This window comes from Haliotis cracherodii, unplaced genomic scaffold (assembly GCF_022045235.1).
Source record: "Haliotis cracherodii isolate W230 unplaced genomic scaffold, xgHalCrac1.p SCAF_6, whole genome shotgun sequence".
NCBI classification, from domain to species: domain Eukaryota; kingdom Metazoa; phylum Mollusca; class Gastropoda; order Lepetellida; family Haliotidae; genus Haliotis; species Haliotis cracherodii.
Genome location: NW_027266319.1, coordinates 2,396,261 through 2,633,823, shown reverse-complemented (window position 1 = coordinate 2,633,823; position 237,563 = coordinate 2,396,261). Strand labels below are relative to the sequence as shown.

General features: G+C 40.4%; 10 protein-coding genes and 1 pseudogene across 11 annotated transcripts; 4 read left to right on the top strand and 7 right to left on the bottom strand.

Annotated features, from left to right (window-relative positions):
* Positions 1–18,229: 18,229 nt before the first annotated feature.
* On the bottom strand, positions 18,230–24,364 carry LOC139445402 (uncharacterized). Its single transcript, XM_071226542.1, has 5 exons — positions 24,297–24,364; positions 23,106–23,164; positions 22,351–22,376; positions 21,101–21,440; positions 18,230–18,531 (listed from the first exon to the last, which is right to left on the bottom strand). The coding sequence occupies exons 1-5, from the start codon at positions 24,305–24,307 to the stop codon at positions 18,230–18,232; spliced, it is 738 nt and encodes a 245-aa protein (XP_071082643.1). The 5' UTR covers positions 24,308–24,364.
* A 6,188-nt stretch (positions 24,365–30,552) lies between these two features.
* On the bottom strand, positions 30,553–37,414 carry LOC139445531 (uncharacterized; annotated as a pseudogene).
* Positions 37,415–45,480: 8,066 nt separating this feature from the next.
* LOC139445068 (large ribosomal subunit protein mL46-like) lies at positions 45,481–54,093 on the bottom strand. Its single transcript, XM_071226147.1, has 6 exons — positions 54,012–54,093; positions 52,170–52,380; positions 50,744–50,877; positions 49,487–49,629; positions 47,388–47,513; positions 45,481–46,433 (listed from the first exon to the last, which is right to left on the bottom strand). Exons 1-6 carry the CDS (start codon positions 54,091–54,093, stop codon positions 46,281–46,283), a joined length of 849 nt encoding a protein of 282 aa, XP_071082248.1. The 3' UTR covers positions 45,481–46,280.
* An 8,425-nt stretch (positions 54,094–62,518) lies between these two features.
* LOC139445763 (death domain-containing protein CRADD-like) lies at positions 62,519–70,298 on the bottom strand. Its single transcript, XM_071226975.1, has 3 exons — positions 70,237–70,298; positions 68,012–68,336; positions 62,519–66,199 (listed from the first exon to the last, which is right to left on the bottom strand). The coding sequence occupies exons 2-3, from the start codon at positions 68,334–68,336 to the stop codon at positions 65,880–65,882; spliced, it is 645 nt and encodes a 214-aa protein (XP_071083076.1). The 5' UTR covers positions 70,237–70,298; the 3' UTR covers positions 62,519–65,879.
* Positions 70,299–70,534: 236 nt separating this feature from the next.
* On the top strand, positions 70,535–95,062 carry LOC139445548 (complex I assembly factor ACAD9, mitochondrial-like). Of its 2 annotated transcripts, XM_071226692.1 has the most exons (18): positions 70,535–70,819; positions 72,624–72,717; positions 75,398–75,499; positions 76,044–76,150; positions 77,339–77,439; positions 78,061–78,211; positions 78,753–78,855; positions 79,270–79,343; positions 81,109–81,184; positions 82,540–82,610; positions 85,079–85,198; positions 86,825–86,953; positions 87,544–87,623; positions 88,280–88,403; positions 89,395–89,472; positions 90,898–91,026; positions 92,071–92,143; positions 93,545–95,062. In XM_071226692.1, exons 1-18 carry the CDS (start codon positions 70,619–70,621, stop codon positions 93,643–93,645), a joined length of 1,914 nt encoding a protein of 637 aa, XP_071082793.1. In that variant the 5' UTR covers positions 70,535–70,618; the 3' UTR covers positions 93,646–95,062. The 2 variants fall into 2 exon arrangements, with proteins under 2 accessions (XP_071082793.1, XP_071082794.1); XM_071226693.1 differs by lacking the exons at positions 72,624–72,717; positions 75,398–75,499; positions 76,044–76,150.
* Positions 95,063–96,339: 1,277 nt separating this feature from the next.
* On the bottom strand, positions 96,340–101,998 carry LOC139444879 (large ribosomal subunit protein eL20-like). Its single transcript, XM_071225879.1, has 5 exons — positions 101,962–101,998; positions 99,933–100,112; positions 97,975–98,104; positions 97,089–97,198; positions 96,340–96,481 (listed from the first exon to the last, which is right to left on the bottom strand). The coding sequence occupies exons 1-5, from the start codon at positions 101,977–101,979 to the stop codon at positions 96,386–96,388; spliced, it is 534 nt and encodes a 177-aa protein (XP_071081980.1). The 5' UTR covers positions 101,980–101,998; the 3' UTR covers positions 96,340–96,385.
* Positions 101,999–107,032: 5,034 nt separating this feature from the next.
* LOC139444895 (exportin-T-like) lies at positions 107,033–147,315 on the top strand. Its single transcript, XM_071225900.1, has 26 exons — positions 107,033–107,423; positions 110,390–110,475; positions 120,232–120,288; positions 121,452–121,521; positions 122,094–122,312; positions 123,147–123,230; positions 123,895–124,164; positions 124,982–125,061; positions 125,685–125,880; positions 126,627–126,689; positions 127,127–127,198; positions 128,262–128,390; positions 128,846–128,914; positions 130,105–130,224; positions 131,003–131,097; positions 133,032–133,197; positions 133,844–133,986; positions 134,370–134,655; positions 135,532–135,721; positions 136,292–136,359; positions 141,241–141,289; positions 142,777–142,892; positions 143,580–143,627; positions 144,349–144,420; positions 144,821–144,874; positions 145,293–147,315. Exons 1-26 carry the CDS (start codon positions 107,364–107,366, stop codon positions 145,317–145,319), a joined length of 2,889 nt encoding a protein of 962 aa, XP_071082001.1. The 5' UTR covers positions 107,033–107,363; the 3' UTR covers positions 145,320–147,315.
* A 6,657-nt stretch (positions 147,316–153,972) lies between these two features.
* On the top strand, positions 153,973–170,145 carry LOC139445362 (transmembrane protein 43-like). Its single transcript, XM_071226497.1, has 12 exons — positions 153,973–154,066; positions 155,342–155,506; positions 156,444–156,578; positions 159,279–159,373; positions 159,817–159,866; positions 160,581–160,650; positions 162,642–162,712; positions 163,680–163,804; positions 164,218–164,289; positions 165,498–165,599; positions 166,694–166,811; positions 168,314–170,145. The coding sequence occupies exons 1-12, from the start codon at positions 154,052–154,054 to the stop codon at positions 168,529–168,531; spliced, it is 1,236 nt and encodes a 411-aa protein (XP_071082598.1). The 5' UTR covers positions 153,973–154,051; the 3' UTR covers positions 168,532–170,145.
* Positions 170,146–184,023: 13,878 nt separating this feature from the next.
* On the bottom strand, positions 184,024–205,391 carry LOC139446663 (uncharacterized). Its single transcript, XM_071227936.1, has 4 exons — positions 205,304–205,391; positions 202,767–203,123; positions 186,754–186,943; positions 184,024–184,169 (listed from the first exon to the last, which is right to left on the bottom strand). The coding sequence occupies exons 2-4, from the start codon at positions 203,108–203,110 to the stop codon at positions 184,059–184,061; spliced, it is 645 nt and encodes a 214-aa protein (XP_071084037.1). The 5' UTR covers positions 203,111–203,123; positions 205,304–205,391; the 3' UTR covers positions 184,024–184,058.
* A 2,793-nt stretch (positions 205,392–208,184) lies between these two features.
* On the top strand, positions 208,185–218,167 carry LOC139446127 (deoxyribonuclease-1-like 2). The gene is made up of 8 exons (XM_071227413.1): positions 208,185–208,331; positions 212,289–212,398; positions 212,899–212,976; positions 213,370–213,473; positions 214,432–214,550; positions 214,866–215,020; positions 217,105–217,195; positions 217,511–218,167. Exons 1-8 carry the CDS (start codon positions 208,185–208,187, stop codon positions 217,562–217,564), a joined length of 858 nt encoding a protein of 285 aa, XP_071083514.1. The 3' UTR covers positions 217,565–218,167.
* A 5,440-nt stretch (positions 218,168–223,607) lies between these two features.
* LOC139445399 (sialin-like) lies at positions 223,608–237,112 on the bottom strand. The gene is made up of 11 exons (XM_071226539.1): positions 236,797–237,112; positions 234,544–234,749; positions 232,927–233,160; positions 232,221–232,308; positions 231,354–231,446; positions 229,358–229,485; positions 228,667–228,816; positions 228,099–228,231; positions 227,271–227,421; positions 225,034–225,124; positions 223,608–223,796 (listed from the first exon to the last, which is right to left on the bottom strand). Exons 1-11 carry the CDS (start codon positions 237,110–237,112, stop codon positions 223,608–223,610), a joined length of 1,779 nt encoding a protein of 592 aa, XP_071082640.1.
* Positions 237,113–237,563: the final 451 nt, after the last annotated feature.

The window sequence follows — 237,563 nt, the reverse complement described above, 5'->3', positions numbered from 1 at the left end:
CATGTATTCCATACTGACCTATTGTCAGCAACATCATAGCTACATGTATTCCACAGTGGTCTGTTGACATCAGTATTATAGCTACATGTATTCCACAGTGAAATGTTGTCATCAGTATTATAGCTACATGTATTCCATACTGACCTATTGTCAGCAATATCATAGCTACATGTATTCCACAGAGGTCTGTTGTTATCAGTATTATAGCTACATGTATTCCACAGTGGAATGTTGTCACCAATATTATAGCTACACATATTCCACAGTTGTCTGTTGTCAGCAATATTATAGCTACATGTATTCCACAGTGGTCTGTTGTCATCAGTATTATAGCTACATGTATTCCACAGTGGAATATGTTGTCAGCAATATTATAGCTACACGTATTCCACAGTGGCCTGTTGTCAGCAATATCATAGCTACATGTATTCCACAGTGGAATGTTGTCAGCAATATTATAGCTCCATATATTCCACAGTGGTCTGTTGTCAGCAACTCTATAGCTACACATATACCACAGTGGCACTGAATATCAGAACAAAGCTATTAAATATGAATCTCCAAAAAGGTGGGTTTTTTTGTGACTGGGAGACCTGGAAAGTCCCACTGATCTTCCATGACAACTAATATTACCACTACTATGATCACAGGCAGTTTGCAAAAGAAAAAAACAAAGTTCCATGGTTCCAATAATCTCTTTAATGTGTCACGTCTAGATCAACGTCATAACGCCATGAGTATTGATGATGTACAGGCAATACACTACACACATTTGGGAAAACAATGTTCAAGACTTTGGTATTATTCTCATTAATTGTTACCATTAGAAAACAATACCATTCAACACAGACATTTAATAAAATACCATATCATTTAATAATATATACATAAACAAAGACATACAGGATTTTCAATACACTTAACATTCTTAACCCACATGTGCCACTCATGAATTAATACATGGAAAAGAGTTATCTTTCCTTTTTGTAGTTTTCATACATTGCAGTGTAATGCGTCTGCACATAAGTGTGTGTGCATTTGTTTGTTGTTTAATATAACACTCAGCAATATTCCAGCTATTAGAATGGCAACCTGTAAATAATCAAGTCTGGACCAGACAATCCAGTGATTGATACCATAAGCAACGATCATGCCGTTTGGGCAAGTTGATTCACCATCAACCAAGTTGGTTCTTACGACCAGCATAGATTGCTGGAGACCTAGTGTAACCTGGAAGTCCTACATGGCTTTGGTGTGATGAGGTATTCAGAACTATAGCCTTTGTGAAAGTGGAAAAGGATGTCTTCAACATACATGTACAACAAAACTTGGAAATGTTTTACATACGGTACACCAAAACTCTGATATGGTACCTGCACAAAGTTTGAAATAATAATTATAAAACCCAACAAGACAGTCGAGTAGGTGACCCAAAACGTTGCCTGCCCATCTTCCAAGTTACCTGCTCGCATTCAGGCATTATGAATGTTGAAAAATTGTGAAAAACAAGAGGCAAATTACGTCCTGATTCAGTTGATAACAGTTCAGAATTACAATAAAACTGAAAATGTAAGTCGTCTAAAACTTATCTGCCAGTCAGCCAGGTGGAGGAAACTTTCATGCAGCTCGACAGAAAAGTTACCGGCCATGGGCAGGTGGGCAGGCAGTTATTTCAGACACTGTACCTGCATCTATTAATTGTTTCCCACCTTGTTCATAAACATAACCAGCCTATCTAAAGGGAGCACAATCTAAGTAGCCAATATGAATAGTGCACAATATAACCAGCCTCCAGAATTGAGCACAATCTAACCAGCCACTCAGAATAGAGAACAATATAACCAGCCAATCAGAATAGAGCTCAATCTAACCAGCCACTCAGAATAGAGAACAATATAACCAGCCAATCAGAATAGAGCTCAATCTAACCAGCCAATCAGAATAGAGAACAATATAATCAGCCAATCAGAATAGAGTTCAATCTGACAGCCAATCAGAATATAGAACCATCTAGCCAGCCAATCAGAATAAAGCACGATCTAACCAGCCAATCAGAATAGAGAACAATGTAACCAGCCAATCAGAATAGAACAAAATGAAATCAGCCAATCAGAATAGAGCACAATCTAACCAGCCAATCAAAATAGAGTTCAATCTAACCAGCCAATTACAAAAGATATTAACATGTTATGGATATTATACTCCACTTTCATGTTTGATATGAGTACAGCTCAACACTGTACAAGGTGGGACATAGCTGGAAGGGCATATTATGAAAATCAAACTTATTATCTAACCAACATAAGTGAGTGAGTGAGTGAGTGAGTTGGGTTTAACGCCGCTTTTAACAGTATTCCAGTTATATCGCGGCGTGTCAGCTTAATGTGGGAGGAAAGCCCGAAGTGATGCAGGTCTCAGACGTTTACCACTTCGGTGAAACCCACGAGCACGGGTATGGTGCTGACATACCTAGAAACATAATCGGGGCGAACCGGGATTCGAACCCACAATCATAGGTTTCTGGCGTGGCCAAGGGACGCAACTCTGCACAGCGAATCGCGGCGCTTTAGACGACTGGGCCACCCGTGCCCCCTAACCAACATAAGTACCAAAAAGAATGAAAAAATACTTTGATGGCTTATGCAATAAAACACATCTAGGAAATAAAACATTTCACATTATTTATGAAAGTAATTTAGATATAACATATTCCAGTATGCATTTGTATCATCTAAAAGTTTTTATGATGAACAATTTCACTGTACATAAAATACAGTATTCAGTAAAAAAGAATGGCCTTTAAACTTGACCTGAATGACATCAATTACTTTGCTAAAAGTAAGTCATGTTTGAAATAGGATAAAACTTATAAATGTAAAACTGTGAGCGAGGGAAAAGTCTGACGGCTATTCCTGAGCTCAAGGTATTACATTTTCAACCTAAACCTCGGAGGCGTGTTTTATACAACTTTTGAACCGTCTAAATGCAAGAAATACTAGAAACAATAAAAAAACATTGATATACCTTATAGTGAAACAATACAAAAGCATTTTCGATAAAAGTGAGTCAGAGAAAAACCTTGTGCAGCATGGACCACTTGAAGTCATGACATGTAAAACAGAACACACTTTTATCATCTGCCCCAGTGGCTCTATGGGAAAACTGGATTACAAAACTTGACACGATATGTGAGGTTATAGGTTTGATTTACGTGATGGCATTTTCATTTTTTTTTAAATTGTGACTTTTAACCAATCAAAAATAAATATTGTGTTCATAACAAGAGGCCAGTTTATAAAACATCAATTGTAAAACCTATGTATAACAATTAAAATGTAAAACCTCAAAGTAGGTTTAAAAGTGGCCCATATAAAAACCTAGGTTTGAGAGATGAGGTGGTTGCCAGGTTTACCCGAGGTTGTCAGGAACCTGATGCAATATAACGTGACACAGTGATAGATGTATAAATCGACAGACACAATGGCGCTTTCTGTATCACGTCAGACTTACATTGTTGAGTGATGTGGTTTCTACATTCCAATGAGAGATAACACCCACAATGATACAGCTAGTATATATGATGGAATGCTATTTCAAAGCTGGGCCACAGATTGAGAGTGATCCCGACCAAACCAGATCATCAAACAGCCTTATTGCCTACAGCCAAGTGATCCTTTTACACACAGCAAATACTTGATCAGACATCTAACTAATATGGATAGTAGCAAAACCACAGCAAAGTAAACACACCCACAGTAAATAAAATATAAAAGTATCAAACTAACATCAGTAAACAATCAGCACCAAAAGATTATCCTACAAATCAGAGAAAATAAAAATCAAACGAAAAAAAAGCATAGGAATATATCTCCAGTATCAATAGATACTGCAAGGCTAAGTGTATGTAACATGGCACTCTATCCGATCTATTGTAACTATACACTTCAGCTTGTAAGGCACACTTAAGTACAGTGTATTTCAGAATCTGGATAAGCAATGCAAACCACAATCCTCTCTTTCATGGCATACAAGAAGTACATGTATACATATTGATAAAAATAAAGTAAATATCACAAAATACATGTCATACAAAAAGTCATAACAGCATTTATTCAGAACCTTCTTTTAAATGCGTGCTTCTCTCAAGGGCTGACTTATTTCAACTGTGAACCCTCTGACAGACTATAGGTCTTTCCTTTCAACTACTTTCACAAATGGAATTGAAGAAATTTTAAAACACACTTGTTGGTGAGAAAAAAGGCCACCTTGACAATTTCTTTTATTTGTTGTCTGTTGTCAGCAACATGATAGCTACATGTATTCCACAGTGGTCTGTTGTCACCAATACTATAGCTATACATATTCCACAGTGGCCTGTTGTCACCAATACTATAGCTATACATATTCCACAGTGGCCTGTTGTCACCAATACTATAGCTATACATATTCCATAGTGGCACTGAATATCAGAACAATGTTGAAATCTTGCATAAAACAATCTAAAAACCAAGTGATGAAATAAAGAAACACCTATGTGTGACAATCTACTATAATTCTGGGGCTGGTCGTTAAGTACAGAGGTTTGGATCAGACATTAATGACATGAAGTACAGAGGTTTGGATCAGACATTAATGACATGAAGTACAGAGCTTTGGATCAGACATTAATGACATGAAGTACAGAGGTTTGGATCAGACATGCATGACATGAAGTACAGAGGTTTAGATCAGACATTAATGACATGAAGTACAGAGGTTTGGATCAGACATTAATGACATGAAGTACAGAGGTTTGGATCGGACATTAATGACATGAAGTACAGAGGTTTGGATCAGACATTAATGACATGAAGTACAGAGGTTTGGATCAGACATTAATGACATGAAGTACAGAGGTTTGGATCAGACATTAATGACATGAAGTACAGAGGTTTGGATCAGACATTAATGACATGAAGTACAGAGGTTTGGATCAGACATGCATGACATGAAGTACAGAGGTTTGGATCGGACATTAATGACATGAAGTACAGAGGTTTGGATCGGACATGCATGACATGAAGTACAGAGGTTTGGATCGGACATTAATGACATGAAGTACAGAGGTTTGGATCAGACATTAATAACATGAAGTACAGAGGTTTGGATCGGACAATCAAAGATATGCCAGAATGGTCAACAGATTTCACCAGTGATTTTGTTTGCTGTTGATGTTTTTGTTGAAAAGATCATTAGCAATTGTTTTGTGATTGGCATGACAACAATACATGTAAAACAACATAGTATATCAAAATGTGTTAAAGCTCTATATTCATCAACATTGATGTAACATCTTCCTCAGGCAAGGGAGTTAACTGACAGCAAAAGTCCAGTTTCCACCCTTGCCAAACTAGCCTGGAATTATGGACTTACATTTTGGCTAGACTAACAAGTCTATGCATAGTCCAATCAAAATCTTGTAATGAAATTGACATCTGGTAATACAGCATGGCAACTGCCATGCCTGAATTCATTTGATTGCAGGATCTGCAGAGCAAGTGTAACATTAACCGGGTATTGACACGTTTTCAAGATCTTTTCATGTTTTTAATCAAGGTGATCAAGTGATTAAATGCACTTTGCAAGGTAAAACACTGTTTTAATTAAAAAAAGATGTTTATTAATGATGAGATAGTCTTGACTTGGCGCTGCCATTTTGTTTGAAGAAAATGCAAGCAATATGAGAGGAGGAATCTGATTGGTTGGTAGGCAGGTAGGGGAACACAGATGGGACATAACTCGTGATAGCCATTGGTGGCACTACAATCAAGCCAAGAAATTCCAGCCTAGTTCGGCAAGGATGATAAATGGACTTTTAAAGTCAGTTAACTCCCTTGCCTCAGGAAGATGGGATGTAATGGCAATTGTGTAATATTTGGTAATCTAGCAAAACATATATAACTATTCCAACAAGATTAGGCAATCAGCATATCTCACATCTTCTCCACATAAACTCCATCCTTGATTATCAGCTGTAAAACACATGTATATAAATACAATACACATACAATAAATACCATGCACCCATTCACCTCCAGAGCTTTGTCTTTGTCTCAAAATTAATTCCACTGTTCTTTCATGAACGACATTATCACCAGTTCTTGACAAAGTTTTGCGTTCCTTCTCAAATACAATAAGAGCATCTTATAGCATAAGGACTCCCTACCTTTGTCCAGCTGAGTCAGTTAATATATCGAGGGCTCTATCGGACAAGAACTCAATTTTGAAGGTAGAGTAATGACAAACTCTGGTTCAGAGAGGTTTTTTGATGGGATGTTGACTCCAAGCTACTGAGTGAGTGAGTATGGTTTTACGACGCTTTTAGCAATATTCCAGTAATATCACAGCTGGGGACACCAGAAATGCCTCTCATAGCAATATTCCAGCAATATCATGGCAGGGGACACCAGAAATGCCTCTCATAGCAATATTCCAGCAATATCACGGCAGGGAACACCAGAAATGCCTCTTATGGCAATATTCCAGCAATATCACGGCAGGGGACACCAGAAATGCCTCTTATGGCAATATTCCAGCAATATCACGGCAGGGGACACCAGAAATGCCTCTTATAGCAATATTCCAGCAATATCAAGGCAGGGGACACCAGAAATGGGCTTCACACATTGTACCCATGTCGGGAATCAAACCCAGGTCTTCGGTGTGACGGGCGAAAGCTTTACCCTCTAGGCTACGTGACCCCCCTCCATGCTCATGTGTGCTAAGGTGATGTATGATGCTGATCACACCCAAATGAAGCCATGGTGGAGGAGGGTCCAGGTATTGACCATAACAGAATGGTGATGTAATACCCTGGACTAGTGGGGAAACACAGAAGCAAGAGCACTACAAGGGAGGTAGGAAGACTGGTGTCGAGCATGACGACAACACAACGTATTGGTTCATAGGTCACCCTGTGACAAGACAGTGAAGATGATCAACGTCTATATTACAACATATTTGCTTTAAAAGGCATTTAGAAGTGATACACATAAGGAAGAGACTTATGGATGTCAACTTCTTTATTATGAGGAACACAATGTTTTGGGGTATATTTACTTACTCCGTCATCAGTCGAATAAACGCCAGTCAGAGAACATATGTATGTGCCTGCAATTTATACATTATATGTACCATGGCTTCAAGTTGTCCATAACTATCAGCGCTAATTTACCGTTAAGTGGGGGCTTCCGTTGTCTTTTACTAATCACCTATCAGCGCCAATTATCTGTTGGCTTCCCAGTTATACCTTTGTTGTTCTTACAGGTACATATATATATTTATATATGCCCTCTGCCTCATAGCATTCATTCACCTGATAAAGGAGTAACATATACTCCGAAATGTTAAGTGAGTTAGTAAGTTGGGTTTAACACCTCTTTTAACCGTACTACAGTTATATATAGGAGCGTGTCAGCTTAAATTTGGAGGAAAGACCAAAGTGATGCAGGTCTCAGACTTCGGTGAAACCCACGAGCATGGGTATGGTGCTGACAAACCTAGAAACATAATCGGGGCGAACCGGGATTTAAACCCACAATCATAGGTTTCTGGTGTGCCCAAGGGATGCAACTCTGCACAGCGAGTCGACACAGCGAGTGCCTTCGACATCTGGGCCACCCGTGCTCCCCCTGAAATGTTGTGTTCCTCATAATAAAGAAGTTGATTTCCATAATTCTCTTCTTTACATTATGTATGTAGCCAAGTCTCGGCATAGATTCTAACACAGTCTCAAGTAACAAATGATGGTGTTAAAATCGACACTCAAACATTATAATAATACAGAAGTTCATCACATGTATCACCAGTCATTAGTAACGTATCAACTTCTAGAGGTCAGCTTCCAACTTCTCATCATATTATAGTCAAATACACCCACATGAACAGAGCATATTTATAACATTAAGGCATGACCAATATAGGCATATGTCTTCGAGATGACAGTACTTTCAATTTTTATTTAATTTTTCCTCATGACCAAGAAATAGGCAACAAGATACACTCATCTGATCTGAACAAATCATACATGCAAGAAATTTCTGACCTTGGATAGTGATTTGAATAACCACTGTGTACAAGTACAGACAAAACACAGCCCATGGCATCCCTCTACATCACATTTTCAAACTCATTGCTTGACAACCGATATGCTTTGTGTTTTACCCACATGACACATGCATACATAGACCAGGTTTTCCTTAACAACACAAGGCCTCTAACCTTTCTATTCGTTGCTTTACAAATGCTACACAAAAATTAAATGTACCAGTTGGTTGCCTCATCAGGTCAGTTATGGATCAGGTCAATAGTTCTATATCGGATAAAACAATAAATACTAAGCTATTAGACATAACCGAAGCCCCCCTCCCCTAAATAAACGTGAAATGTTGACTTCCTCCAAGAAGAAAAAGACCACCCTATAACTATATATATCATTGCATGAATTTTATTAACACACACCCCTTTAGTAGAACAATACAATTGTGGCCCAACACCAAAAGACCTAAGAAGGTTGTTAAAATGGCACAATCTTTCTTGTATTTCAGAAAGTTTTACCTAAAATGGAGAAGATGTTCCTTTTCAGATTTTAAATATGACGATAATAGCTGTATAATTATTGCCTTGAACTGTGAAAACAGTGAAATGTTGATCAAAACACACAGACCTGGCAACTTTCCACTCACAAAGATTCATCCGTCATCAATCTTCCAAACAGCTCCCTGCTATAGCAACTGTATCCATGCAATGCTTTGCCCATCAAAAACATATGTAACCATGACAACTACCCACTACCAGGCCTACCAAATAATTTCATGGATGAATCGAAAATGAGCAACGTGTTCCTGAAAAGTTAGAACTTTGTACACAGAAACAATGAAACATATCATGATCTGTCAATGAACACGATCACCTTCATGTTGCCGAAATAAAGTGTCAGCACTTCACAGAATTGTTACAAACATGTTGTTAATGAAACATCACATGAATTATAGTCAATTACCATGAGACTTCATTTTGTCCAGGTTAATTCTATCCACACTGTCATCTCATATTGTTCCCCAAAATGCAAATGTCTAAAAATGTATTTGAATCACAACAAATAAACTTGTTCAATTGTTTTAACTGACAACTGTTTGAAAACAATGTTGAACATTCCTAACTCTAAACTTATAATAAATACAACTGTTAGTCATACATCAGTGGATAGGGCTTACTGTCATATCATACCGGAGCTTTAGGGCAGAACCATACAAACATACGTTCCATATAATATAGTACTACCAAGGCTGTAGTTAACTCTTTTTGACGGGGGGGGGGCAAATATTTGTACAAGTATCACTTGTCCCCAACTTGTATTTTCACGATTCAAATATTCATTTTTCTATAAAAAAATCTAGTGGGGGCAGTTGGCTACGGCACTGACTACTTTAAATGGCTTTCTTCAATCTGTAAGTATGCATATCACATTTGAAGAACTAAGATAGATTTACACACATAGTCTTGATCATGTTGAATCTCTGTGTGTAGCGGAGATAAACTGTACGAGTCCGGTAATGGGATCAGAACAATGACCTTCTGATCTGAAGTCAGATGTATTTGCCCAGATGTCCAAAGATGTTAAACCCATCAGCAAGCTGACTAGGTAAGAATATCATCACAGTAAGGATGTCATCACGGTAAGGATGTCATCAAGGTAAGGATGTCATCACGGTAAGGGTGTCATCACGGTAAGGATGTCATCACGGTAAGGATGTCATCACGGTAAGGGTGTCATCATGGTAAGGATGTCATCACGGTAAGATTGTCATCACGCTAAGGATGTCATCACAGTTAGGATGTGACGTCTGCTACATGTGCGTGGCACCATGCTGGAGTCATCACGTACAGAACCTAGTTGTGTTGGAAGTTTACTGTTCTGTGTCTTGAAGGCATCGTAGTTACAACAGATCTGAAACACAAAAACACAGCAGTTCGAAGTAGCGTTTCCAGAGGATGCCAAAAAACAGTCAATTCAGTATTTTTTAAAGATATTAGTCAGAATTACACACATATCTCTTTACAAAACTGGAGTTAGGGAGTTGATCCCATGCTGTAGGGAGGCATCCCTCCATAATATTCAAGGTGCATCATTTGATCAAATTTTAAGCATTAAAACTGGCCATGCCCGAATATATATCGATGACCAAACTCATAAGATTCTGGCACACTAATCACTAAGGGATGTAACCCTGTACAGTAAAGTTGCAGGACCTATGACGACCGGGCCACCTGGGACCCGCCATGCAATATCGAAGGCCCCTGCAAGAACAATACATGCAAGAAACATGGGAGGACCATTCTGGAGCCATTAGGAATTAAGGACAAGCCATGCAGTCCCAAGCAGTCCCAAGCAAGGACCATTCATCATGAAAATACTGTAAAAGGCCCACACAAGAACATTCCTGAAAGGACAATGCAAGAACCATGCTCTGGAAATGCATGTAAGAACTACAAAAGGAAAAATGATTGTAAAACCTACATGAAGAAAACGCATGTAAGAACTATACAAATGAAATACATGTAAGAACTACACAAGGCCAATGCATGCTGGAACTATACAAGGCCAATGCATGCACAAGCTACACAAGGCCAATTCATGAAAGAACTACACAAGGCCAATTCATGAAAGAACTACACAAGGCCAATTCATGAAAGAACTACACAAGGCCAATGGATGGAAGAACTACACAAGGCCAATGCATGCTGGAATTACACAAGGCCAATGCGTGCACCAGCTACACAAGGCCAATGTATGAAAGAACACAAGGCCAATGCATGGAAGAAAAACACAAGGCCAATGCATGCACCAGCTACACAAGGCCAATGCATGAAAGAACTACACAAGGCCAATGCATGGAAGAAAAACACAAGGCCAATGCAAGAAAGAAAAACACAAGGCCAATGCATGCGAGAGCTATACAAGGCCACTACATAAAAGAACTACACAAGGCCAATGCATGAAAGAACTACACAAGGCCAACACATGCAAGAAATATACAAGGCCAATACAAGGCCAATGCAAGGCCAATGCAAGGACCATGCAAAGACCAGTCTTAGCCCTTGGGATGAGGAAACATTCTGCTAATTCTATGTGTTTAATGAGTCATAAAAGATGGAGGAGAGAAGCAAGAAAATATCAGTCCATTAATACACAAATGTTGTCAAGATAGGGGTCCTGTTTCAAAACAATGCAATCAAGTTAGTAAGTAGCCAGGGGTTACAAACCTTGTGCCCATCTACCATGAACCAATCCACCACCAGATACACACTGAACTGATACTCTCACTTACATTGGTCATCAAACACCAACCTATCTTTCTGAATATTGATCTGAGACGGTAGAGCAACAGGCTTCCTGTCTCTCGAGAACTTGTCGATGAAGGAGTTCTGATGTGCCTCTCGGTCAGCTTCCAGTCGCTCAAACCTCTGAAGCCGCTGTTCTTCTCGCTGTTTCTCTGGAGAACAAAAAATATAGTATCTGTAAAATTTAATAACAGAAGTTGCCAAAACAAAAAGTACATCTTCCTGAGGCAACTGGTTGAAACTGGACTTTTATAGTCAGTTAACTCCCTTGATGCAAAAAATATGATCTGAATTAGCAATAAATAACAATGGCCAAACATTTCAGAATTTGTTTCTTCAGGAGAAATAACTTTTGAAAATGTTTAACTACTCATAAAAAATTATTATTGAAACATGAAAATGAATGTGAAACCCTGAAATTTGCTGTGATCAACAAATTTCTGTATTATGAATAATTGTTATGAAATGATGTCACTTTGTATGTAAGTAACTATTCTCAAGCGTTGCCATCCGGAAGGCAGGGACTCTGACAGTGTCAAGAATAACAAGATTTTGATCACCATTTTCACATTAATGCTCTCCTTGTGTTACATTAACAACATTGCCAAAATATCACAGCCAATCAAAACACGAGGACTGACCGAGCTCTGCCAGCCACTTGGATCTCTCCTGCATCTTCAGCAGCACCTTCTTCTCATCCTCCATCACCTGCAGGGAATAACACAACATATAACATGCATCACCTGTGGGGAATAACACAACTTATAACATGCATCACCTGTGGGGAATAACAAAACATATGATATGCATCACCAGCGTGGAATAACACTACTTATAACATGCATCACCTGTGGGGAATAACAACATATAGCATGCATCACCTGCGGGGAATAACACAACTTATAACATGCATCACCTGTGGGGAATAACAAAACATATAACATGCATCACCAGCGTGGAATAACACTACTTATAACATGCATCACCTGTGGGGAATAACACTACTTATAACATGCATCACCAGCGTGGAATAACACTACTTATAACATGCATCACCTGTGGGGAATAACAACATATAACATGCATCACCTGCTGGGAAAAACACTACTTATTACTTGCCCGTGAAGAGATCACCCGTTTAATAAACATACAGCTGTATTACACATTGTGTAATACCAAAACGCGTGCCTACATACTCTCGGAACACGTTTCACGAAAAATATTGAAAGCTCTCAACTTCCCTTGGCTTATTCAACGACTTTGTGTGTGGAGTTGATAGATCACTGAGAGGAGCTTATGCACACTCGATGACCCCAGCAACCTTGTTGCTAGGCTGACGTCACATAGCATTGTTTCGCCGAAGGATCTTGCAACAAAATTCCACAAATTACGTCATCGGGTATTGTGACGTGATTGTAAACTTTGAGGTGCAAGGCCCCGTTCCACAAGGCGATCGTACGGTAGCGCAACGACAGTCGTTGGTCTAAGTGAAAGTATGTGAGTTGCGATAACCTTAACGCTACGATATTTTGTGGAACGGACGCCTGAATTCTAAAGGTGGACCGTTGTATGGTATTAAATTCATACGTTTCAACTTTTGACGTGTTTGAAGTATTATTCTGTTAAACTCGATTGTATTAAGCCGTGGATTGTGTAGGTGTAAGCCTATTCACACTCGACAGTATAATTCTAAAAATATTATAAATGGCAAGTAATAAATAAAATACTAAACTCGCTCCCGTGTAAAACCAATTTTATGAAACTCATGAATAGTTGTGTCTGACTCGCTTTCGCTCGTCAGATACCACAACTATTCACTCGTTTCATAAAATTGGTATTACACGGGAGCTCATTTAGTATTCTATATTTATAACATGCATCACCTGTGGGGAATAACACAACATAAAACATGCATCACCTGTGGGGAATAACACTACTTATAACATGCATCACCTGTGGGGAATAACAACATATAACATGCATCACCTGCTGGGAATAACACTACTTATAACATGCATCACCTGCAGGAAATAACACTACTTATAACATGCATCGCCTGCAGAAAACAATACAACTTAGAACATACTTTGATTAGGAAGCAGTGTTGAAGAAAATCTAATACCACATTTTCTTGTGTCTTGTTCTTGTGTCGGGAAATACTTTCGGGAATAATGCTATTCCATATATAGTGCACAGTCAGAAACTACATCAAATTGCTTCAGGTATATAAAAACAAAATTATTCAGGCCTTAACGTAATAGAATGTCTGTATCATGCGAGTAGCATAGACTGAAGCAACCACAAGCTGTTCAACACCAGAAACATGGTTCACACTGGTCAGGACTATACACCACTATCAGACAAACACTAGGACCTGGATGTCCTCTCCAGAACTACACTGACAGCATAAGGTCAAGTCAATAAATCTGAAAGGCAACAGCATTCACTCACTGGATAATCTGTAAGGATGCTACCGGCTCGACTCACGGAATGCCTCGTCTTGTTTCTACTCCGCCGACCCCAGGGGTCATAGCAGGATTCAAACTCCGCTGGTACAAAAAACAAAAACTTTTAGTCTACAAAAATGTTTTTCGGGAAACACAAAATGTTTGGGTGCTGATTAAGAAAACTGAAATTAACTATAGTCCAATGAAAAAAAATTGTGTGTTCTTTAACTTCTTTTGATTAACATATTTTTTTTACCAAAACAGGGATCCCATGATGCATCACTGAGTCATGACTCATACCTGTCATGAATGCATGACATAAATATCTAATCCATTAATCACTATAAAAGTTTAGACATCGGAAGTAATAAGTTTGTTGTCAATTCTGTTTTTTGTTTAGATCCAGTAAGGTAACCATGACAACTGGTTAACCAACCTCTCTCCCGTGCCCATTGCGGTTTCTTCTTCTCAGCCACCGTGAGATGTTGTTGTGGCACAAGGGGAGGTAAGTCAATGCTGAAGGAGGGGTCACTCCAATTAGACGTGGACACTGTTGCCGAAGGGATCGTAGCCCGCTTGACTGATTCTGTTGGATGAGGAGCTGAGGACTTGCTGTAAGTTTAGAGAAACTGCTGTACTGACAACACAGCGTACAGCAAGATTCACAAATCACAAAAGCATACTTATATTCGTGTTTTAGAAAACCACAACTTTATACATCACATGAAGGGTCTCTTATGTATGAATTCTTATGAATATTTCATGCTGAAACGTATCGTTGATATCATCACATGTCTTAGTGACTTGATACTACTGAGACATTAAACTATTCTCAAAAACAATAAGATTTCCTTAACCTTAGCACTTTATTTGTTTGTTTGTTTGTTTGTTGTTTAATGCCGCACTCAGCAATATTCCAACTATATGACGGCGGTCTGTAAAATAATCGAGTCTGGACCAGACAATCCAGTGATTGACATCATGAGCATCAATCCACGCTATTGGGATATTATGACATGCATCAACGAGCCTGACACCCGATCCCGTTAGTCGCCACTGGTCAAGATTTGATTATTTACAGACACTGTCATATAGCTAGAATATTGCTGAGTGCGGTGTTAAGTAACAAACAAACCAAACTTCATGAGGGACAGATAATCCATAATTCTGTGAATGAATTATTCCACATTAGTCTAAATAGGATCCACAGTCTTTTCTCCTGGGAGAATGTAGATAAACGTGTGTTTAATGAAACCAAGTTGACACATCAGCTAAGACAATCTACTGCTGTACTGATGAAATAAAACTGTGCTGTCATGAACAATGGATGACATCATACATAAGTATTTGAAACAATGCATTGACGACACACAGCTACTGTCCACTGCACAAGAAATGAAACACTGAACCAGCTGGCATGATCAAGCCAATCAGCATGAGGTAATAACGAAAATGTTCATAGAGAATTACTGACAACAGTTGCATCGTTGCTTCCATTGGATTTAATTTGAGAAATAATACACTGGATAATCCTGACTGTCAGCACTCAAGGTCAATGAGGGGTGTGTCTTTGTGTCAACGAAAATTTTAAACTAACTATAAAAATGGTGACAGTGACAGTGGTCAGACACCGCCTCTCTGGTGAGAGCATCCTGTGTCTCTTTTCCAAGACTGATGTCGAACTACGCCACAACAAGAAACTGCAGAAGTTCTGCAGCAGAACTAAACATGCAAGAACACTTAGCTATGCTATTTTATGGCATTCTGTCTTACAACAAATAACAAATAAATTCAAAATAAAAAGGAACACAAACAATGATATTAAACACTGATCATCAAATATATAAAGGTAGATCTATGAAGAGAGTGTTACACCCCCGTACCAGATAAACAACATCTAACAAAAGACACATAAATGAAAAGCATATGAAAATAACACATCATTTCAAAACTTGTTATTAATGATATTCCTTTATGTTAAGTTTTATATTGCTGTCCCACACAAAATTATTCAACACCGTAGTCATCTGGATTAATAAATGATATCTAATTGTGTGCAGAGTAATGTCCCTTTGTACATGATTAATACAAAATGTGATCCACCAAATGTAAAACCTTCCAAGGCAAGTTTTGCACTTTTCCCAGCTAAAAGTCAGACCCCACATAATGCTTCCAAACAATAGCTCCATTTCTATATCCGAATACACAATTAAAATATTCAAGTCCAAACAACAGAAGTTATCTATCTTTTAAGGCTAAAAAAATAATAGTCTTGGTTCTCAGGCACTGCTCGTATCATCATAAAGTCTGACGCATGTTTCACTTTATTTCGATTTAAAAAATAAATTAAAAAATCCTTAAATACTCCAAGTCCAACAGTAGTCAAACACTATATTCCAGTATTTTACTTATCAAGGAATACATTTATTTTGGGAGGCCCTTTCCCCGGTTGATTGTACACAATTGTTTATTGATTACACAACTGTTTATTCGGTTACATACTAATTTGAACAACAACAAAAAAAAGACAATGCCCACCCGCACTATATTTTAAAAAGACATTGCCTGAGGACCAATTCTTTTATTTTTTTAAGCCTAAGTTAAGGACTCAGTTTTTGCAACAAGATGTCATTATAAGTGAAAAACATAATCATGATAATTGCAATATCGATTTAGCAAAGCTGCTCACCTATGACGCAATCTATGTCCAAGTGTTGACCCTATTTGTCAATTCTCAAGAAATACACAAGTACAATACTTAACAGGGGTCGGGATATGGGGACGTTGGGTACCTGTCATTGCTGCCAGTCACATCATCAGCTGTGTCTACAACAGCTACAGTAGTTCCGCGTGGACCTGCTAGGTGGCGCTGCTGTCGGAGGAAGACATGAATAAGCACATAACGACTTGCCACAAACAACACAAACCAATGCTTCTGTCCTGTCTACCACGTTTCACGCAGTGTTCCATTATCATCGAATGAGAATTTATGCTATGAAATATTCCAAGGATATGGAGTATGGAGATACAGACTCAGGAGTCAGGAGTCACACATCCTACCATGTGTGGAATCAAACCTATGTGTTCTGTGACAAGTGAGTACCTACACAATGGTGCTAACACAACACTACCTAACAGAAGAATCAACACAACTGTCACATACACTGCTTTTCATGTTTTTGTTTTACATACTTTTTTAATTAAGATAAAAGTATTTCTCTCAAATTAATTGTTGCAAATAAATGAAACAGTGCAAAATCATTTAAAACAAGTTATGCTTTTAACTTTTATTCTTTTGTTGCAAATTTCTATGTAAGGAACAGGAATATTCCAAAGAGCATCTTCACCTCATACTAACTTGGTATTCCACACTTTCTTTGACACTGACCTCTAAACAACCCTGAACATATCTATAGTCTATACTTCAACGTTCTGTCCCAAACAACCCTGAACATATCTATAGTCTATACTTCAACGTTCTGTCCCAAACAACCCTGAACATATCTATAGTCTTTACTTCAACGTTCTGTCCCAAACAATCTTGAAGAAAAAGGACAAGTTAAGTCTGGCCTTGTCAACATTCTGTTACATCCGACCGACACCCCCCAAACCCACCCCCAACCCCCACACACACCCTACCCTGACACCATCCCCCCCATCCCACTCTCATCCTGAATCTTCTCAAATTGGCCAGAGAAATCAGAAAAATAAGAAATAGATTGATATTGCGTCAACTAATATATCTTTCGATGATTGTTTGCAGGTTAAATCAGTGAACTTGGTTTTTTGTAGGGAACTTCAAATCCTCGGCTGACTTCCAGTATCAACCTTATGAACATTTAACAAACGAGAAAGGACAAAAACACAGACAATACGACATGATAAGGATAAACTGTATATAAGTAAATAGTTAGCTTTCAAGTGAAGTTAGATACAATAGATAATTAGTTCCAATCAATATTTGATGAAAGAAATGAAGAGACTGGAATAGAAAAAGGTTGAATTTACGAAATTAAACACAACGAATATTGGTATAACAACAGTCATATAAGTACAGTAACATGTCTTTAACAAATATGATTTTTATATTTAATCTGCAGAATTTCTACATAGCTAAAAGGCTGACTGCACCAAAGCAAGCTCTCTGCTAGCAGCAACCACTTCAACCCTGAATAAATCACATCGCCAAGCATAGGAATCATGTTTGGAATATCTTGTAAACAACAGAAACTCAAGTTCACTTGTGACACATCACATTTACATCTGATTAAAATAGCAATACACACATCTACGAATGATTTAAAAATTACATAACCTATAAATCAAAATCCTAGACCAAGAGATAAAATATGAATTCTATCAATAAACCCACGCCCAAGTGTTAAAGGTACGTCACTGTCTTACCTGTCATCCTTATCCGCTGTGCTACCGTAGGGTTTGCCCTCCGATGTTGACTCAAGTTCGTCCATTATTGGAGACAAGCTTCCGCCATCGAAGATCCCACTTCGGTCGACCCCCCGCGGACGCTCTAGCTCAAGGTGTCGCCCAACTGGTACCAGCTCTTTACCCGTAACAGCAGGGTCAAGGTCATATGTCTTCTCCGAAACTGTGGCTTGACTCTGTTTTGTATAAGGGGCAGATTCGCCTTCTTGGGAATCCTTGTCACTGTTCGAGTTCACTTGGATTTCATTCAATTTTCCATCTGACAGTATAGAAAAATCAATTTATAGAAGAATATACACCATTGGTGTAACCATGGTAACACACTTTTAATTCATATGCCAAAACTGACATATAAACAATCAGTACCACGTTAAAAACTGCAGACTATAGCATACTGTTTGTTTGGTAGTAAATTATTTATCCATTTGTACAAAATATGAGGGTGATGTAACGTAGGACAAGATGCGAAAACACCAGTTACTGCAGACCTTATAAATCTGGTGCGTATGTGTAACTGATAATGGATTAAGAACAACGAAGAACAAACCAGTCTTCATGCCGTAACATTATTAACATTCCGACATTAAATATTTATACTAGACAAAAGGTGGCTGATTTCAACAAAAAGAAATTTCAACAGTAGTCAGGAATGCTATTCATGCCACTGTCAGCAATATTACACTTCATCAGTATGACCAGAAACCAGGGAATCAAACTGATGGTCGACAGCATGAGCAACGACCCATACAATGGTGCACAATGACACGCAATAGACAAAGTTGCACTGCAAGCACCAAATACTCAGTTAAATGTAATGTTAAATATAATACAACAATCCAATTAAGTCTCCCTGTGATGATCTGGGTTGGAGTTGGTCTTCAGCAACCATACTTGCCCTAAGAAGCGACTAGGATCGGGTGGTCAGACTCGCTGACTAGGTTGATGCATGTCGTTGTGTTCTAATTGCAGAGATTGTTGCTAATGATGTCTGAAACAGGATTGTCCAGTCCAGATTTGATTATTTGACTGCCATCATATTGCGTTTTTTGATATAGTCCAACCTCTTTGTGTCAAACTTATTGGAACCTGGAAAACGTTTGAGTTATCCAGAGTTCGAGACAACCAACAAATGAATTTTCAAAATCCAAATTATTATTAGGTCTGTAGGCAACAATAGATTTCAAGGCTAACGTAAATTTCAGTGCAAGGTTGTGAGAGGGGGCCAACTCAGGCAAATCAGTGACATCCCTGTGCCATCTGTAGTGAAAGTCAGATATTGATTAATAGATTCACTGACATCATCTTAATCCGTTTTGCTCATTTCCCAATTTTCACTTGTCATCTGCAGTCATGTGGGAACACTTCAGTGACTTGCTGCCAATGTGTATGCCGCAATCAGCTTGCACCATTGTAAGATGTGCTGCTGAATAAGGGTTGATTGGATGTTGGTATCCTACCTTTGTGGTATTGTGTCAGTTGCTGTGAGGTCAGTCAGTTGTGTGAGAAATGAGTTGCAAGTTTGACGAGTGTGGGTGTGGGTGTGGGTGTTATTTATTTTGAACTGTTCGAGTTATCAGGGGAACTTTAAGCTTAATTTGAATACTTCAGACTCCCAAGTGAGATCGAGACAACTGGGAATTCGACACATCCAGATTGACAGATCTGAGTATAAATGATGATGGACAATGAAGGGGTGGGGGGGACTCCAGGATTAGATCTTGTCGTGCATGCCTTACGGCTGGATAGTTTTCAGATCAAAAATCCGTTTTAGTTCAATGGATCGGCATCTAGTCGTGCTCTGGTCCTACTCAGGGTGTGTTTTTAGCTGTTGTATGATTTGATAGTCTCTGGTTGAGTGTCCCACAGAATTAAAGTCTTTGGCGACAGGTTTGTCCCTTTGGTGGTTGATATCAGCAAAGTGTTCTTTGAGTCTCATGCAGAAGTGTCGTTTCATTTATTCTACGTCTGATGAGAGCCCCCAAGCTCGAACCTAGTCACCAATACTTGGGATTACTCTTGGGTTTTAGCCCAAACTCTCTTCTTATCTATAAATGATGGAAGGACTTCGTAGGGACCAGCAGGCAAGTTCGAGACAAACAGGAATTTGACACATCCAAATTCAACACAATCAGGTTTGACTGTACATGATTCATGATTCCCCTAGATAATTGTACAGTAAACTATGGTTATAACGAACTAACGGACCGTTAATTTTAGTTCATTACAATCAAATTGCCTTATAGGGACAGCATTGTTTACTGGGGACAAATTCTAACCCGGAGCCAATACAGTTTTATCTGTGTAAATAAGATAGCTACGCTATAAATCGCAAGGAACAATGAAGAACAAAGCATTGTTCTATCATGATGTCATTTCTGGAGATTCAACATGCGCTCATGTCGTAAATTGGACGACTTTATTTTTTAGAAGGAAGTGTCGAGTGAGTTGTTCCCCACAGATGTAAATGGGCGAAGTATATATACACCATGGCCAACCGATCGCATCCAAAAGTAGGCAAGATACGACATTCGGTATTGGGTGAAAAGATAATCAACATGAAAATTGCAAGAATACACAACTTAACCCAACTGTACATAAAATGGACTTGTCCGACATTGTCAAGGTCAGATTGTATTCAGGGAGTTATTATTTTTATACACGTAAATGATTTTAAAGCTTGTACAATTTATTGACATCATTGAAATAGCTGTACAAAATGTTGATATCTCATAAGAAATAAACGATGAGTAGGGGTTGTTTATTGTACCAAAAAACACTGCAGGAAGAATAAACCATGGGGGCGCACACTCGTCCACAGTGAATCTTACCCAGCTTGAACCTGATGGTGTTCTGGCTGCTAGGCGACATGTTCCGCACTGCGTCCAGCAGCGTGTTCAGCTGCATGTCCGTCAACGTGATGGAGTTGGGGTTCCGCCGTCTGGGCGTGCAACGGTTGATTACATTGTTCGCAAATGGCTTCTCGTTGTGATCAATGCAATCGCTGTGGTATTTACTTCGGATATTCGTAATGTTTTTCTTCACAAAGTTGGTTCTTGGTTGATGTGTATGGGAATGCTTATGAGACGTATTGTAACGACATTCATCACAGTGTTCCTCAAAATGCAATCGCCTTGGCGGAAATCTTTGATTTCTGCTTTTATAGTCAAACTGGAAATAAATATACCATCAACATACTTTATGACCAAAATGTTATCAAAAACAGGGCTTACAGAATCTGTAAGGCAATGAAGACATAAAAACAGATGACATGTTTTGTACAACAGCTCAACACTTTCACTTCATACACTATAAACTAGCACCAGTATTATTCTGATAAGGCAACATGAAAAAATGATTTACTGTAAATCATGAAATTAATGTGAAAAATGAGAGTGTCCTTCTGAGAAAGTGACACATTTTTTCTTCTGGACATTTTGGGGTAAATTGTCATGTCAGGTTCACTGCACATGGGCAGAAACAATGGCATGCATAACAAAGCTCATAGAAAACAGTGTGATTTTCCCCGTGTAACACCAAGTTCCACGTCAAGTGGTGATCAAGCAGATACGACAAGTAAAACACTGTTCACCCACAGAGAATAGATCACCCAATACTATATCACCGAGTTGGATGGAACATTAATTTTCATACTTCAAAGGACGAATGGAATTAATTTCATGACACATTTTAAGTCTGGCGTCAAAGTTAATCTGGTGATTTACAGTATTGTATCCGATCACTTTTATCAAAAGATCATGTGCATGTTACAAGAAGAACTATAATTTATTTAATATGTTATTTTGATCTCTAAACGGCTCCAATGTAACTTCCCAATTGTACCACACTAACACAATGACAAGTGGAGGGGACGAAACATATCACAAATGCCATTACTGGTGGTCATGACAGGTTACATCAAAAAGTAAGACTAGGGAATGGAAAATAACTATAAAAATATAGAACAGGATCCGAATTTAGTATGCAAAAATACAAACTTTATAGGGTCGGTCAGTGAGAAACAAATACTGTTTTCTGTGGCCTTACATGAAATTTGGTAGTTAAAAGTCCACTGACTTACCTTTCTAGACGTCTTTTTGTCCTTCGCTGCAATAAAAACAATGTCCCCATTACAATGATGCTACGATACATAAGTACAGTATGTGAGGCTGGGTGTCATCATGAATCATCCCAACGTGACAACAATGATGACGGCTAACCACATATGGTCCATGGTTTGTCTCACACAGATTATATTCCTGATGTACAATGCTAAACAGGTTAAGGTTAATTCTTTCAAATTACTTTAGTAAATCTGTCATGCCATATTACTCACTCACTCACTCACTCACTCACTCACTCACTCACTCAGTCAGTCTACAAAGCAACATTTTGAGTCACACCAATCTTGTTTTCTTCATGCACTGGATACATAAAGCTGTTCTTGAAACATATCAAAAATATCAAACTGATAAGAATGTTAACACAAAACAGAAAAATAACATGGGGAATGACAACATGACTAAAGATCAACCTGACTTCTCACACTCAATTTCAAATCTGGTATTGTTACAAAATAATGTTTAGTTTTCCACGGAAAGCTTAAAGCAAAATTTGCATAAATCAGACTATTAATGACATTTATATATGAACCCTGACACAACATATTGGATATGTTCTATCAGGGTAAGAAATGTTTTAACTTTTCTAACTCATGCTTAATCACGACATTGTACTCGCCCCTGTATTGATGTAATATTGTCAAAGAAACATTGAATTTTAACATACTTACTTAAACAATGACAGTTTGAAAAGAAGGATGTCAATGTCACTTACCCAGCTGCCAAAAGACAAGAGGTTTGTCCGCTGTATCCAACTCAAAACGTATGGCAGACCTGTAACATAAAAATAAAAAGCAATGATTTCAGACCACCCAATCCTGTGAGTCGCCTCTTACAACAAGCATGAGTTGCTGAAACCTGTCTTAAAGAATATATGTGTGGTTACAACAATTCTCGGTGTTCTCTTTGTTTCACGAGGTAAAGTATCAATAATGATTTAAACAATATTTATTTCATTTTATCGGGTCGGGGAACTTTGTAAAGTTGCCAGTCCAGTTGTCTGACTGAAATGTTAGTGAGTTTTATACACTGTTTGATCACCTCTCCCTACGAGGTCATCCATCCATCCATCAATATATACATACACGCATTGACATGCAAAGGCTTATGAAGTATGAGCGCAACCTGGCTTTATGACAACATCTGCAGTTTTTAGTATTACCATGTCACCAACAGCATGCAGTCGTCATAAAGCCTGGTTTCTCTGATTCATCGTAAGTATTGGTATGGTGCTAGTGTTCATACAAGAATGTTTGATCTACATATTGGGGTGCCATTTATCAGAAAAGGTACCAGGAAACCCAAGTGAAATTTGATTTTCATGGAAAGCATTCGGAACTTTGTACTATGGTCATTTGTTAAACTGTATTTCGCCTACCATTCATACCCATATTCATTCACTTTTTGGCTTTTAACAATAATTTTTGTTAAAGACTATAATGTCAAAAACGCGATACCCACAAAAAGGTATTGATATGTCAATGGGAAACTTTCATAACGTGACGTTTCTTTCTGGATCAGTATACAAATCTAGCACTCGAGAAAAACGTCCACCCATATCCCACTGTTTTTATAACATGTTTCATACCGTGTGCTCAATCCTGTTTGTTTTGTTTTTGTTTTTTTTCTTTGGGTTTTTTTCTTCTTCTTTTTTGAGAGGGGGGTGGGGGGATACGGCCGGGTGTCTTTCCAAAATCCCTGCATTAGTCCCGAAGCTGGTCTATGTAGATATTGACGAAAGCCAGCCAATTGAACAAGAAGATCTAACATGCGATAACACCAATATTCTACTTCGTTCATGCCCCATACTTCGTTATCACGTCATGACATCAATTAGATGTTAAAAGAGAAAATAACCTCGACATATCGCAAAAAGCAACAAAAATTAATGTTTTCATCAATTTACCCGAAACTCATCTTGTCAGTAGTCCCGGATCATCTCCATTTATGAAAACTGTCAACTTGATAATTTTGGTCAATCTGTCGTCAATCACAACTATCACGGGCACCTGCGCGACAAACACTTCCGGGTAAGGGGAGGTAATTAATGGATTAAACAAAACCGACCATGAAAAAGAATTTTTTATCGGTTCATGTTTGACAGCAGACTATATTATTTTCGCCAACCCCAAGAAACATAGACCACTGAAAAACATAAGCATTCCTTTCTTTTCTGTTGTAAAAATTCAGAAACGAAACAATAAGTGAACCAACGCGAGAGAGACCATATATTATTATATGGTCTTTGACAAAGCTTAATAGAACTATATAGAGAGAGGTTATCATGCGAGTGTTTTTTGGGATAGTAAATATTCTGTATAAGGAATAAACATTATATTTTGCGACCCTTGGCATGCAATGTTATTTATCATATAGTAAATAGACCATAGTAAAATCACTTGCAATTTATTTATAATGATTTCACGCGCGCATGAACATCGTTGACTGCATATGTTGACGTAATACACACATCATTGTTGACGTAATACAGACAACATTGTGATTCACATCACAATTATAATGACGTCACAACAAACCGAAACGCACAACATTTGGTGCCAATACGGAACAAGCATATGGTCAAGTAAATGCTTCAAAAACATATCAAAATGGAAGTTAAGTAGATATTATTTGTAAATATGAGATATTTAGATATAGTTGTATTTGGATGTTCGAGATCGCAATAAAAAATACATACGTTTGATTTGTAACTTCCATATTGCATTTACCGATCGTCAAAAGAAGTAAACAATACATCAGAATTATTCAGAATTCATTTAGGAACAGATGTAATAGGATATTTATACCCCCTGGAGAGAGTAACATCCTAGGTAAAGATGCCATGTGGATATTATACCCACAGCCAATATCTAACCAACGCTGGAATATTTTCCCACATGAATATTCTTTCCACAGGAAACATTAATCATTTACACATGCACGTGTAGTTTTAAAAAGTTGCAAATTTGTAGTCTGTAATATGAGTCTTCCTTTGTATTAGATAAAGTGTTAAGTACATAAATACACGAAAATACACAATCTAAAGCTTTCGGCCTCCCAGCATTCATGAGACACACTTTTTAGGTTTCGCGATCCGTGAAGATCTGGGGTAGAAAAGGTCTTCAACAGCCCATGCTTGTTGTAAAAGGCGATTATGCTTGTTGTATGAGGTGACTAACGGGCTCGCTGACCTGGTTGATGCATGTCACCGTATCCCAATTGCGTTGATCGATGCTCATGATGTCAATCATTGCTTTGTCTGGTCCAGACTAGATTATTTACAAAAAGCCGTCATTTTGACCCTGTTCTCTTTTGCCTAACGTACAAGGACCCTGTTCTCTCTGTCACTGGCCTTCCGTGGACGTTCGGATCACAGTAAGTCCCTCACATGTCCAGTCAATGTGTGTTTTGTAATTTGTCGATAGTTTGATAAATGTCCAACACGGTTGCAATATCCCAACATGACGTGCCAGTTTAGTGCATGCTCGTGATTTGCCATCTTTGAATTTCTGGGATAGCACACACAGGCGTTTCAGTTACAATCGTTCCAAGGACAGACTTTCAGATTGGTTGAAATTTCTATTTAAAACTAATAGCAGTAAAGACGCATGAACGTTCTGTCATCAAACATGAATTTCTCTATAAAGACCCCTTAGGTGTGTATACGGCGCGCATAAATGAATCCACAAGGTTGTGCAGTTAAGGTGGCGACCATTCTACAGGCAGATGATGAGTCAACACAAACTTTACCGTTTGAAAACCTCTACACTGAAAATAAACTCGCAATTTCCCTTCAAATTTGCTGTGCGATACTTTTGTGGGGTGTATATATTCAGCAACGGCAAATCCAAAATATATGTAATGCATTATTTTTTAGTATTTGTGACAAAACGTACCATATATCCTCAGGTCTGGCTAAAATTACAATCCTTGCATCTAAATTTGTATAAATCAACTCGGCTCAGCGATCAAGCAGTAACTGTTCACTATGACGAGCATACAATGTTTTCACTTCACTTTTCTGTGAAAGGGGGACACAAGCATTTTGTTTGTTTCACAAAGTAGCCGAAGGTAGTCACTATTTCATTTCTGAAAAGTAAAAACGTATTCCATAAGAATGCAGATCAGACAAAAAAGGAAAACCGTTAAAATTGTTTAAAAGTCAATACACAACGTATTGTTGCCCTCTACTCCCTGGGTAGCGGGTGCTACCGGTAGAGAAGGACATACTTACCCTTTTCGAGAACACCTGGTGCCAGTACTGATTTTCAGGGATGCATTCATATAATTTTCATTGCTATTTTAGCTCTTTAACATTGAAACCAACAACTTTGTGAGTGCGTTTGCTATTTTTAACCATGGACCATACTTCTCTATGAGAGTTACCTCCCAAATGGTGATATGTTTACTCTAGTAGCCTGACACGTCCCCGTCCCTCTCGAAAGACACCCGCTTCACGGAAATGAGTCAATGTTTCACCGCAGCGAAATGCTGTATGGGGAAATAGGTCGTTTGGTTTGATGTTTAACGCCGCACTCAGCACTATTCCAGTTATGGGAAATAGGTCGAATAGAGCTAGACTGGGACCCTGCCCTTCGCTTCCTAGTGTCTGCAGGCGAGGAGCGCAGGAGCTCTAGGGCAGATAAACCAGTCTAGGACAGGGCGTGTCTTCCTCTTATGATTGTGCCGAATAACACAAACATGTCTAGTGTAATAATTTACAGTCAGAAAAAATAGGTTCGTAATTTTTTATGTATTTCGTTTTTACGCATATATCATCCTAAATATGTCAGACAAAGAAAAAGCTTCTGTTAAAAGTTGGTTACATCTTTCCAACTATTACTCATCCCCCATGTAACTCTCTCAAACCCAAAATACACAAGGCAAATAATTATGATTCTGAGTGTTTGGTATATATTTGCCTGGAAAGTTGTTATTTTTTTTTTTCATGACTGAGAAATTTAGCATGTCCTCGATGAAGAGGGGGGTTTGTTACGTTTGCCAGTGTAAAACAATATTTGTGGAGTTTAATCACCCTGTCAAGTATTTTTTCGTAGTATTGTGTAAATAATCTTAAAATGTCACTGAAAATCATTAAATGTTATCTTTCACCAGTATTGTTAATGTTGTTTACTTGTTTTTATGCAAATTGTATTCGGCAGCTGCCAACAGGGATTGCAAAATGACCACGAAACGAGCCTTTTTATGGTATAGTAATACTTACTATAAGCTATACTTACTTAATACTTACTATTGCAGTTAGTAAATATTATGAGAAGAAGGTTCTTTGAAAGATGGATAGTAATCTCTTACAACTGATTAGTAAAGTGTACTGGTCTACGATAGGCCACATTTACAAATATTACACAATTAGCAAATACTCTCTTAACTGGTTAGCGGCGGTCGGGTAGCCTAGTGGTCAAAGCGTTCGCTCGTCACGCCGAAGACCCGGGTTCGATTCCCGACATGGGTACAATGTGTGAAGCCCATTTCTGGTGTCCCCCGCCATGATATTGCTGGAATATTGCTAAAAGCGGCGTAAAACCATACTCAGTCAGTCAGTCTTAACTGGTTAGTAAAATAGTCTGAGTGGACAGTGAAAGTCACTCAGTAAGTAAGTACACTTCATTAACTATTTCTGTCAGTGTATATATAAACTTGTTCCGATGCAGACACGAAATGTAATAAAGACCATAAGATATGTTCGGGCCCAAAAGTGTAATTAGAGAATATGTACTGTAGTTCTTATATTCAGTCTGATATGATTGTGGCTGGACATTCAAAATAATAATGTTCACTGTCTCGGAGTGTACCACTCAAAGTTTGCTGAGGATAACCACTTTAAAAGGTACTTCGTCAACTTGAGCAAATGTGTTGAAATAACCAAAGACAATATTGCGTGACGACAAGTTTAGTGACCAAAAGACCGTCGTCATGTGCCACACACTCCAATCAAACAACATGCGACAATAACCAGTCAGATCACAACGAGAGCATCTGACCTAAAAATACCTAAACAAACTTTTTGTAAAAAAAAAAACGTGACTCAATCACCGCCACTCCAGTAAGTGTGGTTGTCAAGGTAAGATTGTTCCACTCTCCACTAAAAGCATTGCTGAGTTCTTAAAGAGTTGCCGGAAGTACAGGGCGTCGTGAGAAGGCGATCTGCAGCTCGTTCCACATGTTTTCGATAGGGTTGAGGTCTGGTGACCTGGCTGACAATACTCTCTTACTCTAAGCATCAACCACCCTGGCACAATGAGGTCGTGAGTTATCGTCCTTGGTGATGAAGTCTGGTCCGAATGTACCAGCAAACGGTCTCTCGTACACACCCAGAATGCCATCTTTGTGACGCACACCTGTCGTGCTCCACTGTAGGATACAGTTCTTCCAGCTGTACTGATCCTATCCCAAATCATGATTGAGCACCCTCCATAGCGGTCATGTTCGGCTTTGTAGGAATCCTGAAATCTTTCTCCTTGTCTTCGCCACACTCGGGCATGAGACCAATCCTGGTCTGTCCGATTGAGGTGTTCTTCAGCTAAATCAAAACCTGCTTGCCTGCCGTGTCAGTGGAATACCCCACGGAGACGACTACGCACTGCCTGAGAAGAAAAAACGTTAATGCCATTGGTGTTCCGCAAGTCATTTCTGAATGTAGTGGCAGTCACGAACTGATGACGTCTTGCTGCCATCAGAAGAACCTGTCTTCCCGCTGTCTTCAGGTCGACGTGTAACTGAACCAATCGTCTGGTATCGATTTCATGTCCTACTGATCACACATTGGTGGACATCAAAGACGTTTGCTACGTGACGTGGTGTTGACCCAGTTACAAGCATGCATATGCATCTGTCTAATGACGTCTTTGACGCTGTTGGACCCAAACAGGTTTTCAAGCACCTTAACAAAAGTAGTACGTCATGCACACGACTGCAAGCCTTTATCCGTACATCGTGAGGCCCTATAGGGGTTACCAAATCACTGTGTACCAGTATATTTCAATCTTGATTTGTTGGATGATTTTTCATATCATGAAAACGTTATCCTTAACGACCTTTGAGTGGTACAGTTGATAATGTCATCATTTTTTCACATGAGCATGCCCGTCTTGTGTCTTCTGCACATATGTATTTCAGCTAAAGCAAACACCTTATTTTTGCCACAATGTATCAACACCCAAGTTAGACTTAAACGTATATTTGTACACCATTTATTTCACATAGTGAAACTATAACTATTTTAAATATGCGAATTTGGACCAAGTACGATAAACGGGCAAACATTGTCTCCTGAAATGTTCCTTACATCTTACATGACTGTGATGTCAAATATGCTCACTGCATATAGAGCCTCTTAGTACGTGAACCTACGAACTGGGCTGTGAATCCTGGAGGATTTAGAGGCTGAAGATGTTGCACTGCTTTGTTCTTCTTAATCACCATGGTAAAAGCTTTTCGTGTACCAAGTTTCATGCTTTTAACTCAAAGTCCACAGTTCGGCCGTTTTGTACACTTAGCCGCTCGACGATTACCAGCTGGGATAATTGAGTGTTTCTGAAGCAATGTTTTACAAGTGAGTCTACGTGGGTGTAAACAATAATGTACAGAATGTTTGTCTGTGAATGACAGATGTATGTTGCACGACTAACTCTGTCAACACCCGGTCACATGGCACATTGAGACTTGAATAATACACTGAGGTCGTATACAGAAATATATACATAGGGACTTAGTTGAAACCAAAGGGAAACGTCTTTCTGGTCATTGGTTAGATATTCATATGTATTAGCCATGTGTGGACTGGTGTTTAAATCTAACTTTGGTTAGATATTTTGCATTTCTAAACTTGGTACAGATGATTGTTTGACCCTTGATACACCATCTACATACGAGATACTATGCAGTTATTGGCCCATGTACATTCATAAGGTGAATGCTGAGAAACTACATGGTGGACACACACACACACACACCACACCACACCACCCCCCCCCCCCCCCCCCCCCCCCCCCCCCCCACACACACACACACACACCCACACCCACACACACACACACACATCCAGTGATTGGGCTGGGTGGCTGGGTGTTAAAACAAAGATTATTTAAGTTTGAGTTTTATTGAAGATCTGATTCATCAATTTTCTGTTTCATAGAATAGAATTCATTATAACACGACATTTCTATATTCTTGTTGCAAGTTGGCATTTTCTTGCCAATGTGGTTTAAAGATCCATTTCTACAAGAACGGGTGACTTGACTTGGAACTGCATGGAAACAAGACATATTTCTGCACAGAGTTGCGTCCCTTTGATCACCTGTCAAACCACACCCTGTCCCTTGTAAACAATGAATACAAATTCACCTGCATGGGTGTATAGCATTGTTTTGATTGTACATCGCTACGGGAAAGATTTCCTTATCTCCTATGTGTCTGGGATATGACTGATAGAGAGCGTATTGTCCGAATTGAGTTGAATCTTGTTACTATTATACTCTACGCAATACCCCAGATTGTGGAAATAACTGATACAAATTAGTACATTTATAGAACTCAACCAGTTCTCACAGCATCCACACATTATTATATCCGCTGTAGATCACCGAACGCTAGTGGTATTATATAAGAGTTAAGCGCCCCTTTAAAACATTAGGAGATGGGTTGTCAAACTGATAATCTAAAGACCGATACCATGAGCAATTATGTGAACAGGTTACTCCATGACAACACACGTCAGATATATAGTACACTACACAACACAACATTACTGTTCTATGAACAACATAAAACAACAATACTGCCCAATATCATGTATCTAGGTCACGTGATATCTCGTGTAGTGTTGTCCTCATTCAGTGCTGTCTTTGTGCGTTCCTTTCACAAATGTACTTGAGAAGTACTTCTATCAGGTCAGACTACCACTACTGGTGTTAGTTCGCCCTATATTTTATCAATGACAAGGTGAACTACGTGTGTACGGAAAGATCTGGATCCGATCTGAACTAAGGCAGGAGTCAACTTTTGAAATAGTCAACTGTGTATGGAGATCAAAGTTATCCGTATTTCCACATTCAGCGTGGGCAGAATTTGAATACTTTTACGTATTTGTCAGACGTAACATACAGCAGGCCGTCACCATCAAGAAAGACACCAAGAGGGCGTATCAGACCATCCTGTTGTGTGAGGACATCTCTAACAAACTGCCCCGACCCTGTCAGCTGAATCACCTTGTGGGAGTCTTGGTCTGCAAACAAGATGTCTCCTGTGCTGGCTGTTGTGATGCCTTGAGGACATGCCAGAGCCCAGTCTCCTCGGGGCTTGTAGGTGAAAACAGCGTCTCCTTCACTGGTCACACATACTAGGGATTTTACTTCCTCTTCACTAACTATAAGGTTTTTGTTTCTGGTGACGTGGACGTGGCCTGGACTCCCTATCACCCCCGTGTTGATAGACCTCAGTCTCTTCCCTGTCATGTCCAGTATGTCCACAGAGTGAGACTGTCTCTCTGTACTTGCCACGAGGTGTGAAGGACTCAGAAAGGCCAGGGTAGAGTACTTCTTTCTTGTTTTGATAGTCGACAGCAATACGGGATCTGGGGTAACATTCACTGTAACTATGTTCCTCTTCCATGGACACTGACAGCTATCTGACTCTCACTTAACTTGGCTATTTGCCATGGACCATTAGACAGCAGAAGCTGATTATGAAAGGATTTGAAGTTTGATGTGTAGTATGTTAGGAGTCTCTTGTTATTGTAATCTGCAACTACCACAACTTTGATGCCATCAACAGTCAACACTGCGACGTCACACAACAAAGGATCCTTCTTGTCCCCGCCTTCCTTGCAGTCAATGGTGTGATGTAGAACAGGAGAAGACTCAAGGTCACTCACATCATGGACGAGTTCAACCTCCCCCAGCTGTAGCTCATCAACTGCTTTACTCAGCTTGTCCAGGTCGTGTGTCAATACAACCCATCTTGGTGCTGGTGTGTTGTCCGCGTCACTGTTGTCTGTAGACGTCTCACCCATCGACTTATAGACGGCATACATGTCCACCTCACAGTTGGACGTCACAGCATTGGCTGTGAACTCATACTGCTGCTGGTACATCTGTAGTTCGATCTCCTGGGATCTAATATCTGCTTGTAACTCACGTAATTGTTCATCAGTAGCTTTGTCGATGTCACCAAGGAGTTGCTTCTCTTTTCTTAAAATAGCACACATCACTGTGTCCCGTGTCTTTGTGACTTGATCTTTGAGGGTCTGTGAATTACTCTTCACATCTTGAATTGTAGATTTTCTCTGGGATATGTTACTATTCGTAGCTGCAATGTTGATTCCGAGTTTCTCTAGTTTGCTTGTCAGTTGTTCCTTCACAAGAGGGGTCATACTCTCTATTGTATCAACATCCTTACATGCCCTGTGTTTTATGCTGCAACATATCGTGCATATTGCCTGATTGCAGTCTTTACAGAACAACTTCAGCTTTTCATCTCTGTGGACTTTACACATGAAGCGACGCTTGACCTTTATTTTGGTGTGATCAGACAAGTGAACCACTTCATGGTCACACAACACTGGCATCATGTTGTGCATCTGGAGACATCCTTCACAGTGCATAACATCACAGACGGAGCACCAAGAAGTGGCTGGAGTTCTCTTTCCTTGTTTCGTACAAACACTGCACAAGTGTTCCTCCACACCTACAAAAACAAGTGTGCTGAATTTTATTGTCAAAAAACATGATAAGAATCGCACACCATCTAAAGAAATAGAAACATTTAACACATTAGTTTTGTCACAAACGGCCACGCCCTTTCTGCAGGTGAACATATCATATGACACAGGTTGTAATGAAACAATGATGCTGTCTCACAATGTTGTCAATCATGACCTACAGGTAATCATAACCACAGGATTATTATTTGCTGACTAGATATGCAATAACAGATGCATATTAGAAACTGCGGGCGTTTCCGCAGCTTTATAGATGGGAGACTTCACTGACAGACGAGTTAACATAAACGTTTTCATTTAACATGCTTTGTGACAATGTAGCGCCATGGCACAGCCAGTAGGATAACCTGTAACTAAGATCAACCCCACAGTTCTGTCAACACATCCCGTCCTAGCTGTGGCATGTCATAGTGGAGGGCGACTAAGATCAACCCCACAGTTCTGTCAACACATCCCTGTGCTAGCTGTGGCATGTCATAGTGGAGGGCGACTAAGATCAACCCCACAGTTCTGTCAACACATCCCTGTGCTAGCTGTGGCATGTCATAGTGGAGGGCGACTAAGATCAACCCCACAGTTCTGTCAACACATCCCTGTGCTAGCTGTGGCATGTCACAGTGGAGGGCGACTAAGATCAACCCCACAGTTCTGTCAACACATCCCTGTGCTAACTGTGGCATGTCATAGTGGAGGGCGACTAAGATCAACCCCACAGTTCTGTCAACACATCCCTGTGCTAGCTGTGGCATGTCACAGTGGAGGGCGACTAAGATCAACCCCACAGTTCTGTCAACACATCCCCGTCCTAGCTGTGACATGTCACAGTGGAGGGCGACTAAGATCAACCCCACAGTTCTCTCAACACAACCCTGTGCTAGCTGTGGCATGTCATAGTGGAGGGCGACTAAGATCAACCCCACAGTTCTGTCAACACATCCCTGTGCTAGCTGTGGCATGTCACAGTGGAGGGCGACTAAGATCAACCCCACAGTTCTGTCAACACATCCCTGTGCTAACTGTGGCATGTCATAGTGGAGGGCGACTAAGATCAACCCCACAGTTCTGTCAACACATCCCTGTGCTAGCTGTGGCATGTCACAGTGGAGGGCGACTAAGATCAACCCCACAGTTCTGTCAACACATCCCTGTGCTAGCTGTGGCATGTCACAGTGGAGGGCGACTAAGATCAACCCCACAGTTCTGTCAACACATCCCCGTCCTAGCTGTGACATGTCACAGTGGAGGGCGACTAAGATCAACCCCACAGTTCTATCAACACATCCCTGTGCTAGCTGTGGCATGTCATAGTGGAGGGCGACTAAGATCAACCCCACAGTTCTGTCAACACATCCCTGTGCTAGCTGTGGCATGTCATAGTGGAGGGCGACTAAGATCAACCCCACAGTTCTGTCAACACATCCCTGTGCTAGCTGTGGCATGTCACAGTGGAGGGCGACTAAGATCAACCCCACAGTTCTGTCAACACATCCCCGTCCTAGCTGTGACATGTCACAGTGGAGGGCGACTAAGATCAACCCCACAGTTCTATCAACACATCCCTGTGCTAGCTGTGGCATGTCATAGTGGAGGGCGACTAAGATCAACCCCACAGTTCTGTCAACACATCCCCGTCCTAGCTGTGACATGTCATAGTGGAGGGCGACTAAGATCAACCCCACAGTTCTGTCAACACATGCCTGTGATAGCTGTGGCATGTCACAGTGGAGGGCGACTAAGATCAACCCCACAGTTCTATCAACACAACCCTTTCCTAGCTGTGACATATATTGTAGTCCCTATTCAGGATAAGTAGACACAAATTGTGACATTTATATGCTAGCTTGTCATACAAATTGTATTAATAACTGACAATAATATGACAAAAAGGAATGACGACGTGGTGGGGGTAGGACATGAAATTCATGTTGATTTAATAAAATTATGGCAATAGGTAATTAGGTTCATCTGAAGCTCTTTGTTGCAAACGGAAAGTAATTTATTTGCCTTTGCAAGAAAGAAATATTTTTCCTGCATCAAAATCGAATAACATGAAGTCATAATAAGTAATTCTATGAATGAATGCTCATCTATGCACACATGTGTGGTTGTTTACAAACCTTTGAAAAAGGTATATTAGTCAGGCAGTAGTATTATAAGCTGATTACCCTTTGTCCAGTGTCCATAGTCGTCCATCAGCCCCTGCATGACGTGACTTGGTTTCAGCTGACTGACCCACTCCTCTACTGGACTGTAAGGGTTGCTTACTTTCGTCTGTTGTCTACAGGAGGGACATTGGATGGACTTGGCTTGTACTGCTTCCGGCTGTGTGTAGGTGTATTTCAGCAGACAGGACTTGCAGAATGTATGATGACACTGAAGGGTGGCAGGGTCTGTGAACACCTCAGAACAGATGACACAGGAGAGGTGGTTCTCTGTCAGCTTCTTAGCGGTCGCCATCTGAAGCCAAACCGATAGTTTAGTGAAGTATATATGCACATGTTATAGACAGAATCATACAACATGTACATGGATGCATCATCCCCAACGTCCCAAGACGTGACATCATTACAAGACAGCGAGACAGGAGTTTACGTGACAATACGTTGCCCCATTGCATGTATATCTGTGGAACATTATGACTCTTGTTAATTATGTTTTACGTAAGTCGCCCTGAACCTCAAATACCACACAGTATCATGATACTATTTCACGTTTTCCCCTAAGTAATGAATATGTACAGTCCATGAAGTGGAGAGACTGGGTGGAATGTATGCCATGTTTTTCACACATGACATAAAATTAATGCACATGGATATTAAAATTAGTTTCATACAACGATCTTAATTCAACAATCTTACAGTAGACTCATTTCAAACCGAAACAAGAACAACAGTCGTTTACGCCATTAACCCATTTCCATAACAAGGTTGATGTTTCAGCTTCTTGTAGTAAAAGGTAAATCAGGTTTGAAACACACACCACACCTCCCCCGAGTACTGCACGTACTTCAATACTTTACTTCCTGGTTGCCTGTCACCCCACACCCCTCACGTGACCTTACCAGGTCAAGACGGCGAGTAGACACGTGGTTTAAACCGTCGTCAAATATTGGCGTGTTTGGGGATACACACTCTCCTCTGTGAAGTACTACATTAAGATTTAATAAAAATCGACAACGCCAAAGAATAATCAGTATCTGCCGAAGCGCATTCAATCTAAGGCAAAATAGTGGTGAAAATTATATGAATAGATACCTGGAAATCAGTGTCGACACCAGGTGTTCGCTTCTGCTGTGCATCGTTAGGCAACAAACATTTACCTCATGAATTAAATTCGTCTTCATGACCGGATACAGATTGTCCACACACACGCACACGCACGCACGCACCCACGCACACTCAAATACACACACATCACACACACACAACAGACAAAATCATACAGGCATATTTAGTCATAGGACTGATATCAAACAGACAAGCAAGCTTAAAGGGACATAACTCTGATCAAATCGTGTACATCGCCACAACGCCTCACCAAACCCGAAGAACTTAGCTGTCGTTCATGTGGTGTTTCCAGCACGCATGTTCACTTAGTCAGCAAATCAAATGACCCGAGTCTGCTACTGTGTGGGGTAGGGGAGGGGGTGGGTGGACACCAGCAGACGTTTAAGCTCCTTTCTACTTATAACCGGTAACTACCTGTATGACCTCAGATAAAAGCAGTCGAACATCTGTCAGCATAGCTCCATGTTAATGGATTTTTATAATAGTAATACTCTTGACTGTGCTGTCTTTTCATCAACGATGACGATTCAGCTGCTAACTGACATCGTACAGAACTATATGGATGGACGTTTAAGCTCATTTCTACTTTCATTATAACTTGTAACTGCTTGTGTTAAAAGGGCAGACGATAATCTGTCTGCCTAGCTCTGTGTTAATTGATTTTTATAATAGTAATACTCTTGAGTGTGTAGCCTTTCACCAGCGATGACGATTCAGCTGCTAACTGACATCCTAGAGAACTATATGGATGTAATCATGGTGGACACCTGCTGGATATCTCAATGTCAAGTCTACTTTCTGTGCTTAATTCAAACCTCTGCCCTTACGTGTATACATTAAAACATAGGCAACACAATCATGAGCTGTGGCATGATGTAAAATCTATACGTGTGTATGAGCAATGGCGTCTAAATATGTGACATACCTCTATTACAACGTGGAGCTCTCTTCTCGGAAGTCGCCTCTCTTTCTGGTTCCTGAAATTACCGCAACCCGCTCGTCGCCTGTCGTGTTAAGTACATTACGTGATCTGTTGGCGGCAGGTGTTTATCACATTATAAGCAGCTTTTTACGACTCTATTCAGATCTGTACAATCAATGGATGCAAGACATTCGTTCCCAGGTCATGAGGCATTTATCGAGAAATAATGTGTATAATGTCTATTGATATTTGGTTCGAGGTGCAATTTTAAATGTATAGTCAGTAGGAGTTGTTCCCCATAGACCATAATGTTTCATGTTAGCTTGATTTGACTTTTCGGAGTTGTCGCCCAGGAGGTCTCTCCGTTCTAGGGCGGTGGGGTAGTCTAGTGATAAAAGCCGCGGGTTCGATTCGTCACATGGGTATAATGTATGAAGCCCATTTCTGGTGTCCCCCGTCGTTTTATTGCTGGAATATTGCAAAATGTGGCATAAAACCATACTCACTGAAAAAATACTGAAGAGAAAGTCGCCCAAATTGGCTTACCATCTCCGTGTGTGTTGAATAAGGCCAGGATTAAATGATTGGAGAAAGGATGTATAGTTTTGGAGTTACATGTTGCGAAAAGAAGGAAAGAGTTACAACGAAAGAGTGAAATACTACAAGAGCATCAGAAAGCCACCAAGCCCATAGAAGATGGGTTTCTAGTGGGTCACAACGGCGCAAATCAAGAAACTCGTGATATATTAAGTAAAGCAAAATATAATAACATCGTTAGCACAAGATCTGGAGGCGAAGTTTCTCGATTCCGGGGATGGTATAAACTTGACCTTGGTAGTTCAAAAGGGGACGGTGATAACTCCACATTAGAGATGTTGACATACGCCAGTATAGGCGTCTTGAGAGATGATTACTGACAAAGGAGTGGATATATCTGGAATACTGGACTGTCTGAATGACATCCTAGATGTAAGTCGCCTTGTATAGAAATACCTATGGGGAGATATACTGGCCTATGACAGGAGTACAGAGAAACTAAGAATCATAGGTCGGCATGTTTAAACCGGAAGCAAACAGAACTGCAGATAAAGGAAGAATTAATGTTAGGGAATTATGGGATTGCCACATCTAAACCGAGAGTTGCTAGTGTGTTTGTTGCTATCCCGAAGAGTGACAGCAAGAAAAGACTTATCCACGATGAGAGTTTCCGTGGGAAAAGATATGAATTATTACATGGTAAAGTGTGAGTGCTCATTCTTGGACTTAAGGGACGGTAAAAAGTGAATCACCCAGGTAGTTTCCTCGCAAAGGTTGATCTCAAGGCTGGTTCAGATCAATACGACTGCAGCCAAGTAACCATGATCAGAGTAGTGCTGTACTACCTACACTTGTAGCATAAAAAGCTACCTTTTGCTGCAGCAAAGAGCCCTAAGATATTTCAAACCTTCAGTTCGGCTGTGTGTTGCCTAACGAAAGTGCGGTATCACGTGGGGGTTACGGCCAACATGGACGCCTTCTTGATTGTGTCCAGTTCTGCCAAAGAATGTGCAGGAGCTCTGGTTAAGTTGTTTCTGTGATGAGGATGTTGGGTTTCAATATGGAAAAATACATAATCGAGTCTGGACCATACAAGCCAGTGACTGATTTCATTAGCATCGATTTACACAATTAGGATACGATGACATGCATCAACCAAGTCAGCGAGCCTGACCACCTGATCCTGTTAGTCGCCTCTTTTATACCCATTGGAATATGATAACATACCCATAGTACTATGATAACATACCATAGGAAAGAAGCTCATCAATAAAAGGTACCATACACCGATTATTAACAGGAATCGAATCCTTCGGCAGAGAAACTCCACATGCTTCCATTGCCAATAGCTTGCGTTTGCTTGACATTTGAATATGTGGCTAGCTGGTGGTCATCTGGGCAGAATAAACTCCTACTGTAGTGGTCCGTGACAGGCACTGGCCATAGGCAGGGCAGGGTTATACTGTTCGAAAGATAGGACAATCGGCTTTATCCGACATGATGGGAACCGATTAAATCAGTGCTGTTTTGACCCGTTTATCCGACAGTCTCGCACTCCGACTCCGACACACCTCATTTGCAACGATTTGCTGAAATCACTCATTAATCAGTCTCGTTAATCCGACACAGCGATCAGCGTACTCCGTGGTCATCTGCCCGCGTGTACATAGCCCCGTGTTTTGATGTGAGACGAGTCGGCGAGTAGCTGCATATTTAAACAGCTGCAGAGGTAAACTCCCGTGTGCGAAATACGCATCAGTCGGAAAGCGCACGTTAAATCTCCAAAGTAAGTAAGTAAGTAAGTAAACTTTGTGTTTTGTGTTAAACTTTAGAGGTTGCATGATTAGAAAACATATTCCGCCAACAATGTAACACAACAATATGAATATTTCCTTTTTCCTTTTTTATTACATGTTTGAATCGTTATCTATCGTGTAGTTGTCCAATTTTCGATCACGAACGTTGATAATACCTAATTTCGTTTATCCGACATACTCGTTAATCCGACATAATCATATGCAACCAACAATGTCGGATTAACGGGACTTGACTGTACCTCATTTGGCCCCTTTCCCTGAAATAGACAGGCGTATTAAGCCACATACTGGTATGTCGACCCGTGACAGCAGGCACACTGCATGTGACCAGCGTGAGTAGCTCTACAGGATGAGAGATGGGTTGTAGGAACTATATAACATCATACAAAGATAAACGATGCTTTAATAACTTTATGTTAACATTCATAATCTATTATTGCTACCACAAACACGTTTAGCATTATATCTCAACCAAAGTTCACGTTTCACTTTATATGTCTATTTTCATACCTACATATTACGATGTCAATAAAGTACACACTATTTCAGTAAAAAAAACAGCATTATTGACAAAAGAGAGAATACAAAAAGTTATTCAGACGAAAACAATATGTGTACAATGTATAAACAAAATAAACTAGAACAACTGGAAACTCTATCAAAACAGAAACCTGAAAACTATCAGACAAACTTAGAATTTTATCTCAGAAGGATCTGTTTATGCTGATCCCCAAGAGCTAACAAACAACTTAATAAACCAGTAACTGCAGATGAAATAATGTTTTGTTCAAAACAGTTCATAGCAAGTCCAGGAGAAGATAAGATAGTACATACCCGCACGCACGCACGCTCGCTCGCTCGCATGCACTATTTACAGCCACTTATATAATAATAACTATATACTGATATTTCTGTGTTAAAACTGACAAGGGTTTTTCAAAGTCCTTTAAATTCAACATTGGGGAATACAAGGGTGCATTTTATCTTCAACATTGTTTATTATATTCCTCAATGATCTCCCAAAATTATTTCAAACCTGATGGTAATACTATAACGCTTAAATATTTGTCTTTCGTTGTTTGCTTATGACGACACTATGAAAAGTGTTACTTGATGGTCTGAGAGTATTTGATGTGAAAAGTAACCTAAGGATTAACAGGGACAAAACGAATGTTGGATTGTTTGGCAAGTGAAAAAGAAAAATGCATGGACCATGGCTGATACAACAATACTAGTTTCGGACATATATAATTATTTTAGAAATAAACGAGTGTTGTTCATCGTACAAATAAAACACTGCAAGGAAAATAAGAATATGAGGGGCGTGCCATGAGGTGACATGAACCACGCTTCGTTCTTCATTGTTCTTTGCGATTTATCGCGCAGCCCCTCGTGGTATATTCTCCCTGCAGTGTTTTACTGTACGATACACAACTCCCACTCGTCGTTTATTTATTACCTACAAGATGGCTAGGCGATAATTGCCAAGAACAAAGAAGAACAAAGTGTGGTTTATTTTTCGATAAAACATTGTTCTTTCATGACGTCCTTTCTGGACATACGAACATGCACTCGCAACTTGATGACGTCGTAAATCGGACGACGTTATTTTTTTAAAGGGATGTGTCTAGTGAGTTGTTTTCATAGATGTAGCTGTACAACGTAGACAAATGCAATGACCCAGCGATCGCATCCAAAGTGGGACAGATATGACAAACGGTATTGGGCAAAAATACATACAGAAAATCGACGAGAAAATTGTGAGAATAACCGGGAAATACCAAACTTTACCCACCTGTTCATAAAATGGACTTGTCCGATATTGCCGAGTTCGTATTATATTTCGTGATTTATCATTATACAAACACACAGCTGAACTGTAGCTTCATGGTGCTGATTAGCCTTGCTCTAAGTCTGTGGAATGGAAGGATTGACTCTATAACCCAGATTTCACTGTATTATACGACTACTGGCTTGATTAATGTTTACAACAATTTGCAAACAAGAGCTAGAGGTATATCCTGGTTAAACTGGTAGAATGGGGCTAGTCCGAGTGCTTTATAGTCCCTGCAGTGTTTCATTGTACGATAAACAAGGACAACGAGTGTTTTATTTCTTATATGTGATATCAGCATGATGCGCAGCCTCTAAGGATGTCAGTGAAGTGTACATTTAAAAAAATAATTACCCGTATGTAAATAACTTAGGATTGACTGTGTATTTTTTTCGGTTCATTGAGGTATGAATCGAAAAAACGATGTGCAAACTGTATGAATCCGCGTAGCAACACATGGCATGTCTGCTGACCATGGGCTGATGACTGCTGATGAGCTGGTGGCAGTTTTATTACTAAACAAGATCCTTTTGGATGGGGACATTCCTTGCAAAATGCACAGGAGTATGAAGTGAGCATCGGTTCTTTGATCTGGACTTTCTGGATTATATCAATACACAATTTATCTGCGTATGGTATTTGTGACGATGACCTCAAAATAACCCCATGTAGTATTGTAGGCAACGGCGGCGTTGTCATACTTCAGCAACGAAGATTGGATAACTTTGTTATTGTTATTACCTTGACAGACGATAGACTTGTATCTACATTTTTCAAGTGTATCTTCCATCACGAAACCATCTCTTTTCACTGATTATATTGATAAACTGTGTGATCTAGATGACGAGTATTAGAGTATGACGACTCCCTCAGTGTACGCAATCAGAGACCAATAAAGTTTAGCTTTAAGACTCAAGCTTTGCTGAAGCTTCAACCTGAGGATTACAGTAAAATATCTTACAGCACATTGAGGAACATCGCTTGAGAACACTCGTAGAAACAGAGCAGTTGGCGGAAGTTGACCCAACTGTCTTCTAGAGAGTTACAAAGTAGTCACAATATATGGATAACAACTTCTTTAATACTGTTGAGGCTACATTTCGGTATAGACCCTTGTACAGTTGTCAAGCAAGACAGTTTTGTTTTAATGCCTTTGTACTTTTCGCACATATCGCATAGATCTGAAGAGAGGCATTGTTTTAATCTTATACAAAGGGGGTATCAAGCCCCTTACATGTACATTGTTGCAAGGTGTTTTTTCTTTTTAAAAAATTCAAGCACATAGTTTTAAATAAAAAAATATATCTGGTTTTGTAACTAGCTGAAATAATATCTAATCTCCATACACGTCACCCCATACTAATAATTAGGCAACAATGTGTATGCTTCACGCCACTGACGTCGTAGTTGACGATGTTAAAAAGTTGACTGTAAACACTGACTGGTTGTCTGACTCTTAGGGCCTGACCCACGAAGGTTGTTCTGCATGTCCGTTGTTCCATTGTGCTTCAGGTAGTTGTGGCATGACTTCACATTTGAATAGTTATCGTGTGATGTATCATTTCCCTGTAACTACAGAGACAAACTGCATCCCAAGAAAGTGTTTTGTTACAGTGATCTGTCGGAACCCAGTTTCCACATCCTCCACCAGTCGGCTGTTGTCTGAAGGTTCATGTGATAAATACAAGTCCAAGGTTGTACTATTGTTGTATTCTTTATTTACAGTACAACACAAATGTCAATGTGCACAGTTAAATCATGATGACACACAGAGAGGAACCAATAAAAAATGTTCGGAGTCTTCTCATTCTCTCTCTCTATCTCTCTCTTATCATGCTAATATTAAACAGGGTTCTTCTTAATTGCTTGTTTACCGATCCATTGACCCCATTGTTTCGCAAGGAAATAATCTCATAAAAATCAAATCTTTTACGCCAATTCCGCACTGCATGAAGATCTGAGGACACCTCAACCGGATGTCGGTTCAGTTGTTCTGATTAGCCAGTGAGCGCTGAGGCTGCTTAATTCAGACCAACATATCTTATTTCAGAATCTCGATAACGAACTTACCGAAAGACGCCCGATTATGTTGTCGTGGATATGTTATACACCCTGTCGTCTCTGAGCGGCCTGGCTTCTACACCATAAAGGGAGGACAGGTATTTGTGTCCAACCTGGGTTACCTGTTGAAATATCTGAACTGAGATGACGATGAAATGAACCTCATCATCATAGAAAGCTGACATCTGATTGGCTCAAGAGCCCACACAGCTTTCATTTAGCCAGGGGGTCAAAGGTCACTAAGTGTTCACCTGACACAACCTTCTATGGAGAGAGGTACTTCATCAGAGTAAAAGATCTGATCTTATAGATATTGACAAGGAAAGAAATTTTAATTTCACCCCAACTTTGCTAATTAAATGGATTATAAAATATGGAAACACTGATAAGACTTTGACTAGTCATTAGGAAAAATCATCATTTTCAGTACTTTATTTTATTTCACTCAGCAAACAAATACTTAAAGGGGCACTGATCTAACGCAATTCCCCGGACTGGTTGTTCCCTTTGTTATTGTTTTTTTCCCCGTGAGTACCCGGATGATACGCAACGCAACTGAGCGTGACCAGAGCTACCGTCTGCAAGGACAGCTAAATAAACTTGGAGGCTGGAGGCAATATTTGTTTTACGCATTTTTGCATAAACACTGATTGGTTAACTGTGATCCATTAAGATTTCGTATGTTAATTAATTTCTTCAGCCTAAACAAACAGACAGAAAGAACAGCGGAGCTCATCGGATGTCGTCATTTGGAAATACCCCAGATGGTTATAAGTTTATACTAAAAAAGAATCCATGCAGTGAAAGCATTTTCGGATTTCGGCTTGAGTCGATAATACGATTACTACTCCCTTGTTGTCATCCACGTTTTCTCGTATAACCCTACACTTGTGTATTTGTCGTCATTCACTTGATGCTCAGTTAATGAATTTATTACAGATACAATTAGTGGTAGCACCACTTAGATTACCTGACAAAGGTTCCCATTTGGCATTTATTGTGTCTGGGGTAATTATTCAATCTAAATCCAGGTTTGAAGTGAGGTGAAATGTGTGTTATGTAATATGCACGTGGCAGCCCAGCAAGAGATGAATGATCAGTTGATTTACTTTTTTTTGTAAATCAACGGATCGTTCCTAGTCATCAAAGGATTAACAGAAAATACGTTGATTGATTAATCACTGTTATCTTGCACAGTGGATATGTCAAGAGTGTTTACATGTCTAGGTTTACTAAACCAAAGGGAATACACTCATATCATGGCGTGAAGTGCCGATGTAAAAACAACATACTTTGATCAAAGGGTTAACTGATACTACGTTGATTGATTGATCATTGTTATCTATCACTCAATGGATTTTTTAGGAACCGCGGACGTTATGAAAATAGTTGTCACGTGGGCTTTCTCAGCTGACCATTGAGACTTGACACTTATGTAAAACACCTGAAACAATCCAAGTGATCAGTTGAGAAACGAACACAGGTTATAATATCCCGAAACGATATATATCTTTTAAAATATTTGATTGTTACTGAGACACGTGATATCGAATAAGTTTCTTTGTACAGCTGCAGACGAGTGGGATATTGTTCCTTTGTGTGGATATTCACGAATACATTCCTCGAACAAGGAAGCTGCCTAAAATTTATACACATAAATTTGGTAGATTGTAATTATGATACTTGCATTTTGTTTTCCTTCATTTCAACCGATTCGTTTTTGTTTCTCTACGTCTTGGTTGGGAAATTCTTCAATGCGCGACAGACGTTGTTTTCACGGGTCTTTTCCTTTGTAAGCGTGTATATATTACCGTCAATTTGTAAAATGTGATTCTCTCAGGCAATTTTGACTAAAAAATCTGTCCAGAGTGATTAAGACAATCAATAGGATTATTATGTAGGATTAGAAGCCAAACAACATAGAAATGTACTTTTCAACGTAACATTTTCAGCCTCTTAGTGATGACATTAAACATCAAAATGTTTGGAATTCGTTATCATAATAATACAGATGGAAATGTTTTTCAGTCACTTTGTAAAATAACTGAATATTTAGACGTTTAATAAATTTGTTACACATTTGACAGTAAAAAAATTTACACTATAAAAAAAGCAATGCTCAGGTGAAATATTTACTTTGTGTTGCAAGTCAAAATAGTGTAAACGAAAATCGCAAAATTACCAAGCAAGTGACTTATCAAAACTTCGTCACCATTACCGATGCTACCCACAAAGATACCTACATTTCCTTATTATCTCGAAAACTGTATTTCATTTTGTTGATCAATGTGACCATACGTCCATATTACTACCCATAAAAGTGACAAATGCACTTACGAATGGCTCAGCAGAGGTCGCGAACTAGTCTAGATTTCTGCTATACATCCGGGTACTCACTCGGAAAAAACAATAACAAAGGCAACAACAAGTCCCGGGGAATTGCTTTAGATCAGTGCCCCTTTAAACATGTTTCAAATTTGTTTGTTACTCTTAATTCTTTTTGGAATTTTTTTTCGTAAACCAAGAGTTGAAAGAGTGATCTTCCGGTGTGACAGAATGTTCATTGTTTGATTCCGATCAGAAGTGGGATCCTTCACCTCGAGTCTCATGTCTGAGAACCAAATGTACTGTTGGACCTAATGTGTGACCACCAGTGAGATGACACACACACACACACATACAGCTAACACACATTCATATCTCAAGTATGAAAGACTTAACACTGCTGTAATATGATGGGTGCAAGTAGTCCTTCAGTTCCCTCTTTGTCACCCACAGAAAGTCTTCAGCAGTGCCCTGATCTACACTCACACCACCTGTCTTGTACGCAGCCTTGAAGAAAAACAGCTGAAACAAAAGACATTACACAGACATTATAATGGCAGAATTAACATGCACCAAACCATTACCATAACAGGTATCAAATCAGTGAGATTTGATAACGGTTTCAAATTGGTGATTTTAATCACATTGGATTGCAAAGTTAACAGGAAAAATCATGTTCATTCACCAACCATCTCATAAAATCATATTTTGTATTCCAATTCGAGTATAGTTAGATTTAACCGTTCGAAGTTTAATATTTGAAACCTCACGGTCTATGTCCAGTTCCAGACTCAATTTAGCACGGTTCAATTTACAGTGACCTAGTTTTACACTGAAAACACAGTATGTTTGCTGTTTGCCTCAATTAGAAGCAGTAAGGGTAAGGCTTCTATAAGAGTCAGGCCTCTTTAAGGGTAAAGCATTCATACATATAATAAGGGTAAGGCTTCTATAAGGGCATAAGGGCAAGGCTGCTATAATGGAAAGGCTTCTATAGAGCATAAGGGCAAGGCTGCTACAAGGGTGAGGCCTCTACAAGGGCAATGGTTCTATAAGGGCAAGGCTCCTACAAGGGTAAGGCTTCTATATGGTAAGGCCTCTATAAGGGTATGGCTTCTATAATGGTAAGGCCTCTACAAGGGTAAGACATCTATAAGGGTAAGGCCTCTACAAGGGTAAGTCTTCTACAAGGGTAAGGCTTCTACAAGGGTAAGACATCTATAAGGGTAAGGCCTCTACAAGGGTAAGGCCTCTACGAGGGTAAGGCCTCTATAAGGGTAAGGCCTCTACAAGGGTAAGACATCTATAAGGGTAAGGCCTCTACAAGGGTAAGGCCTCTATAAGGGTAAGGCCTCTACAAGGGTAAGGCTGCTATAAGGGTCAAGCCTCTATAAGCGTAAGGCCTCTATAAGGGTAAGGCCTCTACAAGTGCAAAATGTCATGTTAAGAGGTTGAATCATCCACATCCAGCCATACCTTTACTCCCGTGTCTGTCTCAGGGCTTGACCTGAAGACGTACGTGTGTACACCACAGGGGGCGTTCCCCACAAACTGGGCAGATAACTCTTCCCCACAATGGACACCCAGGACTCTCTCCGCAGTCTGTTCAAACAATCATCCATTGCATGTGTGATTGGGATAGAATCATTGATAATACCGAAATCGACATAATAAGCGCCCAGGGCGCTCTCAAAATTACAAATAGGGGGCTCTTATTAGAATATTATTTTGGTGTAAAAACAGAGTTGAAAAATAAATTTTGTGGTTTTTGCTGACAGCCTGAAATGTTTATATACGACAGATATATTTTCCCAGAATTTAATTTCCCATAATTAAGGGTGCATATAACACACGAGTGGATATTAAACACGAATAAATAAGTCTTGTGTACATTGATCAATCGGAAGGGGTGCTCATTGGGATTGTTCACTAGCCAATATATTGGCAAATATCGCCATGGATCTTATTAGAGCGGGTCGTTTATCACATCAAATACGGTAAATCAAAAATATTATTTTTCCCATAAAAACAAAGAGTAATCATGAATGTTGTATGATTGCAACCTAATTTTCTTATATCACAAAAAAACTGTTTTACAATGAAACCACATTAGTCAATGGAATGAACCCACTTCCAGACACCCTCCTGTTTTCTGTCCCTTGACTTCAGACAGGGTTTCACTGCACGTACTGGAGTAGTATTGAGGATAAATAGAGAGAATCTCACCTACGGCTGTTTTGATATAGAAAATATATCAAGTCGATAAAAGGTTTGCCAAGGAGTTTTAAACTGTTTGGTTTTCATGTAAAAATAAATGTGACTTTTAACCAATCAAAAATGAATACTGTGTTCATATCAAGACGACAGTTTATAAAACATCAATTGAAAAACCTGAACGCAGGTTTAGAAGTGACTCAATTCAAAACCTAGGTTTGGGAGATGAGCTGGTTACTAGGTTTACCTGAGGTTGTAGGAACCTAATGCAATATAAAGTGACACAGTGATAGATGTATAAGTAGTATACAACACAAGTTGTTGGGGCTGGCTATTGATATAGATCATAGAGATCCATAATCGCTAACTAAATATCGATAAATATCAGAGAAGTTACTATGAGCAAATAGGTAAAAAAAAAGTCCAAAGACTCTTCATGGTGCTGGTGAGTGGTGACACATTTACGCATGGATTACTTTGTGGACATTAGATTCATAACAAAAACAGTTGCTTTCCTTCTTTGGCAATCGGCATAATTGACAATAACAAGTCTCTTTTGGTAAATTTAAACTAGATTTTATCACAATTGTTTGTGTGAGATATTATCGATGACACAATCTCTATATCGATAATCATTAATATGTCTTCCCATCGATGATAATTCTGATTATCGGTCTTTTTGGCCAGCATTTTAGCTTCTGATTTCTTGTCGAGCAGCTTGTCAATACACCTATGCCTCTCACGTGTGTTATATTTACTTCCCTCAATGCTAGATAGGCAGACAGTGAGTGAGTGAGTGAGTGAGTGAGTGAGTGAGTGAGTGAGTGAGTATGGTGAGTATGGTTTTATGCTGCTTATAGGAATATTCCAGCAATATCACAGCGGGGACACCAGAAATGGGCTTCACACATTGTACCAATGTCGGGAATCGAACCCCCATCTTCAGCGTGACAAGCGAACACTTTCACCACTAGACCGCCCAAGGCAGACAGATAATGCCTGACAGATGACCTTAAGCTTGTTGTGTCTAGCTTGGCAGTAAGTTTGCCTATGAACTTCGAGACATGTCTTGCTCCATTTCCTCTCTGCTTTCCACTTTTGCACTCTGCCTGGTGCACATGTTCGTCATACCATGGTGCGTTTGCTTGGTGAATAACGGACTTGATAACACAGGGGCAGGCCTACCCAGCAAGTCTGAGAGAGTTTTGTGATGTAGCTTGGCAAGTGCACGGACATCTGAAGGGGAAGGCACAGCAGCTAAGACTGTGCAATATCATCTCAGATAGGCCTCAGAATATGTCAGTACTGTGGACTTTAATACCCAAGGCTTTTGTTGCTTTACGATACCAATTGTGACCCACCTCTCTCATAGACTCTCCCTCTGACCACCTTCCCTGGGGGAATACCCACAGTGGCTTGTCCCCGACTTTCTGCTTCACCAGAAGAACCAGCTTCTCGGCCAACTTCCTGTCAGTGGACTTCTTGTCTCCTGACTTGTCTGCATCTGAAACATCAGGTTTTGTCAACTGAAACATCAGGTTTAGTCAACTGAAATATCAGGTATCATCAACTGAAATATTTTTCATAAATTGTAATTCTCCAATTCTTAATAATGTTAAATATCTTCTTTGGTGTCTTTGGTGTACATGAAGCAAATACGTTTCAGTTGCGAAAGTTGACTTTATAGCTGAGTAAAAATCTAAATTTGAATTCTCATTAAACTTTGAAAAAAGACATTGAACACAGCAGTCTTTAACTCTTTGTTGAAATTCAAAAAGAAACAAATCAATGTTTCAGATTTTAGCCAGTTATAGAAACCATCAGTAGCTTTGCTTGAAGTTGAAATCAAGATGAGTGAGATTGTGCAACCCTGTTACATCACAGGGTCAGCTAAAGCAGTTGGTATGGGAGGGAAGTCTGACCCTGTTACATCACAGGGTCAGCTAAAGCAGTGGGTATGGGAGGGAAGTCCGACGTGATGCAGGTCCTAGATGCTTACAACTTTTGTGAAACCCAGAAACGAAGTCTTGAACCCATGATCGTACTATCAAAGGGACACAACTCTACACTGGGAAATGTCATACCTCAGACATGTTAGACAACAGGAACACACGTCCTGCGCACGATGAGAAAACATGAGCTGTCTCAGGCATCTTAGCCCGATTCAAATAGCTATAGGTGAGTGAGTGAGTGAGTTAGGTTTAACGTTGCTTTTAACAGTATTCCAGTTACATCACAGTGTGTCAGCTCAATGTGGGAGGAAAGCCCGAAGTGATGCAGGTCTCAGACGTTTACAACCCACGAGCACAGGTATGGTGCTGACAAACCTAGAAACATAATCAGGGTGAACTGGGATTTGAACCAACAATCATAGGTTTCTAGCGTGCCCAAGGGACGCAACTCTGCCTAACACGACTGGGCCACCCGTGCCCCCAGCTATGGGTCAAGACACAAACTACCAGAAAGGATGAAAAAGGCAGACTATCTGATTTTTTTCAGGACAGTGATCTCATCTCCATGGCAGCCTATAGCATTTTGAAATGACTCATTTTCAGTTGATCACAAAACTTTCTGCTCTTCAATATGCTGCTCAGACGTTCAGCAAGAGAAGCACTGACCGGTGACTCGATCGGCTGGAGTGAACTGTTTAGCCTCTATCTCCCACATGTCCTCCAGGTCAAGAGCTGTCTGTGTGACCGCCTCGGCCTCCGTCTCTTCAAAGTCATCCTCCTTGCGTCGTGCTTCTCGCAACCTGAAAACACAGATGGCACTTAACCTTCACTTTAGCTTCAGACTTTACTTAACCTGAAAACACACAGAGCACTTGACCTTCACTTAACATTGCAAAGGTTCATTGTTTGAAAGAACACTATCAACAATGCAGGAAATATGTCAATGTTCTAAACATTTTATTATAAACTTCAGTGTGAAAGAGTTTTCTAAAATTGAGAAAAGTGATATTTACATTGCAGTGAACATAACACTTGATATATCACTGCAGTGAACATAACACTATGACGGAACTATTTTCATACAACAGTTGCCTCCCCTTAAATTGCCTCCCTTTATGGTAAGTGTCTAGCCTGGACAAACACTATTGACATCTTTTTTTTTTACGTAACTTCCACATTGACAAGACAATATAATGATAGATGGTCATTTATGGTGTTAATATCACTTCTTGCCGTTTGTTATTCTCTCGAAAATGTTTTGTTATAAACTGTAACTTTCTCACTTAACTCGTCAATCATATAACGAAATCAACATCCGGTTCGTAAACTGCCATGCAGATTTTGAACGATTGCAAAACATGTGTACCACCAACTCTGCGTCAAAAGACATTTCCAAATCTTTTAATGTTTTTAATCCAAGTGCTCAAAGATTTGTTGCACTTTGCAAAGTAAGACTAGTTTTATCACAATATAGATCTTGATTAGCGATCAGATCATCTTGACTGGTTGTCGAAATTTTGTTTGGACCAAATACAAGTGATATGAGCGGTGGAATCTGTTTGGTCAGTAGAAGGGACATAGAAGGGACATAACTCATCATAACCCGTGGTGGCGCTACGATCGAGCTCAGAAATTTTTTGACTAGTTCGGCAAGGGTGGAAACTGGACTTTTATAGTCAGTTAAGTTCCTTGCCTGGGGAAGATGGTATAGTGCCTCAGATGATGGCAAGCATATAACACAACCTACAGATAATCCAACAACCCTACAGGGTCTGCATCTTGTCAATTCCAGTGTAGCAGGCGTGGAGCCATCACACAGATGACATCCATACCATGTTGGCTTGCTGATGGAATTAACCTCTATGGTCATTTGGACAAGGCGTCTGATGTATAATGGAATAAGAAGTGTAGTGGGCAAAAATTCATTGCTGGCTATGAGCACATGGTCTACATGAAGGCAGACTTATTGGTAGATTTCTTCTCTACTCTCCACTAGGTAAAGAGTTACCCAAGAATTAGACCATGTATGAATATGACGTAAAGACATAACAGCGTCCAACTTCCAACATCATCAAGTTCATTTTTATCTTACATATCGTTCCTGTGTCGCAACTCATGACTTGACAAGAGACTGTTCTCAAACTCCATCTTGTTGAGAAGCTCCCCAAACTTTTCCTCCATCTTGGTCTTGTGTTGTGTAATGACTGGAGGTCGTTCCACACACACGGCACTCATCAGCTGCCATTGCTTCAATGACTGGCCTGCCTTGGAGCTGCTCGCCCAACGTTTCAGATAATGAAAACCTAAAAGCAAAACATACAAATAATTCTCTGAAGTTTCAGAATCACATGGGAAGAATGAATTTACCGGATACACTCCCTGATTAACATATCGGGATAGTATCATCAGTTGATGGTGCGTTTTCATGCTTATATGTTCATGTCTTTACAACACTTGGCAGTGTTGTAAATATTTTATTATTGCACTGTTATCTCTAACTTCCTCGTGTTTGTCTCACGGTTGTAGTCAATACAGGCTCGGGTACCTGCAGCCCGATGTCCAATCCTGGGATAAAATGAATAGTGTAAATTAGGATAAGTTTAATAATTTGAAAATTTTATTCTAAATTGCATATTTATATACTTATTGTATCTCACAGCAATATGCCCATCCAACCAACCCCGCATCTCAGTTCCTCTAGCCTGATAGCCCTACAAGGAGAATGGGGGCGGTCGGGTAGCCTAGTGGTTAAAGCGTTTGCTCGTCACGCTGAAGACCCGGGTTCGATTCCCGACATGGGTACAATGTGTGAAGCCCATTTCTGGTGTCCCCCGCCGTGATATTGCTGGAATATTGCTAAAAGCAGCGTAAAACCAAACTCACTCACTCACTCACTACAAGGAGAATGGGCTGACAGATAGACACAAGTCATCAGGTTGTGTAGGATTACGGTGTAAGGTTACCATGCACGGAGCACGTAATTCACCCAGTTATTAGTCGGTAACTTGGGGCATGCTGTGTTGTGTTCAGGTGAGGTTTTCTGTTTTAGAAGCTGGAAACATGGTTCAAGCATGTTTCCACATAGGATCGAAGAAGAAAGAAGAAATGCATACTGTGAGATTGGATAAGTTTAAAAATTTAGTTTTGCCCAAATTGCCTGATAGATTCCTGATCCAAATATGCATTGCACTTTAAACACTTCGTACAAAAGATAACTGAATCATTACAGTTTGCATGGTTTATTAGTTGTTTAACACTGGACTCGGCAATATTCCAGCTATATGACGGTGGTCTGTAAAAAATCTACTCTGGACCAGACAATCCAGTGATTGACATCATGAGCATTGATCAACGCAATTGGAATGTGATGACATGCATCAACCAAGTCAGCAAGCCTGACCAACCAAACCCATTAGTCGCCTCTCACGACAAGCATAGTCATCTTTTACGGCAAGCATAGGTTGCTGCAGACCTATTCTACGAGAATCCTCACAGTTCTGACATGCATGATTAGCATGGTTTGGGGAGTGTACTTATTTCCATCTCATTAGTGCTTCAAAAACCACTGACCTCTCAATAATTACCTTTGCACTTTTATCATGCTCCCAGATACATTTAATTGCACTGTATATTTTTCCAAAACTACCTTTTACTGCAAGCATGGGTTGGTGAAGACCTGTTGTACCCCTGATCTTCACAGGGGACAAGCATGGGTTGCTGAAGACCTATTCTACCACGGATCTTCACAGGGGACAAGCATGGGTTGCTTTAGACCTATTCTACCCTGGATCTTCACATGTCCCATCAATGTTATGACGATCATGGAAATACGCGTAGAAACATCTGAAACATGCTTATGATTTCAGGCGCTAATGTTGACCTAAAGAACCAATAGGCACCGTGGTCCTCATGCAAAAATACATTTCTAATTCACCTTGAAGCCGGTTTCTTCGAAAAAGTGAATGCAGTACCGCAAACCTCGAACAACTTGCAGCCATGCTGACAGAGATTGTCATGAGAGTTACTTCCCCTACGTCCGACTAAACCAAGCTCCTCACAGCGATAGTCCGGTCGCGGAGCTATGTTACCGAGAGTGTAACGAAGGTGTCACGCGCTGGGCAGGAGCTTACAACTAAACCTGTTTCACGATTCCTTCTGCGCTTCGTCAACTTTCGTAATTATGATATGAATAGACAGAGCCCAGCTTATAGCTACGATCTCCTTTCAGTTTCGATTGGGGGAATCATCACTGGTACTGTGTGACAACACTTTATTCCAACTTTCAGCGCTGTTTGGAAGTAAGTCTAGCAAGTTATTATTAGATCCAACGTGTGTGAAAATGGGTACCGTACGTCCGTGTTGAGAAGTTCAAATCTGTAGACATAGATGGATAGATAGATAGATAGATAGATAGATAGATAGAATGTATACGTCTTTGGTTTGACAAAATAGAATAAAAGTCAGGATTTGATGTCCAAATAAGAAAAAGTGAAAGATGTTATAATGCACCAGGTCTAGACTTTGTCATATCCAGAAACTCGTAATTGTCGATTTTATTATTTTATTTTTATGGAACCCAAAGTAACTTTTTGAAATTGAAATAATTGCATCAAGAGGTTTGACATAGCCACGAGTTAGGCCTAAGGCACTTTGTGATAAATCAGGGCCGCCAATTGGGTACTTATGCTTAGGGGTGTATGTAACTTTGTAACCCAAATGAATTCATACCTCTAGAAAATAGAAATAAGAAATTTCGTACCCTAATCAAAAGTAAATTCATAAGACTATGCTACAAGCAATGAAGTAAGCTATATAAAATATTAACTTAGACAAAGACATTATTATTTTTTTTACTTAAGAACAACATATGGCCGTTATCTGTTGACCAAAGCCAATCTTTAAGAAAACACTTGTTTCAATTGACAATTACTTCTGGTCTTCTTGATGGATGGAAATTAAAACAATCAAATAATAAGCGTTTGGACCAGACTATGAATGGATTGATCCTCGATCAACAGAGTTGGGATATTGGTTGTTTTTTTAACTGCCATGGGTTTGATTGTGTGTTGATGATTGTTGTGTGTGTGTGTACTTTGTCCGGAATGTTATACAGAATGAATGGCAGACTTTATAAATGTGAGTGCGTTGATTGTTGGTGATAATTTTGTTATATAAAATCTCAACAGCTTCTGTTTTGTCCTAAAATTCCCTATACGATGAATGGACTGTGACATCACACAACTCGTTATAGCGAGAGGAATCACACGGACGTCTGAAAAGTATGGTTGGAAAACTATTATCCAACGATAATATAGTCTTATATATACAAATATTTAGAAACAGAAAATAGGGTTACAAAGTTTCTTATTTTTAGGGTCACAAATTTTCTAGGGATATGAATTCATTTGGATTATAAAATAACCGCAACCCATTAATATTGGTTTCAAAATATTTGGATGAGATGTTTCAATCACGTTATTGTGCCCTTGTAGATACTTTGGTTTTGATTACTCTTAAATGACTCTTCAATGTTTTTCATTAACAGGTTTGTCATAATGGAAGAGGCTCATCGGGAAGTGATACGAAGAAACTGGTTATATTTGTTGGAAAAAGTTATCATACATACAGGTGTGACGGACTATCTGTTTCAGGAGAAGGTACTCTCCCAAGACATGCTGGATTTGATTGACAGTAAAGCCATAGCAAGACAAAAACTTCACGAATTCTTTAACTTACTTGTAAGAAGAGGTCCCGATGCTTTTGAAAAGTTTCTAACTGCGTTGCGTACCACACAGCAGGAATTTATAGCAGATAAGTTACTGCAAGATTTACAGTCACCAGTTTCAATGTCTGGTGTTGAGGCAGATAACCTTTGTTGACAAATGTTTTTTACTATGGTTACTTTGAGAATATGAGCTCAAATTTGCCAATTGCTGGGACATCTCAGTGACCTTTGTTATTCATGCAATTCAGTTGTTCAAGTGTCATACCTTATCTGAAGGAGGAATTGGAAAATCATATGTCGGCAATAGTTATACATGTACCAGGACCAATACTTTTCAAGGTGTATTCAACATGTGGCATATTTCCTAGATTGAAGAGGAAACAACAAGTCATTCGATCACGATTCACCAGGACCTTCTAACCCAGGTTATTGCAAAAACAGTTTCCAAAATGCTTTGTCCACCCCATCTCCCCGAGGCAAGGGAGTTAACTGACTTTAAAAGTCCAGTTTCTACCCTTTCTGAACTAGCAGGACTTTCCAGGTTTGATTGTAGCGCCACCAGCGGTGATTTAACAAGTTAGGTCCCATCTACGTCCCTCCCATTGACAAGTCAGATTTCACCTCTCATATCACTTGCATTTGCTTCAAACAAAATGTGGCGATCTGATCAATAATCAAAATCTTTATTGTAATGAAACGGGTCTTACCCTGTGAGGTGCATTAACTCACATGAGCAAGTTGATTAAAAACAATAAAAGATTTTCAAAATATCCGTCGATGCCCATGCTTTGAAAATCCTGCAGCCGACAGAAGTCTGCACGTTGAAATCCATGTTGTTTACAAACTAGATCGTTAAACGATTTTGATTGGACTATGCATGGACTCGTTAGTGGAGTACTGGACTTTTTGGTTGGTTAACGCCCTTGCCTCACGAAGATGAGTCCACCCCTGTAGCAGAGTAGAGATGTCAGCATCCCGACAATCAGCAGCAAGTGACTTGGAGTCCCAGTTTGAATCCCATTCTACGCATCCTCTTGCTGTGACATCACATCAGGAATTAGATTACTCAGATCATCTCCAGATGCAGACATGGTGTTCAATGAACCAGCGCTGTTACTGGAAAAAGACAGAGGTACTGGTCAATTTGTATTGTAATGGGTGGCCCCAGTGTATCAGTGCCAGTTCCAGCCTATTTGTATCAAACTGTCACTGGAACCAAGGTCAGGTGATTCTTGAGTATCCAGAGTATTATGTCTTGATTCCATGACCGGGGTCTGATATGACCCCAGTGGCCACATGTTTTGAGTGGATTATTGAAGAGGATTGTTGAAGAGGATTGTTGAAGAGGATTGTTGAGGAGGATTGTTGAAGAGGATTGTTGAAGTGCTGTTCATGAAATGTGACCATAGACATGATCAAAGATACACATTGGTTGTAGTAAGTGTAGCTCCAATTATTCAGTAGTTGTTACATTTCCGTACTGCTTCTACTATTGGGCTACAGCAGTAGTGGATCTTAGCATGCTTTAAGTAAATATGAACATTTTTATAAATGTGTTTTATTTATTATTATTTTTTATTATATTCAGTTATTCATGGGTACATAGCATTGTGTTCATAGTTTTCGTAACATATCTGTCATCAAACAACAGACCCGTGAAGATCCAGGGTAGATCCCATGCTTGCCGTATAAGGCGACTGTGCTTGTCGTAAGAGGCGACTAACAGGATCGGGTGGTCAGGCTCGCTTACTTGGTTGATGCATGTCATCGTATCCCAGTTGCGTGGATCGATGCTCATGATGTCAATCATTGGATTGCGTGGTCCAGACACAATTATTTATAGACCGCTGTCAAAAAGCTGTAATATTGCCGAGTGCGGCGTTAAACAAAAAACAAACAAACATCAAACTGCATGGTGAATGTCATGAGTAAAGTGTACAAAATGTAACATGACTATGAGTTACGAGATAGTGATAATTTTAAATCAGTCGTCTTGCTTTTTCCAGTTTTTAATTCCAAGTACATCAAAGTCTGTGTTATGCAACACTCAACTGTTAAATCAGAATATAATGTGTGCGAACTTCCTGCCATTGATCCTATAGCCATATTGCCAATAGCTGTAGTTTTATCAATACTTATTTTTAAGCCAGACATTTTTTAGAACTCACTTTGTGTACTTAGTGCATAATTTAGAGAGGTTGCTGAGTCGTCTAGAAATAGTTTGGTGTCATTTGCATATTGACCTGCATATAATGTGCTCAGTTTCACCAAGAACTATACCTTTTATATTTGTAGCATTGTTTAATATCATTAGCCCCCTTAATTCTGCCGCGAAAAGAAACAGACATGGAGAAATCAGATCTCCTTGTCTACATCCCCTATCATTGTGAATAAAATTATAACAAGTGACCTTTTCTACTAGAAGTAGAGTTCGAGATCAAGATATTCATCCATTTTTGCATACAAGTACCAAAACCAAATATATCTAGAACCTTCATAATGAATCATTTAGATAAACCTTTCTTATATAATCTTTGTTTCAAAAATAATGTCTTGTAAGAAGTACCTACCTGGGATAAATCGTGGCTAAGGAAAATCCAGTGTCTTTTTTATCCTCTTTGTTATACAACTGCTAATAGTCTTATATAAAGCACTTAAAAGAGAAATGGGTCTCAAATGTTTTAGTAACGTCTAGTAGTAGCACTGTCAATGTAGCTCCATTCTTACTGGAGTGGGTTTAGGTCTGTTCAATATATTTCCACCATCGGGATATAGCTGCTGTGGATCTTAACATGCTTACAGCAAATATATATATTTTTATAGATGTGTTTTATTATTATATTGATTACATTTTATACCTGCATTTGCTCAGGATGTGTGAATGTGATGCGTAATTAAGTGCAAAAATATGAAATAAAAGACTACTGTAAACCATTTTGGTCTCTCTGTACAATCCCTTATTTCAGTTGAAGAAAGAAAGCAGCAAGCTGGTAGTGTCATGATCATGTGTTGGAATAAGATGAGCAGATGAGCTGGAATTTAGTTTATTATTCCTGAATAATTATGAGGCCTGCAATTATTTAGGCTAAGCCATACACCGTGTGATTCATTCAGTCAGTCAGTCAGTCAGTCAGTCATTCTTTCAGTCAGTCATTCATTCTGTCAGTCATTCTATCAGTCAGTCAGTCATTCTGTCATTCATTCATTCTGTCAGTCAGTCAGTCAGTCATTCTGCCATTCATTCTGTCAGTCAGTCAGTCATTCTGTCATATATTCAGTCAGCCATTCTGTCATTCTGTCAGTCAGTCATTCTGTCAGTCATTCTTTCATTCATTCATTCTGTCAGTCAGTCACTCCCTCATTCTGTCATTCATTCTATCAGTCAGTCAGTCAGACAGTTATTCTGTCAGTCAGTCAGTCAGTCATTCTGTCAGCCAGTCAGTCATTCTGTCAGCCAGCCAGTCAGTCAGTCATTCAGACAATACTGAAAGGCCACATGTCCATAATACTGATATAGTTGTAGTAGTTGTTAACTTACAAATTAGATTATGAGCAACAGAGCATGGTATTTTATCATGGACAAGTGAAATGGACAGCTATAGATCCAGTGATGCACTTTGTAAACCACTTTTGCTCATCATTTGTTGGCTCGTAGGACATGTTCGGGTAATGTGTGAGTGAGTATGGTTTTACGGCGCTTGATGTTGAAAACTAGTAACCTTGAGTTGTGTCCCTTTACCAGGATACAGTGATGCATTTCAGCACCATCCCAAAGCTCCTTGGTTTCACCGAAGTCTGAACATGTAACCAGTTGTGTGACTTGGAAACATGCTGTGATATAGCTGAAATACAGTTCAGTGCGGCAATAAATCAAACATACCTGCTTGTCTTATCACACTGATGTATGTGGAATTTCAGCTGCAGCACTTACATCCAGAATTACAACACCAGATTTAACTGAATCAATTTGATTGAAGCTTCACGTCTGCCGCTGCGGATGTAGGATCCACGAGTGTGCACCCCTCCCACTGTTTGAAGCATGATAAACATATAAACTGATAAAAAACTAAAACTAAATCATTTGGTGATATGTTTTCAATAATAATACCAAATAACAAATCCAAATTGTTTTGTAAATTAATTTGTATTCATTTAACATGTTTTATCAGTGTTTATGTTAGATCAGTACCAGATTTCTGCGATTCCTCAATTGCAGAAAGATTTGCCCTTTCCCAGGTTGATGGTTCACAACTGTTTATTTGGTTACATTCTAGTTTGAACAAGCCCTAATAATGAAAACACTGCCCGCCCTCACTATATTTTCAAAAGTCATTCCCTGAGAACCAATTCTTTTAATTTTTTTTAAGCCTTATTGATGGGGAAATGGTTATGTTTTAACCGCAGAAATGTGCAATTTTAGCTGCATAATTTTGGTAATTTTAGCAGAATTCATATGGGACTGGCACCTCCCTTTTCCAAAAAAACTTTATCCTGGCTTGTGAGTGAGTTGTTCTAATCTCAATAAACAGACGCAATAAGAAGAGCTTGTTTGGTCGCTTCTTACTAAGCCAGCATAGTTGGTGAGGCCTCCTCTCATCACACCACAAGCTTAAAGCAAATATATATACATACCAATCTCATTACATACATAAAGGTACCTCAATATGCTCAAGATGTGGTTCGACTCCCCATTGTGTCCCCAGTCGTCATACAGATACACACCACTAAAACAGTGACAATCTCATCATACACACACGCACAAACCAACATGGCTAGTGAATCTGTGTGAAAACTCACACTTGCCCACGAACTCAACTTGTCAGTCAGTCAGTGTCATATATTACCAGGTTATTGCATCTTGAGAATGAGTGAGTGAGTGAGTGAGTTGGGTTTGAACAGTAGTGAAAGGTAAGCCTGAAATATGATGTAGATCTTGGATGTTTACCACTTTGGTGAAACCCATGAACACAGGTATTGTGCTGAGAACACAGAAACCAGGTTGAACCAGGATTCAAACCCATGATCAAGGTTACGGAATGCAACTCTGCACACCGATTTGAGGCAACTGAGATGACTGAGCAGGATAATGGATGAAGTTGGCACGATGTAAAGCTGGGACCAGACAAACCAATGGTCAAGAGGGGGAGAATATTTATACAGGATGAAACACAATCAGCCTCGTCATAGCTCACTGTCAGTGCTCAATGCGTTTGATTACACATCATTCCTACATCAATTGTAAATACATACCGGTACATGTTTTGCAGTGTACCTTATACTTTTAACCAACATATCAAGCCATGGGCTGGTTCCAGTCCTAGGGAAACAGGTCAGTTCCGAGATTAATCAGCACTCAGATTACATCCCACAAATGGTGCGCTATGTCTGGTGGAGCATATCCCGGAGGTATGCTACATATTGCTTTGGGGGTCATGCATTTGACTCGTGTATGCAAAACTTATGATTGTCAAAGCTGACAGTTGTCCTTCCATGGTCATCTTCCTGAGGCAAGAGAGTTAACTGACTTTAAAAGTCCAGTTTCCACCCTTGCTGAACTAGACTGGAATTTCTGGGCTTGATTGTAGCGCTACCAATGAGTAATGTCCCTTCTAAGCCTCTCCTATGGACCAATCCGATTCAATCACTTGCATTGGTTTCAAACAAAATGGCGGCACCTAGTCAAGAAAATCTGAACAATATTCAAGATCTATATTGTGATAAAACGGGTCTTACATCGCGAAGTGCATCAAATTGTACAAGCACCTTGATTAAAAACATGAAAAGGTTTGGAAAACATCTGTTGACGAGTTGGCGGTGCACATGCTGTGCAAATCCTGCAATCGACCGAAATCTGCACAACAGTTTACGAACTGGATTTTTATTTCGTTGCTTGATTTTGATTGGACTACTGGTATGCATAGACTCGTTAGTCCAGCCTAAATGTAACTCCATAATACAAGCCTAGTTCCGCAAGGGTGCAAACTGGACATTTATATTCAGTTAACTCTCTTGCCTCTGGAAGATGGTGGTCAACATTGGGTCTGGAGATGGGGCGTTCACCCTGTTTTGAAGAGTACTATTCACAAATGTTATAGACAATTGGGTATACTAAAGGTAAATGTTCAGCAACATTATGAGTTACTCATTTGGTGATATACACAACAAAATTACACAATTACTGAACATGAATTATCAAATCACAAAATACAACAACCCTTTTCCCCAAAGCTGTATAAGTTCTTGGCTTAACACTCCTTATGATGTCAAAGAAGTTGGATGCCTGTTGGATAGTTTTGTAATGACATACTTTGTTTGTTATTTTATGCCGCACTCAGCAATATTCCAGCTATATAACGATGGTCTGTTAATAATCGAGTCTGGACCAGACAATCCAGTATTAGACATCATGAGGATCAATCTGCACAAAAAGGGATGACATCCATCAATCAATCCCACCCGATCCTACTAGTCGCCTCTTCCGACAAGCATAGTCAGATATACGGCAAGCATGGGTTGCTGAAGACCTATTCTACCCTGGATCTTCATAGATTGTAATGATCCACTACTACATATATGACAAATAATAGATGTTCTTTTATCAGGTTTATTTACAGCATATTTTCAGTAAAAAATAATCTCACAGGGGATTCCATGTCAGAAAAAATCCCCAGTGACCCTTGTCCTGAGAGATGGTAAAGTGGATTGGGTGGTTTCGTCTGACCATACCAGTCTCTACATCATCTGCCGTCTGACCATACCAGTCTCTATATCATCTGATGACGGAATGTAAGGTGAGGTGGGGTGAAATTGGGTTTAATGTCGCGTCCAAGATAAGTGCACTTATAGAGCAACATGCATGCACGTGTGTGTGTGTGTGGCTGCTTGTACTAGTCCGCACTGATGCCGATTTATAGTGCTAACATGAATACCCCACACAGACACAGTATACTGACTCCTAGCCGACCAGTCCTTGTTTTAGCCCCTTTATGCCGAGCGCCAGACATGGTAACAACAAGTACCATCTTTTAAAGTCTTTTGGTATGACGCGGCCGGGGATCGAACCCCGGACCTTCCGCTCTCCGGACGGACGCTCTACCACTAGACCACGGAGGCGGTCACGGAATGTAAGGTGCAAACAGGAAATATGGAAATACACAAGTGCTGACTGATGGAAATGAATAAGGGAACTATTAGTTTTAGACTAAAATGATATGCTATCATGGGTTCTGGCTTTGTCTACCCAAAACTCGTTGGAAACAATGCACACAAACACACCTCAACATTTGATTCTGACAAGTGTTGAATTTGTATGTGCGCTATTTTAGCAGTACTGACAGTGACGCTTATTTCCCATATATTTCATTGTTGCCTTATTTCTTTCCATCAGTATACCATGAGTAACAGGAAACATGCTGCGTCCATATTGTTCTTGATGACAATTGATCTGATTTATTCCAGAATTCATGACAAAGTTATACTACAACAAAGTCAAACCAAGAAATTACACAGGAAAACTTTTCACTTAAGATTTAAAATGTCACATCAACATATGTGAACTTAGTAAGTCATTGTACAAGATTAATCGACAAACCTGTTTATATCATTCAACAGGATTTATCAAACACATACACGAATGCTGATACAACTTAATTTTGTTTATCCGACATACCTGTTAATCCGACATAATCATATGCAACCAACCATGTCGGATTAACGGGACTTGACTGTATACATGACCTCATCAACAAACAACTATCCATTAGTAACATACACTTTAACTTACGATGATGATGAGGATGTTGATAATTGGGTCAACAACAATTTTCTGACTGAGCAAGTTTTCTGGTGTCCATTATAATGCATGTAGTGTTAGAATCAACTGATTCTCACTCCAGATGATAAAATAGACAAAGTATAGAATAATATTTGACAGAGTTCATGAGATGGATGATATTATGTCTCAATTATTCTGATCCTACTAAATATGCTGCTTGAAACATGCATCACAATCCGTTAAAACGATGCACTCTCTGCAATGTACCAAACTGCAATCGGTGATTGGACAAGAGTCTTCTATAATTTACATCATCGAATAATCAGAGCCAGTCTATAATCATCTATAATCATCTATAGACAGACAGACAGACAGATCTATTTCGTATATGTGGCCACGAGGCCAATAGTACAATGAAATTTTGTTAATGATTTTGTTAATAATCATTAATAATCATCTACTGACTGGCTCTGAAAATTTGAAGGTTTGTTGCTGCACAATGTTTTGCAGTGAGTGAGTGAATTGGGTTTAAAGCCGCTTTGATCAGAATTCTGTATCACGACATTTCAGGTTATTGTGGGAGGAAAGCCCGAAATGATGCAGGTCTCAGACTGTTACCAAAAAGGTGAAACCCACGAGCACGGGTATGGTGTTGACAAACCTAGAAACATAATCAGGGCAAACTTGGTATTATGGGATTCGAACCCACGATCATAGGTTTCTGACATGGCCAGGGGACACAACTCTGTACAGCAAATTGCAGACGACTTGCCCATCCATGCCCCCATGCAATGTAAATCAATATTATATGTGTAGTTTGTCTACAAAGGCACTGTTGTCACTATTGCTAAAGACAGTTAGGCTACAGCGGCACCACTTAAAGTCCAAGAAGTTCTAACACAAAGTTGCAACTCTGGGATCCATATATGGGAATAGGTACAAAAGAGAAATAAGCAGGCATTAGGGGTCAAGGTCATGTCTCACTGTTCCCGGGTAAAACATAAGTCTAACTTCAAGCTTATAGAGTATGATGCAAGTCAGTCATTCGTGCAACAATATCACAGTTAATTCATATGGACAATCAACTATAGCCATGGTAAGTATGCAGCATCTGCAAAACACAAGTATAACATGGATCATTTTTAAAACAGAGCATTACATAAGCTACATGCATAAAAAATATAAAGGGGGTCATTTGTACAAGTATCAAAGTGGAAAACAGGAATCTGACTGACATCTTATAAACATGATACACCTTTAACCAATCATTCATTGTACACTCCCCAGGTAGACGAGAATGCAGTTTGACACTAATGACTTTGGTGTAGTGGGTGATCTTTCTTAGAGATCTAAACATCTTAAAAAGCATACATATAAAATGTGACATTCCTTCTAAAAACAGCGTACTTTGAGAAGTTCTGTATGCATAGTACACTGACCAAACTTCACTCCTGTTTAAGCCTGCATCTTTGTCACTCCTGGAGCATAAATTTCATAAAATCTCATACCATTCTCAGCTCTAGCACTAAGCAGCATATACTCTTCTCCTCCTCAGCTGAAATCAAGCGACTTGGGGGTTCCTATAATACTTGTGCATTTACTTGTAGAGTGATTTATGTTTGACCATATGCAGAACGTTATTTCAGGGACTGCATGTTAGTCTGCCTGCGTATAACAGTTCAGTTGGCTGCTGAAGCACACTAAGCAAAATATGCTTGATTGTACATGGTATAATATCTCTATTCCAATAGGATTAGTAACCTGGACCCATTTTCTAAATAGCTTTGTTCTAAAATACTAAAATTAGCTCTCCAATTTACTAACAGTTCTTTCATGATTGAAACAAGTGGCGATTATTAGTTCTTGTCTTGTTGCGTTCAATCTCAAACATGTGAACACGAGGTCTTCATCTAAATACATCTCTTCCAGCTAAACAGCTGATGGTATATCCAACAGTTTTCTAATTTGATGTAAACAACTTTACTTTAAATATATCAACAAATGTAGATGAATGCCACACTCTCAGTCAGAGGAGTCATTTTGATTGGTTGTTAATTTCAAGTTCATGAGTGAGGGAAGTCCTGCGCTAAGTTAGTGATACGACATATAATTTCCTGGGGCATAATCTACAAAGCTAAACTATCATAGATCAAAGTTAATATATCAGGGGTTAATGTCGTCTCAACGCTAAGATGTCTTTGTGGAATAGGGTCCCGCATACTAGAGGATTTGCAGGGTGTTAATCATAACAGAATAGAAATACAATACCCTGCATTACCAAGGATGCACTCCTGTGCCATGTGTCAGTGTGAGTTTAGCACTACATGCTTGACAATGTCCCAGTCTATAGTGCATTTGTCCTCGCAGGCCCGCAGTGCCTTCACAAATGCCTGGAAGGTGGCTCGCCCAGCCTCGCGCTGTTTCCACTTCAAAAACACATTAAACATCTGCATGTAAGGTGTCGGGGCAGATAATTTGGCCTGTTCAATTTGGGCTTTGGACAAATTAAGTTCTGTGGCGATGAATTCCCATCCATTGCCAAAAGCCTGCACCATCCTGCTCAACTCTTTCTCCTGGATTTTGTCTGTCCTGCGGTCACCGGAAACACTTTCAAACCAGTCCGCTGAAACAACACACAAGTGTTACTTTTAGAACAAAAGAACCAAGAACAAAAGATGAGTCACATATGTCCAACTAACTTTATGTAAACTTTCAATAGTTTCTGTGGAGAATCTTACAAGATATGATCTTTAAAGTAAAATTTCAGTGAAAAAAAATCATCAAAATCAAAATCCAATAGGGCCGTCACTAAGAAAGATATCCAAAAAGGGCTAAAACAGTTTGATGTGTTATGTATGGAGACAATTCTCAGAAAGTTTGAAAGCATTTCATGCTGAGGATCCAAAGGAGATAGGATTTGAAGACAGGTACCCAAAAAACACTGTGACAACCTTGAATCCAATATGGCTGCCAAACCGCGTGACCAATGACCAAAGTCAAAGAACAAAAAATGTCAAGGAACTAAAGCAGCAGATACAGGCAAGGTTTGAAAGTAATTGGACAAGCAGTTATTATATTTCTAGTTCTGGTACAAAAATCAGCGGAATAATAAATAATAAATAATAATAATAATAAATTGCACGATTACAATAGGGATCTACAGCCTTTCGGCTTGGAGGCCTAATAATAATAGCAGCAGCAGCAGCATATATAATCCGAAAAACAAAATATGCACATTGAATCCCAAATCTAACCATGCTAACTACACATGAACCAATTTTCATCATATATTCAACAAAAATGATTGGCCTTAAGACATGTAAGAAGTTAATATAGTCTTAAAGTAAATATTGCAGAAATGGAACATACATCATATATATGTTAAGACCACTACTATCAGAAAACATGTATCAAATTTCTGACATTTCGAACAAAGTTAGAGTAAAAGCTAAAACAGCATGTGAAGTTTCAGCTTCCCTAGTCCAGTGGTTTTGAGAAGCTGCCAATGGATGCCTGACAAGAAGACCATACCATAATCACACTTGACTTTCAGTCAGGTGATCTAAAACTCAATTGAGTTTAACGCCGCTTTTAACATTATTCCAGTTATATCATGGCATGTCAGCTTAATGTGGGAGGATGTGATGCAGGTCTCAGACGTTTACCACTTCGTTGAAACCCATGAGCATGAGTACTGGAGTATGGTGCTGACAAACCTAGAAACATAATCAGGGCGAACCGGGATTCGATCCTACAATCATAGGTTTCTGGCGTGTCCAAGGGGTACAACTTTGTACAGCAAATCACGGCGCCTTAGACAACTTGGCCACCCATGCCCCCCTCATAAGGAATAATAACTGAGCAAATCTGTAGTTGTTGTTTTTAAAAATAAATTCACTGAGAATGTTTTGGGGGTGGGGAAATGGGTAATGAAAAGACCTTGAAACTCCTGTCGAGCACAGTCACCCATACAGCTCTCTTCCATCAGTGCTTCAAATTTTTAAAACGAAGTTCAGTCACAATTTTCTCTTTTTGTGTGAATATTTTGAGATTAAGTTGCTACAAATATGTATTTAACCTTGAAGCAAAACGAAATGTTAATTCCTTACACTTAAATTAGACAAGGGGAAACCCTGATAGGAACAGATAAGCTAACTTCGTTCGAAAAATATACTTATATGAATATCAACAATGTTTTTTTCAACAACAAAGATTTATAAGGTACTTTATTTGCCGGTCCCCAGGGTCTGGCAGTCACATGAATTACCGGTCTAAGCATAATTTAACAGTAAAAAAACTGGTAATTACCAGTAAACGGGAACTCTGTGTGATTGACTGAATATCATGGGTAAGGATCAAATATCAAACAGTTTAAGAGAAAGGCAACAATGGCCTTAACTCTTTCATTTGATATAAATATAATTTTCATTATTACCTTCCGCAGCTTCAGAAAGGAGGACAGTGTTGACGAGAATTTCCGCAACATGTTTGTATCCAGCATCTTTAATTGCATCCAAAAACACTGTATAACCATTGCGACCTGAGTTGAATAATTTAGTCAGAAAGACTTCAATCCTTTTACTTCGTATATTTGGCATGGCATTTCTTACTTCTTCCATGTCATCTACAGAGAAAATACCACTCTGAAACATCTTATCAACTAAATCTTTTCCATCAAGTTCACTTTTAAGGAGTTCATAGTTCAACTGTAAACGTTTCTCATCCTCTGGAGGAAGTCTGCCTCTCTGCTGAGTTGCCATCTGTGAAGAAACATACACATGATAAACACACGTCACATAGAAAGTTAAAATATAGTTCTAGTACATGATTACTGTACATGGTTCATATTCCGACCAAACATACATTTTATATTTTTCATTCATTATTTATCGGAGCACCTTTAGAACACAGTACCACAACTTCTTGTGAGGATGATCTCTGCCATAGGTCACTTGTCTCAACATGCTCAAAGACAGTTAACCAGTTTTTGTGAGAATCTATCAAACTCGAACTCGTGACCTTCAGATTGTTAGCCCAAAAGCTAGCCAACTGAGCTATCTCCACATTGTGAAACCTAGTGCAAATTTACCAAGCCATGCCTAGACGTTACGGAACTGAACGGAAAGGGTTGAGAGTTGATGGACACTTACAAAGGTTACAGGTAGGCATGGGATCTTGTGACTTTAGTCTACAGAAACTCACGAGTGATCTTGATGCCATTTCATAATCTACAAGATACTAAGTGGCAAGGAATGAGCCAATATTGCGGGAACAGCTCCTAGCGTCAGACGTTGAATTCACGAGTACTCATCATGCTCATGAATGACTATGTTAATAATTCAATGGTTGATTTTGTCACAGAATTGTGTGGGATAGAATATTGTCAGGATAACGTGGATCATAGTAAGGAACTAGGAAGGTATAGGCATGACTTCTGACACTACAAGTGAGAGTCAGCTTTTCAATCATTACAAACGAAGCGTAGGTATAGTGAGTGAAAGTGGCTTAGGTGGAAAATCCATGACAATTAAGTTTCCTGTAGCCAAAGCTTTGACGTCAAACAACTTCATCCTTTTCACTCGATCACTTGAAGAAAAAATGCAAATGAAAGTAAAAACAATAAAAACATGCTTACGCATGTGCAATGTCCTCATATAAATACCTAATAATGTGCATTCCTGAGCATAATAATGAAAACTATCAAATCAAAAAAATAAAATATCCATATTAGTTCCCATTTACAATCCATTCATCAACATGAGTCAAGAAAAAAACGAAAAAATATGTAAATTGAACATATAAATGCCTTCATAAACTGGTGCCTGTTATGAACATGATAACATGCGCCACCGCAGGCTATATTTAATGAATGAATATTGAAAACTCTCAACCTCACTGAGCTTACTCAGTGAACTAGTATGTAGATATGACAGATCACTGAGAGGAGCTTATGCACACTCGATGACCTGTGACGCCACAGGGCACTGTTTCGTCGGTGTATCTGGCAACAAATTATCACAAATTATGTCAAGGGTACTATGACATGTTTAAAATGTTTGTGGTACTGTATTCTAAAGGTAGGCATATTTATCTACCTAATGTATATATTCTTAGTAGAAGTTAGGATCAGGGTGTTAGGTGAAGGGATCTAAATAGATCAGCAATATAGTTTGTCAGCTGATTAAACATGTTAAAATGGTTAAGCGAACTGACATTTGCAGAAAACCAAGTACGTTCACAATCATTACTGTGTTTGACACATATCAATATCACATATCATAAAAATACTAAAATATCTTCCCAATATATCTTTCACCATGACAACACCCGTATGTCAGAACATACAGAAAACTATCGTTATTGATCATGACAGCTGATGAATCACAGGTCCCTGACTGGCAAACACATGTTGGAACTACCTCGCCTTATCTCTGAGTCACAATCAATATAACGTACATCTGGGGCAGATATGTATATTTATATATTTCCTTACAAGAAGCAGGTTTGTGTTTGCTGTAAGGTTATCCGGTTGTTCCTCGCTTATTATATCGGGTTCTTCGACAATATGTGACTGATCGTCTATGAATTGATATACAACAGTTGGATAAATATTGCCCCGATATTTACATATCTACGCCTCCTTGTCTTTCACAAGCTTACCTTTCAAACGTTCAATCCAAGGTAACATACACGGGTCAGCTGAAGAAACCGGAAGCCAGGTGCTATGGGAGCGGTTATTATATATTATACACAATGAAAATGACTCATGAATCACCTGATTGATAGTAAAACAAAATATGGAAATTGAACTGGATATTTTTTATTAATGGAATGCCATGTAATCGTTACGCCAACGTTTTGTATGTTAGTAACGTTTAATCAATATGTCATTGACTCATTACAGTATAATAACACCTCCCAAACAGCGTATTTCATGGTTTTCTAAACAGGAGAACAAGTTAGACTTCGACCCTGAAAGAACTGCGCTTAGTTGCAGACAGCCTCCAAATCTTGGCCAGTATTTTTGCAATATTTTACAAACATGATTTCAACGCTCAGACATCTTTCAAGACGATCAGGTGTTGCTTACAGGGTGTTCATAGCACCGGCATCGAGCAGCCCAGTACAAAAACAAGATTCGCTGGAAGCTTCTGCTAAAGATTCCAATACTGAAATCGTCACATCCAAACCTTCAGTGAACATTCCTTTTGCGAAGAACTTATTTCTTGGAAAATTTGATAAAGTAAGTAGTTCAGGTATTCACTAATAACAGAATGCTTTGATAGGCTGAATAGAAAAAAAACCCGGATTGTACCCTTGCGATAGTACGCGACATGAGGTCCACCGGTCAAGTAAAAAACTTTGGGTCATGTCTCGACTGTAGGACACCATCTCGGCAACTATAGACCCCATAACTTGGGATAAAATGAAACCGACTAGAACTAAATCCTAGGTTTATATAACTACAGGAGTTGGCATGGGCCAGGTGCTGAGATTGTATCCTGCTAGTGACCGGGTTGTTGTTCAGCCTTTGGACCAACAATGTTTAAAAGTCTTTACAGTGTTGTTACTATCTCTAGTGCACAGTACATACTCCCTGTGAACTCAGAAGAACCCTCTCGTCCGATGGTAGATAGTTCCATGCTGCGGTTTTTAAATAATCGAGGTTTGGACCAAACAATCCAATGACTGACATCATGAGCACCAATCTAATCTGCGCATTGGGACACAATGACATGCAACAACCAAGTCAGTGGGCTTACTGCAGTTACATATTGTGGTGAGAAGAGTGAGTGTATTTGAGAGAAATACTGTTCCGGTTAATTAGCACAAACTGGCTACAAAGATCAAGCGATGTCTATAGAACGGCACGGATTGAGAGGGGGGAGGCGTGCCCTAAAATTGAAAGGGGAAATATCTTACAATGTTTAAATTGTATAATTCACATTATACCAAGGTTACTTGACACGCCCCAACTATCCATACTCTACTATTATATATGTCCAACACAGCGGGGTCTCCCCACAACTAATGAAACGATCGCCTATAGTCTGTACTCGGCTCGTAATAATACCCATTCAGCTTGCAGGCCTACCCAGCCATGCTAATTAAGCTACACCTCCTCATTAGTACTTTTAAGATTAGTTTGGGTTGTTACAAATACAGACCTAAAAAAACATATTTTTAATAGCGCAACAGCGCTATCTTTACGTTTTCAAACTTTTTTGGAGGGGGGGAGGGCATCGTATTGTACATCATACTAGGTAGGTACATCATGATGCACGAAAAACCTGTTACTATTTTGCATGATACTTGCACTTTAACACAAAGTTCTACTGAAAATAATGTCAATGGACTAATTCGGACAAGTAGACCTTTACAGGTATTGTTTTGTAGATGTCTTCATCTGATCTTACCGTAACCATGGTAACTCCCATTCAAACATTGATGTCATATAATATTGGCATGGTCCTCAATTCACATTTAGTGATCTTAATAAGCACTAAGACAATATTATAACGTTGACTTATGCTTGGATCCTGTTCAAGGGCTAGAGGACTATCCGGTTACTCATCATGTATCAGCAATATAATATTTATTAGAGGAATTAAGTCCTTATATTAGAATTATTGTAATGGAAGCTAACTTCAGCATAAAGCATGGTAGGTTTTGTTGCTATTGAACTATAACACTCATGATTCAGGGACTTGTCCATTAGTCTGGGGTCAGCGAAAATCTTGAGGTTCTATAAACATTAGTCTGGGGTCAGCAAAAATCTTGAGGTTCTATAAACATTAGTCTGGGGTCAGCGAAAATCTTGATTGTCTATACACATTAGTCTGAAGTCTGTGAAAATCTAGAGGGTCTAGTTATTGTCTTCCAAAGTGTAATTAGTTTACAGAATCACAAGTCCAAAATGAGTCAAACTAGTTGAATATGACCAATGGTGTCAAACTCTGATGTTTGACTTGCTAGGCTTTCATCCGGGGAAGTGTCTGAACCAGTTGCTACTGACAATGAAAGGGAGACATCTGCTGTTGTTTCAGGACGTGTTGGTTTATCCCGAAATAGCCGATAAGGAGGAATGGGATGACCTCAATCAGATGCTCCAACCCATCGAGAGATTTTTTGATGAAGGAGGTAATGGTCGTAGCTTTCATGATTATCAACTGATTGTGTGGTCATATGTGTTATACAACAGAACTGATCTTAGAAATGTGGTAATATGGGTTATACAACAGGAACTGATCTTAGAAATGTGGTAATATGGGTTATACAACAGAACTGATCTTAGAAATGTGGTAATATGGGTTATACAACAGGAACTGATCTTAGAAATGTGGTAATATGGGTTATACAACAGGAACTGATCTTAGAAATGTGGTAATATGGGTTATACAACAGAACTGATCTTAGAAATGTGGTAATATGGGTTATACAACAGAACTGATCTTAGAAATGTGGTAATATGGGTTATACAACAGGAACTGATCTTAGAAATGTGGTAATATGTGTTATACAACAGAACTGATCTTAGAAATGTGGTAATATGGGTTATACAACAGGAACTGATCTTAGAAATGTGGTAATATGGGTTATACAACAGAACTGATCTTAGAAATGTGGTAATATGGGTTATACAACAGGAACTGATCTTAGAAATGTGGTAATATGGGTTATACAACAGAACTGATCTTAGAAATGTGGTAATATGGGTTATACAACAGGAACTGATCTTAGAAATGTGGTAATATGGGTTATACAACAGAACTGATCTTAGAAATGTGGTAATATGGGTTATACAACATGATACAACAGAAACTGATTTTAGAAATGCAATGTCAGATATATTGGATATCTACAATGCACTCTTCATGGACAAAATAGGTCAGGAAATGTCTTGCACAATCTCATTAAAATAAGATCTTAGTTCTCTCTACCGCTTAACAAAGATCTAAGGACATCCCATTACAGGTCACGTCAGAACGACCTTTCGCGAATTTTGACCGACCAATGAAATGACTGACAAGAAATCGACATTAGCCAATCAGAAGACAGCTTTCTTGAGCTTCACGACACTAGTTTCAAACTGGTGACTACGCTTCAAAACATATTTTGATGTGTTCTCAATTAAAAAAATTAAAACTGATAAGAAGAAAGCTCTGGAATGGCTTTATAGATGGCCTAGATTGTATGGATATCATCATAAAACCTGTAACTGTCTTTCGGAACACCCCGTGTTTAATATTTCGTGGTTGCATAATTAGAAAACACATTCCTACTGTCACTTTCATGATCTGGTAAGCTACGCTCTGATTGGTCAGATGAAAGGTTGTTCTGACGTGACCCCTAATGGGATGTCCTCAGATCTTTGTTCAGTACAAAGATCTGATTTTAATGAGATTGTGTCTTGCAAGGCAGGGTTCTACCTTGACATTCAATATTGGGAGTCCAGGGGACTCCAACAATTAACATGGAGGGTCCTTGCAACAATATGAGGTCCTGCAAAGTACTGAAAATGTGTAGTGTACTGTACGTCTTGATAATTACTGAAGAGCCTGGAATGAGTCAATGATCAAGTGGACAGTGGTCATGATGGATGGATGAAATAGGGCAATGTAGGAACAATGAATATAATTATGCATCCTCTGAATGCAGTATATTCTTTTTCTGCATCCACTCTCCACATTTGTGCATATTGGATGCACATTTGTGCGTCACATAAAACCCTGTGCAAAGGCACGCTTTCCTCATTTAATTAGTAAACAGTATTTTCAACTTTTGTGGAACGAGTAAGACATGTATTTGATAGAGGTGTAACGATACGGTGCGATGCGATACATATCCCCATACTATGGATGCAATATGATTCGTATCCCCATACAGTACTTTGATATTATTTGTTTTTGCAGGTCAGTCACAACTGATTTCAGAGATCAAAGATGGGAGGATATGGGGCAGAAATATATTGGCTAGAGTGCACTTTGAATGTTATTCTATCTATGTCCAAACATGAGATACCAGAGAATCTGTGTAAGCTGGTGGTTGAACAGTTTCTGTTATTCACATGTTTTTACACCAATATACTTGTAATGAAATGTTTCGTATGTATCATGATACAGGGGTCGTAAATCGAGGCATTGTATCATGGGCCTCATCAGTGTTCCCGCTGGCTTTTGAAACTGCCAGTCCTTGTGTACTGACAACTCTAATAATTACCAGTCCCCCCTTATTTTGGCCAGTCCCAACTTTCAACAAATAAAAAAACGTATGAAAATTATTTGGTTTTAATTCTTGCAACATCATGTACAATGAAAAGATGTCATCTCTGAAGTAACTTAGTTAGATCTATATGCCATCCACACAAACTTCAGTCACAATTTTCTCTTCTTTTTTTATATATTTCGAGACAAGTCACTACAAATGGATATTTAACCTAGAAACAGACACGGGGAAACCCTGATGGTAACAGACAAGCCGACTTGAATATCACCGTTGTTTTGTTCAACAACAAACATTTATAAGGAACTTTATTTACCGGTCCACATGGACTGGCAGTCTCATGAATTACCGGTCCAAGCCTAATTTTACCGGTAAAAAACTGGTAATTACTGGTAAACGGGAACGCTGCTCATATCGCGATACAATACTGTATAGCCCTGTTGTTACACCTCTAGTAGTTGTCATGATGAACCAGTCATCAGTTCAATAGTTTTGTTAAATTCCCTGATGAGTTTGTATGTCAAGGTACATGTTGCCTAGTGTTTGGGAATATATGTAGTGTAGAGTCAATCTTGACTAAGAGAGATGGTTGTTCCAGTTGATTCAAAAGCCATCGATACAAATGCGGAAATCCCGGACGACACCATGCAGCAACTGAAGGACCTTGGTCTGTTTGGTCAGCAGATTCCACAAGAATACGGTAAGAAGCCACAAGCAGCTGTAGCCGCAGAAGTCCACATGAAGATCCGGGGTAGAATCGGTCTTCAGCAACCCATGCTTGCCTTTAAAGGAAACTATGCTTGTTGCAAGAGGTGACTAACAGGATCAGGTGGTTAGACTCGTTGACTTGGTTGATGCATGTCATCGTATCCCACTTGCGTGGATCGATGCTCATGATATCAACCACTGGACTGTCTGGTCCAGACTCGATTATTTACAGACCGCCGTCATAAAGCTGGAATATTGCTGAGTGAAACAAACAAACAAACAAACAAACACTTTCTTATAGGAAGGCCTTCCAAATTTGAGTTACTTCCATGGTCCCAAATCTTAATCATTGTGTAACACGTTAATTGATCTGTGGAACACCACTAGCTTCAGCTCTAACATGGTGCATACGTTGCAAGTAAGACTGTATTTAGTTTCACTGACATGTGATCTCAAATGTCAAAGCCATCACTGTATGTCATCATTGACATGTCATTGGATTGAACCTGAGTTGTTGCCACTGCTTTTGCCCTCAGGTGGACTTGGACTCAATGCCACCAAATATGCCAGAATAGCAGAGATAACATCACAAGATGGCGGCATCGCTGTAACACTGGCCGCCCACCAGGCTATTGGTCTCAAGGTAACAGAACACACTGTCATGTAGGATGGTCCCATGTATAGAATGACTCTGTATCATCACGGGTTCCATATTATCGCGGTATCATAAATCTCGTAATCCACACCCCCTGTCGACTGTTTACTTGTGCAGTCACAGAAAACATGATATTTCATCGCTTGATTGAATACAGGACTTGTTGTGGTCTGTCACGGCTACTCATAAGAGTACACTTTTTCTTTTTTAAGTTACTTGAAGTGAAGAACCCATTTGTTTAGCCGAACCCTTGACCCAACCTTGTATACATACTGAATATGCATAATCCACAACAGTAAGTGATGTAAACCACATAATCCATGCGTATCACACCACAAAATAGCCATATCATGATAATATGGAGTTGCCCGCCCTTGAGTTGCTGATGACAGGTACTTTGTTTACCAAACTCAGTCAAGAAAATCAGCATCGATCAGACTGCTTCCATGGACTAGTGGTAGAGCGTCCTCCCAGAGGAAGGTCTGGGGTTCGTTCCGCATTGACATCATATGTTAAAAGATGGTACTTGTTGTTACCCTGTCTGGCACTCAGCATTAAGGGGCTAAAACAAGGGCTGGTCGGCTCGGAGTCAGTATACTGTGTCTGAGTGGGGTATTGATTCACTTCACTTCAGCATCGATAAATCCTAATTGATGTGTTATAAAAGTTGAACAAAGAACAAGGAAAAACATTTTGCGTATGACATATATATGATAGGTTAGTAAGTGTTTGCCATTACAATCCATTTTAAATTACCTACCGCTATAATAAAACATACCATCCTAACAACGCAAAGCACTGGTCGGCTCGGAGTCAGTATACTGTGTCTGGGTGAGATATCCATGTTGAACTTTCGCATAGTATCTCTGTGGGCTAGCACTATAGGATATATATGAGAAGACTGGCATTAGTCCGGACTAGTACAAGTACAAACGTGAATGCACATTCCTGTATAAGTGCAATAATCATGAATGCTACGTTAAGCCCCACTTCACCACACACCTGTTTGCAGAGTTGAGTGAAGGGCTCCCTGGCATGACATGACTCCTAGATTAAAGCATTGCAGTATATGCGTCAGGTTTCCAAGGGCCAGTTAAGTGTCTCCCACTGCTATACTGCTAGATGTCAGGTGAAAAGTTGGCGATGAGGTATGTGAGAGATATGTGATACTTTCAGGGAATCTTGATTGCTGGCACCGAGCAGCAGAAACAGAAGTACCTCCCTCAGCTGGCAACTGGAGAACACGTAGCAGCCTTCTGCCTCACGGAACCTTCCAGGTAGTGGCCTGATGAGAACTCTTGTTTAGTTAGGCCATGATAAATTGATGATTAGATTGTTTCACTGATCACCAAACATCCCTGCTTCGTGTGAGTCACATCTGAGAACAGTTTCTTTTAAAAAAATAATATGTAGAACAAAGAATGCCTCACTCTTTTTTAAGTGGATGGAAATCTAATAAGCAATTTATTGTGGTCTCAGTTGGTGATTTCATTAGCCAGACAATTTGTCAAAAAGTGTCTGTTCCTGGAATGAAATTGTTCTTTGTACTTTTATTTCTTTTGGGGAATTATTCCCATGGAACAGTTTTTACTAGTGACTTTGTTCCATGATGCAATATTGTTCCTGATGGAATTAATTCCATGTGGGATTAGTCCTTGTTGACAAATGCACTCTACATGCAGTGTTTCAACATAAAGATACAGCTGAATGTAAGATTTAGGGGTCCTTAAGCTAAAGGCTGCCGATATTGCAAACAAACTCAACCACACTGGGACCCCCACAGTTTTCAGCATTGTATGTCGATATCAAATTATAGTCAGTGGTTTGTATCTTTTGCTTGGCTACAAAGCTGTGTTTCACTAGAAAGTAGTTGCCATGGTTACATCTTCTCCCTCCAGTGGCAGTGACGCAGCATCCATTCAGTCCCGCGCCATTCTGTCTGATGATGGTAGATTCTTTCACCTCACTGGCAGTAAGATCTGGATCTCTAATGGAGGAATTGCTGACATCTTTACTGTGTTCGCGAAGACTGAAGTCACAGATAGTCATGTGAGTGTTTTATCTTTCAGTTGACCTCCAAAGGATTTTCTCTACAAGGGGAGATTATCATGACTCCCGCGCAATCAGTCAGTTGCAAGTAAGATACAAACAGGGTCTTGACAATGACACATGAGTATCAGTTCATACTGAAGGTGGGGGACATGGGTGGCCAAGTTGAACCAGGCGATGCAATTCTCTGTGCAGAGTTGTGTCCCTTTGACACACCAGGAACCTATGAAATGAGACGGAATCACGCTTTGCCCTGATTATGATTCTAGGTTTGACAGCACCATTCCTATGATAACTGCACTTGAATAAGTACATGTGAAGGACGTCTTTCAATTATTCCAATTAAGCCAATAAGACTTCTCTTTGATCCAAATTTTATAGCACAGATTTTGTCTTCTATTGTCCTGGGTCATGTTCCACAGAGCTATCTTTGTGCTAAGTCGATTGTTACTCTCATGTTACTTTACATGGACTTAAGATCACTTTGTAGAACAGGACCCTGATAACAAAAACTGATGTGTATATTTCTCCATTCTGTTAGGGTGAGAAGACAGACAAAGTGACTGCCTTCATTGTGGAGAGAGGGTTTGGTGGCGTTACAAGCGGCAAGCCCGAGGACAAGCTTGGAATCCGGGGATCAAACAGTAGGTGTGACCACTGCTCCTGATAGTTCCAGCAATGTTACATTATTGCTCACTCACATCAGACTTCCTGTGCCCAGTTCCCAGCACTCCTAGTCCTACAATTATTGTTAAAGAACGGTATCTACGACAGTAGCAGCCAAAAGATCTGTTTTTGCTTGGGTACAATGTGTGAAGCCCATTTCTGGTGTGCCCTGCCGTGATATTGCTGGAATATTGCTTAAAGCGGCGTAAAACCATACTCACTCACTCTCTTTTTGCTACAGGGCCCCATTCCTCAATGCAGTCTTGGAGCTGTAACTCTCTTAAGCCTATAATAAAGTATGGCAGTTACAATCATTTTGATACTAAGATCACTTTGTGGTTCAAGGCCCTGTTACACAAAGCGATCAGCAAACAAAACTTACCTTATTTCAGCATGTGAAGTTCACTTTGACAACACCCCAGTTCCAGTGGAGAATGTGATCGGTGAAGTGGGAGGCGGATTCAAGGCGAGTGTTTCAAGTTAAATGGATGACAATAAAATTTGGAAATGTGACTTCAGTAATTATGAGATAATCCTTTCACTATCAGGTGCATTTTGTTTCAATTAAAAGATCATTTCTGCTAAACAAGGTGTTCTGCATGCAACGGACGAGTCCATTTCCACCGAACAGGGGACGAGGGTAGGGTGTGACACATGGAGATTCTGCTAGGTCCACCTTCCACCTCTGTTTTTGAGTGCTGCGAACATTCTATACTAGTCAAGGGGTCATAACCCTTTGGTCAAAGTAAAAGATTAAGGGGGTCCCGAGATCAAAATACCATAGGAGAAAACTTTTGACAGCCCCAGGATTTCAAATATTGGTTGTTACTATTTTCAATTAAATTATCGGGTTGTTTTCTTATGTTTAATAAACAGAAACTCAATCTACATTGAAACCTCGCTGAAACTAAGTGACTAAAGAAAGGTTTTGACAATGTATTTACTTATTTCTGTGTTACTTAGTCATGATAGTTACACGACCCGTGAAGATCTGGGGTGGAATAGGTCTTCAGCGACCCATGCTTGTCGTAACTGGAGAATATGCTGGTTGCAAGAGGCGACCAACAGGATCGGGTGGTCAGGGCCGCTGTCTTGGAACATGCATGTCATTGTATCCAAATTGCGTAAATCAATGAACATATCAATGATTGGATTGTCTGGTCCAGACTTGATTATTTACAGACTGCCATCATATAGCTGGAATATTGCTGAGTTTGGCGTTAAACAACAAACAAACAAAACACTTGGGGGCAAAAGTGACCAGGTGGTCACCTAAGGCGCCACAATTGACATTGGTTCAAATGCCCGCCTGAATATGATCCTGGTTGTGTCAGCACCAAACCCATGTTTGTGTACAACTCCCCCCAGCACCACCTTGGGCTGAGACACCCCGACATGACTCCTATATTGTCCCACCACTCAAAGGGGGTAGCCTTTTATTAATGCAGTTATTTGTCATGCCGAATGCTTAGGTTCAATTCCTCACAGAGGTTTAATGTATGAAGCCCATTTCTGGTGTCATATTGCTGGACTATTTGTCAAAATATCGTAGGCATGACCAGGTAAATTTGCACTCAGTTTAACAGATTGGACCTAGCTCAGTTTAACAGATTGGACCTAGCTCAGTTGGTTAGCTTGTGGGGCTAACAATTCATGGGTTGGCGGTGCAGGTCCGACATATTCTCACATCCTAATGCAAGGATCATCCTCACAAGAAGTTGTGGTTCTGAATTCTAATCATGGTGTAAGAACACGGCGATACTGTATTGTATCCCCATACCGGCCCACTATACAATACCTATAACCCCTGTATACATTACATTACATTACAAGTTATAATGGTGTAAAGACAGGGGAATGATAACAAACTGTTCAACAACCAGCATACACAGATTCTCTGGTATCTCCCGGTTGGCTATGAATAGCATAGCATTCCCAGTGCCCTCTCGCCTATATGTATCTACCCTACCTTATCTCATTTTCAATCTCGTAACTTAAATAAAAAATTATTCAAAGCTGTGATTCTCCTGCCAAAAGAAAGAATGTCAACTTATTAAATATAAGTACTCTATTGGGATATGAATCATATTGCACCCATAGAAGCGGGATACGGATGGTATAATGACCTCACCATGTCGTCACACATCTAGTTTTTAGAGGTGCTCCATTTTGGCTCGTTCCTTACCATTCCTTAGTCTCTCATTAACACCACCGTGTCGCCCGTGTTTTAGATAGCTATGAACATCCTCAACAGCGGCAGATTCAGCATGGGCAGCTCGGGAGCTGGGATACTCAAGAAAGTTATCGGTGATATATTATTTACACTCATTTCTCAATACTTAGAAAACAAAGTGGTTTTGTTGGAGTCAGTTGTTTTGCTCTCAGATCAGTGTGTAGCATTAGCAAGCACTAAGATCTGGTTTTACTTTATACCCAACAGATTGGACCCAAGATAGTTACAATATGTTGATTACCAAAAGGAAATTTAAATATCTTATAAGAAAGATTACATGTGAGTAAATATTTCAAAACTAAAGTGATTATTTAAAGCCATGATCAGAACCAAGTTGTGTGGATAGCTGCGTATGCTGTCAACCACTTGAATGCCTGGTAACCACCTGGATACTGCTGTAGCATAAAACAATATTCACTGACTGTTGTATAAAACAATATTCACTGACTGGCGTAAAACAATATTCACTGACTGTTGCATAAAACAATATTCACGGACTGGCATAAAACAATATTCACTGACTCTAGCATAAAACAATATTCACTGACTGTTGTATAAAACAATATTCACTGACTGGCATAAAACAATATTCACTGACTGTTGCATAAAACAATATTCACTGACTGGCATAAAACAATATTCACTGACTCTAGCATAAAACAATATTCACTGACTGTTGCATAAAACAATATTCACTGACTCTAGCTTAAAACAATATTCACTGACTGTTGCATAAAACAATATTCACGGACTGGCGTAAAACAATATTCACTGACTCTAGCATAAAACAATATTCACTGTCTCTAGCATAAAACAATATTCACTGACTGTTGTATAAAACAATATTCACTGACTGTTGCATAAAACAAAATTCTCTGACTGTGGCATAAAACAAAATTCACTGACTGTTGCTTAAAACAATATTCACGGACTGGCGTAAAACAATATTCACTGACTGGCGTAAAACAATATTCACTGACTGTTGTATAAAACAATATTCACTGACTGTTGCATAAAACAAAATTCTCTGACTGTGGCATAAAACAATATTCACTGACTGTTGCATAAAACAATATTCACGGTCTAGCATAAAACAAAATTCCCTGACTGTTGCTTAAAACAATATTCATGGACTGGCGTAAAACAATATTCACTGACTGGCGTAAAACAATATTCACTGACTCGGGCATAAAACAATGTTCACTGACTGTTGTATAAAACAATATTCACTGACTGTTGTATAAAACAATATTCATTGAATGTGGCATAAAACAATGTTCACTGACTGTGGCATTAAACAATATTCTCTGAATGTGGCATGGATCAATGTTCACTGACTGTGGCATAAAACAATATTCTCTGAATGTGGCATAAAACAATGTTCACTGACTGTGGCATTAAACAATATTCACTGACTCGTCTCCAACAGGATGGACAGCTGAGCATGCAGCCACCAGGTCGCAGTTCGGCCGGAAGCTGGCAGAGTTTGGCTTGATTCAGGTACTACATCCACAGCTGCTGCCTCTCGGAAGCCAACATAATGACATACGTCACAGTTCTGTTACAAAACTGAATAACAGATTACTCACAGATACAATAATATAAGAGAGTGTGATTACTTTGGATATTTTGTCACAGGTGGGTTTACTGACATGTTTCATCTTTGGTAGATAAGCTCAAGGACTTGGGTTAGAATCTTTGGGTTATTTGCATCTTAATGGCTAGATGTTTTGCAAAGAATGAATGGACTGAAGACTAAAATGCCATGCCTCATGAGTATTCCTGCAGTGATACCACATTTTGTCATGCATTATAACACAGAACCATGCAGTATTACACAGTACAACACATTACAACACAGTATAATGCAGTATAACACAGCACCATGCATCATAACACAGAACCATGCAGTATAACACAGTACAACACAGTATAACACAGTACAACACAGTATAATGCAGCACCATGCATCATAACACAGAACCATGCAGTATAACACAGTACAACACATTACAACACAGTATAATGCAGCACCATGCATCATAACACAGAACCATGCAGTATAACACAGTACAACACAGTATAACACAGTACAACACAGTATAATGCAGCACCATGCATCATAACACAGAACCATGCAGTATTACACAGTACAACACATTACAACACAGTATAATGCAGTATAACACAGCACCATGCATCATAACACAGAATCATGCAGTATAACACAGTACAACACAGTATAACACAGTACAACACAGTATAATGCAGCACCATGCATCATAACACAGAACCATGCAGTATTACACAGTACAACACATTACAACACAGTATAATGCAGTATAACACAGCACCATGCATCATAACACAGAATCATGCAGTATAACACAGTACAACACAGTATAACACAGTACAACACAGTATAATGCAGCACCATGCATCATAACACAGAACCATGCAGTATAACACAGTACAACACATTACAACACAGTATAACACAGCACCATGCAGTATAACACAGAACCATGCAGTATAACACAGTACAACACAGTATAATGCAGCACCATGCATCATAACACAGAACCATGCAGTATAACACAGTACAACACATTACAACACAGTATAACACAGCACCATGCATCATAACACAGAACCATGCAGTATGACACAGTACAACACATTACAACACAGTATAATGCAGCACCATGCATCATAACACAGAACCATGCAGTATAACGACACAGCACCATGCATCATAACACAGAACCATGCAGTATGACACAGTACAACACAGCACCATGCATCATAACACAGAACCATGCAGTATGACACAGAACAACACAGCACCATGCATCATAACACAGAACCATGCAGTATGACACAGTACAACACAGCACCATGCATCATAACACAGAACCATGCAGTATGACACAGTACAACACAGCACCATGCATCATAACACAGAACCATGCAGTATGACACAGAACAACACAGCACCATGCATCATAACACAGAACCATGCAGTATGACACAGTACAACACAGCACCATGCATCATAACACAGAACCATGCAGTATGACACAGTACAACACAGCACCATGCATCATAACACAGAACCATGCAGTATGACACAGAACAACACAGCACCATGCATCATAACACAGAACCATGCAGTATGACACAGTACAACACAGCACCATGCATCATAACACAGAACCATGCAGTATGACACAGTACAACACAGCACCATGCATCATAACACAGAACCATGCAGTACAACACAGTATATCACAGTACCATGCTGATGCAGTACAACACAGTATAACGCAGTACAACACAGTATAACACAGTACCATGCTGATGCAGTACAACACAGTATAACGCAGTACAACACAGTATATCACAGTACCATGCTGATGCAGTACAACACAGTATAACGCAGTACAACACAGTATATCACAGTACCATGCTGATGCAGTACAACACAGTATAACGCAGTACAACACAGTATATCACAGTACCATGCTGATGCAGTACAACACAGTATAACGCAGTACAACACAGTATATCACAGTACCATGCTGATGCAGTACAACACAGTATAACGCAGTACAACACAGTATATCACAGTACCATGCTGATGCAGTACAACACAGTATAACGCAGTACAACACAGTATATCACAGTACCATGCTGATGCAGTACAACACAGTATAACGCAGTACAACACAGTATATCACAGTACCATGCTGATGCAGTACAACACAGTATAACGCAGTACAACACAGTATATCACAGTACCATGCTGATGCAGTACAACACAGTATAACGCAGTACAACACAGTATATCACAGTACCATGCTGATGCAGTACAACACAGTATAACGCAGTACAACACAGTATATCACAGTACCATGCTGATGCAGTACAACACAGTATTACCTGAGCTATTTGTTCTCATTTTCCAGGAGAAGTTTGCCAAGATGGCTGTGACCGTGTATGCTATGGAGAGCATGGCGTACCTGACGGCTGGCATCATCGACCAGTACGACCAACCTGACTGTTCCGTGGAGGCGGCTATGGTGAAGGTCAGCCACTGTGTCAGGGGTCATGTTAAAGGAGGTTCCGAAGCTGAACAACTGTTTAGAATAAATTGGTTCTTGTACAACTGATTGATCCATGGCAACTCCAGTATTATTTTTTTAGGGGTCCAAGGTTGTTGACATGTAGGGCATGTTTGACTTAAATTTCCAAGAACTTTACTTGCGGTGTATCGTTGCACTTAACAAGAAGACTTTAGCCTATTATGGATGAGGATGGATTGACATCAATCAACTACCCACAGTCAGTGTCAGACTTGAGTATATTGTTTAACCAGAATAGAAATTTTAGTTATATCTTACATGCAATCTACAACTTTGGCTTGAAATGTAAATTATTTGCATCTGTTTTCAATTTGTATATGTACAGTTCACAATATGTTCATGTTCCTATTTTAAAGTGAATTTGGGGCGGTCGGGAAGCCTAGTGGTTAAAGCGTTTGCACATCACGCCGAAGACCCAGTGAATTTGCAGTATATTTTGTCAGCAGTTTCTCAATTCTAGCGTTCAAGAAATTGTTGGCATCTATCTTAATTAACCTACTTCAGTGTGAGGATCATCCTTCTCCCATCCATTCATCCACCCATCTGTCCATCAATTGATCATCCATCCATCTATCAATCCAACATACTGAGCTTCAGATGGGTTTTCATTTCCAAATGTGCTTAATGACTACAGCAGCCGAAAATGGTAGTCCACCGTGATATTGCTGGAATAAAGCTAAAAGCAGCGTAAAACCATACCCACTCACTCACTCACTCACTCAGAAGTTGACTTGCTGTTGCTGCAAGGCATTCAGCCAGTGTTCTGTGAGATGGTGCCGCCATCGCTTGTCGCTGTTGATGCAAGGCATTCAGCCAGTGTTGTGTGAGATGGTGCCGCCATCACTTGTCGCTGTTGCTGTTGCTGCAAGGCATTCAGCCAGTGTTGTGTGAGATGGTGCCGCCATCACTTGTTGCTGTTGCTGTTGATGCAAGGCATTCAGCCAGTGTTGTGTGAGATGGTGCCGCCATCACTTGTCGCTGTTGCTGTTGATGCAAGGCATTCAGCCAGTGTTGTGTGAGATGGTGCCGCCATCACTTGTTGCTGTTGCTGTTGATGCAAGGCATTCAGCCAGTGTTGTGTGAGATGGTGCTGCCATCACTTGTTGCTGTCGCTGTTGATGCAAGGCATTCAGCCAGTGTTGTGTGAGATGGTGCCGCCATCACTTGTTGCTGTCGCTGTCGATGCAAGGCATTCAGCCAGTGTTGTGTGAGATGGTGCCGCCATCACTTGTTGCTGTCGCTGTTGATGCAAGGCACTCAGCCAGTGTTGTGTGAGATGGTGCCGCCATCACTTGTCGCTGTCGCTGTTGATGCAAGGCATTCAGCCAGTGTTGTGTGAGATGGTGCCGCCATCACTTGTTGCTGTTGCTGTTGATGCAAGGCATTCAGCCAGTGTTGTGTGAGATGGTGCCGCCATCACTTGTCGCTGTTGCTGTTGATGCAAGGCATTCAGCCAGTGTTGTGTGAGATGGTGCCGCCATCACTTGTTGCTGTTGCTGTTGATGCAAGGCATTCAGCCAGTGTTGTGTGGGATGGTGCCGCCATCACTTGTCGCTGTTGCTGTTGCAGGTGTTCAGCTCCGAGGGCTGCTGGAGCTGTGTCAGCGAGTGCCTGCAGACCCTGGGCGGCCTTGGCTACATGAAAGACTACCCCTACGAGAGGTTCCTCCGAGATGCCAGGATTCTGCTCATATTCGAGGTACAAATTAATGGCATCGTTTCACCAAGTCTGCATAATGTGAATTAAGAACATCATCTATCAGGAATGTCACCTTCAAGTGTTAGAGTGAGGGGAGTAGATGTTCAGTAATTACTGGTAACTTGAAAACTGCCATGCATTTTGGTGTCATGGACAACATATGAAAACAGTGTTTGATGGGTTTACTACATCCCTAGGGCCGTAGGTTGACAGTCTTTACATGGCAGCATATAATAAGGAATAGCCTGTACTTCTAAACAAAAGTTAAGGACTGCTCGATTCTTTCATATTACTCTAGTTCATCGGTAATGGTGGGGAGCTGAGAATGAAATTCGAGTCCACACTGATCCATTGACCTGGTTGATAATGTGCTGTGGGCATGATATGCAGCATAGAAAAAGCACCATGTAAATGGATTATTATTATTATTGTTGTTATTATTGTCATTTCTATTATTGTTATATCTATTATTGTTATTGTGCAAAGGGTTTGGGGTCTTTGCAAAGGCTCAGGAATTGTCATCATTCATTCACTAAGGTAAATAATATGTAATTTCTGATTGCTTGTAAATTATTTTGTAAATATTTTAGGGTACGAACGAGATCCTGCGACTGTTTATAGCCCTGCAGGGAATACAGCATGCTGGGAAAGAGCTGAAGGAGTTGGTCAAGTAGGTACCACAGTAATCTGTCACACCCTGGGGGTGGGGGTGTGAGGACTGTTGGTGTGAGGGTAGGGAGTGGGGGTGGGGATTGTTGGTGTGAGGTGGGGGTGGGGATTGCTTGTCTGAGGTGGGGGTGGGGATTGTTGGTGTGAGGTGAGGGTGGGGATTGTTGGTGTGAGGGTGGGGATTGTTGGTGTGAGGTGGGGGTGTCAGGTGAGGGTGGGGATTGTTGGTGTGAGAGGTGTGTGTGAGGTGAGGGCGGGAATTGTTGGTGTGAGGGTGGGGATTGTTGGTGTGAGGTGAGGGTGGGAATTGTTGGTGTGAGGTGAGGGTGGGGATTTGGGGTGGAGATAGCTGAATTGGTTGATGGTGGTTTGGGTGGGGAGGGTTGATGGGCTGTTGAGTTGGTTGAACGTGTGAGGGATGGGGGATCCATGGCTGAGGCAGCCATCAGGTTTAATTTTGCCTTCTTGTTCGCGTTCATGGGATATGATTTGGTACCTGAGGAATAAACTCAAGGAGTCAAACAAAAAGCAAAGTCTCTCCATCGTGGTGTGAAGAACTAAAACTTAATCATACAATGTCATCGTGGGAATCAGAACTGTAACACACAATATCCACCCTAGCGCAGTTACCCAGCATCCTTGTTTCCTTCATGACAGGAAACTTCGTAACCCGATGGCTAACCCTGGGCTGGTGTTCTCCACTGCTGTCGGCCGACTGAAGAGCTCTGACAACCCCAAGCTGTCACTCCGCCTCAATGAAGAAGTGCATCCCAGTCTCAAGGTAACTTTGTATAACTCACAGCATTTCTCATTACGACAGAGAGCGGAAGGTTGGGGGTTCAATCCCTGGCCACCTCATGCCAAAAGACGTTAAAAGATGGAACTAAGTACCCAATTGGTGCCTGGTGCCATTAAGAGGATAAAACAAGGACTGGTCAGCTCGGATTCGGTGTACTGTGAGTTGGGTGGTGTAGGTGAAATGGGGTTTAACATTGCGTCCAAGATTATTGCACTTATATAGCTACATGCATGCATGTGTTTGTGTAGCTGCTTGTACTGGTCCAGACTGATGCCAATGTATAGTGCTAGCTCACTGAGATACCATGCCACAGTTTAAAATGAATACCCTACTCAGACACAGTATACTGACTCCAAGCCGACCAGTCATTGTTTTATTCCCTTTATTCCAAGCACCAGACAGGGTAACAACAAGTACCATCTTTTACCATCGTTTGGTATGACGCGGCCGGGGATCGAACCCCGAACCTCCAACTTTCCAGGCGAACGCTCTACCACTAAACCAGGGAGGCGGTCACTGATTTGGATATCCATGTTAAACAGCATGGTATAACCATGGGCTAGCACTATAAGACTGGAATAGGTCCAGACTAGTACAAGCAGCCACACATACACACGCACGCACAGCTATATTAGTGCAATCTTCTTGAACCCTATTTCACTCCACCTGTGACACTCATATACTGTGTATGTAGGAGAAGACAGGCAAGAACTGTCGTGGGTTCAGTTGTGACCCTTGTGTATCAGCACCATACTGGGCTCTTGTGTTTCATCCAGATGAACCACTTGCCTTTGGACTTTCCTACAACACTAGGCTTACGTGCTGGAATGTAACTGAAAGACTGTTCAGAATGGAATTAGACCAACTCACTCACTATAGCATGGTAACCAGGCCTCACTGTCCTGCTCTTCAATGGATGGAGAGGAACACATGGAATAGGATGTTGTGGTACGTTCTCTTGTCCTAATTTCAGGATTCCTCTGCCCTGCTGGAGAGAGGAGTTCTTCGATTCCAGAAAGCCGTGGAAGGTGTTCTCACCAAACATGGAAATGTAAGTTACAATCATGATTTATGTATCATGATTTCATGAAAATCAGATCTGTTAAACAGTTATTTCAAATGAAAACCTTTGTCAAGATCTTGCAAACCTGTGGAATGTCAATTGTAGCCAGCAAATCAGTGTGGAGTCTTCTTAGTACTTGACACAAGGAAGTGAAGCATTTGGAGCAGCTTATCTGATTTCTGTATTTCTGATCGAACTTAAATGGGTAGTTCCAAATGGAGATACTGAAAGCAGTGCTATGTTATGTTGTGGATATTTTATGCACCCTGTCCTTTCAGAGGTCAAAAGGGTTTACTATCAAATGAATATTTTTGAGAAGGTTTTCTTTGATAGGATCGCAAATTCAAAACAAGGTTGTAAAGAAATGAATCATTTTAGAATGCTGACGTTTGAATGGGTCAAGAATCCATGCATCCTTTGTTTTTATTGGGTGGTCAAAGTTGGCTCATGGTTCACTTGCCATGACACCCAGGGGGGGGGGGGGGGTGCCAGATCTCTAGAGGCTTCTCATCAAAGTAGAAGATCTGATTTTAATTAGATTGGCATGTTACAGTAACTCATTGATTAGAAAAGATAGCCTCAATTGTTTAACAGTATTGAAACATATCAAATTTGTGTAAATAATCAAATTGACAAGACATTCATGGTGGTCCTATTGTAGGATATGACTCCAGTTCCCGGGGTTGTCCATACTCACTTCTCCATCTGATGGTATGCCTACACGGCTGTGTATTGATTCCACTGGAATCAGTGACCTACATCATACCACTCCTACTTGGTCAATGCTGACTGAGCATGAATAATGCTGACTGCATGAATAATGCTGACTGTGCATGAATAATGCTGATTGCATGAATAGTGCTGATTGTGCATGAATAATGCTGACTGTGCTTGAATAATGCTGACTGTGCTTGAATAATGCTGACTGCATGAATAATGCTGATTGCATGAATAATGCTGAATGCATGCATATTGCTGACTGTGCATGAATAATGCTGATTGTGCATTAATAATGCTGACTGCATGAATAATGCTGATTGCATAAAAAATGCTGACTGTGCTTGAATAATGCTGATTGTGCATGAATAATGCTGACTGCATGAATAATGCTGATTGTGCATGAATAATGCTGATTTTGCATGAATAATTCTTACTGCCTGAATAATGCTGATTGCATGAATAATGCTGACTGTGCATGAATAATGCTGACTGCATGAATAATGCTGACTGTGTGAATAATGCTGACTGTGCATGAATAATACTGATAGCATGAATAATGCAGACTGCATGATGCTGATTGCATGAATAATGCTGGCTGACTGAATAATGCTGACTGTGCATGAATAGTCACTTGTGTGCTGTGTTGGTACTGTAAGTATTGGATATGCAGAACTTCCATGCTTCTCTTTTCAGAAAGTTATTCATGAGCAGATGGAGCTGAAGCGTCTTGCTGACGTTGCAATCGACCTGTACGCCATGACGGCATGTATCGGACGGTCATCAAGGTCCTACTGTATAGGCCTCCGCAATTCAGACCATGAGGTGAGCGCTTGTTAGTATAACAGTCTAGATAGTTTATCTTGCTGACTGTAATGTCACTAGATTCAACGTCCTGCTCTGACAGTATGCAGTGTCCTACTTTGTCCTGAATCCTGAGATGAGATGAGATGAACACGTGGCCTGAGTGCTACCCTCCTCTGGAAGTGATGACTGCTTCCTGTAGAGTGGTATACATTCACTTGCCATGTAGGGCAGATATAGACACTAACAGTTTTAACCCACTAGTCCTTACAATGATAACATATAGCTAAACACTTAAAAATGGCAAATTTCTGCTAGTCCTTAGGATACCTTAACTTTTGGGCAATTTGGCAAGCACTGTAGGACTAGTGCCAATTTGTAACACTGTAGGGAAATGTATTTTCCTTGTGAGTTTTTTGTAATGTTGGTATTTGAACAAGGAACTGTTGGAGGGTATATCTGACTGATTAGTTAATGTTGTCACAAGCAATTAATAGCCATCATTAAGAACTCCCAACATATCAGTTATGTGTTGGTATGTAGGTTCATTGTAATATTCTGGTGCTTCTCAGTTTGTAGAATTTGTCTTGGTATTTTAATTACATTTAGCAGTAACAAGGTATCAACATACACGTTGTTGAAATACTTGCGCTGAAATGTTGCTTGTTCAAAAGAAGCCCTTGTTATCTTTGAAGGGATTTGGAAACAAAGATTTCATATCAGTGACACATTAAATGCTTCCTATCATGTACAATACATGTGAATATAGTCAATTAACTTTTCACATTATATACTTATCGAAATAATGGAACAACAGCAACCCATGCTTGAAATAAAAGCGACTATGCTTGTCATAAGAGGCGACTAACAGGATCGTGGATCAATGCTCATATGATGTCAATCATTGGATTGTCTGGTCAAGACTCGATTATTTACAGACCGCAGTCATTTAGCTGGAATATTGCTGAGTGTGGCGTTAAACAAACGAACCACCATTAGACTCAGTACTGACAAATGATTGATGATTGTATGAATTGTATGAATTGTACTTGTTTGTATTTTCAGCTTATTCTGGCAAAGACATTCTGCAATGAGGCCTACTTGAGGATAGACGAGAAACTGAAGGAACTATCAATGGGTTTGTGTTTATATTAACTTAAAATTTGTCATCCAAATCCATTTCCTGATCCGTTTCCTGAGTGAGCGACAAGGATCGGATTTATTTATTGTACCACACGGAGAATTGAACCCAGGCCTGCAATGGGACAAGCCAGTGCTTTAACCACTAGACTATCAGGGAGCATATGGACCTCTAGAACAATCAACATGTGACTCCTTCGTTAGCTGAGGCTACCGATACTACCAAGATGCACATCATGGATTTTGTTCTTTCCTTGAGACTTGTTTGTTTTCATCAAGCAGTATTCTCTATATGATAACATTTCAAAGCATAAGGGGGCGGTAGGGTAGCCTAGTGGTTAAAGCGTTCGCTCATCATGCCGAAAACCCAGGTTTGATTCCCCTCATAGGTGCAATGTGCAATACTCACTCACTCCATGCATGACGGTAAAGTATTGGTGAAATATCTCAATGGATAGTTGTGTCTAAGTTGTCACTGGCCCTTGTGACTATTACTTGGGTTTGATTCCCAGATTTGATCGTTGGTCTGTCTGCACCATAACAGTTGCCCATAACTTAAGTCACCCTAGGCTTTGCTTGTACAGAAGTCATCCCCTATTATGCAATGTAATACATCTCCACTCCATTTAGATAAATACCTGTGTTTCAGAAGTGACGTTACAACTGCTATTGCATCTATCTACTAGTGGGAGTAACTTGATTGGGCTTCTATTATCACTGGTTTCAAAATGAAGCCTAGGTAACACAAAGTGATCTTAGCGCGAAAACGATCGCACGCAACTCCCATACTTTGACAATAACCAGCACCAATTGTAGCACAACATTGCTTTGCGGAACGGGGCCCAGGGTGTTTATCATTAATGGAATGGAGATATAATACACTGGACAATCACAGATGTATATACAGTGAACTACGGTTATAACACTCACAGGGACCACTAATTTTAGTTCGTTATGACCGTAATTAAAGTTTGTTATAAGCATATATACAGCATGTATACAGCAAATGGACAGGATCAAAACATTTATTTATATCTGTCAGATCATTATAGCGTGTTCGTTATAACGTAGTTTACTGTTTGTGAAATATTGGGGGAAAAGTGTTACCTCCAAGTCACTCTCTCAGTATGACAATAACAAAGTTCATCATGAAGATCTGTGGTTAGAATCGGGATTGGGTGAGGCTCGCTTTCTTGGTTGATGCATGTCATTGTATCCCAAGTATGTAGATCGTTGCTCTCGCTGTCTATCACTGGATTGTCTGGTCCAGACTCGATTATTTACAGACTTCTATCATATTAATGGAATATTGCCGAGTGTGGTTGTTACAAAATATTTCTACAGATGTCTTCCTTACAACTGTTTACTAAAGTATGCCCTGCAACCAAACATGTTTCAGGTCCTGTGGAAAACATGGATGCAAACTATCGCCAGATTGCAGAGACGATCTTCAAGAATGGTGGATATGCTGCAGAACACCCCCTGCAGAGGAATTGGTAGGAAGGGAGACAACTCTTCTTGGATAGCGTCATACACCATCCTTGCCACCTGTTTCAACTTGGAAAAAGAGTTTCTTTAATCTAATTTTCTCAGGTTCCTGTTGTCACATAAAGTAATGTACATCATCATCAATGACACAAAACTACTTGTCCTTCGAGTGATAAACTGACTTGAGGCACAGGATCAATGGGTTGTTGAGGCTAGAATTGAATCATACCTATCAGTGTGTGTGTTTACATGAGTTTAGCCACTAGTCTGATGCCAGAGTCATAACATTGTGTTCAGTCCAGTAAGCTAAGCTATTAATTGTCCATATAACGACACAAACATCTACTGATGCCAATAGCTAATTTCAGGTTATTCAAATACAGAAGTTGTCTGCACCGACTGTGAGCTACAGACACATGGATAGATATCTATCTTTCTGCTAATTATTTTATGTCAATCACAACTGTTGCCAATGGAGCAAGTAAATGTCCGTGACAAAATTAGACCTTCTTTTGAGTAGCGTACTGCAGGTATCACCTCCCATGAGACTGTTGGCAACGAGTGTTTGCAAAATGGAATATTTGTCAGCAAGACAAAAAGTACAGCCTCACGATCAAAATATTACCATTTTTTGTTTTTCACTGCATTAACTTTGTCCTAATCATGTACGGTCACCTGATGGATAACGAAGAATGCGCCAGTGTTGCTATAGTTCACTGGTTGTAATAGTGTGTGTCTGTCTGTAGTGAACAGTGGCATTGGTTGAATCAGTTCACCATTTGATGTCAGACAGGTATTTTCATTATACATTTTTACTTTACTTGAGAACTCATTGAACCAGAGCAGAAACGTGAATGCTATTCCATTCAGTATGTGATCAATTTACGTAATTATCAAGTTGATCAGTTGTCTTTCAGTATTTATTTGGAATTTGTGAGTATTTTTCTGTCCTGTATGTCAATATATGTTGGAGAAAATATACTATTCAAAAGAAGGTAAAAAAGATCCACCCAATTCCTTCAAAACTACTGTTAATGTGTGTTGCCATGACATTCAGTTATAACTATTACATACCACTCAAAAAAAGTTAAGAACACATAATTATTTCATATGACTAGTCATATCATGTCAGACTAACTGTATTCATATTAAAGAATCGGGGGTTCAACTTTCTTTTGAATGGAATGTATAATTGTATTTATTCCAAGTACATGTTGTTAGAGGCGAGTGTATATTGTGTGCATGTGTATTTAATTATGGGTGCCTAGGTATTTTCATCTAATATCCTAATTAGATAAATTTTGATGTCCTCAATATTTGTGTCTTTTGTCTATGACAACAAATAGACATTGTATTAATCAGGAATTCTATAAAACATGCTGCCACTGATTCATATTATTGAATATATTGTACAATTTGCTGGATTTATAAGAAGAAAATGTAAATAAATCATTGCTATACATATGTTGTATTGGGAGTATTGATGTACAAGTCCAACATCTGGAGGAGCGTTGCACGGCAAGCTCCATGTAAGAAAGCCAAAGGTCATAGATCTTGCCATAAGATCTGGGGGGAAAAACATGGGATCGCAGGAACTATGGTCATGACTTCAAGAATGTCAATAATGATTGCTATAGAGTCATAGCACTATGACCACTCATACCAAGATGATATTTGAGCTCAAGGCTTATCTGGCCAAGACAGTAACTGGTTGTTCCATGTGTGAGCAGGCACTGTCCTGTTGGAGGTTAGGAGACACGGCCAGGGATCGAACCCAGGACCTTCCTCTTCAGGCGGACGCTCCACCACTAGCCCACAGAGGCAGCTGTCCTGTTGAAATTCAAACTGGCGACCAGTCCAAATGTTTTAATCCTGCAAGGTGGACCAATCGTGGCAGGATGACAGCATCACACAGCCATGTCATGTGCTATTTATACACCAATGAACAGGTCTCAAATGCTGTAAAATCAAGGAATCGGTCCATTCACTGAACAATGACGCAACTTCCTGACAGTAAGAGTGACTTCCCTGACCTAATCCTGCCTACTGCTGACCATTTTAGTACTACCGTCACATCGACTGGAAATTACATCATGCAAGGGTGACAACATGCTTGCAAGCTTTGTGTATTCCTTTTCCACGTCAGTGTTGCTTTTGCTCAACCAGGAGTAATTCCTAGCAGGTATTATACATCGCATGTGATCCCTAATTTGGTTTCACAAATTTAGTTGGTGAAAACCACAAGCATGGGAATGGTGCTAAATAGACAAGGTTCATACACATACCCTCAAGTTTGGGTGAGAACTGACAGTGACTCAAGCTAATCAGAGAGCATACTTTGTTTCGCAAACCTCAAATCTGCATATCAACCCTGGTTGATTGTTTTAACGCTGCACTCAGCAATATTCCAGCTATACGATGGCGGTCTGGACCAGACAATCCAGTGATTGACATCATGAGCATTGATCAATGACATGCATCAACGAAGTCAGCAAGCCTGAGCACCCGATCCCGTTAGTCGCCTTTTACAAGAAGCATGGGATGCTGAAGACCTATTCTACCCCAGATCTTCGCGGGCCATCACCCCTGGTAAATGCTCAAGTCATGAACACAAATTACTGATACAAAGTGTACTTCCCACACACATTCACAATGTATCGTCCACATATTCCTGATAATTATTTGCAAAGATGACAACAGCTGAGGTATTTCCCCTTGTTATTTATTTGACGCTGTACACAATATGGGCCACCTAGTTGAAGGAGGTGGTGGGTCTGCGTGTGGTGAATCGGGGGGCGTGCAGCTTCCTGTCCACACGGTGGGGCAGGGGGAAACAGATCTGACTGTTCTGAAAACAGAAATAATCAGTTATCAACATCTCATTACATATTCTAGGTTACTTATAATCTGGAAGTTAAAAAGGCTGGTAGTATTCCCTTTCTGAGTAATCCGATCAGAGTTGTCATCTAGAAATGTTGCCAGGTTGTGAATAATGCTTCCATATATAATCTGGAGGTCATTCCCAGACAAACTTAATTGGGAATCCAGTTTCAGCAAATCGCCTTTTCTACAGTTTTGTTTGTTGCTCAAGACCACACTCAGCAATATTCCAGGTGTAACTGGTTGCCGGGAAATAATCGAAAGATGGCCCAGACAATCCAGTGATTGCTATTGCGAGTAGCGATCCATGCAGTCGGTTACAATGACATGCATGAACCAAGTCACGGAGCCTAACTACCAAATCCATTTTGTCGTCTCCTATGACAAGCATAGGTTGCTGGGGAACTATTCTAACCAGAATCCCAACAAGGACTAAATATTGTATTGTTTAATGCCGCACTCAGCAATATTCCAGCTATACAACGGCTGTCTGTAAAGAATCAAGTCTGGACTAAATTGTGCGCATGTATATGCAACATATGGTCTTTGACGACTGTCACCATGGTAACACGTACATGGAACTGCTGGATGTTCGCCCTCCTGCACTTGTTAGCGGGGATGATCTCCACACGGATGATCTGAATGGACGATGCCCTTGCTCTGTGGCGGGCACCCATGTCACAGTCTGAAAAACAAAGTGTCACGTTGACAGGATGCTGCACCCTCTTTGCCATGTACAGTAGAAATAGTCTCCCTGAATAGTGGTTAAAAGGGTATTTCTGGGGCCCTCAGGTCTGCTGCTGCAGTGTTTGAATCTAGGGACCCCCTAATTATCTAATTCTTAACATTCCATGACAAGGATACATTCACACTTATGCTTTATTTAGAACAATGGTGAATTAAAGTTCCATTTTCATGTAACGCTACGCTTGCTTGTTGTTTAACTCAATATTCCCGCTATATGATGGCGGTCTATAAATAATGGGGTCTGGACCAGACAATCCAGTGATTGAAAACATGAGCATCAATCCACACAATTGGGATATGATGACATGCATCCACCAAGTCAGCGAGCCTGACACCCAATACCGTTAGTCACCTCTTACGACATCATGGGTTGCTGAAGACCAATTCTACCCCGGATCTTCATTGGGCCGTTATCATGTAAATGTAATTATAGTTATAAGTAATGAGTTGACTTCTATTTCTCTGATAACAGGACCAAAATGGAAGAAGAGGCTTAACTTTACATTATGTACAGAATGCAATGTTAAAATATCAACTAAAAAAATCCCAATTTTGAACACAATAACACTTTTTCCCAAATTTGTCTTCCAAAGGTACTTAGTTTGTAATCTAAGATAAATCCCAACCATACACTACCATGGTGATACACGATGACATCCCTAGTTTTGACTATATAGCTCATGTTGATAGTGTGCCAAATGAGCAAGTACTCACAACACTGGGTGACAGCCTTTGCTGCTGTGAGATCCCGGTACTCCCTGTACATGTTATGGGTGCCACTACGGGATGTGTATCGCAGCCAGATGCCAAAGTTCTTGATGCTGGTGGGCTTCTTCTCAAACACCTGATGAACAGCAAGGGTCAACATGAATAGTGAGTGTGGGAATAATGCTTAACAACACAGCAAACCATGTTCCTGCCATCTCCCAAGGCAGCCTTTAAATAACTGAATCATCAAGACACAAGGGTCGATTTAACTGCTGGCCCACTGGCCTGTGGCTGGTTAAAATTATGTGAGGCTTGCTGTAATGTTAAGTAAATGGCCTGTTCGGCTAGTCAAAATTTCACCCCTTTTCAGTGTTTGTTTAATTTTTTTCAATTGGGACACTGGTGGTGAATCATGTGATTTTTATGAGAAAATATATGGGGGAGGGGTGTGTGAGGTTGTTTGAATGGTTAACTCAAAGAAAGGTATATCCTGATCATCTCAGTAGAATGACAACTGGTGGCCATTCTGTGAAATAATGCCTATGGAAGCCATGGTTTAGTCTCAGGAAAGACGCCTTAGGGGTGAGAAGAGTTCTAAAATTTTCGGAGTTCTCCTGGGTAACTCAGTCGCTATGTGACCTCAAGTTCGGCCGCAGAACAGACCTTTTTCACCAGTGGTTCCTCTTGGGGGTCAATACGAGGAACCATGGCAACGGGAAACAGATACAACACTGCCATCTAGTCTTCTAATGTACAACTGACATCAAGTAGCCACAGCATTGCAAATTCAGCTGCAGAAAGTTGGTCTGCATCGATTTATCCTGTGCAGTTCTGAATTCAACTTGGGATTTTTTCTCCATAATATACAAATTTCCAATTACAAACGATTATGTTTTAGACGATATTCGCCTGGTCTTTGGGTAAGACAGCGCCAGTGGAAGAGTTTTCACAAACATACCCTCGTGCAAGAATGGCCAGTTACAAATTTTAAACTATTTCTAGTATCCTGAACTGCCAAATAGTAATGGTATCATAAGCACTTGTGGAAATTTGCCGATTTAAAGGGTTTTGCTATGTTGTTGTTATAAGGACTAGAGGACTATAACAGTTTTTATCTCGGCCTCAAGGACTGATCATAATTTTAATGCTATATACGTGTATACCCCAGTAGCGGAATGCTACAAATGTGAGCAGCTCTACTTGTTCTACCTCTCCAGATGTGAAGAGGCTGAGGGACCAAGTGCTATCTATCTGGCCTGATCTCCCCATCCATACAACAACAGTGCATGTTTAGAGTGAAAGAATCGAGGCACCTCACAGTTCCTGTCTTGTCAGAAAAAATTTCACCCCACGGCCACTCAACTTGACCTCCAGTGTGGGACTGGTGAAAATAACATATTTTGTCAATCTTCTTAAGCTGTAGTTAACCACTGATGTACACAACAGAATCATTATTCAAGAAATAAAAACATTTCATACCACTGTACTAGTTTCAGATACAAAGCAAATTAAACTGAGAAGTCCGTAAATTTATTACAGCTGTATGTCATGCGACTACAAGTGATAATTCCAAAGTAAAACAAGGAAAACAAAACAGCTAAAGCAAAAGATAATTGGGGGTTCAGGACATGGTAACAGGTTCAACAATACCATATTTTCTTGAGTATAATGCACACCCCCTTCCACATTTTACCTATGGAACAACTGGGAAGACATCAAAACTCATTATCATGATTGTTTCACGTATAATGTGCACCCCCTCTACACAGTTGTGTTATTTGTGGGGGTAAAATGTGCACTACACTCAAGAAAATATGGTACTTTTATCATAATTCTAGCAATAACTCAGCAAGGGAGAACCCGACAAAGGGTATGTGGGAAATCCCAACCAGTGCTCTGGCATAAAGAGCAATGATTTAACCACTAGGCTGCCCCACCACCCATTCAACAGACTAAAGACATACCTCGGAACAGAGGATGATTTCTCCATTAGCCTTCTTCAGAGACTTGAGGAAACTGACAAAGTACCAGAACCGGGACTTGGCTGTAGCTGCATCGGGAGCAAATATCCTCATCTTGTAGATTGCAGGGGACCGGTTCTTGGGGTTGGGGATTCCCCTCCCCATCACCTTGAATTCTCTGAGCTGTCAAAAAGAAATGAGGAAATAGTCAGTTTTGCTTAATGCCACTTTTAACAGCATTTCTCTTATACCACAGACTTTTAGGATGATGAGGGAGGAGTGAGTTAAACATCACATGGGCCATAATGCAGCCATATTGTGGTTAATGCAGGAGGTAAGCCTGAACATGGTGAAGCTGTGAAGTGATGCAAAATCAGCCACCTTGGTGAAACCCATAAATTATCCTACATTTAATTCTGCAACTTGTGAAAGTTTTCTCCATAGTTGTAGCTTAGTAAAAAACAAGTCACTATTACAAAATAAATTGCTTAACTGTGACTTAACATGCTTAATTCATAGTGTCTGTAACACTTATTGTAAGTTTTCTTTCTTCGTGCCTCACAAAATTTAATTTTCACAACTTACTAGAAAAGTTTCCCTAACACTACTGCATTTTAATGATTTATGTAGCACCCAAGATTCACTTCCAAAACAATAGGTTTAAGTTAGGGAAGGCGACTGGTTGCAGTTGCTTTTGCACTGAAATATTAATTCCACACGGAACCTGTCCACTTGGAATTCGAGTTAGTGCTATTAGTTTATAGTAGGAACATGTTAAGTTCATCAAACACTTCCAGATTCTTGATTTTTATAAATGAACGATGGCAATAGTCTTAAACATTTTACTGCAGATGACAAAAAAACAAAATATTGCAAACATCTGAAGAAATTCCACTGCAACTTAAAATCCCATATATTTTGGGACAGTGTACATAATAAGGCAGGCTAATCATAGTAAACCCTGATCTCACAACATGGACAAAAATGAGTACAATAGTTATCCACATCCACATCCTTGAAGCGATATTTGATATCCTCAATTGTTGTTTTGAGTTCCTTTGAATCCATAGACTTTTCATCAATATACACTCCTTTAATGGACAGTATGCATGGTACAAATAAATGCAAAACAGGTGGTAACTAAATCTTTGGATATCAACTGGTCCGACTTTGCTCTGAGCATAACTTTTTTACAATTTAGTGTTATAATATGAACATTTAATAGCTGAGCTTATAAGACCAAACAAAACGTTATTTATAAGACTTAAGATTAATGGCCAAGTCGCAGACAGGCAAAATGATGGCCTACCTAATAAACATGATCATACTGCCGACATGATCTGTCGCACCCAAGATTCACTTCCAAAACAATATGTTTAAGTTAGGGAAGGCGACTGGTTGCAGTTGCTTTTGCACTGAAATATTGATTCCATATGGAACCTGTCCACTTGGAATTCGAGTTAGTGCTAATAGGTAACCTAACTTAATGGAAATATACTTGACACTCAATTATTGCAATTTACTATTTATTTATGAATCCAAATAGTTTCCTTTGAACTGAATACCTAAACTTGGTGGCTGAGCATTATCCTTGAAGTTTACATGGATAAGATAACTACTTTAATAACACCTTTAACCAAGCATCAACCCTGCCAATTCAATTTGCATTAGACAGGTTACACAGGAGGAAAAAACTATTTAACAATTCAATCACCAGCTACCCATCTTATTGCCACGAGAGTTCATATCCATTGCCTCTATCATAATCAGTGGTGAAACATCTTGGGAACATAAACATTTTTCCTGTAGGACTACGGTAGACGCCAGCACGTGTGTACCGTCCGCCATTATTTTTCCCCACACACTGCTCTCCGATACCAAAATCAGGTTCCATATTACCAAATACGCGTGGAATAAGACATTGTGCCTACATTAGACATGCACATAACTATGTAGTAACCTTTATGACCACATTCAAATATTTATTTGGACCTTAATTATTTTGTTTTTAAGGTATAAATCAGGCACGCACCTCACCACGAGCCTTCATGTTTGCTACCACGAGGAAAAGGGTTAGTCACGTGACTCACCGGAATTAATGATGAGATCCATAGTAATTTTCACATATAGTTCGAAATCTATCATTGAATTTCTTTTGTTTTATGTTTAGAAATATGAATTCAAATTATTTTCACATTTATAACGTGCGTCTCGTGTAGTTGAGAATATACCTTGGTTTTTTCCAAAAGTGCACCAGGCTTTTATAACGAACTGAAACCTCGTTCTACATCGTACAGTTTGTGTCAGATAAAGTATGTGAGTTATGACAATCGCAGCGCTATGATCGCTTTGTGGAACGAGCTCTGGTGATATTCAATTCCTATGACGATTTTTTGTGACTCATTTTTTATGTGAACTTGGAACAACGAAACAAATCAAAACAAAACATTTTTAAAGGGACTGTTCAAGAACAATATAGTCAATTGTAGTGAGTGAGTGAGTAGGGTTTTGCGCCGCTTTTAGCAATATTCCAGCAATATCACAGAGGGGGTCACCACAAATTGGCTTCACACATTGCACCCATATGGGCAATCGAACCCGGTCTTCGGAGTGACAAGCGAACGCTTTAACCACTAGGCTACCCCACCGCCCTAGTCATTAGCAGATTCCATATAGGTACATTTTGGAATGCAAGCCAAACAGAAACAAACATATTTATCACACCTATCAAAATCCAGATTTACATTTCTTAATTGGTTGTTCCTAAAAAACATTCTTCACTCTATTAGACCAAGTGTATGCACGATCTAAACAATCGACAAACGTAGAATACACACTTGCTCTGTCGAACAACAACTTACTGTATGATTGGCATTTTAGAAGTTGGCGAGTAAATAAGAAAATGTACAACTTTGTGAATAAGAATTTCTGCTTCTTTTGGATATAGCGAAGTTTCGGTGAGCTGTAAAGCGGGAGTGACTATAAGCAAGTGATGAGAGGTATAATGTGCATGATATGTTGTGATAAGCAGCAGATAAACATTTTCTGACGAACTTTAACTGTTAACAACAAACAAGTTGTCAGCATTGCCTGACTTCTCACAAATAACTTATTATGACGCAACATTTACATTTCTACGGAAGCGTTTTAGGACCATTTGGTTTTTTATTTTTTTCCCGATACTCTCTTGAAATTTCAAGATACAGAGGTTGAAATTTCAAGATATTAAGTTGAAATTTCAAGATACAGAAGTTGAAATTTCAAGATACTAAGTTGAAATTTCAAGAAAATAAGTTAACAACCTAAGATGTAAAAATACGTTTAAATAGGTTAACTTGGTTGACACATGTCATCGATCCCAATTGCGTGGATCGATGCTCATGATATCAATCACTGGATTATCTGGTCCAGATTATTTTACAGACCGCCGTCATATAGCTGGAATATTGCTGAGTGCGGCGTTAAACAACAAACAAACAAACAAACAAACAAAAACATGTCCCTGACGTAGTCTTATATATAAGGTTACTACAAATAATTTTACAAGGGAACCCAGGAGTATTAAAGGACCAAGTCTCTCTTAGTGCCACAGCTGAAAAGCGGATTAGTTCATACTGCTGGAGCCGAGAAGGTTGTGAGAGTGAAATGTGGGTGAATGTTTCTAGGAGTGACTATGGCCCATGGGGATTTCTGCCCCATTCTTGACTATACATGAGGTCAACTTCCGTCAAGAGAAATTTCGTGTGATGTAAAGCAGTGCACACAAAGTTCATATATTCCCGTACTGAGACATGCTTCAACATGTATGTTTGAGATTCTTGGGTAGCACAGTGGTGAAGCAGTTCGCTCATCTCGACGGAACCCGGGTCTGATCCGATATATAGGTGAAGTGAAATGGGGTTTAAATCGCGTTCAAACTTATTGCACTTACATAGCGACGCCTCTCTCTGTGTGCGTGCGTGCGTGCGTGCGTGCGTGCGTTTGCTTTTACCAGTACAGACTTATGCCGGGTTTACAGTGCTAGCCCACTGACATTCTATGCCATCGACACAGTTTCATGACTCTGAGCCGACCAGTCCTCGTTTTACTCTCTTTAATAAAGCCGAGTGCCTTGCAGGGTTACAACAAGCGGCCGGGGATCGAACCACCGACCTTCCGCTCTACGGGCAGACGCTCTATCCACCAGACTACGGAGTCGGTATGACGAGAGGTACTGACACTCCGAGATGAGACAGGCACACATATGTATGTGCATGTTTGTCACAGTGGTACTGTATGATTTGCATTGTTTGTGTGTTGTTTAACGCCACGCAGGCTCTGTGATCTGTAAATAATCAAGTCTGGACCAGACAATCAAACGAATGCCATCAGGAACATCAATCTACGCAGTTGGGATATGATGACTTGCATCAAGCAAGTCACAAAGTCCGATCCATTGAGTTGCCTCTTACGACAAGCATAGCTTTATTCTAATCTAACCTAATTTTTACATCTTCTTTATATCATAATATCTGAGTTAATTTCTCAGCTGATGTATTTAATACTGAGTTGGAAGTTAACCCAAAGCTTATCCAAGAGACGAGAGAGATTAATACCGCCCATGTGGTTTTTGGGGCATATTAACACTTTAATTGAAAGCATTTTTTAAACAATATTCATGGTAAAATGCCAGTAAAATTTCACATTTCTGTGAACGACTGTAAAGATAGGGAAACAATCCCAGCTCAGCTCTGCACACCACGTTTTGTGTTTCCTAAAACACAACTAATATATGTTTGCAATATTTCACCTGTATTTTTATCAAGTGTAAATAGATCGACCGTATTTTGCTTCAGCAAAATTGATTCTGTACTCTATAATACACCTCGCAGTTATAAGAACACATTTTCTCGAGGCAAGGGAGTTAACTGACTATAAACAGGATTTTTACATTTACAGTCAGTTAACTCTCTTGTCTCGGGGAGATGTAATAAAACGACTGGTTCTATAATTGCTTAAATCGTTGCCCTTGACATTTGAAGCCAAATCTGACTGTAATAGATTAGAGGAAAGAGTACGGTATGCTCCCTGTGACCCTTCCGTACAAGAGATTCCAGACAATGTAGACTTTTGGTGGAAGACAGGTCCAAAATAGCTGTCTGTCATGCACTTGTATATCATGTTCCTCCAATGCCCACTTCAGTCTGCACCAGTGACAGTCTAGACCCAAAATAACACCATCAGTCTTTTCATTATTGATACCATCTTCCCGAGGCAAGGGAGTTAACTGACTATAAACAGAAATTTTACATTTACAGTCAGTTAACTCCCTTGCCTTGGGGAGATGTATTGATACTTGTCAGTGCAAACTTTAGAAAACTTTCTGTAGTTTATCGGATGAATCAGATCGAAGTACTAGGTCATTAGCAAAAAGTAAAATGACATATAGTATATTAACCGTTTGAATAATAATCAGATAACTCATTTTTTTCTAAATCTCTTTCAAATGTGTGTTCTTAATGACAGGTCCAACAGCTCATATATCCTACCAGCTACAAGCTACTTTCATCACGTTCCTATTTCAGATAATGTTCGTTATGCAGTCCACCAATAATCTTTGAAATCTACACAAAAGCGAATCATAACTTTTCTGTTATCAATAAACAACATACACACACGCACGTATAAGGAACTCATGGTGATAGTGGGGCAGAGCAGATCCCCAACAACCGGGGATACCTATATATGCTGGTCGGGAGAGGCGCCAAAATGGATCAGGTGGTCAGGCTCGGCGACTTTGTTGATAGAGTGTGTCATCGTACCCCGATTGCGTGAACGGTTGCTCACAATATCAACCACTGGTTTATCTGTGCCAGATCCTGTTATGTACAGGTCCGTCATAGAGCTGGAAAACTGCCGAGTGCACCATCAAACAATAAAACAAACAAACGACCAAAACAAAAATAATAATGTAACTGTGATCTAAAATAATTCTCCAATTATACAGACACTAGAAGTTCACAGTGGTCTAATTTAGCTAAAACACTACTGTGGTTTCATGTATGTTACCTGTATATTTGCCATGGCAGTACTAAATTGAATTTGGAACCAAGTGAGCAAAGTTGGGTTTAAATGTTTAATGCACATGACATTCAAAGCGCAGCATAACTCTGCATTACAAGTACATTGTGTTTATCTCCTAACTCTACCATGACACACTTAAACACTAATCTTTTGGTCAAATACATACTAAGGGGAGTGGCATAGGCTAGGTCTAACGTTTTGAGTCGGTGACCGATTGAAATTCACCAAAAGTTAACCAACATGGCTATGTGTAAGCAGGGAGACTATACAAAGATACATAGACTCCCAGGTAAAATAAGATAATCTGTCTCCCTGATCCTAGCGAATGAAATAAATACGTAACCAAATCAAGTCTAGATCGACAACATTTCTTCAGCTCCAGGAATTAAGCATTGTTCGGGGAATAATTTGGATTTTATTTTTTACCTTGTAGATATATATTTGTAAATAAGATATAAGGTAAATAATAACTGTATTTCTGGGACTCAGTGTTACAGCATAAGACTATCATGGACACACAAAGTATGCTGGCGATTAGGTGCCTGACTCTGACTCTGGCAGTGTGGGTTCGAATCCCAGACGGAACTCAATCCAAACAAAGTACGAGAATCTGTACTTTATTAAGAAAGTGTTATCCCAAATATAACATTTGTTACACTTGACCACTTTCTAAAAGGCATTGTGTGTTCAAGTTAACATGTTGTTTTACACCGCACTCAAGCTGTATGGTACTATCACATAGCTAAATTCACACTACTGAAAGGGAGAATACCAATAAAACAGACCCTCCAGGTCCTTATTTTACCATTGATTTCAATATTTCATCATTTTAGTTCCCTGTTTAATCTATATTTTATAAACCTTAAAGTTATTTTCAAACGGGAAAGGCCTTTTTTTAAATATAATATTCAGGAAATAACCGCAAATGGTGATCACATCAAATGGGTTAAAACTTGATAACAATGCGGGGATTTCTTCTGACGAATCCATTTCCGCAGTAGGGTCTTTCGGTGGTTTTTACACAAACCCCTATCCAAAAACATGGAGGCTGACGCATGGGCCAATGATGAAACGTGGATCAGTTCCGATGCAATGCAGTGATTGCAATGAGCAGTAATAAGCATGGGTAGTTTCGAACACTTACGTCACATTAACAGCTGACCCACACTGTTTACTTGAGACTTTATCATTTGACGAGATAACCCAGGAAACACAGCATATGTGATCGTTTAGGAAGCGGGTCACGCTTATGGCGTGGTTATCCAGAAGATAGCCGAAGTTAAGATGTAAACAACGTCTGTATATCCACGTTTATTTTAGTGAATATTAACATTACACAATTTTAACCCGTACTCTAAGGAAGAGACAAGTATGGACGAACTGGCCCTCCAGGGGTTGGGCTCTCAAGGCAACTGTCTTGCCCAAAATAGGGTAAGTTATGTGAAGAACTATACGTTGAGAAGTGCATGTGTCTCCCATGATATCCGTGGCAGGTTGCCGGGATCGTCGTCATCAAATCAGTTTTCAATTCTTATGGGTCTCGTTGTTGAGAAAAAAATATGACACATATGTTTTTTTAATTTTTTTAAATTCTCTGAAAATGACCTGGTAATCTACACTTTCACTTGGAGAGTAGACACAAGATTACGAATTAGTAAAAGATGTTTGTGTTCTTTAGACATTTTGACATGGATTAGATAGAAATCAATAGGATGCCATATGCACTTCTGCCATGTATTTATTTCAACATATTTCATACCAAGACACTAATTTTAAAACAATATGATTAACATGGCATTGAGAGATGTTTCTAGGTACCTTTAAGATTCCAGAAGCCATCTTCTGAACCTAGTACAGAGCTCCAGATAAGCTTTTGGTGTTGTGGGTATTTTACCCATGTATTTTAAAATCATTGGGTATCAGTAATTCTATCTTGGTATTCAAATTTCTGTTACCCACTAGTTTTTGACACGTGGGTATTTAAGGTAAATATTTAAAAATACTATTCATCTAGTCCCCGCAATTAACTGGTGTTGTGTGGGTTCGAGAGCTTTATAGGACTAAAAAATACTGCGATACTTCCACAAGAAAGTGTGATGGCAAATGATAATGATGTAAGTGTCATCGTGGAGTCTGGCAAGGTTGACGGAATGCCCGTTTATAATTTCAAATAAGGTGGTGATTTACTAATCGAATACGCAGGGTTACTTCACAATATTTTGATGATACGCACAAGTTTTTATTTTTGTAGCGTATCTGTAATGTTTGTTGCGTATTTGATACGCTTGGATGTTATTTCACTGCGTATTTCTGCATTTCTGATGCATATTTCACGCAGAAACGCAGCTTATCTGGAGCTCTGTAGTAGAAGTATTGTCACCACCAATGACCACACTGTCACAGTACTAGGCCTGTATGGATTCTTCCTCAGATCAAATCAAATGCTACAAGGATTACCGTAAACCTTTCACGATTGAGTTCTCATTTGAAATCAATCTGTTATCTAGATAAGATTTATGATAAATTTAGCCCCTAAAAAAATGAACATGGTGTAGGCTGTAGATGAATTAGTAACCAAACAAATTCATAGCCATGGAGAATTTGTAGACAACCCCAACTCGAAGACAAGATTCACAGTGAAATTGCAGACAAAACAGATACAATTGGGGAATTGATCCTGCAATTCCTATCATAAGAAAACTCCCCACTTACTGAATGATCCTCTTGTCCTCCTTAACTTGCATATATACTTACAAGATTATTAATTTATAATAGTATTTATAAAGGATTCTGCTAAAGAAATACTAATACTAATACTAAGTTTATTGATGTGATGTACAAACACCATGCACAGATTGATAGAAAGCAACATCAAATTACCACTAGAACCGTGTGTTCTGTTGGTGTCGCCTGTTGCAATATTAACACTGGCTGACACACACCGGACTACACTGATGTGTACCTGGTGATTGAAACAACAGACAGTGACAGTTGTACAAAGAGGATCTACTTGAAGGTGTACATCAAGCACTTCCTGAAGACCTCCAGACTCATAGTATCACATGACAGTGACAGTCGTACAAAGAGGATCAACTGAAGGTTTTCATCAAGCACTTCCTGAAGACTTCCAGACCTTTTGTATCACATGACAGTGACACTTGAGTGATAGAAAGTAACAGTTTTAGTCCACTAGTCCTTTTAATGATAACATATAGTAAAACACCTAAATAATGGCAAATTTCTACTAGCCCTTATGATACCCTCACTATTAGGGAGTTTGGCAAGGACTACAGGACCTGTGCCAATAACCAAAGCTGTATATCTATATACATGAGGTCAGGGTGTTACTACCAGTATCGGAGCCATAAACTAACTGGTGTCTTATATTCAGAACATGCAAATCTATTAGCACATAAAGTTTTGTTTATAAACATGTATAGTACAGATGTTATTATCTGTAAATAAGTAAATTGCAAGTGATTCTGTGGCATTGGATTGACATACCAAGCGTATTATTTGTTCTGTTTGTTTGAAAAATATTAAGCTACGCCAACTTACTGTTTCCTGATTGGCTGATAATAGGATGGGTGGGGCTTTTTACATTTTTGTGCTGAACGATGGTCACAGATTGCAATTATTACAGTTTGTTTGTGTTCATGATTAGAAATGAAGTCTGTGAAGATAATATTGGATTGTCTGATAGCAGAACTCTGTTGAATTATATAAGTACTCTCAAGTCAAATTGGACCCTGCAGTATGTTGATGTGTGAAATTGTTTGATTATAAGCAACATCAAATTACCACTAGAACTGTGTGTTCTGTTGGTGTCGCCTGTTGCAATATTAACACTGGCTGACACACACCGGACTACACTGATGTGTACCTGGTGATTGAAACAACAGACGGTGACAGTTGTACAAAGAGGATCAACTTGAAGGTGTTCATCAAGTGTTTCCTGTAGACCTCCAGATCTATTTTGTCACCTGTTGACTATATGTAAAATTGGAATTTGTATTTTTCATAATTACTTTGACTTTATCTTGTGCCTTTATTAAGTAATTAACTGTTTTCCAGATAAGTGCATACAGTATACTACAGTTATAACGGACACAAAAGGACTGCTAATTTTAGTTCATTATAACCTAAGTTCGGCATGAGCATATTTTCAGCATATATACAGCAAATGGCCGGGACATAAAAAAACTATTTGTTATATCCCTCAGTCAGTATAAACGTAGTTTACTGTATTTGCATAAAATACACAAAATAGATTGCTTCCAATCAGTCTTCGATTGTTTCAATGAATCAGAACACCACTACTCGTAGGCCCTGAGTCCATCTTTATACAAACTGGCTGAGGTTAGTGATATTTACATTCGTCTGTCTCGTGTCATCAGGCCCTGCAGTATTTTGAGGAGCTGAAGCAGCAGCCGAATGGATGGAAGATCTGTGCACAAGCCTTGACGAGTGGCAGGTACCACAGGTAAGTCAGCTTGTAGAGACAACAGTGTAACGAGTAGCAGGTACCACAGGTAAGTCAGCTTGTAGAGACAACAGTGTAACGAGTAGCAGGTACCACAGGTAAGTCAGCTTGTAGAGATAACAGTGTAACGAGTAGCAGGTACCACAGGTAAGTCAGCTTGTAGAGACAACAGTGTAACTAGTGGCAGGTACCACAGGTAAGTCAGCTTGTAGAGATAACAGTGTAACGAGTAGCAGGTACCACAGGTAAGTCAGCTTGTAGAGACAACAGTGTAACTAGTAGCAGGTATCACAGGTATGTCAGCTTGTAGAGACAACAGTGTAACGAGTGGCAGGTACCACAGGTAAGTCAGCTTGTAGAGACAACAGTGTAACTAGTAGCAGGTATCACAGGTATGTCAGCTTGTAGAGACAACAGTGTAACGAGTGGCAGGTACCACAGGTAAGTCAGCTTGTAGAGACAACAGTGTAACGAGTGGCAGGTACCACAGGTAAGTCAGCTTGTAGAGACAACAGTGTAACTAGTAGCAGGTATCACAGGTATGTCAGCTTGTAGAGACAACAGTGTAACGAGTGGCAGGTACCACAGGTAAGTCAGCTTGTAGAGACAACAGTGTAACTAGTGGCAGGTACCACAGGTAAGTCAGCTTGTAGAGACAACAGTGTAACTAGTGGCAGGTACCACAGGTAAGTCAGCTTGTAGAGACAACAGTGTAACTAGTGGCAGGTACCACAGGTAAGTCAGCTTGTAGAGACAACAGTGTAACTAGTGGCAGGTACCACAGGTATGTCAGCTTGTAGAGACAACAGTGTAACTAGTCGCAGGTACCACAGGTAAGTCAGCTTGTAGAGACAACAGTGTAACTAGTGGCAGGTATCACAGGTATGTCAGCTTGTAGAGACAACAGTGTAACTAGTGGCAGGTACCACAGGTAAGTCAGCTTGTAGAGACAACAGTGTAACGAGTGGCAGGTACCACAGGTAAGTCAGCTTGTAGAGATAACAGTGTAACGAGTAGCAGGTACCACAGGTAAGTCAGCTTGTAGAGACAACAGTGTAACGAGTGGCAGGTACCACAGGTAAGTCAGCTTGTAGAGATAACAGTGTAACGAGTAGCAGGTACCACAGGTATGTCAGCTTGTAGAGACAGTGTAACTAGTGGCAGGTACCACAGGTAAGTCAGCTTGTAGAGACAACAGTGTAACGAGTAGCAGGTACCACAGGTATGTCAGCTTGTAGAGACAACAGTGTAACGAGTAGCAGGTACCACAGGTAAGTCAGCTTGTAGAGACAACAGTGTAACTAGTGGCAGGTACCACAGGTATGTCAGCTTGTAGAGACAACAGTGTAACGAGAAGCAGGTACCACAGGTAAGTCAGCTTGTAGAGACAACAGTGTAACGAGTAGCAGGTACCACAGGTAAGTCAGCTTGTAGAGACAACAGTGTAACTAGTGGCAGGTACCACAGGTTAATCAGCTTGTAGAGACAACAGTGTAACGAGTAGCAGGTACCACAGGTAAGTCAGCTTGTAGAGACAACAGTGTAACTAGTGGCAGGTACCACAGGTATGTCAGCTTGTAGAGACAGTGTAACGAGTAGCAGGTACCACAGGTATGTCAGCTTGTAGAGACAACAGTGTAACTAGTGGCAGGTACCACAGGTATGTCAGCTTGTAGAGACAACAGTGTAACTAGTGGCAGGTACCACAGGTAAGTCAGCTTGTAGAGACAACAGTGTAACTAGTGGCAGGTACCACAGGTATGTCAGCTTGTAGAGACAACAGTGTAACGAGTAGCAGGTACCACAGGTAAGTCAGCTTGTAGAGATAACAGTGTAACGAGTAGCAGGTACCACAGGTATGTCAGCTTGTAGAGACAACAGTGTAACTAGTGGCAGGTACCACAGGTATGTCAGCTTGTAGAGACAACAGTGTAACTAGTGGCAGGTACCACAGGTAAGTCAGCTTGTAGAGACAACAGTGTAACGAGTAGCAGGTACCACAGGTAAGTCAGCTTGTAGAGACAACAGTGTAACTAGTGGCAGGTACCACAGGTAAGTCAGCTTGTAGAGACAACAGTGTAACTAGTGGCAGGTACCACAGGTAAGTCAGCTTGTAGAGATAACAGTGTAACTAGTGGCAGGTACCACAGGTAAGTCAGCTTGTAGAGACAACAGTGTAACTAGTGGCAGGTACCACAGGTAAGTCAGCTTGTAGAGACAACAGTGTAACGAGTAGCAGGTACCACAGGTAAGTCAGCTTGTAGAGACAACAGTGTAACTAGTGGCAGGTACCACAGGTAAGTCAGCTTGTAGAGACAACAGTGTAACTAGTGGCAGGTACCACAGGTAAGTCAGCTTGTAGAGACAACAGTGTAACGAGTAGCAGGTACCACAGGTATGTCAGCTTGTAGAGACAGTGTAACGAGTGGCAGGTACCACAGGTATGTCAGCTTGTAGAGACAACAGTGTAACTAGTGGCAGGTACCACAGGTAAGTCAGCTTGTAGAGACAACAGTGTAACTAGTGGCAGGTACCACAGGTACCACAGGTAAGTCAGCTTGTAGAGACAACAGTGTAACGAGTAGCAGGTACCACAGGTAAGTCAGCTTGTAGAGACAACAGTGTAACGAGTAGCAGGTATCACAGGTAAGTCAGCTTGTAGAGACAACAGTGTAACGAGTAGCAGGTACCACAGGTAAGTCAGCTTGTAGAGACAACAGTGTAACTAGTGGCAGGTACCACAGGTAAGTCAGCTTGTAGAGACAACAGTGTAACGAGTAGCAGGTACCACAGGTAAGTCAGCTTGTAGAGACAACAGTGTAACGAGTAGCAGGTACCACAGGTAAGTCAGCTTGTAGAGACAACAGTGTAACTAGTGGCAGGTACCACAGGTAAGTCAGCTTGTAGAGACAACAGTGTAACTAGTGGCAGGTACCACAGGTAAGTCAGCTTGTAGAGACAACAGTGTAACGAGTAGCAGGTATCACAGGTATGTCAGCTTGTAGAGACAGTGTAACGAGTGGCAGGTACCACAGGTAAGTCAGCTTGTAGAGACAACAGTGTAACTAGTGGCAGGTACCACAGGTATGTCAGCTTGTAGAGACAACAGTGTAACAAGTGGCAGGTATCACAGGTATGTCAGCTTGTAGAGACAACAGTGTAACAAGTGGCAGGTATCACAGGTATGTCAGCTTGTAGAGACAGTGTAACGAGTAGCAGGTACCACAGATGTCAGCTTGTAGAGACAACAGTGTAACAAGTGGCAGGTATCACAGGTATGTCAGCTTGTAGAGACAGTGTAACGAGTGGCAGGTACCACAGGTATGTCAGCTTGTAGAGACAACAGTGTAACAAGTGGCAGGTATCACAGGTATGTCAGCTTGTAGAGACAGTGTAACGAGTAGCAGGTACCACAGGTAAGTCAGCTTGTAGAGACAACAGTGTAACTAGTGGCAGGTACCACAGGTAAGTCAGCTTGTAGAGACAACAGTGTAACTAGTGGCAGGTACCACAGGTAAGTCAGCTTGTAGAGACAGTGTAACTAGTGGCAGGTACCACAGGTAAGTCAGCTTGTAGAGACAACAGTGTAACGAGTAGCAGGTACCACAGGTAAGTCAGCTTGTAGAGACAACAGTGTAACTAGTGGCAGGTACCACAGGTAAGTCAGCTTGTAGAGACAACAGTGTAACTAGTGGCAGGTACCACAGGTAAGTCAGCTTGTAGAGACAACAGTGTAACGAGTGGCAGGTACCACAGGTAAGTCAGCTTGTAGAGACAACAGTGTAACGAGTAGCAGGTACCACAGGTAAGTCAGCTTGTAGAGACAACAGTGTAACTAGTGGCAGGTACCACAGGTAAGTCAGCTTGTAGAGACAACAGTGTAACGAGTGGCAGGTACCACAGGTAAGTCAGCTTGTAGAGACAACAGTGTAACGAGTGGCAGGTATCACAGGTAAGTCAGCTTGTAGAGACAACAGTGTAACTAGTGGCAGGTACCACAGGTAAGTCAGCTTGTAGAGACAACAGTGTAACTAGTGGCAGGTACCACAGGTAAGTCAGCTTGTAGAGACAACAGTGTAACGAGTGGCAGGTACCACAGGTAAGTCAGCTTGTAGAGACAACAGTGTAACGAGTGGCAGGTATCACAGGTAAGTCAGCTTGTAGAGACAACAGTGTAACTAGTGGCAGGTACCACAGGTAAGTCAGCTTGTAGAGACAACAGTGTAACTAGTGGCAGGTACCACAGGTAAGTCAGCTTGTAGAGACAACAGTGTAACGAGTAGCAGGTACCACAGGTAAGTCAGCTTGTAGAGACAACAGTGTAACGAGTAGCAGGTACCACAGGTAAGTCAGCTTGTAGAGACAACAGTGTAACGAGTAGCAGGTACCACAGGTAAGTCAGCTTGTAGAGACAACAGTGTAACGAGTAGCAGGTACCACAGGTAAGTCAGCTTGTAGAGATAACAGTGTAACTAGTGGCAGGTACCACAGGTAAGTCAGCTTGTAGAGACAACAGTGTAACGAGTGGCAGGTATCACAGGTAAGTCAGCTTGTAGAGACAACAGTGTAACTAGTGGCAGGTACCACAGGTAAGTCAGCTTGTAGAGACAACAGTGTAACTAGTGGCAGGTACCACAGGTATGTCAGCTTGTAGAGACAACAGTGTAACGAGTGGCAGGTACCACAGGTAAGTCAGCTTGTAGAGACAACAGTGTAACGAGTGGCAGGTACCACAGGTAAGTCAGCTTGTAGAGACAACAGTGTAACGAGTAGCAGGTACCACAGGTAAGTCAGCTTGTAGAGACAACAGTGTAACGAGTGGCAGGTATCACAGGTAAGTCAGCTTGTAGAGACAACAGTGTAACTAGTGGCAGGTACCACAGGTAAGTCAGCTTGTAGAGACAACAGTGTAACGAGTGGCAGGTACCACAGGTAAGTCAGTTTGTAGAGACAACAGTGTAACGAGTAGCAGGTACCACAGGTAAGTCAGCTTGTAGAGACAACAGTGTAACGAGTAGCAGGTACCACAGGTAAGTCAGCTTGTAGAGACAACAGTGTAACGAGTAGCAGGTACCACAGGTAAGTCAGCTTGTAGAGACAACAGTGTAACGAGTAGCAGGTACCACAGGTAAGTCAGCTTGTAGAGACAACAGTGTAACTAGTGGCAGGTATCACAGGTATGTCAGCTTGTAGAGACAACAGTGTAACTAGTGGCAGGTATCACAGGTAAGTCAGCTTGTAGAGATAACAGTGTAACGAGTGGCAGGTATCACAGGTAAGTCAGCTTGTAGAGACAACAGTGTAACTAGTGGCAGGTATCACAGGTAAGTCAGCTTGTAGAGATAACAGTGTAACGAGTGGCAGGTATCACAGGTATGTCAGCTTGTAGAGACAACAGTGTAACTAGTGGCAGGTATCACAGGTAAGTCAGCTTGTAGAGACAACAGTGTAACTAGTAGCAGGTATCACAGGTAAGTCAGCTTGTAGAGACAACAGTGTAACAAGTAGCAGGTATCACAGGTATGTCAGCTTGTAGAGACAACAGTGTAACGAGTAGCAGGTACCACAGGTAAGTCAGCTTGTAGAGACAACAGTGTAACGAGTGGCAGGTACCACAGGTAAGTCAGCTTGTAGAGACAACAGTGTAACTAGTGGCAGGTACCACAGGTATGTCAGCTTGTAGAGACAGTGTAACGAGTGGCAGGTACCACAGGTATGTCAGCTTGTAGAGACAACAGTGTAACTAGTGGCAGGTACCACAGGTAAGTCAGCTTGTAGAGACAACAGTGTAACTAGTGGCAGGTACCACAGGTACCACAGGTAAGTCAGCTTGTAGAGACAACAGTGTAACGAGTAGCAGGTACCACAGGTAAGTCAGCTTGTAGAGACAACAGTGTAACGAGTAGCAGGTATCACAGGTAAGTCAGCTTGTAGAGACAACAGTGTAACGAGTAGCAGGTACCACAGGTAAGTCAGCTTGTAGAGACAACAGTGTAACTAGTGGCAGGTACCACAGGTAAGTCAGCTTGTAGAGACAACAGTGTAACGAGTAGCAGGTACCACAGGTAAGTCAGCTTGTAGAGACAACAGTGTAACGAGTAGCAGGTACCACAGGTAAGTCAGCTTGTAGAGACAACAGTGTAACAAGTAGCAGGTATCACAGGTATGTCAGCTTGTAGAGACAACAGTGTAACGAGTAGCAGGTACCACAGGTAAGTCAGCTTGTAGAGACAACAGTGTAACGAGTGGCAGGTACCACAGGTAAGTCAGCTTGTAGAGACAACAGTGTAACGAGTAGCAGGTACCACAGGTATGTCAGCTTGTAGAGACAGTGTAACGAGTGGCAGGTACCACAGGTATGTCAGCTTGTAGAGACAACAGTGTAACTAGTGGCAGGTACCACAGGTAAGTCAGCTTGTAGAGACAACAGTGTAACTAGTGGCAGGTACCACAGGTACCACAGGTAAGTCAGCTTGTAGAGACAACAGTGTAACGAGTAGCAGGTACCACAGGTAAGTCAGCTTGTAGAGACAACAGTGTAACGAGTAGCAGGTATCACAGGTAAGTCAGCTTGTAGAGACAACAGTGTAACGAGTAGCAGGTACCACAGGTAAGTCAGCTTGTAGAGACAACAGTGTAACTAGTGGCAGGTACCACAGGTAAGTCAGCTTGTAGAGACAACAGTGTAACGAGTAGCAGGTACCACAGGTAAGTCAGCTTGTAGAGACAACAGTGTAACGAGTAGCAGGTACCACAGGTAAGTCAGCTTGTAGAGACAACAGTGTAACTAGTGGCAGGTACCACAGGTAAGTCAGCTTGTAGAGACAACAGTGTAACTAGTGGCAGGTACCACAGGTAAGTCAGCTTGTAGAGACAACAGTGTAACGAGTAGCAGGTATCACAGGTATGTCAGCTTGTAGAGACAGTGTAACGAGTGGCAGGTACCACAGGTAAGTCAGCTTGTAGAGACAACAGTGTAACTAGTGGCAGGTACCACAGGTATGTCAGCTTGTAGAGACAACAGTGTAACAAGTGGCAGGTATCACAGGTATGTCAGCTTGTAGAGACAACAGTGTAACAAGTGGCAGGTATCACAGGTATGTCAGCTTGTAGAGACAGTGTAACGAGTAGCAGGTACCACAGATGTCAGCTTGTAGAGACAACAGTGTAACAAGTGGCAGGTATCACAGGTATGTCAGCTTGTAGAGACAGTGTAACGAGTGGCAGGTACCACAGGTATGTCAGCTTGTAGAGACAACAGTGTAACAAGTGGCAGGTATCACAGGTATGTCAGCTTGTAGAGACAGTGTAACGAGTAGCAGGTACCACAGGTAAGTCAGCTTGTAGAGACAACAGTGTAACTAGTGGCAGGTACCACAGGTAAGTCAGCTTGTAGAGACAACAGTGTAACTAGTGGCAGGTACCACAGGTAAGTCAGCTTGTAGAGACAGTGTAACTAGTGGCAGGTACCACAGGTAAGTCAGCTTGTAGAGACAACAGTGTAACGAGTAGCAGGTACCACAGGTAAGTCAGCTTGTAGAGACAACAGTGTAACTAGTGGCAGGTACCACAGGTAAGTCAGCTTGTAGAGACAACAGTGTAACTAGTGGCAGGTACCACAGGTAAGTCAGCTTGTAGAGACAACAGTGTAACGAGTGGCAGGTACCACAGGTAAGTCAGCTTGTAGAGACAACAGTGTAACGAGTAGCAGGTACCACAGGTAAGTCAGCTTGTAGAGACAACAGTGTAACTAGTGGCAGGTACCACAGGTAAGTCAGCTTGTAGAGACAACAGTGTAACGAGTAGCAGGTACCACAGGTAAGTCAGCTTGTAGAGACAACAGTGTAACTAGTGGCAGGTACCACAGGTATGTCAGCTTGTAGAGACAACAGTGTAACGAGTGGCAGGTACCACAGGTAAGTCAGCTTGTAGAGACAACAGTGTAACGAGTGGCAGGTATCACAGGTAAGTCAGCTTGTAGAGACAACAGTGTAACTAGTGGCAGGTACCACAGGTAAGTCAGCTTGTAGAGACAACAGTGTAACTAGTGGCAGGTACCACAGGTAAGTCAGCTTGTAGAGACAACAGTGTAACGAGTAGCAGGTACCACAGGTAAGTCAGCTTGTAGAGACAACAGTGTAACGAGTAGCAGGTACCACAGGTAAGTCAGCTTGTAGAGACAACAGTGTAACGAGTAGCAGGTACCACAGGTAAGTCAGCTTGTAGAGACAACAGTGTAACGAGTAGCAGGTACCACAGGTAAGTCAGCTTGTAGAGATAACAGTGTAACTAGTGGCAGGTACCACAGGTATGTCAGCTTGTAGAGACAACAGTGTAACGAGTGGCAGGTACCACAGGTAAGTCAGCTTGTAGAGACAACAGTGTAACGAGTGGCAGGTACCACAGGTAAGTCAGCTTGTAGAGACAACAGTGTAACGAGTAGCAGGTACCACAGGTAAGTCAGCTTGTAGAGACAACAGTGTAACGAGTGGCAGGTATCACAGGTATGTCAGCTTGTAGAGACAACAGTGTAACTAGTGGCAGGTACCACAGGTAAGTCAGCTTGTAGAGACAACAGTGTAACGAGTGGCAGGTACCACAGGTAAGTCAGTTTGTAGAGACAACAGTGTAACGAGTAGCAGGTACCACAGGTAAGTCAGCTTGTAGAGACAACAGTGTAACGAGTAGCAGGTACCACAGGTAAGTCAGCTTGTAGAGACAACAGTGTAACGAGTAGCAGGTACCACAGGTAAGTCAGCTTGTAGAGACAACAGTGTAACGAGTAGCAGGTACCACAGGTAAGTCAGCTTGTAGAGACAACAGTGTAACTAGTGGCAGGTATCACAGGTATGTCAGCTTGTAGAGACAACAGTGTAACTAGTGGCAGGTATCACAGGTAAGTCAGCTTGTAGAGATAACAGTGTAACGAGTGGCAGGTATCACAGGTAAGTCAGCTTGTAGAGACAACAGTGTAACTAGTGGCAGGTATCACAGGTAAGTCAGCTTGTAGAGATAACAGTGTAACGAGTGGCAGGTATCACAGGTATGTCAGCTTGTAGAGACAACAGTGTAACTAGTGGCAGGTATCACAGGTAAGTCAGCTTGTAGAGACAACAGTGTAACTAGTAGCAGGTATCACAGGTAAGTCAGCTTGTAGAGACAACAGTGTAACAAGTAGCAGGTATCACAGGTATGTCAGCTTGTAGAGACAACAGTGTAACGAGTAGCAGGTACCACAGGTAAGTCAGCTTGTAGAGACAACAGTGTAACGAGTGGCAGGTACCACAGGTAAGTCAGCTTGTAGAGACAACAGTGTAACTTGTGGCAGGTACCACAGGTAAGTCAGCTTGTAGAGACAACAGTGTAACTTGTGGCAGGTACCACAGGTAAGTCAGCTTGTAGAGACAACAGTGTAACGAGTAGCAGGTACCACAGGTAAGTCAGCTTGTAGAGACAACAGTGTAACGAGTGGCAGGTACCACAGGTAAGTCAGCTTGTAGAGACAGCGTAACTATTGGATTTGGCCAACAGAAACCCACATCTGTGACATGTTTTGCTTGATTCGTAGATTGTCAGGAGACTGGCAACTATTGCCAATAACTTTGGTAGAAGAAGCATCAAATAATCCTGATAATGCAGAATTATCATGAATAATGTTATTCATGAGAGTTACTGACTATGATATGTTGCTTTCTGTCAATGTCCATGTATGTAGTAATCACTTTACATTTGCATGGTTTTAATATTTCTTTTCAGCAACGACCATGTGAAGTTCTTTTGTTTACAAGTTGTGGAGCACTATTTGAAGAACAGGTGTGTACTGTAGCTCTATGTGTTCTTCACACACATTAATCCCATGGGGATTCCGGTTAGAATTTGTCCCCAGCAACCTATGCTTGTCGAAAGCGGGACCAACTGGAGGGGGTGGTCAGGCTTGGTGACTTGGTTGACAGCATGTCATTGTACTCCTATGACATGGATCATTGTTTAATGGTGTCAATCACTGGATTGTCTGGTCCAGACCAGATTTTGTACTGGCTGCCGTCGTATACCTGGGATATTGCTGAGTGCAGAATTTAAACAACAAACAAATATCACACATACAGCGTCATGCAGTGACTTAAAGAGTTGACGTTAAAATCACATGAACTTTATTATTAGAACTAATATTTTCAAAAGCAAGGCAGTTTTAAATTTTATTTGATTCTTCGCTGAAACCATGATAAACATTGGTTGAGGTGATTTTGTCAATGGTTGACAGATGTAAAGTGTATTGTTATTATCCCCGACAGCAAGTGGGGCAGGGGATATCCAGGGACAGAGTTTGTCCATCTGTTCGTCCTTCTATCCGCTTTTGAAAGTGGACAAATTTTCTCAAAAACTATTTAAGTTAGAGAACTGAAATTTTACACACTGATATTACTGGTCATGATCTTGAATGCGTTTGAAAATTGGTGTCTTAAATTAATTTTTGCAGAGTTATGGCCCTTTCTCCGTGCTTTTTCAACTTGTTGCATACTGTGTGAAATGGGGACAAGTTTTCTCAGAAACTACTAAAGTTACGTGAACGACAGTTAGCTGCTTATCTATGAGATACTTGTCATGAGAGAGTTCGATAATTGGTCCCGTAAATTATTTTTTCCAGAGTTACTTCCCTTTTTAGATGTTTTTAGATTTTGAGCATACACAGTGACGGCCCCTGATCCATGTTATTTTCAAAGTGCATAGTGTCTGCAATGGAGACATGGTTTTTCAGAAGCTACTGAACTTAGCTTGTCAAAGAGATACTTAGCAAGACTGAGTTGGTGCCATAAATTAATATATCCAGAGAAAGGGGCCGTTTGTGTTTCCTTGTATGCTACCACTATTCAGGCTAGTAAGTGTTGCAAGTTAAGTTGCATCCCTGATATATATATTGTTTCAGCACCTTCAGAATGGAGTATTAGAATTTGATGACCATTTTGTTCTACTTACAGTTATGCACAGTCCACGCCAGAAGACCACAACAATGTCAAGTCTTTCATCAACGCCTGTTTGCAAATGGAGGTAAGGAAACATTGCCTATGCATTTAAGTGAACATTTTGGGCATGTTGGGAGGGAAATGAAGCCTGTATGATACTAAAATTACCTTCTTTCGATCAGTTTCTCAACACAAAACGACCCTTGAAGATCCGGGGTAGTATAGGTCTTCAGCAACCCATGCTTGTTGTAAGAGGCGACTAATGGGATCAGGTGATCAGGCTCGCTGACTTGGTTGATGCATGTCATCGTATTCCAATTGCTTAGATCAATGCTCATGATATCAATCACTGGATTATCTGGTCCAGACTCAGTTATTCACAGACTGCCGTCATATAGCTGGAATATTGCTGAGTGCGGCGTTAAACAACAAACAAATAAACTCAACACGAACACCCGCTTTTAAAACTTTGCCCATCTCATGTTTACTTTTGTTTTCTATTACTAATAAAGCTTAACATGTGTCAATATCAGGCCCTATCACTTGTTCATTCGAAAACATCTCCACACATCAAGTCCGACACTGTGAATATCCCTATCATATGTTGTGTGGCATATAAGGACAGGGAATGACACACATTCTTTTGCTTTGTTTCAGGGAAATGAAGCAAGCCAGGGCAAGAACTTCCTGCGCAACAAAGTGGCCCAGATTGTCTCCCTTGCTTTCATTGTGGACTATCCCCACCGATGGCAGACGTTCTTTACGGACCTGCTGTCCACTCTGTCCCTGGGCCACCTGGCTGTTGACATGTTTCTGAGGATACTCCTGGCCATCGACAGTGAGGTGGTGGACCGGGAGATTGTCCACACACCACAGGTGAGAAAACTCTTGAAATGTATCTTCGGGCTCACAACAGATCCCAAGCACCTTTTGCTTGTTGTAACAACGGATAAAGCATACTAAATGACGATTATTATGTGAGATTGTAAGTCGTGTCATGATGGTGTGGATCAATGCTCATCATGTCAGTATAATTTAGCATGGCTTGGTCGAGTAAGCTCAGCTGCTAATTTAACGGTTGATATAATGAGACTAAAATCTACTACATTAAACTGAGACTCAAAAGTTTGAAGCTTGTCGTAGGTGGTCTGAAAGTTGTTGGACATTTTCTGTACAAACTGAAATCAACCTCAGTTTTTAAAAAATGATTTACAATGTTCTGCTCTGCTCTGAAGCAGAATAATCGAGTCGTGTCTGGAAACTAAATGATGGTAGGACAGCCACAGTCACAAATGCACCATTGATGACTACATTAGTGCTGGACTGCCTCCGTGGTCTAGTGGTAGAGCGTCCACCCGGAGAGCGGAAGGTAACCTGTTGTTACCCTGTCTGGCGCTCGGCATTAAGGGGCTAAAACAAGGACTGGTCGGCTTGGAGTTAGTATTCTGTGTCTGAGTGGGGTATTCATGTTAAACTGCGGCATGGTATCTCAGTGTGCTAGCACTCTAAATCGGCATCAGTCTGGACTAGTACAACAAGCAGCCCCCCCCACACACACACACGTGCATGCACGTCGCTATATAAGTGAAATAATCTTGGACACGACGTTAAACCCAATTTCACCTCACCTCACATTCGTGCAGCCATGTTGTGTTTTCTCCATAGCGACTATGACTGGTAGTTGTAACATGATGAATGTTTGTATTACAGGAGACTCAGCGGAACACAGTGATTAAAGACACGATGCGGGACCATTGCGTGGCACAGCTGGCTGAATCGTGGTACCAGATCATGGTGAGGAAAATATCAACTCTGCACAGATTCTTGGTTAGAATTGGTCCACAGCAACCTACCCTTGTCATAAGAGGTGACTGGATGGATTGGGTGGTCATGCTAGGTGATTTGGTTTGATGCCTGTCATCGTACCTTGGCGATGATGATTGATGCTCTTGCCATCAATAACTGGATTGTCTGGCCCAGACATGATTATTTACAGGACACTGTCATATAGCTGGGATATTGCTCAGTGCGGTGTTAAACAATGAAGAAACAAGCAGGTTGTTGTGCTTGAGGACTTGACGAACAAGGAGAACATCTAACACCTGCACCTGCACCTATTTTGGCTTTCCTGACAAAGCTTACAGGGGTGGTAGGGTAGACAGGGGCGGTAGGGTAGGTAGCCTAGTGGTTAAAGTGGTCATGAAGCCCATTTCTGGTGTCCCCTGCCGTGATATTGCTGGAATATTGCTAAAAGCGGTGTGAGGCTTGTGATTTAAGAACATTTCATTGTTTTATTAAATTTTCATCCAAATTTAAAAATATGAGGCTGTATATATTTTGTCTGTAAGTAGTTGTGGAAATAAGATGAGATGAGGCAGCGTGTTGGGTAGCGGGATTGGAAGAGGATAAAAATCTATAATGGCCTAATACTAAAGGATAATAAATGTCTTATTTTCAGACGGGGTATGAAACCAGCAAACCTGAAATAACCTGTACCTGTCTGGATGTTGTGGGGAAATTTGTGTCTTGGATTGACATCAGCCTCATAGCCAATGACAAGGTGGTATCTGCATTGTTGCGGTTCCTGTCCTTGACCTTGGTGAGGGAGAGCGCGTGCGACTGTGTTCACGAGATCATCAGCAAGGGGATGGATCCTGTCAGCAAAACTAAACTGGTGGAGTCTTTCATGGCGTTTCTAGACAACGCTGGTGTGCTCAACCCACCGGAGGTAAGGCTTGCAGTTAGAGTCACAGGATCCAAACAACATATGTGCTGCTATAACCATGCTTTACACATGTTAAGACATACTGTCAAGAAAGAATTCCACCCCCCCACCCCTCAGAATCGTCAACTTGATTGATGCTGTGGATCATTGGATTGTCTGGACCAGACTTGATTACAGGCTGCTGTGATATAGCTTTAAGTTTTCTGAGAGAGGCGTTGAACAACAACAACAAATTCACTTCCAAAAGTCAGTGGATGCAATATGGCTTCCGAACGAGGATAGTGTGTATCGTTGCTCATACTTTCAGATGCTGGTTTGCCTGGTCCAGACTCAACAGACTGTTGTGATATATTCCTGGAATATTGGTGATTGGTGGCATGGGTGGCCCAGTCATCTAAGGTGCGGCAATTTGCTTTGCAGAGTTGTGTCCCTTGGGCACCCAGAAAGACATTATTGTGGGTTCCAACCCCAGTGTCAGCGATACTTGGTATTATGGTGGTTTCTCAATCCCATGTTTTGATATTGTAGCTTACTTTTTCTGTTTAGACAAGGCCTTTGAAGATCCAGGTTAGAATAGGTCTTCAACAACCCATGCTTGCTGTAAAAATCGACTGACTTGGTTGATGCATGTCATCGCATGCCAGTTGCATGGATCGATGCTTATATCAATCACTGGATTGTCTGGTCCACACTTGATTATTTACAAACTACCATCATATAACTGTAATATTGCTGAGTGCGGTGGCAAACATCAAACAAACAAACGAAACAAACAGTTTAGACAAAACCAATTACTCAATGCTCTTTGTCTTTTTGCCAGGATGAAGAAGGGGACTTCCTGGCCAAGCTGTCCAAGTTGATCAACGGTGCCGGCATTGCGCTGTTGACCTCATGGCAGAAGTGAGTAGCCACTATGTCAAATGATATCTCGTGCAGCAGTTTCATGAAATGATTGTTAGATATCGTACTCCGATGACGTTGATTGTTATTCCTACTACCATAGGTTCATCTGGGTTGGATACAGTAATGGTGTAGCCGTCATGTGCTTACTGTTGTGATGGGGCAGTGTAGTAGCCCAGTGGTTAAAGCGTTCGCTCGTCACGCCGAAGACCCGCGTTCGATTCCCGACACGGGTACAATGTGTGAAGCCTATTTCTGGTGTTCCCTGTCGTGATATTGCTGAAATATTGCTAAAAGCAGCATGAAACCATACTCACGCTTTCACTCACTCCCTACTGGTGTGCCGAACATTTACTTTTGACTTCTTGTCTCTTGACTCTTGGCTGGTTTTGAGAGGCTCCAGAGTTACTTCCCTTTGGCATGCCAGATTCCAGTGAGCTTGGGTTCAAATCTAAGATGTCCTGATTATGTTTCTTGTTTTGTCAACACAATACCCATACTTGTGGGTTTCACCAAGTGGCAATATCACAAGCCTGAATCCCAATGAGCTTTCACCACTTTGTTTGATCAATGGTTACCGAAATACAAACCTTTGATTGTCACTATGCCCATTGCTATTGCAGATTAGCTAAGAGTGGCGATACACAAAACGCAAATAACACACTACAAGCTCTGGAGACCAAAGTGCCATACATGCTGCGTTTCCTCGGTGATGAAGATGACGATGTGTCCGGAGCTGTTGCCAACTTTTCACAAGAATACATCAACTTGTTGAAACAAATAGCTCCCCTCTCGCCGAAACAGAGGGAGAATATGGAGGTAGGACTAGCGTATACAACGCTGCTGTGTCTTCACATCTCTCTGTACTTCATCAACTACAGGCTACCTAAAATTCTTGTGCTAAGATCCGTGAAGATGCGGGGTAGAATAGGTCTTCCGCAACCCATGCTTGCCTAAAAGGTGACTAAAAGGATCAGGTGGTCAAACTCGCTGACTTGGTTGATGCATGTCATCGTAACACAATTACTTAGATCGATGCTCATGTTGTTAATCATTGGATTGTCTGGTCCAGCCTCGATTTATTACAGATGGCCACCATATATCTGGAATATTGATTAGTATGGATTTAAACAACAAACAAACTCTATGATTTCCTGAGTTTCTGCGTCTGTATGTCGTGTAAATGCTTGGGGACAATACACTGTTGTGAAGCGGGGTGGGGTGTTCAGCTGTCAGGGGTGACAATCTCATCATGCTAACAGTTCATATATTATGGCCTGACAAAATGTCTGATAATTGTTGGGCGGTTGGGTAGCCTAATGGTTAAAGCGTTCGCTCGTCAAGCCGAAGACCCGGGTTCGATTCCCGAAATGGGTACAATGTGTGAAGCTCATTTCTGGTGTCCCACCGCCGTGATATTGCTGGAATATTGCTAAAAGCGGCGTAAAACCATACTCACTCACTCACTCTGATAATTGTCAATGATATCATAGTTGTTTATTAATATTAATATCTTTGTACTGTACATTGTTGTGTTGTTGACATTGATTTCATTTATTTCGTAGGGTCTCCTTTACACAATAGTCAAGAAAATGAAGTATGACGATTCTTATAATTTCGACCAAGAGGTAACTGAGATTTAATATTCTTTTCATGATTGTTCAGGATGTTCTCCACATACACGTTGAAACTTGAGTCTTGAATTCTACCATCCAGTCACGTGATTCAGGGGTTCCATGAGATTGCTACTTCGCATGCGTAGACCAGTGCGACCTCGTGGCGTAGACAGGATAAAACTAAAATATCTCACTCAGGATATATTTCGTTCTTCAAGTTGATTTTTTTCGGAGGATAATTGGTTGACAATAACTCAGTTTTTTTTCTGATCCTGAGGTGATCACATTTATAGCAGTTTTACCGTTCGGCAACCTGTGGAGTTGTCAGAGTTTCCACTTGAATATTGGCTGTACCTCATAATTGACCGTGTCGGCAGCCATTAATTTAAAACTTGATCTCTTTAAAATTTGTGTGTTTGTCTAATCTGTGTGTTTGTGATGTGACACAGGGAGAAGATGAGGCCATGTTTCAGGAGTATCGGAAACAGCTCAAGGTCATCTTCAACAACATGGCCCAACTGGTGAGTCTTTCCCATAACAAGCATGTAGGTGTCAAGGGGTGCTGTCTTACTTCGCGAAGTGCATCAAATCACGTGAGCACCTTGATTCAAAACATGAAAAGATTTGGACACGATTCTTGGTCCTAAGTTGACGGTACACATGTTTTGCAAATCCTCAAATCAACCGAAATCTGTACGGCAGTTTACGAACAGGATGTTGATTTCGTTGCGCGATATTGATTGGACTATGCGTAGACTCGTTAGTCAAGCGAAAATAGACCTCCCTTGCCTTGGGAAGATGTGTAGTGTGTGAATCCCCATAAATATCAATTTTAGCCTCCCCTGTGTTGTGTGATTTGGATGTATATTTTGAAGACTTTTTATAATTTTATTTCTTTCATATCTGTTATGATTATAGCCTTACATGCACTGATACTGCCCTTATTTAGAGTACTGCATTGTTGCTAAAAAGTGTGAAAGCCTGAAAATTGTTTGATAGAAGCAGCATCAAATTACCACTAGAACCGGGTGTTCTGTTGGTGTCGCCTGTTGCAATATTAACACTGGCTGACACACACCGGACTACACTGATGTGTACCTGGTGATGGAAACAACAGACAGTGACAGTCATACAAAGAGGATCTACTTGATGGTTTTCATCAAGCACTTCCTGAAGACTTCCAGACCTATAGTATCACATGACTGTGACAGTTGTACAAAGAGGATCTACTTGACGGTTTTCATCAAGTGTTTCCTGAAGACTTCTAATTTCATTTTACAGAAAGATGAAAAAATGTAAATAACTAACGGGATCGGGAGGTTAGGCTCGCTGACTTGGTTAATGAATGTCATCATATCCCAATATTGTAGATTGATGCTCATGATATCAATCACTGGATTGTCTGGTCCAGACTTAATTATTTACAGACCGCCGTCATATAGCTGGAATATTGCTGACTGCGGCATTAAACAACAAACAACTAAATAAATAAATAATGTTTTGCTCGGTTTCACTTTGATAGTTTGTTTTACTTCGGTTGCCATGGGACGATGTGTGGAATACACAACTGTTATCTCCTTGCAGGACTCAGAGCTGGTGATTGTGACGGTGCACAACATTGTGACGCGGACGCTGCCGCAGTGGGAGGCCATGGAGTTGAAGGACGTTGAGATGGCCATCAACTTGCTCTACATGCTCGGGGAGGCTGTGCCGGTCAGTGGAAGATTCGTGGCCCTGAATCAATTACAAAGATTACCTAGTAGAAGGAATCGATGATCAGTTAGTGATTGATAGTGAAAATGAAGATAGAAAGATCATAAATTTCAGGCATTATTTTCCTTGGAATGGGTGCTGTCCGTCCGTCACGATCGTCTCAGGAGCGGAACTCAAAAAACATGAGAGATACCTTAACAAAGCTTGCACATAGATAGATCTAGAGGTGAACTGGTGCCTTTTGATAATTTGGGATTTTTTTAAAAGATTATTTATCGAGTTTCCATGGCAACGACGTTGACTTAGACTGAAATTGGGGGTAGTGCTTCACACAACCGGAGATGTCATAATGGTGGGGGATATGAGTATTTCTTGCTCGTTTCTCATTGTATCATGCAAATAATGCAATGAATGATCCACTGCATGTTAACTCTCGCTTGTCATCTTGTCTCCAGGCTTCTCAAGGACAACACTTCAGTGGCAACCTCGCCAAAGCTTCTGCCCTGCAGGAAATGATGAGACTGGTAAGTTGGCTTTATTGATCTCTGAATATTACCAATTGGATGTTAAATTTTAACTCAATCACTCACTCCTTTTTGATAGCTGGGTCTTCTGACATGCACCTGTTTGGTCAAGACTAACCTCTTGAGAGGCTACCATTTGCAGTGTTCAACAATAAACACACACATGCACTAGAGCTGAGTATTGCCTGGTGTCTTGCGATACAATACGTATCACAATACACAAACAAATAGTAAGCAAGGATGAAATCACTGAAATTTAAATCTAAAACCTCTGGTTTCATACATGTACTAATTATTATCTCAAAAACAAAAAATTGTTAACCAAATAAAACAAGAACAAAACAGTTTTATATGGAGGGATGGTTATTAAATGTAATAGTTTAAAAGCAAGCCTGTTCTCTATCACCGCATACTCGTGTTCCACTGTCCTATCAAGGTGCACCATGCTACTTCTGCCATTACGGGAGGTAACTCTGTTTCTGTTCTATTTATAGCGTATCACGATCTCGCTAACTGACGATTCAAGTATTGTCTGTACCTTAGTATCAGTTATATCGTAGGTATCGTTGAATCGTTAAATCCCTAACATGCGTACCCTAGCATGACTTAAAGAGTCTTCTTGTTTGGTTTGTGCCAAGCAGCATCAAATTACTGATATGGCCTTTTGCTGTGTTGGTGTCGCCTGTTGCTATAGAAATGACAGATAAAGTTGGTGTGTTACATAGTTGGGCACATCAATGAATACTTGTCAACATCTATCTTCCTTATATTAGTTATAAGCTACTCTAAAGAAGTTAACAACACCCAGTTCTTTAATATCAGACCGCCTCTATGGTCTTGTGGTAGACATCCGCCCAGAGAGTGGAAGGTCTGGGGTTCAATCCCTGGTCGCGTCATACCAAAAGAAGTTAAAAGTTGGTACATGTTGTTACCATGCCTGTTGCTGGGCATTAAGGGGATAAAACAAGGACTGGTTGGCTCGGAGTCAGTATTCTCTGTCTGTGTGGGGTATTCATGTTAAACTGCGGCATGGTATCTCAGTGGGCTTAGCACTATAAAATCAGCATCAGTCCTTTGTGTCTCCAGTAGCCTACTGTCATTTGTGTCTCCAGTAGCCTACTGTCATTTGTGTCTCCAGTAGCCTACTGTCATTTGTGTCTCCAGTAGCCTACTGTCATTTGTGTCTCCAGTTGATCACCAGCCGTGTGAGCTGCAGTGGACACGTCATGGTACAACTCCAGTTCTTTGAGACCATCGTCCGATACGACAAGTTCTTCAGCTGTGAACCAGATCAGATCCCAGAGGTTCTGGTGAGTTGAGCAATCTACTGCCGAAGTCCATTCAACCATTGAACTTTCCACAAGTCGACGTGTGCTACATTATCCTAAGTTACTAAGTGTTGGAGTAACAGCTGTCTTAGCACTAAGATTGCTTGGTGGCCCTGATCTAGATTCACTAGGTGTTTCTCTCCTGCAATGTATGTGCATAATTTTGACACAATTGACATGTGTTACAAGTCGAGGGCATCCTTTTCATGATTCAAATGTTAATAGTTAGGAATTTTCCTTGGGTTTCTTTACGTCAAGGGTCACTTTTGTGATACTTGCCATAATAATATGTGCATAAATCATATAGTCCCCCATGCCCCATGCAAACTTTCTGTGTTTCTTTATGAAAAAACTTTCTAATTTCTTAATTAGAAGGGGCCCTAGATTCAAACACTATCTTTCTTTCTTTTATTTGTTTGTTTATTTGTTGTTTAACGCCGCACTCAGCAATATTCCAGCTATATGACGACAGTCTGTAAATAATTGAGTTTGGACCACACAATCCAGTGATTGACATCATGAGCATCGATCCACACAATTGGGATATGATGACATGCATCAACCAAGTCAGCGAGCCTGACCACCCAATCCCGTAAATCGTCTCTTACGACAAGCATAGTCACCTTTTACGGCAAGCACGGGTTGCTGAAGACATTCTACCCCGGATCTTCACGGGTCTCAAACACTATCTAGGACCCAAAGGACCCTTTTATTTCTAACACGTCCCTAGATGTCTCATACGTGTGGTGGTTGATTTCAGATGGCGTTTTTAGATGAGCGGGGGTTCCGCAACCAGTCGGCGAAAGTCCGCAGTCGCACCTCCTACTTGTTTTCAAGATACATCAAGGGATTGAAGTAAGTTGGACTTGGTCTATGTGATGACATTGTTGTAGATACTTTTTTGTATGGAGTTTACTCTACTTATTCCAAGAAATATCATTCAGAATTTTCAAGAGGATTGATCATCAACACATCAGTGAATCATATCGACATGATCTCTGAATCATATTGACATGACTGAATCACATCGACACATCAGTGAATCAGATAGACATGATCTCTGAATCATATTGACATGACTGAATCATATCGACACATCAGTGAATCATATCGACATGATCTCTGAATCATATTGACATGACTGAATCATATCAACACATCAGTGAATCATATCGACATGATCTCTGAATAATATTGACATGACTGAATCATAACAATTTAATCAGTGAATGATATCGACATGATCATGATTCATAATCAAATTAAAATCAAAATCAGAAAAGTTGTGTTTTTGTGAGCAATTCAATTTCCAAACACACTGAATAAATTTTTTGATGATGTTTTTTACCAGATGATGACTGTTGTGTCTTGTTATGTCCTCCCAGATGTTGACTGTTGTGCCTTGTTATGTCCTCCCAGATGTTGACTGTTGTGCCTTGTTGTGTCCTCCAGAGATGTTGACTGTTGTGCCATGTTGTGTCCTCCAGAGATGTTGACTGTTGTGTCCTCCAGAGATGTTGACTGTTGTGACTTGTGTCCTCCAGAGTTGTTAACTGTTGTGCCTTGTGTCCTCCAGAGTTGTTAACTGTTGTGCCTTGTTGTGTCCTGCAGAGATGTTGACTGTTGTGCCTTGTTGTGTCCTCAAGAGATGTTGACTGTTGTGCCTTGTTGTGTCGTCCAGAGATGTTGACTGTTGTGCCATGTTGTGTCCTCCCAGATGTTGACTGTTGTGCCTTGTTGTGTCCTCCAGAGATGTTGAGTGTTGTGCCTTGTTGTGTCGTCCAGAGATGTTGACTGTTGTGCCATGTTGTGTCCTCAAGAGATGTTGACTGTTGTGCCTTGTTGTGTCTTCCAGAGATGTTGACTGTTGTGCCTTGTTGTGTCCTCCAGAGATGTTGACTGTTGTGCCTTGTTGTGTCCTCCAGAGATGTTGACTTTTGTGTCTTGTTGTGTCGTCCAGAGATGTTGACTGTTGTGCCATGTTGTGTCCTCCCAGATGTTGACTGTTGTGCCATGTTGTGTCCTCCAGAGATGTTGACTGTTGTGCCATGTTGTGTCCTCCAGAGATGTTGACTGTTGTGCCTTGTTGTGTTCTCCAGAGATGTTGACTGTTGTGCCTTGTTGTGTCGTGCAGAGATGTTGACTGTTGTGCGATGTTGTGTCCTCCCAGATGTTGACTGTTGTGCCTTGTTGTGTCCTCCAGAGATGTTGACTGTTGTGCCATGTTGTGTCCTCCCAGATGTTGACTGTTGTGCCTTGTTGTGTTCTCCAGAGATGTTGACTGTTGTGCCTTGTTGTGTCCTCCAGAGATGTTGACTGTTGTGCCATGTTGTGTCCTCCAGAGATGTTGACTGTTGTGCCTTGTTGTGTTCTCCAGAGATGTTGACTGTTGTGCCTTGTTGTGTCGTGCAGAGATGTTGACTGTTGTGCGATGTTGTGTCCTCCCAGATGTTGACTGTTGTGCCTTGTTGTGTCCTCCAGAGATGTTGACTGTTGTGCCTTGTTGTGTCCTCCAGAGATGTTGACTGTTGTGTCTTGTTTTTTCCTCCAGAGATGTTGACTGTTGTGTCATGTTGTGTCCTCCCAGATGTTGACTGTTGTGCCTTGTTGTGTCCTCCAGAGATGTTGACTGTTGTGCCTTGTTGTGTCCTGCAGAGATGTTGACTGTTGTGCCTTGTTGTGTCCTCGAAAGATGTTGACTGTTGTGCCTTGTTGTGTCCTCCAGAGATGTTGACTGTTGTGCCTTGTGTCCTCCAGAGATGTTGACTGTTGTGCCTTGTGTCCTCCAGGAGCCACATGCAGCCGTACCTAGAGGACGTCCTCAAGAGGCTCCAGGACCTCCTTGTCCTCAACACCCCAGACAACGGCTACCTGCATCTCCTGTCAGACGATGACCAGCTGTTCATGTATGAGTCGGCAGGGATCCTCGTCGTCTCCAGCACCCTGCCACCAGAGGTCAGTGTAATAATCTTTGCATTGTCACATGACCAGTCGGAACTACTTTTTGTAATAGTTTTTGTGTGTGATCAGGGTTTCAGATAAATGCATAAACTAGGCCACTGTCAAGAGAGTTTTCCAAATCTTGGCATTTATATTTATGGTTAATGAATGACGCCAGTGATTTCTGCAATGATGCCAGTTAATTTATGCAGTTCTGCCAGATTTTTATGCAATTCTGCCAGATATTTCTGCAGTTCTGCCAAATATTTCTGCAATGACGCCAATTATTTCTGCAATGATGCCAGTTATTTATGCTATGACGCCAGTTATTTATGCAGTTCTGCCAGATTTTTATGCAGTTCTGCCAGATTTTTATGCAATTCTGCCAGATATTTATTCAGTGATGCCAATTATTTATTCAGTTCTGCAAGATATTAATGCAATTCTGCCAGATATTTATGCAGTTCTGCCAGATATTTATGAAATGACGCCAGTAATTTATGCAGTTCTGCCAGTTATTTATGCAATACCACCAGATATTTATTCAATACCACGGGATATTTATGCCGTACCACCAGATATTTATGTACATGCCTCATGGTTATGTTGGGCTAAAGGAATTGCACAAGAGATGAATGAAACATGTTTCTTGTTTTTTCAGAAAAAGCAAGTGCTGATGAAAAATCTCCTGGCACCGATTGCGAACAAATTTGAGGAGTTACTGACAAAGCTGTACACTGAGACGGATGAACCCCGGCGACTGTTGTACGCCAGATGTATCTCCAGCGCCATGTCATTGGCAAGGTGAGACTGAAAAACACCTCGAGGCTACCTAGTGATAGAGCATGTAATATTTGGTAGTGCATGGATTTTTGTGAGAGACAGAATGTTTTTAGTCATACAATGTCTTTCCATGAAAAGAATGAGCCTCAATGAATAGATATGACCAATCACACTTCCTAGGTGAAACCCTATCACAATTTGCTGTGCAGAGTTGGGTCCCTTGATTCTCTCTGAGTATGTTCAATGTGTGTCAGCACCATACCTGTGCTTGTGGGTTTTGCCATGGAAACATCTATGAAGGATGTCATTGCAGACTTTTCTCCCACATTAAGCTGACAAACTTCTTTATCCGAAATACTGTTCAGGTTTTTACACGTTTATTCAACCGACTCTCTCTGTTCCAGTCGTGCCAGCAAGGGTTTCTCCAGCCAACAGACGATGAAGCAGAGCGGGTGCGTTGCTGCGTTCACAGAGCTGCTGAAGCTGTTCCTGAGTGCGCTGAACACGCCGGTGCACCGACAGCTGATCCACATGGGGGTGCGGCAGTACCTGCACCGCATGGTGGTGTGCCTGGAGGACGAGATCCTCCCCTTCATCCCCGTCACCCTGGAGCACCTGCTGAAGCAGCCCGAGGCCAAGGAGATGTACGACTTCATCCCACTCATGAACCAGCTCATCATGAAGTTCAAGGTGGGTCCACGTTGCCACTTCAACAGTAGGGGACAAACTGTGGTACATTATCGTGAGGATCCCACGTTAGAATATGTCCCCTATGTTAGTTGTAAAAGAAGCATAAGAAATTTGCACTAGTCCTATTGTCCTTGTCAAACTGGCCAAAAGTTCAGCTTGTCGTTGTACAAAACAACCTTAGGGCTATGACTGTCGTAAGTCTATGTTAAGGTATGGGAGTTACGATCACCTTAGCGCTAAGATCGCTTTGTACAACGGCACCCAGGTATCATAAGGACAAGTAGAAATTTGCTATTTTTAAGGGTTTCGCTCTGTTATCATCATAAGGACTAGTGGACTAAAACTGTTAGTTTCTATCGCTGAAAATGCGAGCAAATGGATTGAGTGGAGAAACTTGGTAATTTGGTTGAGATCATGTCATCATAACCTGATGGCGTGGAATGTTGTAGTGACCCCGACAGGCCTATTATGGATGTGGGATTGGTGTTCCCATGTTCCCATGTTCCTGTGTTCTTATGTTCTTGCTATAGTCAGTTGTCTACATTGTTTGGATACATTTGGGCAAGTGTCCACCTCTTGCTTGAATTGGATCTCCCTGTGTGTATTATGGGTTGGAATAGGTCCACAACAGCCTATGCTGGTCATAAGTAGTGATTTAATGTATCGGGAGGTCAGATACGGGGGATTGTTGACTGCGTGTTATCCTTCCCGATGGCATGGATCATTGTCTGATCTAATCAACTGATTGGTCCAGGCTTGTTTGTTTACAGGCCACCATCATGTAGCTGGGGTAATGCTGAGAGATGCGTTTAACTACAAATAAAAAATAAAAATATTTATTACAACTTAATAATGCAGTTGCTGATGTTGTTTCAGTCCGCCATTGGGCCTTTCCTGAGCGAGGTGTTCATGCCGTTGGTGACGACGATCTTCCAGGTCCTGTCGTCGCCGGCTGACGAGCGCGACCAGGAGGTGAGGGAGGAGAGGAAGCTGCTGCAGCGAGGCTACTTCCAGTTCCTGTCCACCATCGTTACCCATGATGCACTGGAGGTCCTCAAAGCTCAAGGTACGATCACAGCAGTCCACATGGACCACTACCGCTTAACAGAGATCTGATTTCTAATCATGCAATCTCGAAAACTTTAACATGGGGTATTCTGAACGATAGTTACGGGTTTAACGACTGAATCCTTACAATCTAGACCATCTATTAGCCATTCCAGAATGTTTTTTTGTTCAGGTTTCAAATTTGTAATCGAGAATTTGTCAAAATGTGTTTCGAAGCGTAGTCGCCAATTTGAAATTTGTGCCATAAAATACGATAAAGCTGCCTTCTGATTGGTCATTCCATTGGTCGGTCAAAGTTCGGGCAAGGTCGGTTCTGACGTAACCAGCAATGGGATGTCCTCAGATCTTTGTTTAGCGGCAGTGAGAACTAAGATCTGATTTTAATGAGATTGTCATGCCCCCATCTCCTATACTACTGTCACATTCCAAGGATTGACTTACAGAGCCTGTACTGTTATGCCCCCATGCATGGTGTTGCCCATTCTGATTTAACAGTTTGTGTGGATTTTAAATATGTCAAGCGATACAATGACTTCAATCAATTAACAACGTGGCATTGTTGTTCCAGACATGCAGAACCTGAACCAGGTGTTGATGTCCGTCGTCCAGGGTGCCGTGGAGATGCCGGATCCCCAGGTGAGTGACCGGGGTTCACAGTTAGACAATCTTGGCCAGCTGTAGTTGTGTGACAGTGGTCTGCTGACATTTGTTTGAAGGATATATGGGGCATGGGTGATCAGGCACAAGGGCTAGAGTTCACTGTGCAGCATTACTCCCTTTGGGTATGCCAGGATCCAGTTTGAAAACCAGATTTCACACTGATTATGACCCTTGGTTTGTCAGCACCTTTCTGTCATGTCGCCCTACACCGTGATACCACTAACATACTGCTCTAACTGTTCTTTCCTCCCTCCCTCCCTCCCCTTTAATCCCGCTACCTTCCCCTTCTCTCTGTCGCTTGAAGTATATGTTTCTCTAGTGGTGATGAGTATGGAAAGGATTAATTTATTTCAAAACTTTTTTCTGATGGATCTTGCAGTATGTTGACAGTTGTGACCATGTTAACATATTGTTTGAAAGCAACATCAAATTACCACTAGAACCGTGTGTTCTGTTGGTGTCGCCTGTTGCAATATTAACACTGGCTGACACTCACCGGACTACACTGATGTGTACCTGGTGATTGAAACAACAGACAGTGACAGTTGTACAAAGAGTATTAACTTGAAGGTGTACATCAAGCTCTTCCTGAAGACTTCCAGACCTATAGTATCATATGACAATGAGAGTCGTACAAACAGGATAAACTGAAGGTTTTCATCAAGCACTTCCTGTAGACTTCCAGACCTATAGTATCACATGACAGTGACACTATGACTTTCTTACACATGAGATTAGGGTATTATTAGAAGTATCGGAGCCATACACTAGCAAGTGTCTAATACTCAGCTCATGCAAATCCAAAAGCACATAAAGTTATGTGCAGAACATAAAAAAACCATGTTATACATTATTACAACTCCAAACAGCCTTCTTTACAGAGAAACTCATCTGAAGTAAAGGTTTTCTTTTGAGTCTTAATGAAATTGAATATCAAATACGTCGAATACATTATTCATTTTTTTCACAAATTGTAGCAAGAAAGAGCAATATTAGGTTAAAAAGTATTATCAGCCCAATATACATTTACATTTGTATTACACTGCTCTATTGACATTTTACTGTAGTTCACTGTCTTTTTTATCCCCCGGTTGAAAAAATTGGGAGATATTGCGATCAGCATGTCTGTCTGTCTGTTTCTATTTCCAGAGCAGAACTCCAAAACCATTGAATATTTCTTGTTGAAATTTGCTATACAGATCAGTCTTTGGTGAACTGGTGCCTTTTGATGATTTCAGATGTATATTTGAAAAAGAAATAATTGTTTTCATGACAACAAGTTGGCGTTTACTGAAAATCTTTTCAGGAGCAGAAACCTAAACCGTTGAATATTTCTAGGTGAAATCATGTTTAGTATGTTTATGGGCTTTAAAAAAATTAAGTGGGGTTTGGATGTGGGCGGGGTGCTCGTGGGTCATACCTAGCCCACGGCCTAAAACTTGCTGTGCAGTCCAGTCTAGTAATGAACTGGTGCCTTTTGATGATTTGGGATGTTGAAAAATACTGAATAGCATTTTTGTTTACTTCACTGATAGTTGTGTTGTTTGTGTTAGTGATTGTCTGTGAAGTTATTACTGCATTCTCTGATTGCTGAACACTGTTCTGTAACTAGTAATATTAGCCTCTTCAGTGTATTGAAGTGTGCCACTATTTTAATTGTTTGATTATAAGCAACATCAAATTACCACTAGAACAGTGTGTTCTGTTGGTGTCGCCTGTTGCAATATTAACACTGGCTGACACTCACCGGACTACACTGATGTGTACCTGGTGATTGAAACAACAGACAGTGACAGTTGCACAAAGAGGATCACCTTGGAGGTTGTCATCAAGTGTTTCCTGAAGACTTCCAGACCTATAGTATCACATGACAGTGACAGTTGTACAAAGAGGATCTACTTAACGGTTTTCATCAAGCACTTCCTGAAGACTTCCAGACCTTTTGTATCACATGACAGTGACAGTCGTACAAAGATAATCAACTTGAGGGGTTTTCATCAAGTGTTTCCTGAAGACTTCCAGACCTATAGTATCACATGACAGTGATGCTTTCATACAGAAGGGGTCAGGGTGTTACTACAGAGTGTTGGAGCCATACGCTAGCAGGTGTCTAATACTAAACACTTGCAAATATGTTTGGACTGGATATGGTTCGTGAAGTTTATTGATGTGATGTACAAACACCATGCACAGATTGATAGAAAGCAACATCAAATTACCACTAGAACCGTGTGTTCTGTTGGTGTCGCCTGTTGCAATATTAACACTGGCTGACACACACCGGACTACACTGATGTGTACCTGGTGATTGAAACAACAGACAGTGACAGTTGTACAAAGAGGATCAACTTGAAGGTTTTCATCAAGCACTTCCTGAAGACTTCCAGACCTTTTGTATCACATGACAGTGACAGTCGTACAAAGATAATCAACTTGAGGGGTTTTCATCAAGTGTTTCCTGAAGACTTCCAGACCTATAGTATCACATGACAGTGATGCTTTCATACAGAAGGGGTCAGGGTGTTACTACAGAGTGTTGGAGCCATACGCTAGCAGGTGTCTAATACTAAACACTTGCAAATATGTTTGGACTGGATATGGTTCGTGAAGTTTATTGATGTGATGTACAAACACCATGCACAGATTGATAGAAAGCAACATCAAATTACCACTAGAACCGTGTGTTCTGTTGGTGTCGCCTGTTGCAATATTAACACTGGCTGACACACACCGGACTACACTGATGTGTACCTGGTGATTGAAACAACAGACAGTGACAGTTGTACAAAGAGGATCTACTTGAAGGTTTTCATCAAGCACTTCCTTAAAACTTCCAGAAGACTTCCAGACCTTTTGTATCTCATAACAGTGACACTATGACTTTCTTACACATGAGATGAGGGTGTAACTACAAGTATCGGAGCCATACACTAGCAAGTGTCTAATACTCAGCACATGCAAATCTAAAAGTACAGAAAGTTATGTGCAGAACATAATAAATACATGTTATACATTATTACAATTCCAAACAGCTAAGCTGCTTTCTTTACAGAGAAACTCATTTGAAGTGAAGGTTTTCTTTCGAGTCTTAATGAAATAGAATATCAAATACTTCGAATACATTATTCATTTTTTTCACAAATTGTAGCAAGAAAGAGCAATATTAGGTTAAAAAGTATTATCAGCCCAATATACATTTACATTTGTATTACACTGCTCTATTGACATTTTACTGTAGTTCACTGTCTTTTTTATCCCCCGGTTGAAAAAATTGGGAGATATTGCGATCAGCATGTCTGTCTGTCTGTTTCTATTTCCAGAGCAGAACTCCAAAACCATTGAATATTTCTTGTTGAAATTTGCTATACAGATCAGTCTTTGGTAAACTGGTGCCTTTTGATGATTTCAGATGTATATTTGAAAAAGAAATAATTGTTTTCATGACGACAAGTTGGCGTTTACTGAAAATCTTTTCAGGAGCAGAAACCTAAACCGTTGAATATTTCTAGGTGAAACTTGCTGTGCAGTCCAGTCTAGTAATGAACTGGTGCCTTTTGATGATTTTGGATGTTGAAAAATACTGAATAGCATTATTGTTTACTTCACTGATAGTTGTGTTGTTTGTGTTAGTGATTGTCTGTGAAGTTATTACTGCATTCTCTGATTGCTGAACACTGTTCTGTAACTAGTAAGATTAGCCTCTTCAGTGTATTGAAGTGTGCCACTATTTTAATTGTTTCATTATAAGCAACATCAAATTACCACTAGAACCGTGTGTTCTGTTGGTGTCGCCTGTTGCAATATTAACACTGGCTGACACACACCGGACTACACTGATGTGTACCTGGTGATTGAAACAACAGACAGTGACAGTTGTACAAAGAGGATTAACTTGAAGGTGTTCACCAAGCTCTTCCTGAAGACTTCCAGACCTATAGTATCACATGACAGTGACAGTTGTACAAAGAGGATCTACTTAACGGTTTTCATCAAGCACTTCCTGAAGACTTCCAGACCTTTTGTATCACATTACAGTGACAGTCGTACATAGAGGATCTACTTAACGGTTTTCATCAAGCACTTCCTGAAGACTTCCAGACCTTTTGTATCACATGACAGTGACAGTCGTTCAAAGATAATCAACTTGAGGGGTTTTCATCAAGTGTTTCCTGAAGACTTCCAGACCTATAGTATCACATGACAATGATGCTTTCATACAGAAGGGGTCAGGGTGTTACTACAGAGTGTTGGAGCCATATGCTAGCAGGTGTCTAATACTAAACACATGCAAATATGATTGGACGAGATATGGTTCGTGAAAGTTATTGATGTGATGTACAAACACCATGCACGGATTGATAGAAAGCAACATCAAATTACCACTAGAACTGTGTGTTCTGTTGGTGTCGCCTGTTGCAATATTAACACTGGCTGACACACACCGGACTACACTGATGTGTACCTGGTGATTGAAACAACAGACAGTGACAGTTGAACAAAGAGGATTAACTTGAAGGTTTTCATCAAGCTCTTCCTGAAGACTTCCAGACCTTTTGTATCACATAACAGTGACAGTCGTACAAAGAGGATCTATTTGAAGGTTTTCATCAAGCACTTCCTGAAGACTTCCAGACTTATAGTATCACATGACAGTCATACAAAGAGGATCAACTGAAGGTTTTGACATGACAGTGCTTAGTAACAATGATAAACATCAACATCTCATCATGTATTATTGACATTACTGACATTACTGACATTATGGACACTAATGTAATGGAGATACTCCGTGTAATGATGTTACAGTATTACATGGATGTAGATCATCATTCATATTTGTTTTCTGTCCAATTTCAGAGCCAGAAGTTGTGCTTCAACATCTTGAAGAAACTCATCGATGCCTGGGGTGAGTGGTCCTACTTCAAACAGTTTCATTTGTTGTTTTACACTGCAATATTGCATGTACAGCGATGGCTTGTAAATAATCCAAGTCTAGCCAACCATGGATTGATATTACAGCAGCGATCAGTGCAGGCATGATGACACCGTCATCAAAGTCCCTGATGCAATAAGTCGAGAAAGCATATGGTGCTGGGCACCAGTTCTTACTCACCGCAATAATATTCAAACACTTATGTGTTTATCTCTGAAACAAGACACTGCCTCAAGCAAGGGCTATTCTCAGAGCCTGAAAGTTTGGCCCCAAGTCTGCAGGAAAAGTTGGTTAAAACTTCCAAATATGAATTAAATATATTGCTCTTTAGGGTATCATTAATTTGCAGTGTTCTGTAAGTGAATTGGTTGGACATTATTGCATTGAATTCATTATTAGAATGTCTGAATGTAAGAACACAACCTTGCAAAAAGTCCCAATTTTGAAGAATATATGTTTTTTCCCAATGTGCCAATCATGGGGACCCGTGAAGATCCGGGGTAGACTAGGTCTTCAGCAACCGACTAGGCTTGTCGTAAGAGGCAACTAATTGGATCAGGTGGTCAGGCTCGCAGACTTGGTTGATATATGTCATCGATCCCAATTGCATGGATTGATGCTCATGATATTAATCTCTGGATTGTCTGGTCCAGGCTCAATTACTTACAGACCGCCGTCATATACCTGGAATATTGCATGGATTGATGCTCATGATATTAATCTCTGGATTGTCTGGTCCAGGCTCAATTACTTACAGACCGCCGTCATATAGCTGGAATATTGCATGGATTGATGCTCATGATATTAATCTCTGGATTGTCTGGTCCAGGCTCAATTACTTACAGACCGCCGTCATATAGCTGGAATATTGCATGGATTGATGCTCATGATATTAATCACTGGATTGTCTGGTCCAGGCTCAATTACTTACAGACCGCCGTCATATAGCTGGAATATTGCATGGATTGATGCTCATGATATTAATCACTGGATTGTCTGGTCCAGACTCGATTATTTACAGACCGCCGTCATATAGCTGGAATATTGCTGAGTGCCGAGTAAAACAACAAACAAACAAACAAACAAATCAAGTTATCACAATACAACCAACCAATCATAGACACTTAATTAATGATCCTAGGACCCGTGAAGATCTGGGAATTGGTTTTCAGCAACTCATGCCTGTCGTAAGTGGAGGTGGTTGCTGCATGTCATCGTTCCCAGTTGCGAAGATTGATGCTCATGATGTCGATCACTGGATTATTTACAGACTGTCTTCATATAGCTGGAATATTGCTTAGTGCGGCATTAAAGAACAAACCAAATTATCCTGGATACAATCCTGATTGTGACTGTTCGCTGCGAGGGGTGTGGCTGTTGTTACCATGGTTTTCCCATCCAGCCGTTTCCTTGCCTCCTTAACATGCAGCCATTATCATAGACATGTGCTTCTGTTCCAGGTGGAAACAATGGCATTGTGGGATTCCTTGACTTCCTGTATAAGAGTATCATCCCAGCATGTTTCCTCGCACCCCTGAAACCAACCTTTGACCTCACAGATGGTCAAACAGCACTGGTGAGTTTCCAGTACCCCATTATATACCATATGTCAGTGGTATCTGTATTTTAGAAACTGACTAGAAATACTTGATAACTTTCAAGCCTTAGTTTATGCAGATATTATTATGTGTTCATTTAAAGTTAAACCAGGGCATTGAAACCACTGATGGGATAGTGAAAAGATGACACATGGTGTAGTTTGATAAAGGTATGTGTGCCTGGCTGGCTGCCCCTGAGGCCCAGCTCTCTGAGGTGCTGCAATTCATTGTGCAGAGTCGCGTCCCTAAGGCATGCTAGAAAGTATGATGGTAGATTCGAACCCCATTTCGTCTTAATATATTACTGGGATTGTCAGCACCAAATTATATACCAGTTATAGCTTAGAGAGGGAACAAAGCCCCAAGTGATGCAGGGTTTGGTGCTGACAAACTATGCTTGTCGTAAGAGGCGACTTATGGGATCGAGTAGTCAGGCTTGCTGACTTGGCTGATGCATGTCATCGCATCCCAATTGCGTGGATCGATGCTCATGATATCAATCACTGGTTTGTCTTTTCCAGACTCAATTATTTACAGACCGCTGTCAATGTAGCTGGAATGCTGAGTGCAGCGTTAAACAAAAAACAAACAAACAAATCACTCCCTGTTAGTTATCCTGTTACTAACACTCACTCACTCACTCACTCGTGTTGCTGCTGTTTCAGGCTCTGGGGGAATGTGCCATGTGCTTGAAAAGCATCTTTGACAAGAGGGTAGGTTCAGTAATAACCTACGGCCTTCTCACCTGACTGGATTTATTAGCAATTTTTCATTGTAATACATAATGTTATCTTTTAACACTTTTGAAGATTATATTGTTTATTATTAGAAGAATACTTGGTCAAAACCATTTCCAGAGTCCTGTAGTCCTTTCCAAACTGCCCAATAGTTAAGGTATCATGAGGACTAGTAGAAATTTGCCATTTTTAAGGCTTTTGCTATATGTTATCATTATAAGGACTAGTGGACTAAAAATGTTAGTTTCTATCGCTGCGTTTCTGTATTTATCATTGTCAGGATACAATGGACATCATTTCACAAGTTGACCACAAAAGATTTATTTTAAGAATGGGATAAAAAATACTTCATATATCCCAGTAGAGTTATAACGGACTGTGTCTTTGAATCTGCTTGTCTAAGACTTTTCATCATTTCCTGAGGATTGTTGAATTCTTATATGGACCCTTATTAGCTGAGCTTAGTAGAACAACTTTTCGTAGACTCTGGCTTCGGACTAGTTGCGAACCCTGCCATGTAATCAAATTGTAATGGCCAGGGTCCCGTTCCACAAAGCGATCTAAGAGCTAAGATGATTGTAACTCCCATACTTTAACATAGGCTTACGACTATCATAGTTAAGATTTGTGGAACTAGGCCTGGGTCCACTGAAGTCGTCCTCCCATGAAGTGACAGCCATATTGTTTTGTTGCACAGGGGGAGGAGTCCCTGAACTACCTGCAGTCGGAGTACTTCCCCACGCTCAGCGTCAGCCCCGAACTCACACAGGTAAAACAAATAGTCAAGCGGAAATAAGTTGAAATATGTAAATCCCATTTCTGGTTCCCCTGCTGTGATATTGCTGGATTGTCACTAAAAGTGGCATAAAACCCAACTCACTCAGTATATTTGGGGGCACATCTGGTCTGGTTGTCTGAGCTGAGCCTCTGCTCGCTGTGCAGAGTAACCCTCCTTAGATGTGCCAGGATCATACGATACCAGATTTACCCTGATTATGATCCTTGTCTGCACCATATATATATTGTGGGTTTCACCGAAGTGGTGACTGTATATACTGTTCTACCAGATTTCAGTATTAAGAAGCAGGCATAAGAAGAGTCTCTGCTAGATTTTGGAGGCCGGACATTGATATTAGAATATATATTTTCTAATATTTTGTTTGTTGCAGGAATTTTGTCAAGCCCTGAGAGCCGACCAGAAAACCTTTAGAAACTATTTAAAAGTAAGCAATAAAACACATTACTCAAGTTAGGAGATAAATATGTTAATTTCAAAATGCAATTTAACTACGGGTATCCCAGAGCGAAATTGATGCCAGCCCCTATGCTTATCACACAGATTATGATAGAATAAAATGGTTACAAGACTAACGGGATCTGGTGGTCAGACCCGCTGACTTGGGCGATGCATGTCATCGCATCCCAATTGCATGGATCGATGCTCATGATGTCAATCACTGGATTGTTTGGTCCAGACTCCATTATTTACATATAATAATAATCATATGGCTGGAATAATGTTGAGTACGGTGTAAACAACGGACAAACAAAGAAAACATTCTGGTCACAATAACTACTTCACACCCGATGCAGTCACAAATCTGCGATCAGTAGCTCACAAGTTTAATTTGTTTGTTTCAGACTTTCTTCCTCAAGGCAAAGTCCTGACAGTTGCACAGAGTTGATGTAGATAGGACGTCCTAGCAGACAAACTTTGTAATTGTATACAAGCTTTAAAGTCTTGATGGAGACACTACAAGCTCCATACACCTTGCTCAGTGTACAGAAAACAGCAGGTCTTCTGACCAGTGACTGACAGAGAGGAGCTGAGAGATCGAATAAAACCAAATCCCGCTTGTGTGGTGCGTTGACGGCCATGTTGTTCCTTGATGAAGGCAGAGATACCAACCATTACAATTTGGGCATAATAGCTATGATTTTGAGCCTAAAATTATGCTAAAATGCTTGTCCTCTTGACTTATTACGATTCTTGTGCTTTTTTTATTCACAAATTATTTACATGCATAAACATGAAGTAGAGCAAATTGTTGATTCACCGGTGACATGAAGCATTCTACAGTGAGACTATGCTGACCAATAAGAACCATGCTTTCAAGTCACATAGTGTTAAATAATCCATTACACAGTGATACAAGGTTTCTGATTGGTTGTTACGTTGAAACAGTCTTTGCGGGTGCAAGGCAGGGACCTAATTGCTATGTACACTGATATTACTTCGGAAATTGTAATACCACATTGTCTTTCTGAAAAGCAGTTTATTAGTGTTACGTGATGAGTGTAATGAATGTTGGAAGCTATGAAGAGTTAGAGGGAAAACCCGCATCGGAGATTCTCAAAGATGACAATCGACAACCATTCTAAAATTGTTAACGTTACCCCACTTCAGATGGGCAGCGGATCTCTGTTGAGGACATTCCTGACACTGTATCTTACTTTAAGTTGGACGTTATGGTTGATATGGGATGGTCAGTCTGGGATATATTCAAGACAATGCAAATTAAGGCTTTTCAGAGACTAGTACATGCCCTCACCATATTATCAAGGATCATCGCCAGACTTGTAAAGTATTCAACAGACTAGTGCATGGCTTCATAAAACTCGTTAAACTAATAAGATGGCAACACTCAGGTATGTATAGTACAATACAGGATGTCCGTCTTTTTACCTGTGATGATTAAGATTTCTAATCTTCACTTTATGAAATCGCTGCTTCATTGAAGGATCATTAGCTTTGTTTTCCAGTCATGATTTTTCTGGAAAAAATAAAATACTTCTGTCCTCTGGGAATATCCAAGTGTCTGGAAAGAAACATTTACCATGGGCCATAGCATTGATATATTCTTTTCTTGGAATGTTAGGTCTTGTCTCATCTTGTCTGAAGTGGAAGTGCCTAGGAGCCTCTGTTCAGAGAATTTGTCACGGTTACGGTACTTTCTAGGTTTATGGAAATGTATTCGCTGTAACAAACAAAGCGTTTGAAGGAAATTAACCATCCTTACATTTGTTATTTATGTTTCACCTGTTGACATGTTGACACAGTCTGAAGAACAATATTTTAAATTGACCTTCGAGTATTACTTGGTTCATCATTTGTGCTTATTTGCTTCTGGCTTAATTGTTATTTGTATGTTCTCTAAACACAGATGTGTGATAAAAACAAAACATTACATGACAACTGAATGTTCTGCAATACCCATTGAAAGATTTCACATGTGTGCTGATACTGTACTGGTAGTTACTCCATATACCTCTTCAAGAAGCTGTGCAATGAGTGTGAACAGGTGCTTGGGGAGATTAGTGATCACTATCGTGCTCATGGCCAGAAGGAAACCGACCTTGTAATGAAAATTACCACGTTCATAAAAGTCTGAAGACATATTGCATGTTAAAACCACAGTAATGAGAGGTGATTGGAGACTTATGGAAAGTGATACTGCAATTAGACATGTTAGTTGTGTGTGGACATTGATTGAGTTTAACCTTTGAGCTACATGATATGGGTCACTTACATTTTCACAAATTTGGGACACGGTGTATATGACATTTCCTTTATCTAAATCTACAGAGTTATTTATGTGGTGAATGTTTGGCTTTTGGATTTAGGTGTGAAAATGGCTCAAAACCATCGTTATGTTGTCTAATGTGTCATTAGGCGACTATATTTTTCGTAAGAAGGGACAAACGGGATTGTGGTCTGACTTGGTTGATGCATGTCATCGTATCCCAATTGCGTGGATCGATGCTCATGATTTCAATCACTGGATTGTCGGTCCAGACTTGATTATTTACAGATATGCCGCTCCCTAAAAGCCATGTGCCACTACAGCTTTGTGGAGGTCACATCACTATCTCACTCCTCTAGTACCAACATGGCAGAGGATTTCTCTACAACAACCAATCAAAATGCCTCTTCTAAATGTAAGGTTGCGATAGACCCACATTCAAATGTTCAGGGTGTAAAAGCAAGCTCTCCATGTATTTCATCGAACCAGGATACTTATTCATTGTTTGCTTGAAAATATGACCGCATTGAAATATCCAGACTTGCAAGTTATTGTGGTAAAGAGGACAAGGGTATTTATTAAATGGTTAGTAGCACCACACACCACATCCTGTCAATGTAAAATTAAAATGCATCAGTCTTTCTACTAGGGTCCACTAGGGCAGTTACTTCTCTCAGGGCTTGTTCATATCAGAGTGCCTGCTACTGTGTGAGGGATGACGATGGAAGAATTGCCTGAGTCAGCATTTCGGGACATGTTCCTCCCCAACAAATTAATTTGTCTGATATTTTCCCTCTGGAAAAAGATTATTTAACAACGTCAAGGCATTGAGATTATGACACACCCTCCTGACACTCTGTTTGACCGAACTCGGTAATTAATCCCTTGATTTTCACTCATCTCTTCAGAAGGAATAACTCATTTCTCACTTTTGACCATACTATGCATCCAACAAATAATCATAATCTTTCATGAAGTTTGTATTCTGTTAAAAATGTTATGATGCAATCCAAAATGTAGTTGCACTGCTTCAAATCTGTTCATAATATGATTTTTGTTACATAAGAAGTGATTAGAAGAGATTGGTAGAGCTATGAAGAAGGTTGTAGGTTGCAATTGTAAGTCACATTGAAACTTTACTTCAAATCTATTCATGATATCTATTTTATCACATACAGAGATTGCTAGAGCTATGAAGGAGGTTGTTAGGTTACAATTGTAAGTCACATTGAAACTTTACTTCAAATCTATTTCATAATATAAGTGTATATTTTTGCATCTTTCTGCTTTGAAGGAACTGATAGCACTAGGAAGAGATTGAGACATTCTTTCCTTCATTGGTGTGAATGCTTTGTAAATGAAACTGGAGTATGTTATTTATTTTTGCTATTACGTTCTGTTGATAAGTTTTAAGTTATATGTGGACTGGGCACTATGTTTTACCATGTCAGGCCTGAGCAAGTATGTACAATAAGTGTGAGTGAGTGAGTGAGTGAGTGAGTGAGTGTTTTTTTTACCCTGTACATTTGTTTGTATATAGCAATATTGTGATGCTCTCCGTCACCTAGATATACATAAATGTTCTTCAAGCTGCCTGGATCCGCTGTTTATGGGTGTGCCAAACTTTCGGCTTTAGCAACTTTATACTAGTCACCTTCTTTTAACAAAAACACAGCTTGCTATTTGATTAAATCTCGGCAGTATTCTCTGTACAAATGGACATGATCCCTGTGCGCCGAGAGAAAATGGACGAGATATTCGTGAACAAGGCTGAGACTAATGTGACAGTAAGTAGGCTAGTGAGGTTCTGAAAATACTTGTACAAATTCTTTGATACCAATGAAATTGGTTAGGATTACTCCTGTCTGTAAAGACAAATTGTAAAACGTGTATAAACTGTTACACTTTGTTTTTGTGAATGAAGAGAAATTGATTCATATATGATGACAAACAATTATGTAAATACTGACGTTGATTGATATGTTTGATGAATGACACAGCTACATGTCGGACAGTGTAAACTGATCAGAGGCCAACCATTTGATATTAGGGGGGGGGCCTGAACTATGAGCCTGAATTTATTTGAAGGGAAAAACATCATGCAACTGTAATTATTTTGACAATTTTTTGGGTGGTGATATAAAATTCTCTATCCTCTTCTCCTTCCCCCCCCCCAAACCCACCCCCACCGCCCACCACCACCACCACCCACCACCCCACACACACACCGAATACCAAATGGTCAGTACCTTACAATGGTAATGCTCGCGATGCTGGTGCTATTCGAGCCAGAGAATAACGAGTCTCCATTTTCTGCTGAAACTGACTCCATTGGGCGAATACCGGTAGGCAGAATAGCAGTGGTTGGACTAGTTTGTAATCTAAACTAATTAAATTTGAAATTTCCAAATTTAAAATGTTCCAAGGTTTATGAACCATTCTTGATTCTCTTAAGCATGTAATGCCTGACATTTGTAATTGAATATCAATGGAAAATCTGTATCCATGATTCATATATACCCATTTTGTATATTTTCACAATAATAAAGTCATTTCATTCTTACCATCCCCTATCTTTCTGTTGTTTGTGATCTTGTAACCACCGGTGGAGTACTCTGTACTATCTTTAGATTTACACATGCTCATGATGTAGTCGGAATCGTACAGTCTACTCAGCTGTTGGCAAAGATGTCTTATAAACATGGAAAGGGTTTTGTTACTTATTTTTACTTGTAGCCGTTCACCTCAATGGAACACATGATCAAGAATATGTCAGATTAAGGAAAAGAATTTATGGATGTCAACTTCTTTATTATGAGGAGACACAACATTCGGAGTATATGCTTAGTCCTTCATCAGGTGAATGAATGCAATTAGGCGTTAGTTTCCACCTTTTGTAATCTTATTACTTTTGTTGTCCTTACATGTACATACATACATACATACATACATACATACATACATATGCTCTCTGCCTCATTACAATCATTCACCTGATGAAGAAGTAAGTATATACTCTGAAACGTTGTGTTTTCCCATAATAAAGATTTTGACATCCATAAATTCTCTTCCTCATGTATATCACTTCTAAATGCCATTCAAAGACCTTATATCTGACTAGATATGCAAGGAAAGTTCATTAATCTAAAACCTTTTGTCAATGTTTCAGTTTGTATACACCTTGTTACTCCATCTTGGAAGAAGATGGTGTATACAAACCTTTGGCCTCTTTAGGATGGAACACTTTACAGAAAGGATTTTCAGACCACCAATGTTTGTTGCCCCTGACATTACTCAGATATGCTGGTTATTATAGAGTCTTTCACCACCCCTGCTTACCAGACTGCAGACTGACCAAGTCTTTAGTTGGTATGTTTGTATCTTGATCCTTGAGGTTTCTGAAACAATGTGTCTTAAATGTGTGGTCAGTGGTTGATAGTGGTAGCACAGGTCAATTAGTTTCGAAAGTTTGTTGCCAAACGGTCAATACACAAAATGCGCTCTGTTGTCGCGAGGTGTAACCCACCATGATGCGAGGCCAATGAAAGCTCCTACCCAATGACCAAATGCATAACCTACACTTACCAATACAGAAAGATGACACCACATCAGGTCCAGGGGAGGGATCTTGGTTTCCAAAACGTCTGATCACAACTGTTCAACTGCCAAGTCTTGCCGAACTAGCTGAAGACGAGCGTTGTTGGACGATTAGAAGCAGGAGCATCTCAGTTGGCTGTAGCCACGTTGTTCAATGTGTCCAGGAGCACCATCTCTAGACTTTGGTGTCAGTGCCATGAGCATGATACGTCACATGACTGACCTGTTACAACTGCTGCCGAGACCGATTCATGGGCCACATCATTTGTGGCACTGGTGAGCATCCTGTAGAACAGCAGCACTTTCAGGATTGCTAAAGATCTTAGACCAGTATGGAACCACCTCCGTTTGGGCAAGTCTTAGAGCTTGGTGGTCTAACAATGCAAGAATAACTGTTGGTTCAGCCATGAGTCAGGATGTATGATGCATCGAGCTGTGGTAGAGCCAGAGTGTACCGATTTGTTTATGAACATTTTTCCGCCAACTTCTTACTGAATGTCGACAGATTTGACGATGGCAGTGTAATGATGTGGGTGGTGGTCTCATGGTGGAACAACCCTGGTGCATGTGCATTGCAACTTAACGGCCCAGTGCTTTTGTGATTCAGTCCTACAGCCGTTCCATTATGAACCAAGCTAACGTAATGTCTCAATGTGACCGTGCTGGACTGGACACAGCAATGTAAAAGCAGCATTCATATGGAACCAACCACAATGCACAGTCCCCCCTGTTAACCCAGTGGGAGGCTTATGGAAAGACATGAATCGCAGACCACTGAAACTGCAAGGGCTTGTACATGCACGACAGTGTGAGTGGGCTAACGTTCCCCAACTTGTGATTATGCCATGGGCAGGTTGGTTGGTTGGTTTGTTGTTTAACGCCGCACTCAGCAATATTCCAGCTATATGACGGCGGTCTGTAAATAATCGAGTCTTGACCAGACAATCCAGTTATTAATATCATGAGCATCGATCCACGCAATTGGGTTTGATGACATGCATCAACCAAGTCAGCGAGCCTGACCACCCGATCCCGTTAGTCGCCTTTTACGACAAGCATAGTCACCTTTTACGGCAAGCCTGGGTTGCTGAAGACCTATTCTACCCCGGAATCTTCACGAGTCGGCATGGGCAGGAGGGACCAGGCGATGCTCGACGTAGTAGTGGACAAACGAGACATTGAGTTATCATAACCTTGACCTTTGTTCTTTTCCGTGTAGTTTTTCACATAGGAAACATGTTCGCTGTTGTCTTATTCACAAAATGTTCTCACTCGTCAAATGTCCGTATTTGCAGTAAAAGTGTTTCTACCCACTCCCAACATTCAAACGTTTCTTTTTTAGGAATGTGAAACATAAGAAAATTCACTAAATATTTCTGAATTTAATGTTTAAACGTCAATTTTTCACACATGACCTATGTCAAAACCTACAGAAAGAAGAAATCAAATCATCAACATTTATACAGGCACGACTATCCTCATTCACAATGAAATCGGTTGATCACACAGCACAAGGCTATGTGGACGATGTATTGTGTCCTGGGTTGTGTCCGGGGAGAATATAGCCAAATACAGAATGACGTACTCCGACGCCTAACGAACCCTGCTAGATGTCGTGTAAGAGCGTGTATTGAAGCCAATGGGGAATCGACTGAGTTTCATCATGTTTATTCCATGTATGCAAAATGACCAATCTCATTAAAATTATATCTTAGGTCTCGCTATGGCTAAACTTTGTTTTGCGGCAGCGAGAACTTAGATTTGATTTTAATGAGATTGGCAAAATGACTTCAATCTCAACTCAGTTGTGTTTTCAGTGACTGCAGACTGACAATATACCCCATATATGTCCATGTAGACCTCATAGGTCCTGTAATGACTAAAATATTGCCGATGTGACGTTAAATTTTAACTTACTCACTCACTCACTCATGGGTCCTGTAGTTTTTCGCTACCAGTGCATTATAACACACACACCTTTCAATGATATGCCACTTTGCATGTGTTACAGCCGACATAGAGGAGGTCATATCACAGGGGATGTAATAACCACACCCATATTACACTCCCATGCCAGGCTGATATGGCTTGGCATTGAATTTTGAATGGGAGACCGATATCAGCCTGGTGGTAAGAAATTGGAGTTACGTCCCTTGATGTGTCGTCTGCTCGACTCTTTTGAATGACAATGTCTTCTAAACAAGGTAAAAACATATGAACGTCACCTGTTATTGTGGGATACTCATTGAAATTTTATAATATTGCCTACGATACTCGTATCAAATAATCTCCATCGAATAGTCATTTCCTTATTGTTTCATCGTTAGCCACCGTCAAACACATCTTCCCGCGGCAAGTGAGTTAACTGACTATAAAAGTACACATGGGTGTATACTTTCTTTTAACCGTCAGTTTAGCCTTATTTCTGTCATTTAATATTAATTTTAATCTTCGTAATTGCATTGTTAGACCGTTCATTTTTCAAACGTTAAACTAAAGTGGTTCAGAAAATCAGAGACCATATAATGTGGGGTCTGAGAGAATGTAGTCGTACGCCAGGTGTTATATAGATATACTATAAATGTTTTTCAGATATATCTGGTGAACCTATCTTTGATAATCGACACTGACAAGACAATGGACGGACACAGTGAGCAGCCGGTGTGTTATGCCCCAAAGTGATGTTGATGTCATTTGTTTGGAACAATTACTCTTTCTCTTTAATTACAAAGTCACCACATGAATTTAGCTGGATATAATTGTATATAAAGAGAGCCTTTATGCAGAAAGTCCAGAAGGACATATGTCATTCATTCTTGTATCCAAGGCCCTAAAAATCAAAAGAAATAGTTTAAAGATGCGCTCTACCCCGACTTTCCTTTGCGTACGAACGACATCATAGCTATCTATAAAGACTCGGACATTTCGCTTTATCACGGGGACATTTGTGACCTCGATTTTTTTTCATTCAGTTCTAATTACATGAAACAATTCCTACGGATGACAGTTTTGTTGTAGTTAAACTGAGTCATTTGGAGATGATCAAACGTCATCGCAGAGCCTCACAAATCCTTCTTCCTGCGGGAAAAAACGCAAATAGGGAATTCCCCTTATGGCGCATTTCCGGTACTAATGTTAACCAATCACAGCTCGCCTGGTATGTAAATGTCTATTTTTAGCATCAAGTCGTTTCACGGCGACTGGGGAAGCCTTGACCGAGGACTTTTGATGATTGCTTCCTGGACGTGGAGACAAGTGAAGTGAGACGGACAGCGTAGCATGTACAGACAATATGTAAGTTTAGACACTGCTCGTGTCCTGCCGGGGGGTATTCACGACCCAGCTCACATCCGGTTGATGCCATTTAGTTTTGACAAATTTGGACTCGGATTGCAAAGCGAAAGCTGAAAAGATGGTAGGCCGAGTTCGCATTCACAAATATGTTTGACACAAGTCCGTAGTGTCGGTTTTTATGAATTATAACGGGATAGAGTCACCATCGAAATTGATTTGTACTGATATTGCTATTAACGTCTTGGGCCATTGGCCCTTGGTTTGAGGATCGTCAGCAGTTGTAAGTAGAATCACATAGACGTGCAGACGTCTTCTTATGTGCTGTTACGAGGTAGGCAACATGTTACAGTAGCCTAGAACCTATAAGATCTACACCACAGGGAAGTGATAACTTCCTTCTGCTTTTATCGAGTTTACTGTCCGACATCTAGGATACTGGTCCCTCATAAATATGTCAGGCACAACACTGGCCCTTGTGACGTTGCTTTGACATTTCTAGATCTATCAGACTCACATTTCAAAATTTACTCTCCCATTTATCGTTAAAGATGTACATGATAGTGGATATTTGACCGTTTTGTGTTATTGATTAATCTAGACACAGGGGTGTGTGCACAAGGCAAATTAAGTCTGAAGAGGTGAGTACTCAAGGCTTAATGGAACAGACACCGCCAGGGTTTTACGTGACGCACAAATATGCGTCAAGTATGCACACTGTAGAGAATGGATGAATAAAAATATATACTCCGTCCTGAAGAACACACAATAATATTCATTGTACCAACAGAACATCAAGAGCAGTTAGAGTGTCTGTTATTTCATCCATCCATCATGACCACTGTCCACATGATCATTGATTCATTCCAGACACAGTACACTACACCATTTCATTACATTTCAGGACCCTCATATTGCCGCAAGGACCCTTAAAATTAATTATTGAGGGTCCCCTAGATCCCCACTTTTTGTAAGTCAAGGTAAACCCTTGACTAATGAGGATCGTGTGTCACCTGGCCGATGGTGTACCGACAGCAGTAACTGTTGATCTACTAGCTAGCTCTGTTATTTTGCAGGTCGCTGTGATACTGATCAAATATTGCTGATGCAGCTTAAAATTAAAACATCACTTTCTCACTCGAGGCTGCTCCTTCTCAACGTAGCTCGTAATGTTTTAGAACAAATCTACCCTGGAATACACACAGGGGTGACTGTAAGCATGTTGTTTTATACTGTTGTTTCATGTTGTTTTATACTGTTGTTTCATGTTGTTTCCAGTACCCAGATGCTCCAGGGATGCACAACATGCCAGGAAACAGCCACACATCAACAACATATCGAAGGAATCCCAACTTCTGTGAGAGGATCGGGAATAGTTTAGTGGGGATTGTTGTTGGTTTCATCCTCATCTTTGTAGCATCATGGCTTTTGTTCTGGAATGAGGTATGTATCAATACAAAATCATTCAAATCTTGTAGTTCTGACACGTACCGTATTTGTCGTACTTATAAAACAATACACAAGTTAAATTTGTTTTCAGAGATTGAGTGGTAATGAACAACCTTAGTCCAAAAGCTGAAACTCAAACCCTTCTGATAATAGTTACCATGGTTACTGGTTATATATTCCCCTTCTTTGCTGCTGTTGTTTGAATAAATGTGTATTAAATACAAGAAACCATGGAAAGTTTCGGTCTTTGTTCAGAGCTACAGATAAGCTGCATATTTGCGTAAAATACCCACCAAAAATATCAAAACCCAATTACTTTCAATTAACTTGCGCACAGAAAAGCATGCATTAAATGAAATACTCAAATATATTGATACAGCATGCTTAAATATCCAATGAAGCTTTTTCTGCATGCGTACAATGGAGCTAATTTCTGGAACCCAGTTACGAGCTAAGTTACTTTCAGAGTCAAGCCTATATTTAGAACCGTTATATAAATCTAAAATGTTTTATTTTTTTTGTCGAAATCTCAAAATGTGTACTCATTTTGGGAAAAATCCAATAGAGTGATGAATAGATGAGTGAAAAAATATAGGTTACCCTATGAAAAATGTAATAACCCAATTACAATAGAAACCCAAGAGTAAAAACTCAATTGCTCCAAAAGTTATCTGGAGCTCCGTTAGTAGGGGATGTTAACACGGTAGTATGTAATCATCCATCTGTTTATCATAGTTATCATGCTTCTTAGCCTTGGGTGTTTTCAAAGAATTGCTAGTTGTGCCATTGTGCAAACTTCAATCTGCTGTACTTCTAATGCTTGTGGAGACTCCTGTGGTTGTCTGTCTGTCTGACCTTTGCAGTAAAGGTCAATGACACAATCGGATGTACCTCTCCAACTGTTGTCCACACAATTCCATGTCTACTGCAGGGCCGAGCAGTGCAGACGGCCCGATCTCTGGAAGAAGGCCTCAGTATTGTTGTGCCCCTTCAGACAACGGATGTGGCTTTTGAGGGCAACAATGGCAAACTTGTTCACCTCCAGGGACATCTACAGACACACAAGGTATGTCCAGACATATCAGAGACTCACCCAGAGACATCAGACACGTCACTGACTCACCTAAGACACAGCAGACATGTAACTGACTCGCCAAAGACACACCAGTCACGTCACTGACTCGCCAAAGACACACCAGACATGTCACTGACTCGCCAAAGACACACCAGACATGTCACTGACTCGCCAAAGACACACCAGACATGTCACTGACTCATCAAAAACACGTCACTGACTCGCCAAAGACACAACAGACACATCACTGACTCGCCAAAGATACACCAGACACATCACTGACTCGCCAAAGATACACCAGACATGTCACTGACTCGCCAAAGATACACCAGACATGTCACTGACTCGCCAAAGATACACCAGACATGTCACTGACTCGCCAAAGATACACCAGACATGTCACTGACTCGCCAAAGATACACCAGACACATCACTGACTCGCCAAAGACACACCAGACACATCACTGACTCGCCAAAGATACACCAGACACGTCACTGACTCGCCAAAGACACACCAGACACGTCACTGACTCGCCAAAGACACACCAGACACATCACTGACACGCCAAAGACACACCAGACACATCACTGACACGCCAAAGACACACCAGACACATCACTGACTCGCCAAAGACACACCAGACATGTCACTGACTCGCCAAAGACACACCAGACACATCACTGACTCGCCAAAGATACACCAGACACATCACTGACTCATCAAAGACACACCAGACACGTCACTGACTCGCCAAAGACACACCAGACATGTCACTGACTCGCCAAAGATACACCAGACACATCACTGACTCATCAAAGACACACCAGACACGTCACTGACTCGCCAAAGACACAGCAGACATGTCACTGACTCACCAAAGATACACCAGACACATCACTGACTCACCAAAGATACACCAGACACGTCACTGACTCACCAAAGACACACCAGACATGTCACTGACTCACCAAAGACACACCAGACATGTCACTGACTCGCCAAAGATACACCAGACATGTCACTGACTCGCCAAAGATACACCAGACATGTCACTGACTCGCCAAAGATACACCAGACATGTCACTGACTCGCCAAAGATACACCAGACATGTCACTGACTCGCCAAAGATACACCAGACATGTCACTGACTCGCCAAAGATACACCAGACATGTCACTGACTCGCCAAAGATACACCAGACACATCACTGACTCGCCAAAGACACACCAGACACATCACTGACTCGCCAAAGATACACCAGACATGTCACTGACTCGCCGAAGATACACCAGACACATCACTGACTCGCCAAAGACACACCAGACACATCACTGACTCGCCAAAGATACACCAGACACGTCACTGACTCGCCGAAGATACACCAGACACATCACTGACTCACCAAAGACACATCACTGACTCACCAAAGACACACCAGACACATCACTGACTCGCCAAAGACACACCAGACACATCACTGACTCGCCAAAGATACACCAGACACGTCACTGACTCGCCGAAGATACACCAGACACATCACTGACTCACCAAAGACACATCACTGACTCACCAAAGACACACCAGACACATCACTGACTCGCCAAAGATACACCAGACACATCACTGACTCGCCAAAGACACACCAGACATGTCACTGACTCGCCAAAGACACACCAGACATGTCACTGACTCGCCAAAGACACACAAGACGTGTCACTGACTCGCCAAAGATACACCAGACACATCACTGACTCGCCAAAGACACACCAGACACATCACTGACTCACCAAAGACACACCAGACATGTCACTGACTCGCCAAAGATACACCAGACATGTCACTGACTCACCAAAGACACACCAGACATGTCACTGACTCGCCAAAGACACACCAGACACATCACTGACTCACCAAAGACACACCAGACATGTCACTGACTCACCAAAGATACACCAGACACATCACTGACTCAGCAAAGACACAGCAGACACATCATTGACTCACCAAAGATACACCAGACACATCACTGACTCGCCAAAGACACACCAGACATGTCACTGACTCACCAAAGACACACCAGACATGTCACTGACTCGCCATAGACACACCAGACACGTCACTGACTCGCCAAAGACACACCAGACACATCACTGACTCACCAAAGACACAGCAGACATGTCACTGACTCGCCAAAGACACAGCAGACACGTCACTGACTTGCCAAAGACACACCAGACATGTCACTGACTCGCCAAAGATACACCAGACACGTCACTGACTCATCAAAGACACACCAGACATGTCACTGACTCGCCAAAGATACACCAGACACATCACTGACTCGCCAAAGATACACCAGACATGTCACTGACTCGCCAAAGATACACCAGACATGTCACTGACTCGCCAAAGATACACCAGACATGTCACTGACTCGCCAAAGATACACCAGACATGTCACTGACTCGCCAAAGATACACCAGACATGTCACTGACTCGCGAGAGAAGAAATATTATCAACTGAATTGTCAGTGACTTTTCAGTTTAAAACACAGTAGCCATTCTGCCCTTATCACGTAATTCATGCTGTTTTCTACGAAGGACGACAAGCGTGATGTACAGTTGATATTTGTAGAGTTATTATATTGTGCATGTCTTTCCAACTGTTAATGTTGTTGCCATGGTTACAGATGCTGTACGACCCAGTGTATCATATCTCAGTGCCAGCTGTCAAACTCCGCCGCAGTGTGGAGATGTACCAGTGGGTGGAGCATGAGACCAGAAGGTATTTCAGCAACCAGACCCTGTGTGGAGTAGAACAGGATTCCAGCACAACACACTCGTGTAGAACACCGTAGAACACAGTAGAACAGTAGAATATGTTTCAAGCACCCTACACTCGTTACACTCGGAACATGTGTGACGACATTAAGGGGCTCGGCTTAGGGGCTCAAACAAGGACTGGTCGGCTTGGAGTCAGTATACTGTATCTGAGTGGGGTATTCATGTTAAACTGTGGTAGGTATCTCAGTGGGCTAGCACTATAAAACCGACATTAGTCTGGACTAGTACAAGCAGCCACACACACACATGTGCGCGCATACACATCGCTATATAAGTGCAATAATCTTGAACCCCTTTTCACCTCACCTACTGTTTGACAGCCACAGATTATTATGTTATGGATCATATAATTTCAGAATGATTTCAACTGTATGTTTGTTTCAGAGAATACAATGAAGGCGGCGATACGAGGGTGGAAACAACGTATTCTTACGGTAAGTGGCGACAGTACTGCATTTTCCACTCCATTCTATGATCACATGACGAAGGACACGCTTAATGGCTACTGTCAAACACATAATCAAGTATCTGTCATAGTGACAGCTTGATCGTAAGCGAAGTCTACGTGCCCTGATGACCAGCTGGTTACCATGGTTACTGAATGAAGGCGATGTGTCTAGCCAGGTCTTTCCGCATCTGCTGCAGAATGGAGGCCATTTTGTAAGGATGGCATGTCCGGTGTCAGACAATTAACAGTAATAACTGCAGGAGATCTCTCGGACCAGAATATGGACTATTGTTAGATTGTTTCAGTCATACAGTGCTGACATACATCATCTCCTTGCTGTTTGTGATTATGTCATGTTGTGAGAGTGAGTGAGTTGGGTTTAACACCGTTTTTAACAGTATTCTAGTCATATCACGAAGTGTCATCTTAATGTAGGAGGAAAGCCTGAAGTGATGCAGGTCTCAGACGATTACCACTTCGGTGAAACCCACGAGCATGGGTATGGTGCTGACACACCTAGAAACATAATCGGGGCGAACCAGGAGGTTCATAGGTTTCTGGTGTGCCCAAGGGACGCAACTCTGCACAGCGAATCGGGGCACCTTAGACGACTGGCGCCCCCCTGTTGTGAGAGTACCTGACCTGTTTGAATACTTTCACTACAAGAATGTTGTATCAGTTTGTGAAAATATCGTTTCAGATTTAGAGTGGAGGTCAGAATTGATTCGGAGTTCATCATTTGACAGTTCAGTCGGACATCAGAATCCAACGTGAGTAAAATAACAGGTGATATCGGTTTTAAGCAGCCCCGTGTCAAAAGTAAAATATTTTTTACTTATCCTGCATTTTTTTTTTATGCATTCACTGCTTACCTTATGCCAAAAGAATTGTATACCGAAAACTGAAGGTCTTAATTAATCCAAAACGAGAGCTCCGCTAGTACACGTCCAGCTGTAGCGCGACAGGCAGTGATGTGAAGAGGTGGTCAAGAAAAGTGGGACCAAGAACAACAGTATTTTATTTCTTCACCAAGGACCATCACCGTTACGCTGTCCCGTCTTTTGTCGTAAGGTAAGCAGTGAATGCATTAAGGAGTAATGCAGGATAAGTATACAAATGTAAAAAATATTTAGATTTTGCTTATTTCCTTTTAGGTAATTGTCAGTGATAGTTATATGATATTTTCTCTTAAATATAGTGCTAAGATCATTGACATGAAAGGTTATCTAGCAATGGACTTCTTCAGCATAGACTTGGGAATTTATTTTGGAACATGCAATGAGAAGGTCACGTATTAAGGTTATGAGGTAGACAAATCCACTGACTAATTTGTGGTTACGCTTTATCATACATCTCTAGGGTGAGGTCCTGCTTTGAAAATGTGTTGGTCAAATTTAGTCTAAGGTGAAGGTCATCATTCACATCTTCGTAAAACTTGGCCGTATCATTGTCAGTTTCTGAGGTATGTTACCTCTACAGCATTGATACTTTGTTTCCATGTATATTTACCACTGTTTACAAATCCTTCGCACCTAATGTTGATGCTATGTCTGTCAAAGGTCAAGGTCATCTTTGAGGCTATTGTGCAACATGGTTGTATCAGTGCTTGCCTGTTACTGCTGAGACTTTGTAATGGTTGGATCTTTAGAAGATCTGGATTAAGGCCAGGCTCCTGTAGTAATGTGTTTGTACTGGAAGTGCTTGGTGGTATTTTAAGACTTTAGAAACTTTGAGGAATGGTGGTTAAGGATCTGCTTCTGTTTTTTGCAAGTACTAACCAACAGTTTGTACATGAAGTATATATGATAACAATTGTTACGAGTCGATTCCCAAATTGAAACAATATGTAAACTTAGTGTGAAACCAACAAACAATTGGAGTACAATCAACAAATGTATTGCAAAAATTCACTATGTTGACAAATAAATACAAATTACTGTACAGCAATTACAATGGCATCTAAATATAGTAACTTCCTGCCTGAAGTCACTGCCCACAATGCAACGTGTGTCTACCGAATCTCAACAGAAACAATGCAACACAGCTACAATCAGTGTTGAACAATATATGGAGAATCTCATCCAAGTGCCTTCTGATATCAAATATATCTACAAGTCGATAAAAGTGTTAAAACTCTGAGGCTTGCCGAGGAGTTTTAAACTTTTATTGACGATTGTTGATATATTTGATATCAAAATACACAAAGGTGAGATTCTATTTATCATCCAACATCATACTTCCAGCTTGTATACGGTAATAAGCAGTGTCTAAGTGTAAAAAACCTAAGTGTAAAAAACAGCTTCAGTAGTAGAGCCATTAGTGATGTCATCTGATTGTGACATCATGGTAACCAATGATGTCACAATGGTCCTACAAAGCATTGTGATGCTATTTCATTGCAGCGATATCTACAGTGTAGATATCGCTTGATCTCAACAAAGCGATATCTCCTGTGGGAGCCAGTTTGGGATGATAAAGTACAATATATAACACACTAAATCTAAATCGGCATAGCTAGATAAATGATAATCCTCTAATTTTGACCTGTTTAGTCCACAGGGCATTGCTGATATGATGTGGTTATCATCAGAGGGGGTGGGGTGCCTTGGACTTGTTTTTGAAAGAGAATATTTAAAGCCAAAGAATTTATTTTGGCTTCACAGTACATTTGTTCCAGCATCCATAATATCCTGTGTATAATTTAATATTAAATGCAATTGTGTTATTGTCTCCCAAATTTGTGTTTTTTGTTTTCATCTAGGTCTCTTTCAGTATCGTCTGTCACACATGTTGCAGACAAAGTTTTGGTTGGAAGTTTTTCCCTCTCAAATGGTGAGCTACCATAGTGAGTGAGTGAGTGAGCTGGATTTTACTCTGCTTTGAGCAATATTCCAGCTACATCACAGCGGGGGACACCAGAAAGTGGCTTCACACATTGTACCCATGTCAGGAATCAAACCAAGGTTTTCAGCGTGACGACCGAACGCTTTAACTACTAGGCTACCTGACCGCCCCGAGCTACCATAGAGTTATACATGTATATATATATATATATTGAAACAGCAATGATGACATATTTTATAACTGTTATAGCCATGAATAACTTAGAATTGCCAATATGTCAGCAGTATTGACCCGCTTGGCTTTTAGCTTCTTCTTCGTGTCTGTTTAAGAGATATATGTGACCCACCATGAAATAAGGGACCTAATGGGTGAAAAATCACATTTTGATTACTTCATATATTTTAAAACAACAGTATTTTAAGAACATAAAAATACAATTCACAAGCAACAATTCATATGTATTGCAGAGATACATGACATCAAACATTTGGATAATTTTCTGCAAAATCCCATTTTCAGTCTTGAAATAATAATTGGTCTTGTAATAATTTGGATATTGTGACTGATTAATCAAAAGTAGACGTGTACGCTTTAATGTTTTGAAATAATGTTTTTATTACATTGAGAACTAAGAAGAGAAAAATAACTTTTGTACAGTCCTCATACATGGTGATTTTTGCGGAAGTAAGTTGACGTGAAGCGTCTTTCTGTATGACGTCCCAGCACAGTTGTATCCTGGCTCCCACAAGACCCCTTTTCTCCTGGCGGGTCCCTTGTATGGCTGTCCTGTGTCAGTTCACCAGCGTAACCGGTACTTCAGAATACTAGTGCCCTGACACATTATCGTATCAGGCAGTTATGTAATACAGGACAATACTTGTACTTGTATGGGAAGGACATGGTGTCTTTGTATTTGTGTTCAATATTTAACAAATGAGATTTGTTTCCTGTGCAGGTTTGATAGAGAAGGTGACAGACTTCAAACACCTGACTCCCACCTACATCGGCCAGCCCCAGGACCCCAGCATCAAGCTGTACATGGGGGCACTCTACCACAGCTTCAACCCCGCCATGCCCCAGGTACAGATGGTGGGGAGACAGAGTATCGGAATACTCGGGGGGGTTGGGAATCACTGTTGGGTCAGATATACTACTCTACTGGGGGAGGCAGAAATACCTGGGTCTGGAGGCAGGTATACTGGGGAGTCAGATATACTTAGATGTGAGTCAAATATACTGGGGGGCAGATCTTCGGGGGGGGTGGGGGGGCAGAAAATACTGGGGGGCAGATATTCAGATATACTGGGGTGGCAGATATACTTGGGGGGGCAGATCTTCTAGGGTGGGGCAGATATACTGGGGAGTCAGATATATGGGGATGGCTGGGGCAGATATATACTGACGGTTACTTTTGTTGTCTATTGACTACATATCCAAGTAAGCTAAATTAAATGTTGTTGTTATTATTATTATTATTATTATTATTATTCCAGGTGGGCGATATACGGGTGAAGTTTGAGTATTCAGGTTTAAGCCAGGACTCTGCCCTAGGACCAGCAGCCAAGGTAAGGATCAGTCTCAGTGTGTTAATGTCCACCATTCCACACACACTTCACAAGAGGCTTTTAACTGAGGATTGTATTTGCAGGGTTTGGCTCAACAGAAATTGTTGTGTACTGTTCACGTGACTGGTCGAATTATAGTATGCATGTTGAATTATACTGACATTTCTCTTCTGATGAGAACTAGTCAAAAGTCTCAAAGGTTTAACTGTATATTTTCAATATTCGTTAACCAGTCAAATGAGGAAATCACCATGCGTTATGACATGGCTTCATTGCGTGTGCAATGTTATGAGGCTGTTCCTGAAAGTCAAGAGTTTCACATGTCGCCCATCTTCCCGAGGCAAGGGAGTTAACTGACTGTAAAAGTCCAGTTCCACCCTAGCTGAACTTGGCTGGAATTCCGGAGTTTGGGCTGGACAAACGAGTCTAGGCATAGTCCAATCAAAATCGTGCAATTTGATCTGGTTCCTAAACAATATGGATTTCAATGTGCAGATTTCAATCAACTGCAGGATTTGCAAAGCATGTGTACCGTCAACTGTGTGTTGACAGATAGTTTCCAAATCTTTTCATGCTTTTAATCAAGGTGTTTTAGTTCAATATAGATCTTGATTATCGATCAGATCGTCTTGACTGGGCACCTCATTTTGTTTGAAGCAAATGCAAGTGATATGAGAGGTGGAATCTTATTGGTCAATAGGAGGGACATAGAAGGGACATAACTCGTAATAGCCACTGCTACAATCGAGCCATGAAATTCCAGCGTTGTTCGGCAAAGGTTGAAACTGGACTATTATAGTCTATTAACTTCCTTGTCTCGGGAAGATGCATGTCGCCAGTCTGTAGATGTCAAGAAATAAACAATTGTCATCCTGGTACTACAAAAAGATTTATTCCTTGGACCCCAAAACTATATGCCTGAGAATGCCCAGGTCTCAAAAGTACATAGGTCTAGGTAGATCCCTGAGAGCAGTAATAATTGTAGATGTAGCTTGGAAGATTCTCAGGTTTTGATTGACATGCAGTGTAACTCGTCTCCCAATCTTCGAGGTTGTTGCGGAGTCAGGGAAGCTGATTATTCCTGGACATACAACTAGGAACATTTTCTAACCAGACACCGACCAGTCTCGTCAAGCTAGGTGTATTTTGGATCAAAACAAATGCATGAGTATATGCTGAACAGTTGTTTGTTTTTACATCGTTCTCAGGTGAGTGTGGTGGCTCGGCAGATCAACGAGAGGCTGCTGCCGTATAAGACTGAGGCTGGAGACCAGATTGAGCTGCTGTACTTCGGGGACATGAGCCCAAAGGTAACAACCGACATCGGATTTATCCTGGAAATGTAGTAAATTGATTTGTAAGGGTGCGCAGTATTACCGGTAATTCGGTAAATTGAATGAGGTTCATTCTTGGCATGATACATATCGCAATATGATGTTTTAATGATACTCTGCATATCGGGTAATTTCAAATAGCGATTATTATCATGTATTAATGTTATACACTTGGCAAATACTTGTACCTTCAAAATGTTTCCGTAATTCCAAAATGCAAGTTCACATTCTGGAGTTCTTCTGTGGCAGTGGTGTAACACCAAGTCATCACTGTCCCGGAGCTTGCATCCTTGCATATTTATTGAAAGAGTAAACATTATTCAGCGTTAGAAATTGGCACTAGTCTATAGTCCTTACCAATAGTAAAGGTATCCTAAGGACTAGTAGAAATGGGCCCATTTTAAGGATTTTGCTATATGTTATCATTATAAGGACTAGTGGACAAAAACTGTTAGTTTCTAACCCTGTTATTCTGTTCCAGCTTCTTGTTTTGTTTCATTTATGAACTTCAATTCCTGCATTGATGTTATGTTTCAAATTGCTTCTGAATTCAATATTTTGAATTATGCAATATATTGTGATATATATTGCAATACGGCCTTGTGCATTGTGAAACATTGTGGTACGCTTTAAACATCCAATACCCATCCCTATTGACTTGACAGCATATAGCCTGTGCTAAAAATATGTTTGTCGTCAAGCCTGACATAGTCTTTCAGAGATGTTTTCAGTAAAAATTATTTTTAACATATGAACTAATTTCAGCAGACTAGACTCAATTAATTTTACTAGGCTTGGGCATCAGTCCAGTGGCTAACTGGAAGACTGAAGATATGAAAAGAATTAATTTCATTGATTACAGGTTATGAAATGAGTCCATGTGTTCACTTTTGAAGTGATTGTGCCTTTTACATGTATCTTAATCTTGCTGACAAAGTGTTAGTCAGTTTTTGCACAAGTAGTTAATTCTGCTGTCAAACTACAAATTTGTCAGTTCTTCATAATTTTGCTGCCATGAAGGAGACAGAGGTTTTATAGCATATTTTGACAGACAATGTGGTTTTTTTCAGGAAATATTTGGCAAGGAACAGGCCCAGAATGCAATATTCACGTGGGCGTTAAGATTCGGTGGTTGGCTGCTCATGTTTGTAGCGTTTGGCTGCATCACAAGTATCATCACTACCATAGGTGAGTCAGGGAAATCATCACACATACGGCTTCCTGTTTGAAACATTGAGTATACGTCCAGTTGCATGTGTTGTCAGGTCGAGTGTTGCTGATGTGAAAGACAATGGGAGTCATGCTGCGATGCTCTTGAAACTGACGTCTGAATGGTTATCTCATTACATGTTGTCACGGCAACGAATTATGTCAGCTGTGGAATATCGTTGTGTGTTAGAATTCGAGGGAAATGTTTTAATGTGAATTTCTTTAGCTCTCCTGGCTGAAAGTTGAGTGATTACAACATATCTCAACTGAACGTATCAATCGTGGAACACACCATTGGTTTGAGTAAATACTGAAATACTATGTTCACGTTACATAAAACCAACACCAAACCTAATCGCAAAACCAGTTTGTTCTTGGCACTTCAACACAGTGTCCTCAAAAGGCAGACCACCTCCATGGTTTAGTGGATAGAATGTCTGCCTGGAGAGTGGGAAGTTGGTGGTTCGCATCCCGGCCACATCGTACCAAAAGATGGATTGTGATGGTACTTCCTGTCTGGTGCTCAGCATTAAGGGGCTAAAACAAGGACTGGTCGGCTTGGAGTCAGTATACTGAGTCTGGGTGGGATAGCTATGTTAAACTGTGTCATCTTCGTGGCTCTCACAATAACACCAGCATTAGTTCGGACTAGTAAAAGCAGCCGCACACACTCACACCCACATATCAATGTGCAAGCATGTTGCATTAAGAGTGAAATAATCCTGAACATGTGACACAAAACACCATGTCACCTCAGTCCTGACTTCAACATGAGTCTTGGTGTCTTGCTGTGTTCCAAATTCACCATGCAAGTCAAAAGTCCTGGTCATAACCCAGATGTTGCAAGTTGACAAGGTTCTGGGATCCCTAGATCTACAGGGGCGGACCTCAGGCACCCTAGGACCCTACGTTTGACCAGTACAGCAGGAAGACTGTCATGTCATGTCATTGTTGATTATTTCTTATCCTGACACAACTGGAATACTGTTCAAAGCGGCGTTAGGCCCTACTCACTCACTCACTCACTCACTCAGTTCACTACTGGGGCGGTCGTGTAGCCTAGTGGTTAAAGCGTTTACTTGTCATGCCTAAGACCCGAGTTCGATTCCGCACATGGGGATGTGTGAAGCCCATTTCTGGCGTCCCCATCCGTGATATTTCTAGAATATTGATAAAGGCGTAAAACAATTCTCACTCACCCCCGACACAACACATTGCAATTTCCTTCTTGACTGCGATCCTATAACACAGAACCCTAAGCGTGTCACTTCCTCCCTGGGGCGCCCCCTACCCTTGGTTTCCAAGAGGAGTTATCTGTCCCTGAAACTTTCACTATCTTCTCATCAGCGCTTCGTCAGACAGAGGACAGAACGACGGCCCTGAGTCCTTTATATGGATATAATGTTTAAGGATATGTATACAAATATAATGAATATCCAAATTCATGTAGTTTTCTGTAAATAATATGTTGTATCTTACAGTTGACTGGTTGCCAATTGTCCGAGAACTGGTTGCTATGGGAGTAACGACGATGAACCTCGCCCTCTCTATCAGCCTCTCTCTGACTGTGATCGCCCTGGGCTGGATCACGTACAGACCCTGGCTGGGTCTCACCATACTGGCGCTGGCCGTGGCGCCGCTCTTTCTGTCTAAACTGTCACCAAGGGGGTCGAACTATTCCAGGGACACGAGGGCTTGAAGATGAAGCAACGGTATATCATGAAGAGTATTTTAGTGTTAATGGCTTGTGATGACTGCAAACAGGTTGGAAACATGTGGAAGTATGGTCTATATTGTGAATACCGTAAATCATGAAACTAATACATCACCCAATTACTGCTAGTGCCAACACTGGCCTATGATGTGCCATGAAAGAAATGCGAGGAGCACTTCCTTTGAAGATACTGCTGTATGTTAATAATAGGAAAACTTCAACAAGAATGTACTAATAGACTTAGAACCTCTTGGTATAGGATGGGGCAGTAGCAGTTTGTGTTCTAAACGCTGAGTCTTGTGATGATCTTTATTGTTAACAGGGTGCTTGCTATGTACTGTATTTGCTGTATTAAGCACCAATATCTGCCCCCTGACCAACCTCTAGATCAGACTAAAACTCTTCTGTTTTTCGGTCCCCTAATAAGACCAAACTTGAATTAACAGTGCATTTTTACTTGTGTGTAATACCGATTTGTTTACAGAAGAAGTGTAGAAGGGGTGTGTGAATTGAGAATCTTTATATGCATTTTGTAGTTGGATTTAATTACGATGAGGAATATAATAAATCTTATAGATTGCCTGGTGACTAATTATCAGAAAATTTAACAAATGTTATATTTGGGATAACACTAGTAAAGTACAGATTCTCGTACTTTTTGGGGGTTGAGTCCTGTCTGGGATTCGAACCCACACTTGCCAGAGTGAGGCACCTAATCGCCAGCACACAAAGTCAGCAATCTAACCCACTCAGACTTTGTGTGCTGGCAATTCAATTATCAGAAAAGTTTAAAGCTCATCAACGTTTGAACTAAGTTTTTTCAGTCCTGGAAAAAATACAAAGATTATTTATCTGGGTGTGTTTTTGATAACTGTCCCCCTGTGTATTGCTTCTAAGCGTCGGAGCACGTCTTATGGCAAATATGGTATGTCATAATAATTGTTGCCAGGATGTGCAGCGAACCAGGCATGATAATACACTCAAATATTTCCAGTGTCACTTTATTAATGCAAAAATTAGACACTTGCATGTTGTGCAGTAATTCTGTGATTTCATTATTTTCATGATTTACGGTAAGTCAGTGAGAATTTACATTCCTTCAAGAGAATTGTATGAATCAACAACAAAAATATATTTTGTTACACAATATGATTTTCTTGTTAGTTGACAATTACTCAAACTTTATTGTCCTAAACTCCACAGTTTCTAGCTCCATCAGAGCTTACCCTACACTCCATCATTATGCCATTTTGACTCTGATGTTCACAAATGGCGCACATTAACACAACTGGTAGGTCAAGATGATATGTGGTCTGACCCAATCATTGAACAGGAAAACACCCTGACTCATCGATATGTTGTCCTCATCGATGTGAACATGGGAAAAAGCTTAACATTAATTAATTAAGAAAGAAACATTTGATGAAGGTCAGGATCATTCTTGTCAAGGTCACTGGTCGTGTATAAATTTTTGGAAATAGTGATAGAAACATATGCCAGTTACATTGTTTTGGATATGAACCTTAGATGACATTTTTTTTATTTCTTGGTTTATGGATTTCAAACTCATTTCAAAAGTGAGGTAGGCCATTAAAAAAAAAAAAGATTTACTTGAATCTTGTCCTAAAAAGTTTGGCAACTTTTAGATTTTTGTTGATTTTATGACTTTGTATAGTATATCTAAAAATTTGCTTGAAACGTTTTTATCTTGCTGTTTGACATGTTCGATGAGGACACGTTGTCAAAGTTTGTCTGAAAATTTTATTTTCAATAACATTGTGGGAAATAGAATCTTGTGAATAATTTTTTAATCTATTGATAAAAATGATAAAATCAAATGGAGTAAATATTTCAGACATTGTAGAATGTGATACATTTAATAAATGAATGATATGACAAGTAGGTCTACCCTGGGGTGTCTGGTGACTTATGGATTCTTGGCCATTGTACCGGCCAGCAGTGTTGAAAGAGTTAAACTGGTCACCAATGCGCTTTGCGTTGACAAACTTTGATGGTATCAGAGAAAGATCCCAGCGAGAAATATCAGAGTGACTTCCCTTTGCTCTATGCTCGATGAGCAAATGGAATATTTTTTTGTTTGAACCTTTTGACAGAAAGATCAGTGGTAATAAAAAAAAGGGTAATTTTCATTTTTTTTTTTTTTTACCATCTGGACTTTGAAAAAACGGCTCATCCATAAACCAAGAAATAAAAAAAATGTCGCCTTAATAGATTTTTCAATATCTTTAGTCAGGCCAATGTCAGTGATATTTACCTGAAAACAGACATTTTCATTATTTTGTGTGTATACTGTTTTAGATGTAGTTTACGGCGTTGTTCCTTTTCTAGAAATGTAGGTGAACTTGAATTGATTTTACCACATTTTGGCTTACTTAATCATTTTTAATTCATGTTTGTATGTTGTTTTGTTCAAATTGTCAAATTGGACAAAACTGACTAGTTGTGTTACTTGTGGAATATGTTGAACTTTCTAATAGTAGATATTCAACATATCGACTTTTTGGTTCTGAGAATGATAGGTGATGGGACAGTTTCTGTTGTTTTGGACGTGCTACACAACATAAGTGTTGGTTTAGTTTGTTGGAATGGTTAATTTTAAGCTTATATATTTACCCTTTCTCCCTTACATTCTCAATATACATTTTGATGGTGTTATTTAAAAAAATATTTGTACAAAACCTGTAATCAGGGTGCATTATTTTATGAAATCAGTATCTACGCAGAAACCCTGCTAGTCCCAAACTTCATACTGTGCAAATGAGAGAATCAAAACCTACTGAATATTCATGTGTGTGTGTGTGTGTATATATTTTTAACCAGAATGTGGACTGTGATTGGACACGAGTCTCTCACTGATGTGTCTGTGAAGGCTTTTTAGTTTTTATTAGTTTACAAAAAAAAATGTCTTTTTTTTCAAACATTTTTAGGCTAACTGTTTGAAATGTTATGCAGCATGATTCTAAGCAGTTTTGAGGACGAAATCACTGCAGTTTACAAATTGTTACCGGTAGTTGCCCAAAACTACTTCGGGGATTGGCTATCAAAATCTTTTTGGAGACACTGGTAGACGCTCTTCTCGCTTTTCCATATAGTAGTGGTGTTGATTAGAGCCATAGTGTACTGACTACATGTTTTTTTCATTTTGTAAACTTGAAGTTCATTTGGAAGTTGAAATTGTTTTGCTTGTCTTTTTCGACCACCTATTTTATATTTTGGGCCAAATATTTTGTAATCCAAATATAAAATAAAAGGCCTATTGATAAGACTGTTTTGCATAGAAAAGATCAGGTATTAAAGTCTGTGATATATGTTGGAGTGATCTGAATGTTGAAGGAGCCTAGATAGGTCTGCTATATAGAGAGTTTGTGATACGGAACTGATGTATTTGTTCAGAGGCTGCTTAGATGGGCACTACAGTATTATTCACACAGACTACACAGCTCAATATAGATTGGCGCAGTCTCTTATTAATTATAAAACATCAGGATATCAAAATAAAATATTATGAAGAAAAGATGGCAATATTGTTTCTATAATGTTGTATCCCAGAGGATTTATATGAATATCGGAAAGACAAATGAAGAGAAATAAAACATAACTCTGTTGTCTTGAAGTAAAATCTTTGTCCCTGCATATTCCATCTGTATCATTTTCTGTTGTGTCAGACCTTAGATAACTCAAGTATTTATGTAGTTCTCTTCAACTTTGACACAGTGGTGTTTGAATTATAAAAAAAAACTGCTTTCAGTCTATGATCAATGTGTCATCAAATGAAATTACTTTTGCAACTTTGTCATTTTATCTTACACCATGGCAATGAACTTTCATGATGTTTTCGTCATTTATTTCAATTTGCAGCACAATCTCTTAAAAATCAATCTTAGTGCCCTCTACTGCTACACAAAGATGTGAGGACATTCCATTACAGGTCATGTCACACAACACTCGTTTCAGTGAGACTGTCTTGACTCCCAAAATGTCTTGATTTTATGTTAAAATGGAGGTCTGTAGAAGTGGAGTTATGTGTGGAGTTATCTCCCTTATGTTGATGCTGAAATCTCAGAGGAGCAGGGGCAGACAAAAAGGAACTATTTCAAGACTCCAAAGAGAGATTCGTCCCCAAAGAGCATTATCATAAGTCTGTGATAAACATCCAACCCCTAAATATTACTTTCTTTTTTATGATATTACATAGTAAGACTTTTTTTTACATAAATGCACTTTCAGAAAACATCTCATGACACCAAATTTTTTTAGAAACCGAAAAAAAAAGGTTGTTTGGTATTTCATATGAACAGTCGGCTTAGTCTCTTTCTTTATACAAGTAAAGTGCATTCTTGGTTGATTTTTTTTTTATTGTTCAAATAGAAATAAAATGGATTTTTCAAGGCTGGTTTATTGATGAGGTAGAGTTAGAGAGGAAGCATTTTTTTTCCTGTCACTGAGTGATGGAGAGTTATTTCCATGTGTAACTCTTGTCATGATGGACAAAAGTGACAAGACATACACCTAGAAAACGTGCCACACCACTCCTCTATTTTCCTGTATCCTGAATGTCCATGTAACCACTGGACACATCTCCATAGGACCTTGATCTCAATGAAATAGAGAAGCTGTTAGCAGTGTAAAGGGCACTAAGAAAACCTACTTACAAAACATTGGATAACTGATTTCGGCTTCTGTATTTCATATGAGTATCTCACATTGTGAATGAAATTAAACGTGTTTAAGAAGAAAATTGATACAGGATATGATTTTTGGAAGAAGGATTATTTATTATGGAAATATGTCGTAAGTGTTTCTTAACTTTTTCCAGGTGTAGGGGGCACGGGTGGCCCAGTTGTCCAAGGCGACGCGATTCGCTGTGCAGAGTTGCATCCCTATGATGCCAGAAACCTATGATTGTGGGTTCGAATCTCGGTTTGCCCCGATTATGTTTCTAGGTTTGTCGTGGGTTTCACCGAAGTGGTAAACATCTGAGACCTGCATCATTTTGGGCTTTCCTCCCACATTAAGCTGACAAACCGTGATATAACTGGAATGCTGTTTAAAGCGAAGTTAAACACAACTCACTCACTCAATTTTCCAGGTGTATGTTTGTTTTATGTTTTTGTTGATGGTTATTGAAGTTTTTATGTTATTTGTTTCTGTTGTACATGTTTACATAATTCAGTTATTTGCTTTTTAAAATTTAATTGTAATACCGGGTATATGGATATTTTAAATCAGTGAAATTTACATATTGTGTTTCCAAGTGTTGGAAACCATTCAGGTTGTAGTGTTAAGGTACAACCGTTGATGTCGGCTTGTTGTTGGTTGTACACGTGCATGCCGGTCTGTGACAGTAGACTGTTGGGTGATGATCAAGGTAATCTCATGTAAAGGACACAAAACAACTAGAATGTTGCTGTGAGCAGCGTGAAACAGCATTCACTCACTCACACATGACGACACAAGCGACAAGTTGTCAGTGGTGGCACCATAAATGTACAGCCAATCAGAATCATTGTAACATACCGGTTCAGATTTTCTGTTGGTGGTTTAAGTTTTGTGTGAAACACGTCTAGAGATTGTAGCGCCATCTGTGTGTACCTTATTGAGTGAGTTCTGTATTATGCCCTGTCAGGCGTGTGTACACTGCGGGAGTCAGATACGTCTGGCTGTGAACAGGAGGAGCTTCTTAAAGGTGACCTGCTGGGCTACGACCAAAACTATGAACGCCTTCTACATCTTCCAAGGCCACAATCTTCAGGTAGCGGCTTACGAAGACAATGTCGGACCTCCAAAAGCATCCTGCCATGATGGTTGTAACAGAGCAGTTACTGTGTATAGGCAAGACTGTAAAGTTAAAAAATATATTCAACTTCAAGAGGGTCTCTGAACATGCTGTGCCTTGACGATACGTGGAAAAGTGTGTCAGCAGTTTTTCATTTATACAAGGACTGCTTATTCCAGTACCTGAGTCTAATGCTTGAGACCACATGATATGGAAGATATAGAATGTGTTTACTTTTTGATGATAGTTCAAAACCTTTCCTTTTTGGAGTTTGAGTGATTGTTATTAATATTTAAGTGCTTCATTTGAATATATTAGAGTTGTAGTAGATGTATTTGTGTCAGAGCTTTATTTTTGTTTAGATATTTCGGGAACTGTTTGTTTAATGCATAATATTCAGCAGTGTGATTCTGTTCAGTGCTGAGGATTCAGTAAGAATTTGTTTTAGATTAGTAGAATATTTAAAGTCACCAGTCACATCAGGAACATTCCAAAAGCAGCAAAGTTAGCTCTGAAATGCATCACAAATGTAAACTAAAGTTATCATTTCCATAACATAACTAAATACCGGTAGTTTCCCAATGCCCCTTGTTGCACACAGTCCTGGTGGCCCAGCGGGCAGTGGCTTGACTACTTGACTTGGGATTTGTGTATCCCAGGCCGTTAAGTTTATATACTTTCTTGACTTTGCTGGGACGATGGGGTAGCCTAGTGGTTAAAGCATTTGCTTGTCATGCCGAAGGCCTGGGTTTGATTCTCCACATGGGTGCAATGTGTGATGCCCCCGCCATGATATTGCTGGAATATTGCTATAAGCGCCGTAAACCAGACTCTCTCACTTGACTGTGATATTAATTACCTGGAAACAAATCACTTACATGAATAATTAACATGAGAAAAGTGTGGGTGTATTATTCATGCAAGACAAAAAGGGGAGGTATCAAACCATACCCACAGGGTTAGAACCATCCCACAACACAGATAGGGGGTATAGAGAGAGTGAAACAAATTGTTGAACTGTGTTGTTTTTTATGTATTTTCTTGACGATATTGATATTTTAATGATATCTTGATGATTCTTCATCAAGTCCTCGTTATTATCCCCTGCCAAGAAGTGGAGCAGGGGATATAGGACTGGGCTCCGTCTAACTTCAGTTGGATGGGGACAAATTTGTTTTAACCGATTAATGGATAAACGGTCTTTTCAATGTGGAAACCACCATGAATGGCATTTGGAATACATCATTAAGTTTGAAAACCTCCATCAATTGATATTTTACAGATTTTATAACCTAGGTCTTTTTTAAAATTCTTTTTTTAGTTTGCTCAAATGAGGGTAGGGTTCATTTCAAGAGCATTACTTATGAACTGTTTCATTCTAAAACACATACACATCAGGCAGGTGCTGAACTTGTCCTTTTGATATTTGTGCCCGTCAGTTTGCCACGGCAATACGCTCACATATTAAGGTAGTTGTTTTTTTCTGGTGCCAAATGTTTCAATATTTCTCCTTGAAGATTTTCACTTGTATTAAGCTAGTTAGGACTGGTGCCTCATGTCTTCACAGAAATCCAAGATTATATATTTATACCTGAAAGCATGCATGGATGCCAGGGGTATGGATGACTCTTCCTGACTGAACTGCTTTGTTTTATACCAGCTAACTCATATTACTTGAACAAGGCACTCACTCCATGTACAGACACATCTGTGTGCAAACATCCCCAGCACATGCATACCTAAGTATTATTTTACTATATATATACATCTTCAGCACATACACAAGCAGCATTCAGGATGCCATCTTGAATGTATTACAAGTAATAAAATCTTTTCTAAGATAGATGTTTGTATTTATCTCTTACCTGCATTATGAAATGAAGAAATAGAACCAGGTAAGTTTCTCAGTGTTCAAATAAAGGGGTGTTCTTGAAGTGTTCTATGGTATTTGAATGAAGGAATACTCTAAATTATTAACTTGTAATTTTGACGAGCATCCCTCAACTTTCATCCTTAATTTCAAACAATGTTTTTAGATTATGATAAGAACTAGTAGTTTGATGTGTCATATCTGGAAAAAATAATATTTGTAACTAATGAATATAAATGATTGATCGGTTGGAAAAAAGGTAATGATTTTAAACAATGATCGATTATGAAATCCCAACCCTCTCCCAATATAATTGTCCATGACATACAGCAAAACGATTTCCCTGTTTTCATTTTATGATAACGCTTTCCGGCTTGAGGTGTGTGTGTGTGTGTGTGTGTGTGTGTGTGTGTGTGTGTGTGTGTGTGTGTGTGTGTGTGTGTGTGTGTGTGTGTGTGTGTGTGTTGGGTGTGTTGGGTGTGTGCATGTGTGTACATGTGTCTTTCAGAATCAAAAGTCTGATCTTGCTGGAGTGATTGTTATATTGAGTGAGTGAGTAATTGATATATAGTTATGCTGCAATGTTTATATCACCTGTGGTTTGTTGGAATAAATTGTTGATTGATTAAATAATGTTTTATTATTTGTCAAAACATGCCCTCAGATTTTAATTTTTCATATTGACATTAGCGGGTGACCTCGCCTAGGTGTGCACTACCAAGCTGACTGTCGTTCATTTTCCGATGAACGTCAGTATGTCATGTGATAACGTTGTCAATCGCGCAGAGACATACAGAACTGCTTCAGGGAATTAATGTCTTAAACTAACATTAAAAATAATTCGGGGAAAACTGAGAGCGACATTGATTTAGGCTATGAATGATGCAGGCTTTGAAGTCAGACAGATCATGTATATGTCGGGTCACCGAAATGAAGCGTCCATTCAAAGCTATAACAGAGAATGCTCAACTTACCAAAAGAAATCATCGAGCTCCAACCGTGCAGCCTCAAGCGGTAATCCCCGTCATCAGCAGCCGTAGACTCAAACACACACCAAAAGTTCACAGAATGTTAATATGTATCCATTTTCAGCATGAGCCGGGTCTGGATTTCTTTCTAACGCTAACTTTACTGGGTGCAACTTGTATTTCAAGCGAATGACATTGTGGTAGCCGCCATTTTCTGCCATTTGTAAAACCAAGGGATGTCACTCAAAATGGAATGTTTGGGATGGTAGACGTCAAGACTCACCATGTTGATATAGTTTGCTTTCAATAATTAAAGTTTGATGTTTAATAGATTGTTTTGTTATGATGTATGTATCTGTCAATATAAGGATTGAAGTTGTATTTGTTGACATTTATCAGCTGATGAAGACAGTGCCTCATGTGAGCAAATTTACCATGAAGCGCTTCTTGCATGATGGAATTTGCTCACGTGAGGCATTGTCTTCATCAGCTGATGAACGTCAACAAATACAACTTTAATCCTTAAATGAACCAGTGAATGTTGTTTTATGCCACAGCTGGCCTGTTACAGTTATTTGATTGTGACCAATTATTAACAACAGAATCGAGACCAGGCAAACACATTGTTGGTTTGTTGTTTAACGCCGCACTCAGCATTATTCCAGCTATATGACGGCGGTCTGTAAATAATCGAGTCGGGACCAGACAATCCAGGGATTGACATCATGAGCATTGATTTACGAAATTGGGATACAAAGACATGCATTAACCAAGTCAGCGAGCCTGACCATCCGATCCCGTTAGTCGCCTCTTACGACATGAATAGTCACCTTTTTATGACAAGCAAGGGTTGCTAAAGACCTATTCTCTACCCGGATCTTCGCGGGTCCAAATCCATTATTGAGTGTGATCCAGGTGAGCCAGCGGTTGACAGAATCAGCAAGCATCCTCATCACTGGGGTACAGTGACACACCAGTCTCACTTAAACCCGATCTCTTACTCTGATGTGATGCCTGTCTGCATGAAGATCTGATGACTCTCCAAAGCAGGTTGAATCTGTAAACTTTCTCATCAGCTGATTAGTGTTGAGATTCCTTAATCTTAGTTAGCAAAACATTCAGAGCGGCTGATTTGCTGTCTCTCTCTCAAAAGCAAACCAAAACTCCATTGAAAATAATGCAGACTGTTATATATGTTGTGGATAACTTATACACCAAGGCATCTACATAAAAATGGAATATGGGAATGAACATGTGTAGCTGGTTGTACTAGTCTGTTCTTGTACCAATTTTATAGTGCTACTGAGATACCATGGCCCAGTTTAACATGAGTACCCCACTCAGACACAGAGCACTGACTCTGAGCCGACCAGTCCTTGATGTAGTGACTTAGTGCCGATGACCAGGCAAGAAGTATCATCATATGATGTCTTTTGGTATGATGCGCCCAGGATGCAAAGTAGGGCTGGGACGAGTCCAAATTTACTACCCAGGTTCCCACCCCCCTATTACCTGACCCTACCCGGGTAGCTGCTGTAGGTCTCATCACCGACCTCCACTCTCCAGGCAGACACTCTATCCACTACACCACGGAGGTGGTCAGGAGATTGAACCACGGACCTCCACTCTCCAGGCAGACACTCTATCCACTACACCACGGAGGTGGTCAGGAGATCGAACCACGGACCTCCACGCTCCAGGCAGACGCTCTATCCACTACACCACGGTGGTGGTCAGGAGATCCAACCACCGACCTCCACTCTCCAGGCAGACGCTCTATCCACTACACCACGGAGGTGGTCAGGAGATCCAACCACCGACCTCCACTCTCCAGGCAGACACTCTATCCACTACACCACGGAGGTGGTCAGGAGATCCAACCACCGACCTCCACTCTCCAGGCAGAAGCTCTATCCACTACACCACGGAGGTGGTCAGGAGATGAAACCACGGACCTCCACTCTCCAGGCAGACGCTCTATCCACTACACCACGGTGGTGGTCAGGAGATGAAACCACGGACCTCCACTCTCCAGGCAGAGGCTCTATCCACTACACCACGGAGGTGGTCAGGAGATGAAACCACGGACCTCCACTCTCCAGGCAGACACTCTATCCACTACACCACGGTGGTGGTCAGGAGATCGAACCACCGACCTCCACTCTCCAGGCAGACGCTCTATCCACTACACCACGGAGGTGGTCAGGAGATTGAACCACGGACCTCCACTCTCCAGGCAGACGCTCTGTCCACTACACCACGGAGGTGGTCAGGAGATCCAACCACCGACCTCCACTCTCCAGGCAGACACTCTATCCACTACACCACGGAGGTGGTCAGGAGATCCAACCTCCGACCTCCACTCTCCAGGCAGACACTCTGTCCACTACACCACGGAGGTGGTCAGGAGATCCAACCACCGACCTCCACTCTCCAGGCAGACACTCTATCCACTACACCACAGAGGTGGTCAAATTAAAAAAGTAAGATCTGTCATGGTGATGGAAAGCTTTAATACTTGACATAAATATGTGGTAACAAATATTGTCCAGTACTTGAGCCGATCTGCTTCCATTAACTTAATACTGGCATGGCTATAAAACAAGACACACAACCCCGACGCATCTTTAGGCGCCATTACAGCAACTACATTTTACAGACACAGCAGCAGGAATAAATTCTTTCTGAAATGCAATTGAGCATTTGTCTATGAAACATCAAAATGACTACAATGGAGAAATAAGTGAATTGTGGTGCAGAAAACCACAATTTGTAAACTTATTAATTCCTGAAAATTTTAACCTGATTATAATGTCAATACTGCATTGCATTTTCTGGTTGGATTATCTCCCTTGGTAGGTTCAAAGACAAATTTGTGTCAAAATTGATAAACTGATTATCTCCCTTGGTTGTTGAACAGGTTTAGAATATCTAAATAATCACTCAAGGCATTCATTTGATTAGAGCTAAACATTCTCTATTATCTCATCTGACAAGACAGGTAACCTTTAACCCCAGATGGTTCAATAGTGAGTTAGTACACTTGGATTCAAGTTAAAACAATTTAAGGAAACATAATTCTACTGCTATCAGTAGGACTGATTGTATTCAAGTATGATTCAAAGCCTAAACATCATTTGAATCAGTGAAGAAGATAAAATGCCATGTTCAGTTGAAGACACTTTGGTTTAACAACAACAAACTCTTAGATAAGTGATCATGCTAAGAAAACATTCATATTTTCTACCTTTAAAACATTCCAGTATAAATGCCAGCCATGACTATGGCCTGTGTACCATGGATCAAACTCATTTGATCATACTCCTATTTCTCCTGCAGCCTAACAAGAAGGGGCGTGTAGAGAGCTACAGTAGTACCCTAGTATCTTCCTAGATACAGGGGAGGTGGGGTAGTCTAGTAGTTAATGCGCCCCCTTGTCACGCCGAAGGCCCGGGTTCGATTCTCCTCATAGGCACAATGTGTGAAGCCATTTCTGGTGTCCCCTGTAATATTACATGAATATTGCTAAAGCAGCTTAAAACCCAATTCATTCACTGACTTTTATATACAGAATTGTTTTTACCTCTACTAATAATCTTTGATTTATTGGTTCATCCATCCAGTGCTGACCTAACAATAAGAAACTGACCTGAAAACGTTTTGTCAAATCTTGACTGACACTGACTTCAAATACTGACTCACTTTTGACCTGTCACGAGATCAGTATTGACCTGTCACGTGATCACTATTGACCTGTCACATGATCACCATTGACCTGTCAAGTGATCACCATTGACCTGTCAAGTGATCAGTATTGACCTGTCACGTGATCACTATTGACCTGTCACATGATCACCATTGACCTGTCACATGATCACTATTGACCGGTCACGTGATCACCATTGACCTGTCACGTGATCACTATTGACCTGTCACGTGATCACTATTGACCTGTCATATGATCACTATTGACCTGAAGGCTAAAGTGTAACCGAAACTGGTTTTGTTCTGCTGAAAGGACATGTCTAACTGTTCAGTGGGTCAATGAAGTGGTCAGTTTGGGTACATTTCTGTTTGGCCTAATTAACATGACAACAAATTCGAAATTACAGTCGAAAGGGAAAGAAAGTCTTAGAGAGTTCCTCTGTTCTGAATTTCTTTCAAAGACAAATGATTAGAAATGTCTTATATATTATTCCTCCACGAAACCAAAGTGACAGTCTCTTATTTTGTGCACACAATGAGGAACTCATCTCTACAAAAAAGGTGCATCAATCTAAGAGATAAATGACTCCAGAGATAGAGTACACCTAGGGCCTGACTGGTAGAGGACGTGGACTCAAGTACTTATGTCTCAAGGCCAACCTGGAGTTGAGTTCCTCACTTAACAGTAATATGCCACACAACTGACGCTGTCTTTTTCTTTCAGCATCATCTAAATCATATGTGTCTAAACACTGTATCGTTTCTCTCCCACGTCTGCAACGCATGTTCAAGAAGTGAAGAGTGAGAGTTATCCCCCTTATCAGTTCCTCAAGTCCATGAAGTACATCTCGAGTCCATCTAAACCAATACAGTCCGATTCCTAGTATCTCCTCTGCAAATCTGTACAGTTTATTCAAGCAAAACGATATCATGAGACAGGTACCCAGTTTCTGACAAGTTAAAATACAAACAGGAGAAAGGCACTATCACGATGGAGACGAGCACAGGCTTCACAGAACCAGTATACAGGACATATGGTTAGTACCAGTAATTATCACAGAGTGCTATTTGTACGTAAGTCTACTTACCATTGTTTCTCTTTAATAAGATCCGATGTACACCCAAAGTGATCACCGTGCTAAGACAATCATACATCTTTGTTCATCTATGTTCAAGTATGGTAGCTATGATAAACCTAATGCTAAGATCGCTCTATGGAACGGGCATGGTCGGAGGCAACTAAGTAACTCTAAAAAGTGATCTTCGTGCTAAAACAATCATACATCTATGTTGAAATATGGCCGTTGTGATAAACTTAACGCTGACATTGTTTCATTGAACAGTGGCCATGATCTCAGGCATTAAGTGACCTTGAAAAGTGATCTTAGCGCTCAGTAACGAAACAGCTTAGTAACATTGCAATATTAACTACGCTCTTACGCTGATGTAATCAATATCATATTTATTTATTAACAAAACTCAGAGGTTGCATCTCATACATTTTTATGTAATATACATTTAACTGTGATGTGTGCATAGTGACCTACCTGTAAGAGTACCTGTTTAAATCCACAGTTGTGGAATAAACTGGCTTATTGTTCTTAAAGCTAAAAGAAATAATAGTCTTGGTTCTCAGGCACCGCCCGCATCTTTATAAAGTCTGCTGCATGTTTCATTTTTATTTCCATTTAAAAAAAAAAAAAAAAAAAAAATTAATACTTAAAAACAATGCTATCCAATAAGGCACACAGTTACTTCCCTTTACATGCGCACTGCTTTGAAGTGCATCTCGTGTTATGGTCATGGCGGCAATAGGAGTTTGTATGCTTGTTTATGTAGGGAGGCCGTTTCCCAAGTTGATGGTACACAATTGTTTATTTGGTTACATACTAGTTTGAACAAGTAAAAACAACCAAAAAAAACACACCCTACCTGCACTTTATTTTCAAAAGTCATTGTCTGAGAACCAATTCTTGTATTTTTGTAAGCCTAAATCAGCCATGACAATATATATAGGATTACGAAATGTAACATACATGCATAATCGGAATAAACCCCTCGTATTAGTTTTGTTTAAACATCATCATTGAGCAAGTAGTCAGTAAATATACATTTATATACATCCAAGTAGAAGGTACTGTTGTGTGTGGTTTCCAGTGTGAATATGAATATATCAAGAGACAGATACGTACATTAGTCATCGCAAATACCCTACTACAGTGCAACCTTGTTAGACTGGACCCCTTACCTCTTGGAACCCACCTTCCGGACCATTTACTGCCGGGGATGCTGGTGTGTACACACAAGGACATTCCTCTCTACCAATGATTCGTTAATCCCGAATTATTTTATTAATTTGTTAATTTGTTAGTCTGGATTAAGGAGGTTTAATTGTACATTCTTTTTGAAAAACATCATCGCTACTTTGTTATCATATATACTACTCAAAAGAAGTTAAGGACCACCTGATTTTTTTATATGACTACTGCTAATCTGTCATGCCATGATAGATTAACTATAGTAATATACAAAAAAAATTGGGTGTTCCTTAACTTTTTTGGAGTAGAATACATGGTAATGCCTATACACCAGATTCCTTGTATTCTGCCTGACTTCCTTTGCTTGTGGGAACTCTGTCCTCAGTACTGGTACAAAGTCTCTATAGCATCATAGCAAAGCCATGTATACTACAAGTTGTTCAAACTCTACTTGAGGTCAGACTGCCCATCATTGTACTTGGCAAGGGCTGATCCAGCATTAGTAAAAGGGAGGGGTCCAAAACGGGGGTGGGGGTCTGGACCCCCTGGAGATCCCCTCTCTGGATCCACCTGAACTTGGGATGATGAAACCTCTTAAGATATTATGGGATTGTAACTTAATACATTTGTTAGAAATATCTCATGCAATACCGATGAAAAATAACAAACTTCAAAACTGAAACAATGTCAGTCCAATAATTTACACACCAGGCACAGCTGCAGAAAAACAAAATGTCAGAACTGTCAGTTCACAGCTAAGTGAACTTCTACATATCACATTGTCTTGGGAATACTGTCCCTAACACAATAATGTCAAAATAACATCAGAATAAAAGTCAGATGTCACTTCATCCAATCCAAATTCTTTTGCATGTTCAATGTCCAGTGAGCTTCCAGATAACAAGTTTGACGGTTCATTTTAGAGTGCCACTCCAATTTATAGGGTTGTAACGCATCACTTCCCGATCATATCGATTTTCCATATGCCGGGTGAATCTTGATGATCTCCATCTGTCCTCCATTAACTGTAATGTAAAAAAGCATTTGAAAAAATATTGGAAGACTGACTAAAAGATATTGCACAGAAGTTGGGACTCAGTTTAAACTGTATTTTCTTTGGGGTCAGGGTGGACACATAATATCCCTTTTGGTTAGACAGTTCGGAAAGACTAGAATGAATTTTTATTCAAAAACTTGTGTCCCCCCCCCATCCTCCTTTTCTTTGACACATGAGTTCAAGTTGTTACTGCAAAAGTGTCGCAAATCTGAAAACAATACCAGCAAATAAAAGCCTAGAAAGATAATGGTTCCATGCAAAATTTTCATGAAGTGTAAATTTTGGTGGGATACAAACACTACTTGTTTGATTCTTAATCCACATTGTTTCCATGGAAACAATTTGAAATAATTCAAAATTGAAAAATATGAAAGGGCAATAGTTGAGCAATTGCTCATTGCATAAGTACAGTTTCATGCTAAAATATTCATTAGTTTGATATTTATGGCTAGGAAACAAAGCCTAGAGTTGTTTGAGAAAAATTCCAAAGTCCAAATTGTTTCAATGGAAACATGAAAAAAAAAAATTTGGACATATTTTCAAAATAGCAAAAGACAAGAGTTAAGCTAATAATCAATGCAGTTTTGGAGAAAATTGTTGAACGTTTTTGAACCCTAACCTTGTTTGAAACTGTTTGAAGTCAAAATTGTTTCCATTCTAGTTTTAAAAAATTGAACATTTTTCAGGTTATGGCTCGGAATAGGACGGAAACGCTGACGCCAACCCAAAGAGACCAGAATCAAAAACAATATGTCTCCCCTCCCTACGTCCTCTAGCTTCTACAATCAGATATATGCAGCTGTCTTTCACAACTTTCCATACATACAAATGTCAACGTTTGTTGTATTCCCCTTGAGTTAAACGAAATAAGGTCAAGGTCAAGTGGTGAATGTAAGTTGCTCGTTTATTTGAATTTCTTAAATTATATCTTTCTCCGTTTTATCCAATGAAGAGAGATAATTTTGTCTTATTTTCATTTACAACCCTGTAAACTAAGAAAGAAGGATAAGAAGGTACTTGTTTCCACAGGACAAATTATACAATAAAACTGGACTTCTTTCCCAGAGAGCTTTCCTCCAACATTAAGCTGACGCACCGCGATATAACTGGCATGCTGTTAAAAATGGCGTAAAAAACCCAACTCACTCACTCTTTCTCAGAAAATAAAACATTTACATACATTGAGAATTTGTCTTTCTCATAGAAATAGACTGAAAAATTTTAGTATTAATAATCATAATAAAAACAAATATCCAAATTACGTTGAAACAGTTTCCTTGGCGTATGAAAATATCTGCTTCTCTGTTTATACTCAGGCTACGGTGGCCCATAAGGGACATGGAGTCTGTTTTTCAATATTTTGATGTTTCACTTACTTTTATCGTAACCTTTAGCAAATTAACACAATTTTTCATACAAATATATCATAAATCATGTATAAAAACAACTGAAACATGGAAAATGTACTTTCAAGTAGCTATTGAGTCGCTGAAATGTGAAGCGAACATGTCAAAAACTAAAATGGAAATGTCAAAAACCAAAACGAAAAGGTCAAAAACTAAAATGAAAATGTCAAAAACAAAAATGACAATGTCAAAAACAAAAGCGAAAATGTCAAAAACTAAAATGAAACTACAGAAAACTATTTCCACCGCCGTGTAAATATTATCACCGTGGTGTAAATATTATCACAGCGGTGGAAATAGTTTTCTGTATTTTCATTTCAATTTTTGACATTTTCATTTTAGTTTTTGACATTTTTGTTTTTGTTTTTGACATTTTCGTTTCACTTTTCAGCGATTCAATATCTTCTTTACACATGATTTATCACATATTTGTAAGACAAATCGTGTTGATTTGCAAAACGTTACGATAAAAGTAAGTGAAATATCAAAATGTGGAAAAACACATCCATCGTATCAGGCAGAGCATTCACTGGGATCATTCCATCAAGGGAGGTTACTCTTTAAGGATAGAATGACCATGCAAACTATAATTTGAACTTACTGTTCTTTAAACAGCGAGTTCTGAGTGAGTGAGTGAGTGAGTGAGTGAGTGAGTGAGTGAGTGAGCGAGTGGGTGAGAGTGAGTGGGTGAGTGAGTGAGTGAGTGAGTGAGTGAGTGAGTGAGTGAGTGAGTGAGTGAGTGAGTGAGTGAGTGAGTGAGTGAGTTCTGAGTGAGTGAGTGAGCGAGTGGGTGAGTGAGTGAGTGAGTGAGTGAGTGAGTGAGTGAGTGATGAGTGAGTGAGTGGGTGAGAGTGAGTGGGTGGGTGAGTGAGTGAGTGAGTGAGTGAGTGAGTGAGTGAGTGCATTGTAACGCAGTTTCCAGCAGTATTTCAATTATATCACAGCATGTCACCTTAATTCACCAGTAAGAGAAACACACAGTTATGCTGGTCTAGTAGCACTTTGGTGAAACCCACGAACACAGGTACGTTACTGACAAGACAAAGGTGCATGATCCAGGCACCAGAAAGGGGCATAACTCACCACAGCAAAATCAATATTATATATGATAATATTCATAACCACATGAATTCAAGATGAACTCACATCTTTGTTTGCGTCTCGGAAGGTCTTGAGGTAGCAGAATTTCTTCGAGAATTTATCCATGTCTTGTTCTTGGCACTGGCGGTCGTACTCCACAGCGGCCTCGCTCTCTCGGACTTTATCTACCAATGTCTGTTTCTTCACATTGTCCTGGTCCAACATCTGCTGCTTCAACACTTCACGGAAATGTTTCCTGAAAACAAATATTCAAAATCAATTTGATATTACAAAAGAAACATCTGAACGAGACACCTTGAGTGACTGCAACCAAACATCTAGTTTATCCTACCCTTGTAAAACCGTCTACGCGAGGCAAGGGAGTTAACTGAATACAAGACTCCATAATTTTCCACCCTTGCCAAACTATGTTGGAATTTCATGTCTGAATCATAGCACCACCAGTTACGTCACTTCTATGTCTTCCTATAATTGACAAATCAGATTCCATATGACATGCATTTGCTTCAAACCAAATGATGACGTCCATCAAGACAATCTGATTGATAATCAAGATCTATATTGTATAAAACAGATCTTACCTGTTGAAAGCATCAAATCATTTGAGCACCATGATCAAAAACATGAAAAGATTTGAAAATATCTGTTGATTCCCAGTTGGTGGTACACATGTTTTGCAAATCCTGCAGTCAACCAAAACCTGCACGTTGCAATCCATGTTGTTTACGAACCGGATGTCTAGTTCGTTACACGATTTTGAGTGGACTATGCATACATTTGTTCGTCCAGCCAAATTGTAACTCCATAATTCAAGCCTAGTTCGGCAAGTGCGGAAACTGGACTTTTATAGTCAGTTAACTCGCTTGCCTCGGGGATATGTCAGAATTGTTTAGTCATCTCACATAAAGTCTTGTTAAAGACTTTCAAGGCAATGATCAAACTTTTCAGGATAAATGTAAGACCCAAGTGTGCTTTCAAACAGGTATATGTGGACATCCAATATTATTGATCAGTGGAGTTACATAGTCATCTTTTTTGTCATCACACTTCATTAGAAAAATAAAAAAAATAAAAATTTAATTAACAGAAGAGCTAACAATTATGGTTTTCCAATTCAAGACCTATTAAGGCATTTTCAAGTAATTTTATCATTATTAAGATCATTTTAAGGCATATTAAAATTTGAGGAGTTTGAGTGTGTTTGAGTAGTTTTTTCGTATTTTCAATCATTGCAATTACTGTTATGTTAGAGTATCTCTATTACGAAAAAAGCAAATATTTGTCAAATCTCTCACCATGTTTCTTATATTTGAATAAAATCCTATGTTACTTTTAATATCATGTTAAAACTTTCTAGAAATATCCATACCATATAATCTTGAATAGATTATCCCATACATTACATAGTATCCTAGCAATAGGACGTCAATATTGATATCAACATTAATATACAAGCAATTACTGGTAGATGTATGAACAGATATTACTGATAAACGCCATTAGGAGATTTATGGTACACTTACACCCAGCCATTGATGATAAGATTGAAAGTAGTTGTGACAAAGACTTGTCATGCTGGGGATTAAACCTACTTACATTGACAGCACACAATACACTGCCTTTTGAGTCTCAGGCCAGCGACAATATTGGGACATAAACATGTTCCTGACGTCCTTGAAACATGATTTATGTATTAGCTAGGACATTTATTTGCTTGTACGAACCAGTCTATCCTAAACTTGACACCAGTGATTTCAAAGGACTTGGCCATCTCTCTTACAGGCCCAAGAGCATATTTTTAAGCAAACATTCTCCCTCGTTCCATTATTATCCCTGCCTCAGCCCAAAGGGACTTGAGGATTCCTGTGTTTTTATTTGACATTAGAAATAACTTAATATCAGAAGGGCGTGGATGGCCCAGACGTCTAATGTGCTGCAATTCGATGTGCAGAGTTGTGTCCCTTGGGCATGCCAGAATCCTATGATCGTGGGTTCGAATCTTGATTCATCAAGATTCTGTTGCTAGCTTTGTCAGCACCATATCTGTGCTTGTGGGTTTCACCAAAGCGGTAAAGTCCTGAGACCTGCATCACGTCGGGCTTTCCTCCAACATTAAGTTGACACGACGTGATATGACTGGAATACTGTTCAAAGTGGCGCTAAACCAACCCAACTCACAAACCTATTCACTCACTTTATATCAGGGACTATTTCTTTTTATCACATTTCAGCTGAACAGTATCCATAATATACACATTAACATACTGTTTTGACAGCGCTTTTGGCAATATTCCTGCAATATCATGGATGCCAAACTGGGTATCACACATTGTACCAGTGTTGGAGTTGAACCCAGATCTTTGACCTAGCTGAGCTAACACTTTTACCACTAGGCTACTAAACCGTCCCCGTAAAGAAAGAAATTGATTTTATTCTGTAGACAAATATACATCCACAGTATAACACAATAACAGATATGTAAACATATTTATTCAGTAGGACCGCACCTGTTAATGTATTCCCAGTATGTGAAGTGCTTTGGTACGAGATCAAAGTTCACTATTAACTTGCACCTACACATCCAGTGGTTGTTGAAACCTGGTTGCTAAGTCCCTGAAGTAGCAGGGGGATCCCGCCCGCTTATAGTCGCTGACGGGATCAACTCACAGCACCATTACAGCACTCCAACACACTCTGATAGCTTCCTTCTATCACAACAGACATTAAAGCACAGTAACAATTCAACAGCAGCTGAGAAGAATCAAAACTGAATTTACTGTCGTCATATGAAGAAATCAGGTTTTCTGTAACTTCTTTTGAGTATAAATGCTGAAGGCACGTCGTAGTGTTCAGACACCAGACTACTATATCATGTACTTCAAATTTTTCAAGTATTTGAAATACGCTGAGTTGAATCACATACAACGTTCTTGCCTTAGGAAATCATGTTTTCAAAATTTAACAATTCAATACAAGGGAAAGGTTTAAGGACTGTGGATGTGTTCTCCTGTCAAAGATTTCATCATAACCTTGCCAGTGGATGGAATATCAATGAATAGATATGACGGATTGTTGGTCTCAATACTTTTAATAGCTGACTGTATGTTAGGCTCCATCTACTGGAGTTTCTGCAGACTGCTGTAGGCAAGGTTCAAGTTTGTTAAGTTTCAGCAAAGTGGAAAACATCTGACACCTGCATCACTTCAGGCTTTGCTCCCACATCAAGCTGACATGCCGTGATGTAATTGAAATATTGTTCAAAGTGGCCTTACATTTCACTCACTCACTCACTCACTCTTCTGTTTCTGACAAATCAGGTATGAAATGTCACATGTATAAACAATCATGAGCAGGTTTAGATTAACATGCACACACCCCACCCACCCCCCCACCACCCAAAAAAGGCAAAATATAGAACTAAACAATAATAATTTTAAAAAACCCAATGCAAATACAAAATCACATTCTATCATTATTGGCTATGTAAGATCCATTACACCATATTTAATGAAGCCCCCACCCCCAACCCCCCAAGACAAAAAATAATAATTTAAAAAACCCAATACAAATACAAAATCCCACTCTGCCATTATTTGCTATGTAAGAATAATTCATGAAGCAAATGCAAGGACGTTACATTCCCCATGCCCCTGTACTGTGTAGGCCTGTAGGATTGCCACTGTCTACCTGCACAGGTTATACATAGCCGGGTGTCTATTGTTTCTGGTTTCCCGGATCTCGGTAAGGGCCCTTAACTCTGTATGCTGTCACAGTAACATCTGGAGGGGCAGTAGTTGATTTCTAGGTAAGCCAACACTTGATGTTTTAACACTGAAGGAGGTTTGTCAAACGTTGAAGGACCCCAGACTATCTTTGTTGTAAATCCTTCACGTCACTTAGACTCGGCATAGAATGTTTACCGGATTTATACTTTCAACAAAAACACTTAAATCTTTCTTTAATGTCATATTGATGGCTCTGTCCATGAAGGCAGAGTAGTGTAAAAATATTCTTAAAAAAATAATTCTTTTTACCTGTACTAATAAAAAACAATTCTATTATCAATCAACTCTTGCTTGACAATGGCAAAAGAATCTGTACCTAAACGTAGCATCATAATAGAATAAAGAAGTTGTCAAAATATCTTGTCTTTATTGGGACATAAACATGACATGAGTGAGTGAGTGAATATGGTATTACGCTGCTTTTAGCAATATTAAGGCGGGGGACACCAGAAATGGGCTTCACACATTGTACCCATGTCGGAATCGAACCCGAGTCTTCGGTGTGACAAGAAAACGCTTTAACCACTAGGCTACCTGACCACCCCAAAACTTGACATGGAATGGGAATGGGTTTTGTTTCCTATTTGTTACCAACGATGATTTATAATCAATTATTATTCTCGTGAAATAATGTTGACTGTCTCTTGCTAAAGTATGGAACAATTAAATATTATTTCACTCGGGACATAAACTTGATATGCTATAATTATACTGTTCACAAATATCTATTTTGAAGAGATTTTATAACTGTTTGAAATGTCAATGACCCTACTCGACTTAAAGTGCAACCCAACAGTGCCTATTCTCCCTGTTAATCAATTCAACACATACCAAAATAGCTGCTAATGTTATATTCCATTATTGTACATGTATTCCATTATATTTGACAGACAAGTTATGAATAAACATAAGCCCTTCCTGTACTGGCCAAACACAAGTCAGTGAAATCAATTCAGATCAGAAGGAACGTTACTGGCCTGCCGCCATTCATGATGTCTCAGACCATGGTATAATAAACCATACACCAAGTCCTTCAAAGGAAGGATTACGACCTGGGCATAATATAAACGCCCTGATTATATTCAGCGGGTCAACTCATGTGTAGGGTGAGTGTAGGCCTAGTGGGGTGCCCTGACAATAGCCCTGTAACACTATACCCCGGGGGCGGTAGAACCAGGAGGGTGAACATAGCTCTGTGCTTGTGCATGGGGCCTGTCAATACCTCTGGCCTCTGCCTTTTAGCTAGACTAACATTTAGTCTCTGAAATCTTATATTACACAATATCTTTCTTAACTCTAAAAATAAAAATAAAAATCCCTATGCTGATTTCAGACTCTGAAATCTTATATTACACAATATCCTTCTTGACTCTAAAAATAAAATAAAAATTCCCTATTCTGTGGAATAGAGCTTGCTTGAGCTGGCTAGACTTGCTTTTGTATGCATTTCTAGATTTTGTTTTTTCATAACATAAATATATTCCAGGGTCATGGTGCAGGACCACCTTTTAGCATACATTTCCCATGTCTGAATGGTTGTCTTCTTTATACCGACACAGAACAGCAAATGTTTCTCAAATGGTCTCTGACAATTTCCCACTATACAAAATAAAAACAAGGCGATAGGTCCTGACATAAAGATTTATTTAGAAACGGTTTCTGCAAGGATCTGCTGATGTGGTATACCACATGAGAATTCATAAAGTTTTGCAAAATGTCATTTTTTTAAATTAGAAACAAATTGATAAGTCACTTTTGTTAATTGTGAAAGATGCCTCTATTGTTAATATTGATTTGATGGTAGTTGCAATCCAGATTTACCTTATAATGTAAATGAAAACATCTTAACAGTGTATGTACATTGATATGTGAAAGAAAACAAAAAGGTTTGAGCAAGCAATGTTGATGTACTGGTACATATATTTCTCAATTTCTCTTTCCTTCCTGTCACTTAAACTTTTAATCTAGGGCAGTCAGGGAGACAGAATTGAGTGGTCATTCAATATACCTTGTGACAGTCCAACAGCTGCAATGGATCTACCATCTTTGAATGGAATTTTAACAATTAAAACAATGAAGCAATTTGTATGAACCAGTCTAAATTGAACAATCAGTATGAACCAGTCTAAATTCAACAATCAGTATGAACCAGTCTACATGGAACAATCGGTATGATCCAGTCTACATGGAACAATCGGAATGATCCAGTCTACATGGAACAATCGGTATGAACCAGTCTACATGGAACAATCGGAATGATCCAGTCTACATGGAACAATCGGTATGAATCAGTCTATAAGGAACAATCGGTATGACCCAGTCCATATGGAACAATTGGTATGAACCAGTCTACATGGAACAATCGGTATGAACCAGTCTACATGGAACAATCGGTATGAACCAGTCTACATGGAACAATCGGTATGAACCAGTCTACATGGAAAAATCGGTATGAACCTGTCTACATGGAACAATCGGTATGAACCAGTCTACATGAACAATCAGTATGAATCAGTCTACATGAAACAACTGGTATGAACCAGTCTACATGGAAGAATTGGTATGAACCAGTCCATATGGAACAATTGGTATGAACCAGTCTACATGGAACAATTGGTATGAACCAGTCTACATGGAAAAATCAGTATGAACCAGTCTACATGGAACAATCGGTATGAACCAGTCTACATGGAACAATCGGTATGAACCAGTCTACATGGAACAATCGGTATGAACCAGTCTACATAGAACAATCAGTATGAATCAGTCTACATGAAACAACTGGTATGAACCAGTCTACATGGAAGAATTGGTATGAACCAGTCCATATGGAACAATTGGTATGAACCAGTCTACATGGAACAATTGGTATGAACCAGTCTACATGGAAAAATCGGTATGAACCAGTCTACATGGAACAATCGGTATGAACCAGTCTACATAGAACAATCAGTATGAATCAGTCTACATGAAACAACTGGTATGAACCTGTCTACATGGAACTATCAGTATGAACCTGTCTACATGGAACAATTGGTATGAACCTGTCTACATGGAACTATCAGTATGAACAGTTCAACCAGCATAAACCAAATATTATTATGGTCAGTGACTCTTACTAAAAATCATTTCACAATATCCTTCCCCTTGGGTCAATAGGTTCAATATACCCCACGCTGACAGTTCCTACATCCTGACAAGGGCAGACAATCAATGAAATAGATCAATGCATTCAATACAACTACTTTTAACATCACTGACCGTCCATGACTCCCTGTGGAGAAGTTATCACAGTATTGTATCTTAGACTACTGGGACTGTCACTGATAAACCAGTATGTCCACACAGACCTTAATAGCTTCTCCTGTACACAAGCATCTCAGTCTATATAAATACTGGCAAGGTGTGGACAAATTTCCTTTGTTTAATCGATTGACCAAACCTAAATTAAATTTTGATTCCCTCCTTGTTTTATTTTCAATTCAACATAGGAAAGCAAATATGGCCGACACTTTCAAAATGAAATCCAATTAATGTCACAAATTTATTAATTGTTTCCCTTACAAATGAACTCAAGACAATCCTGATAATTTTGTAGTTTTATATATCAATGAACCAAGCAGCACATTGGTCACCCCCCAGAGACACCTTGATAACATTTGTATCATTTTCCCTGACAACATTTAGAAAAATGTGGGTTTCACAAGAGTTGGTGACATCAGCAAAGCCAATCAATTGTTGTAAGATTGTCACGTGACTGGCTGTGATGCCATAAAACAAGGATGATGTCATCTTAATTTAACAATGCATTGAAATGTTTTATAGTGCCAGCCCACTGAGATACCATGTCACAGTTTAACATGACTACCCAACCCAGACACAGTATACTGACTCCGAGCCGACCAGTCCTTGTTTCAGCCCCGTTAATGCCTAGGCAGGGTAACAACAAGTACCATCTTTCAGCATCTTTTGGTATGACATGGCCGGGGATTGAACACAGACCTTCTGCTCCCTGGACAGAACATACTACATGTACAACTCTTACTGAAGTATTACCGAGGTTAACATGGCAGCATGGCAACATGGCAACATGGCAACATGGCTGAGTGGGAGGTTTGCCCTTGCATCATGACATAACTACAGGTAAACACTGACAGGTGTCCCATGCTCTCAACTCCCTGCCTCAAATGTTTAGAAGACACTCACAGGAGTCAATTAACTCTGATAACCATACCTGGGTGAGGTCAGGTGAAACTGGGTTTAATGATGCATTCAAGTTTATTTCAGTCATAGAGCGACATGCATGCAGGTGCATGTGTGCTGGGGGGATTACCGGTATAGTTATCATTATATCATCTCCCCCCCCCACACACACACACACACATACACACACACATTCACACACAGTATAATAAAAAAATTAAAGGGATTTTCTTGGTCAATAGAGTACAAATACATGTAGAATTAAAAATATCCGAATTTATTTGCGCTTAAGTGTCTTTAAAAAAAAGTCTAGACATAAATGTAAATTGTTTTTTACAAACAATAACTTATTCAAACACCACAATTTGAATTAAACACAACATATTCAGTAATTGTTTCAACTTTGAAAAATGTAGGGCAGTCTCTTCAGCAGAAGAGCATTTTAGCTATTTAAAAAAATATATATAAAAAAAGAATTTACAAAGTATACACAAACGTATATTATACAACAAACTTATATATGACACACTTTAAACAGCAGCTCTGCCCTTTACAGAACTAAGCGTTGTCCAAGCCAAGCAAGGGAACATGATCTGAGACAACTTCTATCAGCTGACTGTTGACAATGTAAACACCCATTCATAATGCTATCTCCACAGTCCTGTCAAACATAAGATTGTTTCAGGTCAACTGTCAGTCAAGATACCTGAACACTGCAGCCATGACTGACAGTCATTTTGTTAGGAAATTACTGGTTGTTACCCAATATATATCTAAACATCTGTGGTCATAGCTATATAATTAAATTTCTGTTGTGTTCATTGGAATTCCTGCATTCTGATTAGCTGAATTGGTCATGTGTTATTGCATTCATTTATCGAAGAATGTAAAAAATTAAGCCACTTTCGTTACTACGGAATGTCGGGGAATCCCAATATTACAGTCAAGGGAATTCCCTTTCTGCTCACATGTATCATCATGTACAGGACATTTAGCGACATTCATGCATTTCATGGACCTTGATTGACAGGTCCAATGAACTTTGTTTTGATCCTACTCTCCGTTGATTGCCTACTGACTTGGTAGGCTGTCAAGTTATGTGCATAAATTAAACGATCACCTGATTCATGTCACGCCACAGTATGTATTCCTACACATGGAATGTTTATCATTGTCATAATTTTTGTCTGCTTTGATATATACAACTATTTTTCAGTAAACTATTGTTGATAAAACATGTTTTCGTTGTCAAATTTAATTATAGGCATTGACTGTGTATTCTTTAGCGGATTCTTACAAAAGTTTGCACATCGTTTTTTCGATTCATACCTCAATGAACCGAAAAAAATTCAGAGTCAATCCTTAACTAGGATCCTTAACTGTAGAAACAAGAAACTGTCCATAGAGTTCCGAAGTCCACTGGAAGTGATAATTATATCTCCAACACTATCATCAAAAATAGTTTTAATCTGGTAAGGAGGCACGGGTGGCCCAGTGGTATTAGGTACTGTGTGGAGTTGCCTCCCTTAGCTGATAGGAGCCACAGTATTGTAACCCAAACAGAAGGTAGCTACGCTATAAATCACAAAGAACAATGAAAAACGCAGCGTCGTTTATCTCACGGTAAAACATTGGTCTACCATGGTCTCTCCATTTCTGGAGATTCAAAAATGCGCTTGCAACTTGGTGACGTCGTAAACTGGGCGACATTGTTTTAAATAAGGAAGTGTTTAGTGAGTTGTTCCCCATAGATGTAGGCTGGACATTTTCATATAAGAAATATACGTCTTATGGATATTGTTTATTGTGCTAAAAAACACTGGAGAATAAACCACCTGGGAGGGGGGGGGGGGGTTATTGCATGATAAACAACTCCCACTTGTCGTTTATTTCTTAACAAACTTTGATTATCATCCTTGGCTTTCTGAGCTTCAGCATACTCTATATTTCCTTGGATCCATTTTTAAGATTTTCATTAACATTTGACCGACCAATCAAATGTTGAAGGAGGTATCTTGTATTGCGATGTCCTTGATATCACCAACCCAACCTTGAGGCTGGTGTGTTACTTGCATTCTATTGGTCAGTTAGACTGAGTAGCGTAGCAAATCAAATTCACTAATGAAATCAAGGACAGGTAATTTGAGATCTATGGGAATGGATACAGAGGTTAGTGTAGGTTACCGAAATGCACGCCCTGGAGATATAGAGGATGGAGTTTCACCAACTGTTTTCCGTAATTTATCTTACATGAAGTGATATCAGCGACACTTTGGTCAAAGCAGCATTAATCCTGACTCCTTGTGTTAGACTACATGGCTGTGGTAATGCTCACTACGGTGTTTAATCCCATTCATCTTCTCACTCATCATAACTGATCTGTGCTATAACCCGCGCTACAACAAAACAGGCTTCAGATGACCTTGTTTTCATTATTTTGAAACACTCATCTGGTTCTCGTACAGGCTCTACCCTATTCATGCTATTTGCACTGTGACGCTATGTAAAAGATGTTTTCAATCTCTTCCCACGCTTGTATTATGCTCCGTCTATGCAACAAATGTCCTATAATAACAATGTGTGTACTTATATTGTGCCAAACTCCTCACACAAGGTGTATGCTGACATTACTACCCTTGTCAATGGATCAGTATGCACTCGATTCTCATTCTCAGCTCCCTGGGAAGCATACAACCAGGCTGCCTTGTCAGGTGCTAGAAGGTTAACTGTCACAATACCATCTCCTGTCATATGTGACAGAATAGAACTATGAAAAACACATAAACATGCGACTATATCACCTTTAAGTATTGAATATTGTGCAAGCAAGTATTGAGTATTGTGTAAGCAAGAGTTAAGTATTCAGTGTTATCAATCGCATTCCGTCTCAGAACGGTCGTCTATCCTGCTATTCAAGGCAGTATAATCTGTTTTGTACCAGGACAGGTATATCAAATTGTGTACAATTGACACTAGTTGCCACACAAACACCAAGACCTCTCACCGCAACAGATTAGTTATTGAATTGAAATCTACACTTTTATCAAGTCAGTTTCAGGCAATAAATCTATCAAAGTCAGCATGGGTCGCCATTAACACTAGAATTTCAATCTCAAAGGTTGTACCGAGTGAATCTATACAATATGGTTCAATACTGTATAGACGTGTAATATCGCTAGCGACACGGGGAGCCTTTCTTCATAGACTGTTTGCACAGGTCTATTGAACTGGACATACAGCCTCATGTTTGGGTTTCACTTGGAATACTTTGCAAGAATATATGTACATTTACGATATGTGTGTTGAACTGTCTGCCAGGTAAACAGACAAGTGCAACAACCTATATGCTATTGACAACGTTAATCTCAAAGACGGTGTTTAGCCTGGGATTCTAAAGAGATACTCAGTGTTACAGGAATGAATGGTAAATGGTGGCATTTACATGGGTTAAAGGACATGAGCATACACAATGGGTCTAATGAAGCTAATCTTTACCTGTGGATTATCAAGTTACCCTGAAGTATAACAGAGAATCTCGCTCAATGGTCTTTTGATATCAAAGATATCAACACGAGTTGATAACAGTCCAAAACTGGTGTTGATATATTTCATATCAAAAGAAACATTCTATTTATCACCAAAATTTTTTCCAACTTTAAAAGTTCGTAAACTGTCAAAACAAGTGTCTTGAGCGTATAAAAAATGAAAAAGAATATATAACAAACAGCTAATTCCTCCTTATGACAAGATGACTCAGTTTCTACATTGATCTATAGAACATTGCTGCAGATTGCTTTTTTCAGCCAGGAAAGTCATGTAAATAATTTTGCAGTGAATAGATACCTTGTGTGCATGTTAAATTCACCATCCAATGAAAAACTCTGGAAACTATTCTTGTCAGTTGCATGTACTTTTGATGTTATTATGCCTTATGTTAAACTTAGATCCGTTGTCATGAGGAAGGCTGACTCTTTGGCTGATCCACATGTAATATTACTTCACCTAAGTGTCTGCTTGTTAGAAAGTAAAATATATCATCTCCATATTGTTTCCTAATTATTCTGATCTAATTTGTTTCACTCTGAAAACACTATTTTTGTTGTAACTACATTTGAGCTAGTTGTGCTACGCTAGTATGAGTTCCTATCACACTCACAGTATTTTAGTTGCACTATTGTAAAATGACTAATACTGAACTAAACTTTAGTTGCACTAGGCTATTAAATTCATTGATAGTTTTACCTCTTTTGGCGTTTAAGTTCTTCCCTGTTAATGGAAACGAGTAAATTCTGAAATAAACATGTTATGACATCGACCGTTAAAGGTCGCAAGTCCTTTTAAATCAAATTTAAGAAATCAAGCAAGAGTTACACTAGCTGAATAATTAAAATAAATAAATCAAATACCATATTTACCATAAAAAGCACCCTTTATGCTTAGAAAATTGACAAAAGGGATCTAATATGGGGTCGAATTAAAATCATACACAAAGAGATAAATTTGTTCTTAGAGATCAAGCAGTGGTGAACAAAATTTAATACACTGATTGATGAAACTAAACTTTTTTTTATAATAGTTACAGGAGGCAGTTATACATCCCTTTTACATTGCTGTCTTCCGTTAAAACAATCTGCAATATCCATGTGAAAATATGGACTGTCATGTAAATTTTCTATCAAAGTAGAGGGTGATTCATATAAAGATTACCTACATACATAGTGGTTGGTCAGGAGGAGCTAATTGGAGCAGGCCCAACAATATGATGAATATATTTGTTTTTAAAAATATAAATCAGCAAATTTGTAAGAAATACGGTTTCATGAAAATACTCTCTTCCAAACTACTGAATATAAGTAGTTTTTACAAACTTGTTATCTAACAGCATTAACTAACTATGAAGCCGCTAATACCAACTACTTCACAAGCAGGTTAACTTAAGATTTATATCTGCATATTATGAAAAATAGCACTATTGTATCTAAAAAAGGAAAGATGAGCATTACGGAACCAACATAATTTCATGACATGAGACGAAATGAGTCCTTTTCACATATTTATGGAAACCCTCCAAGTAATAGGTTGAAATACAAGAGGTGTATAATCCAGTTATGGAAGTATTTAAGGAGCTTCGACATGTTAAGGATGGCACAGTAGGCTCAGTGGTAGCAGCACTGCCATTTTGCTGTGCAGACTTTCTTCCTTTTGTCATTCCATGAGTTTGAATCCCACAAGAATGACCCTTGCATGGTTTGTCGGCACCAGACCCCCACTCATGAGTTTCACCATGGTGCATGCCAATGAGGTCTTCCACATTGGTGAACAAACTCACCCACTGTCAATGAGAGGCCTATCGGGTGGACTAGGGGCAATCGGGTGGACTGTGGGTGGGCTGTGGGTGGGCTGTGGGTGGGCTGTGGGTGGGCTGTGAGTGGGCTGTGGGTGGGCTGTGGGTGAGCTGTGGGTGGGCTGTGGGTGGACTGTGGGTGTACTGTGGGTTGGCTGTGAGTGGACTGCGGTGGGTGGACTGTTGGTGGACTGTGGGTGGACTGTGGGTGGGCTGTGGGTGGGCTGTGGGTGGACTGTGGGTGGACTGTGGGTGGGCTGTGGGTGGTCTGTGGGTGAGCTGTGGGTGGACTGTGGGTGGTCTGTGGGTGAGCTGTGGGTGGACTGTGGGTGGACTGTGGGTGGTCTGTGGGTGAGCTGTGGGTGGACTGTGGGTGGACTGTGGGTGGGCTGTGGGTGGTCTGTGGGTGGGCTGTGGGTGGACTGTGGGTGGACTGCGGTGGGTGGACTGTGGGTGGGCTGTTGGTGGGTTGTTGGTGGACTGTGGGTGGACTGTGGGTGGGCTGTGAGTGGTCTGTGGGTGAGCTGTGGGTGGACTGTGGGTGGACTGTGGGTGGGCTGTGGGTGGACTGTGAGTGGACTGTGGGTGAGCTGTGGGTGGACTGTGAGTGGGCTGTGGGTGGACTGTGGGTGGTCTGTGGGTGAGCTGTGGGTGGGCTGTGGGTGGACTGTGGGTGGACTGCGGTGGGTGGACTGTGGGTGGGCTGTTGGTGGGTTGTTGGTGGACTGTGGGTGGACTGTGGGTGGACTGTGGGTGGGCTGTGGGTGGACTGTGAGTGGACTGTGGGTGGACTGCGGTGGATGGGCTGTGGGTGGACTGTGGGTGGACTGTGGGTGGTCTTTGTCTGGTCTGTGGGTGGGCTGTGGGTGGACTGTGAGTGGACTGTGGGTGGACTGTGAGTGGACTGTTGGTGGACTGTGGGTGGACTGTGGGTGGTCTGTGGGTGGGCTGTGGGTGGGTGGAGGGTGGACTGCGGTGGGTGGGCTGTGGGTGACTGTGGGTGGACTGTGGGTGGACTGTGGGTGGTCTGTGGGTGGGCTGTGGGTGACTGTGGGTGGGCTGTGAGAGGGCTGTGGGTTGACTGTGGGTGGACTGTGGGTGGACTGTGGGTGGGCTGTGGGTGGACTGTGGGTGGGCTGAAGATATTTGTGTTCCTTTCATGGTAACAAGATTCATAGCAATTTAGGGTCGTACACTAAAACATTGACCAGCAATTGGCAGGGTGGACAGCCTACCCAGATCCACCCTCCCACAACAACCACCCTTTCATTTTTCACTATTTTCCTCCCGGCACCCCAAGAAAATCAAATGGTCGGCCACCTGATGTCAGAGTCGGTGGTGATCAGTAGGGGTAGTATTCAGGGCACTAATTCCTGTAGAGTCTATATCCTGTGAGCGGATATCGAGATCACACCTCCATTACAGGAACTGCTCCTACTCAGGCACGGGGATAATCAATGAATACGCTCCATAACACCAAGGTCTCCGGGGGAAACGAGACATCCATTGATTTATAGCACAACTAGTTATTGTGTTCAAATGATTAAAACTTTTTCCTGATATAACATATTTTTTATATCTGAAACTACTTTTAACAAACTTACAGTTGTCAATACATATGAAAGGGGCTAGTTATTTAATTGGGGTGATCAAAGACTTAAAGAACAACATAATCAGTCCCTGTGGAAATTGAGTCCCCAATACCACTAGCTTGTCTCCCTGTTGGGATTCTGGGGCCAGTTAGGTCCCTAAAACACATAGTTGTCTCCATGTTGTGAGACTAGGTAGCACATCCCCCTTGCTGGTCATTGAAGTCAACTACCATGGTGGTTGGATGTCACAGTGACAGACATGTGATAAACTGGCAGAGGGTGTCAGGGACATTGAATGAGAGACCTGGAGTGTCATGTAGTCCTGGAGGGGAAAGCTGCTCATGCTGTCAACCACTGGTTTGTCTGGCCAAGACTTGATCATTGACAGACAACAGTGATTCAGCTCTTATGACAGAGGTTGCTGGGGAACAATTCTATCCCACAATCACGCAGGGTTTTGTAAACATGAAATGAATTATTTTCACTCCACATCACAATTCTTATTCACAAATGTGAAGCCCATTTCTGGTGCCCCCCATCATGATACTGATGGAATATTGCTTCCCTGATCCAGTGGTAGAGCGTCCACCCGGCCGCGTCATACCAAAGGACGTCAAAAGATGGTACTTGTTGTTACCCTGTCTGGCGCTCGGCATTAAGGGGCTAAAACAAAGACTGGTCAGCTCGGAGTCAGTATAATGTGTCCTAGTGGGGTGTTCATGTTAAACTGCGGCATGGTATCTCAGTGTGCTGGCACTATAAATCGGCATCAGTCCTAACTAGTATAAGCGTGCGCGCTCGGACGCACGCACAGCCTGTTATGTACACACAAGGGTAGTGATGAGATTCATTGGTGATATCAGTGACATAAACAAACGATGAAGCCAGTAATATAAACAACAGGATTATGGCTGATTGGGGTCTTTGATGAGTTGATGGTACGCCGGGGGTAAACATTGCCTTCTACTTGTATATATACTACACCGAAATGTCTCTCTTAATTGTAATAAAGAAGTTGTTCATCCATAAATTCTTATCCTTACTAAGTGCAATAACCTTGGCCTCCATTTCCCCTCACCTCACAAAGACAAGAAAGCACTTGGTCTCATCACAACACAACAACAGTCTACTCACCTGTACACTTCCTTCTCTGCTGGCTCTCCATAGAAAGGCCTGCTCCACGCGGAGTGGTAACGCTCATGTTCACGGGCCTGCATAAACGTCCTCCGTTTGTCATTCTGGTGATGCTGGGCCGTCGTCTCCCAGCTGGAGTTGATGCGACGCTTCGGTGGCGGTGGGGACAGAGGGTTGATGCGTTTGGGGAATTCCACATAGTCGAAGGTGCTGGTGAGGTGGCGGGGTGGGTAGGGCCCATAGTGGGACTGGGCGGAGAAGGACCGTGGTAGTGGGGTGGGGGGTGGGGTGGAGACAGGGGTCCCCCGGGGGGTTATACGGGGAAGGGTTGTTGTGGTCGCCATCGAGACCTGGAAACTGAAAAATAAAGAAGTGTTGACAATATATTTTGAAATATTCAAAAGAACTGTCAATTCAATTTTGTGTGATGATGTATACATAATTGCAGGACAAACGTGTTATCATTGTCATCATCATTATTATTATTAGTTTGAAACAGACAGACAGACAGACAAGGAAGTCAGAATAAACACTGACAGGAATGGCAAACATAATACATTTTTTCGCCTTACTTGAAATATCTAGTCACTAAATTTTTTTCCGAAAAATGGTTTTGAATAATTTAACTTTCATTAAATCAATTGTGACTTGAGACAGTGTCCAGCACTTTACTGCTTGTCTCAAGAGGTCATTAAATAGATCTGTTGGCCAGTTTAGGTGAATTGATTGATGTTTATTTAATACCATGATAGTGTTGGACATTGGTCATTATGTCAACCGCCAGTTTCACTGTCCCAGACTCAGTTATTCACAGGCCACTGTGATGTAGCCTGGATATTGAACGTTACCGAAGGCGGCATAACACAACTCAGTTACACAAGGCTGCTTGTGTGTTAGCAAGTTCCTAAACACACCTCTAGTTTGTCATGTTTATTTGGCTATGAGTGAATGTTTTTCATAGCAATAAAGATGTTAACACATATTTAATATATAAATGTACTACATTGTTTCCAAAACAATGTACACTCCTCTATCCACACTGCAACATCTTCTTGTAATATATCATACTGTTAATATTGAGGGGCATTATTATTAATAATCTCCCACTTTGATAATACTTTGATATATATTGCTACTTGTGATGTTTTACATATTACAAGTGAATATTTGATATATAATGCTATTGTTATATTTGTTGTATATTGCTATTGTTATATTTCCTATATATTGCTATTGTTATATTTGCTATATATTGCTACTCTTATATTTGCTATATATTGCTATTGTTATATTTGCCATATATTGCTATTGTTATATTTCCTATATATTGCTATTGTTATATTTGCTATATATTGCTATTGTTATATTTGCTATATATTGCTATTGTTATATTTGCTATATATTGCTATTGTTATATTTGCTATATATTGCTACTTCTGATATTTGTTGTATATTGCTGATTCAACATAAACCAACAAACAGCGGAGTGATGGAGAAATAGAAAGATTCTACAGATCAGCATCATCAACACTCCACAGGTTACACATATCTAGCATTATGAAATATACCTTGTCACTGGAGACATATTAGAAAATATTAGAAGATCTTTGTAGAAAAACGTATTGTCTCATGTTGACAGAAAGTGGAAGCCATTCACTCCTGTGTTGGAATTTGATTGATAAATCATGATCTACCTCTCAAGAAATTGTCTCTCAACATGTTTTTCCCATGTAGTCCTATTCAGTATGTGATTTTACAAACCTCTTTTCATAATTGTGTCAACTTGCATAAAGAACTACTTCACAGGTTTGAATTTTTCTTTTCTAAAAATACATATAATTGGGTATACAATAAATGGCTGATTTAATATTTCTTTCAATCATTCCTAAAGTTCTTCAGTCATTCAAAAGTTCAAATCATGTATGCCAAACATTCAATGTTTTATTATATTTCAGATATTATTCATTTTATTAACAAAATATCTAAAATTCAAAATCTTGAAAGTTAGCATTGTGGATATGTGAAATATGTATGTCAACAATATATCACTGTTGGTTGATCAGTTTTGAGTGTAAATAGCTATCACTGAAGTCATCTCTCCTAGATCCTGTAACCTGTCTTCCTTACACAAGAACGCAGCTATTTTCCCCACGAGCCGCTCTACACAATACCACTGACTACCTGACATGAGAACTCCTCGTATGTCTTGGGTTTAATCTGAGCAATCTTACACACGTACTCCACTGCTATAGAAATGTCAATATAAGGTTGTGATTTAATCAGCTTTTCGTGTACTTTTCCAAGTTTCAAGATGAAGCACATCAAGTTTATTAAAGCACACATTTTCTGTTTCATAGTTGATAATACCAATATATATGACAGCAATAAGCTGTTATCACCAAGGCGCCTTTAATATGAAGTTAGTTCCAGACGAATATGAAGGGAAGTATGTATGTAGACAGTGACAAGTTTGAGTAATAATTATATTTTATTGATCATGTAAGTAATATAATTATGATAAAAATATGGATACTCACGTCCAGGTTTTGTGTTTTGCAAGTCCAAGATTTAATCACAGTTATTGAGCTCGGTTTATCTATGCGAAACTAGCGAGAACCATTCGGGTCGCTCAATGCGGTTGTCGAGGTGTCACGTGACCAAACGTCGCTACGTTACCTGGTGGAGCGCATGTTGTGTTTACATTCGCGACAGCGCTCCCGTATGTGTAGCGCAGAATGCTCTTAATTGCGGCTAACAGTGTGTCAATGACACGGTCCACCTTACATTTAACATGTCAATCTTTGCATTGAATTAAACGATACTTGTCGTGCGTGTTCAGTAAAACCTTTTAAGCGTTAACGGGATCTTTTGGGATAAATCGCTTATCAAAATCAGTGTTGTTTGTGCAGGAGATTAATTTGAAGAATAACTAACTGCATTCGAATGAAATAATGTTATAGGAAAGAAATAACAACTGGTTTCTTTTTGGAGTCTTTAACTAATATGATAATATCACGAGATTACACTATTTGAAAAGTAAATTTCTAAGTTTATAAAGTGTTAAATTATTAAATTACTTTTTTAACCATTTGTTAAATATGTTATAATTGAATCTAGTTTTGAAAAAAAGTGTGTTCTTTAAATTAATTGAACGTATTAAGAAATATTAAGTGAACGAGCTTTGTTAACAATCAAAGTAAGAAAAGAAAATGGAACCCTTAAGCTTCTTTATGCAAAGGAATAAACTCTATGACAACGACATCGGTAACAGATCACCGGCCCGTAGGGTAGCCTAGTGGGTGGAGCACTGGCTCGTCACGCTTAGGGCACGGGTTCGAATCCTAACCGTGGTTCAACGCGTGCAACCCAATATTGGCTTCCATCGCTGGAATATATACAACTAAAAAAAAAGTTAAAGAACACCCCATTTCTTCCTATGAGTACAGTAAATCTATCATGACTGTGGGTACATCCTTCAACTTGTGGGTGTTGTTTTACTTGTTTTGAGAAGTATGTTAAAATGATAAAAAGACAAGTCAGTTGATCACCGCCATTTTCCATGGTGATTGACTGGACGCTTCAACCACTTCTCTTTCCGTAGATATTTTGTTTGTTGTTTAACGTCGCACTGAGCAATATTCCTGGTATATGATGGCAATCAGTAAATAATCGAGTCTGGACCAGACAATCCAGTGATTGACATCATGAGCATCAATCCACGCAAAAGGGATACAATAACGTGCATCAACTAAGTCAGCGAGCCTGACAAACCGATCCCGTTAGTCGCCTCTTACGACAAGCATAGTCGCCTTTTAGGGCAGGCGTGAGTTGTTGAAGGACTATTCTACCCCGGATCTTCACGTCTCCTTTCCATAGGGAGAAAAATCATAATCTATAATGTCAAATGTCGATTTGGTTTCATCTTCGATTATCCAGCGTAATATATGATAGAATGCACTGGATAATCGAGGGTGATTGCTTGAGTAGTAATTGTGTTAGTACACACAGGCGGGATGACGACACCTGCACTGCAACCTTATTGAATATGTTTGTTTGTTTGCTTGTTATGGGATTTACCTAGCTGGGTTATGTATTTCGGGGGTTCACAGGGATTGGCAGCCTAATATGGAACCGTATTAGTTCCACAGTCCCAATATTCTTTTATCATCTTCGTATTTATCAATTCTAACAATGCCCCTCTACTGAATGATAAGGCCCTAATTATAATCCACTTACTATTTGCTGATGACCTTGTACTATTTTCATGCTCTGCTCGTGGTCTGCAAAACAGTCTTAACAGCCTACAGACCTTCACTGAACATTGGAAACATAAAGTTAACTTATCCAAAACTAAAATAATTGTATTTGGGGGCTCCTCAAAAGAACATAAACTTCAATTTAAATTGGGCCATCAAATCGTTGAGGTAGTGGACTCCTACTCCTATCTTGGAGTAGTACTAATGAGGACTGGATCTTTTAAGGCCGCTGTCAATACACTGAGAGGAAAGGCCATGCGAGCATGGTATAAGATCAAAAGTTCACTGAAATCAACTTCTCATCTCCCAGCAGACATTCTCATTCGCTTGTATAATGTCTTAATTGTACCCATTGCGTCATATGGAGCCGAGGTATGGGGCTGCAGTCTTCTAAGACCCTCGCATGAAATGTATCATAACTGGCCTAATCAACTATGTAATGAGATCACTATCAAAATAGCAAAGCAGATTCTAGGAGTACCAAAAAAGTCGAGTAATATTGGATGCCTCAGTGAATTAGGAATGTACCCTCTCATTTTACAAATATATATGTCCATGTATAGATATTACCAGCGCCTGAGAGGCTTGGAATGTGACAGGCTCTTATTCGATGTGTAGCAGGAGGATATTCTCTTGTCCTCACCAAAACTGTCCTGGACATTCTCTATCAAATATATTATGGCACACCTACTTCCCAAATCCAACAGTGAAAATGCCCCTTGATCAAAATTCTATGAAGCTCTTCAAACAAAATTTAGAAATATATTTCTCATTGAAATTGACCAAGTAAACACGGATAACCCCCACAAACTTAGGCATCTAGGACTTATTAAAGATAAATTTGAACTTAAGAAGTATGTTTCATTACATTGTGTTGAAATGCAAAATATGTGTCTGGCGAGAAACATTCACATGTTACAATCTAAATGGAAGTTTATATAAAATCCCATGGATATTATAATATCCCTGTTTATGAGATTTAACCCGATTGGAAAACAATAGGATGACGTCACTGTAGGTTATGAAAAGCGTTCTAAATAAGCCGCTTGAAAGCTAGGCATGTCGTTGTCTATACATAGAAACAGAGCCTTATGCGCGCTTGGCGATGGAATGATTGATGTAGAGCTCTGGTGACAGGCCAACAACGACCCAGAGCTGAGAGATGGGGCTTCTCGTTGTCAGCTTGCTGGCTCTGGGGGTGGGGCTCGTCACCCCGTGGGTGGGGACGATCAGGATAGGAGCCTTCAATATTAAGTCGTTTGGTAGAAGGAAGATGGGGGACCCCATTGTGGCCCAGATTATTACTCAGGTAAGCTAAATGTGAAGAGTGAGGCGTGGTGTAGCATTGTTGAAATGTGTGTCAACCGCATCAGTTCAGACTGAGGTCAATAGGTTACATGTTTTTGAAAAGGAGACCAAATTCATGTATATTTCGTTCCTTATGAGTATGCGTTGATTGTTTATTTATTTGTTTGTTTGTTGCACTCAGCAATATTCCAGCTCTATGACGGCGGTCTGTAAATATTCGAGTCTGGGCCAGGCAATCCAGTGATTGACATCATGAGCGTCGATCCACGCAATTGAGATCGATGACATGCATCAACCAAGTCCGCGAGCCTGACCACCCGATCCAGTTAGTCGCCTCTTACGACAAGCATAGTCACCTTTTATGGCAAGCATGGGTTGCTGAAGACTTATTCTACCCTGGATCTTCACGGGTCTTGTGACCATGCATTGAATTAATAAGGAAAAACACATGTATAAGACAACATATCTCTGAAGTACATTCTTTATTACACATTACTTAGAAGTTGACGGATGACAAAGTAGACACACTTTATAGATAACAACTTCTTTATATACTGTAAAGGCGACAAAGGTGTATACATTCACAACGGTACAAGGATGTATACCGAAACGTCGCCTTTACAGTAAATAACGAAACTGTTATCCATAGATTGTGTCTACTTTGTCATATTTCGGAAGTGATGATCGGATATTCCTTCCAAGGAATTCATTTTTTCCACGGAATAAGTTTGTCACGGATGAGGAGTCATGACATCCCCTGGTTATACAGTTGGTCGGTTGATAAGGGATTCAGATATCCGGACATTCGGTTATCCTGACAACATCTGAGAACAAGGTTCGACTGTCTTCCATATCCTAGTTTACACTTGTGGTGTTAAGCGTGCCGCGGCATGTGAACAATATCCGTATCTAAACATAGTATAGCCATACAGGACACGTAATTCAGCATTGGAGTCAGTGATTGCAAGCATTACTAACGATAACAGCTGTGAAAAAGCATTATTTTTGCATCAAACGATAATTATTGAAAGTATAAATTATAGGGCGTATTTTGAAACTTAAACTTTGACATCAACATTTTGTAGAGTGTAGATATTTATTCCTACTCAAGGAGCTAGTAAACAATATTCCAAGGTAAGTATAACATGGAACTACCTCAATATATGCAACCACGTATATGCATTTCTTTGAGAATTTAAAATAAAAAAACTTTTGGTAAAGGAAAATATATTCATCATATTACTGCTATTTGTGTCAATATTTCGTGAAATTGACGATGATCTCCATGCAATATTATTTTTGTGTGAAAGGTTCTCAAGTTTATGAATGAAATTCATCCCATATGGTTGTAACATTAGCCAAAAGGAGATATGGAAAACTTTTTTTGTTTAACGCCACACTATTATATTCCAACTATATACATGACAAATGTCTGTAAATAATCGAGTCTGGGCCAGACAATCCAGTGATTGATGTCATGAGCATCGATCCACACAATCGGGATACGATGACATGCATCAACCAAATCAGCGAGCCTGACCACCCGATCCCGTTAGTCGCCTCTTACGACAAGCATACTCGTCTTTTACGGCAAGCATGGGTTGCTGAAGAACTATTCTACCCAGGATCTTCACGGGTCATATGTTTGTGAAGATTGTTAAATGTAAACAGTTATTGGCAAATATATTAAAAGCTGATAATATTGAAAAAGTTTCTTAATCCATATTCCGGTTGTACATGTGTTCAACTGTGTCTAACCCTACATGACTCAGTCTATTTCATCATTAAACTGTACGCTAGTCCATTAGGCCTATTATACTACATACGCATCTCTCTGTCTGACACCTAACATGACATACTGTGGTGAAACCTAACATGACAAACTGTGGTGAAACCTAACATGACACACTGTGGTGAAACCTAACATGACACATCGTGGTGAAACCTAACATGACATACTGTGGTGAAACCTAACATGACACACCGTGGTGAAACCTAACATGACACACTGTGGTGAGACCTAACATGACTTACTGTGGTGAAACCTAACATGACACACTGTGGTGAAACCTAACATGACACACTGTGGTGAAACCTAACATGACACACTGTGGTGAGACCTAACATGACTTACTGTAGTGAAACCTAACATGACACACTGTGGTGAAACCTAACATGACACACTGTGGTGAAACCTAACATGACACACTGTGGTGAAACATAACATGACATACTGTAGTGAAACCTAACATGACACACTGTGGTGAAATCTAACATGACACACTGTGGTGAAATCTAACATGACAAACTGTGGTGAAACCTAACATGACAAACTGTGGTGAAACCTAACATGACACACTGTGGTGAAACCTAACATGACACACTGTGGTGAAACCTAACATGACATATCGTGGTGAAACCTAACATGACACACTGTGGTGAAACCTATCAAGACACACCGTGGTGAAACCTAACATGACTTACTGTGGTGAAACCTAATATGACAAACTGTGGTGAAACCTAACATGACAAACTGTGGTGAAACCTAACATGACATATCGTGGTGAAACCTAACATGACACACTGTGGTGAAACCTAACATGACACACCGTGGTGAAACCTAACATGACAAACTGTAGTGAAACCTAATATGACTAACTGTGGTGAAACCTAACATGACAAACTGTGGTGAAACCTAACATGACACACTGTGGTGAAACCTAACATGACACACTGTGGTGAAACCTAACATGACAAACTGTGGTGAAACCTAACATGACATACTGTGGTGAAACCTAACATGACACACTGGGGTGAAACCTAACATGACACACTGGGGTGAAACCTAACATGACACACTGTGGTGAAACCTAACATGACAAACTGTGGTGAAACGTAACATGACATACTGTGGTGAAACCTAACATGACACACTGTGGTGAAACCTAACATGACAAACTGTGGTGAAACCTAACATGACACATCGTGGTGAAACCTGACATGACATACTGTGGTGAAACCTAACATGACAAACTGTGGTGAAACCTAACATGACACACTGTGGTGAAATCTAACATGACACACTGTGGTGAAATCTAACATGACAAACTGTGGTGAAACCTAACATGACAAACTGTGGTGAAACCTAACATGACAAACTGTGGTGAAACCTAACATGACATACTGTGGTGAAATCTAACATGACACACTGGGGTGAAACCTAACATGACAAACTGTGGTGAAACCTAACATGACACATCGTGGTGAAATCTAACATGACATACCGTGGTGAAAAACTAATATGACATACTGTGGTGAAACCTAACATGACACATCGTGGTGAAACCTAACATGACAAACTGTGGTGAAACCTAACATGACAAACTGTGGTGAAACCTAACATGACACACTGTGGTGAAACCTAACATGACACACCGTGGTGAAACCTAACATGACACACTGGGGTGAAACCTAACATGACACACTGTTGTGAAACCTAACATGACACACTGTTGTGAAACCTAACATGACATACTGATGTGAAACCTAACATGACACACTGTGGTGAAACCTTACATGACACACTGTTGTGAAACCTAACATAACAAATCGTGGTGAAACCTAACATGACATACTGTGGTGAAACCTAACATGACATACTGAAACAGACCAAACGTCAAAATCAGGGTAAATCAAGGATTCGAACCCATGATCAGCGGATCCTGGTACAACTATGTCTACTGGCTCTATCGATGCCATTCTCTATGCCCGCACACACGGGGATTGCAGGCGAGTAGCTTGAGTATGGCAGATGGGGATTCTAAGGTTTGACAAACAATTCACAAAGCTTCCTGCCCACTCGCAATGAACACACATGCATCTGTTCCTACCGCGTGCTGGTGCCCTGGTTCGTGTTTCTAGGTCATCCCCTGTTTAAAGCGACCGTCATATTTTGCAGATCGTCAGTCGCTATGATGTTATTCTCATACAGGAAATCCGGGACATTACCAACACGGCCGTCAGTGAGCTGCATAGTAACCTCTCTGCACATGTCACAGCTGCGAATTCGTCAGTACCATTTTTTATACATCATGTTCACATCCCTGCTTAACCACATTCGTAGTGGAAATAAGTTAAAGCACGATTTTAACCTGTGTGGCAGAAGAAACTATATGTGTCAGTTGATTTTATCTAAATATTTGATTTTCAATTGAAAATATCTTAACAAATTTGCTTTTATCGGCACATGGAGGTAACTTGTGGTTGCAAATCCATTTCTACCCCAGTCTTCATTGAACCAATTTAATTTTAGACAATATTACCCAGCCACAGATAAATGTTTACAGTCTGTTGCATAAATGAGTGATGGTTAAAAAGACACAATAAACTTTAAGAACAATTCTTTCAATTTTCAATTACATAAAAAAACAACACGGTATACTTTCTTTTGCCTCTCAGGTTGTATCTATTATAACCGTTGCCACCCTGAACGTCATATACAAGTTGTTGGTTGGTCGAAAATAGTTTTTCCCTCATCTGATTGGTTGCATGTGGTTGTTTCCTCTCAGGTCCGCGTGTTTTTCCTTCAAGATCAGTCCAAGGCTGGGGAGAACGAGATATAAAGAACAGTATGCCTTCTTCTACAGGTTTGTGTTCTTTAATATAATCAGACATATTTTTCGTATCTAATGAACTTTCGGAGCTTATACCATTAATGTGACACAGAATGTCACGATTCTTTGCCCATGTTGTTCCTCTATCCAGGTCGGCACAAGAAATCAGGTAGATCGGTATTTTGTAGTATATTTGGAAGGTGGGTCTGTAATTTAAAAAATAATGTTTCTACCCTAAATACCTAAGATGGCGCTCAGAAAGAACCGTTAATTATAATATCAATGATAATGAATGATAATGATAATGAATAATTAAAACCATAATAAAAAATATACGTATAATATTACTTTGAGGAAATAGATCAATGAAGCACTTGTGAATGGTTTGTAAATTTGGAAAAGTAATCCATTGTTTGTGATCATCAGATCTGATAGGGTCGACGTTGTGGCCAGCCACCTGTTCACTGAGAGTAGAGGAGACGTGTTCGAGCGAGAGCCGTTCTGTTTGTTGCTCAACATCCCGGGGCAAGGTGAGAGACATTCTGTTTGTTGCTCAACATCCCGGGGCAAGGTGAGAGACATTCTGTTTGTTGCTCAACATCCCGGGGCAAGTTGAGAGACGTTCTGTTTGTTGCTCAACATCCCGGGACAAGGTGAGAGACATTCTGTTTGTTGCTCAACATCCCGGGGCAGGTGCGTGCAGCTGTGGGCCTTGTATCGCAGTAGGGGTCATGTGTGACTGTAAGTGTTGGGAATAGATTAAGTGTGAGCTTAGGTATTGGTTCTAAAGTAATGTGAATGTGAGAAGAGTCAGTGTGAATGTAAAGCTTCGTGGGAATGTGATTGATGTTATGGTTAGTGTGAATTTTTGAGAACTTGGGAGTCAGTGTGCATGTGATGGCTACGGAGAATGTGATGAATGTTATTGTTAGTGAGAATGTGCTTGATGTTATGGTTAGTGAGAATGTGATTAACGTTATAATTAGTGAGAATGTTATGGTTAGTGAGAATGTGATTGATGTTATGGTTAGTGAGAATGTGATTAATGTAATGATTAGTGAGAATGTTATGATAAGTGAGACTGTGATACATGTGGTGGGTGGGGGTAGGGGGTGGGTGTAGGGGGTGGGGGTGGGGGTAGGGGGTGGCGGTAGGGGGTGGGGTGGGGGTAGGGCGTGGCGGTAGGGGGCGGGGGGTAAGGGGTTGAGTTTCAGTACGAATGTGAAGTGAGAATGTGAGCGTGAGCGTGATTGCTGGTGTGAGTTGAGGACATCTTGTTATGAGCTACCAGTGCTTGCAATGTCATAATGATGGAGTGAAAAGTGGTTATATCTCATAACAAAATGGCATAAATACACACTCAGTAGTGTTGAAACATTAAAAGACCTGCTTATTTTAATGTGACTTAATTTAAACAGCGTTATGAAATGTAATTTATGTTGAATAGCTTTAACGAGCTAATTCCTTCAAGGATTACTATTGCTTCAGCGGGTCCATGGCGGCTTGCACTGGTTGGCCTGCACACAAAACCCACACAAGCCGTGGCCGAGATACAATATCTCTTTGACCAGGTCGAGGCAGAGGTCAAGGTCACATGGAACACACAGGTCAGCCATCTTCTTTGTGAGTCAGTGACGTCATTTATAACGTCATATCGGCAATATTTCAGCCATGTAATGATGAGTTTTATTACAAGGAACACCGCCAGAGTTCAAAGCTCATATTTAATAGCCCACGCTTAATATTTTAAGATTAAAAGATGACCCAACTAAGACATGAACATTTCAGGGAGTCAATACGACTTATGGTAACGTCCCGTTTAAAATAGAGCTGAGAATGGCATGGTCGCCGATATATACAAACTGTATTAATCACAACCCGAGGCAAGGGTGCAGCTGATATACTCATACTATATTCCACAGAACTTGCTGTACCTGGGGGACTTGAACGCTGATTGTCGATACGTCCCCGTGTCACACCAGTTAGTTACAGGGGTGTTCCACCAGCCTGGATACCGCTCACTGATTGGCTCGGACGCAGACACCACAACCGGCAGGTCCCACTGCTCCTATGACAGGTATGATAAGCATCACAGGTGTGACAGGCAGGACTGGTATAAATATGTTGTGGCATTGCATTATTAGATTAAAATTACATCAAGTACAGCTCTTGTCTTCAGCAGAGCGTGAGACTGATCGCCGAAAGTGGAGCTCAAACAATTTAGTATTGTGTGCTGATAGCGTTGTTGTTGGTTGTGTTGTTGTTTGGTGTTGGTGTTTGTGTTGGTTGTGGTGTTGTTGTTGTGTGTTTTTGGTGTTTGTGTTGGTTGTGATGTTGTCGTTGTGTGGTGTTGGTTATGTTGTTGTGTGGTGTTTGTGTTTGTGTTGGTTGTGGTGTTGTTGTTGTTGTGTGGTTGTTGATGTTTGTGTTTGTGTTGGTTGTGTTGTTGTGTGGTGTTGGTTGTGTTGTTGTGTGTTGTTTGTGTTGGTTGTGTTGTTGTTGTTGTGTGGTGTTGTTTGTGTTGTTGTTGTGTTTGTGTTGGTTGTGGTGTTGTGTGGTGTTGTTTGTGTTTGTGTTTGTGTTTGTGTTGGTTGTGGTGTTGTTGTTGTGTGGTGTTGGTTGTGTTGTTGTTGTATGGTGTTGGTGTTTGTGTTTGTGTTGGTTGTGTTGTTGTTGTGTGGTGTTGGTTGTGTGGTTGTTGTGTGGTGTTGTGTTTGTGTTTGCTTTGGTTGTGTTGTTGTTGTGTTGTGTTTGTGTTTGAGTTGGTTGTGTTGTTGTTGTTGTGTGGTGTTGGTTGTGTGGTTGTTGTGTGGTGTTGTGTTTATGTTTGCTTTGGTTGTGTTGTTGTTGTGTGGTGTTGTGTTTGTGTTTGCTTTGGTTGTGTTGTTGTTGTTGTGTGGTGTTTGTGTTTGAGTTGGTTGTGTTGTTGTGTGGTGTTTGTGTTTGTGTTGCTGTGTTGTTGTGTGGAATTGGTGTTTGTGTTGGTTGTTGTGTTGTTGTTGTGTGGTGTTTGTTATGTTGTTCTGTGGTGTTTGTGTTTGTGTTGGTTGTGGTCTTGTTGTGTGGTGTTTGTGTTTGTGTTGGTTGTGGTGTTGTTGTTGTGTGGTGTTGGTGTTGGTTGTGTTGTTGCTGTGTGGTGTTGGTTGTGTTGTTGTTGTTGTGTGGTGTTTGTGTTTGTGTTGGTTGTGGTGTTGTTGTGTGGTGTTGGTGTTTGTGTTGGTTGTGGTGTTGTTGTTGTGTGGTGTTGGTGTTTGTGTTGGCGTTGGTTGTGTTGTTGTTGTTGTGTCTTGTTGGTGTTTGTGTTGGTTGTGTTGTTGTTGTTGTTGCGTGGTGTTGGTGTTGGTGTTGGTTGTGTTGTTGCTGTGTGGTGTTTGTGTTGGTTGTGTTGTTGTTGTTGTTGCTGTGTGGTGTTGGTGTTGGTTGTGTTGTTGTTGTGTGGTGTTGGTTGTGTTGTTGTGTGGTGTTGGTGTTTGTGTTGGCGTTGGTTGTGCTGTTGTGTGTTGTTGGTGTTTGTATTCGTGTTGGTTGTGTTATTGTTGTTGTTTGGTGTTGTTGTTGTGTGGTGTTTGTGTTTGAGTTGGTTGTGTTGTTGTGTGGTGTTTGTGTTTGTGTTGCTGTGTTGTTGTGTGGAATTGGTGTTTGTGTTGGTTGTGGTGTTGTTGTTGTGTGGAATTGGTGTTTGTGTTGGTTGTTGTGTTGTTGTTGTGTGGTGTTTGTTATGTTGTTCTGTGGTGTTTCGGTTTGTGTTGGTTGTGGTGTTGTTGTGGTGTTGGTGTTTGTGTTGGTTGTGGTGTTGTTGTTGTGTGGCGTTGTTTGTGTTGTTGTTGTTGTTGTGTTTTTGTGTGGTGTTTGTGTTGGTTGTGTTGTTGTTGTTGTTGTGTGGTGTTGGTTGTGTTGTTGTTCTCATTTTATGTAGAAGAACATGTACTACTGTCACTGGGTGTGATGGAGTATATACTTATGTCGCACAACTAGTTCCCAGTTAGTGTAGTGGAACATGTACATTTGTCGCATGACTTGGTCTCACTGGGCGTGATGGAGTATATACTGATGTGGTACAACTAGTTCTCAGTGAAGTGGAACATGTACTATTGTCCAACGACTATATAATCGGGCAATGGTTTCTAGCATTCGTTAAAGAACAGATTGTTATCTGTACAGGATCGTGGCCACAGGAAATGATGTCATCAGTGCCGTACAATCTTCAAGAGTCTACCTGTATGATCTGGATTTAGGTCTTGATTCGACATTAGTAAGTATCAAAACATTGTTCATCTTTGAGGGTATCGTGGAACATGGTTGTACAGTTCAGTTGCCCGTTTTTGTAGCAGTTTTACATTTATAGCGCTGAGACTTGAAATTGTTGGATTTAAAGCGCCTGAAGGTGAAGGTCATGTACATATTGTATGTTGAGATTGTCTTTAAGACATGGCGGATAATCCACCTGCTTCTTTTATATAACAGCAAACGCTTGTTAGTAAGGTTTATTTTAGATAGGCCATGGGTCTTGGAATATCCACACACACACAAACCTAATACAAAAGCATTTCTTGGCTTCACTTTTCAGACCAACAGGGTCAGCGACCACTATCCCGTGGAAGTAGAACTTCGTGCCCCTTAGTCGTGCGCCATTCCTGTCCAGTTTCCTGTACCTACTCCGTCGTCACTGGACGTGTGGATGGGACATATGGAGAGGCAAAATTCAGGAACAAGACCTGTCAACTCGCGAAGGCATCACTGCATATGTACAGTCTTCGAAATAATTGTCTAAGGACATATATCTCAACGACGGACCGAAAGACTAGTCATTTATCATGAAACGTATTTCAGAGCAACAAGGAATCAATTATTTATCGTTTAACATATTTCAACGGTTCAAGGGACCATTCGTGCATCATGAAACGTGTCTCAAATGTTCAAGGGACCAGTCATTTATGATAAGTGGGAGTGAACAGGTGACTTAGTTACAATGCTCCTGCCCGATTCCGACTTTTTCGGGGGACATTCACACCATTAAGTTCTATTAATTCTTCCGTGGCAAAAAATGCTTTATTCAGAATTGTTATCATGAAAATCAAACGGATTGTCAGTAACTAATATCAATATTTAACCGTTAATTGATATTCCATTTTGTATCACTCCCCAAAAGATGTATTGTTTACGGTTGTAAGGGTAGGTGGGTTCCCAACCCATTTGGCCCCTGCCCACTCCCCTATTTCATCCTCCATAATAAAATGCCGCTACCTAAGGTAACGATAGTCATATTTTTCTATCGTGAACACACTCACACCAACATCACGTGTAAAAGTGTTCAATGCGTTTGACAGCTAACGTAATTGTAACATGTGCAAAGTTGTGAATAACGCCTCTTTGTTATCTGAAATCTGTTCTCAGGGTCCGTTCGCACAAAGTCATCTTAGCTCATGCTATTCTGTGGTAAAGTACAGGAGACCCGCCAGTCATTGAACACTGATCCATTGACCGGGGTTATAAGTGCGGTTTAAGCAACCTCATATCGGAAGGAAAACAGCACTTAACAAAAGCATTTATAAATTAATGCACTGGCCTCGGCCTTGTCAACGAAAGACACACACATGGACAGGAATTTCTGTGTCTAAACATACAGCAGCGGGGACCTGCAGGTTCAAGGACAAAAATACAGAAAGACCTTTGTCAAGATTCCCATAGTATCTATTATATGATAACCCGTGTCTATGAGGGCTTGGAAATACATGATGAATCGTGTTACCTAAAGTTGGACATGTTTCAAATTAGTATATATCTTGAAATTTCAACTTAGTATTTTGAAATTTCAACAAAACAACTTGAAATTTCACGTTAGTATCTTGAAAACGGAAAATGACAAATGAAACATTCTTTGATTGAGAAGATCGTCAACTTTCGCCAAGGCATATATATGAAGGCAATGTAAACTTTGTTGATATGAAACTAGAAATAAGTTATGCTGAGTTCGGGCGAAGCGCGCCATGTTTGATTTTCGAACGTCTTCTGGCATCATGACACAGTATTTGTATTTTCGTATATCGTAAATATTCAACCAAAACACTTGAAATTAGGATTGGTAGATATTTATGAGTCATTAATTGATTCCTGCAAATTTTGTAGCGTGACACGTTCGATTTACCCGAATGTTCGTATTTCTGCAACTGACATGATGACCTCGAAACTTGAGGGTTTTTTTTCTGTTTAACGTTTGGATAATAAATTTATCGAAATCGCGCTGTTATTTACCAATAAAAAACAGAATCTATACTCAGTTAAAATTAAGATAACGGATATATTTATTGAAATAAATTTGCACAAATTTAACGAGTTAAAAAGGTTCCTAACATGAAACGTAAACCACCTTCAATAACGTAATTCAGGCAAGTTCGCGAAAATTTACAAATTTTGTGTTCACTTTTGTCTTGACCTTGGTGTGATTTAAAACATCAGGAATATTTTACATAGTAATGTGTAGTAAACTATCAGGAATAGATGGGCAAACTATTTCTTCAAATGGCCCTTGTTTAATGAAGCATCGACTGGTTGAAAGTGTCCAGTAAGTTTTCCACCCAATAGATGTTGCAGGGTTACGCAGATAAACGCAGTGGCCGAACGATTGCATCCAAAACTGGGAGAGATATGACAATCGGTATTAGGAGAAATTACAGGTAATCGACGTAAGGATTGTGAGAATATGCGGGAAATACTAAACTTAGCCCCCTCTGTTCGTAAAATGGACTTGTCCGAAATTATTCAAATTTTTGTAAATATTTTTAAAACTTTGTACATTTTATCAACATCCTTAAAGAGGCGGTAAATGATTTTGATATCTCATATAAGAAATATACCACTCGGGGTCGGTTACCGGTGAAACAGTTCCTTTAAACTTGTAGAATATTAGTAACGTAAGAGTGAGTGAGTCAGTATGGTTTTACGCCGCTTTTAGCAATATCCCTATCTGAAATTATGAGATCTATATTCTGTGACAGTTCAACTACCGGACATATTTTGGTGAAATGTGATTGGCATAACAATACCTTGACTGCTTTAAGCAGAGACTTCTTATTATTATGCACCCGTGAAGATCCGGGGTAGAATAGGTCTTCAGCAACCCATGCTTGTCTCCCCGTGAAGATGCGGGGTAGAATACATCTTCGGCAACCCATGCTTGCCGTAAAAGGCGACTATGTTTGTTGTATGAGGCGACCAACAGGATCGGTAGGTCAGGCTCGCTGACTTGGTTGATGCATGTCATGGATCCCAATTGCGTAGATCGGTGCTCATGATGTCAATCACTGGATTGTCTGGCCCAGACTCGATTATTTACAGACCGCCGTCATATAGTTGGAATATTGCTGAGTGCGGCGTTAAACAAACAAACAAACAAACAAACACATCTTATGATTATGGAAAGGGTATTGTCGCTTCTATTTTGTGACACGAACCAAGTCGATGTGTCCGCTGGTGGTCATTTTGACCCAGAAACATATCACTAACTTGGTAGCATTTATTAAACAGATAAAAGAGAAACTGTTGAGCTAAGACGGCAAACTGTCTCCCTGGTATTACGCCGCTTTTAGCAATATTCCAGCAATATCACTCCGGGGGACACCAGAAATGGGCTTCACACATTGTACCCATGTCGGGAATCGAACCCGGGTCTTCGGCGTGACGAAGGAACGCTTTAACCACTAGGCTACCCGACCGCCCCAGTAATGTAAGAACGATGTTACCAAGGATACGTTAAATCACGGGGAGGTACAGCGACATGACGTCATCCCATTATGACGTTACTCAAAAAGTGCACTTTAACGCAGGATAAAGTACAGATGGCGCCTTTAAACTTTTTAAGAAGCATCTTAGAATCATCATTAAATGTTTGTTACATGTTCATGTGATATGTTTTAACTTGTCGACATAAACATTTATTTTGATTAAACGTTTGAATAAACCCATAATACAAGGGCGACGTTTATTTTCAAGAATTGGAAAATGACGCATTGTGGTTTGTTTCCCTTCATCTTGTTACCAATGCAACGTTTTGTCGAGGGAATCACAATCATACACAAATAGGCTTATTTGCAATGTGCATACATATTTCCATAATTTATAATCATAAAGAAAAATAAAGTTAGAAGTTAAAACGTTAAAGAAAAACCTTATCGTCTAGCACAGCTGGCACTGACGTCACACAAGAAAAGACTACTATATAATATAGTGTCACTCCTGGCCTGTCTGTCCTTTGTGACGTTGTCCGTCATTTGTAATTAAGGATTGCTGACTGACACCCAAAGCGACACCCACCTTTTATGCAGGTCAAGTCTCCGCTTCACTATAGGTTATTTAGGCATAAATATCAATCAAATTTTTTCATTTATTTATTTAAATATAAAGTAAATTCATTCATGTTCATTCAAATCAAAGTGCATAATAGTCAGTGAATATATTAGCCAATGACAACGCAGCATTTTATATTCTAAGGACAGCCAATGGTTATCGTACTTCTGTTGATGTAATTATTATCATGTATATAACAACGTGTCAACCTGAGATAGTTGTCACACTCTTCGTCGGCGCCTACCAGCGTCCGGTAATTAAGTTGGTTGGTTGGTTTGTTTTTTAACGCCGCACTCAGCAATATTCCAGCTATATGACGGCGGTCTGTAAATAATCGAATCTGGAACAGACAATCCATTGATTAACATCATGAGCATCGATCCACGCACTTCGGATCGATGACATGCATCAACCAAGTCAGCGAGCCTGACCATCCGATCCCGTGAGTCGCCTTTTACGACAAGCATAGTCACCTTTTATGGCAAGCATGGTTTGCTGAAGACCTATTCTAACCCGGATTCACAGGTCCCGGTACTAAAGGCTCTACATACAATAAGACTGACGTTCGTTCCTTTATGGTCAGTCTGTCACCTTGTTAGCCATTACATCCTAGACTTTAATTAGGATAAGTACGTGGCATAAGCAACAGTAGCATAAGCATATGTGTTTATGAATAACTATCAACTAGTGACGAGGCCTGATTGTCGCGAAAAGGTGAGCGTTACCTGCCCCGCCTGTGACATCCGTCATGAACACATGCAAAGGCAAGTCAGTTTCTAAGCGATACTGAAAGGTACAAATACTCTTGTGTATAATAACACCATTATAAACATTTTTTTAAAGAAAAACATTGTTTCCCACAGTAAGCACAACAATGGCACATGTAATTCGTTTTGAGGATGTTTAAAATCTTAAAATGTGAGATCACAAGTGAAAGACGTGTGTGAATACATGCAATTTCATTTAATTTTTTTTGTTTAACGCCGCACTCGAATATTCCGGCTATATGATAGCAGTCTGTAAATAATCGAGTCTGAACCAGACAATCCAGTGACTGATATCATGCGCATCGATCCAAGCAATTCGCTCACTTCCGGTAGAAGGCATGCACAACTTCGGGCTTTCCTCCCACATCAGTCTGATACGCCGTGCTATAACTGACATACAGTAAACTACGTTAATAACGAACACGTTTATAACGAACTGACCGATATAACGAACTTATATTTTAGTCCCTGCCATCTGTTGCATTTATGCTGTTTAAATGCTTATAATGAACTACGGTTATAACGAACAAAAAATTGTGGTCCCTTTGAGATCGTTATAACCTTACTTTACTGTACAGCTCAAAATGGTTTTTAACTCCCCCACCGTATTACTCAATACTGCAACCGTCAACATGTTTATATGTTGTTTAACGCCGCACTCACCAATATCCAAGTTATATGACGGCGGTCTGTAAATTGATAGCATCAGCATTGATCCACTCTATTGGGATACGATGATATGCATCAACCAAGTCAGCGAGCCTGACCACCCGATCCCGTTAGTTGCCTCTTTCGGCAAGCATTGTCGCCTCTTAGGACAAGCATGGGTTGCGGAAGACTTATTCTACCCCGGATCTTCACGGGTCGAATACGTGTAATGCAACCAGTTCAATAGCTTACATGTTGGAGATGCCGTCGTTGTATTCTGTGAAGTACATTATGGTTTTAACAGAGTCATAAACTAAACTATATTACATATTTACAAATAGGCGAATCTTACAAACACAACTACACATCTTACAATCAACGATAAGAAAAACCGTTTTGTGATTTCACACATTAGATCAAGCATTTATTAAATTCATTTCGAGTTTTCTTCGCTGCTGGCTTTTGAAAAGCATTTTTTTACATAGGCATGTGATGACATTTGCGAAAGAAACCGTTATGATATTAACCCAATTGAATTATGATCGTATTCCGATACATAATTTATCCGAAATACGTAATTTATTAAAATAGATAAATGGAGTTCATACCTTATGATACAAGTATATGTTTACCAGTCTGCGAGATTATGTTACAGTGGCTTTTTGCCGACATGCAGACTTATTCATAAAGCGTTATTCACACAGTGCTTGTTCAAAGTGTTAAAAGTAAATTCCAATAAATAAGTGGCATAAGTGGCAAACCAAAAACTACAGAACTTATATTATATTAATATATCGCGATGCATATTGTTTAATTCGGTGACGGCGGTGAGATGTCAAGGTAGTGAGGCATGAGCGCCACCTGTCGGGACTGAGATGGGGATGCCAAGCCTTGAGCTGGCATGGGCTATTGGTCTTGTTTCGTCTCGTCCGGCTCTGTACCGAACTGGACAACGTGAGCAACGCTGGGCTTCTTTTGTTTCTCTCTGGCCCAGGGCTGGACCGTCACCTTGAGGAAGGCCAGGTACACCACCAGACTGACCACACAGAGACCCACTATCACCATGAAGCTGTTCCTCCACTCCTCCTGGCTTTTCTGCAATCAGCAAAATACAAATTTGGATACCAACTTGGGAAGTGTACCAAGATTTATTAACGCCTGTTTCAGCTAAAATTCGTAATATTTAAAAAAATCTGCCGAGTAATAACGACACATGCTTTTAGAAAAAGGAGTATTTGTTTTGTTTCTTGAGGTTTACCTTGTTAAAGAATGAGTGAGTGAGTGAGTGAGTGAGTGAGTATGGTTTTACGCCGCTTTTAGCAATATTCCAGCAATATCAAGGCGGGGGACACCAGAAATGGGCTTCACACATTGTACCCATGTCGGGAATCGAACCAGGGTCTTCGGCGTGACGAGCGAACGCTTTAACCACTAGGATACCCGACCGCCCCACCTTGTTAAAGAAACATGATGAGGGTGAGTGAGTGAAGGTGTTTTGATACACGTAAAATGATTTAATTTGTTGTTGTTGTTGTTTTTAACGCCGCACTTAGCAATATTCCAGCTATAAGATGTCGGTCTGCAAATAATAGTCTGGACCAGACAATCTAGTGACTGACATCATGATCATCGATCTACGCAATTCAGTGAATTGGGATACAATGACATGCATCAACCAAGTCAGCGAGCCTGACCACTCGATCCCGTTATTCTCCTCTTACGACGAGCATGGTCGCCTTTTACGGCCTGCATGGGTTGATGAAGACCTATTCTACCCCAGATCTTCACGGGTCGCAAGAAGTTGAAGGAAAGAGAAACGATCCACGTCTTAGGGTTGCGATTCTACAGTGGCCTATATTTCACAAAGCGATCTTGGGGCTCTGACTACCCAAGTAGTTGGTTGGTTTGTTGTTTAACGCCGCACTCAGCAATATTCCAGCTATATGACGGCGGTCTGTAAATAATCGAGTCTGGACCAGACAAGCCAGTGATTACTACCATGAGCATCGATCCACGCAATTGGGACCGATGACATGTATAAACCAAGTCAGCGAGCCTGACCACCCGATCCCGTTAGTCGCCTTTTACGACAAGCGTAGTCACCTTTTTACGGCAAGCATGGGTTGCTGAAGACCTATTCTACCCCGGATCTTCACGGGTCGACTACCCAAGTAAACAATATTACGACAATCGCAGCACAGTAGCTTTGTAGATCGGGACCAGATGACAAAGCCCTATTAGTCAGCGCTTAGATCACACAAGAGTGCTGGGTATCTATTCTTTCACAGGAATCCCCGCAAAATATAAATATTCTATAAGTTAAACTACCAACATTTGGCGTCATGGCACCCGTTATGATGGGCGCGAGCACTCCCGCCACTGCACTGAGACTGTTGCCCATGCTGGTGATCACTCCCGCGTACCTGAAATCACCAAACGCATTGCAGACATCAAATAAACTGTGGCTTTCTGCTTTTACAGGATGATCTTGATATTGTTGTTGTTGGTGTTTAACGCCGCAATGTTCCAGCTAGAGATGGCAGCCTTTTAAATAGTCTTGACCAGACAACCCAGAGATTGATCTTATGAGCAACTTCTGGGGTGTCTGGGGACAAGGGCACGCTATCACACTTGTCATCGAGTCCATTTAGCCGCCGTTAAAAACAGCTTAGGTTCATTCTTACATCTTTTTCAAAATTCCTCTTAATTCTATAAATAAACGTGCATTCTTTTTCTACTTATGTATGGCAAATGGAGTCCAATAACACAGATTCATGAAAATGAAAGTGACATAACCCTTTTCATAATCATAGGTGCTTGTTTGTTGTTTTACGCCGCACTCAGCAGTATTCCAGCTGTCACGCCGGTCTGTAAATAATCGAGTCTGGACCAGACAATCCAGTGATTGGCATCATGAGCATCGATCCACCCAATTGGGATACAAAGACATGCATCAACCAAGTCAGCGAACCTGACCACCCGATCCCATATTTATATCTATGTCTTAAGATTCAGATTCTCCACAAGATTGTGTGGACGGACGACTTCAACTTTCGAAGAGTTAACTTTCCCTTTGTGTCGAAAATCTGAGATACAATCGAGCATGCTCTTTCTACCAAGATTTCGAACAGCGTCATACATCTCTTCCTCAGAAGTTGTTTAATCAAGGTTACAACATTCAGATGTCTTATGAATAGGGAAAGGGTTTGTCACTTTTATTTACTGAACGTGGTGACCATAGATATAAATTCATCTCATCTTCAAAAGGTTCGGGGAAATTTGTAAAACATGAAAGCAATCTGTCATCTGAAGTTGGAGAAAACAGAGTATGAAATGCAGGACTTCCTCATTGATGATATCGTTGTTACATGTAGGGATAGAAAAGTTAGCCAAGAAGTCGGAATCACCAATTGAGCCACCTTCTTGCTGATCAGATATGAATCGGAATTTTTCAAAATCAAAACAAGGGCATTTGTTCAAGAAGTTTAACTTATTATAAGCTTCAGATATATAGATGATCTGCTAATGCGGTCAAATAGCCATGTCCTTCCACTGATTTACCCACCTGAACTAGAGACCCGTACAGACGCCTCGCCTGTGACATATTTAGATGTATGCAAAACTATCCACAAGAGTGTATAACCAGAGGGATGACTTCAAATTTCCGATAGTCATCTTCCCTACATGTCGATCGCGAGCAATATTCCAGCAAATCCAGCTTTTGGTGTCTACATTTCACAACTTGTGAGGGGCGGCCGGGTAGCCTAGTGGTTAAAGTGTTCGCTCGTCACGCCGAAGGCCCTGGTTCGAATCCCTACATGGGTACAATGTGTGAAACCCATTTCTGGCGTCCCCCGCCGTGATATTGCTGGAAGTTGCTAAAAGCGGCGTAATACCAGGGAGACAGTTTGCCGTCTTAGCTCAACAGTTTCTCTTTCATCTGTTTAATAAAATGCTACCAAGTTAGTGATATGTTTCTGGGTCAAAATGACCACCAGCGGACACATCGACTTGGTTCGTGTCACAAAATAGAAGCGACAATACCCTTTCCATAATCATAAGATGTGTTTGTTTGTTTGTTTGTTTAACGCCGCACTCAGCAATATTCCAACTATCGAGTCTGGGCCAGACAATCCAGTGATTGACATCATGAGCACCGATCTACGCAATTGGGACCGATGACATGCATCAACCAAGTCAGCGAGCATGACCTACCGATCCTGTTGGTCGCCTCTTACAACAAACATAGTCGCCTTTTACGGCAAGCATGGGTTGCTGAAGATGTATTCTACCCCGCATCTTCACGGGGAGACAAGCATGGGTTGCTGAAGACCTATTCTACCCCGGATCTTCACGGGTGCATAATAATAACAAGTCAAGGTATTGTTAAGCCAATCACATTTCACCAAAATATGTCCGGTAGTTGAACAGTCACAGCATATAGATCTCGTAATTTCAGATAGGGATTTCAAATGCTATGCATTTGCTTGTGGTGTTTAGGACGCTAGGCGAGGTAACTGTTGGTCGTTTAAAGGCCTGCCAAACAAGCAAATTTGAGATTCCACTTACCTTGGAGCTATTTCAACTTCATTGACCTGATAAGCGGACTCGGCAAAAGCCTGCATGCAGAGTACTGCAGTGAACAGGAAGACGGCCAGGCATCGTTGGTCGGCAGACACGAACCCCAGCCACACCAAGAACACGGCGGAACCAACATTAGCTGGGGAACAACATGTACAGGTTGAGTATTTATTAGTTGAGTTGAATATTTCTGCTTAATAATTACGAAGCTTCCTTATTGAGAAAAATAAGTTTGGGCAATGTTTTTTTTAAAGTAAGCAGGGTTCTGAAAATGCCCCACCCCTACTCACTTTGTGTGGCGTTACGGTTATACTCAGTGAAATTTCAGCGATTTCAGCGTATTTCCTGTGAGCAGAGTCCCGGAGACGCCAAAAAAAATAGGTCTGTTCGAATCATTAACACAGTTCAAAGATATAAACCGCATAACTGACAATATTTATTTTTAAAATTTATTTATTAATTAATAAAGTTAATTATTTATTTATTTATATATTTTTTAACATATATATATATATATATATATATATATATATATATATATATATATATATATATATTTGTAAAATAATAGACTCAGTTCAAATAGTCGGTGGTTGCTATGTTTCAAAACGGCACTGAAATCCCCATTTCGTACACAATACTTCGTAGGGTTGTGAGCACATGCAGTGATGATAAGACGTTCACATTCGAGCCATCCTTGGCAATCAAGTGAAGCGTGTCACATGTGGCCAGCCAAGGATGTTCATGCACTGGACCCCCGAATGTTCATACGGAGAGACATAGACAGGCCCAGGTACGTCCTTCACAATGACTTACACAGTGTCTGGAAGATGATCCGAGTCCACTTGATGGTTAAGACCTTTCTCTTGACCAGCAGGTCCGCCAGCATACCGACCAGAATCGTGGACAATCCCCTCGCCAAGTGTGGGACAGAAGACAGCAACCCATTCTGCACAACAACAAAACCCTCGACTATAGCGACATGCAATATATGGCTCCAGGTCTTCCTCGGAGAGTTCAGGAGAGGTCGGGAAATGTTTCCATAATGAATTGTATGTGTAATATACAGTTTTACCAATACGATCCATACCTCGGGACCCATAGGTCTTCAGCAACCCATGCTTGCCGTAAAAGGCGACTAAGTTTGTCGTAAAAAGCTACTAACACGGGATCGGGTGGTCAGACTCGCTGACCTGGTTGATGCATGTCATCGACCCCAATGGCGTGGATCGATGCGCATGATGTCAGTCACTGAATTGTCCAGTCGAGATTCGATTATGTACAGACCGACGTCATTTAGCTTGAATATTGCTGTGTGCGGCGTTAAACAAGGAACAAACAAAACAAACCAACCCACAAGCTGCCGCCCAGATGACCCACCTACCTCGTATATATTGACGTGCAGGACTTCATGCATGTAGGTGGGGCCACTTGTGGTCAGACTGTAGTCCACCCAATCGGAGACCATGTGAATCACCAGACAGCCAATCACAGGCTTGGACGTCAGGATTGCTCGCCAAGGGGTTGCAACATTCTGAAATGCAGAGCCCCTTCAATCGCGCATTATGGTTTGGTTTGGCGAACACACGGTGTCGTGATTGATTTTAGTGATCCATTAACATAAGTTTCGCCTCTATTTCACCTTTAAGCCAAGTTAAACCTGCTTCGGTGAATAATCGAGAGTACTTGCTTATTCTTTGGAGCTGACTTGTTATATTTACATTGAAAGACAATACTAAATAATGTTCTATCCAACAGCGCTAAACGGTATACCACCTCAAAACATGAAAGCTTAACAAACCAGGTGTAATCCAAATAACGGAAGCTGTTTACGGAATAATTAAGAACATTAAACGTTTTATTTTAATAACTCTGAATTTAATCCAAACAAATAAGAAGGGCGACAACTCGAAAGTGACAGCAACAAGGAAGAGAACTAACAATGAATTAATTCGTATTATTAATCGTTTATAATACGATGCAGTTATCACTTGGGTCTAAATCATTTCGTATGGATGGTATGGATTGTTTTAATGTGGACCAGATCGTTGGAATATAATTGTCATGTAACGAACCTCCTCGTACGAGATGTCGATGTTGGATACGATGTAGTCGCGCTCCCGACTGGAGATACGGGGATCTGTGGCCGGGTTATTCGCCGTCAACAGCTGCCACAGCACAAACCAGATGAGGCCTCCCGCACCTGGAGATGGATGTTGCGTCAACCAAAGAATCAGAGTCTCTATGCTTACTGGATAAGAACTACCGAGTTTCCGCAATTGCCAATGTAAAATCTCATAATTTGATATTTTACTAAATATCTATTCGCCCAATGGTGCCATTTGGTAACATTTTGTTTTTAAATCCAAATTTCTTTTTATTTAAATTATTTGATTATTTTATGGGTTTAGATTTTTTTCTGTTGTTTCCATTACATTTTCGTACTTCCAATTAGTTTCTCCTTTTCCTCTCTCGTTACTTCGATTATTTTCTCGTTATTTTAAGTTTATTTCAAAAACTCGAAATTGTGATTTTTTCCCCGCTGCTTCGAATGTTTCAATTATTTTCATGAATTTACGAATTTTGATTCTTTACTTCGATTATATTCTCGTCATTTCAAAATTTTATTTAAAAAAAATCCAAATTTCAATTTTTAAAAATAAATTAGAAATAAGGGGAGAAACAATAATCGAAATAACGAGAAAATACTCCAAATTGCGAGAAAATATTTAACTCCTCCAGTAGTATTAGAACCATCCGGGTAGAATGACAATTTTCTTATATACTTCCGTGTGAATACTCTGCAGTTGAGAAAAGTGATAGTTTCATTGCAGTGAACATAACACTTTGACGGAACTGTGGTCTTACAAGCGTTACCTCATCTAAAATTATCTCCCTTTGTCAAATTATCTCCCTTTATCGTAAGTTTCTCCAAGCTCCTTCCCAGCGCGTGACACCTTCGTTACACTCTCGGTAACATCGCTGCCACCAGTGTGGGCGCGGCCATTTCAAGAATCTTGAAATTTGCCCTCCAACCCCATATGTAGTAACATTTATACTTTTGTTTATGTCTTTGGGAATGCCATCATATTTCAATTTGAAAAGGTTTACGACTGACCATGTTTTCCAGATGAATTTACTTTGTTGTTTTGATAATGAAATTGGTTCGAGATTGCAGACTAACGGAAAATCAACCAACTTCTCCCTTACATTCTTACTATATCAATAACATGATAGTTTTAATGAAACAGAAATTCAAATTGACAAACGAAGAAAGTAATTTATCAGCGGTAAGTGTATTCGGCGTCACGACAGACGTCACTTGTTTTGTAAACATAACGGTCATTCGGTTGCGAGTTCAACTCCAAGCATGGTTGTGGCCTCCTATTCACAGTGGGGAGCTTTGACTGGTGGCAGCGATAGTATAGAGAGCTCCGGGAACATACTATCGCTGTGAGGAGCTTGTAAGTTTCTCGTCTGTGCACCAACTGTTGACTTCCTATTTACGTTAGTTCCACAGTGACATGACAAATAATGACAGATTGTCATTAATCGAGTTTATATTGTCTCTTGAGCTTTGTTATTCTCTTGAAAATATTTCGTCATAAACTTTAAATTTCTCATTTAATTCGTAAATCGAGACTCTTCGTTTCGCAAAGCGCCATTTTGGTTTATTGACCAGCGTGTAATCGTTCGCTTTTATCAAGTCTCGTAGATTTCGAGAAGATTTTTGTTGTTGAAGTCGATTTTGTATATAATCATATCTCAAATGTATGATAAATCTTGTTGACATGGAATTTTAAGATTTTGCAAATACGGAACTACAATTGCGGAAAGACGCATTTACACGAGGTAGTGAAACGTCCCTGCGTGTTAGAATCTTACCGTCGTGACTTTGGATATCAACTACACCATCACTCGTCGATTTTAGTTTTCAGCACATTGGCAAGCCTCGGCGTCGAAAAGTTAAAATCGACTGGCGTTGATATATATGATATGAAGGGAGAAGGGATGAGGGTCCCAATGTGACGTATATGAAGAATCCACAAAGTCAGAACTGCACATTAATACCTGATATATAAAAGCTGAGCTTCCAGCCGTCCTCCATGACGTTGCATAAAACTCCAGTGAGGGAAAAAGCCAAGACTGTTCCAAGGAAGCGTCCTGAAACACACTTGCGTTCGTTAACACTCCCTGAATACTATCGCAAACTATACCATACTGTAATTTTAAGGGTTAGGGGTCAGTTAATCACTTTACAAATTATATGACGAGCAAAAAGGAGTTCAAGTCAATAAATGAGGTGAGGTGAAATGGGGTTCAACGTCGCGTCCAAGATTATTGCACTTATATAGCGACGTGCATGCACGTGTATGTGTGTGTGGCTGCTCGTACTATCCCGGAGTCATGCTGATTAATAGTGCTAGCCCACTGAGATACCATGCCGCAGTTTACACGAGTACTCCACTCAGACACAGTATGCTGACTCTCAGTCGAACAGTCCTGGTTTTATCCCTTAATGCCGAGCGCCAGGCAGGGAAACAACAAGTACCATCTCCGGGCGGCCTCAGACGGAGTAGGTAAACAATAAGTTGTAGCAGTATCACTCGGTTAACTGAGTTTAACTTGTGCTATGTCACGTGACTTCCAATGACCCGGAAAAAGCGTGCATCATTTTGCTTTGAAGCGGGGTATAAGGGATTTCCTCTCCCGCACAGAAATTCACGTGCAGCCTATGCTCTTCGTGGCGGGATATAAGGAATTTATTCTCCCGTTCAGAAAATTGTTTCCCTTCCAGGCGGGATACATAAGTCCTTATCGTACCTCCATGTCAGAATGATGAGATCTGATTGGTTCACGTGATCTTAATGAATTACTTTCTATATAATACTCCAGTTGTACGATGAGGCCAGTGATGTGGCATGGCGGCTGACTCACCGCTAGCACTAATGGTGGACAGCCTGGCGAGCTCATTCCGTGGCGCCCACTTGCCCCACATGCTCTGTAATCCTGGAAACATGGTCGCCTGAAACACACGCATCATCATCATCATCATCATCATCATCATCATCATCATCATCATCATCGTGGTGTTTATTATGACGTTGTTTGTAGCTGTTTGTACTTAGTTCTATCAATAATATTGCTCTAAAGTTGATTATTAAGTCGACTTCGGTACCACTTGTATCCTCTGTCCAACTACTAGTACTACTACTTACTACTACTACTACTACTACTACTACTACTACTACTACTACTACTACTACTAGTACCAACTCTACTATTATTTCTGATACTACTACTACTACTACTACTACTACTACAACAGGGGCGGTCGGGTAGCCTAGTGGTTAAAATATTCGCTCGTCACGCCGAAGACCCGGGTACAATGTGTGAAGCCCATTTCTGGTGTCCGCCGTGATATTGCTGGAATATTGCTGAAAGCGACGTAAATCCATACTCACTCACTCACTAGTACAACTACTACGACTACTACTACTACTCAATAAGCATGACAACGGTATCAAAATCTCTGGACAAGTTCACAAGTTCTTGTGAAACAAGAAAGCCATATTCAACGTTATCATACTTATAATCAGTTACCGATACGTTCATCGGTTCACAGTAAATATTGAATGCGTACGGCGCCCATCCCCGTGATGAGTCTCAAGGCGTAGATGAGGCGGAGCTCCAGCGTCAGACTGTGTGGGATGATGATGGTGGCCACGGCACAGACCATCAAGCCACCGCCCATGTAGAACCGGATCACGTCATGCTTCAAGTACCAAATGCCCAGGACCGTGCTCGAGCAGATGCCGGCGAAGAACATGGCGAGAATGAGCGACTGCTCCGTCTTGTTCCAGGGAAAGCCGCTACTCTGAAATTTAAAAAATCATCGATATTCAAAATGAAGAACGTGTGTGCGCGTGCGTGCGTACGTGCGTGCCGCAACAAGGCCGGTCCCTGGTACTACCAGTTTGGATTGGCTGGTTTGTTGTTTAACGCTGCACTCAGTAATATTTCAGCTATATGACGGCGGTCTGTAAATAATCGAGTCTGGACCAGAAAATCCAGACAATATCATGAACATCGATCCACGCAATTGAGATCGATGACATGCATCAACCAAGTCAGCGAGCCTGACCACCCGATCCCGTTAGTTGCCTCTTACGACAAGCATAGTCACCTTTTACGGCCTGCATGGGTTGCTGAAGACATATTCTACCCCGGAATCTTCACGGGTAACCAGTTTGGAGGAAAGCAGTATTCGGTCTGGTGATTGTAAATAAAGCAACAAACTATTTTCATAAGATCTGAAAGCAGAGTCGATTGTGCAATTCCGACTTTATCATAGCACGTGTTTATGAATCACTAGGAGACCGTGAGGAAACCTTGTCGTAAGAGGCGACTAACGGGATCGGGTGGTCAGACTCGCCGACTTGGTTGATGCATGTCATCGATCCAAATTGCGTGGATCGATGCTCATGATGTCAGTCACTAGATTGTCTGGTCCAGACTCGATTATTTACAGACCGCCGTCATATAGCCGGTCATATTGCTGAGTGCGGCGTTAAACAATAATAAAAAAAACCCCAGAGGTTCGCGAAAAGGTGAACGTATCCTGTCCCACCGGTGGTCTCATTGCAAATAGTACCCCAAAAATCAGTAAGATAATGTCATAAGAAACGTCAGTGTCTACTTCACAACGATGACCTTAGTCGGACATTCACTTTGTCCCAAGGATCTTAGTATGTTTTTTTTGTAGCATGTCAGCTATGATGGACTCGGTCTGTACGTCATTCAGTCTGGACCGGACAATCCGATTATTGACAATATTCGCAACGATGCACGCCGTCGGGGAGCGATGACACGCTCTCAACCAAATCACCGGACCTGACCGCCCCGTCCATGAAGTCGCCTCGTACGACCTGCATAGGTTGCTGGGGATCTATTCTAAACCGGGATGGTGATTATTTGGACACGGAGAATCTCACCTGAGTGCCTTTTGATATCTACAATGTAGATATCGCTTGATCTCACCCAAGCGATATCTCCTTTGGGGGCCAATTTTCGATGATAAAAATAAATAATGAGAAAAGAGAGCACAACAAGAAAACAACCATCATATGATTTCAAAGTAGATATTGTAGATCTTATGTTTTTTAAAAATTACATACATTTTTAGATTATAAAAGTTCTATGGCATCTGAACAGTGATAATTTTACAGAGCAATGTTTTCAACATGAAAGAGAAAGGTACCCCTTTAGACACAGCCTCCGTTTCATGGGGGAAGGTTGAATTTGAAGAAGCTGACGTTGTGTTAAGCCACGGAGACCTCCCAACGTCTCCGTTGACCATACACACGATGGCTATGCTTAGCTGGTCCCGCATGGCGGACACCCAAAACATGGCGCCGAAACCCATGATGGCCAGGGTCCATCTCCGGGGGATGGCACCTTGACAACCTGTCAAATAAATAGAACGTTGAACAATTGATGAAAATATGTATTTTATACTCACACGCAAAAGAAACGCAAGTGGTTTTAGGCAAATAGGTAACAAACACGGAACCATAAATTGATACGAGGTTTAGCATGTAGTGAAGCCTGATGGTGTTATCAATATTTTAGTTTGCATTTTGGAAGCACCGAGTAAAAACGCAACATAAAAAACTAATCGCCAAAACGCACCATTTCAATGAATATGTGGGTATCATGCACCCATTTCTCGCGAAATCGAAAATGCTAGAACTGTCACGAACTGTAGCGGGTATAAAACTGTGGCCGATTCTTGGACCTACCACTCCGACAATGCCACGCTTAACTCAAACTCAGGAAAAACAGGCTATCGGACGTTTGGAAGCTTGAGAGTCTGTCCAAGATGTTGCCCGTCATTTCAACGTTAACATAACCACAATTTACCATCTCCTGCATCGATACAATGCTACACAGACCACAGATGACCTTCCTCGGAGCGGTCGTCCTAGGATCATCACACCTCGACAAGATCGGCATATTACCCGTCAACACCAGCGACATCCGTTCCTAACTGCAAGTGAAAGTGCTCGACTGACCATAGGGACACATAATCGACACATTAGCCGGGACTGTGATCCGACGTCTCCGTTCCAACAACCTCAGATGTCGCCGACCAGCACGTGGTCCTGTTCTCCAACCACGGCATCGACAAGCACGACTTCAGTGGGCACACGGTCATCGCAATTGGCGTCATCGTGAGTGGAGGCGTGTCATCTTCTCTGATGAAAGTCGCTTTTGTGTCTCCCATGCAGACGGAAGAGTCAGAATTTGGCGGCGTCGAGGTGATCGTTTCGCTGACAGAAACGTTGTAGAAAGGGATCCATGGGGGTGGACCTAGCATCATGATATGGGCGGGGATTGGACTTAATGCGAGACTTGGACCCATGTGCTTTCGGAATGTTGGTCAAGGTCGTGATCAGACCCCACGTTGTTCCATTTTTTGCACAACATCAACAACACATTTTCCAGCAGGACAACGCTCGTCCCCATGTTGCCAGAGCTACCATGGCCTTTCTGCAACAACACAACATCCGTGTTCTACCGTGGCCAGCCCTCAGCCCTGATCTGAACCCCATCGAACACTTGTGGGATGAGGTCCAAATGCGTCTGCACAATGTGCGCCCAGTCCTTACAACTGCCGATGAACTACGCACAGATGCTCTGGATGTGTGCAGGAGGATTCCTAGGACCTTCACAAATCGTCTGATCCACTCAATGTACAGGAGATGTGTAGCAGTGATCAATGCTAATGGTGGTCACACCAGGTATTGACTTACATTTTGGGTATTGACCCGAAACTGTGTAAGCCCGTAACATTTGAAAAAACGATTATGTCATCTGCCTTTAAATCCATTAAACTGTCTTCAGTCAAATTTTTGTCAATCTTGCCCTATTAGTATTTCTTGTCTTTACTGTTGAAAATAAATAACATGTATACTGCATACTCGACTTGCGTTTCTTTTGCGTGTGAGTATATTTCAAGAACAAGTCTGTCATTTGCATTTTCTGTATGAAAACATATATTATCAGGAAAAACATTACAAAGGCAGCTGTGAAACATGAAAACTGTGTAACACAGAACCCTAGCCTGTAAGCCTAGCGGGAGTTATCTCCCCTTACCGGTTCCGGGAGGGTAGGATTGGAGGGTAGGAGGATGTGTATGTGTGTGTGTGGGGTTCTTTTGTGTTTGGGTTCTTTGTGTGTGGCAATGATTAAAGCGTTTATTCGGGGGAGTTGGGTGGCCCTGAAAAGGGCCGTTTGGAGAAGAAAAACTACCAACACTGGAACGGGAACTGGAACGAGAACGGAAACTTTCCTCCTAGCTACTTTGCCCGTTAGACTCAGTAGTAGCTGCATGGCGGCCAATGGCAAAAGTAGCTACAGTTGCAGCATGGCGTCTTGTGGTGTTCTGGCTTTGGATTGTGAGCACGATTCGATCCACTTCAATGGTGCATGAGTCAACCATTCTTCCCACTTCTACGATGGTGACGACACAATATGTACCGTAACACCTTCTGTAGCCTTTCCTCCCCCAGGGGTTGGAGCCGGGGTGCTCTGACGATCAGCCTTGGTGGTCCGCTGTTGATGGGGAACCTTTCCTCCTCAAATGGACGGAGCCGGGGTGCTCTGACGAACAGCCTTTGTGGTCCGCTGTTGACAGGGAACCTCTCCTCCTCTGAGGGATGGAGCCGGGACACTCTTACTACGAGCCTTGCCTCCAGGGAATGAAGCCAGGGTGAATGTAGCCGGGGTGGATTGACAGCCGAACCTGACAGCTGGACGAGTCCCATTGAACGCTCAACATAAGACGTGGTTGCAGAAACATAAAGATACCCTGCCTAAAATTGTCAATCCACAGGCATTCCTGTGGATGAACATCTTGACTACCTAATGCAGCACAGTGGTAGTGGAACACTTGCAGAGGTCTTGATATGCATTCTGTTGCATTATCTTCAAGCACCACTCCTCAAACTGGGTAACACCAGGCGCCACCGACCTACAACAACAACGACTACTAAGCCAAGAGTAAAGGCTCATGAAAATCTAACGAAAGCATATAAAGCTGATGCACCCATACGGTTGGTGCAAATGGGAACACCAAAAGAAAGTCCTCCAAGAAAGCAGATCAACAGTTGCAACTCCCTCCTGCCACTGCCTGATAAAAGGGAGATGCTGCACAGATCAGGTGCCTCATTCAGGCTAACACCGCCATGCAGGAAAGATGTCTTGGTGCCTCAGGAA

What these genes read in the sequence shown, in the direction of transcription:
- LOC139445402 (XM_071226542.1), bottom strand. An exon ending in TCTTGTCTTTTGGCAGCTGG is followed by an intron (nt 22,377 to 23,105) that starts GTAAGTGACATT and finishes TTTTTATTGCAG; the next exon opens with CGAAGGACAAAAAGACGTCT. An exon ending in ACAAAAAGACGTCTAGAAAG is followed by an intron (nt 21,441 to 22,350) that starts GTAAGTCAGTGG and finishes ATTTATTTCCAG; the next exon opens with TTTGACTATAAAAGCAGAAA.
- LOC139445068 (XM_071226147.1), bottom strand. Translation starts at nt 54,093, where the DNA reads ATGACAATCTCTGTCAGCATGGCTGCAAGTTGTTCGAGGTTTGCGGTA. An exon ending in TCGAAGAAACCGGCTTCAAG is followed by an intron (nt 52,381 to 54,011) that starts GTGAATTAGAAA and finishes TTTTGCTTTTAG; the next exon opens with GTTTTCATTATCTGAAACGT. An exon ending in AGACAGACACGGGAGTAAAG is followed by an intron (nt 46,434 to 47,387) that starts GTATGGCTGGAT and finishes CTTTTGTTTCAG; the next exon opens with CTGTTTTTCTTCAAGGCTGC.
- LOC139445763 (XM_071226975.1), bottom strand. Translation starts at nt 68,336, where the DNA reads ATGGCAACTCAGCAGAGAGGCAGACTTCCTCCAGAGGATGAGAAACGT. An exon ending in CCTTTCTGAAGCTGCGGAAG is followed by an intron (nt 66,200 to 68,011) that starts GTAATAATGAAA and finishes GTGTTGTTTCAG; the next exon opens with CGGACTGGTTTGAAAGTGTT.
- LOC139445548 (XM_071226692.1), top strand. Translation starts at nt 70,619, where the DNA reads ATGATTTCAACGCTCAGACATCTTTCAAGACGATCAGGTGTTGCTTAC. An exon ending in GCAGATTCCACAAGAATACG is followed by an intron (nt 75,500 to 76,043) that starts GTAAGAAGCCAC and finishes TTTTGCCCTCAG; the next exon opens with GTGGACTTGGACTCAATGCC. An exon ending in AAGTGCATCCCAGTCTCAAG is followed by an intron (nt 88,404 to 89,394) that starts GTAACTTTGTAT and finishes TCCTAATTTCAG; the next exon opens with GATTCCTCTGCCCTGCTGGA.
- LOC139444879 (XM_071225879.1), bottom strand. An exon ending in AAATCATCCTCTGTTCCGAG is followed by an intron (nt 98,105 to 99,932) that starts GTATGTCTTTAG and finishes GCTGTTCATCAG; the next exon opens with GTGTTTGAGAAGAAGCCCAC. An exon ending in AAAGGCTGTCACCCAGTGTT is followed by an intron (nt 97,199 to 97,974) that starts GTGAGTACTTGC and finishes TTTGTTTTTCAG; the next exon opens with ACTGTGACATGGGTGCCCGC.
- LOC139444895 (XM_071225900.1), top strand. Translation starts at nt 107,364, where the DNA reads ATGGACGAACTGGCCCTCCAGGGGTTGGGCTCTCAAGGCAACTGTCTT. An exon ending in AATCGTGGTACCAGATCATG is followed by an intron (nt 123,231 to 123,894) that starts GTGAGGAAAATA and finishes TCTTATTTTCAG; the next exon opens with ACGGGGTATGAAACCAGCAA. An exon ending in CTGTTGACCTCATGGCAGAA is followed by an intron (nt 125,062 to 125,684) that starts GTGAGTAGCCAC and finishes TTGCTATTGCAG; the next exon opens with ATTAGCTAAGAGTGGCGATA.
- LOC139445362 (XM_071226497.1), top strand. An exon ending in GGCTTTTGTTCTGGAATGAG is followed by an intron (nt 155,507 to 156,443) that starts GTATGTATCAAT and finishes TGTCTACTGCAG; the next exon opens with GGCCGAGCAGTGCAGACGGC. An exon ending in TCAACCCCGCCATGCCCCAG is followed by an intron (nt 163,805 to 164,217) that starts GTACAGATGGTG and finishes TTATTATTCCAG; the next exon opens with GTGGGCGATATACGGGTGAA.
- LOC139446663 (XM_071227936.1), bottom strand. Translation starts at nt 203,110, where the DNA reads ATGGCGACCACAACAACCCTTCCCCGTATAACCCCCCGGGGGACCCCT. An exon ending in GCAGAGAAGGAAGTGTACAG is followed by an intron (nt 186,944 to 202,766) that starts GTGAGTAGACTG and finishes ATTTGTTTTCAG; the next exon opens with GAAACATTTCCGTGAAGTGT. An exon ending in TCCGAGACGCAAACAAAGAT is followed by an intron (nt 184,170 to 186,753) that starts GTGAGTTCATCT and finishes TTTACATTACAG; the next exon opens with TTAATGGAGGACAGATGGAG.
- LOC139446127 (XM_071227413.1), top strand. Translation starts at nt 208,185, where the DNA reads ATGGGGCTTCTCGTTGTCAGCTTGCTGGCTCTGGGGGTGGGGCTCGTC. An exon ending in TCCCACTGCTCCTATGACAG is followed by an intron (nt 215,021 to 217,104) that starts GTATGATAAGCA and finishes TTATCTGTACAG; the next exon opens with GATCGTGGCCACAGGAAATG. An exon ending in TAGGTCTTGATTCGACATTA is followed by an intron (nt 217,196 to 217,510) that starts GTAAGTATCAAA and finishes TTCACTTTTCAG; the next exon opens with ACCAACAGGGTCAGCGACCA.
- LOC139445399 (XM_071226539.1), bottom strand. Translation starts at nt 237,112, where the DNA reads ATGGGACTCGTCCAGCTGTCAGGTTCGGCTGTCAATCCACCCCGGCTA. An exon ending in TCGACATCTCGTACGAGGAG is followed by an intron (nt 228,817 to 229,357) that starts GTTCGTTACATG and finishes TCTGCATTTCAG; the next exon opens with AATGTTGCAACCCCTTGGCG. An exon ending in GAAGTTGAAATAGCTCCAAG is followed by an intron (nt 225,125 to 227,270) that starts GTAAGTGGAATC and finishes TGGTGATTTCAG; the next exon opens with GTACGCGGGAGTGATCACCA.